Consider the following 288,358-nt stretch of genomic DNA (forward strand, 5'->3'; position numbering starts at 1 on the left):
GAGTTTTGAAAGTAAATTCATACCTGGGTTCTGTTCTTAGCTCTGCCACTGACTTCCTATGTAAGCTTGGACAAGTCACTTAGTCTCTGTCTGTCTCTGAATCTGTAAAACAGGGATCATTTATACTTAGGAGAGCTGAGTAAGTGATTGTGGATAAACGACTTACTCAATTTAGTTCCTTTTTTTCCCTTGTGGAATGTCAGTCGGCAAATGGAGAGTTCATTCAAATGTATTTGTTAGTCACAATTACTCAACACATTTTGGGGGCTTTTTCTTTTCCTCTCTGGACTGAAATCACAAACTGTTGGCTGACAGTATTAAATCCTTGATATTCCAAATTTGAGCCGCGTTGGTTAATTGGAGTTGGTCACATAAGTCACAAGGCATTGTTGTTTGCTGATTGGATGAATGTACTCTTGTAATCAGGAGGACTTGGAGATCTCAGTGGTCCTTTGAAATTCTCAGAGAAGGGTAGCAGTATAGAGAGGGTAGATAGGGTAGGTAGGAATAATGAACTTTAGAATATGTTAAATCTTTTCCTGTCTGGTCCCATTGGCCTTATGCAAGGCATCATGCCTAGAAAAAAATTACAGTAAGATTATACCTTTATTTTATGTGCACGTATATGGCCACAGTTGTGTTCATAAGGGCTGTGAGCAGATCCTGGGCTTGCTGGTTCAATTTCCTCTGTGCCAGGTCTCTGGCAAGGGAATTGGGGAACTCTGGAGCAGGTTCATCCCAGGCTCTGGGGCAGGTTAGAGAATCTTGTGTTTCCCCTATTCAGGGACTCTAGGGGCCTCTTCAGGCCCTGGTGCAGACTAGATCAGCTCCCACAGCCACCCTAAATTGTGCTTCTGTTTCAGTGGTCCCAATGGACCATTATAGGAGTGCAGGGCCACTGAAATAACTCTGCTCTGGCCAGAATGACCCTGACACACGGGACTCTTGTAGAAGTGGGACAGATCTTTGCACAGCCAGCTTTGCACTTAGTACACAGGCCCCATGTCAGCGCTATCTCCAGGGAGAAGACCCTATGCCTTCCAGCTAATGCAAAGGGGCCATAGAACAAGTATGAATTGGGCTCCTTGCTGTGGGAAGGAGAGTTCTTTCCCATCTAAAAGGTATCACTTCCAGAGTGAACCTGCAAGCTTTTGCACTTTTTACCTGCAAGCATTCGAGTGAGTAAAACTTGATGGCTGAAATATTTGCAGAAAGTGAATGCAAAGATGGTGTGAGCATAGCCACAGCATTTTTAAATTTGAGACGATGTTTCTGGAAAGCTTCCTGCAGTGTTCATCCACCTCCAGTACTTACCCTCCTTTGAAAACTGCTTTGAGATCTTCAGATAAAAGGCGAAACATACTTTTCAGATTTGTTTATTGTTATCATGCTTGTGCTTTGGCATATTCTCCTTCTCAGCCTCATGGGGTGGATATTATTCATGCTGATCTCTCATTACTATGTCTGCTCCAGCGGTATTTCTTCTGATCAATGCTCTGACTTTACTATCCATGGGAAGCAGAGACCTAATTACTCTATATAACTACTGTAGAAGTAGGCCTAGTAGTGTTGGAGCAGTGTGGAAAGTGCTTCCAGTACCATGGGCCCTATAAAGTAAATTTTAAAAATAGGTACAGAAGCAGGAAAAAGAAAGTAAGAAAGGTGAAGTAAGGACTGGCTAGTTCTGGGAGGGAAGTTCTTATTTTGCCAGTTAATTGTAGTTTTAGTGCTTTTCTTTTCTAAGTTCTGAATAGTTCTACTTCATGGTTCTCTCTCTCTCTCCCCTCCTCTCTCAGATCCGGAAGGTGTTATCTTGCTCTGAATGTTCCCTTGAGTTCTCTCCTAGAAGAAATTTAAATTTCCTCCTAGTTCAAATGCATTGGCTCCTTTTCAGGCTAATGATGAAAGGTCAGGCTGAACTGAGCAAAAAGACTAAGTCCTTTGCTCTGAGTGGCAGTGGCTTCTTCAGCAACAGCAAAGAATTCTGGCTAACAGCTCCTGAAGCTTTGTTGGATCAAAGATAAATCAAAAATTTCCTATGGAAATGCTTGTGACATCCACACAAGCGCAAAAGGTGAAATCTTGCAGCCTTTACTGATGCAAATAGTCTTTTTGCTCATGTGTTCTGTCTTGTTGCCACCAATAACATTACTGATGTTAGTAAGACCTACTTCCATGAGTAAAGTTTGTAGCAGTGGGTTCCAGAGGAGTTAACTGTGATTTAGATAATTACACCATATACTAGAGATGTAACTGGAACCTTGATCCAAACTCCCCTGAAGTTTAGGAACTTTTAGATTGTTTCCAAATTTTGTGTCCTGGGCCCATCTCCAAAGGCATTATTAATACTTAGGATATTATTCTAAATAGTTATCACAATGTTTTTACTAAGGAGGTCGCTATGAGGAAATACTACATAGAATCACAGAATCATAGACGTGTAGGACTGGAAGGGACCTCAATAGGTCATCTAGTGCAATCAAGGAAGGACGGCATAATAATATATAATATGATATAATATATACAAAATAATAAAACATATAATGAGGAATGCTAATATAACCCATGCAAACTTTCAGACTGGTAGAAATATTTTACATGAGACAACTGAACGCACACTATACCAAATAACACCCTTATATATTCCGGCTAGCACATCCAAATATTCTTTTTTTAATTAGACATATTATTCTATTAACTGAACATGTAGACCTACAACTCTTCTGTGGAGCACATTCTGAATGTTATTTGGCAGTTTTGATTTCATCATGTCTTGTACAGAGAATCTCTGTAAATTCTGCTCAAAAATGTCATTGTAAAAAAAAAAAAAAAAAAAAGCATGGGGGGTCAGTTAAATGTTAATATTTTCCATAAGTGTCAGTCTTCTGACTTAGCATTCTCTAACAGGAACAAGCAAATATCTACTACTGGATATTTTTATTTTCAGTGCTCTGTATATTTACTGAGGGATTACAACAAACTTCTACACTTTATCTACATTTTAATAGGACAGTGGAAACATAGGAAGTATATTAAGGTGGACTGCCCCACTTATTAAACTTATGTGAATCCGTCAAAAGCAGTTATATGCAATAGGGACCTGACAGCCATACGTGATTGAAGTCATGCATCTAGCCAGTTTGTAAGATGATCCCTCTGTACTGAGCCATCAGCCATCCTTAGCATAGGGGCGCACTCATACACACATTCCTGTCAAGTCATCTTGTGAAAGGCAGCCTGCTTCCAGCTTGGCTTGAATGTGCAACCTTAATAAAACTCTCTGAGGTCTGAGAGAAAATAGCAGTTCTGCAGCAGATAGTGTAGGGAAAGAGACTGGGATATGCATATGCAGCTAACTAAGAGAGGCTACATGCTGGACTGTAACAGAGAGGAAACAATAAATCTTAGCTACTATGCAATAAATATTTCTAATTTTAACTAAGGAAGCTATCATTATAGTGAAATAAAAACCATTTTAGCCAAAGCTGATATTTAAATACTCTTCTCCAATTCTCTTTCCAAAGATTTTTTTTTCTATAAAATAAAGAGCAAATTAAAAGACAGAGGAGGTAAAAGTTTCTATAAGAACAGAAAAGGAAAGTAGTAATAACATGACAATTTTTCTTTCTTTTGCTTTCCTGGCTGCTCTTCTGGCTCACATAGGGTGCAGTAACCAGCGCCGGGGTCCAGAAACCACTGGTAGAAGATACAACCGGATTCAGCATGGGCAGTGCACCTATACTTTCATTCTTCCAGAACAAGACGGGAACTGTCGTGAAAGCACGACAGACCAATACAACACAAATGCTCTTCAGAGAGATGCTCCTCACGTGGAACAGGATTTCTCTTCCCAGAAACTGCAACATCTGGAACATGTGATGGAAAATTACACACAGTGGCTGCAAAAAGTAAGCGTTTCCTTTTCAAATTCTCATTGAACTGATTATTTATCGTGCTTCCCTGTTCACAGTTTGCATGTGTTTCTCTGAGAACTGAAATAATGTGGATTTGTCTATTTCCATGTTATACTTGGTGAGAAATGTTGCAGCTAGAACTCACCCTTTCTTCTTTGGGCTTGCTTTTGGGAGCAAAACTTTCTTCACATTGCTGGAATATGCATCTTTTTAAAAGCATGATCCCAGGGGACCATGAATATTTTGAGAGCCACAGTGTATAATAATCCTTCAGAGACTTCTAATGATGGCACACTTTTCTTTAAGTATTCTTATAACCTCTATTTATAGGTCTGGGCTTCAGATCAGATGTCATGAAGGATACCTGGTACCCATAGCAAATGTGTGCACTTTTAAAGAAATACCAACATGACTGCCTAAATGCAATTAATAATTTGAAGGCAATGTAATGAGAATATTATTATTCTCCCCAAAATAGATTCAGTTGTACTACCACAGTTAGCTAATTAGTAAAAAGCAACAATATAATATTTAAAAAAAATCACAGTATGACTTTTTAAAATGTATAGATTACATTGGGCATGAAACAGCATGTTTTATTGATATGTCTATATAAAATAGAACTGAAGGAATATCAGGAGCTTTTTTGAGTAATACAAAAATAAATTCTCTTTAGTAATTTGTGCTAAAAGTGTAAACTTTCAAATGAACTTTTTTGTATTTAAAATATAATTTGGGGCTTTGTTCCTGCAAAGACTTATGCAGGTGAATAACTTTACTCCTATGAGTAATCCCATTGACTTCAATAGGACTACTCATGTGAATAAAGTTACATATGGAAGTCTTTGCAGGATCAAGCCCACAGCTTGGTAATGAGAATTGGTAGTGAGTTATGATCCTGCACAACTGATCATTTCTATCAGAAACATATATTTTTCTCTGTACTGGTGGACACACAAATATTACTGCTGTCCCTAAGACCTGCTTAGTGTTACTTTGCCAAGACTCTGAAAACCACTTAAACAATTGGTGAAATGTTTAATCAGCTAAGACTGCACTAACAAAATTTTCTGCGTCTTTTGTATTCCATGAGTTACATGTTTCAGTTGTAATAAGAGTTCACATTTAGAACAAATACCGGATATACAATAAAAATGCATATTAATGTAATTGTTGACAGCTGTATCATTTACAATTCACATCCCTGTCAGCCACTGCAAAAAGTTGTAATGCCTTTTGTTTACAGTTCTGTAGTTAGTGTGCTTATTTTCTTATCGATTGAACTGTAGTTACTATATGCTTGGTGCTAACGATATGAGGATGATTATGTGCAGTAAACACGTGTGTAAAAGAAAATGTACATAATAAGATAAACCCATTTATGTATCTTTCACCTTTTATTTCAGTCTTTCTTTCTTTAAACTGTACATGGAGTGCTTTAGAAAGATTAGAACTGGAGGCTTGTCTCTTTCTAGAGTGTAAGATTTTTCATTCAGTTATCACTCTACCTTTCAAAGCAAACGCTATGGAAAGGAGAAATGTTTGTGTTTCCGCACTCATGATTTTACTTGAGCAACTGCCTGCTGAATCATGCTTATGAGATTGTTACTTATTCTGCATTTGTCCACTAGGGACTGAACTAAGATCACAGTTTCACTTGTGAATTGAACACGAAGAAAAATGAGTCTCTAGAGTTTTAAAGTCTGAATTAGAGCTAGTATTCACATTTTAGGGGGGGTGGATTAACAGGTAGATAGTCAGTGTAAATGTTACATTTGAGGTCTGTGCACTTTGTCAATGATCAGAACTTGGGCTGCAGGGGAAACCTTCCCCACGGTTTACATGAAACTGGCATGCAGCAGTGAGCACTTATCTGCATGTGTCAGTTTTCCACTAGAATGGAAGAACCTGTTTCTCAGTGTGAAGGCAAATGAATCTGACCTGACTACATTATTACAACTCTGAATATTGAATTTGCCTTGTTACTGCTGTCATTGCAGGGCATTTCAGCAATAACTCATCTCCCTTTCAAAACAAGGAACATATGAAAAAAACCTTAGTTCTATCTCCCCTAATGATTTTCTCCTGAATTTGTAATGTAAGATGTAGTTAATATACTATGTGTCCAATGTTTTCTAATGCACCTGCCATGAACATGGTAAATGAGCAATATTAGTAGTTATATGGCTATGACCCAAATCATGCAATTATAATTATTAGAAAATATATGTAGAACTGAGCATTTATATCTTGACTTATGTAAAAGAAATATGTCCATTACTCTACAAAGTAATATATAACATTCATTAAACTGTGTATAGGCAATGTTTGCCAGAACACTATATTTGTAATAGAATATATACAAAACACTAATTTGGTCATTTTGGAAGACAAATTGCTAGCAATGTTAGTATAAAAAGAATTCAGTATACATTGTTTAATTAGTAAGTGGATGCTTTTAGTTTATCTAATCAAGGATAAATGTATTTTGATCTTTTTTTTTTAATTAGCAGATTTCTGAAAACAAAATAAAACTTAGAAAAACTTTCTTGCAATGAACTGCCAGTTCAAATCTAGCTGAAAATGCCCTTGCCTGGAGAGCTAACTACAGGCAATTAAGTTTCAGCATTGTCCAATGGAATTTACATATGTATTGTTAGTGTTACTGTGATTTCATTGGCAATCCAAGGATGCAGCAAAATGCTCTCCATAGAAATTACCAAGAAAATAGCTTGGTAAATGTTTTCAGAGGTTTTCCTAGAACTGTTTATTTTAATACTGGATAACTTCCCCCACTGTTTAAGCTTGGGTTTCATTTCTGCAATCTGTTTATTTTAATAGTTGAAAACAGACAGTGCATCTCTTTTTTTTTCTTACAGTAACTGGCTGGCACGCTTGGTATTGAACTGTTCAGTACTTAATGACGGTATTTAAATATTCTCAAAGGAGTCACATGAAATTTTAGCTTGATAATCTACTCAGGAATTATTTTTCATAGTCAACTAGTGTGAATTAATGGTATTGATGGGATATGAATACATTCAGAATGGCTGCAGATTTACATGTATGGAATCCATTTAGCAGTCACTATACATAATAGTGGTAATAGCTTTGAGTGGGTGAAGCTTGGCACCGTAAACAGTCTATACATCTTCTTTGTTCTCTCACTTATTTAAACAGTTGAACTATTTTATAGTATGTTGAAATTGAATATTTGATCATTATACATTATAATATTCTAATGCTAAATTATAGCCTTGGATTTAAAGGTCAATCAAAATCTTTCTAACCTGCCAAGACCCAAATTAATGATTTTGTCTTTCTCTTGCAACTGTTGATTAACCCTACTAACACCTAAAGCAGATGCAGGGAACTTCTTCTTTCATTTCTCCCATTTATTAGTGCTGTCATCAGCTTTAGTGGAGGCAATAGAGAATGCTGAATTTGGGCCCTGGCAAGTAAATAGCAGAAGAAATAATCTGCAACTATATTATTTTAGTATGTATTTATTTAAAATCTACTCTATTTATTTAAAGACTATCCTTACTGTATGTCTGGCAAGTTATTTGTACAAGGAAATTACTATCCTCGCAGTTCATCATAACATTTTCCAACAGCTTCTGAGCAACGTGCTCAGATTTTAAATGCCTTTCCTACAGTATGAAAAGAGACTGGCTTTTAGGTGTGGCCTTATAGGACAAGTAGAGGAGACTGACTTTTGAGAAGGTGGCCTTATTTGCAATTTACATGAGGCCAGATTACCTTTAAAGGGCTTAGCTAAGGTTGCCACCTGTCCTGTTTTCCCAGGTAGCTTTTTTGTGGCAGCTGTCCTGAGAAATCTGTCCTGTTTTTTTGTACCTCAGAGGTGGCAACCATAAATGCAGCATGCTCTTGTCTGTCCCCATGCCCATATACCATAGCCATCAAGGTTCACTTTCCATCATGGAAAGATGGAGTTATGGCTACATATGCTCTCTGCCTCTCTCTGCTCTCTTTGGGGCATTAGGCACTGTCAGTAATGTGTTAGTAACCCTGCACTTCCCTTAATGCATCAGCTGGAATTCCGTTTGGCCCACCTATGGCGTACTCAAAAGTGGAGGAGGCTGTTTATACATTGACCCTGCAGTGCAGCCATTCAAGGGCCAATCAACATCTAACACTAGGAGCACAATGTCTTAAAAGCTGGTGTAACTGACTGAGAAAATGTGTACTACAGTGCAATGGCTAGCTTAAGTATAAGGACAGAAATGCGAGTCATGGCTACTGTTGTGACTTACCTATGAATCCCATTTTCCCAGGTGTCCACAAAGGGTACGTCTTCACTTACATCCGGGTCCGGATGTAAGCAATCGATTTTCTGAGTTCGATTTATCGCGTCTGGTTAAGACGCGATAAATCGATCCCGGATCGATCCCGGAAGTGCCCCGGATCGATCCCGGAAGTGCTCGCCTTCGACGCTGGTACTCCAGCTCGGCGAGCGGAGTACGCAGCATCGACGGGGGAGCCTTCCTGCCGCGTCTGGACCGCGGTAACTTCGGACTAAGGTACTTCGAATTCAGCTACGTTATTAACGTAGCTGAATTTGCGTACCTTAGTCCGAAGTGGGGGGGTTAGTGTAGACCAGCCCAAAGATTCCTGAGAGCCCTGGGGTTTGCCTTAGCTGAAGTCTTGGGCAAGTAAACAATGTAGTTCTTTCATTTTGCATTTTAAATGCTGTACAAGTGTACCTGCATATGCTTCAGGCATTTGATGCAATCAAAAGATATTCCTCTTAAACGAGATTTCTATGTTTTGGGAAGACATTTACTGATGAGATTTTTCAGCACCCTTCTGGTGTTTGTTTGTTTAATGTGGAACTTTTAAATGGTAACCCGTTTATGTGCAAAAAGTAAGGTCGCATCCTGCAAAAACGTACATTTTACTCATGTGAGTAGTGGGTTCTGCTTCAGTTACTCATGTTACCTAAATGTTTACAGGATCATCCCTTAAAAGTTCTCAATGTGCATCATCCCTGGTGAAGTGACTCAACTACTAATTTTCACAGGAACAGAGCAGGCCCTTCATGGATAGATTCTGTAACCCTCAGTCACACTGAGTATTGTGTTAATAGGCCCATAGTGTGAAATCCTGAGCTAATTGAAGTCAATGGCAAAATTCCCATTGACTTCAGTGAAGTCAGGATTTCACCTTTAGTGAGGTTCTATTCAGTGGAAGTAGGGATTTAAGAATCTGGCCCTTAAAGAGCAACAACAACTATCTGGAAACAAATCTGTTCTATTTGTGTCCAAAAATAAAACTGGCTTTTTTACCCTTAAAAAAAAATATTTTTCTTGCATTCATATGCCTGCATTTTGTTAAGAGCTTTATACATTCAAATTCCTGTAACCCCTAGAGATGCATGGAGGTACCCACAAGAAAGACATGGGACCTCAAACATGGAAACATCTGAGAACTGCTAAGTATTGGGGAGTTATATATTTAGCAATATTTTAAAAAAAAACAGAATAGTAGAGTTCAAGCCAGTCTCACATTTTTTTTTGCCACATTTTCTAGCAAATGACTTTTTAAAATAGTTCCCAGGCTTTGATAGAAAGCTGTGTCACACTGTGCAATGTAACCCAAATTTATGTATTTTCATTAATAACAGCAGTAGTTAGGAACTGTGGTAATAAGAAAGCATTAAAAGTATCGGTCATCCTTAAAAATATCCCACCAACTTTCCCTCTGGTAGATTTCGCCTGCTTTAGAGCACTGGTATATTTTAAAAATCATATAGAGATATAACATAAGACCACATGATATTTCAGATGCTCTGAGCACTCACAGTTGCCATTGACTTCAGGCCATTGAGTTTAGGAAGCTTAGGCCATTGACTTCACCTATTAGCAGTATTACTTATTATAAAGACGTGTCTAGTGTTTACTGAAAATGATCATTTGAGATTAGGAATTTTTTGGAGGGGAAAATAATTAAAATTATGTTCACTGCAAACAAATCAGAATTAAAATCTGTGGCTGATTCCGTAACACTGAATCAGATTATCAATATGTTCTACAGATAAGCCTTGATTAAATGGCCTCTGGTTTAACCAAAGATGTGTCCCTGCTGGCTCTGCAGGCAGGGGTGCTGAAACAATTTCTATATTGGGGGTGCTAAGAGCCAATGATGCAAACTGTAAACCCTGTATATGATGGAAACCACTTCAAGATAGAGGGTGGGGCAGCATCCCCAGAACCCCAGTTCCAGGAGCAATCTTCAGCCCTCTGGAGATCTAACCCCAGGAGAGCTGTTGCCTGCTGCTTCCTGTACAGCATATATGTGTTATGGGTGGGGAACAGGAACATAGTTTAGCCTTGCAAAGTTTAGGAGCTCCACAGGTCTGGAACTGCTAAGTTCTCCAACCCGCTACCCTGAAAGTTTTGAATGTACTTTGAAATCTTCAGATAATTGGGATTCACCTATATACTTTCTCAAAGGGTAAATCCTGAAGCACATTTAGATCAGCTTGTTATTAGCCATGAAATATACAATCTAGTATGGCTCAATGTATTTTTCTGTGCTTGCAATATCATGCAACCAAAGTAAGATGCAAGTAAATAAAAACTGATAGAAACTTTTTAAAATAACATCACAGTCTTTAGCAATGTCATGAACCTGATCCTCAGGAGCAACAGCTTAATCTGAAATAGGCATTTTGGATTGAAAGCCTTCCCAGTGGGATGAGGTTTTCCCTCTTGTTCAAGGGGTTAAGAGTTGATCAGGAAAAGGAAATTGAAATAGTATCACATTTCTTAGAAGGTTTTTCTTATGAAACATCTTGTATTTTAAAACAAGGTTTTTCTTCTGTAACCTCATGTACATATTTTAGGAAGTATTACGAAACATCAGGGTGGCTTATATACATGGGTGACGGGTTCATTAGAAATAAAATGCCATAGACAAATGTACGTTTACACTGCTGTACCATTTTTCATTATTGTTATTGCATAAGGATCAAACTTTGCTAAGATAATGTTAGTCTTTTCAAAACAACTCATATTTTAAAAAAGGGAACAAGGAGGGCTACTACACAAAATTTATATTGTGAAATATATAATTGAGCCATTAACCAAGTCTCTTCTGCACACTTCAGTCCCATTAAAGGTAGCAATATCCTGTATAATCTGGGTAGATATTTAATTCTAACTGTATGTATGAGAAATTGCTCTTAACATGTGTTGCAGTGTCAAATCTCATGTCAACATTTTATTTGTATTCATTATTTATATGACAGTACTGTCTAGAGACCCCAATCAGAGGCCTGTCTATATGAGAAAGTTGCACTGGTTTAACTAACGGTGTGATTTTTAAATTGATTTTAAAAAGTTAAACTGGTACAAAAGGCTGTGTAGAAACTTATTCTGGTTTAAACCATATGTTCTTCTGGTTTATTTTAAGTCAATTAGGAATCACTTTAAATCAAACCAAAATAAGCCACTCCTAAATTGAAATTAGAGTATCTACCCAGGGGGATGCACTGGTTTAACTAATCTAGTTTAGAAACTGATTTAAGTTGAACTGGTGCAATTTTCTTGTGCATACAAGACCCAAGATTGTGGTCAGTGGGGAAAGGTGCACAAGCAGCATTATTGCACATTTATTTAAATATATTTTGCTTCCTGAAAACTGTTGGGCTATAAGAAGTTTACAAATAGAGCTAGAATAATATTTTTAACTGAAACCTTTTTCATCAAAAAATGCAGATTCAGCAACACTGAAACATTTTGCTAATTTTTTTTACATTAAAAAAAACGATTTGGGGGGGGATTTAAAATGACTTTTTGTTTAAAAAATGCCTTTCCTTTCATTTTTAAACATTAAAAAACATTTTAAAATGCTTGATATCAAACTTTGTGAAATTTCCACCGAAAAGAAAAATCCATTGTTCACCCTGCTCTACAAATGAAAAGTAGTGAGGAGTACCAATATTCAAAGCTTTGGAGGTACATAATTGAAACACATTGCTTGAGGGCTTGTGACAAGGTGAAAGGGTAAAAAATGCAAGACACTCCACTGAGAAAAGGGGGCAGTGTTAGAAAACTCTGTGGAGCCGCGTGAGTGGGAGATGAGTGTTTTGGTGAGTCACTTTGAAGGCCTGTAACAATTTCTCCCTTTCATAACAATTTCATACCCATCTCCCTTTCTTTTAAGGGCCAAAAATAAACCAAACTTCCAAATCTGACCATACTTGAACTTGGAAAAAGTTCTGACGTAGATCCAAACTCTGTGACTAACCCCTGTTTAAATAACAGGCTGACGCAAAACTCTGGAAGAGCATTCCCTCCCCCGCTCCCCCCCCCCCACACACACACACCTGAGCTTTGGGGGGGAAATCTGCTTCTAAACTTTGTGGCTTAGCTCCAGCTCTACTTTTTATGCAGGCTTGACTGCTATGAATCACTTGTCATCTTGGCATTGGTTCTTTGGCTCAAAAATGTAACAGAAGAGTTGTTAGTAAGATGAGACCTTTGCATTTAGAATATGCATTAATCCTATCTGTTCTAGTTCTCTTTCGATACTGCCTATAAATTAAAAGCATGCCTTTCATATAGCCCTTTTCATATTACAAATGGGTGCAGATACTCTAAATCTTTATGGAAAAAATACTGAAACCTTGTGCTCTCCATTCCTGGGTGTGCAGTTGTCCATATAAACCTGTAGACATGCCCCAAATGAACTAGATGTTGTGTACAACTTTTGCGATTTGCATCTCCTTTATAGAATGGAGCTCAAGATAATGCAAATGTGTACGTGTTTCCTAAGGATACTCGGCATAAAATACCTTTAAATATTTTTCAGTATTTGTTTTTTAATTGTTGGAATCAGATTTTGTCATTTGTCAGATTTTTTGACTGTCTTGTTTACAAATAAAGACCCAGGCATACCTTCTGCAGGCCAAACTCATGGAGGGGAATGAAAATTCTTGAGTTTCAACTCACAGAATTGCCATCTGATCAGACATTCCATCAAAAAGTCTTGGTTAAAAATTTCTTACTGTGGACTGAAGAGGGGACATGGCCTCAGGAGGACATTGTAGAACAAGGATAAGCCCTATGAGCCAGATCTGTAAGGGTATTAGTGCCTAAATCAATGGGAGTCAGGTGCCTAAATATCTTTAAAAATCTGTCCCTGTGTGCTCCCCAGGTCATAACAGCAAATCTGTGGCACTGTGGAAGTGCAGTGGAAGGTGTATGAGGAGAAAAACTGACCAGGATATTTTGGTCCTTCCTGATAGCACATTTTCTTTAAGATTTCAACACTGGCAGCCAGATGGGAGCCAGTTTAGCTGAGTGCTAAACAATTTTGAAAATTTGGCCCAGCAACAACTCTTCTATGTGCTGTGTGTTGTTATGGGACCCCACTGCCAAATCCCCAACAAGACCAGTGCTTAATTTGTAATGAAAGAGGTGCCAGGGTTCAAGCAACTAGGTGCTGTGGCTCAAGCAATTGTTTTATTTTCATAACTGATGCAGCAATCCCAGAGGTGCCGGGGCTATGAACTGCCAAGTCTAGAGGCGCCGGGGATCAGCCCTGGTAAGCCCTGGCACAAATTAAGCCCTGATCAAGGGTTTCCTGTGTGAAAGGGTTTTTTCTTGTAAGATATTATCAGCATTATGGTAGGAGATGTATTTTCACAGGGCCTGAGGGGGATAACATTGTAGGATGGCCATTCTCCTAACAGAGCCTCTTCCTGCCCACATCATAGTCCTGAACCTGCAGAGGGAACTTCCATGATGTTGTATCAACCATGCAAGGTACTAACAAGCTTCAACAGGACTTTATTTTTACAGTGGAAACCTCTTTACCAAGCTGCAGCTGCACTGTCACTCAGCCTCCTCAACTCCTCCCCCCTCCTTCCTGTTTCCTGTCCTTTCAGACTCCCAACAGCCAGTGCTCCCAGTTCTAATAATCACAAGCAGCATCTAAACACCACATATGAGCATCAGGAGGACAGTGCTGATGCCAATTCAAAGCCTCTCCCCACCCATTTGGGGCATAACGGCCAATTTCAATCAATCCTTACATGATTTAGGGCCCAGAGTCTGCAAAGTGGAACTGGATTGAGGGCCCATGGTCTTCAAAGTGGAACTAGTGCTTGCCCATAATAGGTAAATGTATTTGATTATTTTGAGATGTACTTTAAGTCTTGACCTTTAGGATATTCCAAATCCATGGAACAAATTTTAACAACCTAAAATGTCATAGGAATAACTTTGTGCAATCTACAAAGCAGCTTTTTAATTTGCCCTTCAGGTAGGTGGCGAAGGGATGAGGGGTACCTGTTTCCCCTTTGGTTCATGTTATTTATGAATGCTCTAAAATTGTCAGCCAACATGTAGAAAAGTTATCTTCTTTCCTGAGATACCATGTCAGCATTAAATACTGCCTTACCCAAAGTAGTATTAGAGAGCAGTTGTCTGTGGATATCAGTTCACTCTTCCCAATGTAGAAATGGAACCTCTTGAACAAGGGCATTGATTACATTCCAATATAGTGAAAGGCTTTCATTTAATAGGAGACTATCCTTTTTCTAAGTGGAGATATAAAGTGGAGAAAAATCAAAGTAATTGCTGTTAAATTGTGATTCTATAGTATTAAAAAGTTTATCTGTCCTTGAATGGATTTTTCCTGTGATTGGAGGAAACTTCAGGTTAAGTTAAATCACTTATATCCTCTATTTAAATATTGATATTTAGTTTCCTATGTGGATAGCTCTGGGTAGCTATAGCAACAAACTTTTAGCTTATAAGTTATCTGTCATGCAAAGGTCTTTTGCAGAGGAAAAAAGGGTGCCTTACAAATCAGTTAGTTGTTTTAAATTCTCTCATCAGCTCAGTACTTGGATAACAGTGAAAGGAGATGAGTTAAATTAATAGATATATCACGCCAAAGTTTTCCAGCAATGTATCATTTGCTTTTGGCCAAAAGTTTTAAACTTAGCAGCCCAAACTTAGGCTCTTTATAAGCAAGAATTTCAAAAGTGAATAGTGGTTCTGAGTACGTCAATTTCTGGGTGCCCAATTTGAGACATTTTAAAGGGGTCTGATTTTTGAGAGGGTGGGTGCTATTCTTTGTGAAAATGAGACCCTCTACAGTGTCTCAGTTCAAGCATGCAAAATCACTAACGGCTGTTAAAAAACATGGCTTTATTTCAACACCTAAATAAAAGTGGCCTGATTTTCTAAAGAGTTAGGCAGCTATCAAAGCCCACAGAAGTCAATGGGAGCTGCAGTTGCCTTTGAAAAAAATCAAGCTACTTTTACCTTTGTGTTGGTGCCTATGAGTGGACTTAGAAAATGTTGTCTTTTTGTAAAGAATTTTTCTACCATTATTTGTTAAGGGCTGAGTCCATTTATGAGGGGGATAGTCAAATACTGCACGTTGCTGTGCCAATTCAATGGGAAATTCCTGTGGCCTTCTGGGCCACACAAGCCTCAGCTGGCCAACCTATTCAAGGGCAACCCCCAGCACACAATGCCTTCAGCAGGAAGTTGAGGAGCTACTTGGCAGGGAAGAGAGCTCAAACAAATGACTTCATCCTCTCTATTTTAAAGCCATTCCTCTCTGTTCCTTTTGCAGGAATTGTAACTCCCACAGGATTTTCTGCAGCCCTAGGATCATCATTCTCTGTGTGGCTTCCCAGTGTGGAGGGGAATGGGAAAGAGCCCTCTGCTGTTCTCACATCACTGGTCTGCTGCTAAAGAGGCTTCCCAGTGGCCAATCTTCTTCATCACTCTGGCTGTCAGCTCTACAGCTATCAGCCAGGGAGATCTTAATTCAGGTTGTAGCCCTTCAGATTTATTCTCTGAATGACACATACAGACAGCCTGCCGGGGGCAGGGGGGACATTTCCCATATTGGGAATTTTGGCAGACTTGCTGAACATATGTAATAAGTTCCCTGATGTCATTCCAATGACTCCAGTAGAGGACAGTAATAAAGGACTGTGTAACACCATTTCAACCATCACATGGCTGCTACTAATTACCTAGAGAGATGTGTGAAATGTTCACAGTGTCACTTGATACATTTTCATGGCTTGAGGATTTTCTTGCATTTCATTACAAATGCAAAAATTATCCTGTAATTTGTCCAGTTTGTAACTTGTACCAATCTGTCCGGTCTTGCAAACAATAACAAAAGTTAGACACAGATGACACAACAATATTCCCTTGGTCTAATTAAGTCACTCAAGTTGCCACCTAGAGATATTCATGCCATGCTCTCTGGGAAAATAAATCAAAAGAGTCAGCCTTCCCAATTTGGTACTTCCTAATTCCACCAGCTATGAAAGATAGTATATTCCAAAACTTGGACACAATGAAGGATGTACTTGACATCAACGCCACTGTCTCAAATGATCTGGGGTTTGCCTGGAACACGAGGACAAGCAATATCTAACCATCCATACCACTGGAGCACATGATGAATGACCTGCCTTCTTTAGGATCCTTCCAGGTCTTATTATTTTTTACCATATTGAGGTAGCACCTAAAGACCTCAACCAACTATTGCCCCAGTGTGCTAGACACTGTACAAACATATAATAAATCATAGTCTCTGCCCCAAAGAGCTTACACTCTAAAGGACAAAATGTAATAGGCAGATGAAGCACACAGGGTGGCCAGAGCTGGTTTGTGGAGATTCATAGATGCCAAGGCCAGAAGGGACTCATCTAGTCTGACCTCCTGTATAACACAGGCCACAGAACTCCCCCAAAATAATTCCTAGAGCTGTATATCTTTTAGAACAACATCCAGTCTTGATTTAAAAATTGACAGTGATGGAGAATCCAACATGACCATTGGTAAGTTGTTCCAATGGACAACAAGTAGATATAATAGGATGTACAGAATTCTGAGCTAGTCAGAGGTAGCTCCCCATCTGCCTAGCCTTTATCAGGATATACATTATTTCAGTATGGCACAGGTGAGCTTGATGAATGACTTGAATGAGAATAAAGTGGTGGCTTTATGGATTTTGACTGGGAGCTTTTCCCACTCGTAAAGGGCAGCATGGAAGAAATTGCGCAAAGGTTTGTCAGAGATGTGGAGAATCAGGTAGCGTAGGCTGGCATCAGTGGCAGAGAGAAATGCTCTAGTAGCTACAAATCTGAGCAGGACTATAGTCCATTTAAAAAGAAAATCAGGAAATTTGGGGATTTTTTTTTCTCAAAGATATAACCATTTTAAATAAAAATAGACCAGTTTTTCAGCAGAAAGAGCATGTTTCCAGGTGAAAATATTTGGGGGGCAAAGTAATATTTGCAGTGAAAATATACAGATATGTATTTGTATGTTTTCAATGAGAACAGTGGCCATTTTCCCAATTTTCTGAAAAAGCCAGAGATTCAGAGGTGCAAAATCCCTCAGAATGAAATGAAATTCACATTTAATAATATAAAAAAAGTTCACTGTTTTTGTACAGCTCAAGTGTTCCCCTTGTCAGGATAAAGAACACCATTTGTGATAGCACATAGTTTGCGGACTGTTAATATGTTTATTTCTGCTAACCAAGCATGTCACTGCCCCATGTGATATTGCTTCCCTATCCACTTCCTGTTAAATTAATGGTATTTAGAAGAGTAAAAATTCAATTCTTTTTTTTTACAAGCAGATAATTCTAAAAAAGCAGATAATTTACAAGAAGATAATTTATCAATGACCTTCCAGAGTTTGCGGAGACTAAGAAGGCCAGCAGCTGTATATAGAGGTTCAATGCTCAAGGGTGCCTGGTGCCTCCTATTGAGTGGAGGATGCTTAGCACTTTGCAGGAGGCAGCTTGCAGGCTTGGTCTATGTATAACAGATTGCTCACAGTACTTGTATGTGATAACAATTGTGCCTCACTATAACAAGACTACAAATTGTTCAGTATCATCAGCTATGAGAAACATTTCAGTGTTGCAGAGTTTTTATTAGGGTTGAACTGAGAGGAAATGGCTCTCATTCTCTAATGAACCGCGCAGCTAGTTTACACTCCTGGAGGGTTCCACAAGTATCTGGTGTTTAGATCCCGTGACATCAATGTGTTTAGAGGGTCGTTCCCAACCCAAGTTCTGCAGTACATGGTGACATACTCCCAACAGAATAAAGCCCAAGTATTTCAATGAGTCAAAATCCATGGAATTTCAGTTTCTTACATAATCCACATCGGAGATAACTTGACCCTAAATATCTATACTCTTAATGCGTTCCAACCATGTTGGTACATACTGTTCTTACCGCTTTGCCTCTAAGAACAGTTTTCAAGGCGGTTTGTTTTCTACACATCCAGTGGATACTTTTTAAAACACATCCACATGTGCCAAGATAAAAAGAGCTGCAAAATTTAACACTGAGAGAAATGAAGGAATTGTTGTGAAATCCAAACCTTTACAGCTAGCTTTATTGCATTCATTTTAGTATTAACCAGACACCCCAAAAAAGCAGCAGCTCTTACCTTTATACACTTTTTGGAGAATTTAAGCATTTTTGCCCTTTCACTGCAACCCTCCCTCCCCTAAATTAAAAAAACAACTGTATTGTGATATCTAGAATGAGAAAGCATGTTCCTAGATTCAGTATTGCAAATAAACACTTTGCACTCCCACGCATCTTGGAAACATTTAGTAGCTTAGCCTTCTGACCCTCTGGGGTATTTCACAAAAACAGAATTGAGAAAGACTGAAACGTCTTTGTCACTGTGGTACAAATATAACAACATGACATGCATGTTTTAGAAATTATGTGAAGTATGGTACATTTTTTTGTAGTTTTCAAAGGGCACTTTACCATTGTCATTCACTATATTGCTGCCAAAAATCATGCTGAAGCTATGAAATTTATGAACAAAAATCTCTTGTCCTGAGTCACTAAAGTTTTCTTTGTTCTTTATCTCTGACCAGTAAGTTAACATACAGAGATATTACAAATATGTTTTAGAACAAATATCCTATTTTAATTCTTGCTAAGCTCCAAACTGGATTTCCTCAGTCTTAGATATGGCAGTGTGGTTTTGAATGTTGCCATGTTTTCACTCCCACTATAAAGTAATTCTGAAAGGGTACAAGAAAGTTGCAGTGAGACTATTTTTAGAATATTATATGCATTGCAGTACAAGCTTTCTATTTTACAGACCACTTTCCACCATAAATCAGAATCATTTTTATGCATGCATAACAGAAAGGTTGTTGCTTTTGGATTTTTTCTAAAACTTTTAATAGATTTGGTACTTTATAAGGTGTTCCTCCTAGAAAAGTTTCTGAGAACCGTAATAAAAAAGTACAACTAGGGAAAAAAAAAAAAGAATTTCCTTAGCAATATGGCCCCAAACCAAATCTTAGAGCCAATCTAAAAATCATTAACTCGTCATCCTTAAATAACCCCCTGACAAACTCACAAACTGAAAAGGAAATAAAAATGTCTTAAGTCTCATGAAGAAGGATGACACTGGCAAACCCTGGTGTATTTAAGGCCTGATCCTGCTCAGAATGAATCTGCGGAAAAACTCCTGTTGACTTCAGCAGGGTCTGGACCATAGAGAAGGAAGCATTCCAAAATTGCAGACCTGTAACGAAGATGATCCCGCCTGCACTGCTTTCTGGAACATATCCTGGGATGGCAAGTAGCTCCAATCCTACTTTTTTTCAAGTGCTGTCCCTTTAAACCCAGACCCTTTAATATCCCTGTGTCCTACAGTAAAGGAATGTCTTGTTATTGGAACTCAGTGCTGTTCAAATTAATCTACAGGACAGGAAATCCACTGGTAGGAAGGAGGAATTTTAAAGGGCCAAGACTGAATGTGGCAAGATGCTAGTCCGACAGTTATGGATTCTGAAGTCCATCCACAGAACAGTGCTGCCTGGACACCACCAGCGTACGTGTTCCCACAGTCTTCTCTACAGCTGCACCCGTGTGTTTTAATATTACCCTACTGGGGCCACCTGTCTACTGAAAACTAGATTGTATCTGAAATTTACACCATTGTAAATTAGAAGTAACTTCACTGACTTCAGTGGAGTGACCACGGTGTCGAACTGGTGAAGCTGAAAGGAGAATCAAGCCCTATCTGTTAAATGCAGAAGTACACAGATAATAATGCAGCTTTTTCTCGCCTTAGGAAACAAAGGCTTGTGCATACAGTGATATCTTGTATGTTCTGTGAACATCAGTCTATTTGGAGGTTCAATTCAGATAACCATCCAAAATGTGCATACTTATCCTAACCCTCCTTGGTCTTGAAAATGGGCTGCATTTTTGTATGAAAACAATCTTTCTTTAGAGATTTTCAGTATTTCCTCATTTTAGTCACATCAGAAATACCATAAAAGCAACTTTGCTTGTGATCTTTTTCAGTATTTCTGTTTCCTAACCCAGAAAACCCAGGAGAAGCTGAGGTGCATACTGTAATCCTGTTCCAGATATGACCCATACTGCTAGCCGTCCACCAGATTGCAGTTAAGGCTCCCTTTCTGATGGATTCCCAAACACTTCAGACCTCTGGAACCTGAATGGAGCCCAGCCAATAGCGAAGGCAAAAGGGCTGCACATTCAAAATGGTGTCTGTAGCTTGGCAAAAGTACATACCAGGGAGTTCATAATCTCATTCAGAATTAATCACTGGTCTACACTTTTTGAGAAGTCGTCTGCTTCAGAGATAAAATGTGCAATTTATTATGTATTTTGATGTGCTGAATTCAAATATGACAATTAAAACAACTGATTGGCTACTGTTTCTAAGATATTTAAGTTTTTACATTTTATGTCTATATATATTGTGTAGATAGTAGAGTTTTAATCATAAATTGTAAACCTAGGTCTTTTCATGTGTTTATGGTTGCTTTACATGATAATATTTCACCTGTCCTGTTTATGTAACACTTTAAAAATCAGCAAAAGGGTTATATAAATAAAATTTATTATGAAACAAAAGGCAAAAAACTATTCTGTACATAGTTTAGTCCTATTCAGTGTCTACTCGGCGCTTCGTGGCTTGTCTCTTGTATTCATTAAATGGAGCATCTCTTGTCACTGTCCAGCAATAGTCTGCAAGCATTGATGGGCTCCATTTGCCCTGATAGCGTTTCTCCATTGTTGCAATGTCCTGGTGAAATCGCTCGCCATGCTCGTCGCTCACTGCTCCGCAGTTCGGTGGAAAAAAATCTAGATGAGAGTGCAAAAAATGTATCTTTAGTGACATGTTGCAACCAAGGCTTTTGTATGCCTTGAGGAGGTTTTCCACCAACAACCTGTAGTTGTCTGCCTTGTTGTTTCTGAGAAAATTTATTGCCACTAACTGGAAGGCTTTCCATGTCGTCTTTTCCTTGCCACGCAGTGCATGGTCAAATGCATCATCTCGAAGAAGTTCATGAATCTGAGGACCAACAAAGACACCTTCCTTTATTTTAGCTTCACTTAACCTTGGAAATTTTCCACGGAGGTACTTGAAAGCTGCTTGTGTTTTGTCAATGGCCTTGACAAAGTTCTTCATCAGACCCAGCTTGATGTGTAAGGGTGGTAACAAAATCTTCCTTGATTCAACAAGTGGTGGATGCTGAACACTTTTCCTCCCAGGCTCCGATGACTGTCGGAGTGGCCAATCTTTCTTGATGTAGTGGGAATCTCTTGCACGACTATCCCATTCGCAGAGAAAACAGCAGTACTTTGTGTATCCAGTCTGCAGACCAAGCAAGAGAGCAACAACCTTCAAATCGCCACAAAGCTGCCACTGATGTTGGTCATAGTTTATTCACCTCAAAAGTTGTTTCATGTTGTCATAGGTTTCCTTCATATGGACTGCATGACCAACTGGAATTGATGGCAAAACATTGCCATTATGCAGTAAAACAGCTTTAAGACTCGTCTTCGATGAATCAATGAACAGTCTCCACTCATCTGGATCGTGAACGATGTTGAGGGCTGCCATCACACTATCGATGTTGTTGCAGGCTACAAGATCACCTTCCATGAAGAAGAATGGGATAAGATCCTTTTGACGGTCACGGAACATGGAAACCCTAACATCACCTGCCAGGAGATTCCACTGCTGTAGTCTGGAGCCCAACAGCTGCCTTACTCTTGGGTAGTACCAAATCCCTGACAAGGTCATTCAGTTCACCTTGTGTTATGAGGTGTGGTTCAGAGGAGGAGGATGGGAGAAAATGTGGGTCCTGTGACATTGATGGTTCAGGACCAGAAGTTTCATCCTCTTCCTCTTCCTCGTCTGACTCAAGTGAGAATGATTCTGGTGCATCAGGAACCGACAGTCCTTCTCCGTGGGGTACTGGGCGTATAGCTGATGGAATGTTTGGATAATGCACAGTCCACTTTTTCTTCTTTGACACACCTTTCCCAACTGGAGGCACCATGCAGAAGTAACAATTGCTGGTATGATCTGTTGGCTCTCTCCAAATCATTGGCACTGCAAAAGGCATAGATTTCCTTTTCCTGTTCAACCACTGGCGAAGATTTGTTGCACAAGTGTTGCAGCATATGTGTGGGGCCCACCTCTTGTCCTGATCTCCAATTTTGCAGACAAAATAAAGGTGATAGGCTTTCTTAACCATAGTGGTTATACTGTGCTTTTGTGATGCAAAAGTCACTTCACCACAAACATAGCAGAAGTTATCTGCACTGTTCACACAAGTACAAGGCATCTCTGCTCACTTTGGCTAAACAGAAATGTGTCCCTTTGCAAAATCAAACACTGACAAATAAGAGAGCACGACACTGTATGATTTCTAGAGCTGATATAGGGCAATTTGTTCAGCAGAGTGATGTAAGCTTCGTTATGATTGCATCATCCATGACTTCTAGGAATAACATGATGCAATTCATATCATGTATGACGCAATACCAGCTTCAGATTGCATCATTCATTGTTTTGCCTAAAAAGCAAGTACTGTCCAAACCCAGTCATAGATTTATTCATAGATCCAGTCAAAGATGTATTTTAGTCATTTCTGGTTTAAATTGAGATCCCTTCCCTTTATAACTCACTTATCCTCCGCCATTCCCAAGTCAAGGGTCGTATATACTGACCCAATAGCATATCTTGAAAACTAGAGCCAATCAACAATTTTAAGCATCATTTTCGTTCTCAGTGACCCAGAATTAGTAAAGTTTGACTACATTTATTTCAGAAGCATTTTGGCTGTAGAGCAGTGTAATTGATACAGACAGATCGCCCAAATCATCACATATGCACATAAACAAAATAAACCAGAACCTTTTCAACCTGAAAAATCTTTTGGATACCATTTATTTTGAGATTTTAGAGAAGATTTATGTTGGTTCTGATTGTACCTGGGCTTGTTTGACCTCTGATGCTAAAGCTGGTCAGAAAAACGTTTGTTTTTTCCTTCTAGAATATTCTAAAACATTTGTTATCATTGACATTTTCCCCAGAAAATGCTGACTGAATATTTTCAGCACAAATTTTCAGCAGCATGGGAAACGTAGTCTTGCCAGGGAGCCTGACACATAGAGAATGGAGACATAAGATATTCAAATTGCAGTTCCCAATAAGAAATTTTAGGGTTTTCAACTAAAACTTTACAGTTGTCAGGTGTTTGTTTTTTTGAGAAAGAGTCAAAAGTAGACATCCTTCATGGAAATTTTCATTTTGTTGAAAACCCAATTTTCCATAAACAAAAAAAATGTTTCAACAGAAAAAATTTGACTAGCCCTATTTCATGCCCATGTGGATGAATTGACAACAACAGACTTGGACTTCAGTGAACTCTGACTCTCTAGTACCAATGTGTAGTACTAGGCCAATAACTGAGATTTTAAAGAGGGATGCACTGCATTGCTCTGTACTTGGGCTCACTTTCCTGCCTTTTAGCTGGGAGTGTTTGCCTCTGTGTAGCTCTTTTTAGAAAGAAATATGCATATGGAATGTTGTTGATATAGAAAAGATTATGCAAACTATCCCTATTGAACTAAAGGCATCCAGTTCAGAGAGAACTATTTGTAACTTTTCATCCACTGCCCTGGTTTTTGTTTTAATTAAGAAAAATATGCTTTAGCTGACTTATTTAGCTCATGTTAAAGGGAGAAATGCGCCAGACTGCGTAAGAAAAACCTCTCCTAACTGTGTGGAGAAATAAACAAGTAGATGAATGATGAGTGTGCGGTAATATGTCACAGCTCTGTTCAGTGCTGTTCTGAAAATGCATACTTGGACTTGTTAGAGAAAGTCTGAAAATGAAGGGCCATATTCTGAATGAAATTACATCGGTATAAATCTGGAAAACTCATTAATTTGAGTAGAGATTCTCTGTGTTTACACCAGTATAATTCAGATTGGAACAGATGCAGTGTGGAAACTCCAGGATGAGAAGCAATGAATATCATCTTTCTGGCATCATCTTCTTATGAACATGTCCCTTTTAATGCTTCATTCCAATCACAAAGCCATGCACGTTTTGCCTCTCTGTTTCCCCACTGCAAAAATGTTGACAAAAGAACCTAATGTGGGTGAGGCTTTCAAGCCAGATACAATCACAAAGATGAAAAGAATCACTTGTGCAGAATGATTCTCCCAACTAACTGTCCCTTTTAGCACTCAGATCCTTATTCTTGTTTTTCATCTTGTGTACCCTTGCTCTCAGGAAAGGGACTGCAGACACTTCACAATAGCTTCTGAGATTCTCTAATGGACATAATGGCTTTTTGCAAAGTGACTGCTTGGCAAAAGCGGCATCTGCCAAACAAAGTCTATCCATTAATACCTTCCTTTAGCAAAATGTTTGCCCAATCAAGATAATAATCCCTTAAAATAATCTGGTCCCTTGAAGCAAGTAACTAAGTATTTTCCTATTTACTTGATTTTCACACCATGCAAGGTCAGAGTTAAACCATTTACACACGACAATTCAGAACAATTAAATAATGTACATTAAATACAACATGTGGGAGGCATGAACACATCTTCTGCTAATCCTGGTGATTTGAAATCACAACAACAATTTTAAGGATTTTACCCTAGTACAAAGTATATATAGTTATAGCCACATTTTGAAGTTAAATATGATAGGGAAAAGATTAGATTGATTGTGTCTCAGATTAAAAATAACAATTTACTCATATTTTGTAATTTAATTAAAATACAAGAGGTGAAATATTCCTTCCAATGAAGTCAATGGCAAAACTCCCAATGACTTCCGTGGGGTTAGAATTTCATCTTAGGGTTTGCCAATTTAATTCCAGGCTTTTAAAAAGAAATAATGCTCATGCCCCACTCTCAGTGCATGTGCATTATGCAATTCTTGTTAGTTTTAATGGAAGTTCTGAACTCACAATGAAATTGTATCCTTATTGTCCTATATTCAGTTTATGATTTTTATAATAGCCACAATATTTTACACTTATATAGAGCATTTTGCCATCTAGGATCTCCACACACTTTACAAACATGAATGAATTAAGTTTCACATTCCCCCTGTCAAGTAAGTATTTTATTACTCCCCATTTTCCAGCCAGAAAAACTGCGGCATACAGAGGTTAGCTGACTTGTCCAAGTCCACACACAATCCATATTGCAGCCAGGAATAAAATTTAGATCATTGGAGTCCACTTTTGGGATCTTAACTGTAAAGTGCATTTTCTGTCCCTTTTAGCATTTAAAATCTTTGCCTACGCTGAAAATATCTTATTGTATAACAACTCATTGCTTACTATCACTGTGTAGTACATTCAGAATCCATCAGGATTAATCCTTAAGCTTTTAAAATGGAAGGCAAAACTTGGAACTTGTTGACAATACTTTGTTAATATGCTGTATAATTTATTATAAGCAATGAAATTATTCTCAACTGTGGTTAAATGTGGTGACAGATAAAATATAAAGTATTTGCAACCTCACACAAATCACACTTACAACTTCTCCAAATGATTCATAAAATTAAGAGACTCACTGTAATTTAACCAAAAAGATGTATAGTGTAGCTCTATTTTTTTAATCAACTCTGGGAAAATTACACAGTTCAGCTGCATTTTTAAAACAACTTATAATTTTTCTTTTGAATTTGTACTGGTTTTGGTTTGGGACTATTTAAAGAAGATTCCATCAGGTCAAAAAGCGTGAAATCTGTGCGGTGAAAAAAAACTATAGAGCATGATTTTCAGAGATGATTCTGTGACTTCAACTGAAATGCTGGGTGTTTTGCACTTCTGAAAATCAGGAACATAGGCTTCAATTTTCATATGTTGCTAGTGATTTTTGCATGTCCTACCTTAAATGGCTTAAAGGAGGCTGGCCGTCAGAAGGTAGGTGCGAGCAGTTTCTGAAAATAAGGCCCTTAAAAGACTCTCAGGTTGGGTACCCAAAAATAAAGGCACTCAAAATCATAAGTCCCTTTTGAAACCTTAGACCATCATGCAAATCTTGCAACTGTGTGGTTTTACTTACACCTGTTAGTTTTATTGCTTGGGTCTCAATTTTTAAAAAATGTATACATGTGTCTGAAAAACTGTTTTAAAAATTAATGCTGGACATACTTGTCAGGATCTATACCCACTCTACTGCACAGTGAAGAGTGGGGCAGTAAACATAGCCTAATCATGGAGACTGGGCCAGGACATTTTCACAGAGCACAATGGTGGCTACCCCAAAGCCTCCACAAGACTGAAATCACACACTGTCTTTTGCCTGCTTCCCATCTTTGGTGAGGGGATTAAAGCAAGCACTGGGCAGGGACTGTAAACTTTGCACAGTTTGTGGATCTACGGACAAATCTCTCTGGTCATAGAGTCCAGCATCAGGAGATACTCCCTGGTCCTCCACTTCTCAAATTGGAGAAAGTCCAGAGAAGAGCAACAAAAATTATTAAGGGTCTAGAAAACATAACCTGTGAGGAAAGATTGAAAAAAATGGGTTTTATTTAGTCAGGAGAAGAGAAGACTGATCTGGGGCAAAATCAGTACTTGGTCCTGCTAGTGAAGGCAGGGGGCTGGACTCAATGACCTTTCAGGGTCCCTTCCAGTTCTATGAGATAGATAGACAGGGTCAAGGAGGGCACATGCTGCAGAGAAGCTGCCCTCCATTACATGCTCTCTGCCTCAGTTACTCCTATTTCTGCTGTTCTCCACCCATGAGCTGGAGAGGAGAGGTGAGCTCATGGGGATTTTCCACAAAAAATGAAACATAACCAAAATGGATTATTTGGACCAAATGCATCCTGGTGCAATTCTTATAAAGTCTACAGAGTTACACTGGGGTGAATCTGGTACATAATGTTTTAAAAAGACAAAAATCTTTTATGGGACTTAACTCCAGGCACGTTGTGGCCCAAATTCCTCAACATTATTCTACTAAACACTATTGCCTGATTAATAAAAAAAAAATTAACTTTTTTCCAGGAAAGAAAAAGAAAAACTATAATAATGTGGAAATTTAATCTATTTTTGTTTCATTTGTAAGGGTATCTGAGGAGGGCAGAAATTCCCCCAAAGTCCCCATTAAATGCGTCATATTTAGTGACTTTTTAGATAGTTAAGGGGAAACTATGTATTTCTGTAAACAGTTACTGTGTACATCTTTCTAAATTAAACATGTTTATTATATTGTGCTCAGTTTCAGCAGATTCTTCAAATGTGTCCATGTGTATTCTATTATAGCAAATACATAAGTGTTTTCACGCGGACAATGTCTCTAACAAACTACAGCTGAATTTACAATATTTTGACAGTGACTTCTGGTTTGGGGGGAAAAAGAAGTTTACTTCACTAGACCAACACATTGTCGCATGCCATGAAAGCAAATGAACCATGTAAAAGCAAATTACCTCAACTTCAGAACACGATGCTAAAACTGTTTTGAGCTTCAGCAGACCATTGGAAAAGACATGGCCCAACTGATATGTAGAAAATATGTCAAACTGATCCTAATAAAGAGAAAGATAAGCAAGTTCCAAATAGCAATGTTTTTCTCAAAGAAATGTTAAAAACTTTTCAGCCATCAGTAAAAAAATAAGTCTTTTTCTTCAATGTCTCAAGGTTTTCTGTAGAGAGAGTCCTGAATCTGTCCCTATTATTCAATAACTGTGTTCATTTTGCTTGCTCAATGGAATGCTAACCCCAGTGTCATTGTGAATAATTTCACAGCGAGAGCTGAAGTATGCTTTTGTCTTGGTTTAAATTGTCACTAAAATCAGTGTTTTGTTTTGTTTTGTTTCTTTCCACAGTTTACTATTTGCAGTGACTCTGCTCCATGTTACCCATGAATCAGTGTGTCCAATTTAACATTCTGTGATTTGGCAGGATTCTCATGCCTTGAGATCAGTCTCAGAGTTATTACTGGGATGAGGATTCCATTGTACACAGGAAAGTCCCTCACACTTAGGAAAGACCTTCTGAATTTTTAATGGTTTTATTAGCACAGTTAGCAATATCACAAACATTACAAACCAGCAAAGTAGACTGATATAATACAAATGTCCCCCACCCTCCTTTAGGTGGACCTAAAACTGGTGAGACGGGTGATCGATTTGTCCTATCTTTTCATGCCAGGAAAATCCCTTTGTCTTAGGCTAGCCCTTTTATAGGCTTATATGGCTGCCCCACTATCCATGTCTAAACTTCCTCACCCTAACAATATTGGCGTGTTCTCCTGTCATAATTTATTATGTCATTTACCTGAAGCTTATTGGCATATATGTCAATTGGTTATAATAGCATTTTTTCAGTTGAACATCTGCTGATGTTCTTATCTTAAAAGATACAAAACTAGCATCAACTGATATTTTGGGGTTATCTTTCAGCAGTTTAACCATACTTGTTTGTTACAACATTCTGTCTTGTGACATCTTGTGATGTGGGCCACTCTTGGTTAGTTGCTTATGCTCCTTTTAGGCCTTATGCTTCAATTAGTTTGGTTAAGTTATTGTCCTACAAGCTTTAAGACCTGTAGGCTTTTTGTCTGACTGCTTTAACTCACATCTGCATCCAGGGGTGAAAGTAAAGCCGAAGATGTAGTGGTACGGGGGCCGGCTCCAGCCCCCAGAAGGGGTGGGGCCTCGGGCAGAATGGGCAGGGCTGGGGGGGTCAGTATCCCCCAGCCAGCCCTTTCATGCTGCCTGGTCCGCGTCGCCGTGAGCTCCAGGGGCAGCGGCGGCCAGAGACCCGGGCCCTTTTAAATCGCTGGCCCTGGGGCAGCTGCTTCTTTTGCCCCCACCCCCATTGGCAGTCCTGCCGGGTCCATACTGGCAGGGTCGCCGATGGGAGGGTGCAAAAGGGGCAGCGACATTAAAGTCAGCTGGGTACGGGCTGGTACTGGTGGCCACTTTTTACCAGTACACCGTACCACCTTACTTTCACCCCTGCCTGCATCCTACCTAGCAAATACTTATACTTATGGCTGCATTCAGCAGCACCCAGGGGACTGAAAATGGCAATAAAGGAGCATCTGGCGAATTCCATTGAATAGAGGCACCACCAGCTGGTGTAGAAACAGCACAATACTGCGGGTGATGGAGAGATCATAGAATCATAGAATATTAGGGTTGGAAGAGACCTCAGGAGGTCATCTAGTCCAATCCCCTGCTCAAAGCAGGACCAACACCAACTAAATCATCCCAGCCAGGGCTTTGTCAAGCCAGGCCTTAAAAACCTCTCAGGATGGAGATTCCACCACCTCCCTAGGTAACCCATTCCAGTGCTTCACCACCCTCCTAGTGAAATAGTGTTTCCTAATATCCAACCTATAACTCCCCCACTGAAACTTGAGACCATTTTTCCTTGTTCTGTCATCTGCCACCACTGAGAACATCCTAGCTCCATCCTCTTTGGCTGCTATCAAATCCCCCCCCCCCCACTCTTCTCTTCTGCAGACTAAATAAGCCTAGTTCCCTCAGCTTCTCCTCATAAGTCATGTGCCCCAGCCCCCTAATCATTTTCGTTGCCCTCCGCTGGACTCTCTCCAATTTGTCCACATCCCTTCTGTAGTGGGGGACCCAAAACTGGATGCAATACTCCAGATGTGGCCTCACCAGTGCCAAATAGAGGGGAATAATCACTTCCCTCGATCTGCTGGCAATGCTCCTACTAATATAGCCCAATATGCCTTCTTGGCAACAAGGGCACACTGCTGACTTATATCCAGTTTCTCATCCACTGTAATCCCCAGGTCCTTTTCTGCAGAACTGCCGCATAGCCAGACGTCCCCAGCCTGTAGCGGTGCATTGGATTCTTCCTTCCTAAGTGCAGGACTCTGCACTTGTCCTTATTGAACCTCATCAGATTTCTTTTGGCCCAATCCTCCAATTTGTCTAGGTCACTCTGGACCCTATCCCTACCCTCCAGCCTATCTACCTCTCCCCCCAGTTTAGTGTCATCTGCAAACTTGCTGAGGGTGCATCATCCAGATCATTAATAAAGATGTTGAACAAAACCGGCCCCAGGACCAATCCCTGGGGCATTTCGCTTGATACCAGCTGCCAACTAGACATCGAGCCATTGATCACTACCCGTTGAGCCTGACAATCTAGCCGGCTTTCTATCCAGGCATGTTTGATTTGGCAATCCTCACTAGTGTAACAGCCCCTAGAGCACTATTACAAACTAGCCTACATTGAAGCAGCTTGGGGGCTGCTCTAACTTTCTCTGGGGCTAAACTGATCCCCAGCTGCCCACAGGACCTGGGCATGTGTGTCCATGTAAGGGTGGTATAACATTAATTTTCTCTCCCCATCCTACCAAGATGTGCTAAGCAGAGCTCTGGTATACCCAAGGAGCTCCCAGTTTTAAGGAGATATTTTAAATGTAGGGAACATTTTTCATTTTGCACCAGTGCATCAGAAATATCCAAATTATAGTATGTTAGATGTGCATGCTTTCTATAGGGTCATGGCAAGAAATTATATACCAAACCTGGGAATGTATGCACCTGATGTAAGGAGACTATTTATTCAGACTCAAGATAAATGTCTAGAATTCTAGATTAAGGACAAATTTTCAATAGGTAACTATTAACACGTGCATTTACCTACAAGAAGAAAACCTGGGTCATGACTGCATGAGAACTGTCAGGTTTGAGTCTGAGCATGTCTACTCTTTACCACCAGAGAGTCCATCAATATTGATGCCTGGAGTAATGTTAACCAATCATGTCACAGAGGTGAAGGCGTATCTCTTAATTACAGCTGATTTCAATGAAAACTGATATTTAACTCTAAGTTAATCAGAAAGTATATGCAAATCTCTGCTTTCTGACTAGTTTATTAGAAGTGAATTTTTTTTTTTACTTGTTACACTTAAAATTGAGAGCTGTAATACTGTTTTTTCAGTTACCTTTTTAAAAAACCTGAGGAAATTACATATGAAAATACTATGTTCAAAGAATATGGTTAAGGTTGCAAAATCAAGCACTCAAATGTTAGGAAATTCCAGAATTAAAGTTGCCTGGGCAATCATAATTCCATCCCCTCATGTGTATGCATTATGATGCAGTTGTTAATTACATGATCCCATACTATTTCACCATTTTTTCCACAGGACCCTTCTCTTATTCATTGCATAGAATGGACCTCCTTGGGGATGAGACCCCAGAGACTTTGGAGTCAGATTTACATAGGAGTTGGGTATTCACAGCTTCATCTGAAGTCAATGGAAGTGGGGCTTTGAACATATGATGGGCTACAAAGTGCTAAGTACTTTGAAAAAATGAGGTCTGAGGTGTCTCAAATGGATCACCCAAAATTAGTGGATGCTTTTGACCACAATCTCTTTGTGACTCAGTTCCGCATCTGTAAAATAGGGATAATACCACCCCATCACCTCATAGGTGTGTGGTGGAGATAAATTAATTAATGTTTGTGAAGCACTCAGATACTACAGTGATGAGTGCAACAGAAAAGCCCATGAGGAAATTAGTAATTTGGTATTCAGAAAAAAGATTGGAATAATGTACAGTAAGTAAAGCCTAAGGCTACACATTGAACAATGAACATAAAACAAAATACAGAGTAGCTGCTCATTAATTTAGCAGTGTCCATTCTGAGCACTGAATGAGGCTGGGGTCCTGTGGAAAAAATAGTGTGTGATCATGTAGTTAAAGACCATATCAAGAGCTGTGCAGAGAAAGGTCATTCCATGTTATGGGGGATTATGAAATTGGGCTTTGTTCCGATTTGGAATGAAAACAAAAAAATTCAAAATTCTCCATGAACAGGAACACAGCCACAGATCAAGTAACCCCTAGGGTCTCAGGCTCAGAGGTGGTCAGTCTGGTGGGTTGCCCTGGAGCCCTAGATCCTGGGGATATGTCTGCACTTCAGTTGGGAATGAGCCTCCCAGCCCAGATAGACAGACTTGCACTATCTGGGCTCAACCTAGCATGCTAGCATACTGTATCTGAGCTATCTAAATCTCTTGAGTCTGTGAAACTTGGGCTGTGAATATCATGAAAAAAGCCTTTCCCAGCAGCCGAGGGCCTGGTGGGCTTAAGAACGTGAGCCGCAGCCTGAACCACATCATTCACATTGCTATTTTCAGCATGCAACTTGAGCCCAGTTAGTGTGAGTCTGTCTATCTGGGCTGGGAAGCTCACTCACAACTGCAGTGTAGAGATACCCCGGGAATCCATGCTGCTGAATTGCGTGAGCATGGGAGCTGCTGCTCCCAGAACATTTAGGCTCCCAGCTCCTCAGCAGCCTGCCTAGCATGCTGTGGAAGAACTGGGAGTCTCAGCTGAACTGGGAGCCTCAGAGCTTGGCAGCTGAAGCTCCCAGGTCTTCCAGAGTCTGATTTGCCAGAACTGGGTGCCTGGAAGCCAGGGCTCTCCAGTAGCCTGCCAGGTGGGCTGACAAGCATCTGGGTGGGCAAAATGTCAGGAAACAAAGGAGGTTCTGACAGAACCCAGCCTGGGTACCATCACAACTTTGCCAAAATGGAACCATCTCCAGGAAACATTTCAATTTGAATGAATCAGCATTCTCTGATGGAAAAATGTTCCGCTGAAGAAATTCCAACTGGCACTAGCTGTATCAGAATGCTCACACACAAGGGCTGAATTAAGGTTGTACAGGCAACCTTAATTCTGGCATATCCTAACATTTGACTGCTTGACTTTGAAACCTTAATAATGTTCTGTTAACATAGTCTATTTGTGTGTAATAAATATTTATGTAAGTATTCCACATAAAGGTGCCAATCCTGCTCCCACTGAAGTCAACAGAAATTTAGCAATGGATTTCAATGGCAACAGGGTTGGACTTTAATTCAGAAATAAACAGACCATTATTTTGAAGTGACAAGCACTTCTTTTCATAGTGATTGTTGGTTTTGCTGCTGTTTAAATATGGAGTCTGCTTTGTCTAAATGTACAGATATAAATAATAGGTAATGGAGCTCGAAAATGGAAGTAGTGGGGTTGTTAACATACCAATAACTTGGATACATACTATTTTTTTTTAAATAGAGAAGGGAGAGTATGTTTTCTTTTCATGAAATTGAATTGCTATAATTACACATGGGCCACAGTCACTCTTCGGGATAGGATCAGAGTTCAACTTCAGTTTGGATGAGTATCCAAACATTTGGATGCATACTGTATCTGAGCTATCTAAACCTCTTGAGTCTGTGAAAACTGGGCTGTGAATCTCATGAGAAAAGCCTTTTCCCAGCAGCCAGAAACCCTCATGAGAGCAGACTTCCTTGCTGTATTTCAACGCTCTTACCAGTCCTTGCCAGAAACAAGGGGATATGATCTGATTGGGGCAAACAAACCCAACTTCAGTAAAGATAATTTGTGCCTTTCTGATCTCGGAATTCTTTGAGGGGCATCAAAAGAATAGCGGTATCTGCCAGCACAGGGCCATGTGCTCCAAGACCATGCCTCTGGCGTCCTACAGCTATCTCCAGCTTTCAGGAGTTACCTTCAGTCTGGAGGGGGTCTCCATAGGAAAGTTAATACTACCCATGCATACCCAGGCAGATACAATGTGTGCTCACCTGCTCCACCTCTCTCTGTGCATCCAGTTTACAGCAGCAGGAGCTAGTCAAGGATAGATCTGTGTGAGTAGTGTCCCCTCCAGGAACATCTTCTTGTGACCAAATGTCACTCGTGCTCTCAAACACATGCATTTCAATCAAGCTCAGCTAAGAATTGTATTTAGCAAACAGATCACCATCAATTAAAATAGTACTATTTGGGATCTGACTGTTCACTGGCAAACAATCTTTATAAGCAGTTTTAATACAAATAAAAAGGTTCAGCAACTGGGGAACCAGCAAAAGTCCTTGGGAGGCACTGAAAACCTGTTCAGAGACCTCATTGGACTTTTCTGGGGGGGAAAGTGTGATGTAGCTTGAGTGCCTAGAGCAAATGTTCAGGCTGTCCAAGCAAGCAATGTAGGCCCATATATGGAGCCCTGAGGAACAGAGGGATATTTGTAGCTTGGAAGAGGCCCCCAGAATCACCTGTGGCAGAATGTTATTACTAAGATGGATATTAAAACTAAGTGCAGGAAATGTACATTTTGTGCAAAAGCAAGGAAAATGGAATTAACTAAACAAAGTGTCTTGGATAAGCCACAAGTACAGTTCCAATTGCATCATTTTGTTTTTGTTTCTAAGGCCCCATGTCAGTAAAGTCTTTAAGTACAAGTGTAACATTTAGCATGTGCTTAAGTCCCATTCAAGTCAATGTCATGTGCTTGAGAGATTTGATGAACTGGGGTTCAAATGAATATCAGTTGTAAATTTTAGAATTGCCAGAGTAGTTGTAGGGTCTGATTTAAATACAGATTGATATGTGGAGTGAAATCACTGAAGTCAGTGGTAACGCTCCGATTGACTTTGGTGGAGCCAGGATTTCATCAGGTGTTGGTGTAAAAACCTAAGAATATATTAATGAAGTATTAATGTCCTCTTCCTGTTAAACAAATTCCCATTATCCTGACTTTAATGGAGCATTGTATGCCTCTAATTAAGGATGAAAATAATTCAATGCAAAATTAAGTTTGGAATCAATTGTAATCTCTTCCAGTTTACTCAGTGTAAATCATCAAAAATACTGTGGTCTAGGGGATGGGTTTTTAAGACCACAAAAAAAAAAAAAACCCAAAGAAAACAAAAAAAACCTGGAAGAATGATACAGGATACCAGATATTACTACCATTATTTGTATTAATGAGCCAGCATGTGCACTTCCTAATTTCCTACACTGATTACTTAACAAATCTCTCATTGGCTTATGAGAGTTTTACCTGAGAAAGGACTGTAACATTTGATTATTTACTATTATGATACTACCTATAAAAGCGTAGAACCAGTGACAGTGCCTTAGGCACTTAGGACATAATTTTCCTTTCCATGCAGATCCATATGGCACAACTTTAGCATTGAGCTCAACCTGCATAAGCAAGGATGTCAGTGGTAATATTGTCCAGTATGCAGATGGACATTCTGAAAGACCTGCTGCTGCAATATGGAAAAATGTAGAAATCTGTCTATTGAGAAACAAGTCTGGAAAGGCAGCATATAGCATTCCAAATACTTAGCACACATCTATGCCCCTTAAACCACACAATGGCAAAATAGCAGGTAGAATACACAAACAGAAAATGAGCACAAAACTCTTAGATGTGTGTGTATAAAGACAAAAGATCACAATGGTGTGTTAAATTCTTAGGTCTTGATCCATTACTGCATTACTCTTTTTTTTTTACTGATATAGCTCCTCCTGTGATTAAAAAATGGTGTTAAGCAGTGGTGAAGGATCAGCCACCAGATGAGAAATAGTGGAGTTTAGGTGTGCTCCATCCCCACCTCCCAATATGCCTCCTCCTGTTTCTGAATACAAGGCCTACACTATGGGGCCACGTAAGCCTCCTCCAATTCCCCTTCTGGATGCATTCTGATGGCCAACTATGGCCAGATTCCAGATTCTGGAGCTGGTTTGGGAGGAGAATCTGGCCCCACATCATTTCAATGTATTAAAGCAATCTGCAGCCATTCCCCAGCATTGCTGGAAATAATACCATGATATTTTCTAAACACTCAAGGGAAATTGTTTATATTTAAAGGATTAGATTCCCCTGAATTGGTTTCAAACCAAATGCTGCAGTGTTTTTCTAACCCCTACAGATTACTCTGGCAGGAGGCTCTATCCCCAAGGAGCACATTTCCAGATCCTGATGAGTGGAGCAAGATGGTGAACTCTAAGGCAGTGCTCTTTGAGTAGTTAAATAAATAGAAATTGTGGGGTACTTGTAGCATTAAAACAGCCCTGAAGTCAATGGGGCTTAGTGCATATGAAGGGATTTATCTATGTGGAGATCCTTGCAGGATTAGGGTCTAAATTAGAAGTGTACCTTCTTATCCACACAGGTGAGCATGGAGTTAGAAAAGGGTCTAGGAATTACAGACAGGAATATATAAAAAAGAAAAGAGAAGTGACAAAGACATAGGAGTGACCTAGCATTGGGATAATGATGGCATTTTGGCAATATTTACAAGTCTGTGCAAAAACCTCTTTTGATTTGTTGCACCTTGTCAAGATGTATCAGACTATTTCTTTTGTGTAGCATTTCCTCCTGTTTAACATACTGTTGCCAAGTACATAATTGACCAAACATTATACAAACAAAGTAGCAATCCCAAATATTCTTTGAAGTGTGCTTTGTGCTGGATGCCTACATTAATGGATATGTCATTTTTGTTTGATTGCTATTATTTTGGGTTTTAGAAAAAAGATTACTGTTTCGGAGGACCTTAAGAATTCCTTGCATTATTTACAATATTTGCACTCTGGTTTCTGTCAGTTCAAATAAACAGCAGGAAAACATCCTCCCCCCAGTTCATTTTCAGTATTGTGTTAGGGAACATTAACATGAGAATTTTAATTAATGGCAATTCCTTTAAAAGTTTCTAGATTATAACCAAAATCGTTGAATACTAATATTAGGTCAATTAAATTTGAGTTTGTCTATGCTGTATTTTTTTTTAAAAAATGGATTGAACAAGTGCTTTGGTTTAGATGCCATGCTCTCATTGACTGGGACTGAAATCATTTAATGTGTATGGCACATAAACAGCTGAGTCAGATAAGGAAATCACTAGCCATGAAGAGATGTGATTACTAGAAAAAATTGAGGGGGAAGCTGCATTTGGGATGTCACTTAAATAACAATAATAAATGTCCACTTTAAATAAGACACAGTGTTAACATGCTCCCATACTTCCCATCTGTGGTTATGAAACCACTAAAGGAGGGGACCAAGTTAGTCCGAGATGAATCTTTCTTGACATAGCATTTAGAAAGTCAACCCTTCTCTTATTTGGCTGTTTTTCATACGATAATTAGCATATCTTTAAATAGCAAACTTTTTCTTTTTTTAACTTTTTATTGGTCTTGCAGGATTTGAATATAGGAAACACATTTTAAATGATATAATGGGAGAGTATAACATTTTGACTTAACTTCCAAGTTCAAACTAATTGTAAAGGGCTACTAATCTTGACCTGCTACAGTTTAAGATTCATAATATTTTCCATTCCAACCATTTGCTTTGAATTGCTCTTCAATGTCTGGCCTACAGAGGGTGTTATGCAGGGATACATGATACTTATGCATGTTCATTTAAAAAAAATATTATATTTTATTATTTTAGACAAAATAGTGATCAGTAATGGATATGTGATTTTGTATGTGATCATGTAACCACAGTGTATATTCACACAGAGTGGCCCGGCCCTCCAGGGGGCTTATCCTGGCGGACTGCAGGCCAAAGGTTGCTGATCCCTGCTCTAAGACATAAGAAAAAAAAGTATTTCTTGGTGTGCGTGATAACAGTCCAATATGTTGAAAGATTTAGGAGAGAGAGTGATTTCTAGATCCATTTGTTCTGCTTCTGTCAGTCAGGAAGCAGGGCCTGCAGCAAAGCCAGTCTCCAGGCAACCTAATGAGTGCAGCTGGCCTGTAGAAGGCTGCCTGATCGGCTGCATCACTTGATTGGTGGGAAGAGTCAGCAGACCAGCAATAAAGCACAGCAGCAGCAGTTGTTTGGTGGCTGCTCAAAACATTTGCCCATGGCTGTGATTGCTCCTGAGCCTGCTTGTTCCCAGCCTTGCTCCAGTCCCGTTCCAGCCCTGCTTCTGCCTCCCCTCACTCTAGGTAACCTGGCTCTGGCACTTGGCTCTGATTCCTGACCTCTGGCTCTGACACTTGGCTCTGCTGTCTGACTTCAGCTCTGACTCTGACTGACTGGGGGCTTCTATTCCTGTCTATCAACTTGTGCTCCAACCACTAGGAATGACTGCCCACATCCCAGCCTCTGGCACTATCTGGAAAAATGCAGGATGTTCTTGTGACTAAGCTATGGGACTGAGGGCCAAGACACCTTGGATCTTTGCCTGGATCTGCAGTAGACTCCTACTCCCTTAGAGAGGTTATTATGATACTAAATTAATTGATCCCTATCAAGTGCTTTGAGACCTTAGTCTGGAAGGTGCCAAAGAAATGCAAAGTATTCTTTTTCTTCACATGGTTGTATTCATGAGTATTGAGTATGTTAGGTCAGATCCCACTTCTTGATGAGCGCATAGTCATCACGTTAGACAAAGTAAAATGCATAAATTAGACCTGTTAAAAGGAACTTTTCCCCAAGAGCTTATATGCTCAACTCACAAGCTTCTATAACAAAGTCAACTACAGTATCCACTGGGCTACTTACATTCTTCAGTTAAGGGAAGCCACAAGCTTTCACATAAATTAACCTCCAGAGAACACCCACATACTGCACAGTAGCCTCATAAAACTGAAAACAATTTATTAACAATGCCAAAAATGAAGTTAATTAACTGTTTTAGTGCTACCAAATGTACTTTATGCACATCTTTATGGACCTATGATTGTAATGAAATGTAGATATGATGTTATATGTACATAAAGGATTTAAATAGTAAAGAGGTGAAATAGTTCGTCTTAGAGTTAAATAGTTCAAGCAGCATGCACACTAGATTATTACAGTTTCTGAGTCAATCTGATACCCTTAGTTATGCTGAATAGAATCTTACTTGCTAGGTAGATCCACTGAAATCAGTGGGACCACTCGTGGAGTAAGGTGCTACTCAGCATGAGCAAAGGTATCAGAATCTGTCCCTCTATAAGTAGGTGGGCAATTTTATTAAATTCCGACTTAGTTTACTATATACTGCCTTAGAAAAGGGTTAAACTATTTTCATCTAGTGTATCAGTTTAATTTTTGGCGGAAGATAATCCTGCAGCCCAGGTTCCTGTGAATAGTCCCATTGATTTCAACAAGACTTCATGCTACTAGGTGTAAGACATTTTTTTAAAACATACTGCCAATAGTCATTCACACTTCAATAAATTAGCTTTGGTTGTATTTGCACCCGCATTTTAATTTCCTTTATGTGATCATTTATGCCAGGGGTGGCCAACCTGAGCCTGAGAAGGAGCCAGAATTTACCAATGTATACTGCAAAAGAGCCACAGTAATACATCAGCTGCCCCACATCAGCTCTCCCCCCCACAACCCACAGCACCTCTTGCCCGCCGGCAGTCCTGCCAATCAATGCCTCCCCTTCCCTCCCCGCGCCTCCCAGCTGCCACGATCAGCTATTTTGCGGTGAGCAGGAGGCTCTGGGACGGAGGGGAGAGGAGCGAGGGCATGGCAGGCTTGGGGGAAGGAGCAGGGGTCTTGGGGGAAGAGGTGGAGTGGGGGTAGGGCCTGGGGCAGAGCAGGGGGTTGAGCAGTGAGCACCGCCCCGACACATTGGAAAGCTGGCATCTGTAGCTGCACCCTCGAGTCCATGTCTATACAAGGAGCTGCATATTAACCTCTGAAGAGCCACATGTTGCTCCAGAGCCACATGTTGACCACCCCTGATTTATGCAATGGGGATTTTCTGTTATGAATGCTCATGAAATATGAATATGGTTGAATATTCATGAAAAGGAAATTTTAAACTGAGTTTCCATGAACATTCATCCTATAAACCTGATTATGTGAACTGTTCTCATCCAATCAGGAAACAGAAATAATATCATGTGACTTATTAGCCAAATCACAAATAAGCAATGCCTCTCAGATTATAATTTTCAAACAGCAACCCACAGTGTAAACAAATTCCCATAGTGTAAACTAATTTCCTGAAACAAATGTATTGAATGTTTTTAAATAATGGTTATATCTGAGAATTCAAATCTGTTCATAGACATTGTACAAACAGAAAAGGAGGCAAAAATTAGTACTATGCACATATATAGGATTCCACATATATTAGTAGTGTGTGTGTGTGTATAGGATTGAGACCTAAATAATGAGTTTTAAGTCATCCAATATCACATGGTGGTAACATCTACCCTACCCCACCCCACCAAACCAATAAGAGATTTTGATTAAAAATATAGTCCTGACAGAATTTTGATTCACTTAGGCTATGCAGCCAGTAGTGAATTTACTGCAAATTTAGACTTGTTAAACAACAGAGGGCACCATGTTTTTCCATGAATGCAATAAAAGCATATATTAATTGCAAAGAAATATTAATAAAAAAAGCATATGTGAAAGCTGCAGCAAATGAACAAAAACCAATATCAGTACATGTATCATGCTGTATAAATAATAGAAACACTGCCAAGATCCACACACATTTGAAAAAACAGACTTAATTTACTGTATGTTGTGTTTAAAATAAAAAATGCTGAGTAGGAAAAACACTAATATTTACTACTTTTTGGCTACAAGCATCTATATAATCTGTCCAAAAAGGCTTTTTGCCCATTTAATTACAGTGAATAGGTTTATACAAAACCACACACAGACAAAAGTTCCAAACACTTATTAGAGTCAAAGCAATACATAGATTCCATTTCAAATTCACTCCTTATAAGAAGTACAGATGACAGTAGAGTTTAAAAAAACCCACAACAACACATACACAACCTTGGCAACTGCAGTCACTAGTGTGACTCAGCTAGTTAAGAATTTCATCTCATTCTTTGCCTTTGGACACAATCCTGCAGGTCTCACCCAGGCAAAACTCCCACTGAAATCAGCAGGAGTTTTGCTTAACAAAGGGTTGCAGGATCAAGCATGCTGTCAAGCAGACATGCAAAAATTCCTGGAGTCTAATTTTCAAAGCAGAAGGCCTGTGTCCTGTAAATATCCCAATATTTTAACTTATCCATTTATTGGTTTGTAAAATTATATTTAAAAACCACATTTATGACTAAATCATTTAGAAATGAACATCTGGAAACTTTGGACAATGGCAATTTGAGAGTAAGGTGGTTGAAGAAACATCTATGTCTGTTCTTTCCATCATCTGATTGGTGCTGGAGGAGATATTGAATTTGCTTCCCAAAGCAGGAATGCAAGCCAGAGCAATGGTTTTCATATGTGTACAAATGGTGCATGAAGAGCATCGTCATTCATCATTATTTGGTTAAGTGAGACCCATAGGTTGTATGCGCAGCATGGATTTTTCCTGTTACAAGAGAGGATAAGCACATCAGGTCTATTAGGTCAGAGGTTGGATCGGAAAGGCAAGAGACCATGCAGGAGTTCCCACCACTGTGCCGCATTTCTAAATCAATAGAAGATTTCAGTCTACACTACTATCAAGTCTTCTCTTTTCACAAACACTTAATTCAGCAACACAAATAGGGTTGTGTGTGTTTTTTATCTGTTAAGGGGGGGGGGGGGAATGTAAAGACACCTACAGGTCTTCTTCTGTGTCTGCCAGTGCCTATCTGCCTTTCTTTACCATTTGTGATGATTGATTGCTTCTGTGTTTCATCAATTTAAAAATGTTTCAGAGTACAAAGTCTTCAGTGATACTCTTCAGCATGTTTAATAGAGTCTGGTTAAATAAACATCCTCCACGAAAGCAGCAAAAGTAGAGCTTAAAATAAATACTGCTACTGTGCCAAGTTCATAATTACTTGCACATTTAGCACTTTACCCATGTCCTAAGCATGTCCTAAGCATCAAAACTAGATTTGTGTACTCACTGTAACTGTCTTAAAATCATAGTCAGTCTCAAATACTGTAGGATGTTTACATTTTTGGAATATTTGTTCTTCTAGTTTATATAAGACCCAGAATTTGTTTCAAAGAGTATCTCTTGGGATGATTGGTGATACAATACCAGAGTGCCATGAGATTAATTTTTGTTAGCCCAGAAAATATATTTCCAAGGTAAGAATGTGAAATGATCACATGTATCTATCACTCTTAGGGCTATAAGGCTCAGTTGAAAATATAGCACCAAGAAGTCAAGGCATAATTTTACCTATTGGTCTCTTTCGAGATTGTCCCTTTCTGGAGGCTTTCCACCTGTTAGGAGTCAGACAGCCCACAGTGATATTGACAATTGGGTCATGATATTTAAAAATATCTCACTGAGAAGTTTCATGATTAATTTTCTTTCGTATATGAGGATACACAAAGAAGAAAGTTGCTTATGCAGAATATTTCATGCCCTTGAAGTAATATAGCTAAATATTAGCCTAAGTGTCTCATTTGCATTACAGCATTCTGGCAATGCAGAGGAGTCTTTGTGTGTGTATATATATATATATGCTCTCTCTCTCTCTATATATATATATATTTAATATATCTAATCTTCTGATCTACTGGGACTTAAATAGTAATTAAGAAACAATCTCAAGAATTCAGTCACTTGGGGAGGGGGAAATAATTATTAGCAGCTTTTAAATCTGGCAGGTTAAAGAAAAAAGTTGTTGTTCGGACCCTTTAATAAAAAGGCCTGTAGTTAGTATGTGAACTGGGTGGGAATTTAACAGACCTAGTAGTTGTGGGTAATACTTTGATATATGTAGATGTTAGTGTATAGCATTTGATACTGTGTCACACGAACTTTCACTTGAAAAAATAGACCAAATGGCTTTGGACAAGGAGACCATTAAATACATCTCTACCCCGATATAACGCTGTCCTTGGGAGCCAAAAAATCTTACTGCGTTATAGGTGAAACCGAGTTATATCAAACTTGCTTTGATCCACTGGAGTGCGCAGCCCTGCCCCCCCCCCGCCCCGGAGCACTGCTTTAGCGCGTTATATCCGAATTCGTGTTATATCGGGTTGCGTTATATTGGGGTAAAGGTGTAGATTGAAAACACACTGATGGATCTTACGGCAACAATAATTATGAAAAAAGAACAGGAGTACTTGTGGCACCTTAGAGACTAACAAATGTATTTGAGCATAAGCTTTCGTGGGCTACAGCCCATTTCATCGGATGCATAGAATGGAACATATAGTGAGGAGATATACATATACATACAGAGAACATGAAAAGGTGGGAGTTGTCCTACCAACTCTAAGAGGCTAATTAATTAAGAGAAAAAACGTTTGTAGTGATAATCAAGATAGCCAGTTAATGGGCTATCTTGATTATCACTACAAATGTTTTTCTGATTGATTCTCGGTCCAATAGGATTTTTGTTAATCACTGCAGTCGGTCAGAAACCAATCTGACATTTCACCTGAAAGCAGGCACATTCTGCAGCAGAGCCCATGAAAACCATGCTATGACCTTGTTTATACCTTGTCTCATGAGGAAGAGTGACATCTATTGAATCCCTTACACCATTTTCTTAGAACCCTTGGTTTTTTCCTTTAAAGTCTCCTATCCAAGGGTCCCATTCAACCCTGCTTGGGAATAAACCGTGTACGGAAATTGGAAACCCTGCAAGTTTCAACTCGTGGCGTTTGCTTTGAATTCTTTCAGTCAGGAGGGTCTGATCAAGGCTGAAGCTTGGTGGTCTTGTGATTAAAAGCACTGAACTGAGAGTCAGGAGATTTATATTCCATCTCCTACTTTACCACTGACTTCCTGTGTGACCTTGGGCAAGGAACTTAATCTCTCAGTGCCTTGGTTTCCCCATAGGAAAAATAATACTGCCGTACCTCACTGGGGTAACATGAGGACAATTTCACTCCTATTTATGAGGAACTCAAATACTACAGGGCAGTTGGCCATGTAAGTAGGTAGAAAAGTGGGATTTTTTTGAACTCACAAAAATGACACACAGAACACACAGACTGCACCCAGTGCTTACGGTGGTCTGAAAAAGAACTTTCAATACCCCTACATCTGCTTGTCCATCAAGCCCAAAGTCATCCAGTCCCCCCCGGTCCCCACATTCATTCTGCTTCCACATTTGTTCAGCCGCCCAAACCTCCTATCAAATCTTCCCCCTTCAATTCTGCTCCTACATCAGTCCTGCAGCTGCCCCCCACAGCCTTACTTCTGGTCCTCCTGCAGCTCCTAGGGTTCCCCACCCCATCTTCAGGCCTTGAAGATGGGGCTGCAGTGGGGTCCCCTTCTCATCCTTTCCAGGCTGGGTGTTGCAGGGAAGGAAAGGGGAGGATCAGAGGAGCTGTCCCACTGCTTGCAAGATGGGAGGAGCAAGCGAAGCTACTGGTTTTTTTCTGCTCCTTCCTGGGGGGGGCCCTCCTGTGAGAATGGTGTCATCTCCTGAGGGCAGCGGAGAGTGCTGTCTGCTTCCTGCAGCAGCCCTCTTTGGCTGCTTTTCCCCAAAAGCTGGGCAAGCAGGGAAAGAAGGCAGTCAGAAAAATGTGCAACCCTCAGTGACCCGACTTGTTACTTAGAAATTGTATTTCCTGGGTCTGCGACCTGTTGTGACCCTGCACACTTAAAAGCACTGTCTGTAGCATGTTAGCACATTCTCATCGTAACTCAAAATAGGCCTTTCCTGTTAAACAGAATGAGAAGATAGGGAGCAGCACTGTGACCATTCATAAAGGAAGTGGGTTGATTACAATATTTGTATTAAGCAAGAAATGGGCATTTTGGATTAATCTTACTGGCTCTACACTGTCGTGTGCTACATTGGCCAGCTAAACACATGCTGCTTGTATTTAGTAAGCCACTTGTTACTGGGGCACTTGGATAATAAAATTAAAATACATGAAAAGTGTATTTGTGGCTGCCTGTTGATAGTTAAAATAATATTGGCATTTATTTAATGACTTTCACCCAAGGAAATCAAGTATTTTAAACATTATCGGGGGGGAAGGAGGGGAAAGCAGATCTTTAGGGCAATTTTGCATCTTTCTACTTTAAAGAAGGCTGCTCTAACTTGCATTTGAGAACCAGTCTGATGCAGAATCCGACTGCTGCTGCTTGGCTGGACACTGTGACAAGTTCTGGCCTGAGGTCTGCTTCAAGCTGCATTTTTTGAATGCCCCAAACTCTCACTGTAATGTAATAATTTGACTTCGAAGGGAAATTTGGGCCCAGTCAAAATCTCTCCATCCTCGGTTTTGAGTTAGTGCTTTTGGCCTAACACAAGGAATTCAGGATTGAGTCCCAGACTTTGTTCCATCGAGGTCTGCTGTATTTCAGATTTAGGGCTGAGTCCTGAAACTACCTGTATACTTTTCTCATTAACAATACCACTAATTCCATGGGACTATTTACATGGAACAAAATTAATCAAGTGTTTGCAGGCTCAGGCCCTTAGTAAGTATCTAGCTGCTTGTTACAGCTGATTACATATAAGTATGAATCACACACAGGTTTCCACTTTTAGTCACTTCTTTTAAAGTTCTAATTTGTATTTTAGGTAGCTAACACTATGCTTCATATGTTTGTATGCAAGGCAGGAAACAGCAAATGAAATATGTAATTCACAATCTGTAAACGCTGTAACAAAGCCTTGCTCAATTCAGGTAACTGGTATTGCCTTGTGCCTCACACTGGTTTTAGCCAGCTATCTAGTGGCACCATTCATGATAGCAGATAGATGACTCCATTCCCCATGATTGTGTGCCCAAGCAATTGCCTAACTCATCTCTCCCTCTTTTGAGTTCAAAGATCAATATTTTTTCTCCAATGTTCCCCAAGAACTATTATTCCCAATGTGACAATTGTGTTTATTTCCATGTCCAATTCTGGTGCTCTTTAGCTAAAAGCATATTTGGGTGTGACTTCCAGTAAGTTTGTAGGTGCCCATTTGTTTCCAAATAGATGTAGACCTACACACATGTGCACACACATTCCCCGTTTGTGCACACACTTGACTGGATAAATATCTATCTAACCCTGACTTCAGACAAATCAGTGATTTACATGTGCACATCAGGTAGTGCTTATGCAAAGCAGGAGTGTATCTGCATGAATACAAATGCAACTACTGCAAATACAGACTACCGTAAGAATTCCCACTGACCATGTCTAAAGCATGTTTGGGGAAGTCATTGCTCATTGTATGCTGGGTCTGCATTCCAAATAATAGGACAGTTATATTAGGCAGAGATAATATAGGACACTAGCCATGAGACTGGTTTAAATATACAATAACTTCTGGCAAATACAAAAACAAAGTGTCAGGAAAAAAAGCCTTCTATTTCATGTGCTTTTACCCATTTGGTTAATTGTATTACAAATACTTCTAACCAAGTGTTACCATTATATATTGTTAGCAGAAGGAAGCATTATGTTAGTTAAGGACAACTGAAAGCATTGCAATTGATTCTTTTAATTAAAAAAGCACTTACATGTTGTATGTTGCAATTTCACAGCTCTGCAATGAAACAATGCATCTGCTTTTTTAAAAAAAGCACAAAGAATAAAGAGTATGAGACTAGTAGTCACAGAGTGAAAGAAATTGGTGAAGTGCAGTGAAAGGAGGCTTTTGCAATCACAGTTGCATTGCTTAACAGGTCAGTTAACAAATTTCTACAAAAAGCAACTGAAAACTGCCTCTCTAATTATCCTGTTCCATGCAGCTTAAAGCTTCAAGAGAATGAGTGTCACTAATCAATGAGCACAGTGAATGAGAAGCTCCTAAAAAAGGCTTTTCTGTTTATGTAACATAAGCGCAGCAGGAAGGGGCTGTAGTGAAATGCTTTTTAATACAGAGTTAATTATTTCTCTTCTATTTGTAATTATCTTTTGGAAAGGAATTGGGAGCCTGAGCAAAGTAAGAATGTCTACCCCAGAATCTGAAAACCTGCTCCCTGTGCTGGATCCCTAGTCAGTGTGTGATTTCCTTTGTCTTTGTGAATGCTAAGTCATGGAGTTGTCATTGCTTTTGAACCCCACAGCACCTGCTTGTAGGGCAATATTATTTTTATTAAGTGGATTTTTGTGAATATTTGGAAATGTAGAGTATTCTAACAATACACTGATTCACTGGGTTAAATTCAGAGGTGATGATAAATGGTGGTGTAAGGTACACATCAGTAACTCCGTGTAACTTGAACATGAAGGGACTAACAAGAGGGTGCAGCAGCAGCAGCAACCAGGAGGACATTTAAAGGTGTGAGAAATTTACAAGCCAAGGTGCGGGGGGGGGGAGGGGGGGAGGGGGAAGGAAGCCAGTAGAAGAGGAGCCGGTAAAGCAGGAGAAGCAGCTAACAGCAGGTTGAACGAAGGTGAAAGATAGAATGAATCATCTTTATATCCTCTTCCTTTATCTTAAATTAACTTGTCAAGGGCTTTTGCTGCAAAACAGCTCTCCTCACCTCTACTGCCTTGGACTGCCAATTACACCAGGTGTAACGGAGTTAAATTCATGAGTAAGAAACTGGACACTGCAAACAAAACCAGAAACAAAAACTAGAGTTGGTCAACAGCAGTCAATTTCACATTTACATTTTTGTTTGTACAGACTTCTAGGACAAGAGTTGATGTATTATTTAGTGAACCTGGGCCTAGATTCTTGGCTTAGATGGTTAATGGGCCAGCTGGGGATTTCCCCAGCCTAAGGAATCCATAGACACTAACTTCTCTTCCCTACTCTCCCATCATGGGAAAGGCATTACTGGAGAGAAGGGAGAGTGCTCTGGCAATATGGCCCCACGAAGGCTGTTACCAAGCAAACCAAGTTAGAGCAGTCATGAGGCGTCAGTGCTTCTTAACATGCATTATGTGAAAGAAGGAAGTGTATAACTTGGTCACTTTAGCTAATGTCCTCCTGGTTTTTAATAATTCTCTCCATTCCTCTCCATACACTTTCTCTGTTATGTCTCCATATAGCACTGCACACAAGTAGCCATTTGCAGTGCACAACAAGTAGTTTTACTGGTTCTACAAAACCCAGAAACTAGACTACATATGCTTGAATGCCATCCACTGGCACCTGATCTATTAACTAACTACTTATGTATATGCAGACATTTTTAATTTGCAGAACATTCTTGTAACACTCTCTAGATATTTATAGTGTGCCCATTTCTATATTTGTATTGTGCCCATTTCTATTGGCTCTCTATTTCCCTATATACCCTCTTCTGTAACTGCCAAGTTTATACAGATACTTGAGTGGGGCAGGAGGGAATATTAATAGTAAATGACATAGGTAACATAAGCCATTTTTTATTTAATATTTATTGAACATACCCAGTATGCTCATAATTTTACAAGCCCACAGGTGGACACTGTAGGGAAAATAACAATCTATAGCAGAAACAGCAGGTACAATTCAGACAGATTAACTAAACTAAACTAACTAAAGGTTCAGTCTAGACGCACTGCAGATCTCTCTTCCCCATGACCTCCTCTTATTTTCTCATGTGGACTACTTGTATCTCAACATGTTGTGGAATAGAGAGATTACAACTCTGGATAATGGATATCTTAGAAGTAACAAAGGATGGGAAGAGTGGGACAGCTTTGGGAGGGGAAGATGAGAAATTCAGTCTCACATGATAGAAGAATACTGAGTCATCCATGTGGATATGCCAGAGCGGCATTTAGCTATAACTGCTAAATTTAGAAAAGGTCTAAATCTGCAGACAAATTTCCACAAAATGTGTGGGGTGCTCAAGCCTGGAGTTTTGATTTGAGTCCATCTTTCCTGGATACATAGGACTCCATAGATGGGATGAAGATGGTCCACAGATCCTCAGTGTCAGAGATTCAACCATTATTCCAGAGACTAATTCAGACTCTCACTAGACAGAGTTACATGATTTTAATGTGGCCCACAGGCCAGCTCTACAAAATTACCACTATGTACTAGCCTTGTTCCACAGCAGATTCCCCAATGATAAAAATAGGAGGTCTGTACAAAGTTTAAAGGTAGGTAATGGTCCTTATAAATTACCTGACCTTAAGGGCCAGAGTAAAGTGGAGCATGTTTTTCAGAAAGTGCTGAGCACCTACCTTTCAGAAATCAGGTCTCTTTAACATGTCTGTAGTTGGTCATTCCAAAAATCAAGGCATAAAATCACTAGTCACTTTTGGAAATCTTGGCCAAAAGTCTCTGTTACAGTCAACAACCACTGTAAAAAGTGGCTCCTTGGTTTACATGCTATAATATACACACCAATGCATCTATAGCTCAATATATCATTCTCTTTTGGGTGTCATGTTATTACTTTTCAAGCTCATTTCTACTTTGCTTTTTCATATCACATTTAATGCTTTCTTGGCATTTCTGATTTTCAACTATCTCCTTCTCGCTGTATTTCAGTGCTTCCAATTATGCTCCTCCCTGCTCAATTTATGTTCTTACATTACATTACATAATTAATGATGAAAAATTTTTGGAAGGGTTTAGGGCTTTAGGGCTTCAGCCAGTCTTAAACTATTAAGAATCAGGATGAGATCCAATGTGCAGGGTAGATTATCCCACATCTGCCTACTGCAAAGTTCTTATACCTTCCTCTGAAGCATGTGGTACTGGCTAGGCTCAGGGACAGGAGACTAGACTAAATGAACCTTGGGGCTGACCCAATATGTCGGTACCTAAGTACCATATGTAAGCCATGCCTAGGTCCCAGGGTCAATCCCTGCTGTTGCTGACCCACTCAGGCGTGTTGGTGTTACAAGTGGTGGCCTGTAGGAGGAGTTGAACTGGGATGCCTCTGAAGCTTGGGATGTGCTTCCCCAGCCAGGTGGAGTACATAAGTCATGCCTGGTCCTGTGGCACTCTGCTTCCTTCTAGTGCTGGCTAGGCAAGTAGAAATTGAAGAGCCTGCTACAGGTACAGCTAATAAAGCTGGGTGGTTTAGCTCAGGTAGTAGAAGCTCCTGAATTAAGAGCAAGAAATCCCAGGTTCAGTTCCTGTTGTCAACAACCCACCCAGGAGGCTGGCATTACACATACTATACATTAACTAAACTAAGCTGCCATTCATAATTATTGGTTTCAGAGTAGCAGCCATGTTAGTCTGTATCCACTAAAAGAACAGGAGTACTTGTGGCACCTTAGAGACTAACAAATTTATTTGAGCATAAGCTCAGGGCTGGTGCAACCTATTAGGCGACCTAGGTGGTCGCCTAGGGCGCTAGCATTTGGGGGGCGGCATTTTCTTCGGCGGTGACCGCGGCGGCTGGATCTTCGGCCACCCCGGTCGTCGTCGGCATTTCGGCGGAGGGAGCTGGGGCAGGGGGTCGTGGAGAGGGCTGCCTGCAGCAAGTAAGGGGGTGGGGAGCGGCACGCAGGGGAACTCCCCGCCCCAGCTCACCTCTGCTCCGCCTCCTCCCCTGAGCATGCCGCCCTGCTCTGCTTCTCTCCCTCCCAGGCTTGCGGCGCCAAACAGCTGATTGGAATGTGGAAGCAGAATGAATGTGGGGACCGGGGGGACTGGATGACTTTGGGCTCTGCTGCAGAATGTGCCTGCTTTCAGGTGAAATGTCAGATTGGTTTCTGACCGACTGCAGTGATTAACAAAAATCCTATTGGACCGAGAATCAATCAGAATGGTAGCATTCTACATCTACTTTACTTAAGTGTATCTGGGTACACTGGGAAAAGAAGCAAAGAAGCAAGCCCTGGAAGTCTTGCAGCCCTGATGAAAGCCGAAGCTTTTTGAGATTCACCATCTGGCCTGCAATGTGGAGCTGAGTGACACAGGAGATACACAATATGCTCTGTTTAGGCTCACTATGAACAATCAAATATTTATTATTTACTTATAAAACACCTGAATCCAAAACTTCCCGGAGAACTTCTGCTTTCAAATTCAGCTCACACCCTGTAGCCATAATTAGATAGAAGTTTAAGATGTTTTAAATTACTAGTTATTTTGATTAATTAGTTCTGGATAGCAGGGTACAACAAGACACCGCCTGTCCAGATACACTAAATTAACAGAGAACAAATGAGACACTATAGCAGTTTCTCCAGTTTCTTTTTCTGGGACAAGGTTAGTACAACTTGAACCCCTTTTGCTGACCAGCTATTGAATTCTTATTCTGATTTATAATCTGTGAAATGTAATGTTGTATTTTTATAATACTACAGCAGCTAATTAGTTCTTGGTCGGCTGCAGTGGTTTAATACAGCAGAAAGTGGTGGTTTGATTTTGTTTTGTTTTGTTTTTCTTACTAAAATGATCAATCCTTGTATACAGTGCCCAGGAGATTTGTGATGACACTGAGAGTGTATATAGTTTGTGTGCTTGATGTAATAATTTATATTTAAACACACAAGTACTTTGAAAACTCTGTGTGCATGGGGGATGGATAGCTCAGTGGTTTGAGCATTGGCCTCCTAAACCCAGGGTTGTGAGTTCAATCCTTGAGAGGACCATTTAGAGATCTGAGGCAAAAATCTGTCTGGGGATTAGTCTTGCTTTGTCCATGGGGTTGGACTAGATGAGGTCCCTTCTAGCTCTGATATTCTATGATTCTAGAGCAATTATATGTCATTAATGATTTTAAAAGGTTGGTCAGTAGAATGCAGAATCAACATGTTGGTTTATTTATTAGCCCTGCAGCTGAAAGCTACACACTGTATTGTATATGAATTTCATAGGTATTCAAAAGCAGTTCAGATCTCTTCATCACATTCCTGAACTTCCTAAAACTAATTAATAGGCAAATCATTGTATCCACAGTACAACCTCACTACATATGGAACAAACTCATGGTCAAAAAGTGAACTCAAATACATACAGAAGCAGTATTCCCAACTCCCATGATTTTATTGCGAGCCTCACATTTTTTGATTATTTTTCTCAAAGCCTCAGCTCCTAGTGTCATATGACAATGAAAGCTGATTCTTTCATATACAAATTTAAAAGTAAGTTATCTGGCCCTCATGATTGAGGAGAAAAGCTTGAAAAAGTGACCCCTGGGTACCCTAAACCCTAAAATACAGAAGGGCAACATGAAAAATAACAATCAATTTTCAGTTTTTATCTCATGATTTTTGGAGAATAGACTCTCAATTTCTGAACCATTGGGGCGAGGAATACTGCAGAGGGTATCATTTAAATTCTGTATTTCCTGCACACTAAATCTCAGATACCATAGTATTTTCTTATTCTGAGTATGGGGAAATATTTTGGTATTTCAGACACTACAATGTAGTAAATTTTGCTAAATATTAACTTTTAATGGCAACCACTGTGTACATTGCAGACACATCTTTATATTGTTCCAAAATTCTGTGCATATAATTCTTACCAGGAGCATGGATAGTCTGTTCAGAGAATAGGAAAATACAGACCTTACCTGACCCCTCACGGCTGCCCCAGAATTCTCTCTCTTGGCTCTCCTAGTGCAGAGGCCTGCAAAGTGATCTCTCCATGGACTTTGAGAAGAACCGTGATGAGAAAGGTGGTATCTCCTCTATAATTCCTCATCAGTGCCAGGGGCGGCTCTAGCTTTTTTGCCGCCCCAAGCACGGCAGGCAGGCTGCCTTCAGCGGCATGCCTGCAGGAGGTCCCCAGTCCCGCAGATTCGGCGGCATGCCTGCGGGAGGTCTGCCGGTCCCGCGGTTTCGGCGTACCCGCCACCGAATTGCCGCCGAAGCCGCGGGACCAGCAGACCTCCCGCAGGCATGCCGCCAAAGGCTGCCTGACTGCCGCCCTCGCAGGGACTGGCAGGGCGCCCCCCGCGGCTTGCCGCCCCAGGCACGCACTTGGAGTGCTGATGCCTGGAGCCGCCGCTGATCAGTGCACAGGTTACCTTATGTTCAGCACCTGCCAGAACTTGTCTCTCTTAAGTGGTGTCTCAATATGAGAACAAACATTACAGTTAGACCAATGTAGTACATTGAAATAATTCCAGACTTTCAGTCTATAAACTGAGTTTTACCATCAGTGGAGTCCACCGTCTCCCCATTCCGCTCGTTGATGACCAGTAAACCTTTTTTTTTTTTAAAGTTCAGCTACTCATCCAATTGGAGATTGTCTAATTAATTGGAGTGTATTAAATCTTGATGATATTCTGAATACTAAGGTGTCAAGGCCAAACTTGAGTGCCTCACTGAGAGTCAAAATAGAAGGTTAACACTGCACCAAAACACTGAAAATAACACTTTGAAGGATATTTTCTCAATAAAAAGAAGCAGAGACTAATTCAAATCCCAGTGACATGAATGGGAGTCTATCCACTCCATATCAAGAGCTGCACCAGGCACTAACTAAGAGGAGAGCAAGGACAGCAGGGATTAACAATGTCAGGTTCATAAAATCGTCAAACATGCGCTTTATACCTTTAGTGGAGAGCTGTGAATACTGAGATACAGTATAAAATCCAAAATCTAATTAATTCAAATAACAAATTAAAGTCTAACATAACTGATTTTTTTTAGCTTCCCTTTGGCATTTAAAAAACCTTCAGTGGTGAGGGACCCAAACCAAAACTCTAGATCTCAACACCGACACACTTCTTGGGGTTGGGAATCTGGGTTTGGAATCTGAACCCAAGTCAAAATCCAAATTCTATAGTACAGTAAAAGGTACTTTTGATTCCCAAAGTTTTGGGACAGAAGCACTCAGAATCCAGATCTGGATTTGAATGTTGTAGCTTGGCACTGTTTCTGACAGTTGCCAGTACCAGATGCTTCAGAAGAAGGTCTTCGTTTATATTTAACTCTGTTGATAGGAGCCATCTGGTTCCTGAATATCTGAACTAAAGAATAACTCAGCTGTGTACTTAATAAATAACTGTAATTAGCTGAGCTGAGCAACTTCAGATTTATCTAAGCATTTTTGAATTTCTATTTTTTTTCTTTTGGTCATCTAGCTATATAACTTGTCTTAGTGTATTCGTTAAAGACATGAAGCTATAGTTGTACTCAATAGAGCTGAAATTTGGAAAAGAGTAAAACAAGCAAAACTAAAACAATTTTTATATACTGTATAATACTGTATCTCAACTGATGTTCTGCCCACTTACTCACATCTAGTGATCAGAGTTTGAAGAAGTGTACCAAGGACAAAACAAGAAATTCTGAGTATCAAGTATTTCCCTTAAATTAAGACAATCCCCATCCCTTTATTTAGGAAATACCTCTTTCAAATCCTGAACAGGCATCCCGACTTCTAATTTTCTCTTTATAGATTGAAATATGCTCTTTACCTTTTGTCATAGTTCATATGGTCTAGCTGTTGGGGTAAATTGATTAGTTTATAAGTATCTGCATGGGGAACAAATAGTTAATAATGGACTCTTCAATCTAGCAAGGTAAGAGAAAACATGATCTAATGACTGGAAGTTGAAATAGACAAATTCAAACTGGAAGTAAGGAATACATTTTTAACAGTGAGGGTAATTAACCATTGGAACAATTTACCAAGAGTCATGGGGGATTTTCCATCATGGACAACTTTTAAATCGAGAATGGATGTTTTTCTAAAAGATCTGCTCTAGGAATTATTTTGGGGAAATTCTATGCCCTGTGTGGTACAGGAAGTCAGACTAGATGATCACAATGGTCCTTCTGAATTTAAAACAACAAGGAGTCCTTGTGGCACCTTAGAGACTAACAAATTTATTTGGCATAAGCTTTTGTGGGCCAAAACCCACTTCATCAGATGCATGCAGTGGAAAATACAGTAGCAGGTATATATACACAGTACATGAAAAGATGGGAGTTGCCTTACCAAGTGCGGGGTCAGTGCTAACGAGACAAATCAATTAACAGTAGAATACCAAGGGAGGAAAAATCACTTTTGTAGTGGTAATGAGGGTGGCCCATTTCAAACAGTTGACAAGAAGATGTGAGTAACAGTAGAGGGAAATTAGTATGGGGAAATTAGTTTTTGTAATGACCCATCCACTCCCAGTCTTTATTCAGGCCTAATTTGATGGTGTCCAGTTGGCAAATTAATTCCAGTTCTGCAGTTTCTCATTGGAGTCTGTTTTTGAAGTTTTTTTGTTGAAGAATTGCCACTTTTAAGTCTGCTAATGAGTGACCAGGGAGATTGAAGTGTTCTTCTACTGGTTTTTGAATGTTATAATTCCTGGTGTCAGATTTGTATCCATTTATTCTTTTGCGTAGAGACTGTCCGGTTTGGCCAATGTACATGGCGGAGGGGCATTGTTGGCACATGATGGCATATATCACATTGGTAGATGTGCAGGTGAATGAGCCCCTGATGGTGTGGCTGATGTGGTTAGGTCCTATGATGGTGTCCCTTGATTAGATATGTGGACAGCGTTGGCACCAGGGTTTGTTGCAGGGTTTAGTTCCTGGGTTAGTGTTTTTGTTGTGTGGTGTGTAGTTGCTGGTGAGTATTTGCTTCAGGTTGGGGGGCTGTCTGTAAGCGAGGACTGGCCTGTCTCCCAAGGTCTGTGAGAGTGAGGGATCATCCTTCAGGATAGGTTGTAGTTCCTTGATGATGCACTGGAGAGGTTTTAGTTGGGGGCTGTAGGTGATGGCTAGTGTCATTGTGTTACTTTCTTTGTTGGGCCTGTCTTGTAGTAGGTGACTTCTGGGTACCCTTCTGTCTCTGTCAATCTGTCTCTTCACTTCCCCGGGTGGGTATTGTAGTTTTAAAAACACTTGATAGAGATCCTGTAGGTATTTGTCTCTGTCTGAGGGATTGGAGCAAATGCGGTTGTATCTTAGAGCTTGGCTGTAGACAATGGATCGTGTGATGTGGTCTGGATGAAAGCTGGAGGCATGTAGGTAAGTATAGCGGTCAGTAGGTTTCCAGTATAGGGTGGTGTTTATGTGACCATCACTTATTAGCACTGTAGTGTCTAGGAAGTGGATCTCTTGTGTGGACTGGTCCAGGCTGAGGTTGATGGTGGGGTGGAAATTGTTGAAATCCTGGTGGAATTCCTCAAGGGCCTCCTTCCCATGGGTCCAGATGATGAAGATGTCATCAATGTAGCATAAGTAGAGTAGGGGCGTTAGGGGACGAGAGCTGAGGAAGCGTTGTGCTAAGTCAGCCATAAAAATGTTGGCATTCTGTGGGGCCATGCGGATACCCATAGCAGTCCCGCTAACTTGAAGGTATAAATTGTCCCCAAATCTGAAATAGTTGTGGGGAGTCACCAGGTTTGCCATGACATTATTGGGGATACTATTCCTGACAGCTTGTAGTCCATCTTTGTGTAGAATGTTGGTGTAGAGAGCTTCTGAAGTTAGATTCTGAAGTTAGAATCTCTGAATGTTCTCTGCTCTTTCTATTTTGTTTGGCAAGCTGCTTTATTCAAATCTGCCCTGGTTTGGGAATTCTCTGCAATGAGTTGTGCAATTCTCACCTAAACCCTGCAAATCTTAACTTTTGTTATTTGAATAAATACTCTATATGACTCCAGCCAAAGCACAGTAGACTTGTTGAGTCCCATGAAGGAATCAGTGGCCAGAAGAGGGAAATGGAGGATGTAAGCATTTGTTGGGGTTATAGACAGGTACATGACCAAACTAAAATGGCCCAATGAAAATACAGAAGTGGGGGAATAATAGCAATCTCCATCTGCTCGCAGCACTTCCACTGATCAAGGGCAGTTTTAATCCTTATTCAGTATGCCAACAATATGCAAGATTTCCTAATCTATTTAGAGACTTCTACCCTATATCCATCATGTGGTTGAAACCTTTGGTAAGTTATTCGGTACTTGATTCTCCAAACACTTAGGGCTTGTCTACACAAACCATTAGTTTGCAGCAATATGGGGTATGAGTCTATCCCGCACTAGGCTGCTGTGGACTAACTGTCCATATGGATCCTGCTGATGTGCATCAACAGTTTGTTAATGCGCTTTGACTAGCCCCATTTCCAAAAGGACTAAATCAAAGCGCATAAACCAACTGGTAATGCATAACAGCAAGGTCCACACAGTTTGTCCACGGCAGCCTAGTGCAGGGTAGAGTCACACCCTAACTTGCCATGAACTAAATGTTCATGTAGACAAGCCCTTATTTAAATGTTTAACTTTAAAGTCAATGGGACTAGTCACATGCTTAAAGTGATATGTGTTTGCTGGATCAGGACACAAGTTAACTGAAGCAGATCCAATATCCTCCCTATTACTCAGCTCCCTCAAATCTGCTACTTAGAAGTTAAAATAGTTAACTTTCCTGTAAAGTGAAATTGACTTTGCAAAATAAGATGGCAGATTCTTAGTACAAGACTGACTATACCAGTGATTGTTCAGCATCTGAAAGTGCCTAATGTAAACTAGATGTTTCCAGAAGCCTGGGCAAACTTCAGAAGGGTTGGATGTTGTGTTCAGAGAAGCATTCCAAAGTTTGGATGTTTCTTAACCCTTTTAGCCTGAAATTTTCAAATTTGGGTGACTAAAGTTAGACACCTACATCCACATGTAGGCACTTAAATATGGTGATCTGATTTTCAAAGGGGCTCCCACTGATTTCAAATAGTGTTGTTGGGTCTCTGAAAATCAGGCCAATTATTTATTGGCCAAACTTAAGCAAGTTGAGAAAGTGGCTGCATTGTTCTTAAATATTGGACTGGAAATCTCATGAGAACAGGTGAGATATCTGGCACTTCCATCTCAGAGCCCAGCAGGAAGTGGAGGGGAACAAGAAAATACAAATAATAGCAGGTATGCTTGCACAAATCTCCAAAATGGCTTGGTTTGAACTGGGGGTGAAGGTTCAAGTCAATTATTTCTTTGATGAGAAGTGATTTGCTCATCTATGGATGTTGTCCTCATGATTTGGACACCCCTACGGTTCCTTTTAGTAAGAGATTCTTACGATTCCTGATCTCCTGTACTTTTATGCTCTCTGTATATCATAGACACCAGGAGCTGTATATGGCCTTTATCGATCTGACCAAAGCCTTCGACTCTGTGGAGGCTCTGTGGAAAATCATGTCAAAGTTTGTCTGCCCAAGCAAATTTATCACCATTGTAAGACTCCTCCACGACCAGATGACTGCCTCCATCCTGTGCAGTGGCTCTACATCTGAGCCCTTTGTCATCCGAACTGGCGTAAAACAAGCCTGTGTACTGGCACCCACTCTTTTTTCCATTTTCTTAGCAGCTATGAAAACATTAACCCAAGACCGTCTACCTCAGGGCATTATCATCCAGTATTGGATTGATGGCAACCTCTTCAACCTTTCTTGTCTCCATGCCAGAACTAAAGTAATATCGGCAACAATAACCAAATTCCAGTATGCAGATTATTGTGCTGTAGTTGCACACTCAAAGAAGGATCTGCAAACAGCCCTTAATTGTTTCTCTGAAGCTTACAAAAGCCTAGGGCTAACTCTGAACATCAGCAAAACAAAAGTTCTCCACCAGCCAGTCCCCGGTCAATCATCAGACCCAGCAAGGGAGAGCTACATTGACAAAGAAGAACAGGAAAATGTAGAATACTTTGCCTATCTTGGCAGCCATCTCTGACAGAGGGCAGACATAGACGTCGAGATTCAGTACAGAATTCGCTGTGCCAGCCTTGCCTTTGGCAAACTGTCTCACCGGGTGTTCAACAATCACATCAGATCACATACTAAACTTTGTTTATAAAGTGGTCGTAATCTCAACTTTTCTCTATGGCTGCAAGACTTGGGTGACCTATAGAAAACACCTCAAAAACCTGGAACGCCAGTACCAGCACTTTCTTTAGAAAATCCTCAACATAAAGATCATCGCACTAATGTCAGTGTCCTCACAGAGGCCAACATCTTCAGTGTTGAGGCCCTGTTTATCCAGCACCAGCTGAGGTGGAGCAGGCACTGTGTACGCATGCCTGATGTACGCTTACCAAAACAACTGCTGTATGCCCAACTCACCAAAGGAGAAAGGAAATGATGAGGCCAAAAGAAACACTTTAAAGACACCGTCAAGATAAACATCAAGAGATGTGGCATCAACACCACTCACTGGGAGCGAGCAGCCCAGGATAGGGCTAACTGGCGAAGACTTGTCAGAGAAGGAATGTTCACCTTTGAGGAAAATCGCCTTGCCCTGGTCGCAGAAAAACGCCAGAAAACAAAGGAAAGACAACTGTCATGCAGCAATCACAGCCCAACCCTGTCTTCCAACACCACCTGCAACATTTGCCAACGGGCCTGTGGCTCAAGGATTGGACTCCTCAGTTACCAAAGGCCCCATGAAAAGTAAAACCTGTGAAAGATCATCCTCAACCTCGAGGGGTCACTGACGACAATATCATTTTGACTGACCTCATCAGCATATGATTGCCATTTTCCAGTTTAATTTTACACTTCATTGTAATTTAAACCAGCAGGGAGATCTTAATAGGTAGCACCTCCAAGAGACATGATCCTTCTCCAAATTCCATGCTGTGCAAGATCAGGTGCTCAGATCATGCCAACCTCTGCTGAGCCTCAGCTGACCTGGCAATGTGTATCCCCAACAGTGATAGGGATTGCAGAGATAAGCAGCTATTGTGCGGGGCACAGAGGCAGAGAAAACTCCTTGCACCCTTCCCTACTCTTAAACACCCACACAAAAGCCACTCATGATCTGCCATGTATTTAGGCAACTATTATGGAATCATAAACAGGGAAAAACTCTTCAACTACCCTGAGTTGCCCAGCAATATCTGGGAATTGCTAAGTGTTCCATAGACAGACGCAATAACAGCTCAGTTCTGAAGTCTTTACTCAGGCAAAAGTTTCCATTGGCTTCAATGGGAGTTTTGACTGACTAAGCACTGCATGATGGAGCCCTGAGGAGATAGAGAGGCAGGTGAGCATGAATAAATACCACGCTGAGCTCTTTTAGTGGCTGGTGCGGACGGTGTATCTGTACAGTAGGATCAAATAGAGAAATGTATGGAGTGAAATCAAGACTGTCTTAAACTTGCGTAAAAACAATAAAGCAGTGGCACACAAGGAATTTCTCTGTGTGACAAGTCTCTTTGCAAAACAAGTTCAGAAAGGAGCTCTGCGTGGAGCTCATTAAAATTCTGCAGTCATGGTCCACAAAGAGAGCAGGACAAATGATGAACAAAGGCCAGCACAAATAAAAAGATTCAGGGGAAAATAAGATAGCTCTGTTACAAAATGAGGGGCCCAATTCTAGAGACCATACCCTCCAAGTATTCCGTTGGCTTCAATCAAATGGCAGAGCCTCAGTATTTGCCTATGAAAAATAATTGTCAGGCTTGCAATATTATCAGGAAGATTTGCCAGCCCAAGCAAAATCTATTTGCTACTCTGTCACCATGATAGATAGTTAAAATATTTTTTTTCTCATTCAGCCATAAAAAAAGAATTGTTCCAGTTGGAGCATAATTTTGCAAGATAGCATTATTTGCTATTGCTCTGTAAAGCAGGGGTGGCCTTTTTTTTTGTTCTTTTTTTTTTTTTGGATCGCCTAAGTCCTGATCCTGTAACACTTAGTTTCTCATGGAGTCATCATTGGGGTTTTTTTAAGGCCCAAAGAGAGCATTGTGATCGTCATTCTGACCATTTGCCCAATGCAGGCCAGGAATTCCTGCATCAAGCCCATATTTTATGAGTGAGCTAGAATATATTCTTAGAAAGACATCGGGGTGCCACTTGACTTCAGTGTAGCCACCATCTCACTCCTCATCCTGATTTAAACACTTCATGTGATGGAGAATCCACATCCCTTGACATTGGCTTCATTGGGAGAAGGATTAGATCCAGGCATTGGCATAAATCATAATGGTGACATTTTACACTTACTTTGTACAGGCATAAATAACTATACAAGGTGCAAGGCAGTAAAGAATCAGCCTCAGTGATTTTGCTTGGGTTTAACTGAGGATACAATCTGTCCCTTAATTATATTATAATAAACCAAGCAGAATAATAGTTGGTATAAGTAAAACATTTTTGTGACAACTAATACACAGCAGGATCCTGGAAGTCCCAGTCCTGTTTTCCTCAGTCAGGCAAAACCCCCACTGATTTCATCTGGATTTTGTCTGAATAAAGGACCGCAGGATCTGATCCTATGGACTGCAGATGAAATAAATCCAACAGGATATCTCAGTAAGAAAACAAATCAAAGAGAATTTTTCTGTTTGTACTGAGGGAGATATTGACAGAAGCTAACCTTACCAGCAAGGCTGTTTCAATGCGAGCCTGTTCTCCGTCAGACTTTTTGGAGTATGTTGCTGGAGGGCTTTGGCAAAGACTCTGGACTTGCCACTGCTGCTACATTTTAACAAGGTTTGTAGGCTCTTTGAAAGTTGTGAAGCAAAGTGAGGCTCTGCTTTTTTTTTTCCATTTTGCCAATTACATTTTGGTTTGGCTGGTGATAAGGGTCAGTTTCAAAGCCTAGTGGACATTTTTATTAGGTTTTCTACAGAAGCATTACTTTCTTTTCCTGGCAGAGTTCCATGCGTCCTGTGACTAATGCAGCCTCCATTGTTATTTGACAAGGAGAAAAGGGGGGGGGGGAAAGACAATCATTTTCATTCCCAAATGAGAGAAGCTGTCAGCTACCAGAAGGATAAAGACTTCAGTGTTTACCTTTCCACACAGTCCAGTGATTGCATAGCAACAACAGGACATTTTTAATGGGTTGAATGGAAGAATATGCAAAATGGCATCAATGGACTGAAAAAGTAAATAATTAACATATTCATACCAGTCATTCCACCTTTTATTCTGTGGCACGTTGCTATGGAGACTGGGAAAGATCAAATCCGAGTGGACAGAATTTAGCATTTACAATAAAAATGATCATCTTTAGGGAAACCCTCAGGGCAGGTCATTATCTCAAATGAATGTCCTAAAATGAATGCCAAAGTGATTCAAAGTGTCCATACTGATTTTCCCATTTGATTTACCTTTTTATGGACTAGCCATGTAATCTTTACCTAGGCAAAACTCCCACTGAAATCAATGGGGCATTCTGACTGACGGGTGCTGGAACAATTTGTATAGTGGGGGTGCTGACAGCCATTGAACCAGACTGTATACCCTGTGTATAATAGAGTCCAGTTCAAGCCACAGGGTGTGGCAGCACCCCTAGTTCCAGCACCTATGCTGACTGATCATTTACCAAGTGCCCAGCCCTAGTAACTGGTTTGGACACTGGACAGATAAATGCAGGTAGGAAATCTCAGGTCCTAGGCCACAGAACAGCTCTACAGCTGATAGATTAAGGCTAATCCATTCCCTGCACATGGAGGAAAGGATGGGGAAACAGGATTTGAATAATAGTAGATCCCCACTTCCAGTCTCTTTCCCTCCCACTTCCCATGCATGCCTCTGCTCAGGGATTTTACATGGAACAGAGTTCCGAACCCTCCAGGGGCTGTGCACCCTTGTGCATTCCATATCCCCACCCCAGACCTTTTCCTCTTGGCCAACGGACTGCATCAGTTCAGCAACAAGGGGGCATCTGCCACTGATGGAGAAGCTGGATTTGCTCCTTAGTGTGACTATGTAGGGAATGCTCGACAATCATTATTGAAAACAATGGGAATTTTGCCCTAAGTAAAGCAGTAGAGGATCAGACACTTTATTTTGGGAGAGTAGATAAGACAGGTATACATGTAAATAAAAAAATCATTCAGATGAATTTATGATCTCTTTTCTTTACATTTCTGTGGGAGAATTGTATTCTGAGGGGCTAGGCTGTGGCAGGTTCTACACATGTGAGCAACAGGAAGGGCATGAAGAATGTAAGAATGGCTGTACTGGGTCAGACCTATGGTCCATCTAGCCCAGTATCCTATCTTCCAACAGTGGCCAATGCCAGGTGCTTCAGAGGGAATGAACAGAACAGGTAATAATCAAGTGATTCATCCCGTGTCGCCCATTATCAACTTCTGGCAAAGAGAGCCTGGGGACATTTCAGAGCATGGTTTTGCATCCCTGCCCATCCTGGCTACTAGCCATTGATGGACCTATCCTCTATGAACTTATCTAGTTCTTTTTTTGAACCCAGTTATACTTTTGGCCTTCACAACATCCCCTGGCAACAAGTTCCACAGGTTGACGGTGCGTTGTGTGAAGAAGCATTTCCTTTTCTTTGTTTTAAACCTGCTGCCTATTAATTTCATTGGATGATTCTTGTGTTATGTGAGTTTCCCTTTTCCCTGCACAAGATTCCTTGCACAAGAGCACAACTGCAGTCCTTATGCTCCCTGAGTACCCATGCATTCTAGTTACCCTGCAATGGGAGTACATTAGTCAGGAACTTGGCTCCACCCCCTTTTTCTCCCCTGGGGTAGTTACCCAGGAACAGAAGCACATGCTATATGCTCCTAAGATGTGTAGCAGTGTGTGCACTTCTCTTGCATGCTTGGGAGCTCCCAGAGGTACAGTGTCTCCTGCATCTCTTGCTGAGTCTGTGTAGTTCTGCCCCACACAATGCAAGTGCCTTAAAGGGACCATGCAGTCCTGCGGCAGGGCTTTTCAGAGCCAGTTTTAGATTTTATAAAATGATTTTTAGGGCTGATAAGCTGTACTGTCATTAAGACACTGTTAGTGTTGCCAGTTCTTATTCAGACAAAACTGCCAATTGGCAGCAGCAAGGAATTTTGCCTGAGTAAGATGTGCAAGACTGGGCCCACAGCGTTTATATTCTGGTGCTCAAGCAACTTGCTGACACTATGCCAGTGTTAGGGTAATTAGTTGGTGCTCTATCCTCCTCGCACCCATATGGAACCTGAAAGGGGAATAAGGCCGGTGTATGTTCAAATATTCCAGGATATTGTACTAACATGTGATTTGATGGTTTGTTTTTGCATTTATTACAATTCAGAAGAACTTTTATTATTTAACAAAAAGAAACTCATTTATACTTTTTAAAAAAAAGGAAAATACAGTTGTAAATAGTCTCAGATTATCATAGTTTTTATATAGCCCTTCTGCTGGGTGGAGGCAGCAGCAGCAAGGGCCAGGTTCAATGCCCAGGGTTCCTCTTAACAATACAAAACAGAACCAGTTTGAGCCCCCAGCCTGTACTCTGGGACAACTTACCACCACCCTGGTGCTCCTCTCAGAACAAGCACAGAGTCTGTGTATAACAATAGAGAACTTTTATGAAAAGGAACCAAGCATTTATTTGGGAAAACACCACAGCCACCTTCAAAATCATATGAGCATAAGCAAACCTGACTTCACAACACATTGGGCAGTGTCCTTTGCCTCAGTTTCCCACCTGCAATGGGAAAGTCTGACAAACAATGTCCCTCTAACACATCACTCCCCTCTCCCTCCGCTGCAGCCCACTCACAGTTGGCTGGCCTTGGGTAGCAAACACCCAGAGTTCAGAGGTGCGTTCACAGGGTTCATGTTTGACCCCTAGAGAGGGGAATTGAGCAATGGCTCTGCTGCTGCAGCCTCTGCAACTGGCTCACCACTGCCACCACCACTCTTTCTCTGCTGCCGCTATCCCCTGTCTCTCTGCTGCCACCTCTGCTGTGACATCACATTCTGAGCTTCCACCACCTACAGCTCTCAGTGATTCCCGTGGGTAGTGGGGAACCTCACTGCCAGTGCAGTTTCTGTATTGCCTTTCACTGTTCCCACACAAGGTCTAAGGCTGAGCCCCAAGACTTGCTCAGCAGTGACAACAGCTGTAGGAATCACCTACTGAAAAGGGAAAAAACAACGAGGAGTCCTTGTGGCACCTTAGAGGCTAACAAATTTATTTGGGCATAAGCTTTCGTGGGCTAGAACCCACTTCATCAGATGCATGAAGTGAAACATACAGGACCAGGTATAAATACATGAAAGGATGGGGGTTGCTTTACCAAATGTGAGGTCATTCTAAGGAGATAAATCAATTATCAGCAGGATACCAAGGGAGGAAAAATAACTTTTGAAGTGGTAAGAGAGTGGTCCACGGGGGGAGGGATAGCTCAGTGGTTTGAGCATTAGCCTGCTAATTCCAGGGTTGTGAGCTCAATTGTTGAGGGGGCCTTTTAGAGATCTGGGGGGAAAAATAGTTGGGGATTGGTCCTGCTTTGAGCAGGGGGTAGGACTAGATGACCTCCTGAGGTCCCTTCCAACCCTGATATTCTATGATTACAGACAGTTGACAAGAAGGTATGAGTAACAGTAGGGAGAAATTAGTATTGGGAAAATTAAGTTTAGGTTTTGTAATGACCCAACCACTCCCAGTCTTTATTCAGGCCTAATCTGATGGTATCCAGTTTGCAAATGAATTCCAGTTCTGCAGCTTCACGTTGGAGTCTGTTTTTGAAGTTTTTTTGTTGAAGAATTGCCACTTTGAGGTCTGTTATTGAGTGACCAGAGAGATTGAAGTGTTCTCCTACTGGTTTTTGAATGTTATGATTCCTGATGTCAGATTTTGAAAAGAGAGATCCTTAATTGGGTCTACTCAGCTCTGCCATTAAACACTGGCGAGGAAGCAGTCAAATAGTGTCTAGGACTCTTTAGGAGAGTCCCACCACCAGTTCCGAACATCTGCTCCCACCCCCTCTCCTCTTCACTGGGGTCTGATATCCCTACTCCCTGCTTATCCCCTCCATCAGGGCATGCTAAGCACAGTTTTGCTGCCCTTTACTCCTACTATAAGGATAAAAACATTTCATTACCCCTGCATTCAAATACTAGAGTGATTTGTAACCCCAGACCAGCCAAAATGGATCATTTGGGCAAAGCAGCTCCATCTGCTGCACACCTAGGCAGAGTAGGTGCATGGATAGAAACAGTGTATTCCTGAAGGCTTTTCCCCAAGGTCATCACTAGATGTCAGGGGAGAGCTCATTCAGACTCTGCTGACATCTAAATGTTCTAAAGTTTGTACAACTTTTAAAAAATGCCCAAATTACAAATCTTAGCTATGGAGCTTATTGTCTCCAAACTAATTTCTATAGTTTGTCACTTGAAATATGTGCAAATTACTATTGGCAGATTGTTGAAAAATGGATACAATTAAAATGAAAGATTTTTCATAATTAGTGTTCATTTTGTTACATAAAACGTATTCCAGAATTGCCATTCAAGCTTGTTCCACAGACTTTTACATTCAGTTTAAGAACCCACTTGGGTGATTACTTCATGGTGTTTCAGCACTCCAGCAGTTCAAATATACTGGTGTGGAGAAGAAATGAAACTCGTCCAAGCATAATGAACTCATGTCAGTGTTAGAAATGGCTTGCTATACGTTTTGTCTGCCTCAGTTAACTTAGTTTGTATCTCTGGCTGCAAGTTATAAATGTTTTTTGCTGAGATGTAGAGCATACTTATAAATGGAAGCCTCCCTAACTTTCAGCTCTTTTGGGTGTTGTGTGTGAAAGTGCCATGCCCATTTGATTTTGACAACATATAGTTTTAACTGTCAGAATAGTTTGAATGTTATTGAAAATCTGCTCCATACTGGGATTTGAAGTCCAAATGTTTGGTCCCTTGCTAATTATATTTACAGAACAATACAGTGGATCCAAATTCCTTGAAAATATATATAGCTACAATCACACTGATGTTATTTACTACAGAGTTGACCACTGTTCTTAGGGGAGGAATATGTCTCCACAGCTAAAGTTATTGAATCAGATTTCTGTTAACTATTCTGTGTCCCTTGCCTGTCTTCCATGTAGTAGTCATGTTCTGTCTGATAAACTTAGGAAGATGTAACATTTCACCTGTATCAGAATACAGCTGCTAGCCAATTCTTATGTCCCATTTCGGCAGTATGGGTAAGTTGAAGGATGATCCAGCGGTGAGGGCAATAGCCAAGGATTTGCGAGATCTTGGTTAAATGGCTATTAGCCAGGATGGGTAAGAATGGTGTCCCTAGCCTCTGTTCGTCAGAGGATGGAGATGGATGGCAGGAGAGAGATCACTTGATCATTGCCTGTTAGGTTCACTCCCTCTGGGGCACCTGGCATTGGCCACTGTCGGTAGACAGATACTGGGCTAGATGGACCTTTGGTCTGACCCAGTACGGCCTTTCTTATGTTCTTATGTTCTTAAGTCCCTCCTCTGCCATAGACTTCATGTGTGGCCTTGGTGACATCAGGTATGTCTATGCTGCAATAATAGACCTGTGGCTGGCCCACGTCAGCTGGTTTGGACTTTGGAGCGATGAAATTGCAATGGAGATGCTGGGGCCTAGGCTCTGAGACCGCACAAGGGTGAGGTCCAGCCCGAATAGCTACCCTGCAATTTTATAGCCCCACAAGCCTGAGTCAGCTGATCTGGGCTCTGAGGCTCAGTGCCATGTGGTTTTTAACACAGTGTAGACATACCCTCAGTTACCCTTCTGTAAAATGGGGATAGTAGCACGTCACTACCTCATGAAGATCAATACATTAAAAAATGTTGTGAAGATAAATACATTAAAGAATGTGAGATGCTCAGATCCTACAGTAATGGGTGCTACATAAGCACCTAAGATAGGTAAGTATCTAGCTGATAGCGTAGGAGCATATCTTAATGAGATATTGTAATGCTTAAGCTGGTCCCTGTAACAAGCCTGAAGTAGGGGGCAATGGAATCATGCAGAAGGCCAGTTGCTTTTGCAGGGAATGGATTGAAGAAGCAGGCACAGCTCACAGCACGCACTGATATAGGTCTGGTTGCATGTACTGGGTATGACTTTAACAGACTGTCAATATGGCCCCTGCTGTGCTCCATGCAATAGCCCTGGAGCCCTCTCTATTGCACTGCCCATTCTTCCTCCTCAGCAGTAGAAATGTGGAGTTTGCTGTGTTTGAGGGACATCGGGGGTTGCAGGATTGGTCTGTATGTATGCAGAGCCACACTTTGGATCTAAAATTCCTCCCCTCCAGATATTCATTCTTTGACTTCCTTTCATTTTCTGATATGAAAAGTGCTGAGTTATCCTATCCGCATACTTGCATGGCCCTCGTCACCATAGCATCTGAGGACCTCGCAATCACTCATGGATTTTTATCCTTGCTCACCCCTCTGAGGTAGGGAAGTACTATCCCAATTTGAAAGCTGGGGGATGGAGGTACAGGGTAGGGTTAGTTGCCAAAGGTTACACAGAAAGACTGTGTCTGAGCTGGGAACTAAGCCCAAGTCTCTTGAGTCCCAGTTCAGTGTTCTATCCACTAGATCATCCTTCCAACACTCATGCGTAAGTGCTTTCCTGAATCTGGCCCTCTGTGGGCAAGGGTGGCAGAATCTGGCCTGTTATGGTTTGCAGTGAGGAGTAAATTCAGTCCTGCAGATTTTGGAGATTGAATTCAGCCTTCCCTCCCACTCTGAATCACCTCTGGCCCGAAAGTGATGAGAACAACAGTTGTGACATTATTACCAAAAAGTGAAGCAGAGTGTGGTTATCAGACTTCAGCTACAGATTAAGACAAGGAACACCTGATCTGCATTGTAAGTGGATTTTTAATGGATAAAGCCAAGTATTTTTAAGGAGGGTTTCAAAAAATTTTTGAACTCATTCATCATGCAACATACAAATCTCTATTAGGGAAAATTGGAGTATGGTCACTAAAAGATTAAAAGTATATTCTGAAGTTAAATGCAGTATTTAATTAGGCTAAGATGTCATTCCATGAAATACTACTCTCGTCTAGAGAATATAAAACCTATTCCCTACTCTTGTGATATTTGGAGAGTACAGTGAAACTGCACATTTATTTATAGTGCAATAAAAGTGGCAAAGATGCAGCCACTTTTGCAAGTTTTATGTGTCCTTTGTGAAATATAGTATTCTTGACCAAAAGAAGTACTGAAAAATTATTTACCTTATTTTAGATTTTGATATTAATTGTTCTTTAGTAATATTAATAATAAATTACATATACTTCAAAACATCTATTTAGATAGTATGTCAATGGATGCTATACAAAACTCTACAATAGTCTGAATGATTTGGCAAATGTTGAAAGTTTGGGGGCAAAACTTCTTTTCACCAAAAAATGCAGATTTGGGTTGATTGAAACATTTAATGAATCTGGGTCAGTTTTGACAATTTGTTTCAGATGAAACAAAAAAAGAAGAAAGAAACATTTTTGGAAATTTTGGAAATTTTTGTTTTGACAATTATCAAAACGTAATATTTTGATTTTTCCGGCTAGATTCACAAGACGATTTAGGCATCATTATAAAAACCAGAGGAGGTGGTACTGCTGCCACTACCCTTACGCCCAATAGCCCAGTGATAAGGCCATTCACCTAGGATGTAGGAGACCTCTTAGGAATCTTGGTGTCTCCTCTACAAGGTGTGTGCCCTAACTGCAAGACTCTAGAGTCATTCTTGCTCTCTTTCTCTGGCCCAGTGACTCAAGTATTTTATACAAAGCGGAACAGGAGAGATTGAGAAACACTCACCCCCGAATACCCTATACACTGATGGTGAGGGTGCTAACCTGACAGGAAGAGAGCTAGGTGTAAGTCCTTGCTTCAGAATGAGGATTCATCTGAGGGTCTCCCACATCCCAGTGAGTGCCCTAAGTAGGGAATAGAGTACTCATTAGAGTTTGGAAATAAATGGGATTATGTCAGTCACTGATTCTTATTTTCTATGCAGACTAAATGATCCAGACAGTGTAGATAAAATTAATATCCAGGGGTTAAAAAAGAAAATGCTTAAAAATTGTTACCAGTCTCCAGGGCTTTCAGGATATTCCTATACAGCTCGCAGAACGAGTCTTGGAGCCCAGCTGGACAGATGGAAGCTCACAGGGCTGTGTAGGCATTGTGGCTTGAGCTGAAACCTATGGACAGAAGTGGGCTTTTAGCACCAGAGCATGAGCCCTGCAGACCTGAGCCTGTTGACCCCATCTCCCTGGGTATGTTTACTGTGGGTATGTCTACACTACAATTAACCACCCATGGCTGGCCCGTGCCAGCTGACTCGGGCTCAAGGGGCTCGGGCTAAGGGGCTGTTTAACTGAGGTGTAGAGGTTTGGATTCAGGGTGCAGTCCGAGATCTGGGACTCTCCCGCCTTGCAAGATCCTAGAGCCCAGGTTCCAGCCCAAGCCTGAATGTCTATGCCGTAGTTAAACAGCCTCTTACCCTGAGCCTCACGTGCCCCAGTCAACTGGCATGGGCCAGCTGTGGGTTTTTAACTGAAATGTAGACATACCCTCTGACTTGCTGCCACGTGCTGCTGCTGGCTGTTTAGACGTATCCTAAGTGTCTTTAAAAGCTCAAGTGTTTTAAGTCTAAACATACCTTTTGATATATTTTAGGAGGAAATCTTCAGCATCTGAAGCTGCAGTGTACATTGATGTTGGCACTTAAAGCTATTTGCAAGGGCCAATTAAAACATTTTAAAGTTTTTTTTTTAAACTGATCTGGTTTGTTTTGAGAGCTTTGGTCCCCCAAGTTCTTATTCGGGAACAAATTAATTTTTAAAAGATTGCTGAACTTGGTAGTCATTTCATTGCCACTAGCTGCATCAGAGAAATGCCCACTTCTGAATAACAGCATTTAATAAGAGCTTTTAAATAATACTTAGCACTCGCACTCAGCCTTACATTTTCAGATGGCTGATCCAAACATTAACCAGTTAATCTTCATTGTTTCAGATGGGAAATGGAGGCTTATAAAGCTAAGTGAGTAGCTTAAGACCACATAGGGAGACAGTGGCAAAGTCTGGTTTAGAACTCAGGAGATTCTGATCTGTGCCGCGACCACTAGACCATATTGCTGCTCCCCCCTAGCTATAGATATACATTTGCATTTCTATAATGCCTTTCCATCTCAAAAAATCACAATTTTAACAAACTATATGCAAGGATCCTTACTCCCCCTCTCCCTCCATTCATGCAGATACCTCTGGTGACACACGCAGCAACAATTAACAACACAGGATAACATTACACAACATGTTAACACAGGAGATGACTAACAGCATACCTATGTGTAAACACAGAGGGATTTAGGAAAGCAGAATGTAATTACCCTGATGAAATTTAGCAAGGACAGCAGAGTTAACACATTCATATGCTTGTGAAAAGTGCCATCAGATCTTTAACGAAGGCAAGTAATCAGAATGTCAGTTTTACATCTTCTCCAATTATGGGAGTCGTCGATTTGGTCCTTACGTCCAGGCTATGTCCTCACGTCCTAGAGCCTCATGTCCAGGCTATGTCCAAGTCTTGCAGATTCTTTCTTCATCACATACTGAAGCTAGAGTCTTTGCTGTCCATCCACCTAGCAAAAGCTCTCCTCCAGGCTCTCATCATTTTGAGTTCTGATTACTGCAACATCCTTCTCTCTGGCCTTGAGAAATGCAATCTTGCTCTGTCCATATCCATATCATAAAGATCATTTTCCTAGCCTGTTGCCTTGACCCCGTGACAACTTTCTCTTTGCATCCCTCCTCTGGCTCCCTCGTCTCTGTCTTCTGAAACATACGTTACTTGTCTTCACCGTCAAGGCCCTTCACAATCTATCCCCATCCCACCTGTCATCTCACATCTAGTATCAAAAGGTCAGTTCCCACCTCTGTTCAGCCCAGGATGCCAGCCTTCATCGTCCACATTCCATTTACAATCAAGCATCTTTGTGCTTTCTCTCATGCTCAGTAGAAGAAATATGGAGAAGAATGGCTTGAACGGAAGTACTGCTTTACAAACAATCCTTGTGGGTGTTACGCTACTGCTGTCCACTTACCAAGTCACACATTTGTGAGTGGAAATTAAGTAAAATCAAAGTCTCACATGTATATTTATTGTACTAAAACAAGGAATTTTTTGGTTCATTATGTGACTACTTCAAAAAGGACAGACAGTAGTGTGGGGAAACATGCTACTTACTACACTGGAGGCTCTCTTCTGATCTGCCGTTAAGGTCTATGTTGCCTGTTCATGTATTTCAATAGAGAAAAGTTCACTATGGGACTATCCCATCGAATTGCCATGATATCAGTATATATTTAGCCACTTGAATTTTTGATTGCACTGGATGCACATCTGGCACTTGTTATGAGCTACAGATGTCCAAAAACGAAGAGAGAATGCTGAAAAGGCTCCAAGACACATTATAGCTGTATAGACCTCCTCTCCTTATTGAACATTGTCAGCTAAACCCTCTGGGACAGATTTGGAGTGACCTCTGCATGGTTACAGAGTTGTGATCGAGATCAACACCCCCTTTTAAGCAGCACTGCAAGCACCTCCCACAATAGCAATGCCTGTCCTCGGGGAAGGGGGGGAGGGACATAGGGATTTTTCACTCATTCCTGCCCCCCTCTGGGGATGTCAAGAAGTTTTAATTTATGAATGACCTAATGTATTTGAACAGTAACAAGAGAACAACCTCATACACTATAGCAAAAATAGTCAAATCTGTAACTGCACATAGTGGTGATATTATATATGGTTCTATTTTATGGGTATTTATGGATTGGAATTTATTCTGAGCAGAAGACAGTGTCAGTTGAAGTGCTAGAAGCAGCAACAGTAAAGTAACCGTGGGAACCATGCTTGTGTGTAATATCTGAATAAATTCTTGGACCTGAGCAGTTCATAGGGAGGCATCGGAAATCTTACAAAAGCAAATTGCATAACATTTGCAAATAGGGTGACCAGACGTCCCAGTATTGGGGATTTTGTCTTATATAGACATCTATTGCCCTTCATCCCTGTCCCAATTTTACACCCTTGCTATCTAGTCACCCTATTTGCAAAGGTTTTTAGAATGTTTCACCCCCAATAGCTGTAATCTTTTGCGGCTGTTTACGTAGTTCCAGGTTGTGAGTCCCTTAATCACATTGGTGAGCAGTTATCCATCTGATTTTTTTTTTCAAATGAAGCCAGTGGCAGTACTCATGTTAGAGTTAGGAGTCACAATCTGGCCATTGCAGATACAACACAATTGCAATTGCGTTGATCTTGGCAGCATAAACTCTTCTAGAATAAAATCCCTCCAACATATTAGGCTACAAGCAGATTTCTTTAATATCAGGCCTGAATATCTTCAATTCTAGCTTTTTATTATTTATTATTATATTTTTATTTTTATTTATTTATTCCTTTATTTCTTAAGAAAATATTTTTATTGTTGCCAATGCTAAACTTCCACAGTGAGTATTTTTCTTTAGCTTCTCCTTTGCCCTGCTTACTTTTTCCCAAAGCAATGATGTCACAGAGAATCTTACTAAATGTCTGTCTGTTTTTTAAAGCTTCCCAGCTTCCCAGGCTGTCACTGTTGAGTCTGAGTGGTGGCAGCAGCCATCTTGTTGAAGAAGGGCTCTGTCATCAGCTCAGTAAACAAGTTTCTATTCTGAGGCAACAGTTTAATCAGAAGAAATGCTTTGGCATCAAATATTTTGTTATATTATTAAACATTAAAGTTGTCCACAGCATGGGAGTTTGTCTAAGGTCTCTGTACATTGCCCACCCTCTACTCAGTGAAAAGAATGAAATCACATGTTTAAGTCAGAAGGCTGCTACTGGCTGTAATTGAAGGGGTAGAATCCTTAGATACTGCAAATCAACATAGCTCCGTTGACTTCAGCTGAACTATGCAGATTTATACCACTAAAATTTTAATCATCAAATATTTTCCAGTTTTTTCATGACACTTCATAACTTTCAAAGGTGGGAGAATACTTGTGTGAGTAAACGTACAAATATTTTTACATTTTACAAAAATGTACAATATATTACAAAATTTGAGTAAAAATTATTAGTATGAAAACACCAGTTGGAGAATTTTAGGGTGAGCACCTAAGGGTATGTCTAGGCTGCACACTAAGCCCAGGTCTGTGGGACCCTGGCTTGTGGACTCGGTGTTTCCAAGCTCTTGCCTGAGCGTCCACACTGCATTATAAACCTGGGTTTACAATTGCTGGATCTGGGTCTCTCAGAGGTGCCAACATATCCAGACTGCACTATGCAGAACTTCTGACTTGCGTCTGTGGTTTGACCTGTATCCATGCTGTAAAATGACAGGGCTTGGAAGCAAGTCTCAGTGGGAGTCAGGCTTTGACCGCTCCATCCCCAGCAGTGTCCTGAGCCACTCAGAATCTGGGTGCTGAGTGCTTGCTCACCTGAGTCGAGCTGAGTTGTGTGTGGATGGAGGGGGGGCTTTGGCTCAAACCTGAGCCAGAGCCCGGACTTAGTGTGCAGTGTAGACATATGCAAAGTTACCTATTTGTTAAGTTTCTTCACCACCAATGGCTCACTTCTTAGGCCCCACTTCTTCTACCATTACATACAATCTCTCTCTTGTTCTTGCACCATTATAGTAACTTAATTGTTAGGGACATAAATTGTTAAGTCACTCGTAAAACTCCCATTGATTTTAATGGGAGCAGAATTAGGCCTTTAGTCTCCCTTTGCTCTTGTAATAGAATCTTTGGGCTCTGTTTTTTTAGAAGTGAAGAGCCATAGGTTGGCCTCAGTCCATACAAGAATAGTGCTCCCATTGACATCAGTGGGAATTCTGCATGTGGTTGAAGGATGCTAACTATGTAACTCTTATTGTCATCAATGGGATTTGCTCTGTAAATCCCTGTGTCTTGTTTGGAGAATAGATTCTTTTGTTGGGTATTTAATTCAAGCAGCAAACACCTAATACAAATGTCCCCTAGGAGGCATGAGAAGTAATTCACAAGAGAGAGTAAAGAATTTGGTATTCAGAGATACAGTAAAGGCAACATATTCCATGATTATGCACTTAAACAGAAGCTTTTCATTCTCAGTACATTTTTTCATGAAATATAATTTCTGTCTTGTTCTCACACCATTATAATAAATTAGTTTTCATGATAACAAATTGTGCTTTCACTAAGAAGTTACAATGAGATCCCTACATAAAGAGGGATAATGATGTGTTGGGAGATAGTGGGAAACATTTTTGTTTAAACACACAAATTTGGATAGATAACTGGAGAGACAACCAAGGACAGAATGTAAGGGGGAAACTAGAGAGAGAGGAAACGCTTGCCTTAAATAAAGGAATCTAAAACATGAATTGGTCATTTCATCAGAGACATTATATATAGCAAGGGGCCAATGATCTCTTGAGCCAAATGCTAGTAAATTCATGCTTTAAATTCAATCAGCATATCTTCTAAATGTAACTGTCCTGGCAGCCAAGAACAGGGGAAAACAGCATACACCCCCACCCAGTTTGGCATAGCCTTCTTTCAAAATTCAAACCCAAAACCTCCTATATATCCTAATTTCAACTACTCTGCTCAAACCCGAACCCTGTACACATCATTCCAAGGCCTAATCAAGGCCTCCGGTTTGTCCAATTCCTACTCAAAGTCTGCAGCCAATGGAAATCACTGAACCAATCATGAGAACTCAGGCCTCCTTGTGAATTCATCCTCTTTTTGGCACTGGAGGTGGGTTGCTGATTAATTCTTAGGAAACGATTTTATCTGCAATTCTGTGAGGTCTGAAGAATCAGCAACAACCCAATAACTTTGTCTTCATGGAGGACAATCTGCTCATGGCTGCTAGGGTCTTAGGATAAATTTTTCAAAAGCTCCCAAAACACTTTGGAGCCTAAGGACCTATGCTGTATTTCTTCTTTTATCTTTGAAACCCTGTTGGGACTTTACACCTTTGCGGGTGGGAGCAGCTTGCAGAAATCCAACATATCTAGAATCTCCTCTTTGTAATGAAAATATATTTAATATAATAAGGGACTATAGCATAGAGCTGTATAATGGACCACAGATCAAGGTTCAGTGCATAGGAATCTTATGTCAAAGATATTGATGTCGAACGAGAGAGTAACCTATTACGTACTGATCTGCTGATTACAGTTCAGCACTCCACTCATGGTTTTGCCCTAAACTTTGTCATCCAATTTGGGGATTTAAAATTATGCCATGATTAAACTTTCAGCACCGTGTCACCTTTTTCATAAGCTACCAAATATTGTGCAGTGTTTTTTTAAAAATGCCTTTTCGTTATGAAAGAACAGTCAATATTTTTACAGTACTGCTTTGATAGCTGAAAGAAGCCATTAATTTCTAGTGGTCCTGAGAGTATTTTTATTTGGAAGGGAAGGGGATGGAAAGAAAAGTTCAGGCCTGTTTTACATTTAGTGCAGAGTAAAGGAATGTTGAGGAAAATGCATGTTCCACATTTGCTTTAATGACAGATGATCATCTGATATATATGAATTATACAGAAATACAAGGGAAAAAATAAGCAGAAGAAAAACTGTGTATTATCCAGAAAAGCTGTTAGAAAGACAGTTGCTGAAAATGTCTGTGTTTTGTGCTCCAATGGGAAATTCCTATGGGCGTTAGGCTTTCTGCCATCAACAAGCTGCAAAATGTATTACTGATACAGCCTGAAACATTTTACACTATTAACATTATTAGAGATGGTTTCGAATTAGAAACTCTCTTTTTTCAGGTCAAATAGATTATTATTGTGCCAGGAAAAAGGTTTTGATCGTTTTCATTCCAATTAGTAAATTCCTAATCCATACTATGGGCAAATGCTGAGCTGATGTATCCTTGATGCACTTTGGACCCTTTATTTGGTACAGGGGGCAAACTTTTAAAGTTACTTCCAGTTCTGGAGAAAATCCCCATTTCCATGTATTTGCTAATGGGTAGTAGAGATGTATAATGAGTTTATGGATTATTCTGTATGTAGAAATAGTCACATAGTTATTTTCCTCCACATTCAGTATCTGAATCACAGGAAACAAAAGCCCTCCTACACATTGACCACTGAATGTCTTAAAAAAAAATTAAATGGATTTTTTGAATCATAGTGAAATCTTTTACATATGAAATCTAGACACTGATGTCAGTTTGGTTTCCACAGGGTAGTCTTATGTTGATAACAGAACTTTATAAAAGATCCCACACCAGGAATAACACTATTTGGGGGGGAAAAGTTGGAAGCTCTTTTTCATAAAATGTTAACTGATAAAGGGCAGTTCATCTGAAATCTGTTTGTACTGGCCATATCTAGCCTACCCTTTCAATGCCTCTTTTGTACAGAGAAACTATTTTTTAGTAAAAATAGATGCTGGATCTCTTCAATTGATAAGTGCATGACTCAGCAGAGAATGCTGTATATCTTGGAAGGCGGATATTTCTGATGCTGATTCTCCTGTTCGGAATATGGGTGAGAGTATCTGCATAGATAGGCTGCTATTTCAAAGGAACTTGTAGGAGTTCACTTCATCCACATCCGATGAAGTGGGCTGTAGCCCACGAAAGCTTATGCTCAAATAAATTTGTTAGTTTCTAAGGTGCCACAAGTACTCCTGTTCTTTTTGCTGATACAGACTAACACGGCTGCTACTCTGAAACTTGTAGGAGTTGGGTGCCCAACTCCATTTGAATCTCTCTGACTAACTTCCTTAGGCTCCTTTGAAAATTCCAGCCACAATAATAAATATGTTTGTGACTGTTTGTTGCCCTATTCATCCCAGATATTTCCATGAGGCAATATTGTCAGAGATGACTGGAGTGCGTATGTTGAATGTGAGAACTTGAGATCACAAAATTGCAAACTGAAGTTTGAATTTTGCTAAGTTGACCTGCCAAAAACATGTTTGGGGTCCTCTTCTGAAAATCTAGCCACTTCTTCTGGTGCCTAACTAGGAGTTTAGGTCTTTTGGAAATCTGCACTTAAAAGTTTATCCTTTTTCTTGCTAATTATCCTTTTGCATTCTATGTAAAAGATGTAACCATTTTTTAGCAAGTTGCTTCTTGTTTGTGATAAGATGTACTGATTAGAATATCTTTTCTGTGAAAGTGGAATATTTCATTAATTCTAATGATAGATAATGCAGACTTTCCTTTAAGTTAAGCAGTAGAAGCCTGTGCTTTGGCAAAAAGGTCATGTATTCTATAATCAATGCAATTTACTTGCTACTGTAATATATGTATGTATCTGGAAACATATTTTTACAACATATCTCACTATCCAGCAATAGTTTTCCAGCTTTAGCTCAGCTCCTTTATCACTACAGGATTTCAACAATTGTCTCAGAAGCAAGTAATCCAATCAGTACTTCTACTGCCTGTGCCCATCAGTGTGTACTAGTGTGAGGATCATACTACTACTGAGTAGGTCCAATAAAAAGATGGGGAAGGAAATAGTTGAACAAATTAATTAAACATTAAAAAACAGTAATTTAAATAAATATCCTTGTAAAGGAGGTGAATTAAGAGGAATTATTATGACCAGATCATTTTTCACATCATTTTTCTGTTTAGAAAAGCAGACAGCATGGGTAAAACTCTACCCTCTGTTGCATAGCATCAGCAGAACAGAGTAGAATTTGGTCCCAAATGTATTTTCGCATTAAGTTATATGATGATTAAACTAGTTCTGACACATTTTGAAATCATGACAGATGCTGAAAGTTACCGATCGTTTTCAGTGGATTTCCAGGATGTAAGATAGGAAAGATGTATTATGCCAAATAACACAACATTTAATTATTTTTAGCTGTGATTCAAAAGAAGCAGACAGATTTGTGGTCACCAAAGAAGTATTTGCATCTGTTGTTTATGTTCTGACATTTTACATCAAAGCAAAGCTCTAAACTTTGACTTTCAGCTTTCCAAATTAATAGTGAAACTGTGGAAAAATTATCCAGACTGAAGATAAATGGAGGAAAGAGCCACAGAATATCAAATATATCAGGTGCAAGTATGAAGTTAAGGGATTGTATATGATAAGGAGACAGGGCTCAATCCTGCAAGGTGCTGAATGCTCTGGCCCTGATCCAGCAAATCACTTAATCCCATGCTCACCTTTAAGCACGTAAATAGTCCCATTGATTTCAATGGGACTACTCATATGCTTTATGTTAAGCATGTGCTTAAGTGTTTTGCTAGATCAGGCCTAGAATGTTCAGCACCTAGCAGGATCATATCTAAGTACCTAATTCTGCTCTCATTTAAATCCACAAAATCCTGGTGTAACTCCACTTAATAGAGTTACTCTAGAATTATAGTGGTGAGAGTGAGATCAGAAACAGACCCAAGACCTGAGTCCAGATGGATTTTATCATAGGAGGGCACTTTTTAATTAGTAAATGAAGCCCGCTCCCCGAAACACAAAGAGAAGCCACACCAAAATATGGTGGCTCCCGCAAACCCCACGGCTCCATGACTCCAATGGAACCATGCTATGAGGGATTCACTAATTAGCTTCCCAGGTTTCCAAGGTAATACATGAGAAAATTAATAACCTTTGGAGTTGTATTAATATTTTCATAGGCCAGAGAGAGGACAATGTGCAATGCCCTCCCTTCTGCCACCCTGGATTCCTTGTACTCAATGCCCTTCCCTTCATGGGTCCTGGCTGGCCAAGGAGACCCAGGCCTTGCTAGTATTAGGCCCCCCTTTCTACACAGATGAGGGGAGATTCATGCTGGAGGGGTCCTTTGTGTGGTGATCTTAGGTATGGTGCCCTTGACATTCCTCTGTTTTGTTTAGCAATGGTAGAACCTCCATCCTCCCCCCGAGATCCAAACATCCCTGACCTTTGCGGAAGTTTGGATCTGGATTAAGATTTATGGCTTGTGGTCATCTCCACATTTTTTTACGGGCTGAAGTTACGATTTTACTGGCCTTTGCCTCTACTTGCTCTTTAAATAATAGTTCACTACCTGGAGAAGGTAGGATTGTTCACACTTAATAATGCAACCGCCTCCCCCTCACCCCCCCCATCAATTGACACACACGTAAGAAGCCGTCTCTCCCCACTTCTCATCAAGGCTGACTAGCAGATGCTGGGTTTTCCCCAGTAAATGTAAATTAGTGAAGTTCTACTTGGTCTTTTTTAATAACTCTTTTTTTATGGCTATTTAGAGTCAGAAAAGTTGTATAAAACTGCCTTGTAAAAAATGAAGATGACCAGTAAAGAAAAAATCACTTGCTCCATTTTGATTGGTGGGATTTTGCCATTGTCTTCAGTGGGACCAGGATTAGATCCTTTATGCAGAGAAATAAAAAAAAATAAAGCTGACATGGATTAGACACATAATGCCCAAGCATATAAAGTAAACAAAATGAAAATGCTGAAATTTTCCCCTCTCCTCTTTCACATATATGGAGTCTTAGATATTTTAACCTACTAAGGACAGTAGGTTAAAAAAAAAAAGTTCCAAACCAAAATATGATTTCTAAGCTGATGGCAAAATATGGACTTAAATTCCTTCAAAATGTTCAGTTCTGTTCACTGGTGATCATATTTGGTTTTCTGAATGAAAATATTGGGTTATTTATTTATGTTGGAACAACTGCACAAATTTAATCTTCTTTAAGTTATTTTCATGAACAGATTTAATTTCCCTTAGTTACAATAGGATCTTGATGTGTTTACTGACTTGTTGGGAACAAATGCAATTTTAAACAAATTTTAAGGTACCAATTTGCATAGCTTATTTGATCCCAATTTGGGCATATTGAAGTAGTGTGGCAGGCAAGTCTTCAGCAGCAATTGTGGTCTTCTGTAATAATATTTTAAAAATAGAAATAACTTGTTTCTATTAGAAACAATGACCTCCCCTTTGAATTTTACATATGGATGATTTTCTATCCAGTTCTAGAATCATTAGAAAGTTGTTATAATTTATAATATAATATTTAGGACTCATTTTCTTTTCCCTGTTTTTCTTAAAATAACTTTGTAATTATTTAAAATTAACTAAGGTGTCCAAGCAAGAGAAGGTAAAATTTGTGTCATTCTCTGGTCACATTTTATATAAAACTAATTTTTTTGAATTCTTTTTCAATTAACTGTACTTTCTTAAATCAAGCTTTTTAAGTATTCCTTTTGTTGATGTACTAAAAAGCAACTATTCATAGTATCCTAGAAATTAGACATGGACTAGACCGATTAGTTCACTAGTTCATCCCCTGCCAATGCAGGATTATTCCCTTTAGTCTATTCCCAAATTGCCAACTCCACTGGAGCCAATTATATACTGTACATTTATTTTCTAACATTCATCTTACTCCTTTCCCAATAAAAGCTGTACAGCATATGCAAGAATTCAATAGACTTTAAATAAAAGGGAAATAACATGAAATGCCAAACTTATTAACATTTCAGAGACAGTTTATATTAAAAATCCTTTTTACTACTCTTGCTCTCCAAACCATGTGTTAAAAGATAGAGATTAGCAAGAGTCTTTGCAGTAAAGGATTTGAACATTCTTCTTTGTGCTGGTTCGGCTGATCTACAGTATGTTCTGAGCTAAGTCTCTGGCTTTGTTAAAAGCATAAATCAAATGCATCCTAGAATTTAGCCATACTTCACATTTGCCACTGGTGGCTTCATTTTTTAACTGCACTAATGATTTGTCAGAAGCTTTTTACGTGTTATTAAGATGGGAAATACTATTTAAAGGGGCTGGTTTCATATCTAAACCAAAAACAAAGTACTGAGACATTAAATTAATATTTGAGAATATTTACAAACCATGCCAAAACAATATATGGCTAAGTAACAAATATCTAGTCTTCTATCACCACTTATGTGGCATGTTACTCAGACTGTGTGATTGAGTGTGTATGTGTCATTCCACTCAGTGGCTATCATTAGAAAGTCAGCTTTTGCCCTATATTTTGAAAAAGGAAATCAGAGCTCTCAAGTGTACTAGAATTTGTGGGATGTTCCACAAGAGAAACAGAGCCAGACTCTTCATTGAGCTAACTTTTAGGCATGAGAAAAGTTCTTAGTGACAGGGCTAGGAGCCAAGAGTTCAAATCTCACCTATTCTTCAAACTGCTGCTTATATTTCCATGCACTTCTTAGCCCTTCTTATTATGCAAGGTCAATGCCCCCAGTTTAGGAGGTGGTCAGATATCAGTATGAGCTTCCCCATTCCATTTTACAAATACAGTGACAGAGCTATTGCACAAAATCATTTCTGGCAGGGCTTGAAATAGAAGTTGAACTGTCTAATATAACAGAATCAAGTCTCTTCCACTCAGTCATATTGCCATTCACGTGGAATGTGCCAAATCTATGTGCTTGGTTAGCTCATGTGTAATCACAGCTCTAACCACCAAACTACAGTCCCCTCCCACAGCCAGGAATAGAACCCAGAAATCCTGATCCCCAACAATGCATTACTGTCTCGCAAAAATACCACTATGATTATGAATTAATTGTATTTACTTTGGTAAGCTGCTAACTTGATTGGGCATTAACAGGTCTCTGAAATGGGTGTCAGGAATCCTATAAGGGCTAGGGGAAGAGTGGCTGGATTCTTCTCACTCTCCTCTCCCAAGGAGGGACAATTGAAATCTGGAGGGAATTTGGACAGGATCTGTGAGGCCTTTTCCTTCTACAGCTCTTGAATTTCTGCTTTCACAAATGCCAGCTGAGCAGTTCCTCAAAAATGTATGTGTGCCATGGTGCAGAGGCCCAGCTCTGTCCCTGGTCATGTAGGCTCACACAAGTGCTCATAACAGCAACAAAACACAAAGCGAGAAATGCCCTGTCCTCTGATCCCAGGGCTGCAGGCCTAGATAAGGAGCTTCAAGTTTGGGAACATTTTTTTTGAGGTTTGTTATCTGTCTTTCTGTGGCAATGCGATAAAGGCCTCCCTAGAAATGGGGATCTGATTGGCTGACTTTATGTTTTCTTCTTGCTGAATTGCTTCTTCAGCTAACAGTATGTTATCAGCATAATGGTTAGAAAGAAAAAATGTCTTGCCTGGCTGCTCTGTAGATGTGGTGGCTGCTGTTGGAGTGGACCCTGTTTTGGCTGAGAGAAAAAAAGCAGGATAATTGCTGATGCCAGCTGTGTTAAAGGGCTGCCAAGAGAGCTGCAGAGTGTCTAGAGACTGGCCTTAACCACGACCCAGGATCCAAACACCACTGAACTTTGGGGAAGTTCAGATACAGTCTGGAACTTTGCAGCTCAGGCTCATCTCTATATAATCATCTCTATAGTCTTCCCTTTTAAAGAAACCCCCTGAAGGGTGGACCCTCCAGTCTGTGAATAAATTAAAGAATCCTGCTTGGTAGCATGATTTGCTGCAGATTTGGATCAGGGTAACAAAATAAACATTCCCGCCACCTTCATCTTCATGATGGTGAAAGTCATGAACCATTTTGCACCGCATGCAGAAATTTGCCTTTCCCCCTCCTCACAGCTGGGAATTCATGGAAGGACGATAACTTACTTCAGCTGGAACAGAAGCACTTACTGTCTAGCTTCCTTTTCATGTTTAGAAGCTCGTGGTTTATTCCAAATGTAATAATGGTTAAAAATCCCTCTGCACGCATTTGCACTAATGTTAACAGCATCCAGTTTAGGAGAAAATAATCCTGAATAACACGGTAATCGATTTACAGTAGGATGACAAAACTCATTACCAAATACATTATACTGTAACGGGGAAGATTGGAATTGCAGAAGGTTGACTGTATATTAAAACAATGGCATTCTGATAAGCTTTGAGAAATTATTTGGGCCAGGTTTAGAACAGAAAACTAAAATGCAAATAGCATAAAGCATGAAGAATGAAGTCCTGACCTTACTGAAGTCAATGGCAAAACTCCCAGTGACTTCCATGGGGCTAAGATTTCACCCCTTGACTATCTTTCATGTCTTGCTCTGATACAGGGGCCACTTGCTTTCTTTCCACAGATACATCCATAACTAATGTAAGCAGCCTCCCCAAATTTAGAACACACAGAGCTGAAATCGCATCTTCCCCTTAATGCAAAGGACTGTGAGCCAGCACAGAAAGGGAACTACAGAACCATATGTCTCTGGCCTATCTCCATTTAGGGCCATGCTCTCCAATTCTCTCCTCTAATAGTATGGCTCCCTTGGCTCTGGTACCTGCACTCCATGTTCTCCTCCAAGAGGTACTGCAGGCATAAAAGCAAGTTAATGCTAGTTCCCTCAGCAGTGACACCAACGTAGATTTTTGCTGGAAAAAGTATTCCCTGTAGAGTGGAGCATGCTGTGTCCAGCAGCTACTCCCTGTCCCTGGAATACCACCTCTAGTCTCTCAGAACCCTGTGGATCTCATACTCAGGGTCTTCCACTAAGTCTGGAAGCAAGAGGGATCGTGATGAAGGAGATATGGTTTCCTTTTCCACAGATTATGGGCCTTTTCTGAGCTACTTTGCTGCTTAGGGCCATCAACGATACGTGGTTTGCAAAAACAGAAGAAAAACTAATATAGAGCTTGCCTGGGGTACCTTAGAGAGGACAGAAAGGATTGAGACAATGCTCCTTCAAGAGATTTCATGTATCAGCAGTGAAGGGGTTAGCACACCTTAACGTTCTAACTAATGGGCATGCATATTACTGCCACCTAATGGGCATTATGCATAAGTATTAGTGAGTATTCAAACTACTGCTTTCATTAGGATTCATGATCACATTCTCTCTCTCTGTTTTTTTTATGTAGCCAATAAAGAAGACACAAATGGTTTTAAACCCAAAACTAGTGAGCACTAGAAATGGAGATTCTTCTTTAGCTGACATGGCTGTAGCCATGAGAATTTTGGTCCTAATTCCTAGCCCTGATGTTGAATGTGTGTGGTTTAGCTGATGACCATGACATTTCCATTTATGTACTGCATTCACAGATTCAATGAAATCAAAACTAGCAGCTGTTACTCATAAAGAAGCTCAGTGCAACATGGCTATTGTTATGGAAATGAAGCAGAACCACAGTCCTGCATCCAAATACCTAGAACTGTAGGAATATCTGGATGTGATTCTGAACTTTGCTACTCAGGCCATCTATGATTCTGAAGTGTAACAGTGAGCTCCAAGGGCTTTGAATGTTTTCTTTTTATGTAACAGTCCTATTATCTTGATACAGTGTTTTATGTATTTCCGATTACGTTGTAAATGGTTCTGAGTGATTACAAAATGGATCATCTGGATGAGGTTTTACTTGGCAGTATAAAATAGTTTTATTATTACACACTATCTAGTTTTGGTGTATAGTAAAATTGAAACAGACTGTAGGAGAAGGGTCCAGGAAAGTGAAGCCAATTATAAAAGCTAGATGTTTATACAAGATCCAAGTGAAGGGTTGAATTGAAATATCAGCGACCTGTATCATCTTTAACTTTTTGCTCTGTCAAGTTGTTGTCACATTAATAATGTCACAGGGACTCTTTTATTCTATATTTGTAAACTGTGGGACCCTGAACTTACTGGAATACAAATAATAAAGGCATCTTCATTATCGTTGAGAGATAATTAGAAATGCTGTGAAGATTCAAAAAACAAACGTGTAGCATCTAAATCATTGGTTGAATGAGTTTTGATGACTCGCCTCCCTGCTTACCTAGGAACAGTAGGAAGATGGTTGATGACAGCAAAGCTGTGAGCCTATTTCTTTGTTCAGTGGGAAGATGCTCACATTTAGAATGATATTTGGAGTAGATTTCACTAAAGAGCTCACAGCTGACTGCCCACAGCCTCCTCTTACGTGGCAAAGCATAGCCAGTGACTATCATAGATCTCAAGTAGATTTATACAGCTGTTACCCAACAAATCTCCTTATTTCTTATGGTGAGTAATGGTCTGATTGCTATTTTAAAAGCCAATCTGCTGTACATTTAATTAGAATGTATTGATGTTTTATGGAGTCATGTCTCAATTCAAGTTTACTTAGGGATGATTATCTTCTACCTTCTCTTGCTGTGCACAGATCTGGTAAATGAGAGACTGGAATCAATCTTTTTATTTTTTTTCTGATAAAACCAGATATTTTCCAACAGTTACATGCCACAAGTGTGTGTGTGTGTGTGTGTGTGTGTGTGAGAGAGAGAGAGAGAGAGAGAGAGAGTGCAATCTATATCTTTGTGAAACTCTGTATTGATGTTCACAATAGTAACAGGAACCACACATCAATATCAATGAGAAGAGGAAAAGACCATTAGCAGTGGGAGACCAGATATGGTATTGGAGTCTAAAAGCTCCGTCTCTCTAGCATAGGATTCCATGTGATGCAAGGTGAATTCCACGGAATAACATGAGTTCCAGGTAAAATTGTAAGGTTCTTGGACCAATTGTTAAAGTGGGTTGAAATATGAGGAAACTCTCATCCCCAACAGTCAAGGGAAAGGGGAAGTTGTGGAGAGAGTGCTGTTGTCCTGAGCCAGGGAGAGGAGGAGGTGACCTCTCCTTCCTTCCCCTGCACTTCAGCCACTGCTCACAGGATTCCCCTGGTACAATCCTGAGGTACATAAGAGGTTTGTGTGCCTCTCCAATTATATTTTGAGTTTGCAGAACTTATGTGAATTCATAGACCTTTCTGACATGTATTAACTAAAAGGCAGGAAGGAATGAAAACTGCCAAACCAGATTTCTTCTAGTTAAAAGGAAGTCTGTGCTAAGACTTGGGCATAGATGAACACCTCCACTCTCTCACAAGCTTAAAGGAGAGCGCACAGATCCCAGACACATTAGCACCTTTCAGCATAATACAACTTTCTTTGCCTTTTTGAACCATCATATAGAATTTAATTGAGATGAGAGCTTTTTAAACCTATTGAAGGCTTGTCATTTTCTATTAAACTCTGCCAGTTCTATGGAATCCTACTGGTTTCATCCTTATTAAATTCTGTAGCCTTTTCCCTACAAGAATTGCGTGCTTGATATTCTGATTGTTTGGCTCAGCAAACTTCAGGTCGATACCTCCTGATTGTACAGGGATTTTCCAATCCATCAGCCTGTACCCATTGATGTAAGTGTGCACTTCCTTACTTTATACACAGATTTCCACCTCTTTTCTGCAAGACCAACCCAGCAACTCCAGCAGGTAGGATAAGCTGAATTCACAATATTGATTTCAGCACTTTGAGATTTATATGCATGTTTCTCATTCTAATAGTTATAAAATTATATTTGGCTGTATAATTACAATGAAATTCTCTTAACTCATCAATTGTCACAGACTTAGGAAATCAACTCCACAAGGGTATATAAAAAAAAACCCTTGTTTCTATGGTAGAGTGTGTTTTAGCACTGTGCAAAGAGTTACACACACAGTTTTCATTGAAAGTAAATGAAGCCAGGTCTGACACTTAGAGGCTAATGTAAGGATGTAGAATTTTTGAGAATGAGAAGAAAAAGTACTGTGATTTCCAAGTAAATGAAGCCAGGTCTGACACTTAGAGGCTAATGTAAGGATGTAGAATTTTTGAGAATGAGAAGAAAAAGTACTGTGATTTCCACTAGTATTTAACTTTTTTTTATCATTCTGTGGAAAGCTGAAATTACTAGTTTACTGCCATAGTCATTTCTGGAAGTGTTTAGTTTATTTGTGCCTTAAATTTATAAAGTGATTCCAGCAGAGGTGTATTGAATTTGATACCATTTTCAAATATTTCTCGTAGAACTGATGTAAACATTAACATGTATCTAGGACGTTCATCATTAAATCATTTGTGCTTCAAATTGTTGTATTAAAAGTTGAGAACCATTAATATGTACAGACTTTACAGGACACCAACAAATATTACTGTCCACCACTTTTAAGAAACTATAATTGAGGTGTGTTATGTGTAAATTAATGGAATTATGTGCGCACATAAATACTGTATGTGAGAATAAATAATCCTTTGCCTAAATGTTCATTGCTGATAATCTGAAGTTGTTCAGCAAATGACCTCTCTACCTCCAGGGGTTGAATAGAGGCAAGAATTTTACAGTCTATGCAGCCTTTACCCATTGCCATATTAGGTGCTACCAGGCAAGAAGGTCAGTCTTCAGTGCTAAGTGAAATTCAAGCAAGTTTTGAGTGAGAAAGAGACTTGCTCACCATAAGATTAAACTGGTGAGCATGATGCAAGGACAAGGAGCATGAGTGAGCAGGGGTCTTTATTAAAGGCCTCTTTCTCTCATGCACTGTAAATAGAAACTTTTTTTCTGGGCATTAGGTTCTGGAGCCTGCCAACCAACCCACACTTATTGAGCAGAGGAGAGCTCAGTTGCCTACAAATACGTTGGCTGCTCTGATATTTCCTAGCTTGTTTAGGGCTTTGCCACAGGGAAGCAGAAACATGGTGTACTGCCCCAGGAGCAGACTATGAATCACATTGTGACTCCAAATCACACTCTGTTCCCCCATTACCGATGTGAAGGAAAAGTTATCTGTACCAACACTATCCTTGGCAAAGATAAATTCCCGTGCTATGCCAGCCCACCTGTCCTGCCTGATACATTTGGGTTGGCAGGGGACACAGCCCCAAAAAGTTTCGACGCTTTTCAAGTCATTGTGGACCAGTGGGGATGTCACACACCAATGCCAGCCCTGCATGGCTCCATAATAAGGATAAGAACTCCATCTCTGGCAACCCAGTGGCATTAGTGAACTGAATTTGTTCATGTACTGTGGTGAATGGCGTGAACTGACATTACTTTTGCTTTGAAAATTACTACCGTGTCTGTGCTGCTATGTATACTCATGCTAGCTCGATGGCAGCTAGCATAAGTGTGTGTACACGAGCAGGGGATTCAAACCCCTAGCTCATAGTGTAAACATAGCCTCTGAAAGTGTTTGCAAACCTCCCTTTGGATGTCAACAAGGCACTTAGAGGCCATGGTGATCGGCATGGCATAAGAACCTGAACAGAATAAAAAACAACAGCAGCAAAAACTGGTTGTGCTATGTTAGCAAATACAACATAAACTACCATCAACCCAAAGTTACACATGGTAGTCCAAACTATGCTAAAATTCTCCCTGGTTCATTGGAAGTTTAGCTATAAGTTAATAACGCTGTATGGCAGCCAAAACAACATATGCAGCTTGGGACTGCATACTTCACAGGCCTCACACAGTGAAGCAAGGAGGCGATTTCATTGGGACTAACCTGGTAGTAAGCACTACATTCAGTAGCAAGCATTTGCAGGATCAGGCCCTAAGATATTCAATATTCATTTATGTGGAATTCACTCCAGAATAAGTCACTTTCAAAAAACTATTCTTGACATATATTTTGAGTATCTTTGCCAAAGGGAATTGGTTCTTTGTTGTAGTGGATAAATACTGTGTGAAATAAAACAACTGTTCTTCTTATTTATTCAGGGTGAGATGTTAGGCATGTTGCCTCATCTACACTTAATGCCTCCCACTTCATCATATACTAGTGATGGGTCATACTTGCAGCCAACTGTATAATCAGAGATGAGCTGTGTTTATATAATTAAGTGGTTTGGAACGTTAGATGAAGAAAAATATAGTTGGCCCTCTAGCAGAATTTGTAAAGGTTAATATTAAACTGGAAATTTCTTTAAACCATAAATTCACTAATAGCAGGATAAATATGAACATGTTGTTCTAATTTCTTTTTTTAATAAATGGCTCCCTTACGGGACCATTCCATCACGTCTGACATAATTCTCAATTATGCTGCTCATTGATTTTATTACACTTTAATGATAAATAAATAAGAGATGCAATATTCTAATAAAGGTCATTGAAACTGGCCCTTTTAGTGTTTCATATGCTGCTTATAATAACCGCAGTTAATCATACTTTAGAATCGGCAAGTAGTCTCCCAGTTTTCTAGGTATTAGCCCAAAAGCAAGGAGGCTTTCTGGGTGTATTTCCCCTCTCCAATACAAAGCCTGAATAATTGGGCACCTACCGAAGATGTCCAAATTCCTTAGAGACTTACACAGAAAAGATAAGATTGAATCATCAAACTGGTACAGACCAATACTCTATCTAGTTCAGTGGCCTGTCCTTGGACATGCCAGATGCTTTGAGAGGAAGTGAAACTCAACCTACCCAAACCCATAAATCGTCCAATTATTATACCATAGGGTGAACCGAGCTGGGGATCTGCTCATATCCTGAAACAAGAGGATTGATATTCCCTCATAACTTTATCCTGGTTAGCGTTACTAGAGCTGCTGTTAAGACATTAAAGTCTAATGATTAAATAAAAAGCACAAAGGGTCATATTACAATACCTTTACTTGCTTTGAGTAGTACTTTTACCCATGAATATTGACTTATGGTGTAAGGTATTCTTCAGTGTGAGTAAAGTTATCATGATCTGACCCCAATGCATTTGATCACTAACATTCTGCAGCAGAAAGTTTTACCCATTATTCTTGTGTATTATGTAAAACAGTATCCTTTTATCCACTTAAAATTTGTTGTGTTTTCAGTTCATTGAGAGTTCTCTTCTTGTATTACAAACAAGAGAGTAAATAAAGGCTCCTTGTTGTCTTCTCCATGGCAATTTTTGGGGGCAAAATACTTTTGGTGTCAAATTTACCAGATTTGTTCTTAGTCTAAAGATGATTTTATTGTGGAAATTTTGGTTCTGAACTTTGAAACTCGGAACTGAACTAAATAAAAAATGACCAGACAGAACTATTCATCTGAGCATGAAAAAATGGATTGTTTTGCATGATTTTTTTTTCTTTCATAACAAAAGTTTTACTTAATTCAAACTTACTATGGATTTAAGTTAGTTCTCAATGAGGACAAGTGCCTTTAATATATTGGAAATCATCTGGCTTAGAAATAACAAAGCAATATGTGTTTGAAAATCACATATTGCAAATGCAGCTGTGTTTATTTCAGTGATTACTTATTAAAATAAACACAAAGTGATTATTTGTACATGTGATCCCATGTACATACGAAAATATTCAGACAAATGCACTCAGTGTGTTTATTTAAATCTCACATTAGAGATACAAATCAAACATGTGCGGTGAAGCACCACTCTCTTTTTGGTAAACTAATTGTAATTCTACATTAATGCAATAGCATGAGTGTGATTTTAAGCATACATAATGCCAAGGACTTAGTCCTTCCTAGGAACAAGTGCCCTTGATACATCTGAAGACACTAGGCTTAAAAATAACAAAAAGTTATGAATGTTTCCATTCCAATGTGTATTGATTTAAATTTGCAGTGGTATGGACATTCAAACACACTTCATGCATTTATTTAAATCTTAACATAAAGATGCAGCCACACTGGGCCAGATGCTCAATTGGTGTATACTATGCTCCACTAAAGGCAAGGTAGTGACATAATTTACATTGTCTGAAGTAGTGAGTCCATTTATTTGAGTAGGTAAATGATAGTTGTTCATTTTTTTCTCGTAGAATATCATTTGGAAAACTACATTATTGTAGTCTAGGGTTAAGTTTTTAAATGCACAAAAGTGAGGTAATTCGAAGTTATGTTTCTCTCAACAGTATTACACATATTTATTAAGGTATTAGCGCTAATAGCAATGCAAAATAATACATGTCTTGAGTACCTTAAGAATAATCTAATATCATGAAAGAATAACTCACACAATCCAACAAGGCTTACTTTTATTGTTACGTTAATAAAGGCTTTGAACTCTGGGTATATTACAGTCAATAGAAGTCAAAAGTAAATAGAGTTTCTATAGCCAAACCTCTCCCAAAGCAGGAGTTAGAATTACTGATTGATTGGAGTGGTTCTTTTTCTGAAATCCTGGAACTCAAAACCACAAACACTTAGGTAATGTTTCATAATCAACCATTCCTTTCTAGTACTATGCACACTATATATCCCAATAGTCCTCCCTGAGAGTCTAATTTGCATATTAGTCCATTCATGATTTAGTCCCAGCAGCGATAAATACATTGGAGTATAGTTAGTGTGCATCTCCTTTTTGCACTTTGCACTGGGGCCTGATCATCAAATGCTTTCTTCCTCACATGGATCTTTCCCTGCTTCATCTGCATCCCCTCCCGTGGACACCCCACTGAGTCCGGGAGTTGGGCACATAGGGAAGGACTGTGAACTAATTGTTCTCTGTGATCATCACTTGCTGACCCCACAGATTTCCCTGCAGATACCTCAGGAGGAGTCAGTGGTGTTTGAAGGAGCATTAACTCTCTTTATATGCCCTCCATGGAACACCTGCAGTGGGATGGAATCAATAGCAGGATGGGTTCTGCTCTGTGCATCAAACTGGTCCCTGCCATGTGGATCTGCCACACTGGATAGCCTCATCGCCATTGAACTCCAAACCTCTTACTCTTGAGGGGAGACTTTGCAAAGAAATGCATTAGAAACCTCAGGGCATTTTCCTGTCTTTGGCACATGGTAACTGTCATCCATGCCTTTCTGATATACATATGGCCACAGTTCCATTTCTCAGTTTTAAATTCCTTCCCCAACCCTTACAGTTCTAAAAAAGCTTTGAATACTTCAGCCCATTAAATTCTATAGGTCTCTAAATTTTACCTTTCATGTTCTCCCATCTTACTTTTGAGGTGACAGCTAAGCAGGGTAGTGATTGTAAGCTTATCATTAATGCATGTTCTTCATTATACTTTCTGAAATTTCTGTGTGGTGCCTGGTTAGTGGCAGTAATTTGTTACATTAATCTGCATTCTCATACACAGGCACTGTGTGACTATAACATCATCTGGATACCACAGCAATCCTTACAATATAATTAGTATGAGTAAACTACAGTAAATAGTCCCTTGATCAAAGCAAGAGAAAAATCTCTCATTTTATTTATAAGTCATCTGCCAGAAGTTATGATCATTTACTTATGTCCAAAGTTACTGTTTCCATTTTAATATTCCTAATAGTATTTGGATGGTTTCTATGAAGACTATTCAATAAACATTATTCAGTAAAAGTTAGATAGTCCTAATGCAAAATCCTCTGGAATGTTTATTAAACAATTATGCTGAACTTCCTGACAGTTTTATTTCTGAGAAAGTTACAACCTTATTATGCATCCAACTGAGTAATCCCACATTGCTGAAAATTCTATAACAATTTAGTGAGCAGTACTGAAAGCAGATGCAGCTGAATTAATAGAAAGAGTAACCATTCTGGATATAAAGAGATATTCTGGGAAAGAAGGGTATAGCAAAAAAAAACCCTGCATTTATTTTTTAAGACACAGGGCAACTTAAATAAAAAGTATAAAGCGGTAGTGTGCAAACAAGGAAATAGTAGAGAAATAAAGAACGCATAAAGTATCTTGACCTGCTAAAATGATGTTTCATGCATGTGTTATTTATGTATTTGAAGCTTAATGGAGAATCTCTATGGAGAATGATGTTAAATTAAATGTGTGATTAAGTAGTTCTTGAAGAGTATTAAACCCCAAATGTTTGAAGTTTGTTTGCTTTTCTGAATGGGATTTTGTGTGTCATTTGCTTGCTATAAATCCATTCAGATAGTCTTTCGTGTAAGTATCCCTTTAATCAGCTGCTAACTAATAGCTGCTATTCCTCTTATTCAATAATACATGCATGGTCTAATCCAAAGTTCCCTGAGAAAACAAAAAATCCAAGGGGCATTGGATCAGGCACATAGTGCTTGACTGTGAATAAATCTAATTAATTCTGATTTTCTGTAATAAAAATAATGGGTGAAAACCTGGCCCTTTTGAAGTCAATGGGAATTATGCCAGTGATTTCAGTGGGACCAGGATTCTAGTTAATCAGCAAGCTAAAAGAAATGGGAGAAAGTGGGAAGGGAATTAATTTAATGAAACCTTCAGGGCAGGCTGATTTATTTTATGACCAAATTACTGTAATCCTAAATTCCTCCTTTCCTAATCTCAGCAAATAGTTCCTAACAATCCAAGGGCTGAGATATGTTCATAAAACTACTGTTGAATCATCTTGAATTACAAACATTTTTTAAAAGATGAAGTCTTTTTGTGGCTAATTCCTGAACAGGAAAAACAGCTGTATACATTCAATATGTCGTTACTGCAATAATTTACCTGGCTGTAGTCAATTTTCACTCCCATAAGGGCCAAGTTCCCCATTTCAAGTTTAGTTCTTCATATAGTTTGTGCAAACAGTCTATTTATTCAGAAATATAAACAGTGCTGCCAGCTCTCATGATTTTGCCTTATATTGCCATAGTTGATGTTTTTCTCAAAGTCCTGTCTCCTGGAGTTAGATGAATATATGATACTCTTTGCTTCCAATTTAAAAAAAAAAAATGTTCACCCTCAGAATGTGGAGAAGAGCTTGAAAACATGACCCTAAAGAGCCATAAAAATTCAGAAACAAGAAGACAGATTAAAAAGAAGACTGCATTTATTTATTTTTTTAACCGCGATTTTAAGCCAAACTTCTGATTTGTGTGTGTTTGTGTGGCCTGACTCTGGATTTTTTGAATGCATAGGGTGAGCAATAGTGTATAAACTATACACAGTTTAATGAATGTAGTGAGCAACCAATGAACACTCTGTTCAGCATGTTCTTGTTTATAGTGACTGTCAAATAAAGATTCTGTGATGTACTGAAGAATTCTTCATTTAAACAACCCTCTCCCCACCCCCTTCTGCTAGTGGTTTCTTCACAGGGTTTCAAAGGTTTTTCCCCACTCCAGCTCTTCCATCTTCTCTATTCATTGGACTGTGACCCTCACAACAATTTTAGATGCCTAATTCCAGCTCTGCTCTTCCAGCTGCTGTAGGAGCCTGGTCTCCCAACTTGGCTTCTTGGAGGAGGTCAACACAGAAGGAAATTTCTGTTATGGTAGTATCCCATTATAACTTCTACTGTAACTTCCCTGCTTTAGAACTCATCATCTGAGAATCCTCCCTTTTGGTCAGGAAGTGGAGGCAAGGAAGGAATTTGGACATCCAATTTAGGGACCCAATGTTTCAGATGCGTCTCATTCCAGTGGCATTTTCATGTGGAATATTTATAACCATTCTGTCAGGGGACAGGTTGGAGAGAAGTAAATGTATTGGTTAAAGAAAGCAAACAGGAGCAAGAGACTGGCTAAAAACACAATGGCCCTAGCTCATGTGCTGCATAAAAAGTACCTTCATAATATATCTGAACATAAAGCCCTGTGTAAAATCATCATGGCCCACTAAAACCCCTTTGGACTAGCTCAAAATCTTTAGCCTCTACAGTGTCCTAGTTGTGACGAGAACAAACTCATTCTGGTAATGGGATACCTGGAACCTTCCATTGCAAAAACACACACACACGAATTGTGCCTCCGTTGTTAATCACTTTTGTTTTATTACTTATCAAATTATTCAGTGGTAAAACTATAAATATTTTGACCATTACACTCAAACGTTCCATAAATGCCCAAATCAAAGGGGCAACTTGGCAGCTCAGGGAAACATTTTTGTGGTCTGGGATTCTGAGACATCTACTTTATAACTCTGTCAGGCCGAGTGCTCAGCACTTTTCCAAGCTGAAAAATCAGATCTTAATCATTCTTACTCATAAAATATTTAACCTTGAGGTAGCAATCTTTTTCTGTAAACATGCTAAGATCAGTAGGAGATGTATGTGGACAATCAAATTTGTTGCAAATCTTTTCTAAGCTCAGCTGATGTAGCTCATCAGAATGTGTTTTACAGTTATCCATCTCCACAGGAATGTTTATAGATAAGATGAAAGCAGCCCTGCTTATTAATCACACATTGTATGTTTGACTCCTGCTCCCTTCCTCAGTCTCTAAATCAACTACATCTGGTTCTTACTGCTTAGCTGCGCAGCTTACCTTTCACAGTGAAACATGCTCACTGCTACGGAAGCAGGTCCAATTTGATTAAAAACAAATTACTAAGTAAAATAGTCGTGACTAAGATCTGGGCATTGGCTAACCATAAATATGATCAGTTATAGAAAAAAGCACTGATGGGTGTAAAAGAAACCTCAGGGGATTCAATTGTCATGGCTCCATTGATTTCAATAGAGATGCATCTATCTATAGCAGCTGGATCCAGGCCAGTGCATTTTCATGTTAATACTGTGTAGAAGACATTAAACAAGATGTTAGTACAATGCTTGTGTAAGTCAGAAACAAAGTCCGCATTTTCCAGTGTGGCACTGTCTTTGTTGTGTGTTATGGCAGGGCCAGGGTCTAAGCAACTAGAAAGAACAATCCAGGCGACTAAAAATAACAAACCAAACCAATCAGTCTTTGGGGTTTCCAGTTTATTTAGAGGGTCCTTGTTCAAACAGATTAAACAGCCAGCAACAACTCTGGCCACATCCCCTTCATTCAGTTCAACAGGCTGTAAACTGTACACAAACAATATCAAAGCAACTACAACAGACAATAACAATGAAGTGGCTCATGTCTTCAAAGATCCCTGTTCTGGTTTCTGGTCAAGAATCCCCATCTTTCTCTCTCATTAGCATGGCCCCTCTCCTTTTTAAGCTTCTGAGCCTCACTAGAGTCAACTGCTTTCCCGACTGAGACTTTGAGATCCTCAGCTGAGAATTAACCCAATGAAACCACATTGCTGACTGGCCTGGGGCATGGAAATAAACAGCAACCCCTCCAGGAGATTTTGAGCAACATATACACTGTTATACATGTACAGGGCTCGATTTCTCTCCTGTAGGGAGCTCTGTTCAGGGCATCGACCATTTTGGAGCCAATTACAGCCCCTGCCTCTCCACCACAGCTGCTCCAGCATCAGCATAACTTAGAGCAACTTATGGGATGCTTTCTCTTATTCCAGTGAATCATGGCACCTAAGGAATGGTAGGCCAGCTGAGAATTGGGAGACTAGAACTGCATACTGCCCTGACCTCCACATGCCTCTCCTTCCCCTCTGCTGGGATCAGGGGGAAGAACTGAGAGCTCCCTCATGATAGGAAAATTCTCAACTAGGCACTGGACCAGACTTCAGTGCTTTTATACTGCTTGAGAGACATAAAGTGGCTCAAAGAGGGGATGACAACCATGCCCCTTCTCCCATGCATAGGTAAGAAACTTGCAGTGCTTTAAAGTCCTGATGTATTGTCATTTAGATCTGGTTAGGTGTTGTTGCATCTCTATACAATTACAATGGATTCTAAAAAATAAATTAATCTATTACAGGTTGCACAAGAGATGCACATCCGCAATAGCTGTTAATACTCTGCGGCTATTGTTTGTAACAAACAATTGTTTTGAAACAGCTCATAAAATCATTAGACTGGTCACCTATAAGTGTAACATTCATATGTATTTTATGAATCTCTTACTAATATATTAACCTCTTATTAACTTCAGCAATTGTCAGTCTTGAATCAAATGTGGTGTTAATTGTCAGCATGTGTTCATTTCACATGCGAACAACTCTAAAATAAATTCATTTTTATTTGGGAGGACTTGAGTGACAGTGAAAGTGTATTGAAGTAATCCACAAGGCCCCCTGCTTCTCTGATCACGCCTTGACTCCAATGTCTCCTATCGCCATCCTCTGCTCTTTGAAGTTCCCCCTTAAAACACCCTCCTGCCCTGAACCCTCTAAGCCCTAGTCTTTCTGTCAAAGATGTGTTATCAAAACAGATGCACATTCACATTTTTAAAATCCTGGAGCTAACCAAACACATGCTGGATGCCACTGCTCAATTACTTTTGATAGTGCCCTACTCTCCTGATCCTGTTTCCATACATTATCTAGACTGTGAGCTTTTCAGGACAGGGACCATGCTGTATAGAGTTTCACATACTTTTGGCACTATGTAAACAATAATATTGTTACATGTTATATAGCAAGAAGAACTTCTGGTAGCATTGGTAGTCATTGGGGCAATATGTAGGCTATTAGAAAAAGATAGGAGCTTATTCACACCATCTGATTTTTGCATATGAATTAACATGTTCTTTGTCGCTTTGCAAGTTCAGTGTGTGATTGTTTGCAAGGCAAATTGCAACAAACTCCTGTTTCTGTAAAGGCAGGATTGAACCCTAAAGAACCACCCCAGTGAGGTGATAGATGGGCTCAACACAGCAGTAACTGGGTGTGGTTTAGGGTCTGTGATATGGAGGAGGCCAGACTAGATGATCTAGTCGTCCTTTCAGGCCATGAACACTATGACAAATGGCCCTATTATGTTATAGGTTTTAGCTCAGAAGAAGTGCCATCCACAGAATGATGGGAAGGGATGGCTTCGGTGAGAGATCTGAAACTTCTTCTTCAGTAGGATTCCTAGCCAATCATTGCTCTGTCATTACAAGTGTGCACAACTGGTACTTTTCCTTAAAATGCCCTTGTTGTTACCTTTTCTCTTTCACAGCTCGAGAACTACATTGTGGAAAACATGAAGTCAGAGATGGCCCAGATACAGCAGAGTGCAGTTCAGAACCACACAGCCACCATGCTCGAGATAGGAACCAGTCTCCTAAGTCAGACAGCAGAGCAGACGAGAAAACTCACAGACGTTGAAACCCAGGTCTGTCCCAAGAGCCATATTCTACAAGAATTTACTGCAGAGAACCTTCCCCACCACCTCCTTTTACCACATCATCACAAAGTAGATTTCAACACAGTGCTCCAAGAAACATATACACTTTCTGTTTATTGGTAGCAACAGCAATGATGACTGATTCTCATTATGTATTTTTCTTTATATTTAATGGGGATTGGTTGGTATATTTAGCTTTTTATGTGTTTGTCAGGCTGGACTGACCAAAAAACTAACCAGCATTTGACTTCAAATAAACAGCCCAGCTACCAACAGTGAATGATACAAGTGTCAAGCTAAATAAATAGTTTTAGGTTAAAATATCTCCTTTGATCTACGTTATTACTTGCCACTTTATTTTGAGAAATGTTATTTATTTTCTCTGAAATGTTTCCAGACATTTGAAAAGTATTGTATATGTGGAGTTTTGTACAGGTCCAAGAGAGAGGGACAAACATTCATTCATTTGTCAAGTGCTATGCAGTTTACCATTTGTTATTCTATGAAGTTTTACAATGTGGCATGAATATAAGACCATTTCAAAGGACATAGCTTACAGAGGCTTCCGCCCCCCCCCCTCCCCCCGCCCACATGGTACTGAGTATTAATAACTTCAATGCAAACTAGCAGACAAATGTGCTGTTCTTATAACCAGCAATTTATCCAGAATACCATATAAGCTGAAGTCTAATGCTTATCATAGGGCAGTATATACTAATTCTTTTCTTTTGACTTTTCTATCAGTTTACAGTTCACATTACATTATTTTTTCTTTCTCCAGGGACTTCCCCTTGCTATTTGTAGTCTGTGGTATCTTTAACAGTTGCAACGCATTCAAACTGTTTATTTAAAACAAATGTATTCATGTGTTGTATTTATTTGGTTTGTTGTAGCAAACTGTTTGAGATAGATCATACTGTTTGCACTCAAGTCCTGACCCAAGTTTACAATATCATTCCCAAATTATTACATAATCACATTACACTATAAAGAAGAACAATAGCAATTACCAAAGGGAGGACACTTAATTTACTCTAGCTAGAGATGATATGCACATGGTGATGACAAAATAGTCTTACTCGGCTGCTTATTTTTTTCATACATTGGTTAATAAAAGTCACCTTCTCAAGTGACCTGAGCTTTTATGTAATGGAATATAGATTCATGAAAATGTTGGAGCAAATCTGTTCTTTGCACCATTGCACATAGCATTCTAGTATCTAACTGCAACAATACAAGTCTAGATTTTGACTTTGGACTACATGCCCTGCAGGGGAACAATGGGGTGTAGACACACTTCTTTATGCCCTCTGCATGAGCTACCCAGACTTGAGTTACTAGATTCTGTTACTTTCCATTTGAAAATGTCATTGCCATTTCAATTATGCACATTAGGGCCTGAATCTGTAAATTGTTCCAGGAGGGCAGATCTTGGACCCTGCACAGAGCCCCAGTGAAGTCAAAGACAACTGCATGGAACAACTTGCAGGATCAGGGCCTCTATCGTTTACACAATCTGCGTAAAAATGCAATGGCGTTGATGTAAGCCGGGGTGGGCAAACTTTTTGGCCTCAGGGCCACATCTGGGCATGGAAATTGTATGGTGGGCCATGAATGCTCACAAAATTGGGGTTGGGATGCAGGAGGGGGTGAGGGCTCTGATTGGGGCTGAGGGCTCTGGGGTGGGGCTGGGGCTGAGGGGTTTGGGGTGCAGAAGGGTGCTCCAGTCTGGGACCGATGGTTTTGGAGGGCAAGAGGGGGATCAGGGATGGGACAAGGGGGTTGGGATGCAGGGGAGGGAGGAGGGAGGTGAAGGCTCCGGCTGGGGGTATGGGCTTGGGGGGGGCAGGGATGAGGGATTTGGGGTGTAGGAGTATGCTCCGGTCTGGGACCGAGGGTTTTGGAGGGCAGGAGGGGGATCAGGGATGGGCAAGGTGTTGGGATGCGGGGGGGGGGAAGTGTGGGCTCTGAGGGGGTGGGGCCAGGGATGAGGGATTTGGGGTATAAGAGGGTGCTAGGATCAAGGGGTTTGGAGGGCAGGAGGGGGAATCAGGGTTGGGGTAGGGGGTTGTGGTGTGGGAGAGGGGCAGGAGTGCAGGCTATGGGCGGTGCTTACCTCAAGCAGCTCCCAAAAGCAGCGGCATATTCCCCCTCCGGCTCCTAGGCGGAGGCATGGCCAGGCAACTCTGCACGCTGCCCCTTCGGCAGGCACCACCCCTGCAGCTCCCACTGGGTGCGGTTCCCAGCCAATGGGAGCTGCAGGGGCAGCACTTGGAGCGGGGGCAGAGTGTGGAGCCCCCTGGCTGCCCATATGCATAGGAGCTAGAGGGGGGGCATGCCGCTGCTTCCAGGAGCTGAGTGGAGCAGGGCAAGCCCCCGTCCCCACTCCCCAGACCGCACTTCCCAGTGGGAGCACGAGGACTAAATTAAGCCGTCTGATGGGCCAGATGTGGCCCGCGGGTTGTAGTTTGCCCACCCCTGATGTAAGCAGATACTGAGCGCATGCAACACTGCAAAAGAGAAATCTTGAAAGAATGCTGTCATAGATGCTCTAGTTACAAAACATCATATGCAACAGTTTGGCATGTGTTCAAATCCTGTCCAAGTACTCTTATAATCTATTCATGTGTTGTATACATTTAGTCTGAGGTTTTGTATACAGTTTCCCTCCTTTTAATGGCATATTATTATTCTGCAACAAATATGGGGCCACAACTTCCGCCTGTGTTTACCAGCGTAGCTCCACTGACTTCAATTTACACCAGGTCAGGCTCTGGCCCCATGTTTAAAACATATTTTAAAACCTGAACTGACCATTTCAATTAGTCATCATGCAAGCTGACATAAAGTAGAATAAATATGTAACTCATTGTTCAAGTCTTCAGAATGGTAATACTAGAACATTGCAAGTTTTAATGCTTTTATTTATCCTTAAGGTACTAAATCAAACATCCCGTCTTGAAATTCAGCTGCTGGAAAATTCATTATCTACTTACAAGCTGGAAAAACAACTTCTGCAGCAGACACATGAAATACTGAAAATTCATGAGAAAAACAGGTGAGAGAAAATTGTTAACCCCTTAAATGCTTTCTCCGTTTACCACAAATACTCTCCATTTCTACTACTTTAAACAGCAGGGGCAAATGGTTGTTCTGAGCCTTGAATAAACAAAAACATGTAGATGGAAAGTCTAAGTAAAATCTAGACTGACAGATATGGGAAGCATAGGAAATATCAGCAAAACCAATACTATATGCTACTAAGGTATGGTAGTCCCTTAAGTTTTCAGACAATTAAATATACATATCTGGGTGAAAAGGCATAAGGAAAAGAGAAGTCTTCTGAAGTATATTTAGAATATTGAAGTGGAAGAGCTACCATGTTATGGGCTAAATTTTTCTCTTCAATCCTTAGTGTTGCACTCTAATTTAGTTAGTACTTGTTCTGTATGCAGAACTCCTACTTACAGCAATGGGACACTACATATGGAATGACTGAAGGATGTACATTGGAGATCTGACTGTAGTCCAGCAGCTGAGGAGAATTTTGCCCTCTCTTTAGTACTATAAAGCAATAAGGAGACAGTAGCCAGTCCTTCAAATTTGGGGGTGAAAGAATAATATAACTTTGGACTATTAATGTTGATTTTCAATAAGTCTTGGAACACCAGAGAAGTTCCAGAGGACTGGAAGAAATCTAATGTTATGCCAATACTTTAAAAGGGTAAGTAGGATGACCAGGGTAACTTATAGGCCCATCACCCTGACATCGATCTTGGGCAAAATAATGGAACAGCTGATATGGGACTCAATAAAGTATTAAAGGAGGTCATATAATTAATGCTAATCAATATGGGTTTATGAGAAATAGATTTTATCAAACTAATTTGATATAATTTTTGGATAAGGTTACAAGATTGATTGAAAGCACTGATGTAGTATACTTAGACTCCTGTAAGGCATTTTTCTTGGTAATACATTATATTTTAATTAAAAAACAAGAACAATGCAAAATAAATATGTCACATATTAAATGGATTAAAAATTGGCTAACTGATAGATCTCAAAATGTAACTGTATAGGGAATAATAATTGAACGGATGTTTCTAGTTGGGTCGCGCATCGATCAGTTCCTGGCACAACACTATTTAACATTTTTAACAATGACCGGGCAGAAAACATAAACTTGTTACTGATCTAGGTTGTGGATGACACAAAGATTGGGGGAAGTGGTAAATAATGAGGAGGAAAGGTCACTGAAACAGAGTGATCTGGTATGCTAGGTAAGCTGGGCATAATTAAACAATATGTGTTCTGATGCTGCCAAATGTCAGGTTGTACATTTAGGAGCAAAGAATACAGGCATATTTACTGGATGGGAGATTCTCTCCAGGAAAAAGTGACTCTGAAAAAGACTTGGCAGTCCTCGAATATAATCAGCTGAACACGAGGTCCCAGTGAGATGCTGTGGTCAAAAGAACTGAGCAATCCTTGTATAAATAAACAGAGGAATATCCACTAGCAGTGTGGAGGTTGTTATATCTCTCTATTTGACACTGGTGCAGCGACTGTTGAAATACTGTGTCCATTTTTGGTGTCCACAATTCAAGAAGGATGCTGAAAACTGGAGTAGAGCCACAAGAGTGATTAAAGGATTGGAAAAATTCCTTATATTGAGACACTCCAAAAGCTCAATTTCTTTAGTTTATCTTAAGGGGTGACTTGATCACAGTCTGCAAGTACCTACAAGGGGAACAGAAATGAGGGCTCTTTAATCTAACAGACAAAAGTATAACAAGATCCAATGGCTGAAAGCTGAAGCTAGACAAATTCAGATTAGAAATACAGTGCAAATTTTTAACAGTGAGGAGAATTAACCATTGGGACAATTTACCAAGGGTTGTGGTGGATTCTGTGTTACTGAAAATCTTTAAATCAAGATTGGATGTTTTTCTAGTAGATATGCTGAAGTTCAGCCACAGCTATTGGACTTGAAGCAGGCTTAATTCAGGGAAATCCTATGATCTGGGTTATACATGAGTTCTGATTAGATTATCACAATGGTCCCTTCCAGCCTTAAAATCTATGAATCTATGAAATTAGATGGATCACATAATGAGCAATGGCAACAAACTATTGGAAGCTAGAAGAAGAGGAAACTGATGATGGTGGAGAAAGGAAAAGATGCCCCTGAGAGTGCATTACTATAAAGAAATGATTGCTAATTTTGATGCCTTTGCAGAAATACTCAAATAATTCATTGTCAATAGTATTTGTTGTCAATGTTGGCAATTTATCTAATCTAATAATTATTTGTACATAATTTTTAATTTAGAAGAAGTTGAATTGAATTGAGGATTGATTAAATGAGTTTCGTAGATTTATAAAATTGAAAATATGTATGTTTTAATTTCACTTTTAATTGACTGAACAAAAATTGTATTGCCATTATCTGCTTAGTTCCAAGTATTTATTTAGAATGTGCAAGGGACAGAGTCATTTAGGTGATGTCTTGTGTATTTAATGTTCTTTCTTTATTTATGTATCTTAACAATGTGTCAGGGTGCAAGGCATGTGTGGCAGTAAATAAACTTGACTTGACTTGACCTTTGGGTGGCTACACTGACATTCATGATGAAATGGTCTGTGACATGATGAAATAGTCTGAGTTTGTATATAGAAATAAAGAATGTGTTGAAAAGCAACATTTAAATTGTATTGTCTCCCTTTAGAAACATTGCTGTATGGGGCAAACAAAAATAGGAAGGAATGTGGTCTAGTGATTAAAGCAGAGACCTGGAGTGAGGACTTCTGGGTTCTGTCACCGACTCTTTTATTAGCTGAAAGGAAGGATGGTGTTGTGGTTCATAGATTCTAAAGCCAGAATGGCCACTGTGCTCATCCAGTCTGGTCTTCTGTATAACAGAGGCCATAGAACTGCCCTGAATTAATTCCTGTTTGAACTACAGCAGATCTTTTAGAAAAACATCCAAGCTTGATTTAAAAATTGCTAGGGACAGCGAGTCCACCATGGCACTGGCTAAATTGTTCCAATAGTTAATTACTTTCACTGTTAAAAATGTGCACCCTATTTCCAATCTGAATTTGTCTAGCTTCAACTTCCAGTCTGCTAAAGTGAGGAGCCCAATATTAAATTTCTGTTCCTTAGGTAGGTACTTACAGACTCTGATCAAGTCACCTTTTAACCTTCTCTTTGTTATCCTAAACAGATTGAGTTCCTTGAGTCTATCACTATACAGCACGTTTTCCAGTCCTCCAATCATTCTCATGGCTCTATGTAGTTAAGGTGCTGGATTGGGACTCAGGAGATCTGGGTTAAATTTCTAGTTCTGTCACCTGTGTGACACTGGACAAGTCATTTAGGTCCTGATCCTGCAATCACTTATGCACAAGATTCTATTTAAGTACATGACTAATCCCACTTAATTTTTCTGTGCCTCCATCAATAAATTGGATATAATACAACTTTTTCAAGTAATGTCCCAGTGGGTGCTCCACTTCAGGTGCATATATGCCCCATACACCTTTGATCAGGAATTTTCAGTTGCCGTGCCCATTTGCTCTGCACATGTACCCTTGATACCCTCATGCCCCTTAGCAATGGAACACAGATCAGCACAAACAAACTTCCTTCAGTTTTTTCTTGACCACCTTGGCCTGATACAGAGTATATTATGGTGCCTGTTTCTAGATTTCTCCATGCATAACTTACTTCTACTATTTGTTTTGGTTTTAGCCTACTATAGTTCTAGTTTTAGTTTTAATATTCTTCATTTTATTTTTTCAAGGGGGGTTTATTTCATTAGACAACCCTGCCCAGCCCTCCCACCCCCCCACCTCATCATTTGTGTGACGGGTCCTCCTCTCAGGAGTTGTTTCCCCAGAATATGCCTGGGAACTTTGGATTCAAATGCTGCCTCCCTTCCTGGGAACCTAGCCTGGTCAGTGACACTCATTCTTGTTGTATCCATTGTTTGGGAGATATGCACATCCCATCTAAGTGCAAAATCTGTTCAGCGTTCAAGAGTAGATCTAGAAAAAGTCTATTGGTACCAGAACCTTCTAGATCATTAAACCATACCATTCTCTGGTACTTCCTATCTCACCAGTACTGTCAAAAAGGGACAATCAACACCACCTCTGTCTCCTTCCCCCTGGGACAATTCTGAGGACATCTCTTCAACTCTCAGATTTCAGTACAGGGATCACCTTGTTATCAGCCTAGAGCCATCTCTTCAGAAATTTTTTCTGAGAGAGACGTCTAGACCCAGACAAACTCATGTTCCTGATTATCTGTCCTGGTATGAGCAACACTGGTTGCCCCCTCTCCTTCCTTATGGACCACTCAGTGGCCATACTGGGACCCATGGGGTGCTTATCGCCAATAGTTTTGTAGAGCTCCCAACTACATATGGGGAGCAAGACAGGAAACAGTCTCCTGCTACACCTATTCATCGACAATCTCAAACCAAAAGGAGTCTTTCAAGGGACAAGAGGTGAGAGCTGATAAAGAAGTAACACCACAGATTCATATCTCCTTATTCTTACTAGATGAGACTGTGATGCCCCCTCCCTTAGTTCTTATGCAGATGATTTTTATACAATTTCAGAAGCTTATGAAAAGGATAACCAAATCACTTCAGATCCTTTTAGAGAAGGTTCAGGAAGAATGGCCATATGTATGAACAAAGCTGTGCTTGAACCTGCCAAAGCTATCTGGCAAACCTCAGCCACCATACTCCCAGCATGTAAAAGAGTGAACCAAAAGCTCTTATGTTCCAGCTAACAACTCTGGTGGAGGGTGTGTAAATAAAAATTCAAACTTTTTGGTTGCTGATGCCATCAACAAGTGTGGCAGGCAACATCATTCTAAAGCAACACCATGATAAGGACAAAATGTCTAGATCTCTTTGGTTGCAAGCGCTACTCACCCATGAGTTCAGGATTGCTGTCACAGGACCCCAGGCTCGGTACTGTCGAACAGCTCTGAATCAACACTTGGCTTGATTCATCTCACTTCTTGCCCAGCATTACAACTTCCAATTATTCCCTACTTGTTAATTCAGGACTCAGGTAGGGTTCTCTACCCTGACTTGAACATTCTGCAGCTCAGGGTTTTTTTCCTAATTGTTCTCTGGGATAGAAGTTTCCTGTTCCACAGAAGTTCCACGGGTTTTGTTAAACAGCAGAAAGGATTCCACCATGAAGGCTTATCTGCAAAAATAGAAGAGATTTTGTCATACAACAACAAGTCTTTCCTGTCTATTCTTCCCTCTGAGCTCATCTAGATTACCTGTTGAATTTGAAGAAGCCTGGACTTCCTTTAAATTCCATTAAGGTTCATTTAGTGGTTATCATAGTCTTTCATTCTCCTGTGGAGGAGTTTTCAGCATTTGCCCACTCCAAGACTTCGAGGTTCATCAAAGGATTGATAAACCTTTTCCCACACATAGAAAGCCCACTCCGGTGTGGGATTTAAATTTGGTCCATAATTGTTTGATGAAACCAACCTTTGAGCCACTAACCAAGTGCTCCTATCTACACTTGTCTATGAAGATGGCCTTTTTAGTGGCTGTCACCTCTGCCCAATGAATTGGAGAACCAGGGTCATTAATGGCAGATCCCCCCTTCATGGGTTTCGACAAGTAGAAAGATTTCCTTTAGCTACATCCCAAGTTTGTACCTAAAATATCCTCAGAATTCCATATCAGTCAGGTCATCTAGCTTCCAGTTTTCTTCCCTAACCCACATCAGAACAAGGAGGAAGCCACCCTCCCATACCTGAGATGTTAGAAGGGCATTAGCCATCTATTTGGACAGAACCAAACCAATTAGAAAGTCTCTGAGACTGTTGCTTTTGTGGGCAGAACTAAAGGATCCACGATTTCCATCCAAAGATTATCAAAATGGGATTTGGGATGCATCCTCTCTTGTTATGAGACTGTTAACATTCAGCACCCTCCTACAGTAATATCCCATTCTACAAGATGTCAGTCTACATTCATGGCATTGTTAAAAGACATACCAATTGCAGAAATTTGCAGAGGTACCATTTGGGCTTCAATTCACATTTTCCCAAACACTATGTTTTAGTGCACGCTTCTAGCAGATGCTACTTTTGGTACTGCAGTTCTGTTGTCACTCTTAGAGATCTGGCTTCAAAGCTCTTATCTCCTTCAGAGAGTACTGCTCATGAATCACTTGAAATGGAGAACCTATAGGGGCCTTGCATAAAAAAGGGGGGCATAAAAAGGAGAGTGCAACAGTCTTTCCTCCTATGTTCACCTTTTTTGCAAGCCTATGATACTTTTTGTATAAAATATGCCTTGTGAGGTATCATTTGAAAACTCATAATCCGCTGAACATTATTGTCCTGGTAAAAGATGTGTAGTAACACTGTATATCAATTTGTAAAATTCTGCTGTATAAGACATGTTACAAGTCTGGAGAAACAGCTTCAGACCAGTTCCCTAGAGACAAAAGGCTAGCCAACACCTCAGCCAGATGTCAACAAAATCAAATGGACTATCACTTGGTTAAATGGCCATTCTCTGGCAGGAAGAAGGATGTGACCAAGAAATTTACATATTGGCAAAGAAAACAGCTGCAGTTTCCCATCTCTCAGACCTCCTGTCTCCTGAATCCCAGCTGAAGATCATCTTCAAAGGGAAAAGAGAACAATAAGAAATGGGAAGAGAGGCCCCAAAACACTCCTACCTTTCCCTCTGCTCATAACAGCCACAACACATGAAAGGCAAAGAGACAGTCTTGTTTGAAAGAATTCCAACCAGCGAGACTGCAAAACCATGTGGTGAGAGAGACATTTCACTTTGAATTCACTTAGCTTGTTGTTAGATGTTAGTTGTGTTTTACCTTTTATTTTCTTTGCCACCAATTCTGACTTTTATGCCTCATTAACTGTAATCACTTAAAATCTATTTTTCCTGTAGTTAATAAACTTGTTTAATTATTTTATCTAAACCAGTGTGTTTGAATTCAAGTGTTTGGGAACCTCCATTTGAGATATCAGGATCTGTGCATATCATCTCTTATTAATGAAATGACAGACTTTCTATGAGCTTGTATTGTCCAAAAGAAAAGAGCTGTGCAGTGCAAGATTTACATTTCTGGTGACAAGTCTGTGACTTGGAATTTTCTGGTGTCACTCTGCAATATAATTCAGGAGTGTCTGACTAGAGCATTCATATAATTCAGCTGGGAGTAATTTACATGCTAGAGGTTGTGTGTGGAGCAGATCAGGAGTGGTTGCTCTCACAGCGAAGCAGTGTAAAAGGCACTCCAGGTTGGGGGACACAGCTGTTCAACAATCCAGATTATACCCTGGGTAATGTTACAGAGAGTTTACTTACCTTGTACAGTAACTGGATTTTTTCAAGATGTTTGTCCCTATATGTGATCCACTACTAGCCCTCCTTCCCCTCTGCCTCGGAGTCATGGGTCATGGGACTTGGCAGTAGATAAGGAAATGGGGAAAGTTCATCCGTGCTGCTCTATATACCCTTGGTATGGTACAAGGGTGTCAAGACCATATTAGCAAACCAAATGGGCACTGAAACCAAAAATCTCTGATCAAAGGTGCATGGAATGAATGCGTACCTGAAGTGGATAGGGTTGCCAACCCTCCAGGATTGCCCTGGAGTCTCCAGGAATTAAAGATTAATCTTTAATTAAAGATTATGTCATGTGATGAAAACTCCAGGAATACATCCAACCAAAATTGGCAAACCTAGAAGTGGAGTACCTATAGGGATAAATATCTCCAAGAACTCTAGTCACTGAAAGTAACCTCTCCTTCCTTTATCTATCTTGTCTATTTAGATTCTAAGCTCTGTTGAACAGGGTGAGTCTCTTACTATGTACATATACAGCACCTACTGCAATTTGTCCCTCAATCTTATAGTACATATTGGATGATCTTGTGAAATGCAATAACTGAAGGCTTGTCTACATGGCGAGTTAGTACACAGCAAGCCAGGGTGTGAATCTACAGCACACTGACTTCCACGCACTGACTCATTGTATAGACAAGCCCTTAATATTGTGGTTTCCCAATAACTGTAAATATAAATGATTGTTTATGTCAGTGCAACTTATTCTTCCACAAGGCATTTAAAAATAATGTTTTACATTTTGAGAATGTTCCTTGCTTTCAGTGCTTTCACTTTAAACTTTTTTGAGGGAGATGCAGGGTCACTGATGCCCATAATTGATTGTCTGCTATCTCATTTAGCGTGCTACTGTAGGAGGAAAAAGGAGAATGAGAGAAATGAATATAAACGTAGCAGACTTGCCAATCTAGGCATTACACAGGAATAGGTAAGACAAGTGAAGTTTGTTTAAGCAGACAGAGCAACTGTTAGCAGATTCAGCACAAGAACAGTCATACCATATACAAAGAAGATTATGATCATTTCTCCAGGAATACTTTTCTTGCACACTACTTCCACTCTTGTCTGACAGAAGTAATGAGAAACACGGTACCACTGGATGGAGTTTTAGACACATATTTTGGTTTCAGTAAAGAGCTTCATTCTTCTATTCCATTATACTAGCTTTACTTCCTATGCCTTACTGTAATTCCATTGACTTCAACAGATGAAATGAAGTGGAGAATCAGGCCCCGGCATTTTACTGGATTTAAAGAAATATGGGAATATAGGTAATACCAGACCAGGCCAGTGCTCCATCTACTTCACTGGCAATGTCCAGTGCTTGATACTAGACAGGAAGTTTCAAGAAAGCTTGTAGTGGACAACTATAGAATAACCTGTCCCACAGGGGAAATTTCTTCCTAACCTCTTACAGCTGGAGGAATACAGCTAGAGAATAAGGATTTAAATCCAATTTCTCTCTCTCTCTCTTTCTCTCTCTGTGTGTGTGTGTGTGTGTATGGATGTGATTATATATTTGGCCAGACTTTTCTTAGTACAATGATAATACTTGTCTTTACCTGCTGAATAGATCAAAGGCAAAGTAAATCACACTGTCTATGGTTAAAATGTCCAGACTTTTTAAAGATTACTTTTAATGTAAGCGGTTAAGATAACTTTTTATGCAAGAGGATTCCCATCTCCCTGACCTGATCCATACCCTGTTCCCAAACACATCTAAACGGAGGCATCTCAAAATATAAGTAAAAATCCCCTTTAAGCTTCTATGGTCTGGATTGGATTAGTGAAAAAAACTGTGTACCTTGCAATGCAGTTTGCCTAAATCAAGCTTTCCTTCGTTCCAGGAGAGTTTCAAGAGTGCTGTCTCCATGTTCTACTTCATCACCTTTCAAAATGACATTAGCCTTCACTGGAAGTCTGTATGTTGGCTTCTGTACTGGCCTGCTAACCTCTCTAGCATTATCAGGAAGGTTTATGAATAATGTTATACACGGTGCAGTCATGCTGAGCTATCCTGCTGGCTTATATCCTGACAAATTTAACACATCATTTGTATGGTAGAAAATAGATTACTGGCTACACTAATACCAGTAGGCTAGACAATATACAGAAGTATGCTTAAAATGTAAGGCAAATTGAAGTTGGCTTTTTTCTGTATTGTAACTAACAACTCCAAAGAGTCCCTGTCAACATGGTCAGGCCCAATATGTAACCTACCATAACAATAACTTCCTTTTCTTTACCCTATTATTCTGATACCAGAAAGACTATTTGAGCTCCAAGCTGAAGACTGCAATATGTAAAAAAATCAGCTTGCTCACAGGCTAACCTTACAGTCAACAGTGATTTATTTTTATCAGTGTTGTGCACTAGCTGTACTTCCCTAGACTATTCCATTCTAATGAGTAGACAGGGTTTAAAAATGTACGGGAAAGTCATATTCTCTGTCTACTCACAAAAAAAGAGCACAGAGTCATTCAAGTCACAACTATGGCATTTTGATTGATAGCATTATCGAGGAGTAGTACTGCATAATTACTGCAATAGACAATTATAGATCATTTGGATGGTAAAGTCCATTAGTACAAAGACTATTTTTCCCTTTTTGTCTTGCAGAGCACAAGGCCTTTACTTAACCAATAATAAATAATTGATATTGGTTTCATTTTAACCACAACATCCTTGTTAGTGCCCCTTTAAAATACAGTGATGATTGAAAACTTGGTAAACTCTTTGTTCACAGACCTTCCATAAGGGTAACCTATTAACGGTGAATGAACTTTTGAAGGTTTGTGGAGTTAGGTTGGTTCTAATAAACCTTTAAAATTATCTGAATTTCTTTGAAATTGTTTGGTCGCAACACCAGACTGAAAAACCCACAAACAGGATTTTTGTGAGCGATTTCTAGAACTTCCTTGCTGTAAACATCATGGGTGAAACTCTGGCCCCACTGGAGTGAAAGGTCATGACAGCAACCTTTCTCATGCTATTTAGGTAATTCTGTCTCTCCAGACTAGTCAGTGCAGAAGCCTCCAATCTAAATAAAGTTTTGAGCTTTGCTCATTTCAAGTTTTGAGAGATGGTTCTCACTGGTTCTTAACAAAACTGAACCGAATTCAGTGGGTTTACATCATTGGTGAATTTGTGACAGGGAGTTCACCTGTCCTCAGAGCATTGTCCTTCATATCTTTGAGGTCTTTATATCTAGGGGGGAAAGCATTGCAGAGATACAGGTCACTACATACACATTACTTAACAATTTACTAGTTTTGCAGTATATAATTCTATTTTAATCTACATAGCAAAGCATAAAGTAACCAGCCACTATGTCACCCCATCTTTGCAGCACATGTTGTTGACACTATACTCATAAAAATAAAGATGTGTTATTGCTAAAGCAATAAAACATCTGCAGGCTGCCTCTCTCCATAGACTCCAAACAGGGAAGCAGTATGCATTGTCATCTTATTCTTCCTTGCCTGACATGGGCAATGTTACTATAAATAAGACACAGTGAACTGTCATCACCATGGATTCATTTACTGTTATGTTAAGAAACCTATGATAAGAAACAAACAATGCAGCAATCCATGTTGTGGTAATCAACCCTTCTTTTCTATGAAAACATTAAGACATGGACACAGATGTAAAATGTTGTAGGGTAAGAACTACATTCTGTCCTATACTGCTTGGGTGGCCTGAAGGGAATTTAGAGAGCATCTAGTCTTCCCTTACCCTTCAGCAGCCCAGAAAAATTCCAACCTAGCAACCTCGAGAATGCTACCAGCTACTCCCCGGTCCAGCACAGCATGACCCTAACTGACATGCGTTCCAGACAGGGTGCATGATTCTCCTTTTCAAACTAGCTACATTATTACAAATTATAACATAATATACCATAAAAGTTGAAATGAGAAAGTCAAAATGAAACATTTCGGCCTTATTGAAATGAACCATTTTGATAATTTTCCATGAAGATTTTGATGGAATTTACAAGTTCTTGCCAAATGTTAAGTTTTGTTGCATCATCATTTTCTGACAGAAAACTGTTCAGTCTTAAAATTTTTGACGAGCTCTGGCTAGAAGAGACCTTTAAGATCAGCTAGTCAGACTTAGTACATAACATGAAACATATAATATCACCAAGTGATTCCTGAATAAGTTGTAGCTGAGCTAGAGCACCCATCTTGTAGGCCTACATTCAGTGTTGATTAACTTCTAGTGATGGAGAATTAACCACATCCTTTGGCAATGTATTAAAATAGTTTATTATCTTCATGGTTAAAAATGTGCACATTGTTTTCATTTTGAATATGTCTAGCTTCAACTTCCAATATATTGTATCTTTTTATATATTTGTCAATGAGATTAAAGAGCCTTGAGTCTCAGTCATCTTCTCCTTTCCAGCTGGGGGCAAGGATGATGCCAAGAAAGTGGTACTCTGCTTATGTCGCTCTGCCTGGCTCTCACAGAAAAGGATGGGACAAGCTTGCACAATACATTTCCTTGAGTGTCCTGTTAAGTCCAAAATTCATAACGTTTGGGAAAAAGAGATTTGCTATTGGTTTTACTTAGGGGTTTGTTTTGTTTTGTTTTTAAGCTTTATATTACTCTAGTGTGTACAGCAAATCCAGGTCTCAGTTTAGTCTTTACACTGTTATCATTTGTAACAGCTCACATTAAGACTTCATGATGTTTAATAGAAACAACTCCAGAAGGATTTTATTACATTTCTCAGAGCATTGCTTAAATGACCTGAAATAAAATAGGCATTTTGCCACTGATCTATTACCCAGCAGTAAAAACCAAGGTGCGGGGAAAAGAGAAAATAAATAAAATCCAGGACTAACTTGGATAGGAAGTGGCCTGTTGGCAAGTTTGAGACCAATGGTGGGTTCATGATATGAGAAACACCTCCTTTGGCATATACGTTAGAATCACTGATCAAAAGTTTAGCAGATGGGAGGTTTTCATTTCTTTATCTAATATTAATAAAAACCTTGATTTGCCGAACTCCTACAATAATTCCAAAGTGTTGGCACTGACAAGACTATAGGATGGTGGTTACATATATCCTAGCTGTCCCGTTGCATCCACAACTCCTTTTGATCTTTATAAAATGAAAATGGGGGGAGGCGCGGGAGAGGAAGGAGTACAAGGAGGGGGAAAGTGTTTGTATACATTTATTCTAAAATTAGCAATAAAATTTGATGAAAGCAAGTCAGTTATTTTTCTACAGTTGTACTCAAGATTTTCCTGGCTGAGGAGATATAAATGTTGAGTATTCAGAAGTCCTCTGAGATACTGTATGAGTCATCGTCTTCATTTTTTTGATGTGCAAGGAAAGTTACTTATGAGGGATTTTGACAAAATAGGGATCCCACATTAAGAATCCAACTTCCTGATTTACCTTTTGGGAAAAGAATCTCATTCGCGATATGGAAGTGGGTACCACTCACCTGTGCAAATTTTCCTTTCCCATCTTCACTAGCCACTTAAAATCTCCCAGGACCCTACAAGTTGAGAATCATGATTATGACATCAAACAACATTTTATTAAAATTATACAAAAGTTTATACGAACTACTGAATTGATTACTGGGTTATTTTTAACCAAAATTGTCCTGTAATGCATTACATTCTAATTATCTGGAAGTTATTTGCACTGGATTGACTATTTCAAGGTTATATAAGATGTCTATATTTTGTTAGCATGCCTAGACAAACTTCAGTTAAACTATCTCTTTTTCAGTACATTTTCAGCATCATTTTCTTCACTAAAAAGGTGTGTAAATTTGTCAGCTGTAACTCTAATTTTCCATTTAATTATTTGGTATAATAAATAATGGAATCTGAGAGACAGAGTGTCTTTCATATCAGACCGACTGCAGGCTACATTCCTTTGTTTCTCTCAATATTTAGCATATGAAGTCTCATGTGAAGCAATTAGAGGAGTTCACAGGAGTCATGAGTGAGTGGAAAACATAAGACAGTGACACGAAGGAACAAAGTAACAGTTTTAGGCACTGGTCCTAAGAAGGCGTGCACAAGTCTTTGTAGGATCAAGGCCTTAGATTGCAATTTAGGAGCCTCCTGCTCTGCAAATGTAACGCATTGCTAATAAGCCAAAACTTATGGGAGGATTCCATATGAGACCATATGATAAAAATAGATGCAAGTAGTCTGGGGATTATTCTGTGTTTCTCTTATATTCTTTCAAAGATGCTTTCCTGAATCAGTTAGACTGTTGTTTAGATTTTTTTAGTATTGGATCCATATCCCTTGGCTGGTTCCCCATTGTTCCCAAGTTTTTACCTTCTTGTGCTCACAGCTCTACACAATTCTGCTCCAGCCTACCTCCCTGATCCCATTTCTTATCACATTGCCCCATCCACTCCACCAACAACTTCCATGCCCTGTTCATCTTTTCTCCCTCTCCTGACTCTCCAACTTCTTTGCTCATGCAAAAAATATAGTTGGAACTGCATGCCTAATTTGGATACTTAACTGTCTGCCCAAAATGGATAATTACATGCACAAATTGCCAGCTAGGTACATAACTGACCACTTGTGCATGCAGTTCCCTAAGGTGGGTGTGCAAATTAGGAATGCAATCACGTGTAACATACTGTTTAGAAAGTGAGATCCTAGATGTCAATTATGTTTAGGTACTAGATGGACTATACCAACCCCTTGGCTAACCTTTTAAAGTGAAGTTATGGCTGTGAGTTTATTGCCTTTTGTAAGCATGAGTAATTCATGTGCTGAACTCTGCATACAACCAAATGATAAAATAGACACCAGCTTCTGTATCAATGTATATTAAAACTAATTAATGTCTGCTGTTGTTTTTTTTTAAGTTTACTTGAGCATAAAATATTAGAAATGGAAGAAAGGCATAAAGAAGAGTTGGATACTTTGAAGGAGGAAAAAGAGAACCTTCAAGGCTTAGTCTCACGCCAAAGCTACATAATCCAGGAGCTAGAGAAGCAGTTAAACAAGGCAACGAACAACAACAGTGTCCTGCAGAAACAACAGCTGGAATTGATGGACACAGTTCACAGTCTGGTCAATCTTTGTTCCAAAGAAGGAGGTAAGACAGTAACATCTTTAAAAGTCTCAGAAATTTCTTACTAGAGTGACACATTGGGTGCGGGGCCATGGGGAGGGTCAAATTTACTTTTATAGGTCCAAAAAGAAAAGATAATCTGACATTCTGAACTAATCAAGGACAAAGTACCTTAGGAGAACATTTGAACATGAATAGTTTTTGAGATATTGCTGAGATTGAACCTGATGCTAACAAGTATGTTTGATTTTTTGGTTGAATAACATAGATCTCTTGTGCCAAATCTTCAGTTGATGTAAATTGGCTCCACTGACTTAGTGATACCAAATTATAGCCACGGAGGATCTGATTCCTTATGACTTGTTGTTTTTCAGATATTTTCTGAATATTATGTTTCTCTTTGTTTTTCTATTTTTTTTTATTACTTGTTTGTTTCCAGTTGCACCCACAGTGTGGTAGGTACTGAACAAACATGGAAGATGGAATGGGTGCTGCCTTGAAGACATTACAATCTAAATCCAGGCAGACAAAAATGTCAGAGGCAATGGGTAGACTATATAGCCAGTCATCAGGGTTATAATTGGTTACATCTTAATAAAGCATTTTAAAATGTATTATTATTAGATGTCTAGATCTTGAGGGGCAATCTCTAGTTGCGTCTCATGCTTGCAATTATTAGTCAACACATTCCTGTAGTATCAAGAAAAAATTCTTCTTCAGGAGTGATTTTAATTCTCGGAGGGTAGTGGCCTTGCAGACCAGCTCAGGAGGGGCATTCCATACATCAAGAGTAGCATGGAAGAAAGCATAGAGTTGTTGTATGAGAAGTGGACAAACAGTTTGTCAAAGGGTGACATCATGAGGTGAGGAGGTGGCGGGAGAGTGTGAAAAGGGCTCAGAAGAAGATAGGCTAAGCAGAGTCTTGCAGCACAAGGATAAGAGTTGCTGAGGAGGCGGAGATGGATTCAAAGAGAAATTTCAGAGAGAATTCAAGAGGAAGGTGACATGATCAGAACAATGAGTAAGGGAGATTATCTTTGTAGAAGTGTTCTATATGGACTGTTGAGGAGATATTGTGGATGTCAGGGAGGTCAAAGCGGAGGTTGAAATAAAGGATATGTGATTTGGCTAGGAAGAGGTCATCAAAAACCTTGTCAAGAAAATCCAGGAGCAAGTTGGAGGAGACGTATACAAGGCAAAGGCAGCAAATTGCACATTCAGAGAGTTTAGAGGTGAAGGGAAGAAAGAAGATGGGCCAATAGCTGGACAGGCAAGTGAGGTTGAGGGATGACATTCTAGAGAGAAAGTCCAGAGCATATGTGAATTGTGATTATATAACTGATTATTGTACCAGTGCAAGTAGATGCATAGATATGTGCAGGTAAAAAAAAACCTGGCACCTGCATCATTATAGTCTGATAGAACTAAGTGTCAAAAAGATCTAATAGATGATCCAATCTCGTTTGTTCCCTAGAGAACATTCCCATGCCCCTTGTGCAGCTTGTATCTGAATAGTTCCAGTGACTAGGATTCCACCTTCTTCCCTTGGAAGATTTTTTTTCACATTCTGAGCTTATTGATGGCATGCTTTTTTCTCATGTCCATTCTAAATCTTCCCTTTCTCTGTTGCTTTGACTTATTCCATGCTAAACAGTTCTTCAGCACCTTAAATTAAATAAAATCTTTTTTAAACAGTATGCTCTCAGACCAATAGTTCAGCATTGTGAAGCAATTCAAATCCTCTAATATATTTTATGGTCTTCTGGCAAGGAAATCTGGCAGGGTTTTGCTCAGGCTGTTTTAACAGCGCTCAGGAGCATTTTGAAATTAATATCAATGTGAGAGAGATATTATTTTCATACAGAGATGAACTGCAAGCTGTTGTAAAGACTGAAAACAGATTTTCTAGCTATCTTGAATTAGATTCAAACAAAATATTTCCCCCCTTAATATGGAGATTTCAGACATCAGTTGGTTCTTATAAAGACTTTGAACCAGGATTTTCAAAAAAATCTGAATTTAGGCTACTGGGTCCAAATTTAGGTACCCGAATAAGTGAATTTTCAAAAGTGCTCAGTACCAAACAACTCCCACTGAATTCATGAAAGCTACTACATGCTCACTGCTGTTGAAACTCAAACTATTTACATGCCTAAATGTAGACTTAGTAGCCTAAGTTTAGACACCTCCATCCCATTCCCCATATCTCTTTGTATTTAGTAACTGACTCAGATTCATGCTTGGATACTATGTTGATTGGCATATTGTAAATACCTAGATCAGTTTACATAGAGATAGAGCACTTTCACAGAAATACCTCACTTTGCTATATATTTAAATCTATCTGACTTACAAGTTTTAGGAAATAAATTGTTTCTCAGAACTAAAAAAAGCCACAGAAAAGTTTTTGTTAAAATAATGTTAACATAAAACACCAGACCATTATAAAGAAATCTTGGACACTAACACATATGCTGATTTTTAAAAAAATTATTACCAGCATCAATTTGTGAAAATAATTATTATACATACTGAAGACTGTTTCAAGTACAAGGTATACATGCTGGGAAGAACAATTGGAACTACTGTAATTTAGCCATAGCCACTCAGGGAAAATATGTAAAGTACCCTTTAGTTAGTTAAACACAAATATCTGCTATCTGTGTACTGGCATTCAAAACGTAAAATGAGGGTAGGATTTTATTGAGTGACAGATAATAACAATTAAAATATTATTTATAAATTAATGGTATGCCCACATCTTCTATACTGTGCTCAGTTCTGGTTATCTGATCTCATAAAGGATATTGAAGAAATGGAAATGGTCCAGAGTAGGGCAATGAAAATTATTAGAGACATGGAAAGACTTCCATTTGAGGAGAGAATATAAATATAGGACTATTTTGTCAAAAGTGAGAGGAATAAGTTGACATGATATAGGTATATAAAATAATGAATGGTAGAAAGAAGAGCAATTGGACACTCCCTTCTTACCTCTCATTATAAAACACAAACATGGGAGTATCTAATAAAATTAAAAGGCAATACTTTTTTCACTGATAAAAGAAAATACATAATTAACTTTTGGAACTCATTGCCGCTTAATATTATTGAAACAAAGAGCTCAGTAGGATTTAAAAATGATTAGACAGTTATGTGAATAACAAGAATATCTACACTAAAATTAGGTAGGGTGAGAATTGACAAGGGATATAAACCCTCAGACTTCAGAACAAGATTTAACTAACTATCCATCCTTGGGACTGGGTTGAAAATTACCCAATAGACATGTTATTCCATAAACGATTACAGGCAGATCACACTTTCCTCTGAAAAGAGCCAGCCTTTGTAGCCCCAAAAAGTCTCAGTCACAGAATCCCTTTAATTTGACAGACCTAATAATGCAAAAGACAATCTTAGCTTTCATTTAAAAAGAATAGTTTCTAGTCTTTTTCCTTCCAACAATAGCATTGTAAATGTGAATCAATGTGAACCTATTCCAACTGGAGGGCCAGTGCTGTCCACTCTGCACACCAGGGTGGGTAGTTTAATAGATTCAGAGGCAGCATGCCTAGTTGATTAAACAAGGCCCTGAGGGCCAGATTTTTGAAGACATATTGGTGCCCAAAGATGCAAATAGGTGCCTAATGAGATTTTCAAAAGTGCCTAACCTCTTCAGAAGCTTTTGAAAATCCCACTAGGTACCTTTCTGCTTCTCTAGATGCCAAAATACCTTTGAAAGTATGGCCCTAAGAGAATAAGCTCTGATACTGCCTGCCTGTTAGGCCTTTGTCAAGGTCAGATGACATGAGCAAGGTTAGATGACATGGTGATAACAATTCTTACGGTTGGTCTACAGCAGTATTTCCACTATTGCTAGGCCAAGGGGCAGGGGAGAATTTCTGAAAGTTCTCAGTGTATAAAGGCAAATGAGAGAAGGGGAGTAAAGGTCACACTACTAATCACTTTAAAAAGTAGAGGTGAACCTAAGTTGCAAAATTTGGATCTAGATCTGAATTTCAAACTCCCCAACTATCCGGGGTGTTTACATCTCTGGTTTTGCTACAGACTACGTTTGAGACAGGGGCCACCTGTAAAATTTCCAACCAATTCTGAGTTTGGATTCCAAAACCCAATCAATGTTGCTAGTGTGATCAATTCTATGGCTTTAGTTTATGCTGATCTGTAAAAATATATTCTCCACTAGATCAGAAAACGTATGGATAGGACAAATATACATGATATCACAGGGTCACATATTTATTGCTAACAGAGTTGTCATATAGTTTGTTTAAACACTTTTTTTTTTCATGTAGCAGTGGGAATCTTGGCACCAACTCATTTCTAAAATAACAAGTCTTTCAAAAACTAGCCTTCCTGTTAAAAGACTGATGTGCATTATGGGATTTTAAGGGAACTTGTTAAGGGTTAAATAATTTCCAAATCCAGCCATAGATAAGGGCCAGAGGCTTTCCTCCCATCCACAATGCAGAGAGGAGCAAAGAAACAGGAAAGTAGGGACAAAGGCCCCAAAATCTACTGGTGACAAAGATGCATCCCCAAGACTGCAGAAGCCCCTTCCACATGCAGAGATGGGGAGGAGTTGGAACAGTGGTTGTATATGATGTGGTTTGAGGATCTGGTGGATTTCTGATGAAATGCATACATGAATTAATGCCAGCGAGATCAGCTTCGAAGGAGGTATTTCCCATATGGAGAGGGGAAGCCAGTGACTGCAAGGCTGCTGAGTGGGAGGAAGAGGTCTAGTAAAGCATGGATGGGCTAATTTTCCTCATAGATGTTCCAACAAATGCTCCCTCCCTGTCTCAGTGCGGGGGACATTTGACTGGATTGGCAGGGGACAGACAACTCGTTTGGTCCTCAGAGGATGGGGAAGAAAGAGGAAAGCCTTTGGAGTCTTTTCCCGCCTACCCCACCCTGAATGTCATCAGTTCCCCAGAGAGGGGATTGTGGTGGTAGCACTATTTTACACTGATCAAGTTTTAAGAGTACTCTTCCTCTACTGTGGGCTTTTCTGCGGGAGAGGAATATCAGCTCCTAAAGTTGTAAGGAGGTTGAAAGGTGAGTGAAAATGGGGACCCCCCCCCCCACCAACACCCACTAGTGTTGCAAATATTTTGGAATGGCTCTAAAACAGAGAGGAAATGGGGAGTGCATTGTTATAAAAAATGAGAGTGTTCAGACACCCATTCCTGCTCCTGTCTTCCAATGGGGACAAGTCTGGCTAGCACTGGACCATGTTTATGCATATGCGGTCCTAAATAGACAGCTTGATTCATTCAGCAACCCCATTCCTAGATGCATGGTCTCTCACAACACAGAGATGTGTAGGGTTCTAGGAGGAATTTCCCCCATGGATAACAATGTGCAACAGATAATTTCCTTATCTCAAATAGATACAATGCCAAACCAAGGAAGTAATTGAGAGATCATGTGGCTCCAACAGGAAATTATGTATAAGGGTTAAATACTGCAGTTCTCACCCAGGCAAAAGTCCCCTTTAACTTCAAACAGAGTTTTGACTGACTAGTAGATTGTAGAATTTGTCCCAATAGAAAGCAACAGAAAATCCTTGCCTAGCAAAAAATAGCCTATTATTGTATTGTGCCTATAATATTAAATTTATTTTGCATATTATAAACAAATTTAAATAATATGATAGGTGGCCTACCCCTTTCCCCTCCCCCACTTAAAAGGGAGTCTACAAAACCACAAAGGACTGGTAGGGTTCTTTATCAATGTGGTTATTCATTTTTCCTGTTGTTGTTCTTTCTTTTGTGTGTCAGACTACATAAAAACATAGTTTGTTAAAATGTTTGGTCTAATGCTGTATGTTTCAGAGGACTAATGCAATAGGAAAGAAAGTTTGTTCACTGTCTAATGTCTAATGTCTCCTAACAAGAGAAATGAGGCATTAGCTTCCTCTTGAATGCTGACAAGATGTTCGGCTTAAGTCTCAAAACAATACACACATATGCTAGGAATTTACCTCCCTAGAAGTGCCTATTGAGTTCATGAAGTAAATCATTCAGTGAGTGGGTGAGATATTTAGGTTTCTGAAAATCACAAGTCTCCTGGGTTATGAGTAGTTTTCATATCTTACCAAATTATGCAAGAAAATGAAGAAGAATCTTTGTTTTAACAGGATACATGTTAAAAAAGACAAATTATTTATTTATTCAAAACCCTAAACTGCAAATAGTTATTCTTTTTTCTCTGCCTTCAGTAGCTCTGATGTAACTTTAGTGTAAGCTTAAGACGGTGAGAAATAAACTGAAACTTCAAGGAAGTGACCTAAGGGTTACCACAGACACAGGGCCAAAGTTTTGGCTGGCATAACTCCATTGACATCAGTAGAGTTACACCAACAGACATGTTGGCCCAGTTTTCTATATGACTTCAAAAAGAACATAGATAACATGAGCCAGTGGTATAGAAAGATCACAATCAGAAGAGTTAGTTGGACTCAGGTGACTCAAGAGGTTATTTTCAATCCTAATATCAAAGCTATGTTTATAAAGGCAAATTTGTTATAGTAAATTGATGCCAGTGTCTCTGGAATAGAATTAACTGAGAGTTCTTGTGGTTAATATGGTCAGAATGGAAAAGGAAATGGATTGAATGACAGACAAGAACATTTGTATTCTTCTGAAACCCTTTTTTTAAATGCCGATAGATTTAATTACTTTCTTCTCTGGCTAGCACCATTTCCCTAGTTATTTGTTCCTCTCATTAAACTGTGGACTCCACTGCCCAGCCCAACCTTAACACCACTGAGCCAAAAGTTTTTTGTTTGTTTTGTTTTGCGGCACAGCTGGAACTTTGCCAGCTAGACAGGGACCTGTAGCACAGAATGCATCCAGTGACACATTCTTTTTTGGAAGAAACAAAATACATTTCTTTCCTGCTTCACTGACATCTATAAGATTACTTTGATTGTAGCTGTGAGGTAGATAAGCAGTGCTGGAAACAAATTGACTTAAATGTTATTACTCATAATAAATAACACTTTGCAATTATTAATAAAACTTGGCACTCTTCATCCATAAATATCAAAACACTTTATAAAAGTGGTAAGTTTAATTACTTTCCCCCATCTCATTCTTTTTTAAGTACACATGGGGAAATTAAGAACAGAGAAATTAAGTAACTTGCCAAAGTCACACAATGGCTCAGTGCCTGGGCTAGGAACAGTACCCGTGTCTTCTGACTTTATTTCCTGTGTCCAAGCTATTCTGCATGCCACATTATCTCTTTTATCTTTAAACCTGACAGTGATCCCCATAGTTAGAAGCAAATTACTTTTGGATGCCTAGTGTGTGTGTAAAGAGCATAAAAGCTGCCCTCTGCTCTACTTTCATAGAGTCATAGAAGTGTAGGACTGGAAGGGACATCAAGAGGACATTGTCTAACCTGTTCTTAAAAACCTCCAATGACGGAGATTCCACTCTTTTAGAGGTTCATAATCTATAGATAACTGGTTATACTTTAAAAAAAAATCAATGAATGTTAAAGGGGTCAAAGAAGCAACATCTGAAGCATTAATGTTTTTTAAAAATGCATTCCCCAAAAAGAAAATGTGTGTTTGGAATCTGATGTTTACCAAAAAAAAGTAGCTTTATGTTAAAAAAAGAGAAATAAAAATATCCCCTTCTGAATAAGTTTTAATGAGTTTTTCACATAGAATTCCCAAAGCTCATAGTATTCCTAGTCTGAAAGCTGTGCACAAATGTAGGTCTAGATTTCACAATGAGAGCCATTCGGATTCAGGTAGACTCCTCTGCCTGTGTGCAGCCCCACTGACTTAGATGAGTTCCATGGGGATGTAGGGGTCAGCCCACATGAAGTGCATGATATGATCACACAGTCTGAGTCAGGACTCCATAGGTGCAATTTAGCTATGTACAACACTATGGGCACCATCAGCACTTCTGTGTGTGTGTGTGTGTTTCTTGGTTATCTGGTATCGGATAATATAGGACTGCTGTTTCTTTTTTTATTTATTGTTGTAGTATTTGTAAGAGCTGCCGAGAGGTCTCTGATAAGTATCTCTTGTTTTGTACATTAAAAAAAAACAATATAAATGATAATAAATAATAATAGCTACAAAGGCCTGGTCTACACTACGACTTTAATTCGGATTTAGCTGCCTTAATTCGAATTAACGCTTGACCCGTCCACACAACGAAGCCATTTAATTCGAATTAAAGGGCCCTTTAATTCGATTTCTGTACTCCACCCCGACGAGCGGAGTAGCGCCAAAATCGAATTTGTCAATTCGAATTAGCGTTAGTGTGGCCGCAATTCGATGTTATTGGCCTCCAGGAGCTATCCCACAGTGCACCATTGTGACCGCTCTGGCCAGCAATCTGAACTCGCATGCACTGGCCAGGTGGACAGGAAAAGCCCCGGGAACATTTGAATTTCATTTCCTGTTTGCACAGCGTGGAGAGCACAGGTGACCACAGAGAGCTCATCAGCACAGGTAACCATGCAGGCTGATAATCGAAAAAGAGCACCAGCATGGACCGTACAGGAGGTACTGGATTTGATCTCTATATGGGGAGAGGATTCAGTGCTAGCTGAACTGCGTTCGAAAAGACGAAATGCCAAAACTTATGAAAAAATTTCCAAGGGCATGATGGAGAGAGGCCACAATAGGGACACAGATCAGTGCCGCGTGAAAGTCAAGGAGCTCAGACAAGCCTATCAAAAAGCAAAGGAGGCAAACGGTCGCTCCGGGTCAGAGCCGCGGACATGCCGCTTCTACGCTGAGCTAAATGCATTTCTAGGGGGGGCCGCCACCACTACCCCACCTCTGACTGTGGATTCCGAGCTGGGGATAATCTCATCAGGTACACCTGATGATTCCGCGGAAGGGGAAGAGGAGGAGGAGGAGGACGAGCTGGCAGAGAGCACCCAGCTCTCCGTTCTCCCCAACAGCCAGGAACTGTTTCTCACCCTGACTGAAGTACCCTCCCAAGCCTCCCAAGCCAGCACCCAAGACCATGACCCCATGGAAGGGACCTCAGGTGAGTTTACCTTTTAAAATAGAAAACATGGTTTAAAAGCAAGCATTTTTAATGATTAATTTGCCCTGAGCACTTGGGATGCATTCGCAGCCAGTACAGCTACTGGAAAAGTCTGTTAACATGTCTGGGGATGGAGCGGAAATCCTCCAGGGACATCTCCATGAAGCTCTCCTGGAGGTACTCCAAAAGCCTTGCCACAAGGTTTCTGGGCAGTGCAGCCTTATTCCGTCCTCCATGGTAGGACACTTGACCACGCCATGCTAGTAGCAAGTAATCTGGTATCATTGCCTGACAGAGCCTGGCAGCGTATGGTCCCGGTGTTTGCTGGCATTCAAGCAACATCCGTTCTTTATCTTGCTGTGTAATCCTCAGGAGAGTGATATCGCTTAGGGTAACCTGGTTGAAATAAGGGAATTTAATTAAGGGGACTGAGGTGGCCGTTCCTACTGGGCTGTTTGCCTGTGGCTGAAAAGAAATCCTTCCCTGCATTTAGCCAAGTGCAAGGGGGGGGGGAGGATTGGCCCAGAGCTTTTCGCGTTTTGCTAGCAGGGATCTTCCCTGATACCAGCCAGGCGGTGGGGGGAGGGAGAAAGCACTCATCCCAGAGAATTCATGGCGGGGGGGGGGGGGTGTTAGTTTGGTTCCTGCAGGGATCTTCCCTGATACCAGCTACGCGGTGGGGGGAGGGAGAAAGCACTCATCCCAGAGAATTCATGGCGGGTGTGGGGGCGGTGTGTTAGTTTGGTTCCTGCAGGGATCTTCCCTGATACCAGCCACGCGGTGGGGGGAGGGAGAAAGCACTCATCCCAGAGAATTCATGGCGGGTGGGGGGGGGGTGTTAGTTTGGTTCCTGCAGGGATCTTCCCTGATACCAGCCACGCGGTGGGGGGAGGGAGAAAGCACTCATCCCAGAGAATTCATGGCGGGTGGGGGGGGGGTGTGTTAGTTTGGTTCCTGCAGGGATCTTCCCTGATACCAGCCACGCGGTGGGGGGAGGGAGAAAGCACTCATCCCAGAGAATTCATGGCGGGGGGGGGTGGTGGTGTTAGTTTGGTTCCTGCAGGGATCTTCCCTGATACCAGCCACGCGGTGGGGGGAGGGAGAAAGCACTCATCCCAGAGAATTCATGGCGGGTGGGGGGGGGGTGTTAGTTTGGTTCCTGCAGGGATCTTCCCTGATACCAGCCACGCGGTGGGGGGAGGGAGAAAGCACTCATCCCAGAGAATTGGATGGGGGGGGGGGGGTGTTAACCTTCAGCAGCAGAAAACAAGCTAACAGGAAAACTGCAGCACAACGGGCTTTGCTTGGTATGTGGGAAAGCAGGGCGCAGAAGCCTAAAGACAGTGGCTTACCATGGCAGCATGCAAGGTGAATTCTGTTGCCCCGACCTGCGTCTGTGATCTCTAGCAGCAAAGCCACAGGCACTCAATATTAAGAGGCAAAATGCGACCTTGCACAGAAATCACATGTGCTATGTAATGTGAATAGTATACACCGTGAAAGAGTATAAGCATTGTTCTGAAAAATGTATCTTTTAAAAAAATTCTCTCCTTTTTTCACTCCCTCCAGCAGGTGCAAATGTTTCAAGCCTCCCTCCTCCTTCCCGAAGGCTATCCCAGATAAGGCGTCGTAAAAAAAAGACGAGAGAAGAGATGTTTTCCGAAATCATGCAATCCACCAGGAATGAAAGAGCTCATCTGAATGAGTGGAAGGAGACGGTTTGCAAGTATAGGAAAGAAGCCAGTGACCGTGAGGACAGGAGGGACCAACGTGAGGACATGAGGGACCAACGTGAGGACATGAGGGACCAACGTGAGGACAGAAGGGACCAACGTGAGGAGAGGAGAGACGCTCGAGATGAGAGGTGGCGGCAGGAAGATCAGAGGAGTCGGGAAGCAACGCTGGGGCTGCTGCGTGAGCAAACAGACATGCTCCGGCGTCTGGTGGAGCTTCAGGAACGGCTGCTGGAGAACCGAGTGCCGCTACAGCCCCTGTATAACCCCCCTACCTCCTCACCATGTTCCATAGCCTCCACACCCAGACGTGTAAGAACACGGGGGGGGAGGCTCCGTACACCCTCCCATTCCACCCCAGTGGACAGCCCAAGCAAAAGGCTGCCATTTTTTTAACCTTTTTTTACTGGGCTTTTCCTTCCCGCAGATCCTCCTCCCAAACCCCACTCAGGTTCTGTGCCGCTACAGCCCCTGTATAACCCCCCTACCTCCTCACCATGTTCCATAGCCTCCACACCCAGATGTGTAAGAACACGGGGGGGGAGGCTCCGTACACCCTCCCATTCCACCCCAGTGGACAGCCCAAGCAAAAGGCTGCCATTTTCTTAACCTTTTTTTACTGGGCTTTTCCTTCCCGCTGATCCTCCTCCCAAACCCCACTCAGGTTCTCTCCCTCTTTTTATAATCAATTAATAAAGAATAAATGATTTTTAAACAATGGTGACTTTATTTCCTTTGAAAGCAAGCTGGGGGAAGGGGGAGGGTGGGTTCCTTACAGAGAATGAGTCAATAAAGGGGGCGGGTTTTCAGGAAGGATAAACAAACATAAATTTCACACTGTAGCCTGGCCAGTCATGAAACTGGTTTTCAAAGCTTCCCTAATGCGCAGCGCTTCATCGTGTGCTCTTCTAATCGCCCTGGTGTCTGGCTGCGAGTAATCAGCAGCCAGGCGATTTGCCTCAGCCTCCCACCCTGCCATAAAGGTCTCCCCCTTGCTCTCACAGAGATTGTGAAGCACACAGCAAGCAGTAATAACAATGGGGATATTGGTTTGGCTGAGGTCTGAGCGAGTCAATAAGGATCGCCAGCGACCTTTTAAACGGCCAAATGCACATTCTACCACCATTCTGCACTTGCTCAGCCTGTAGTTGAACAACTCCTGACTCCTGTCCAGGCTGCCTGTGTATGGCTTCATGAGCCATGGCATTAAGGGGTAGGCTGGGTCCCCAAGAATAACAATTGGCATTTCAACATCCCCCACGGTTATTTTCTGGTCCGGAAAGTAAGTCCCTTGCTGCAGCCGTTTAAACAGATTGGTGTTCCTGAAGACGCGAGCGTCATGAACCCTTCCCGGCCAGCCCACATGGATGTTGGTGAAACGTCCCTTGTGATCCACAAGTGCTTGCAGCACCATTGAGAAGTACCCCTTGCGGTTTATGTACTGGGTACCCTGGTGCTCCGGTGCCAAGATAGGAATATGGGTTCCATCTATTGCCCCACCACAGTTAGGGAATCCCATTGCAGCAAAGCCATCCACTATGACCTGCACATTTCCCAGAGTCACTACCTTTCGTAGCAGCACCTCCGTGATTGCTTTGGCTACTTGCATCACAGCAGCCCCCACAGTAGATTTGCCCACTCCAAATTGATTCCCGACTGACCGGTAGCTGTCTGGCGTTGCAAGCTTCCACAGGGCTATCGCCACTCGCTTCTCAACTGTGAGGGCTGCTCTCATCTTGGTATTCTGGCGCTTCAGGGCAGGGGAAAGCAAGTCACAAAGTTCCATGAAAGTGCCCTTACGCATGCGAAAGTTTCTCAGCCACTGGGAATCGTCCCACACCTGCAACACTATGCGGTCCCACCAGTCTGTGCTTGTTTCCCGGGCCCAGAATCGGCGTTCAAAGCCTATAACCTGGCCCATTAACATCATAATCTCCAAAGCACCGGGGCCCGCGGTCTCAGAGAATTCTGTGTCCGTGTCCATGTCCTCATCACGCTGGTCGCTGCGCTGCAATCGCCGCCTCCTCCTCCTCCTCGCCTCTTTTTTCTGGTCCTGTGTAAGCATAAACTCCACGAGAAAGCGCGAGGTGTTTACAATGTTCAAGACTGCGTTCTGGAGCACAACGGGATCCATGCTTGATGCAGAATGGAGTCTGCAGAGTTCACTCAGGAAAAAAGGCGCGAAATGGTTGTCTGCCGTTGCTTTCAGGGAGGGAGGGGGAGGCTGTACCCAGAACTACCTGCGACAATGTTTTTTGCCCCATCATGCACTGGGGTCTCAACCCAGAATTCCAAGGGGGGTGGAGACTGCGGGAACTATGGGATAGCTATGTAAAAGCTACCCACAATGCAACGCTCTGGAAATCGATGCTACTATGGTAGCTTGGACGCAAACCACCGAATTAATGGTGCCTAGTGTGGCCGAATACATTCGAATTTATAAAATCGGTTTCCTAAATTCGAATTATATAAATTCGAATTAATCCTGTAGTGTAGACATACCCAAATAAAAACTTCACAGCCTCTCAGGCACGGGCAAATTTTCTTCCCAAATTATGAACTATAGTCAATTATAACAAAGCAGAGTAGTTAGGTATTGTGATCTCTTCAGACTGCAGGTTAGTAAAGGAACAGTAATGAAATAAAGCAGCTAAAATGTACAGTATCTAGTATTTCTGTCAGTGACTCACTTGACAAGCCAGGATTCATCTGTTGTACCTGTGCTAACTTGCATATGGTGACAGCTAGCGGTCAATATTTATTAGTGTTGGAGCAGAAATGGCTTAATGGTTTTATCTTTTCCTCATTTCAGTTAACTGCTAATTCTGAAATCAATTGCCCATCCAGTCTCAGAGAACATAACAACTAATATCTAATCTCTCTCAGATCTGTCTTGTGAAAACAGTATTATTCACTCATGCTGAAGACATTACATGGAATATTAACATACATGAAACAACTAACAACATTGACAATGTCACTTTTTGCCTTGTTAATGAAACATTCCTTTGTGTAAATATAATGGTTCAGTCAGAAAAATGAAATGAACATTAGGGTGTCTGTGTGGAAAAAGTTTAAATGACTTAAAGAAATAGGGACACAAGATATTAAACAAAGCCTGTACCTTTATCTCTCTTGTAGCAGTTTGTAAAAGTATCCTTCAATTTTCAGTTCTCAGTGAATGGCTGGTTACTCACAAATTTGCTGTCTCAGGCAGAAACTTACAGAATTATATTGCAGCTGGATAATTAAGTGTCTTTTTATCTTTGTAAATGGGCCATAAGGCATTCTATTTAAACTCTTTAATGAGGACCACTTCATGATATTCCTAAGTGATCTCTTTCAAATGCACTGTGAATTTAAGTATTATTGTTTTTAGCAGTCGCCAAGGCTAAATGTATTGGAAAACAAACTTGATAACTGTTGACAATTTATTAGGTAGCAAATAATTATGGTCCAAAGAGGGTGAAAGCTGAGTGTGTTAAAATAGTTTTACAAGACCAAGTCGATTTCTGCGAAGAAAGAAGGGGCATATTTTTATATATGGTGTAGTTGATAGGTGGTTGGACAGCTGACTGTTCTTTCTATGGCTTTGTTTGTTTTTCTCACTTCAGACTGGTGTGGGGGGGCAATGAATGTGATTTTCTCTTCAGCTGCTAAAACTCTTTTATAAATGTTCATTTCAGGAAAGTAATCAGTGAAACCTTTCTTTCTTTCTTTCTTTCTTTACCTTAAATGAATATGGGTCTCAAATTCTGAGATGTGAGGAACATGCTCAACTCCTACTGAAACCAGTATTGGATTGAATCCAATCCAAGCTGGAGGAAATCAGCATAGCTCCTTTGACTTTAATGGCACTAGGCCAATTTCCACCAGCTGAGAATCAGGCCAATGTGTTCAGCACCTATCAGAATCAGGCCATGGTTTTTTTATAGCATATAATACCTTAACTCCTCATGTGCTCTGAATGATTAAATTTCGGGCCAAATCTTGCAGTCCTATTCTTTCAAAACTCTTAGTGATTCGGCAGTGGCTTGTATCTGACTGTGTACTATAGACTTTGGCCCTAAATTCACACTGTGTTCTACTTTTCCCCAAATTTTAAATATCTGTCTCACTTCAAGGCCAATTCCTGCAGTTTTAACTCAAGACCTACTCTGGCAAAACTTCCATTGACTTTGTCAGGATGTCTGGAATGGCTCATGACCCCGAAGTGCCAACCTCAGGGCACAGTGTTAAGAAACATGGCGCAAACCCCAAATTGGTTGTGTATTCTACAATTAGATTTGACCAACCAAGTATCAAGTGTGAACTCCTCAAGCACTATAAAAGCCTTAACATGGAGTCACAGATAGTCCCCTTGAGTACCCTGATCTACCTTGCCACCTAGGCAAGCTTGCCTTCGTGATAAATCGTCTCTTATACCAAAAATCACAATAATATTCAGGTTACTTCGAGTCCCAAAGGACCAATCACTTACCCCAGGTCAAGTGCACCCTAGATCTTTCACCAAAGAAAGGGTTTGTAGCCAATCCTACAATAAAGGTGTATTCACTAGGAAAAAGAAATGAGTGTTATTTACAAGGTGAAATCAGGTAAAGATACACACACAAATGAGATAGAGCTTTAGGTATCAAAAAGTAGTAGAAACTGCTGTAATTTGCAAACTCAATATGTCCTCTAGGGCTAACCCACGCTAAACAGCAGGAGGATAGACAGGAACCGTTTGGTTACATTGTCAATGTCTAGCAATATATATGTAAACACACAAAACCCGCGATCATTATCTACTAATATGTCTCTAAAGGTTGAACCTGGGTCAATTAGCCTGCTAGTTGTGTGACCCTTTCTGGCCCTGCATCACAGACCTATTCACAGGGCTTGGGCCATGGGCCGTAGTACTTTATCTAGTCCAATTTTAAACTCCTCAAGTGATGGGGCTCCCATCAGCTTCCTTTGGAAAATAGTTGCATAGTCTAATTTCATCATCATTTCCTGATATACCTCTTAAATTAACCTTTTGCTAGCCTAATTTCATTACAGTGAATTGTATTCTACTATGATATTAGTGGGAGATCTGTTTGTGGGTATACGGCAGTAGAATACCACACAGGTAAAATCATTATCACATGAAGCCTTTCCACCATAAAAATGACACAACACCAACACCGCCTCCTACTCCTGAATCACTAACAAACACAAGAGACTCCAGGAAGCCTGCTAGGGTCTTTGCTATTGCTATTGATTACAAGTGGAAGATGCTCATATTATGGTGATGAGTGTCAGAATAAATCCCTAAAATATATAGATATATTACAAAAACCTAAATAATATTTGATCAGTAATAAACCAGAACCATAAACAATGATTTTTTTAACTGTTACTTTTGACATCCCAGAACAGAAATTAAAGTCCCAGTATAAATTGTATAAATTAAGAGTAACCCACTAGTGGTGTGTGTGCAATACAGGACCTCCTTTGTTCAGATCCACAGAAGATATGAGTTAATTCAGTCCCCAGCTAAAGCGCTGTGGCTCCAGATATAGCAGCTCATAAACTCCATGGACTAGCACAGAGCATGCTCACCAATGGGTTACCTAATTCCTTTACTCAACAAAAAGCTTGTCCTACAGCAATTTGAACCCCAGACAAGGCCTGACTTATGTGATGGCTGCCATATTGGCTGGCACACAGTGAATTGAACGGGGACCCTCCGGAGCTGAAAGCATGAGCTGCTATAGCTAAAGAGCCAATGTTCCGTAGCTGTAGGCTGTAACAACTCATCTCTTTTGTGGATTAGCACAGGGGAGCACTTGTAATACACATTGACCAGTGGGTTACGTAAGTAGGAGAAATCTCAACATGTCATAGTAATAGTCAATTTAATAGTCTTAACATAGTTTTTGAAAGCAAAGTCAGCTATGGAAATTATGAGCAAATCTGAAAGGTTCCCATTCAGAAATACAAAACCCTTCAAGTATATTTTCTAGATTTTAACCTTATCTTTTGATTTTCACTGTGCTTAGTGCACTATTATTAGGGCTGCATTTTAGTCACGGGTATTTTTAGTACAAGTCATGGACAGGTCACGGGCAATAAATAAAAATTCACAGCCAGTGACCTCTCCATGACTTTTACTGTATACCCCTGACTAAAACTTGGGGGGGGGCGATGCTGGGGGCTCCACAGTTGCTCAGGGAGGGCAACGCAGGTGCTTGGAGGGGTCTTATGGCCCGGGGAGCGCCGCAGGTGCCAGAAGGGGTGTTGGTAGGGATGGACCAGATTCTCTACCTGGCTCCTGGGAAGCGGTGAACTCCAGCTCCTAGCTTCACATGCTTACTCCACTCTGCCCCAAGCCCTGGTTCTGCTGTTCCCATTGGCTGGGAACCACAGCCAATGAGAGCTGCGGAGGCAGTGCCTGCGAGCTGAGGCAGCAAGTGGAGCTAGGAGCTGAGGGAGGGGAGTTCCTGACGCCCTTCCAGGGCATCCCCCCAGTAAGCACCACCCCACACCCTAATCCCCAGCCCTGAGTCCCCTCACACCTAAACTCCTGCTGCTGGAGGGTAGGGGGACCCGAGACTGCCCCAACAGCAGCCAGTCATGGAAAGTCACAGAATCCGTGACTTCTGTGACCTCCGTGACAAACACGGAGCCTTAGCTATTATTGCTCTTATCCATCTATCACATTTCTGAAGTGCCCATCATTTTAGTATGTAGGCAACTGATTAACTATTTCCTCACTTAAAGTAGTATTTTATAGTTTTACAACTTTAAAGTGGTAGCACTGGCTATGTCCTCTGTGGTGTTTAGCTATTTTTACTCTTACTGCTTATTAACTAGTGTAGCACTTAGGAACTCTAGTCAGGAGACAGGCTCCTACTCTGCTAGGGTCCTGCAGAATTACAGAACAAAAAGCAGGACCCTGCTCAAAAGAGCTGCAATATAAATGTCAAACAAGAGAGAACAGATGGAGCTTTAACTGATACTTTTTGCTGTATGGGATTGTGAGTTGCTTTTTTCTGTGTTTCCATATTCCAAAAATGTTTTTATCTTGAGGGTTCAGCTCAGTTGGAATGACCTCACGGTTTTGTGTCTCTGCTTGTGTTCAGTGTGTGATAGCTGTAGCATGGTTTGTATTGTAGTTCAATGTACTATACATTTTGCCATACACTTCCCAGGTTTTCCACTTTTGCTGATCAGGTGGCACATATCTTGCAGTAAGAAATATATTGTCAAAAACAGATAGTAATAGGGTGGGTTTTTTTGAGGATAGAGTGTGTTTTGGTGGCATGCTACTGGCCACTGAGGATAAGTTCTTCATCACCATGCAGGGTCCCAAATGAAGGTTGTTATATACAAGAGTAGGCCATTGGTATAACAGACTGCATCTGTCTATGGTTCAGAAGCTCATCAGTGGTCACAACCTTGGAGCCATGGAGATAGAGGAGAGCCCCAATACCATTGCAAGGCAGGGTTGAGATCTGGGGATGCATGGGGTGGAGGGGAGTCCCTGGGATGGAGCAGGGCTGGGATGAGGTGGGGAGATGGAGGGAATCCCTGGGGAGAGGGCAGGGCTGGACAGGGTCAGGGTATGGAGGGGAGCCCCGGTGCCAGGGCAGGGCTGGGGCAAGGTGAGGGGATGGGGAAGGAGAGCAGAACATAGGGAGTAGATGGAGGGCCCAGGAGGCCCTGTGATGCTTGGGGAAGATGAAGTAGAAGAACCCCTGTTCTACAGTGGGCAGGGCTGAGCTGGGGAGGAGAGCAGGGGGTGGAACAGGGGAGGCACTGCAAGCTACTTCCCCTGGTGTGCAAATCCCATGGCTGGCCCCATCCAAACCTCCCGGCTCCCTCTGCCCACCTCCAGGCTGAGCAGTGCTCTGGATATCCTCTGGCAGCACTATACCCCTGCCCAAAATACAGGCAACTGGCACCTCCCCTGGCCCACGCCCACACCTTGACAGGCAGGTGCGGCCCATAGACTGAGAACTCTGCTCTAGACCTTGCCTCTGCTTCTAGACCCTCTGGCTTCTGTTACAGGTAGAGGTGGATCTACAGACAACCCTCTCTTCAAATTTTTGGAAATACCGTAACTAGGTAGGGAGATTTCTAACCTGAGACGACTTCGGCCCCCATTGTTTTTTATGGACACCTGCGTACATATAGCAGCCAGAATTTGGCCAATGAATATTTCCTGAACATATAGTGAATAAGGATTTCTCCTTTTGGCCTTTCACTCTCATGAAGATCATTAGGAATCTTCTTTTGCTATGGAATAATTGTTGGACATTAAAAGTAGATTAAGTACAAGCATGTAGGATATTATTAAGAGTATGAAAATATAAAGATTCATTGCAGAAATCTCTACATTTCTGTTCATTTAAATCACCATTGTACAAAAAACATACAGCTTCCTTTCATCTGGCATTTATTGGCATTGTCATATGAAGACATAATTAGCACCTGTGGGATTAACTCATTTAGTCTTTGCAGAATTTATGAATCCATTGGTTCACATGTTCGGTACCATGGGAAGTATGAATGTGACTCCATGAATTTAGGCAAAATAATCAACTGCCTTTGCCTGTAAGCACTACTGAACATCAGGGTGTAATTAAGGAATGTCCATTTTAGGTTGCTGCAGTAACAGGCACACATATTTCATTTTCTCAAAGCCTAATTAGAAATGTCAAGAAACACTGAAATATATTAATTTTAAGGTAATTATTTTTCCCATAGTGATGAGATCAGTTAATTTGGATCAAATTAGAAAAGGGCAAATATGTGTATAACATTTTTTTGTTCATAGCACCAAATATATCAAAATTAATGTATTTTGCTTGACGCAAACTTTTGTCAGCAACCTCAGCTACATAATATATTGGTATGATCATGTATTTAAAAATATCTGAACTACCTTTAGGCATTGTTCAAATCAGATAAGATCTTTAAGTAGTCAAAGAAAGGGTAATAGCTACACGTGATGTCTGTGGCCCATCCGTGATTGTTATTAGCAAATTTCTCCAACAGCCGGAGGTGGGACACTAGATGGGGGGGGCTCTGAGTTACTATAGAGCAGGGATCAGCAACCTTTGGCACACGGCATGCCAGGGTAAGCCCCCGGCGGGCCGGGACGGTTTCTTTACCTGCCACGTCTGCAGGTTCGGCCGATCGTGGCTCCCACTGGCCGCGGTTCACCGCTCCAGGCCAATGGGGGCTGCGGGAAGCGGTGCTGGCCGAGGGATGTGCTGGCCGCCGCTTCCCACTGCCACCATTGGCCTGGAGCAGTGAACCGCGGCCAGTGGGAGCCACGATCGGCCAAACCTGCGGACGCAGCAGGTAAACAAACCGGCCCGGCCCGCCAGGGGGCTTACCTTGGCGAGCCGCATGCCAAAGGTTGCCGATCCCTGCTTTATACCTTCAAGGCAGTACCTTAGGCTAGGGATGGTGTAGAGTCTTACTGCCACATTGGGAGCTCCAGGAGCTATTGTGATCCCCAGAGGGAATACAACCGCTGTGCAGCATCCGCTTCTCTCTGTGCATGGGTAGTTCTGCTGACTGGTGAAGATATGGGGGAGGTAGAGGGCATAGCCAAGGCACTGCCACTTCCCTGTTAGCCTTCCAGAGGCTACCACTGACAGTGGTACCAGCCCTTTGAATCTCTTCCACTCCCTGAACACAGGGAATAATGTTGTGCACAGCCATTGCATCTCAAAAACCAGCTACTGTGCCTGCGTGCCTAGGCACTAAGCAATTCTTTTCAGAGATGAAACTCTGAGTGGCTCCCATCGGAGATTAAAACCCCAAAGAAAGCCTAAAGAATCACAAAGATTTAGAGCTCTCTTGTCTAAGGAGAGCTATTGCCTTTTGTTTCTTTGTTTTTTATCCACCTCAGACAGACAAACTATATGTGCATTTTACTAAATATACAATCTGAATATTCCTGTGAAGTTCTTTGGTGATTGAAATGTCAAGTGCTTTATTGAATGGACTGATTTTATTTCATTTGCTGTAAAAACAATTATTTTGTAATTGGCTATTGAGATACCTATTTAAAAATTTCAGGTCCCTTAGTTATGACATCCAAGGATATTAATGCCGTTTGTGTTTAAGTTTTACTGCTCACTCTGAACCCAAACCCTGTAGATACGTACAGTATATGAATAAATCAGGATTGCTTATGTTATACTATGATGGTTTATATGATAGCATGTTGGCCACGTAACTATATATGTTCTCCTGCTGTCCTGTTCAAAAAAGATATTTATATATCAGTTCAGCTAAAATAGCTTAAAGAGCCACTGCTGCCTCCTGAAAAAAATTGCATAACATTCAGTTCAGAAATACCTGAACTAGTTTCTGATCTCAGTAACACTGGTGTAAATCTACAGTAATTCCAGTGACTTCAAAATATTTTGCAGATTGTATGTGTGGGAGGAGAGGCAGGTAAGATGATCTCCGTGTGTGTATTATATAGATGTACATTGAAATGTAGTCACTTTTAGGATGGAAGCAGTAGTGATTTTGACTCAGCAAGGAAGGCTAACTTCTCTAATTTGAAAAACTCAGGGTCAGCAAGATGGACCTGATCTAAAGTCCACTGAAGTCAATGGGAGTCTTTACTTTGACTTCAGTGGCCTTTGGCTCAGATCCCAAGTAATTACTCAAGTTGAAATTTGGCCATTGACGCTAATACTCCTCTACTTACAAAAAATACAACTCAGTCTTTAATGAACACAAATTGCCAGTGCCCAGTTTTATGTCTCATCTGAAAAATGGCACCTGCAAGAGTGCATTGTTACTTAATACCATGCTGTGGCCCTAATTCAGCACTGACTCAAAGGGAAGTGTGTCACCTACTGAGTCACTAACACCACTTTTCTTTTCCTAATAGGGCCACGTCTCCAAGACCTTTCTTTTCCAGCTAGAGTTCACAGATGTATGTGAGCCAGGAGTTACTTTTATGGACGCTATGGGAAAAGAGAGGAAAGAGATGATGCATAAATTAACTCAAAAGAAAAATAAATCCACCTTTTTGTTGTAAAATTCAAATTTTAAAAGAAAAAAACACAGCAACTTAAATCTGTTGTATTCAAGACAAAATGCAAATGCTGTGCTATAAGGGTAGTTTTGTGAAATGCAGTATACATCCTCTATGTGGGGAGGAAGGATGGTCTTATGGTTAAAGCAACTGATTGGGCATTAGAAATCTTGGGTTCTATTTCTGCCTCTCCCAAGGACTTCCTGTGTGTGATGTTGGGCAAGTCACTGAACCGCTCTAGCCTTCTGTTTCTTCATCTGGGAAATGGGATTAATAATAGCTACCACCTATCTGATAGGAATTTGTGATGCTAGAATTATTGCCCGTAAGGTTCATTAAAATGCTCAAATGGAAGGTGGCATATATAGGTGCAAAGTGTTAGTATCATTATATATTTAACATACAGCCTTGAACCTTGTGTGGTGTGCAACAGCAGTGCAAGGTTGTTACTCTAGTGGAAGTGGAGGTACATCACTGTGTCCTAGGTACACAGTGCCGTCTTCTTCATTGAGAGGGAGTATGTCGCTACCCCCTTTTACACCCACTCTTTACTCTCCCGTGCCCAAAGTGAAAAAGAGGTGGATTGCAGACAGACAATGGGCATGTCTATAGAGAACTTCAATGCAATTTGCATATGTATTTATATAGTCCTCATCACTGTGGAGCTTAATACTGCAAGGTGCTGAGAACTCTGGCCTGGATCGTGCAAAGCACTTAAGCACATGCTTAACTTTACGCATGAGTAGTCTCATAGATTTCAATGGGACTACTCCAGTGCTTAAAGCTTGTGTTCCTGGATTGGGTCAAGAAGCCCCTGTTTTTTGTAGAGTTACAGGTTCCCCTCTTAGGTCTTACTCCTTCTGTTAGGGAGGAGTTACTTCCTGGCCAATTTAGCAGTGCGCTCATTTCTGCAGGATTGGGGTTGCTGGCACACCGTGTTCTCCTCATCTCTTAATCTCACACTCATGCACAATACTTCGTACCCTGTGATGTGCAGAATCAAGTGCTATGCTGTAGCTGGAATATTAATTTTTTTGCTTTGTTGTTGGAATGTCACAAAATGAAATAAACCCAGAAATTAAAACTCACCATTAAAACTATTTATTAAGGTAACATCAATTTTTTACAGGTTGCCTTTAATAGCAGTTTGTAGGTGGGAAATTTTTGGTTTTTACACTATACTTTTCAGTGATTTATGCTATTTAAGAAGCAATACGGTCTGAGGAATGGGCAGAGATTGGAGAATCAAGAGGTCATAGGTTCTATTCCTGGCTTTGCCAATGATGACTGGCTCCATGGCCTTGAGAAAGTCTCTTTGCCTCAGATCCTGAAAGGTATTTTGACACTTAACTCCCATTGCAATCAATGGGTGTTCTGCCTAAAAACATTTGAGGATCTGGGCCTTTGCCTCTTCACCTCAGTACTCCTATCATTACGTAAATTAAGCTGTCATGGGATAAAAGGGAAGGTCCTTTCATGGATTGAGAACTGGTTAAAGGACAGGGAACAAAGGGTAGGAATTAATGGTAAATTCTCAGAATGGAGAGGGGTAACTAGTGGTGTTCCCCAAGGGTCAGTCCTAGGACCTATCCTATTCAATTTATTCATAAATGATCTGGAGAAAGGGGTAAACAGTGAGGTGGCAAAGTTTGCAGATGATACTAAACTACTCAAGATAGTTAAGACCAAAGCAGATTGTGAAGAACTTCAAAAAGATCTCACAAAACTAAGTGATTGGGCAACAAAATGGCAAATGAAATTTAATGTGGATAAATGTAAAGTAATGCACATTGGAAAAAATAACCCCAACTATACATACAACTTGATGGGGGCTAATTTAGCTACAACGAGTCAGGAAAAAGATCTTGGCGTCATCGTGGATAGTTCTCTAAAGATGTCCACGCAGTGTGCAGAGGCGGTCAAAAAAGCAAACAGGATGTTAGGAATCATTAAAAAGGGGATAGAGAATAAGACTGAGAATATATTATTGCCCTTATATAAATCCATGGTTCGCCCACATCTCGAATACTGTGTACAGATGTGGTCTCCTCACCTCAAAAAAGATATTCTAGCACTAGAAAAGGTTCAGAAAAGAGCAACTAAAATGATTAAGGGTTTAGAGAGGGTCCCATATGAGGAAAGATTAAAGAGGCTAGGACTCTTCAGTTTGGAAAAGAGAAGACTAAGGGGGGACATGATAGAGGTATATAAAATCATGAGTGATGTTGAGAAAGTGGATAAGGAAAAGTTATTTACTTATTCCCATAATACAAGAACTAGGGGTCACCAAAAGAAATTAATAGGCAGCAGGTTTAAAACAAATAAAAGGAAGTTCTTCTTCACGCAGCGCACAGTCAACTTGTGGAACTCCTTACCTGAGGAGGTTGTGAAGGCTAGGACTATAACAATGTTTAAAAGGGGACTGGATAAATTCATGGTGGCTAAGTCCATAAATGGCTATTAGCCAGGATGGGTAAGAATGGTGTCCCTAGCCTCTGTTCATCAGAGGATGGAGATGGATGGCAGGAGAGAGATCACTTGATCATTGCCTGTTAGGTTCACTCCCTCTGGGGCACCTGGCATTGGCCACTGTCGGTAGACAGATACTGGGCTAGATGGACCTTTGGTCTGACCCAGTACGGCCTTTCTTATGTTCTTATGTTCTTATGTTATCATTAAAATAGGGATAATAATAATTTGTTACATGTTAATTATTAAGTATTTGCGGTTTGTAAAATGTGTTGGACATGTAAGGACTAATATTTAGGTGTAATGTCTAATACTGAGGTGTTATGTATGTATAACGGGCGTAATACTTAGGTGTTAGCCTAGAATGACGTGGAAAAGTGGAAAAGCTAACAAGAAATAAAGCCGTTTTGTATAGTAATTCCTAAGGTTTGTTATTGTAACCTGCATTATCGTATTTTCTGTTTTGCAGTTTTACTAAAGAATGCAAAAAGAGAGGAGGACAAGCCATTCAGAGACTGTGCAGATGTGTACCAAGCTGGTTTTAACAAAAGTGGGGTCTACACTATTTATATTAATAATGTATCAGAGCCTAAAAAGGTAAAAAAATATATGAATTTGTGTTTGTTTTTGCTTGTTGATGTAGATGTTGCTCTTGGCGTGAGGGAGCATTCTGCATGGTTATGGAATCTTTACACTGGCAAAGAGCTGTATTAATATAATCACTTGGTTCACCTTCACCCTTAGAAAAATACTGGAAGGTGAAGTAAATGGAGTATCTTGCCTGGAGTGAGTCCCAACACATACTTTTTCTCCACTAGCTGAGGATCCTCCCTAAATCTGAGCATACACCCCCAAAACATGATTTGTCTTCTACCCCTCAGCAAATGCGTGGACTCTACAGTTGAGTCAGACACCTGGCAGGCAGTTCTGTCAGAAATACATGTCTCTGAAGATCAAGGAGAGATTCAGGGATACCCAAGAGAACACATTTTATTAATTAATGATCCACTGTCAAAAAATGATCATCTGTTTGTAATGAATCACTGATAAATAGTTCCCATTACATTCCAGAAATATTGTTCAGGATGAGACATGGGGGAAAGGATAAACCAACATTAGAAGAAGACTGTTAAGGCAAATATTGATATAGTGATATATGAAAGGTGAATACACAAGATAATTGAGATGTCTATAATGAAAAATGGAAAATCTTCTTAGGGCAGGTCTACACTTACTTCCTGGTCCGGCCGTAAGCAATCAATCTTCTGGGATCGATCCCGGAAGTGCTCGCCGTCGACGCCGGTACCCCAGCTCGGCGAGAGGAGTACGCGGCATCGACGGGGGAGCCTACCTGCCGCGTCTGGACCCGCGGTAAATTCGAACTAAGGTACTTCGAATTCAGCTACGTTATTAACGTAGCTGAATTTGCGTACCTTAGTTCGAAGTGGGGGGTTAGTGTGGACCAGGCCTTAGATGTTATCAAGCTGGATTGGAGAGACCTGAATAGAGGTGTGGAAACTGTTAAACTGGAATTGTAAAGGACTTGAAAATAACCTAAATGCAAGTCCACACTGGCAAATTGACAGTGAGTTGCACTTGCATTAGTTTTGTTCAAGTTCACAAGCTGTCCATGGAAGCTTCGTTGCAAACTTTTAAATTCTATCTGAATATCCACAAGCTTTACTAGGTTACTGATCTTGGTGTGTTTAGTTTGAGATTAGCACTGGGATAGGTAAGATAGGGAAAGTCACATTGTGGAAGTCATGTTTTATTTCTCTGGTATCCCTGATTGGAAGAGCTATCCAATGCAGTCAGGATAGTCAGCCCAGAAACTATTCCATTTGGTTTTTCAGAGAGGCTGCATTTTAGTTTTCTTTCTGTTTCAGCAAGAAAAGTATATATATATATTCTGCTGGCTCTTTTGTCTGTCTATCTCTGGTAGCAAGGGCCTGATACAATGTCCACTAAAGACAATGGGGAAACTCCTAGTGTCTTAAGGGATGTGGGATCAGGCACTAAGTGGGCTAGTACATTTTATAATTTTCTAGTCGCTTTCTTTGCTTAGTTTCATCCCAACATTACTGTCAATTTCTCTGCCTCTTTGCTGATTACATCCTTCAGATATTTACAGATGATTATCAGTCCTGCTCAGACCCCCATTCCCACCCCTTTGTTAGTCATCATTTTGCAAGTTGTATTTATTTAATTATTTTATTTTTTCCTCTTAAATGTGTAGACATATTTAAGGTGTTGAAATAATTGGAAGTGCAACAGTATTCTAAGCCTTTATTCTGAGTTGTGCATAATATTATACATTTAAACTGTTTACTTTTAAATTACTGAGGATACTTAGTTATTCTTTATACCATACTAATTTAGTTCCTGATCCAATGGCCATTGAAGTCATCGATTTTAGTGGGCACTGTATTGGAGCCATGAAGTGTTTTAGTTGATAGATGGCTCTCATGGATCAGTAAGTGGTTCTTATATAGGAAACAAAGGGTAGGATTAAATGGGCAGTTTTCAGAATGGAGAGAGGTAAATAGTGATGTCCCACAGGGGTATGTACTGGGACCAGTCCTATTCAATATATTCATAAATGATCTGAGAAAAGGGGTAAACAAAAAGGTGGCAAAATTTGCAGATGATACCAAACTACCGGTACTCAAGATAGTTAAGTCCAAAGCAGATTGGGAAGAGTTACAAAAGGATCTCACAAAACTGGGTGACTGGACTACAAAATGGCAAATGAAATTCAGTGTTGATAAATGCAAAGTAATGCACATTGGAAAACATAATCCCAACTATACATATAAAATGATGGGTTCTAAATTAGCTGTTACCACTCAAGAAAGAGATCTTGGGGTCATTGCAGAAAACATCTCTGAAAACAGCCACTCCATGTGCAGCAGCAGTCCAAAAAAGCTAACAGAATTTTAGGAATCATTAAGAAAGGGATAGATAATAAGACAGAAAGTATCATATTGCCTCTATATAAATCTATGGTACACTCACATCTTGAATACTGTGTGCAGCTGTGGTCACCCCATCTCAAAAAAGATATATGGGAATTGGAAAAAGTACAGAAATGGGCAACAAAATGATTAAGGGTATGGAACAGATTAATAAGATTAATAAGACTGGGAGTTTTCAGGCTGGAAAAGAGACAACTAAGGGGGGATATGACAGAGATCCATAAAATCAAAACTGGTGTGGAGAAAGTAAATAAGGAAGTGTTATTTGCTCCTTGACATAACTCAAGAACTAGGAGTCACCAAATGAAATTAATAGGCAATAGGGTGAAAACAAACAAAAGGAAGTACTTCTTCACACAACACACAGTCAACCTGTGGAACTCTTTGCCAGAGGATGTTGTGAAGGCCAAGACTATAACAAGGTTCAAAAAAGAACTAGATAAAAATCATGGAGGATAGGTCCACCAGGGCAGGGATGGTATCCCTAGCCTGTTTGCCAGAAGCTGGGAATGGGCGACAGGGGATGGATCACTTGATGATTACCTGTTCTGTTCATTCCCTCTGAAGCACCTGGCATTGGCCACTGTCAGAAGACAAAATACTGGGCTAGATGGACCATTGGTCTGACCCCGTATGGCTGTTCTTATGTTCTTATTCTTCATAAACACGTTTAAGGACAGCAGTACATTATCACCTTTTTAAAAAAATATCTGTGTTTGTCTCCAAAAGACTGTTTTAAAGCTAAAAATTTGTTTAATCCATAAATCTAAAATGAGTGTAATTAAACCGATGTGTGTTATGAAATAGTAGTTTTTTCATCCAGGCATCTAAGCAAAGGCAAATACTTAGTGCATTTGGAGTCCTCTTCATCTGAATCTACAGAAAAATAATTATTCTCATCTTAAGAAGTCCGCCACCTATAGATGCATAAAAATAGTTATTCAAATATCACCTCTTTTTTGTTCAGGATTAAACCTCAAAACATGTTGAAAGGTGTTTAATGGCTGAATGTCTTGACCTTATCTGGGACAGGAGCCAGTTCAAGGCTTTTGATGGGTAGAACTATGCAAAGCTAATATTGATAATCAACTTGATACTCCTGTTAGTGTGGCAGGTGTTCACATCCACCACCATAGAAAGTGCCAGACCACGCAATGATGGCTAATGCATAATTAGGTGCTGTAAATCCCTCTGTCACTATACAACCCCTCTTTTTAATATGCTACACCACTCAAAGAACATGAAAACTTGTTTTATAAGGCTTTCTATTACAGGAAAATCATATATTATGTGTCTTTTTCCATATTAAAATATTAACACTCAAAACATAAGGGCTTAATGCATTAGAAAAATGAACACTGGATTTCTGGGATCTAGACTTGAATTTTGAATAAGGTACATCCATCAGTTAGAAATGCTCACTGAAAATCAGACTAAGTCTAAGAAAACTAAATCCTGTAGATAAATGGTTCGACTTGCAGTATCTTTGCTGAAGGAGGACTAGAGCCAAAATGTTTGTCTAACAAATCATGTTTCTTTAGTTGTTATTCTGAATCTGGTTCACGTGTCTGCAGTGGTCAACATTCTCCTTTCCTCCTACATGTGCAAGGGGACCTAGCAAAGTCAAACAATGAAGCAATCACAGAGCATCAATATGAACAATACAGCTTAGAGTGAAAAGCATGGAACTGATTTGTCTGAGGATGAACTATTTTTCTTTGGTTGACTGATGTATAAGAATTTTTATTTAAAGGATCCGGATAATGACCATCAATTGATAGAGCAAAGAAAAACATTAAATTACTGGCCAACATTGTCCATGCTGATGGATGTGATCACAAAATACTAGGCTGACTGATCAGAATTCTTCAACTCTCTGTATAAATGCACACCTTATTTCATAGGCAAATGTAGCTTTGTTAAAGAGCACAGAAATGAAAACCTGGAACAATCACAGTGCCAATAGGGAAAACGTATCTGATAATGAAAATAATGGGGAAATTGCTTCAAGTAATAGTGTTAAAATGATGGAACAGAAAAGTAGAAATAATAATAATGACAGTTTTAACCTTTCCTTGCAGTATTCCAAGAAAAATGAAAGGATGCACAACAGGATGCATTCTTTGTGAAAGTTGTGTTATTTACAAGTACTACTGTATATACATAAAACACAAAATATCCGTCATGATTATTATGTGCATTGTCTTGTTATATTTAAGGATATACTTTGTAAGAGATAATATTCTAAAGTTAATTTGTCAGCAAAACTTTAAAGGCCACATTGCTGTCTCTATATGTAAATATGGAACTTAATGAGAGCTTTATTGTGAAATCATGGTAGGATGCTGTCCTACAATTTCAGTACTGGTCATACATTCTCCAGGGACAGTCCCACATGGTCCCATTCTTAGTCTCTCCACTTTATCTGTACCTTTTGTATATTGCTTGTCTTCTTAGATTGCAAACTCTTTGGAGCAATGATTATATCACTATCTGTGTTAGGACACTGCCCGGTATATTGTGGCTACAACCAGAATTTAAATAAGATATAAAAGCACCTATAAATAATGTATCATCTATTCTATATGTTGGCTTCACTCTATCTCATTTTCCTGCAAGTATTTATGATAATTTCTTCCTATCCTTTGTAACACTGTGCTACACTAGGTAATACTTGATAAACTGAAAAAGTACTAATGTTGGAAGACTATTAAGGAAAGTTGTCTTTTTTTTTTTTTGAGTGGACATAAATTTGAAACTAGTATAATTATTTTCATTATTACCTAGGTATTTTGTAATATGGAGATCACAGGAGGAGGATGGACAGTAATACAACACCGAGAAGATGGGAGTCTGGATTTTCAAAAAAGCTGGAAAGAATACAAAATGGTAAGGGTGAAGAATTTACAGTAAAGTTAGAAAAGTAATCGCTTGAACCATTAGATTTTAAGCTCTATGTGCCCTAACACTCAATTAACATTACAGTATAACCCTGGCAGCATTAAGTAATCAGGCGTATTGACTGGGTAAATGTAACCTCAGGACAGGATGCAGAGAGAAAATTTCTAGACACATTAAATGACTTCTTCTTGGAGCAGCTTGTCCTGGAGCCCACAAGGGGAGAGGCAATTCTTCATTTAGTCCTAAGTGGAGCACAGGATCTGATCCAAGAGGTGAGCTGAACCGCTTGGTAATAGCAACCGCATTGTAATTAAATTTAACATCCTTGTAGGCGAGAAATGCCAAAGAAACCTACCAAAGTAGTATTTAACTTCAAAAAGGGGAACTATACTAAAATGAGGAAGGTCATTAAACGGAAATTAAAAGGAACAGTCACAAGGCTGAAATGCCTGAAAACTGCATGGAGACTATTTAGAAACACCATAATAGAAGCTCAAACTAAATGTATACCCGAAATTAAAAAACAACAACAGTAAGAGGATCAAAAAAAATGCTACAGTGGCTAAACAGCAGAGTAAAAAAGGCAGTTAAAGGCAAAAAGGCACCCTTTAAAAATTGGAAGTCAAATCTTAGTGAAGAAAATAGAAAGGAGCATAAAGAATCAAGTGTAAAAGTATAATAAGGCAGGCCAAGAAAGAAAAGAGCAACACAAGATACAAAAACTAAAAGCAAAAAATTAAGTACCTGAGAAGCAGGATGTACTTAAAAAAACAGTCAGTGGGGCCACTGGATGATCAAGGTACTGACAGAGCACTTAAGGGAGACAAGACCATTGTGAACATACGAACGGCCATACTGGGTCAGACCAAAGGTCCATCTAGCCCAGTATCCTGTCTTTTGACAGTGGCCAATCCCAAGAGCCCCAGAGGGAATGAACAGAACAGATAATCATTAAGTGATCCATCCCATCACCCATTCCCAGCTTCTCGCAAACAGAGGCTAGGGACACCATCCCTGCCCATCCTGGCTAATAGCCATTGATGGACCTATCCTCCATGAAGTTATCTAGTTCTTTTTTGAACCCTGTTATTGTCTTGGCCTTCACAACATCCTCTGGCAAGGAGTTCCACAGGTTGACTGTGCATTCTGTGAAAAAAATACTTCCTTTTTGTTTTAAACCTGCTGCCTATTAACTTCATTTTGCCACCTTTCCCCAGATCATTTATGAATATGTTGAATAGGACTGGCCCCAGTACAGACCCCAGTGGGACACCACTATTTACCTCTCTCCATTCTGAAAACTGCCCATTTATTCCTACCCTACGTTTCCTACCTTTTAATCAGTTACCAATTCATGAGAGGACGTTCCCTCTTATCCCATGACAGATTACTTTGCTTAAGAGCCTTTGGTGAGGGACCTTGTGAAGAATCTAAATGCATTATTTGCATTAATCTTCACTGCAGAGAATGAGGGGGAGATCCCCAAACCCAAGCCATTCTTTTTAGGTGACAAATTGGAGGAACTGTCACAGATTGAGGTGCCAATACAGGAGGTTTTGGAACAAATTGATAAATTTGTTAAACAGTAATATGACAGTAGGACCAGATGGTATTCACCCAAGAGTTCTGAAGGAACTCATATATGAAACTGCAGAACTACTAACTGTGGTGTGTAACTTATTGCTTAAATCAGCCTCCATGCCAGATGACTGGAGGATAGCTAATGTAATGCCGATTTTTGAAAAGGGCTCCAGAGGCAATCCTGGCAATTACAGGTTGGTAAACCTAACTTCAGTAATAGCAAATTGGGTGAAACTATAGTAAAGAACAGAATTATCAGTCACATAGATGAACACAATTTGTTGGGGAAGAGTCAACACAGCTTTTGTAAAGGAAAAGCATGCCTCACCAATATATTAGAATTCTTTGAGGATGTCCACAAGCATATGGACAATATAGTGTATTGGACTTGGAGAAAGCCTTTGAGAATGTCCCCACCAAAAGCTTATAAGAAAATTAAGCAGCCGTGGACTAAGAGAGAAGGTCCTTTCATGGATCAGTAACTGGTTAAAAGATAGGACACAAACAGTAGGGATAATGGGTCAGTTGTTTGCCAGAAGCGGGGAATGGGTGAAAGGGGATGGATCACTTGGTGATTACCTGTTCTGTTCATTCCCTCTGGGACACCTGGCATTGGCCACTGTCAGAAGACAGGATACTGGGCTAGATGGAGCTTTGATCTGACCCAGTATGGCTGTTCTTATGTTCAGTTTTCAGAGGTAAATAGCAGTGTCCCCCAGGATCTGTACTAGAACCTGTGCTGTTTAACATTTTCATAAATGATCTGGAAAAGGGGCGAACAGTGAGGTGACAAAATTGTAGACAATACAAAATTATTCAAGCTAGCTAAGCCCAAAACTGACAGCAAAGGGTTACAAAGGGATCTCACTAAATTGAGTGACTGGGCAACAAAATGGCAGCTGAAATTCAATGTTGATAAGTGCAAAGTAATGCACATTGGAAAAAATAATCCCAGCTATACATACAAAGTGACGAGGTGAAAATTAGCTGTTACCACTCAAGAAAAAATTTGTAGAGTCATTGTGAATAGTTCTCTGAAAACATTCACTCAGTGTGTAGCAGCAGTCAGAAAAGTGAATAGAATGTTAGGAAAGGCATAGATAATAAAACAGAAAATATCATGATACCACTATATAAATCCATGGTGGTTCTTTGAGTGATTGCACATGTCCATTCCACTTCAGGTGTATGTGTATTCCAGTGCATGGTTGTCAGAGAGTTTTTCCCTTAGCAGTACCACTCAGGGAAGCACAAGCACTCTCTGGTGCCTTAAGCACAGCATGCAGGCATAATGGGCAAAGCCACCCCCTACCCCTCTGAGTTCCTTCCTACTGCTGCTGGAGCTCCCTTTCCTTGCTTCTGCAAGTCTTTAGTCAAACCTGTAAGTAGTGCCCATTGTATAGTTAGTGTAGTTTTAGTAGTTAGTTAGCTAGTTGAATAGTGTAAAAATATTTGCTGTTGTTTGTGTGGGTCTGGCACCCAGTCATGGTACCGGTACTGGAGATATGCCACGCTCTCTGGATTTCAAACTCTGCCACTTCTGTTGTAAGGCGATGCCTGATTGTGACCCTCACCGCCACTGCCCTAAGTGCTTGGAAGAGGCTCACATAAGCATGCAGATCTGGTCACCCCATCTCAGAAAAGATATATTGGAATTTGAAAAGGTTCAGAAAAGGGCAACAAAAATGATTAGGGGTATGAAACAGCTTCCATATGAGGAGAGATTAAAAAGACTGGGACTGTTCAGCTTAGAAAAGAGACAACTGAGAGGGATATGATAGAGGTCATACAATTTCAAATGGTGTGGAAAAACTGAATAGGGAAGTGTTTTTTACTCCTTCACATAACATAAGAACTAGGGGTCTCCCAATGAAATTAATAGGCTGCAGGTTTAAAACAAACAAAAGGAAGTACTTCTTCACAAAATGCACTGTCAAACTGTGGAACTCATTGTCATGGGATGTTGCGAAGGCCAAAAAATTGGGTTAAAAAAAGAATTAGATAAGTTCACGGAGGACAGGTCTATCAATGGTTATTAGCCACAATGGTCAGGGACACAACTCCATGCTGTGGGTGCCCCTAAACCTTCAACTGCTAGAAGTTGAGACTGGACAACAGAGGATGGATCATTCAAAATTGCCTGGTTGTGTTCATTCCTTCTGAAGCATCTGGAATTGGCCACTGTCAGAAGGCAAGACACTGGGCTAGATGGACCGTTGGTCTGACCCAGTATGGCTATTTTAATAGGAACTTGGCTGGCCTGCCATCTACAAAAATCTTCTTTCCACCCCCTTCCAGGTTCAAAGATCACACCCTCAGCCCTCTCCCAAAGCCCTATCAAACAAATGTGTTTTGTAGCATGCCTGGAAGGTCACCCACTTCTGCCTATTTCAGACCCGGGGGGCAGAGCAAATTCCAGAGTCCTCGAGCCCTCATGGAGAAGACACACCAGCAGCCCCCTCTTTTTTTATAATGAGGGTGATCTAGCTTGTGGCATTGACCACAAATGTGCCAGTTTGGCCAGGAGAGAGGCGGTCCCTCAGGTAGGCTAGTCAGAGGCTAGTCATAGCCAACACCTTAAGTTCCATCTGGAAACCAATGGACAGCCAGTGTAGATCTCGGAGCGCTGATGTCTTAGGCTATATGGGAGTCCAGGAAGCTTTGTCTAAACTAGGAGTAACTGTTATTATGGAATCACAGGCTGATGCTGTTGATGTCAATGGGAGTTGCACTCAGCACTTTGCAGGATCAGACCCTTAGTTCTGATAGGAGTCTGAAGTTAGCGAGCCTAATATACTTTGTGTGTGGGACACACCTTGATCAGTTACTATATTTTCTCTCTTTCCCCAAAAAATGAGCTAGAGGCAGGGCCGGCTCCAGGCACCAGGCAACCAAGCTGGTGCTTGGGGAGGCACCTGGAGGGGGGGCGGCGCGGCGCTCGGGCCGCCGGGGAGAGCGGGGCCACAGCCGGGCTCGCCGCCCTCCCCGCGGCGCTCTGGCCGCCCTCCCCCCCCCGCGCCCTCCCCCGGCTGCCGGGGCTCGCCGCCCTGCGCTCTGGCCGCCGGGGGAAGAGCCGAGCCCCAGCCGGGGCTCGCTGCCCTCTCGCCGCCCTGCCCCCGGCGCTCTGGCCGCCGGGGGGGGGGGGGGGAGAGCCGAGCCCCCGCCGGGGCTCGCCGCCCTCCTCCCAGGGCTCCGGCCGCCCTCCCCTCCGGCGCCCTCCCCCCGGCCGCCGGGGGGAGAGCCGAGCCCCCGCCGGGGCTCGCCGCCCTGCCCCCGGCGCTCTGGCCGCGGGGGGGGGAGCCGAGCCCCCGCCGGGGCTCTGCCCTCCTCCCAGGGCTCCCGCCGCCCTCCCCTCCGGCGCCCTCCCCCCGGCTGCCGGGGGGAGAGCAGAGCCCCCGCCGGGGCTCGCCGCCCTCCCCCCCGCGCCCTGCCCCCGGCTGCCGGGGGGAGAGCAGAGCCCCCGCCGGGGCTCGCCGCCCTCCCCCCCGCGCCCTGCCCCCGGCCGCCGGGGGGAGAGCAGAGCCCCCGCCGGGGCTCGCCGCCCTCCCCCCCGCGCCCTGCCCCCTGCCGCCGGGGGGAGAGCGGAGCCCCCGCCGGGGCTCGCCGCCCGCCGCCCTGCCCCCGCCGGGGCTCGCCGCCCTGCCCCCGGCGCTCTGGCCGCGGGGGGGGAGCCGAGCCCCCGCCGGGGCTCGCTGCCCTCCTCCCAAGGCTCCGGCCGCCCTCCCCTCCGGCGCCCTCCCCCCGGCCGCGGGGGGGAGAGCCGAGCCCCCGCCGGGGCTCGCCGCCCCCCCCCCGGCTCCGCCCCCCCCGCGGGGGGGGGGCGGCCGGAGGCTTTTTTGCCTGGGGCGGCAAAAAAGCCAGAGCCGGCCCTGGCTAGAGGAAGTAGCAGGTACATCCAAAAGAAGCAAATTGTTGACAAAATTTTATGCACGTGTGCCCAAATACAATCCCCAGATCTGGGTGTATCGACTGGTGCCACAGTCACAAGGAGGGCACATCTCCCCCTGGCTTGGGTCCTTCCCAGAGCCCCAGCCCTGTAGGCTTTGAGAGTCTGCAGAGCAGTAGGGGTCTGTCTAGGACATGTGGGAACCACCAGACACAGGGAGGCAGCTATGAAGGGAATTTGAGAAGAGGGGAAAGAAGATGGAAGGATTTGGAGAAGGGGGAAGTGACTGGGGAAGTGCCACTTGAGGAGAAACTGAGGCTAAATGATATTGCAGAGTTAACCTGGCATCTCAGCACCCAGGTTAGCACCTAGGTCTCAGCACCCAGGTTAGCCACGCCAGGGGCGAGCATTCCCACGGCAAAGCCTCTTTGCTGTGTCCTCACCGTTTCCACTCTTGCCTGCATGTGTCTGGAGGCTTAGCCCATTGGACTATGTGCTGAGACCGCTGGGATTATTTTCCTAATAAGTCATGGGAGAACTTGAGTGTCCTTTGTGGAAGATTTGTGGGATGGGCATTGAAAGGCTAGCAGCACTTGAGTGATTTAGCCTGCATCCTGCCTGCAAAGTGAGGGGTTTTGGGGTGAGATTGGAGTCTGGGGGATGGGAGAGGAGAGACTGGGAAAAGGGGGGGTTCTTACAGAGATGAATGGGATGTGGGGCAAAACAGTCTTGGTTCTGAACTTGAAGAAAATGAGGCAGGGTTTTTGAAAACTATGTTAAAATCAATAAGATGATGGTAGTGAGCTAAGCATAAATGAGGAAAAAAACACTATGCTGCAACTTTATAAGTAGTATATATTAATATATGTGCTCAAATTTCTCATGCTGGAGGCATTATAAATCATTTATGTGTTAGAAAATGTATTTATGTTCAGCAAATGGGGTATAAGACGTAGAAGTGACCCATTTCTTTCAAGTATTTACTAAATAACATGGGTTTTAGGAAATGAGTTTTAGTTCCTGGAATGTGGATCAGATATTCTCTGAATATAGCCTTTTATGGAAATCAACCCCTCCTTGATAAAGAATTGTGTGACATATCACTTTACTAAATAAACATTTGTCTTTTTAACTGAAGTGATTACTCAGATACTTGTCGCATTCAGTGGGTGTAATAGAAAGAGAAAGCATGTTCTCATTTCTCGTCCTGAGGAGAGAATCCAGTAGGATTTGTAGTGCCCAGTGATAATAGGTATGGTATGAAAGTAGGTGGGTGAGAGCTATGGGATATGTATTTATATGATGCTTTGTATGGTGACTTATCTTAGTTATCACCAGAGTATGAACCTGGGACCTCTGGAATTAAAGCATGACTTTTTATAGCTTGAACTAAAGGACGGATTCGAAGCCTATTTGACTTCACTAGGCTTTGGATCAGGCCCAAATCCCCCTAGCTGGCACATATCACAGATTCATATCTTTTGAATCAAGTACCAAGGAAGATTTCTGCTACACTGGAAGCAAAATACATTTGTTTCCTTAATTTATAGTATATTTTTGCTACTGAATGGAAAGTTACATATATTTTTTTGTTTGAACTCAGTCATGCTTTAATTATGCTTTAAAATCCTATCTAGCACTGTCCTCCCTGCACAAATTTTACTGGATAACATCTGTTTCAGGAATTGTGTTGATATGTGGCTATATATTCATGTGTCTACTCTGCCTACAATATTTCAATATGACACTATTAACGTATGTTAACAACACCCATGTGGTGGTCTTTTCAAATCAGAAAGAACAGGAAAAGTTCATTTACACAAAAAACTGTTAGTGTTGGATAAAGCAAACTATTAAGTATTCCTTACATGTTATGCTTCTAATAAATTTTGTTTAATGACATAATGATTCATACATCACCTTAATGTAGCTCCCGCTCCTTACTGGAGCACTGCCGATATTGATTGGATTACTTTTTGGTTAAAGAAACAGGCTAAACAACAGATCATAATGTTATTTTACAACTAAACTATTTTCTGACAACAAAGTAACAAGCTGGCTAAAGCAGCAAGTCCAGTTTGCCTTTTTTTCCATTCTCCACACACACTTACAGAGAGCCCATACAGAGCTCTCCCGTCTACAGAAATCCAGTAGTATCTAGGAAAGGGTATGAACAGAGTAGCCTTCTGTAGGAACCTCAGCACCTTACAGTGGAAGTGAGCTCTGTGTCCATTCCAGTTAAGCAGTATGGAAGGTAGCATTTAATGCAGGCCTGGGGAAGGGTCAGTAGATGTCACATAGGGATCTCGGAGGGTCAGCAGCTAATATTCCATCGCATAGGCAGAAGTAGCAGTTGTTGAAGATCTGTACTTCAAATCTGGATTCTGTCCTTATGACCCCAGCATAAATTGTGTTTGCCCAGGCTTTGTATGGGAAGTGGGGAATTTAAGTTTTGATTAATCCACTTAAAATAAAAAGTTGTTGCTACCTAGCAACCCCCCGTGCTTAAATCACGGTATTCAGTTCTGCATTTGGAGCTGAAACTGACTTTCCAGTCTCATTTTAGTCATTCTAGAAGGTAAATTACAATTTTTAACTCTGAACACCCAAAAAAAATATCACCATATTACTTTAACAAACTGTTTTATCAAAATATCTGATCTTTGGTACTGCGAAGGACATTAAAGATACAACTACAGACCAGAACATAATTTTCAATAAGAAGAATGTTGTGCATAACCCAATTTGGAAATGGAGAAGTCTACTGACCTTATCCTAAAATAATTTTCACAAACATTCAAAGTCCGTTCCGTATTCTCAGCTAAGGCACACGGAGCTGATTATTCTTTATGGCTTCTGGGAAGACATCCCCGCTGTAAAACACTGAATTATTAGATGTTTTCTTCAGTGAGTTGTCTGACAGGAGATGAACCCACAGGATATACTGACTGTGTCTGGTTTCAATTTTTGTTTTGTCTATAAAAAGTCAAAGCTTCCTACGAGCATTATCAGGCAAAATAAATAAAGCAAGAGAGATAATTGTTTAATGAACTTGGAGTAACATGATTCAAGTAGAATACCCCTACAGATTTTGCCAAAGCTAATAAAACTCTTTTGCACCATACTTATTATTTTTGAATAAACGTCAGCTTTGTGAATTCTGAAAGTCACTTTTAAAAGTAGTCTTGAATTCAGTTTCTTTGTACTGCTGACTGCTTTTGTTATTTTGACTCTATTAATCACAGTGCAATCAGAGGTGAAACAAGACAGACCTTGGGTGGTATTTGTTAACTGGTGTAAATATTATAATATTGCCTCTGATTCCTAGTAAAAATGTTTTATGGATCAGTGCTGCAGTGAATTATTAATTATTAATGATTATTATTGCTTTTTACAAAGCAGTTGTGCAGTATATCAGAATCTATAGTATTTGCTCTGATATAGGACAGTAGTCACAAACTTTTTTTTACTCAAATATATACAATGGTGTGCAAATAATTACAGGAAGTATTGGATCATGTCATTTCTACGCTATAGAGACAAACAAACTCATTTTGCTAACACATGTATAAGAGCTATCTAATGAAAACCAAAAACGTCTGAAAAAGTATCGCCTGCTTCCCCTCAATAGGGTGAATATTCATTAACCTGGCACTCACTCATGAGCCCTTTCCTTTCACTGAACTGGGAGTAACTTTTCCTAAAATACAATCTTTTCTCACATGTAAAGCTTCCATATGTGACATTTCAGCACCAGAAATACTGATTCACTGATGCTGAAATAATAAACAGTGTGGGACAGGTGGAAGTGGGCATTGCCAAATAAGGTCATTTCTAACCTGTATCTGTGACTTAGAGATCTCTATGTTAATTTGTATGGATAAGAAATGTTTACACTTTGATCAATTAGATGGGTTATCAGCACATAAAATGGTAAAGAGCAATTCAAATACTATTGTTACTATATATTTCACAGCAACTTGCAGTATTGCCAACTCGCATGATTTTTGTGTGTTTCCACATTCCCTGGAGTTATTTTATTAGGTGAGACTCAGTTTTCATCTAAAAAAAATAAGTAATAATTTCTCATGATTGCAGAGAATAACTTGAAAATGTGACCTGAGTGCACTCTGAAAACTCAAAACTTAGTAGGCACATAAAAAGAATCTGACATTTACTATTTAGTTAAAGTCTTGTGATTTTTAGGCCAATCCCACGGTTTTGGGGGCCTGAATCGTGGTTTTTAAATGCTTGGACTTGGCAACATCACATTTTTGCTCCACACACCAAAGCCCAAGGTTTTCAAATGTGCCATGCAAGAATTCTAAACCTACATCTTGATCAATATGCACGTCATGCTTCCAAAGAGAATCTTTGCCTTCTGTTTGCTTCCCTAGCTGCATAATGCTTTGCTGTACAAAAGAAATGCAAAACAGCAGACAGTTTAATTCTCAAGAAAACCCCATCCATCACACCCAGTATTTATTATGATGGTTTAAGGATTTATGGACTTTATAGATTATTTAAATTACCAAGAGAAAGGTCTTGTATGAAGTGAACATATCTTATTCAGCATGGCTTCAAGAAGACCTTCTCTAATAGATCAAAAATATTAGGCAGATCAGGCTCAGTAACACAACTGATAATTTAAATGATCCTGAGATTTCTAATCTAACTTTCAGTACTAAATTATTATATGTCTTTCGAATAGGATTCAGATTCTGAAAACTAATTCCATCACCTCTTTCTTCTCTTTTTTCTTCTTTTGCCCTTCCATTAACTTCTATTGCAACTTAATTTCCTCTGGTCAGGAGAGCAAACCACTGAGCAATAGATTTTCATTCCAATCTGATGTCCAACATGAGAGGAGAGAAGGAAATGTAAATCCTTTCATACTGGGAATGTGAAGAATTACAGTAGAACCTCTGAGTTCGAACAACTCGGGAATGGAGGTTGTTCTTAACTCTGAAGTGTTTGTAACTCTGAACAAAACGCTATGGCTGTTCTTCCAAAAGTACATTGACTTAATACAGCTTTGTAACTTTACTATGCAGAACAGAAAGAAAATGCTTCATTTAGCCATCTTAATTTAAATGAGACAAGCATAGAAACAGTTTCCTTACCTTGTCAAATCTTTTTTTTAAACTTCCCTTTATTATTTTAGTAGTTTAGGTTTTACACAGCACTGTACTATATTTTTGTGTCTGTTTGTCTCTGCTGCTGCCTGATTGGGTATTTCCAGTTCCAAATGAGGTGTGTGGTTGACCGGTCAGCTTGTAACTCTGATGTTCATAACTCTGAGGTTCTACAGTATTATTATTACAAAACAACTTTATGGTGCCTTGTGTTTATACAGACCCAGAATATAAAAAAGGGACATGTTCCAGGTCCTGAAAAGGCTACAACCTAAATAAGATAAGACAAGACACACAAACATAAGTTACAAAATAGAGCAACGGTTCAGAACAAATCATGTCTTATGGTTATTAATTATGAGCAAAAGGGAGAAGGGATTTCCTGAAGTGGTCTGTTCCAAAGAGAGCTCAGAGGAGGATAAAGTGTGTGCTCAGTGAACAATAGCAAGGATAACAAAGAAACAAAAATACAAATGTTTTGGATAAACCCTAATGTTGCAAGGCATAAATCAATCACTAACTAGTGGGGTTAGAAAGAAACATTGCTTGTGGGAAGGCTGCTCCATAACTGTGCACTGCAGAGTTTACTGCATCTCCCTCTGGAGCAGGTGGTGCTGGACACTGTTGAGACAAGACACTAATGAAGATGAACCACTAGTCTGATTCTGTATGGCAACTCCTGAATTCCTAGAACTGGGATAATGTCCCAGGTGTAGGGGCTAGAAGGGAAAAAGCCAAGAGAATGAGAAGGAGGGTAGGAAAGAGAAGTAAGGAGAGAGGACTAAGAGCAGCATAAAGGAGAATATGACAGAGGTGGTGGGGCTGCAATTATGCAAATAAGGGGAAGAAGCTTGTATTTTATTTGGTAAAATATACGTGCCAATAGTGTGGTCGAAGCACTAGTTAAGGAACATCTCTGCAGCATAGCACTATGGACAGGCTTGAGTATTGGGAGGAGAGAGGCCAGAAAGTTGGGCAGTAGTAATTAGAAGGTTACAGTAATCAAGGCAAGCAATGACTGGCACTTAGTAGTTTTAGCAGGAGGAATGTGGGAAAGAGACAGATTTTGGAATTATTAACGGGGAGGATTTTGTGAGAGATGATATATGGGGTGGTTGAGGAGAGAGAGATAACAGTCTCCTTTAAGATCACTATGTCATTCTACTTATTCCATCTGTAAGACTGAGTGTAGACTACTGGACTTTTTTTCTTAAAGACTAAGCACTTCATCCCCATCATTCACTTGATCTCCACTGAGGCAAGAGTTCAGAATCCCAAGGTTCAACCTGAGCAAATTTCTTCCTGATACTCCTGATTTCTTCCTGATACTCAATTAGCCTATAATACCAGTTGGCTCAGTCTTTCTGCTCAAATAGCAAATGGGTACTGGTAGATTTTAAAAGAAAGTGAGTGTTGCTGAAAGCGTTTTATAACATGCTGTAATTAGTGATAGGTGATCCAGTTGGGGAATAATCAGAAATCCTTCCCTGCATTCCCAGAACATTGACATGTCTTTTAGACCCCATCTCAATCCTTTTAAGCTTCTGAACTATTCAGATAGGTTTATTTTTCTTTAGGAGTTTGGTTTTGGAACATCTTTGCACTCCATTGGAGTCCATGGGGGTTTTGCCACTGACTTCAGTGGAGCCAGGATTTCAACCCTAGACAGCAGCTAGAACTGGAACCAGACTGTAGCAGTATAGAGAAAGAGGCTGTTCCTGCAGTATTTCTTTCTAGGATCGAAAGCAGGAGTGACTAAAATATCACTCAGCGCACAACGATTTGCTGCCAGTATTGCAGAAAAAAAATCTCAGAATTGTTCCCCATTAGTCAATTATAAATCCCCAGTATCAGGGAAATCTATTCATGTTTCCTCATTGTGCAATAAATACACTTTCTGGAAAAGTATACTGAGGCTGTTGATAGCGGAGCATATTGTTCAATTCATCCTTTGAAACTGGGGGGAAGGAAGATCTGTTGAAGACTTAGGGGCTAAGGGGAGAATAACTTCCTTTGAAAAATGGTCTATGAAAATACCTGAGATTTGATTCTGTCTGGTCCATTCCAGAAACAAAACAGTGTGTTTATGAGCCCAGGGTAGGAATCTCTGGCACGGACAATTTAGCAGTAGGGAGTGAACTTTATCAGAGGCAAGAAAATCATCTAGCCCTCCATTCTATTTGGTGGAGGAATTTTAGCAAGGATCATTCATAAGCCCTTTCTGGCATATCATTGTGAGAGAGCCATTAGAGTTCCATTTCTGTTTTCCCAACTCAAGAGGTTCGGATAAGCATGAGACAAGCATTTGATTATCTGAACTGAGCCTGAACATAAACCTTCTCAGGTTTGTTCGTCACTGGCTGGATGAGAACTGCGTCACTGTACCTCGCTTTTATTGTAGGGTAAAATGGTGAAACTAAGAGATCTCAAATGTACACAATTAATTACAAACTGTTGCCTAACTTAAATAGCATTGGAAGTCATGGAGTGGTGTCAAATATCAAAGAACAGAGTAACATGTGGCACAGAAATACCACATATAATACTTAAACCACAATTAATTGGGAAAATTAGCTATACTCTTCAGTTTAGTCTATATTTTGTACAGTTATTCAGTTTAGTTAGATAGAAATAAGATAATCTGAATATGTGGAAGGTGAATAGCACTAGCAACCACCTCTTATTTATTAGTTATTTCTTCATATTTATGAAATAAATGTATAGCCCCACATGCTGTGGTCTGAGCATCAACCTTTAGGTTGAAACACAAAGTAATACAAAAGGACTGTTGATGAACCCACATCCCCCCCTCCCCAGTAGTCTGAGAAATGATGGCCTGTGATGTAGGTTCAGAAGTTAACAAATCTGGACTCTGGTAGGCCAAGGGTGATATGGGTGAGTAACCAAAACCAAGGACCAGCTCAGAGAACATCCTGCCCAGCACTTGTCCTTCATTTATATGAGAAGGCTCCAGCTTGAACTCCTCTGCTGTTCTCAGTTGAAGCAATATGTTATGGCAAAAGAGACAATCTAGATCCCAAACCATTGAAGGCTTTTAGATTGAAAGCAACTGCATGAATTCCAACCCCAAGTCAATTGGAAGACAGTGCCAAATTTAGGTGCATGTAGTACCACGGCACCACTTAATAAACGGGCTGCAAAATATCTGCTGTCTTCAGTGTCTGAATGATCCCTAGGTGTAGGCCAATGTGGAGCATATTATAGTTGTCTAATATTTCAGTAGCAGACAAAGGAAATAACATACTACTTTGTCCTTTAAAGTGATTTTGTACCTGAAGACATCAACTAATTTTAAACCACACAATGTCCTTGCAAGGTATGTATTAATCGATCCATTATACAGATGGGAAAATTGAGGCATAGGAAGGTTAATTAACTTGCCCTTAGCGTATATAAGAAAAATGTAATGATAATTTTATTACAGTACAAATATTACACCAACATTAAGAAAAATAATTAAATTCAGTTATTTTACCAACTTTTTTCTAGGGTTTTGGTAGCCCATCTGGTGAACATTGGCTGGGGAATGAGTTTATCTTTGCAATAACCAGTCAGAGGCAGTATTCTCTAAGAATTGAGTTAATGGACTGGGAAGGAAATCGGGCATATTCACAATATGACAGATTTCATATAGGAAATGAAAAGCAGAATTACAGGTAAGCACTTATTGATGTTCTATTGTTGCTATTGGGTGCTAGATCTTGTCACTGTTTGCAAGTGAAATAAGTGTAATATTAAGTTGCATCCAACTTTTAAATTAAGCATACAAATATAAACTAGAAATGCAATTTTCCAGAGATGGAAGTTGAGAGAGAAATTATCATGTGTGACAACAAACTGTATGGCACAAGAGTCAGGACACTCTGAAATTTGTTAGCATTTGGTGAGCAGTGGCCCTTATCTAGCATCCTACCCCACACTGAAAATCTTGCTAAGGAGAACAATCAGCAACCTCCCCTTGAGGACTCTGGGGAGAGGGTCTATTGTTGGTAGGTGTTAGGCCCTTGCCTCTACCCCAGAAATCTGCAAAGGTAAAGTTAGGGGTTTCTGGACTCTGGAGGTCCCTGGAAGGGGAGGGCATTGAGATTTTGTTACTTGAACTTCTAAATAAATTGGCAACCATTCATTGCCAACCCCTGTGAACAGGCCTTTCAGGTTCCAGTTTGTGTGGCCCTTAGTTTGTAAGTTTGTCATTCTCCACCTCGTATTAACAGTGTGAACTTTTCCACAGGCTGTCTAAACAGGGCTATAGCTCCCAGGTCCCTGTTCATTCTTGTGATTTATTTCTAAGACTTCAAGATTCAATTTCTCTTCAATATCCCTAAGAGGGAGGAACCAAACTAGGATGACACCCTGATTTCACAATCCAACAGACCCATTTAAAACTCACCACATTTTTTAGCATATCCAAAATCAGCTGTGCCCGCACAACTTAATCTAGACCGTGCTGGTCCCAATGATTTCATCCCTCACATCTTTTCTAAGCCTAAAATGTCTGCAGACCAAGCCAAGTTCTTTATTTTTCTGGGAATGTTGGTACTTAAGGGTTATGGTATCTTAACTCTTAACAACCAATGGAAGAGTTAGTATAGTGTTTCTTAGTAAATTCAGTGAGATACTGGTTACCTTGCGAGCTCCTGTGCTCAGCAACAGGTGATTTGTCATGCTCTATAGCACAGTTCCCTTTCTCTTTAATATAAGCTCCTCTCCTAAACCCCAGTATTTGAAGAACCCTACTCCTACCATGGTCTCCATATGGGTTAGTTACACTGCCCCAAAGTTCAGACTATGGGCATGTGAATCGCAGTGCACACCAATGTGGTCTGCTGTCCCCCATGTGCACATGAACTAAAAGGTTCCTAGTTTCCATTAATGAAGTCCTCTTCACATACAACTACATTAATGCAAACTAGGAACCTTTTAATTTGTTCCCACAGTGTCCACATGGGGGAAGTACAGAGCAGCGCTTTGGTGTGCACAGCTAGTCACGCCCTGTAGTCTGAACTGCAGGGTAGTATAGATAGAGCCATAGACAGTTTACACTATCCTCACGTGTATTTTTTTTAATTATATGAATCCAGGAACCACTATCTATCTTAACATTTTGAGGATTTTACTGCTTGATTAGGCAAAAAAAGATACAGATCCTTCAAAGAACTGATAACGTTCCACCTCAGAAAATAACATTGAAGACTATGGAGTTGTACAGAGGAGACTATAAATTTGCTAAAATCTCTCAAACTTTCAACCCAAGGTGCAGCTGAAAGTGAAATTTCTTTACACTGATATAACTGATCGAATACATTTAAAAAGAGCAGCAATGGGAGCAACAGTTTAAAAAAGAGTTGGACAAGTAATTGAAAAGGGAAAGTACTTGTGGTATAACAATTGCCTCAAGAGGAAGGGTGATCCCAGACATTCCTTTTTATCCGGAAAATGTCTGTGCTATTCAGCTCCAAGTACATTGCACCTTTCAATGAATTCTCCCACTTCTGAAATGAAACACCCTCCCCGTTCCTAAAATTATTATTGTTTATGGTAACACCCATGATGTGCTAAGAACTTTCCAGACATTCAAAAAGAGACAGTCTCCCACTCGGAGGAACTCTCCCTCTCGGGATATAGACAGACTAGTAAAGAGAATCAATAAATAGGGATTGGTAATTTTTATAAAAGTTGTCTGGATTCATTGTAGGAAGCACAGCAGAAGTGAGTCTCTAAGAGAGGTTTATATAGGGGCTGGGCAAAGGTCTTGCAAATGAAATCAGGCAGGTTACACCAAACATAAGGGGCCATGTGGAAGAAGACAATGGAGGTGAGCTCCCAGTGTGATGCTGTGATCCTGGGATATGTAAACAGCGGAAACTCAAGTAGGAGTAGAGAGATTATTCTACTTCTATCTTTGGCACTGGTGTGACTGCAGCTGGAATACTTTGTTCAGGTGAGGTGTCCACAATTCAAGAAGGATTGAAGAGAGTTCAGAGAAGAACCACAAGGATGATTAAAGGATTAGAAAACATGCCTTATAGTGATAGCCTCAAAGAGCTCAATCTATTTAGCTTAACAAAGGGAAGGTTAATTATCTACATGGGAGCAAATATTTAATAATGGGCTCTTCAGTCTAGCAGAGAAAGGTATAACATGATCCAATGGCTGGAAGTTGAAGCTAGACAAATTCAGACTGGAAAGAAGGCGTACATTTTTAACAGGGGGGAGTAATAAACCATTGGAACAATTTGCAAGGTGGATTCTTCATCACTGACAATTTTTCAATCATGACTGGATATTGTTCTAAAAGATCTGCTCTAGGAATTATGTGGGGAAATTCTATAGCCTGTGTTATACAGGAGATCAGACTAGATCAGGGATCGGCAACCTTTGGCCCGTGGCTCACCAGGGTAAGCACCCTGGTGGGCCGGGCCTGTTTGTTTACCTGCCGCGTCCGCAGGTTCAGCCAATCGTGGCTCCCACTGGCCGCAGTTTGCAGCTCCAGGCCAATGGGGGCTGCGGGAAATGGCACGGGCCAAAGGATGTGCTGGCCACTGCTTCCCGCTGCCCCCATTGGCCTGGAACGGTGAACCGTGGCCAGTTGGAGCCGCAATCAGCCGAACCTGCGGACACGGCAGGTAAACAAACCGGCCCGGCCGCCGCGTGCCAAAGGTTGCCGATCCCTGGACTAGATGATCACAATGGTCCCTTCTGGCCTTGGATTCTATGAATTGTGTGACATGCTCACAAACAGGGGGAAAAGGTGGGGATGAATCCTTGCCAAGTGAGGATAAGCAGGAAAGGGCAGAGTTACATAGGCTGAGATCCTCAAAGATTTGAAATTTGAAATCAAAGTGAGTCAGATGCCTAAATACCTTTGAGGATCTGAGCTATAGAGCTTTGGAAGTACAGTCAAGATGCGTAGATTTGATGAGATAGCAGCTGGGGAGCCAGCAGAGGAATTCGAAGAGAGGAGTAACATGATCCAATCAACAGGCAAGAAAGATGACTGTGTCGCTCCATTTTGTATGAACTGAAGAGATGCATTGTGGGTTTCTGGGAGCTTAGAGGCAGATTGAAAATGTTAATTTACATCTGTGTTGGGTGAGATTTTGCAGAGAGCTATTGACAGACCAAGAGCTCTTATCTTGTGTGATGACAGAACCACACTGAGAATGTTATAAAGGGCCAGACTCTGCCTGTGACCAGGTAAAACAGCCTGGAAAGGGATGAAAGCCTATTGCATGGTTGAGTGACGTATATAAAAAGGAGGAAGATGGGTCCAGGATGTTGCAGAGAAAGCGTGTCCTCATTACCCCAGGGTGGTTGAGGCAGCAAAAAGTCTCTGGGGATTGGGACCTGCACGTTTCAGTTGAGTTGTTTTATTTATTTAGAATTGTTTAAATCCTTTGTTTTAAACAGTAAAGTGTGCCCTGAGGAAAGGGTCTTTAAAGGACTGGGCATGGTATTTGTTTCCCTTCCCAGCTGATGAAGCGGCCCACCAGCATAAAAGGCTAGATCCACTTAGGCATTTAACTTCCACTTTAGGCACCTAAGTACAACATTTGGTGCCACTGAGATTCTGAAAACCCCCACTCGGCAGCCACCTAAGCCTGGAGGTGCCTAAATGACCAGCAGAAACTCAGGCAGTTAGGGAAAATCACCTAGGCACCTGAGTTCCTGACAGTGGGTATGCACAAAACTGCCTAAGTCCAGCAAACTACTTCCCACCTTAGCTCTGGTTTAACAAACTGTTTATTTTAATCTGGAAATACACACATACACAGTATGTGTATATATACACCCATTCTGTATATTTCGAGAGATGAAGGGTTTTTTTATATATGAAGTTTGATATGCAGTTGATGGACTGCAGAGTAGAATAGGAAAACCATCCAAAATGATTCTAGGTCTCCAGGGTTAAAGTAACATGGGAAAATTTTAGGAAAGTACCCCTGCTTTCATTAGAGAAAAAAAAAGGAGATCTTTTTGGCAACCTGAACCAGGTTGCACCAACATGACATTTGTTAAATTTGATCCATGAAAAATCCTCTTGCTACACATGAAAAACAAAAGGGCCATGTTTCAAAAGTGCAGCAATGATATCAAAAAGAGAGAGTGGGCTGCACCTTTTCACTCAAAGTAAAGAACTAGGCAGCCAGGGCTGAATTTTGCAGTTCTTGCTCAAGCTAATCTAATTGAAATCAGTGGGAGTTTGACTTGGGTAAGGGCTGCAGGATTGGGTCCTAGCTTACCCCAAATCCCAATTTAGGAGTAGTTTGTGCGTGGCCATCATGCAGGTGCATGAGGAGATTGGAAAGTGCACAAGTTCTACTAGTCTCTATTTGTGGCCTGTTTAAGGGCGAATACATTGAAGTCCCTGTGCTCAGGGGAACACAGCGATAGTTCTATCCCCACTCCCATGGAGCATACAGTGCCCCAAAAGAGGAAAGAAAGCATGGAGAGGAAATAGGGCCATATCCTTCCACACGGGTTCATGAAGCTTCAAACCAGCTCATCCATTTTTCCTCATTTGTATCTGAATACTTAACAAAAGTCAACTAGTAGGAAGCTGACAGCTATTGAAATAATGAAGTACCAGTGATATGCAAATCTCAGTGGCTATTCATATTTGACAAATTTGCTTGAGTGCCCACTCCATACAAATATATTTCTACAACCATTTCATGAAACAAAACAATGTTGGTCTCTTTGAGATGTTATTATAGGAACTCAAATTGCAAAACTTCCTAAAACATAGAAACTCTTATTTTCTTTGCCAGCATCACTGTCTCTGATAGTTATAAAAGCAGCCCCAGAATCCAAGCCAAGACAAAGCTTCATTATTGAATCGTAAATAGCTGGCCACCCATTGCAGAATGGTTTTGTCCCTTAATCTGAGAAACCTGCCTTTACTGAGTTAAAATAGGCCTATATAAAGTTGAAAAGCACAGTTCTCAGCCTCTCTCACACAATTCCTTTCCTTCACAGTTGTTAGACATTTGTCATGTTTGCTCTCAATACATCAAGCAAGGAGCAGTCTACTTTTCCATAACTTCAGTAACTATTAATCTGCAGTCATTCTGCCTAGCAAATTAGCTGTTTTGTTTGTGAGCCATTAGGAATTCCTGATGATGACCACGTTACTCTCTCTGCTTATTCAACACTGTAAATGTAAGCAAACATAGGCCAGCTACATTCTAACTTGCTTACTTTCAAATAACACCCATGCAGTCTGAAATAATAACCAGAAATAAATTAGCTTCCAAGTTGGTCTGGGCATTAGATCAAGGAAACCTAAAATAGAAAAAGGATAATGAAAGTATGGGGGAAAACTCAAGAGGTGAAACATCTATTGTTAATGTGGCAGTAATAACTTTTACAGGCAGGAGGAGGGCAAAAAATAATAAGGTTCCAGGCCCAGCAATTGAATGTAGTAAGTTGTATAAGAATACAAATACCACAAAGTGATGAATTGTGTCCGAGAAAACATGGAAAATAATTTTTCATGTGCTATTTCTAAAATCTAGCTTCAACATTAGGCAAAGTTTGAGTCAGTCTGAATTGCTCCCATTTGGTGTTTTCAGAAGGGCTCTGTTTTTTCTCTCAGCTATTTGTATTCTCTCTACTATTTTTTATTAGTCTAAAGAATATATGATTGAAAAAAGGATAATGCTCAGCATATGTATGTTAAAAATATATGTTTCCCTTTCAAAATGATACAGCTCCAAGAGAGTTTCTGGGCAGGCAAAATAAAATATATGTATATATCCCAGATGATGACTATAAAGAAGAAAAGAAAGAGATTAGAATATAGGTATCTAGCTGTAAACATATTATGTTAAATAATAACTTACACGTGGTAATCAATTATTCAAAAAGAAACTTGGCGGTGGAACGAAATACAAGAGGTGATAAAAGATAAGAGAAAAAAGCTTGAACTCTGGCAAAGGTGCAGGAGCAAACAAGACCTCGAGGAATACAATGAGTATAAAGAAATTGTCCAGGAATATAGTTGCAAAAACAAAAGCAAAGATCTTTGAGGAACTTTATACAAGACTTGGAACAAAGGAAGGGGAAAAAGAGTGTATAGACTGGTGAAAGCATGCGACAGGAGTACTAAAGATATAGAGCAGGGGTGGGCAAACTATGGCCAACGGGCCGGATCCAGGCCACGAGCCGTTTTAAGCCACTCCGCGAGCTCCCACTGGGGAGCGGGGTCTGGAGCTTACTCCGCTCCGGCGCTCCAGCCAGGCGCTGGGTTGGGGGCCGCACCACATGGCTTGGTCCCGCTCCGGCCAGGCGCTGGGTCGGGGGCTGCACCACATGGCTTGGCCCTGCTCCAGCCAGGCGATGGGTCGGGGGCCGCACCACATGGCTCCCAGAAGCAGCCTCATAGCCCCGCTCCTGTGATCCAGCCAGGGCGCAGGGTTGGGAGCTGCACCACATGGCTAGGCCCCACTACAGCACTATGGCCAGGGCACAGGGTGGGGGGGCCAGCCCATGCAGCTCCCGGAAGCCACGACATGGCCCTGCTCTGGCGCTCCAGCCAGGGCGCAGGGTCGGGGGCCGCATCACGCGGCTCCCAGAAGCAGGGCCGGCTCTACCATTTTTGCCGCCCCAAGCAAAAAAAGCCGCTCGGACTGTGCCGCCCCAAGAATGGACGGAATGCCACCCCTTAGCATGTGCCACCCCAGGCACGTGCTTCCTCCGCTGGTGCCTGGAGCCGGCCCTGCCTGGAAGCAGCCGCGTGGCCCCACTCGGGTGATCCAGCCAGGGGGCAGGGTCGGGGGCCACACCACGCGGCTCGGCCCCACGCCGGTGCTCTGGCCAGGGTGCAGGCCCCACTCTGGCACTTCAGCTGGGGTGCAGGGTCGGACACCACACCACGCGGCTCCCGGAAGCTGTGGCATGGCCCCGCTCTGGCTCCTACATGCTCCAATGGCCCCTCCATGCTCCAGTGGCCCCTCCGGCACTCCAGTGGGAGCTGCAGGGGCAGTGCCTGTGGATGGGGCAGCGTGCAGAGCTGCCTGGCCACGCCTCTGTGTAGAAGCCAGAGAAGGGACATGCCACTGCTTCCAGGAGCTACTTGAGGTAAGTGCCTCTCGGAGCCTGCACCCCTGAGCCTCTCCCCATGCCCCAACATCCTTCCCCAGTCCTGATCCCCCTCCCGCTTTCCAACCCCTTGATCCCAGCCCTGCACCCCAAACTTCTCATACCCAGAGCCCGCACCTCCAGCCAGAGCCTTCACCCCCTCTCACACACCAACCCCAATTTTGTGAGAATTCATGGCCCGCCACACAATTTCTATTCCCAGATGTGGCCCTCAGGCCAAAAAGTTTGCCCACCCCTGATATAGAGGAAGTGAGTTTAATCAAAGATGAAACTGGTATGGTGTTGACTGATGGAAGACACATAAAGGATCAATGGAAAAGGTATTCTGAACAGCTTTTCAATGAAGAAAACCAAAGAGAGCAATGTGACTTCAAAATTATGAACTTTGTTGTAGTGGAAGCCTATCATACCAGATGAAACAGACAAATGCTGTAAAATAAATAAGAAATAATAAGGCCCTAGGCCCATATGGAATTCCTATTGAGGCATAGAAAAAGCTGGGAATAGAAGGTATCTTTCTGCTGATACCCCTGTTCAATTCAATCATGAGATGGGAAAAGATACCAAATGAGTGGAGGAAAAGTATCTTGGTGCCTATATGTAACGGAAAAGGTGTCGCTGGCAGTTGCACATGGTATAAAGTTGATGAGTCATACAATGAATCTGTGGAAGAGAATCACTGATAAGAGACTGAGAAGTGAAGTAGATATTAGCATCAATCAATATGGCTCCATGCCAGGAAGATCGACAATAGATACTGTTCTGGCACTGAGGCAGCTAGTGAAAAAATGTAGAGAGTAAAAGAAAAATATTCAGATGGTGTTTGTTTATTTGAAAAAGGCCTTTGGTTGACTTCCAAGAGAATTTACCTGGCAGTGCATGAGGAGAAAATGGTACCAGAACTTGTTGTGCCACTTCTCAATCCATGTATGTAGATGTAATGTCAATATCAGATCTTCTAGTGGTGAACCAGAAGAACTATTAGTAAAGGTGGGAGTGCATCAGGGATCAGCACAGAGACTTTTCTTGTTTCTCCTTGTCCTGTGTACCCTCCCAGGAAACATACAGAAGGGGGCACCTTGGTGCATGCTATTTGCAGAAGATATCATTCTATGCAGTAAGGAGAAAGATAGTCTAGAAGCGGAGCTTGATAAATGAAGAGATGTGTTGGAGAGATATGGGCTCAAAATAAGCAGAGGAAAAACAGAGTAGATGGTATCTAATTTCAATAATGTGAACACTCAAGAATTAATCTTGAAACTAGATGGGTAGACAATACCAAAAATGCAAAGTTTCAAATATCTGGGTTCCAGAATCTCGGGAAAAAGAGGATAATAAATGCCTCAGTCAAATGGAGAGAAATAAGTGGTGTAGTATGTGACGGATGATATCACTAAAATTAAAAGGGAATGTCTATAAAACAGTGACCTGTTTAGTTTTAATGTATGGCTTTGAGTGTTGGGCAACAAAGAAATATAAGCAAATGATCTGCTCCACCAAAATGCAAATGTTGATATGGATAAGTGGTATAAGCAAGAAAAACCATGTGAGGAATGTGCATGTTAGAGACATGCTCAAAGTAACACCTATAAACCAAAAAATGAGGGAGTGCGGGTTCAGGTAGTTTGGTCATGTAAAGTGCAGTCAAGACAACTACGTGGGTGCGAAACTCCAGCAGATCAAGACTAGAGAAAAGGACAGAGAGGCCAACCCAAGAAGAAGTGGTGGGTTGGAGATTTTTGTGGGGAAATAGGCAAAAGGGGTATGTAGGATGACATCATTGGCAGAGGGGCAGGGACATTTCAATAAGTTATTGCATGAGATAAATAGGGAGGGATGGAGTTATATAGGCCCTTAGAGGCAAGGAGAAGAAGTTTAAATTTGATGCAATGGAGAAGGGGAGCCATTACAATGATTCAAAGAGAGGATTGGCATGGTCTTCTGTTTATAAAATTCTATGTGATTCAAGACCTAACTACCTGAGCAACTGTCTTTCTCCCCATGTTATGCTGTGGCAGTTCAGATCAACAGTTGTGTTTGAGCTAACAATGCTTAGACTGGCTAGGAGCTGGCGGCTGGGAATTCTCAGTACAGTGAACTGAGTTTTGTAATCTGCTTGGGCCAAAAGAAATTGAATATGTTTACCTTCAGGGTACAGTTTAAAATCTATCTGTTTTCCTAGGCCACTAAGGTAGATAAATAGGCTGGATGTTTGGTGTAATGTTCAACTTGGTTTTTTAGGGTGAAATCTATTGATTTTTAAATTAATATTGTTTTAACTAATTTTTGAATTATTCTGTAACAAAAAATCCCATTTTTCTCTTTGCAAAATGGAGATAATACTTACTTTTGTAACGAGCTTTGACTTTTCCAGATGAAAATACTATTGATTGATATGTGGGAAGTACTATTCTTCTTCTTCAAAGGTATATGATTTAACAAACATTTTCCTTAAACTGTTGTCACATGGTTGTCACTGTGGTCAAAAAGGGCGTTGCTGCGCTCATCACCATTGTGAAACTGTATTTTAAGGAGTGCATACGTTACTTTGCTATCATTGAGATTTGGAGGTAACACACTTGCTGCAGTCAACGTCGTTGCTTTTTAGCCACTCCATGGTTTTGATGTAACAGGGAAATGACACCCAACTTGGCAGTGTTGCTGGGTCTCCATCCAGCCTTTCCACGATTACTGCTTTTATTACAGTAGCCTCTAATGGCCCCAACCACAGTCAGGGCCTTATTTTGCTGAGTCCTTTACATTCATGTAACAAGAGGCAGTGCCTGCCATGAAGAGCTTAGAATCTGAAAAACAAACAAGACAGACAAAGCATGGAAGGAAGGAAGTATTATTATTCCTATTTGCAGATGGGGAACTGACCCGCAGAGGGATTAAGTAAGGGCACACAGGATGTCTGTGGCAGAGCTAGGAACTGAACGCAAATCTCCTGACTCCCAGTTCTGTGCCCAACCCAGAGCATGATTCCTGCCAAGTGGAAGATCTATATCGTGACCCAAGAAAAACATAATATTTGCGGTTTTACTTTATGTGGTACATTTTCCAATCCATTCTAGGGAAATACCAGTGCAAAATCCTGTCAACAATGTGATTTGCATCATTTCCATACTTTGAAAATTCATCCTCTGGAAGCACATTTTGACCAAACAATGTTACAAGATAGATATTATAAAACAAATATTTAACTTCTATTAAAAGAATGCAGATATGCTTGTCTTGCTTAACTTTATTCATTTAAGACTGTCAAATCAAATTCTATAAAATCTAAATGCTAAAAGTGGAGTAATTCAACCTGATGCCCATTAACCAGAGGTCTTTTGGGAACCATGCCAATATGCTATATCGTTTCAATGACTAGCCCTCACTGGAAATGCATGAGCTATCTCCAAGTGTAAGTAGAATTTGAAATATAACATTTTGTTTGACTCACTTAAAGTTGATGCAAATATACTTGTATGGCTTATGAATAATCAAACCTAACTTAATGCACTCAAATCCCAATTTACACAATATGTCAACAACTAGACATGATGATTCAGTAAACTTCTCTCTTCCACCTCTTACTTTCTAAAGCTTATGTGTAGTTCACCATATAATGTCCATGACTGTGGCAGTAGGAGTATGTCCCATGATTAGACGATAGCTTTCCTTTTCTCAGTCTAGAAATTATAGAACATGAATATTTATTAACTGGGAACAGTGAAGGTCTGCCTGAATAACAGAAGAGAAGGGAAGAGCAAAGAAGGATAAGGCAGAAAGACGGAAGGAGGAGAAGGAATGGGGAGGAGATTGTTTCAGATTGAGAAGGCTGCTTCTCCCTGGTGTGTGCCCATTTTACAGATGTTGCAGGAAACAAGGTGTGGATCACTTGTGCTTTCTTTGAGAGGCAGGTGAGCTCAGTAACCCAGGGGAATGTGCACATCTCAGCACTATGGGCTCACCAGGAGGCCCATCACAGAGTAAAACACCTGCCCCTGTCATCCTGCATACGAAATCTGAGATATTATAATTGGCAGTGCGGTAAAAATGAGTATAACAGAGTTTACTTGTTTGAGTAGGGAAAGTTGTTATTGTCAGAGCAGAAATGGACCTTATCCTGGCATGAAATATGTGGGCATTCAGTGCCATAGAATCCTGTTTCTGCACAGTAACAGACTTTCAACACAAGTTGTGCTACATGGACTCATAATTGGTCTGAGATAAACACCTTTGTACTAGTTTAATTAGCTGATATACATTAGCTTTACCCAACAAAGAGACATAGAAAATCACTTTTTCTGCCTTATAACCAAATTTTCCTTTAAAAAAAAAAAGAAGTCCAGCATTGTAGTTTGGGATTATATCAAAGAATTTGTTGGTTTACATGAACTCATTTAACACTCTGGAAAAAGTACTTTAGCTCATAACAGATTAATAATTTCCTCTTATGGTATCAAGCATTTGCACTGTTTACTTCAATAAAGTTAGTTAATCTTAAATTCTCCCATCAAAATTAAATTTTGCTAGTAGGCTTCATGCCCTGTCAGTAAAGGAAACATTTTCCGCCCAATAAAGCAGCACTCCACACAGCCCAGAAATTCCACCCCAAAGGGGGTAGCAGGGGTGTCCCGGCTTTCCACATCTCCCTTCCATCTTTAAGTTCTAAACCTGCATGCCCCAATAAATATAAATTATATTCCCTAGATGTAAGATGAGCCCTAAAACGCAACATTAGGTCAAACAAAACCTGTTTTGAAAAATAAGTTCTCTTTTTGTCCATTCTTCAGGCCATAACAATTCCACATAGCATCATAGAATCATAGAATATCAGGGTTGGAAGGGACCTCAGGAGGTCATCTAGTCCAACCCCCTGCTCAAAGCAGGACGAATTCCCAACTAAATCATCCCAGCCAGGGCTTTGTCAAGCCGGGCCTTAAAAACCTCCAAGGAAGGAGATTCCACCACCTCCCTAGGTAACGCATTCCAGTGCTTCACCACCCTCCTAGTGAAATAGTGTTTCCTAATATCCAACCTAGACCTCCCCCACTGCAACTTGAGATCATTGCTCCTTGTTCTGTCATCTGCCACCACTGAGAACAGCCGAGCTCCATCCTCTTTGGAACCCCCCTTCAGGTAGTTGAAAGCAGCTATCAAATCCCCCCTCATTCTTCTCTTCTGCAGACTAAACAATCCCAGTTCCCTCAGCCTCTCCTCATAAGACATGTGCCCCAGACCCCTGATCATTTTTGTTGCCCTCCGCTGGACTCTTTCCAATTTTTCCACATCCTTCTTGTAGTGTGGGGCCCAAAACTGGACACCGTACTCCAGATGAGGCCTCACCAATGTCGAATAAAGGGGAACGATCACGTTCCTCGATCTGCTGGCAATGCCCCTACTTATACAGCCCAAAATGCCATTAGCCTTCTTGGCAACAAGAGCACACTGTTGACTCATATCCAGCTTCTTGTCCACTGTGACACCTAGGTCCTTTTCTGCAGAACTGCTACCTAGCCATTCGGTCCCTAGTCTGTAGCAGTGCATAGGATCCTTCCGTCCTAAGTGCAGGACACTGCACTTGTCCTTGTTGAACCTCATCAGGTTTTTTTTGGCCCAATCCTCTAATTTGTCTAGGTCCCTCTGTATCTGATCCCTACCCTCCAGTGTATCTACCACGCCTCCCAGTTTAGTGTCATCTGCAAACTTGCTGAGAGTGCAGTCCACACCATCCTCCAGATCATTAATAAAGATATTAAACAAAACTGGCCCCAGGACCGACCCTTGGGGCACTCCGCTTGAAACCGGCTGCCAACTAGACATGGAGCCATTGATTACTACCCGTGGAGCCCGACGATCTAGCCAGCTTTCTATCCACCTTACAGTCCATTCATCCAGCCCATACTTCTTTAACTTGGCGGCAAGAATACTGTGGGAGACAGTATCAAAAGCTTTGCTAAAGGCAAGGAATAACACATCCACTGCTTTCCCCTCATCCACAGAGCCAGTTATCTCCTCATAGAAGGCAATTAGGTTAGTCAGGCACGACGTCCCCTTGGTGAATCCATGCTGACTGTTCCTGATCACTTTCCTCTCCTCTAAGTGTTTCATAATTGATTCCTTGAGGACCTGCTCCATGATTTTTCCAGGGACTGAGGTGAGGCTGACTGGCCTGTAGTTCCCTGCATCCTCCTCCTTCCCTTTTTTAAAGATGGGCACTACATTAGCCTTTTTCCAGTCATCCGGGACCTCCCCCGATCGCCATGAGTTTTCAAAGATGATGGCCAATGGCTCCGCAATCACATCCGCCAACTCCTTGAGCACCCTCGGATGCAGCGCATCCAGCCCCATGGATTTGTGCTCATCCAGTTTTTCTAAATAGTCCCGAACCACTTCTTTCTCCCCGGAGGGCTGGTCACCTCCTCCCCATACTGTGCTGCCCAGTCCAGCAGTCTGGGAGCTGACCTTGTTTGTGAAGACAGAGGCAAAAAAAGCATTGAGTACATTAGCTTTTTCCACATCCTCTGTCACTAGGTTGCCTCCCTCATTCAGTAAGGGGCCCACACTTTCCTTGACTTTCTTCTTGTTGCTAACATACCTGAAGAAACCCTTCTTGTTACTCTTAACATCTCTTGATAGCTGCAACTCCAAGTGCGATTTGGCCTTCCTGATTTCAATCTTGCATGCCTGAGTGATATTTTTATACTCCTCCCTGGTCATTTGTCCAATCTTCCACTTCTTGTAAGCTTCTTTTTTGCGCTTAAGGTCAGCAAGGATTTCACTGTTAAGCCAAGCTGGTCGCCTGCCATATTTACTATTCTTTCTACACATCGGGATGGTTTGTTCCTGCAACCACAATAAGGATTCTTTAAAATACAGCCAGCTCTCCTGGACCCCTTTGCCCTTCATGTTATTCTCCCAGGGGATCCTGCCCATCTGTTCCCTGAGGGAGTCAAAGTCTGCTTTTCTGAAGTCCAGGGTCCGTATTCTGCTGCTCTCCTTTCTTCCTTGTGTCAGGATCCTGAACTCGACCATCTCATGGTCACTGCCTTCCAGGTTCCCATCCACTTTTGCTTCCCCTACTAATTCTTCCCTGTTTGTGAGCAGCAGGTCAAGAAAAGCTCTGCCCCTAGTTGGTTCCTCCAACACTTGCACCAGGAAATTGTCCCCTACATTTTCCAAAAACTTCCTGGAGTGTCTGTGCACCGCTGTATTGCTCTCCCAGCAGATATCAGGGTGATTAAAGTCTCCCATGAGAACCAGGGCCTGCGATCTAGCAACTTCTGTTAGTTGCTGGAAGAAAGCCTCGTCCACCTCATCCCCCTGGTCTGGTGGTCTATAGCAGACTCCGACCACGACATCACCCTTGTTGCTCACACTTCTCAACTTTATCCAGAGACTCTCAGGTTTTTCTGCAGTTTCATACCGGAGCTCTGAGCAGTCATACTCCTCTCTTACATACAACGCAACTCCCCCACCTTTTCTGCCCTTCCTGTCCTTCCTGAACAGTTTATATCCATCCATGACAGTACTCCAGTCATGTGAGTTATCCCACCAAGTCTCTGTTATTCCAATCGCATCATAATTCCCTGACTGTGCCAGGACTTCCAGTTCTCCCTGCTTGTTTCCCAGGCTTCTTGCATTTGTGTATAGGCACTTAAGATAACTCATCGATCCTCCCTCTTTCTCAGTATGAGACAGGAGTCTTCCCCTCTTGCGCTCTCCTGCTCGTGCTTCCTCCCAGGATCCCATTTCCCCACTTACCTCAGGGCTTTGGTCTCCTTCCCCCGGTGAACCTAGTTTAAAGCCCTCCTCATTAAAGTGACAATCTCTAGGTACATCTGAGTCATGAGCAGAAATGTCTCTGGCAGAGCCCTCTCTTCAGGTATCAGGGTAGACTCTACCAGATCTATGACAGGACCAAATCCACTGTACTCTTTGGCTGCTTTGCTTTGCTCCAGTGATGCAAAACATACACAACTGGGTGTGCAGCTCCTTTGCAATACCAGAATGGTTCAAAGCAACTGGGCTGGAGTGAACTGTCCCAGAGCATTTCATGACAAGATTTTTCAAGCAGCACACCACTACAAGCTGAATATAAAGACATCTGCCTTGGTAATTAGGTCCTTCAAGGTGCCTTTGACCCTTAATTTCTCTGTCCTTCCCATTTTTTTTTCTGCTACTGACTGATTTTCAGTAGCCTCCTCCTCTGGGCTGATGGATTCTTAGGTGTTAGAATTAACTGGTTCTGTTCTTACCTAAACATTTGCATTCCTGTAACTGCAGAATAAATTAGCCTTAGGGCCTCTTCTTCTTTTTGGTATGCAGTTGGCACAGAGCTTGGAATAATTCAAGGTTCAATTTATGATTGGTTTTGTTCTTTTTTTGTAATTTTTGGAAACTTCCTCTTGGGGCTGTTGGATAGTGTGACAGACCCAGACCAGTGGGGTACAGGAGTCTGGTAGAGGGCAAATATACTGGTCACTGGATGAGTAGTTTTCTGTTCCCTGAGTGACCAGAGCAGGGGCTCCACTAGAGTAATCAGGAACCTGCTAGAACCAGTTAAGGCAGGCAGGCTAATTAGGACACCTGGAGCCAATTAAGAAGAAGCTGCTAGAATCAATTAAGGCAGGCTAATCAGGGCACCTGGGCTTTAAAAAGGAACTCACTTCAGTTTGTGGTGCGAGTGTGAGGAGCTGGGAGCAAGAGGCGCAAGGAGCTGAGAGTGAGAGGGTGAGGGTGAGGGTGAGGGTGTGCTGCTGGAGGACTGAGGAGCACAAGCGTTATCAGACACCAGGAGGAAGGTCCTATGGTGAGACTAAGGAAGGTGTTTGGAGGAGGCCATGGGGAAGTAGCCCAGGGAGTTGTAGCTGTCATACAGCTGTTACAGGAGGCATTATAGACAGCTGCAGTCCACAGGGCCCTGGACTGGAACCCGGAGTAGAGGGCGGGCCTGGGTTCCCCCCAAACCTCCCAATTGACCTGGACTGTGGGTTCTTCCAGAGGGGAAGGTCTCTGGGCTGTTCCCCAACCCACATGGTGAATCTCTGAGGCAAGAAAATCCGCCAATAAGCGCAGGACCCACCAAGATAGGAGGAACTTTGTCACAATAGTTAATCCACAAATGTGCATGGAAGCCTGTATTCCAAAATTTTCCAGCACAGCTTTATCTATGGGACTCAGTGGCATGCCTTTACCAATGGTTAGGGGTCTATTACAGGAGTGGGTGGGTGAGGTTCTGTGTCCTGCAATGTGCAGGAGGTCTGACTAGATGATCATGATGGTCCCTTCTGGCTTTAAAGTCTTTGAGTCTATGCATCTTCCAAGCTCCTGGATTCTATTTGTTCTGAAAAGGGAAATTTATGGGTAAAAATGAAATTGTCTCATTTGTCCATAGGGATTACCTACAATAAAGTAAATAAATTTACCATTTCAAGTTACTAATCATTTAAGGGAAGAAATAAAACTGGTACCCATCAATTTACTGGACTTTTAACATTTCCATGTAATCAGTAACTTTACAAATCAAATTACTTAGCTATTTAAAGTATATTAAACAAAAAAACAAAGCAAAATAGTGCATTTTAAACTGTCCCAAAAGGCTTCTCGGTCATCAGTTGAGGATTCCCATTGTAGCATTTTTAACGTTTGTTTAGCAAAAGCAAATTGATTTGGTGTCAGTAGGTTTGTATAGTTTATTCAGAAGTATAATAATAAAATTCCAGCAACCACATACTATGTTGGAGATAATACACTTAATGGTCTTTGGCTTATAACGCGCATTCCTTTTAAGTATAATGTTCATTTATCTATTTGAGAAATTAAATAATTTTGTTTATAATAACATAATACTATGTCCCAAAAAGAGAGTTTGTATGAGAATAAAATAATGAGTTTAACTTTTGTGGAATAATCATATAATGCTTTAAATGCTGGAAACTCTTTACAAACATTAATAATGCCCACAACACTCCTGTGAGATATTTTAGGTAATATAAGGAAATTGAGTCAAAAAGATTAAGTAATTTGTCCAAGGATACTTTACGAGTCAGTGGCAGAGATGAGATTTGAACCCAGAGTTCCAGACTATCAGTCCAGTTCTCTAACCACCAATCACATAACTTCCCATAATGGCAATGATCATTTAGCATGACAAGATAGTGAACATAGTGAAGGAATAAGTCTGAAAGGGGCTTCCATTAACTATGGGGGATTGATTCAAAACTGAAATGTAGAACTAGAAATGGACCTAGCTCAAACTCCAAGAGACAAATATCGATGAACTTTGATAGGTGGCAGCTGCCTTAATGCGAATTTCGCAGCTATATAATGGACCAAAGAAAAACCCTGGAGAGAATCACACATTGGTGGGTGTGGGGGGGAGGGGGAACCAAACTCGGGCCCGGTTCTGTCATGAGTTAAATCAAAACCAAGAATACCAACACCTTCAAATTTTGAAGGGGGAAAGGTTGAAATTCAGATACAAAGATTATGGCTTGGCTCCAGTCTCTTAGTAAAACAACATCCTTTGCTTTTTCCCTTGTTGAGCAAATTTTCACTGAAAACAAACTGAACCACTTAGCATTGAGGAGTCTTTAGAAGGTTTAATTAACATCAATGATGAAACCTCCATGTAAAAATTCAGCCCTTTTTGGCAGGTTTTCTGAAATCTTCCCATTTTTCATCCTTTTCTAACCGCCCTCCCTCCTTTACTTTGATGTCCCATCTTGCAGCAGCCTAAGTTCCAGCAAAGAAGGCACATGCTAGAGTGATGTCAGGTTCTCCCCTCTTTAATCTAGTACTTCAGTAGTTAAAGGCTCCATCATCAAACCCCTGAGCCAACCAGCCATGAACCATTTCCTTTATACTATCATCAGCTCTATTGGCCTCTGCATATATGGCCTGACTATGCAAGCACCTGCAGCTCCCATTGAAGCCAATTCAGCATTTTTCCAGATCAAGCCTGCATTGTGATGTGACATTTTCTGTGAGCTCATTTCTTTCATGGGTCACTAAGCTAGCAGGTTCAGTATTTGGGAACAGATTTATCCCAGCTCTGTTTAGACTGTAATCATTTGGAAAGAACTCATGAAAATGAGCTGTTGGTTACCAAAGGGGAACACAGTTGAGTTTGGCAGTTTCCCCTCTGACATAACGATACTACAAATATTATTCAGTGTTTGTTTGTTCCACAGCAGCAGTGTGGTTGATTGCAGGATCTGGTCCAAGAGGTAACTATAACAGGACTGCTTGGAAATAGTGATCATAATATAATAACATTGAACATTCCTGTGGTGGGAATAACACCGCAACAGCCCAACACCGTGGCATTTAATTTCAGAAAGGGGAACTATGCAAAAATGAGGAGGTTAGTTAAACAGAAATTAAAAGATACAGTGACTAGAGTGAAATCCCTGCAAGCTGCATGGACACTTTTCAAAGACACCATACTAGAGGCCCAACTTAAATGTATACCCCAAATTAAAAAAACACAGTAAAAGAACTAAAAAAGAGACACCGTGGCTTAACAACCATGTAAAAGAAGCAGCGAGAGATAAAAAGGCATCTTTTAAAAAGTGGAAGTCAAATCTTAGTGAGGTAAATAGAAAGGAGCATAAACACTGCCAAATTAAGTGTAAAAATGTAATAAGAAAAGCCAAAAAGGAGTTTGAAGAACAGCTAGCCAAAAACTCAAAAGATAATAACAAAATGTATTTTAAGTACATCAGAAGCAGGAAGCCTGCTAAACAACCAGTGGGGCCCCTGGACGATCGAGATACAAAAGGAGCACTTAAAGAGGATAAAGTCATTGCGGAGAAACTAAATGAATTCTTTGCTTTAGTCTTCATGGCTGACGATGTTAGGGAGATTCCCAAACCTGAGCCATCCTTTGTAGATGACAAATCTGAGGAATTGTCACAGATTGAAGTTTCACTAGAGGAGGCTTTGGAATTAATTGATAAACTTAACAATAACAAGTCACCGGGATCAGATGGCATTCACCCAAGAGTTCTGAAAGAACACAAATGTGAAATTGCAGAACTATTAACTATGGTTTGTAACCTGTCCTTTAAATCACCTTCTGTACCCAATGACTGGAAAATAGCTAATGTAACGCCAATATTTAAAAAGGGCTTGTAGCGATGCTGGTTGTCTTGGGAATTAGCTCTTCCAGCCCTCTGCAGGCCGGTGTCTCGCCTGCCGCTGGCTCCCGTGTCCCTCCCGGACCCCAGTGCCCCTCTACATCAGTGTTCTGCTCCCAGCAGTAACCCACAATCTGGGTCTCCCCACCCAGGGAACCCCCAACCCCCTATCTCCACCTTGCTTCAGTGGCTATTGCCAGTCTCCATCTTGCCCCCGCTCACTGAGGCAGACGGCAGTCTGTAAACCACTCATCAGCAAGGGAGGTTGGACCAGCTGCTTCTGCCTATCTCTGGGCTGCCCCTCTGCAGCCCCATTACCTTTCATAGGCCCCTTTGCAAGGCCTGCAGCCTGGGGGTTTTTCAGGCTGGAGCTGCCCAGCTCCCTTTGCCTTTCCCCAGCACTGCTCCACTTCAGGTACCCTTCTCGGCTCGCAGGCAGCCAGGTCCTTCTCTCTCAGAAGCTAGAGAGAGACTCTTTTTTGAGCTCCTGGCTCACATCCCTTTTATAGGGCCAGCTGTGGCCTGATTGGGGCGTGGCCCCAGTTGTGGCTCCTTCCCCAATCAGCCTAGCGTTTTCCTGCTGCAGCCCTCTCCAGGGCTGCTTTTAACCCCTGTTCTTCAGGAGTGGGGCAGCCATCCCACTACAGAGCTCTAGAGGTGATCCCGGCAATTACAGACCTCTGGGGCACCTGGCATTGGCCACTGTCGGTAGACAGGATACTGGGCTGGATGCACCTTTGGTCTGACCCAGTATGGCCATTCTTATGTTCTTATGATGATTTACAATACAGAGAGAAGGCAAACAACCTGCCTAAGGGAGCTCCAAATCAGCATAAACAATATAAACAGATAATGTACTGGAGAAACAGCATGTGGAAGATGCAACATCTTTTAATTTGTTTTATTAGCGTAAAATAATCCTAATAACTGGACTAGGGTTCCTGATTTGAGAACTAATCATGGAAAAGGATCAGAGGGGTAGTCGTGTTAGTCTGTATCCACAAAAACAACGAGGAGTCCGCTGGCATCTTAAAGACTAATAGATTTATTTGGGCATAAGCTTTTGTGGGTAAAAGAACCACTTCTTCAGAGCATAGAAGAAGTGGTTTTTTTTACCCATGAAAGCTTATGCCCAAATAAATGTTAGTCTTTAAGGTGCCACCAGACTCCTCATTGTTTTTATGGAATTGAAGGAGGCATTGAATATTTAAAGGCTACCCACAAATGAAAGGAATATGTGCCTTGTACAATAAATCATCCATTTTCCTTTAATGGAAACAATTGTTTAGTCTGATAGCATAAGCTGATGTGCTTGTGATTTTTACATCACAGTCAAGGCTCATAATACTGCAGCCACGTGCTTGTACAAAATGAGACAATTTTTTTACTAGTTATCATTATTTAACATTGATATTGTGGTAGCACTAAAATAAAACCTCTTTGTGTCTATCACAATGCTATTTAAAATGGTGAAATAAGTCGGAATTCTGAGTCCCAGCTTCTACAAGGTCATGACCTGAGTTTTTAGGGAAAAAATAGCATGAAAAGCTCAAGCTGAATCCTGTTGGCCTGGCCAGAGTGGCACCAGCAAAGAGCTTGGACCATAAATGGGTGACAGTCAGTGAACCTTTCACTCCTATGTGACTGTTTATCAGCCACAAATGACGCCGAGGGAGTTGAAATATGTTTAACAGTCTGTTTGTATTTTTCTACAGAGGTCTTAGTGTCACATAACTCATTTTGGCATTTTTTTAAACTAAATTTTTCATTTAGAAACCCAAGAAAACACTGAAGCCAGTATTTATTTTTTCAAATGACTATAAACATGTCACAGAAATGCCCTGCATATTTCTGTCAATTTTACAATAATTGTTACCTTATTCTAGATAGTTGGCATTTGAATTAAAGTGTGCCCTCTGTAGAACAACAGAAGGAGATGCCAGAGGAGGTACTCAGCATCTCACAGGACTGAGCCGCTAATGATTGTCTATGGGCTCAAACCATGCTTCTTCCCTTCTACTTTCTCTTGGGCACATGTTTTCAGCACACAGAGAATTCAAAACTTCCTCTTAATCCCTCAAATTCATTAGCAGGAGGGCAAATGCTAAGGTGTTTAATTAAGGCTTTTCACTCTATCCTTTCCTGTCCTCACTGTGTCATAGGGCATTATCCTGTAACCTTAGTCACACAAGTAGTCACTTTGATGCCAACTGAATGGCTCACCTGAGTAAGGCCTGCTCATATAAGTAAGACAAACATAATCAGCATTTGATGCTTGAAAACGAGTACTCTTAGGCCTGGTCTACACTACGAGTTTAGGTCGACTTTAGCCGCGTTAAATCGAATTAAGCCTGGACACGTTCACACGACGAAGCCCTTTCTTTCGACTTAAAGGGCCCTTTAAACCGGTTTCTGTACTCCACCTCCGACGAGGGGATTAGCGATAAAATCGGCCTTAGGGGGTCGGAATTGGGGTAGTGTGGATGGAATTCGACGTTATTGGCCTCCGGGAGCTATCCCACAGTGCTTCATTGTGACCGCTCTGGACAGCACTCTCAACTCAGATGCACTGGCCAGGTAGACAGGAAAAGCCCCGCGAACGTTTGAATTTCATTTCCTGTTTGCTCAGCGTGGAGAGCACAGGTGACCACGCAGAGCTCATCAGCACAGGTAACCCTGATGGAGTCCCAGGATCGCAAAAGAGCTCCAGCATGGACAGAACGGGAGGTACGGGATCTGCTCGCCATATGGGGAGATGAATCAGTGCTGGCCGAACTCCGAAGCAGTAAACGAAATGGCAAAATATTAGAAAAGGTCTCCAATGCCATGAAGGAAAGAGGCCATAACAGGGACGCACAGCAGTGCCGCGTGAAAATTAAGGAGCTAAGGCAAGCCTACCACAAAGCCAGAGAAGCAAACGGAAGGTCCGGGGCTGAGCCGCAAACATGCCGCTTCTACGCGGAGCTGCATGCCATTCTAGCGGGTGCAGCCACCACTACCCCAACCGTGTGCTATGACTCCCTCACTGGAGAAACACACAGGGAAGAGGGTTTGGAAGAGGAGGATGGAGGAGATAGCTCACAGCCGCAAGGAAGCGGAGAAACCTGTTTCCCCAACAGCCAGGATATGTTTGTCACCCTGGACCTGGAACCAGTAACCCCTGAACTCACTGAAGACCCTGAGGGCACACAGGGGACCTCTGGTGAGTGTACCTTTGTAACTATTACACATGGTTTAAAAGCAAGCGTGTTTAATGATTAATGATTAATTTACCCTGGCAATCGCGGCCAGTACAGCTAGTGGAAAAGTCTGTTAACGTGTATGGGGATGGAGCGGAAATCCTCCAGTGACATCTCCAGAAAGCTCTCCTTCATGTACTCCCAAAGCCTTTGCAAAAGGTTTCTGGGGAGGGCTGCCTTATCCCGTCCGCCATGGTAGGACACTTTACCACGCCAGGCCAGTAGCACATAGTCTGGAATCTTTGCATAACAAAGCATGGCAGCGTATGGTCCCGGTGTTTGCTGGCATGCAGACAACATCCATTCCTGATCGCTCTTTGTTATCCTCAGGAGAGTGATATCATTCACGTTCACCTGGTTGAAATGGGGCAATTTTATTAAGGGGACATTCAGAGGTGCCCGTTCCTGCTCTGCTGAACAGAAATATTCCCCGCTGTTAGCCACGCGGTGGGGGGAGGGGTGAAGTGATCATCCCAGAGAATTGGGTGTGGGGGAGGGGAATTAGTTGTGTTTGTGCTGCATGTTAACCCTGAAACCGCAGCCCCTCCTTTTACATTGCAAACCCATTTTAAATGGCCAACCCAACGGGTGCTTGGTATGGGAAATGAGAGCACTACTGTTTGAAACCATTCCCACATGTTAAGAAGGTTAAAAAAGCCAAAAGACTGTGTCTTACCATGGCTGCCTGCAAGCCGAATTCTGTTGCCTGGCACTGCGTGAGTGATCTCTCACACCAAACCGGCAGGCCCTCAATATAAGAGGAAAAATGCAACCTTGTAACGAAAGCACATGTGCTGTGTGATGTGAACAGCAAAATGTAACGTGAAAGAGTGTACCTATTGTTCTCTAAAATGTGTCTTTTTTAACCACCTCTCCCTTCTCCTCCACCAGCTGCAAATGTTTCTCCTTCACAGAGGCTAGTGAAGATTAGAAGGAGAAAGCGAAGGACACGTGATGACATGTTTACAGAACTACAGATGTCCTCCCATGCTGACAGAGCACAGCAGAATGCGTGGAGGCAGTCAATGACTGATTATAGAAAAGCCCAATATGAACGAGAGGAGAGGTGGCGTGCTGAATCGCGGGATGAACAGAGCAAGTTGCGGGCTGAAGATGATAGGTGGCGTCAGCTTGCAGACAGAAGGCAAGAGTCGATGCTCCGGCTGCTGGAGCATCAAACTGATATGCTCCAGCGTATGGTTGAGCTGCAGGAAAGGCAGCAGGAGCAGAGACCGCCGCTACAGCCCCTGTGTAACCAACAGCCCTCCTCCCCAAGTTCCATAGCCTCCTCACCCAGACGCCCAAGAACACGGTGGGGGGCCTCCGGCCACCCAGTCACTCCACCCCAGATGATTGCCCTAGCATCAGAAGGCTTGCCTTCAGTAAGAGTTAAAGTTTTAAACTGCAGTGTGTCCTTTTCCTTCCCTCCTCCCCCACCCATCCCGGGCTACCTTTGCAATTATCCCCCTAGTTGTGTGATGAATTAATAAAGAATGCATGAATGTGAAGTAACAATGACTTTATTGCCTCTGCAAGTGGTGCTCGAAGGGGGGAGGGTAGGGGAGGGTGGGGTGGTTGGTTTACAGGGAAGTAGAGTTAACCAGGTGGGGGGGGAGGGGCGGAGGGTTCTTCAAGGAGAAACAAACAGAAGTTTCACACCGTAGCCTGGCCAGTCACAAAACTCGTTTTCAAAGCTTCTCTGATGCGCACCGCGCCATGCTGTGCTCCTCTAACCGCCCTGGTGTCTGGCTGCGCGTAATCAGCGGCCAGGCGATTTGCCTCAACCTCCCACCCCACCATAAATGTCTCCCCCTTACTCTCACAGATATTGTGGAGCGCACAGCAAGCAGCAATAACAATGGGGATATTCTTTTCGCTAAGGTCTGAGCGAGTCAGTAAGCTGCGCCAGCGCGCTTTTAAACGCCCAAATGCACATTCCACCACCATTCGGCACTTGCTCAGCCTGTAGTTGAACAGGTCCTGACTACTGTCCAGGCTGCCTGTGTACGGCTTCATGAGCCATGGCATTAAGGGGTAGGCTGGGTCCCCAAGGATCACGATAGGCATTTCAACATCCCCAACGGTTATTTTCTGGTCCGGGAAGAAAGTCCCTTCCTTCAGCTTTCGAAACAGAGCAGAGTGCCTGAAGACGCAAGCATCATGTACCCTTCCTGGCCAGCCCACGTTGATGTTGGTGAAACGTCCCTTGTGATCCACCAGGGCTTGCAGCAGCATTGAAAAGTACCCCTTGAGGTTTATGTACTCGGTGGCTTGGTGCTCCGGTGCCAAGATAGGGATATGGGTTCCGTCTATGGCCCCACCACAGTTTGGGAATCCCATTGCAGCAAAGCCATCCACTATGGCCTGCACGTTTCCCAGAGTCACTACCCTTGATATCACCAGGTCTCTCATTGCTCTGGCAACTTGGATCACAGCAGCCCCCACAGTAGATTTGCCCACTCCAAATTGATTCCTGACTGACCGGTAGCTGTCTGGCGTTGCAAGCTTCCACAGGGCTATCGCCACTCGCTTCTCAACTGTGAGGGCTGCTCTCATCCTGGTATTCTGGCGCTTCAGGGCAGGGGAAAGCAAGTCACAAAGTTCCATGAAAGTGCCCTTACGCATGCGAAAGTTTCGCAGCCACTGGGAATCGTCCCACACCTGCAGCACGATGCGGTCCCACCAGTCTGTGCTTGTTTCCTGGGCCCAGAATCGGCGTTCCACGGCATCAACCTGCCCCAGGAACACCATGATTTCCAAATTGCTGGGGCCTGTGCCTTGTGAGAGGTCTATGTCCATGTCCATTTCCTCATCACTCTCGTGGCCGCGCTGCAATCGCCTCCTCGGCTGGTCCTGGTTTTGCTTTGGCATGTCCTGGCTCTGCATATACTCCAGGACAATGCGCGTGGTGTTCATAGTGCTCATAATTGCCGCGGTGATCTGAGCGGGCTCCATGATCCCAGTGCTAGCTATGGCGTCTGGTCTGAAAAAAGGCGCGAAACTAGTATCTGACGGACCAGGGGAAGGAGGGAGGGAGGGAGGGGCGAGTGACGACATGGCGTACAGGTACAGGGAATTAAAATCAACAAAGGTGGCTGTGCATCAGGGAGAAACACAAACAACTGTCACACAGAATGGCCCCCCCCAAAGATTGAACTCAAAAGCCTGGGTTTAGCAGGCCGTTGATTTCACGGAGGGAGGGGGGAAGCAAATGAATACAGAACAAATCTATTTTTTACATCTTAAGACGACGGTGCAGCATGATTGATAGCCCTCGGCATCTTCTGGGTGCTTGGCAGCAAATACTGGGCGCTTGGCAGTTATGATGACGATGGCCTTCAGGCTTATTGCACAATCTGCTGCTCAGGGAAGACTCTGCTAATGTGCAATGAGCCAACAGGGCGCTTGGCAGAAAATGGCATACTACGACTGATAGCCATCATCGTCATTGTGAAGGCAGCAGAATATGACTGGGGGGATGGGGGACATACGGAGTTCCAGCCACTGCTGTACGACGAGGACGGTTACCAGTCGTAATAAACCATCTACTGCCAAAAGGCAAAAGGCAAGGGCTGGTGCAATGCAGCCCTACAGCTGCCAGCCCCACAGCTGCCGGCACCCAGATCGCCGATGAAGGCTACCAGTCATACTGCACCATCTACCGCCAAAAGGCAGTTAGCTGCTGCTGCTGTGTAGCAATGCAGTCCCACGTCTGCCGGCACCCAGATGACATATGGTGACGGTGAGCTGAGCTGAGCGGGCTCCATGCTTGCCGTGGTATGTTGTCTGCACAGGTAACCCAGGTAAAAAGGCGCGAATCTATTGTCTGCCGTTGCTCTGATGGAGGGGGAGGGGCCTGACGACATGTACCCAGAACCCCCCGCAACACTGTTTTGCATCATTCGGGCATTGGGATCTGAACCCAGAATTCCAATGGGCGGCGGAGACTGCGGGAACTGTGGGATAGCTACCCATAGTGCAATGCTCCGGAAGTCGACGCTAGCCTCAGTACTGTGGACGCGGTCCGCCGACTAGAGCACTTAGAGCATTTTATGTGGGGACACACACAATCGGCTGTATACAACCGATTTCTATAAAACTGGCTTCTATTAATTCGACCTAATTTCGTAGTGTAGACATACCCTTAGGCACTTGCTTAACTTTAAGCATGTACCTTACATATTTTGCTGAATCAGGGCCATAGACATCTTTGTCTGTCATACTAGAGATAGAGGGGAGGTAAATCTCTCTCTCTCTTTCTCTCTCTCTCTCCAGGCTAACTTCACATCAAAATAATAACAACAAGAGCAGCAGCTCTGGTCAGAATGAGATTATGACACAGTTATATTGATCTGAACACAACCTTACATTTCAGCAGCTTCCTTATTTCCCACCAGCTCAGTGAAGTGGTTCTTTAACATCCCTTTATTAAAAGCTTATTTTTGTCATTAGTCTGAGCATACAGTAATCAAAGACTAGCCCACTAGCCAAGCTACTATAAATTCACAAACTCTGAAGTGGCTTTCTCATCCAGAGTGTGAGTCTAAGATTTGGTTTTTGAAAGAAAATCCCAAATGAAAATATAATTTTGGAAACAATAGTCTGAAAAAATGTTTTCCTTTGAGATGTACCCAGTGGGAAGCACACATCTCCTGACACAGATCTCACCATAAATCTTGAAAATCTCATGGAGAACCCAAAATATTTATTTTAATGTGTTATTCATTAAGCTATTTCTTTAAATCTTAGTCTGTTGGCAGCCACAAACTCATTCCAATCCAGCCACATTATAGCAGTGCTGTAGCATGATTTGAGAAGGCCATTAGGTCATTAACACTGGATAAATTTCAAAAAAAAGAATCTGCAAATGCCCAAAGGAACATAATTGTAAAACACAATTACACTATTAGAGCAGAAGAATTCTGAAGTATAAACAATCCAAAAGAGATTAATGAAAAATTAATTTTAGGTCGTTTTCAAGTCACTTGATAATAGTTCATTTCTTTACATTCATGTTTTTTATAGGCAAGAAACACAAATGTTTTAGTGCTGCCTTAGACATAGCTTCAATTAGCAATTGAGTCAATGGAAATTTGGGGAAATGGGTTACTTAATCTGGATGATGTGGCCTGTGTGATATTTAAATTATTTCCTAACAATGATTACAGATGACACTCACCACTACACGTAGGAAAAAAACATGTAATCCACATTTAAGGGTTGATCCTGCGATCTAGTGTGCCTCCTCAACTCCCACTGAAGTCAGTGGGCCTAATTCTTCACTGCCTTGCCGCCCATGTAGTCATTTACACCTGTGTAAAATGGGTAAACATCTCTCCCAGATCAGAAAGATTTCACTTTACACCTATGTTGAACAGGTATAAATGACTACACAAGATGAAAACCAATGAAGAATCAAGCTCAATGTAATTGAGGTTGCGCAACACCTTACAGGAGATTATCAGTATCTTGCAGGATTGGGAATTGCCACATGTTTTATCCAGAGCCTTAGGAATCTTAAAAAGCGATATAATCTACAGTATTATTCCATGTCACCTCCTGGTCTTTTGCACTGGTATCTCTGTCCAGCCTCTCACACCTGCTTCTCACAACTGGCTCTCATGATAAACTAAATAACTCTAAACCCCCCTATACTCCTCAACTCCATTTTCAGCAGGCAGGCTTGTCTGAGGATTAGACATCCTGCATTCTGATTTGTGAGCTAAGATGTTATCACGATCATGTAACTTCACAGAGTGGTCCAATATTAAGGGGGCCAGAATCAATTAAAACTTTGTTTCAGTTTCCATTGCGTAAAAATCCCCACAAGATAGGTCAAAGCCCAAGGATAATGATTTATTTGCAGCCAGTGTGCAGGTTTTTGCTGCGCTGGTTCAAGGTTTTATTGAATCGTTCAAGCAATAGGATTTAGTGTTCCACTAAACAAGTGAGAAAAAACACTGATACTATCTATTGAATATTTTTATCTGAGTTAAGAGAAGAGATTTTCGCTGTTGGACCAATTCAATTATTGCACACGTTGGGCACTCGTTGTTAAGTCAATGGCAGTCTTTCCACTGCTTTTAATAAAATTTCAATCAGGCCCATTGTGCAGCATACAGTGTTAGGTTCCAATTCAGATTCTAATTCAAACACACAAAGCTTCATAATAGTCATAATGTATTTAGGTTTTTACATGCACACACACACACATACTTACTTGAAAACATGATACATTAATTAAACTATATTTATATTAGTGTTGCAATGTGCATGACTTAACTTTACTGTAGTTACATTGCTTAGAAATAAAGCAGGTAAATATTTTTCAAATTTCAAGCTTTTCATGAAAATTTTCATTTTTCAATTTCCACTAAAATTAAAGGGAAAAAAAACAGAAAAAAAAATTGACTAAAATTCTCTCTCACAAACACACAGACACACCACCCTGTATTTTTCAACCAACTATAGAACAGGTCAGCACTTTTCAATTTAAAAAAATTAGGCAAAAAAAGGTAGGGTGATTTTTCTTTTACACTTTCAGGGGGAGGGATAGCTCAGTGGTTTGAGCATTGGCCTCCTAAACCCAAAGTTGTGAGTTCAATCCTTGAGGGGGCCACTTAGGGATCTGGGGCAAAATCTGTACTTGGTCCTACTAGTAAAGGCAGGGGGCTGGACTCAATGACCTTTCAAGGTCCCATCCAGTTCTAGGAGATAAAATATCTCAATTTATTTATTTCCCTGTTTTTGCAACCAGCTGTATTAGAGGTGGGGCTTGTAGTACCAGCTATCCCAGGGGTCGGCAACCTCTGGCACGCAGCTCGTGAGGGTAAGCACCCTGGCAGGCCGGGCCAGTTTGTTTACCTGCCTCGTCCGCAGGTTCGGCCGATCGTGGCTCCCACTGGCCGCAGTTCATCGCTCCAGGCCAATGGGGGTGGCGGGAAGCCATGGCCAGCACATTCCTCAGCCCGCGCTGCTTCCCGCCGCCCCCATTGGCCTGGAGCTCGGCCAGTGGGAGCCGCGATCGGCCGAACCTGCAGACGCGTCAGGTAAACAAACTGGCCCAGCCCACCAGGGTGCTTACCCTGGTGAGCCGTGTGCCAGAGGTTGCTGACCCCTGGTCTATTATTAAGTTGCCTGACCAGGGCCGGCTCCAGCTTTTTTGCTGCCCCAAGCAGCGGCAAAGGGGAAAAAAAAAAAAAAACGATTGAGCGGCCACCGAAGTGCCATCAAAGAGGAAGTGAAGGACAGAAAGACCCGCCGCCGAATTGCTGCCGCAGACCCGGACATGCTGCCCCAACAACGGACGGACTGCCACCCCTTTCTATTGGCCACCCCAGGGACCTGCTTCCTTCGCTGGTGCCTGGAGCCGGCCCTATGCCTGACACTTCCCTTTATAAGACCCTGTTTTCAGTTGCTTATAATTTTGCCAAACTTTAGTCATTCAGGCTAAAATTTTCCATGCTGGGCATCTGCCGCAGGTTGAATTATTTGGGGAAATTATAGTTTAGCTGTTTTCAAAAAGGTGGCTAGGAAAAAATACATTGTTTTGCCCATATTCAAAAACCGAGACAACTTTTTTTTAACCGTTGTAGTTCCCCCATGCTCTGCAGCAAGGATTTGAAATTTGGCCCGGGGGAGGGAGGAATGGCCTTTGTGTCAGGGATGTGCCTTTTTTCATCCCATGGCAAATCCACCCAAATTTGACCAAATAATAAACCGTTGTAGAGATTTCTTTGATTTTAGCAGCTAAAAATCTCCCAAGATTCCATCTCTGCTGAGCATGCTTGAGCTTATCACAGCTCCTAGTGCTGACCACAATGTGCATAGGCCATCCCCACAGAGCAACTCACCAATCTCCAGCCCAGGGCTACAGGAGCTCAGAAGGACTTTCCCTGTAATGGCTGCTCTCAGCTCTTCCAGGCCTGAGTGGGGCCACACACTGGAACTGAGAGCAGAAAGCCTCTCTTTGTGCTCTCTCTGACTCCCTGCTGGCACCTAGGACTAGGAACACTCTGATCTGTACGCAGAGGGGACAAAAGCTAAACCCAGTAGGCGGAGGGAAAGAAGTAGATTGGGTCAAGGACTCTGATGAGACTGAGACTGGGAGACTGGCTGGTGGGCAGGCTGGGACTGGGTATAAGAAGGGAGATTGCAACTAGGAGCCAGTAAGGGAATTGGAAGGGGGAATGAGTGGGAGTCATTTAGGGGGAATACACACATTGGATGAGGAGCTGAAGGGAGGAGAAGAGTGGGACTGGATGACTAAGGAGACCGTGACTAGAAGCCAGTCAGGGGACGGGGGCAGGTGAAAAGAGAAGCAGATGTGAAAAGGAGCTGGGATGTGAGGGGACAATGGGACTAGATGGACAAGCAGACTGGAACAAGGAGCCAAGGAGTGGGAGACTGGGGAAAGAATGTGGGAAGATTGTGAGGAGGGAAACTGATGCTGGTTCAAGACCCAAGGGAGGGAGACTAGAACTAGGAACCAGTGGTAGGAGCCAGACAAGGAGCTGGGAAGGGTAAACTGGGACTGGTTAGGCAAGGAGCAGGGCCGCCCAGAGGGGGGGCAAGTGGGGCAATTTGCCCCAGGCCCCGCGGGGGCCCCCATGAGAATATAGTATTGCACCTTTTTTTATGGAAGGGGCCCCCAAAATTGCTTTGCCCCAGGCCCCCTGAATCCTCTGGGCAGCCCTGGCAATGAGACTGTGGCTGAGGAAGAGGAGGAGACTAGAAGGGGAAAAACTGGGACTCAAACAATGATCCTAAAGGGAGAAACTAGGACTGGCTGGTCAAGAAGACTGGGATGAGATGCCTGAGGAGTGGAGTCTAGGACTGGGTACAAAAGGAGATGGGACTGGGGCAGGATCCAGGTGTGGGAAAGAGACAGGACTGGGACAGAGACGGGTTGGAGGTAGCAGAGCACAAGGCATCAAGCTCAGAGGGAAGGGGCCAAAGATTCTGTGCACACTACAGCACATTCCTCTGCTGTCAGCAAATATCTGTGAAATCCATTGACAAAGTGTGTGTGTGTTGTCACTTCTAGTGCTGGTCCATATAGAGGATGACAATCTACTATTGCTATCAGTTACTCCATTAGTTCAAGTGATAGAAGTCTGTGCAGTGGTTCTAAAGGTTCCAGCTCTGGGGATGAACATCTGGGTGTCAATATGATACCATGTGATTGAGTGGGGTTTTTTTTTTCCTAGTTTGCTTTTTTAAAACCCTCAGAAATTATACACTAAAAGCCAGCATTAAAAGAACGTTATCAAGGTTTCAAAGTCAAGCACTCAAAAATTAGGAAATGCCAGAATTAAGGTTGCCTCTACAAACTTAATTTGCCCTCATCATGTGTACCAAAACCTTGAGGTTTTGGACAAGTTGATAAATTAACCAATAAGTTGCCAGGACCAGATGTTATTCACCCAAGAGTTCTGAAGGAACTCAAATATGAAATTCCAGAACTACTAACTGTGCTATGTAACCTATCATTCAAATCAGCCTCTACACCACATAAATGGCAAATAGCTAATGTGATGCTGAGTTTTTGAAAAGGCTCCAGAGGCAATCCTTGCAATTACAGGCCAGTAAGCCTAACTTCAGTACCAGGCAAACTGTTTGAAACCCTAGTAAAGAACAGAATTATCAGACCCATAGATGAACATGATATGTTGGGGGCTTTTGTAAAGGGAAATCATGCCTTGCCAATATATTAGAATTCTTTGGGGGGAGAAGGGGCGTTGGTCAATAAATATGTGATAAGGGTGAGCCAGTTGACGTAGTGTACTTGGACATTCAGAAAGCCTTTGACAAGGCCCCCACCAAAGGTTCTCAAGCAAAATAAGGAGTCATGAGCTAAGAGGAAAGGGTCTCTGATGAATCAGTACCTGATTAAAAGATAGGAAACAAAGGGTGGGACTAGATGGCCAGTTTTCACAATGGAAAGTGGTAAATAGCAGGGTCCCCCCAAGAACTGTTCTGGGACCTGTACTGTTCAACACATTCATAAATGATCTGGAAAAGGTGGTGAATAGTGCACTGTTGAGATTTGCAGATGATTCAAAATTATTCAGAAATTCCAAACTGACTTCAAAGAATTACAAAGGGATCTCACTAAACTGGGTGACTGGGCAACAAAACGGCAGCTGAAATTCAATGTTGATAAGTGCAAAGTAATGCACATTGGAAATCCCAGCTATACTTACAAAGTGATGGGACCTAAATTAGCTGTTACCAATCAAGAAAGAGATCTTGGAGTCATCATGGATAGTTCTCTGAAAACATCCACTCAACATGTAACAGCAGACAAAAGCACTAATACAATACACCTCTACCTCGATATAACGCTGTCCTCGGGAGCCAAAAAATCTTACCTCGTTATAGGTGAAACCGTGTTATATCGAACTTGCTTTGATCCGCCGGAGTGCGCAGCTCCCCTCCTCCCCAGAGCACTGCTTTACCACGTTATATCTGAATTCATCTTATATCGGGTAGCGTTATATCGGGGTAGAGGTGTATTAGGAACCATTAGGAAACTGATAGATTAAAAAGACAGAAAATATGATAATGCCACTATACAAATCCATGTTTATGCCAACACCTTGAACACTGCATGCAGTTCTGGTTGCCCCACCTCTAAAATGATATACCAAAATTGGAAAAAGAAAGGAGAAGGTCAACAAAAAATGATCAGGGACAGCTTCCATATGAGGAGAGATTAAAATGACTGGGACTATTCAGCTTAGAAAAGAGATTGAGTGTGGGTATGACAGAGGTCTATAAAATCATAAATGGTGTGGAGAAACTGAATAAGAAAGGTTATTTACCCCTTCACATAACACATGCATGAACCGGGAGGGTCACCCAATGAAGTTAATGGGCAGCAGGTTTAATACACACAAAAGGAACGGCCTCTTCACACAACACAGTGTCAACCTGTGGAACTCATTGCCAAGGGATATTCTGAAGTCCAAAAGTATAGCTGTATTTAAAAAATTAGATAAGGTCATGGAAGATAGCAGGGCCGGCTTTAGGAAGTGTGGGGCCCGATTCAAATACCCAGCGGCGGTCCGGGTCTTCGGTGGCACTTCGGCGGCGGGTCCTTCACTCGCTCTGGGTCTTCCGCAGCACTGAAGGACCCGCCACCAAAGTGCCGCCGAAGACCTGGACTGCCACTGGGTGAGTAAAAATTAAAAAGGCGCCTAAGTTAGGCGCTCTTCTTTAGGGCACGGGGCCCTCTTAGGCGCGGGTCCCAATTTGGGGGAATCGGGGGAATCAACCTAAAGCCAGCCCTGGAGGATAGGTCCATCAATGGCTACTAGCCAAGAAGGTCAGGCACCCAACCCCATGCTCTGCATGTCCCTAAATCTCTGACTGGGGGAAGTGATGACTGGATCACAAGGGATGGATCACTCCATAAAGTGCCCTGTTCTGTTCACTCCCTCTCAAGCATTTGGCACTGGCCACAATTGGAAGACAGGATACTAGACTAGATAAGCCATTGGTCTGACTCAGTATGGCCGTTCTTATGTTTTATACATTATGATGTCATCTTTAATTACATGACCACATACTAGTTTTTCCACAGACATTTAAATTGTAGGGTTTACCATGTACCATGGTCACAATTAAAAAGGCAGCATTTCCCATCAGATACCATAGTATTACCACAGTCATGCCCTATTCTAAGTATATAGAAAACTATGTTATTATTGGCACTGAGTAAATTGCTCAGCTTGTTAATAGTGACCACAGTACTTTAGTAACAGGGTGTGAATGTGTAGGTGATGAAAGTATTTGTAGTGACTTTTTTCTCTCTGAACCAAGGCTTAAGTCTTCAAGAGTTTATTTTCCAGTATGAGATTTATTAATTATAATCAGTATTAATAGACAACATAAAATAGGATGTACTGAGATGTTGTATATTAAACTATATTTTTTCTTGCAGCTCTATTTGTACATGGGTAGTAATGTACTGATGCACAGGAGAACCTCACTACTTTCCGCTATATATGACTGAATGCCATAAATGCATGAGTTAACAAATATAATAAAAATAGAAGATGACACATCCCAAAATGCACTGTATTTCATTTATTTGATCAGCACGTGTGAATTTAGGTCTAATTATTTATGCTAATGCTTTATACAATAGAACTAAATGTTCTGTAATATGTTTTGTAGAAGTAAAAATTATTATGATACATCACTACAAGAGTCTGCTATTAAATCTCTTCTGAGAAGTGGAAAGAGTCCATCACTTTGTTATCCCACACGCCATAGTTTTCACACACACCAAAGTGTAAATGATTGAAGTCCTACTGTATCTGATGATACAAGTAAATTTCCTTCTAATCATAAACATTTCAGCAAATTTCATGTAGCACTTTACAATGAAATAACATATACTGATTACATACAGAAACAAAGATGTAATACCAATACACGACTATTAAGAAACACATATTATTGACACAATTATGTCAATAAAATTAGAAGCCTGTGCTAGTGAGATAAGTACTTTTATTGTAACTACAGTGACATTATTTTTCATGCACATTGTTACTGCAGGGTAACTAGAGAGCTAGTTGATACACAGGCTTTTGTGGTAAGTATCTCGGCAGTTATCACCATTGTAAAAGTTTGCATTTGCTAACATTTACCACATGGTAATATTTGAAATTTCCAGTGGTTTCACTGTACTTAAAGTAGGTAACTGGGATAATGTTTGGCAAAGATTGACAATAGGAGACAATTGGCTGCTACTGAATGAAAACCTATAACTGAAATGAACCTCACATTAACTCCACCATAGTTACAATGTATCTGTATGTGTTAGCAAACTAGCTTTGTGAATCTTTTTCAAACAGTTGTTTCTCTCGCTGCCTAATACCGATTTACTGAAGTCAGATGAAGCAGGATTAGGCCACATACAAGTAAAATAAGAGCCCAATCCCATGCCCATTGAAACCAATGAAAGTTTTTCCACTGATTTCAATGGGTGTAGGGTGGGACCCTTAATGAGTGGACTTCAGCTATTAATAAGAATAATAAGCAAACCTCAGAAAGTTCAGCAGTTCAGTAAAGATAAGCATCAGAATGTCTGGCTACTTATCCAAACCTTGGAAACTTTTCAAGCATAGGTTTTCTTTTGAGGTTCCCTGTGTTTTTGTGTTGAAAATCCCATGAGAACATATTTTGGCGTTTTTCCTTCCGGCTCCAGCCAAAACCAAGAAGTGTAGAGGGGCAGGAGGGAAATATTGTTACATTAAATTAACCAAACTTCTTCAAACTTGGCTTTGTTTGAGTTCTGGGCAAATATTCAGGTCAGGGTTTTTTTTAACTCGTTCGTCCATCTCTAGTACTATCAAAACAATTGGCATCATCTTCGTTTATGTACGTATTTATGTCTCTGTTTAGGGTATTGCTCATCTACAGTTTCCTGAAGGCTGGAATTTGGATGGACCCCTTCCTTTGGAAATTAGTTCAGCCCACAGTACACAGTAATGCATTTCTGAATAGCTGTAGTTCCTGCAGAACAGGAAGTCCTTGGATACAGTCATCACTGATTAGTAGAGCCGGTCAGAAAAATATAGAATTTTCTTTCTGTGGAAAATTTCAGATTTTCAACTAAAACCAAAAAGACTTTCACCTGAAAACCAAAATCTTTTGGGCTTTGAACAAAAAATTGAAATTTTCCACAAAAAAGTAGATAGTTTTTGTTGACAATTTTGTTTAGCCAATTTGCTGTAAAAAAAAACAAAACAGTTTCACCAGAATTTTGTTTTTGTCCAGCCCTATGCATTAGCTCAAGTCTTCCAGCCTTTGTGGTGACTGAGAGCCTAGACTGTGAGCAGATAGTTCTGGTCTCCAAACAAATGTGATTGTTACAGTTCTTTAGACGGGGCTGTTCTAATTAACCATGGAACCTCAGCACTGAAGAATGCTTCTCTTCTAGCACTGTGATACTGAGATCAACCCTTAACCTAGCAACGCTGTGTATTACAGAGAACAGCTCTGGAACATGTGTACTGTAGTCTGTATTACAATTAGTAGAAGCTGTATATGCTTGCTTCTTCCCTGGCCAGAATAAACATCATTTTTGTATAAGCAGTAACATAGCTACTTCTGTATCCATAACAGGCCATTCAAATCCTTTTCCTGGATGTCCAATATACAACATGCCCTAAAAAAACAAACAAAACAAAAATACCTTCTCAAGTCATTAATATAATTTCACTGCAGCACATTGCAGGCATGCATTGCCTTCCATCTGCAAGCATTATATTATCATTTTACCTTTACAGATGGCATATCCATTTTGTGACTCAGTATACTAAAGGATATAGATTGCTGCTTATATTTACTGATGGCTGGCAAATTTTGCTTGTATTAACAGGCACAAGGGTATGTGTAGGGAGCTGTACTAATGTCAAAGAATTATGTCAAACTGAACCAAGCAGCAGAGAGAAGCATGGCAGTCATTTTGCATTTTCTTTAAATGACTGTGAGAAAGAAAAAATAGTTCCATATACTGCAGCAAGAATGTTCAGTGCCCAAATAAAAATCTGTTCAAACTGTCAGTACCTAAGATTTTATTGTTCAGATATTTTAATGTTTATAAACCTAAGATTGCTTACTGTTTGCAGAGCTAGAGTACAACAGGAATAAAATTAAGTTAAATAAAAGTTCTTATGAACTATCATGAAAATTGTTGCTTGAGGTTGGAGCAATATTGGGAATGGGCAGAATTCAGTGTTACTTGGTGTTACTAAGTAATATTACTGGTTTTCTCAAACTGGCAACCAGCAGTGACTCTCTTCTGTCCTTCAGCTGGATGGTATCTTCAGTTTAATGACCGTAGCAAGAACAGCAGGAGAGGTAGTGAGATATTTTCATAATTCAAAGATGGTAAACAGATTAGAAAACCTCAAGGTTTTGAGAGAACAGTGTTGATAGAAATGGCTTTTGACAACTTTCACGTGATCTTCCAGTTTCTTTTCTGCTTCACTCTAATAGCTTTCACCTTTCTCTGATGTGCATGGCTATCGTAGTTGCCCTTCCAGAATTAATGCCCCTTCCTCAGTAAATCCTTTCCTGCCAGCTTCCACATCTGGTTTTGAAAGAAAATTGTGGGGTTTTGTTTTAGGTTTACTTACACTAGGACAACAAGGAGTCCGGTGGCACCTTAAACCATGAAAGCTTATGCCCAAATAAATCTGTTAGTCTTTAAGGTGCCACCGGACTCCTTGTTGTTTTTGTGGATACAGACTAACATGGCTACCCCCTGATACTTTACACTAGGACAATTTCTGCATCCCTCACAAAGCCTGAGCAGAAGTGTTTTGCCCAGAGCAATTTGGGTAAGTTTGTGGCCAGAGTCCACCTCCTAACACAGAAAAGGGATGAAGGTGGGTCACTTGTGCAGACAGTATTACAGCCTATGGACAGGCGTGCCAACTTCAGTGCTCACCACCTCAAGGCGAAAGGTGGTGAGAGCCACAGGATGCTGTCAGCCCAGTAAAGAGAATCACCACAGCATGGTCCGTGCTTGTCTCCTGTCCTGGAGGCACATTAAACTCACCAAACATGCCATGGCTGCAGCTAACTTGTGTATTTTTGGGAGAAGAATACCAGGCGATCTAATCACTTCAAAAGTCAAAGTTTGTGGTGTAAATTCGAAATGGCTTTTCAGACTACTCTGCAGATGTTTGAGTAACACTTTTCAGATCTGTGCTTTACACACAATATTCTTTGTTTTGGTTTCAAGTACTTGAAGATAATCAAGTTGTGTCACACAGTAGGAATGATGAAAAGCAAAACATGCTTAGGAGATTGCCTCTTGCTAGCAGTTCTGTTTATATAGACCCCAAGCTGCCAATGCACAAAATCATGTGGAAAAAATGCTGCAATTTCTAAGTAATTCCAGATAAAAGGTAACAGTTGCAGAATTTTTCAATGCCCTGACCCTGTTTACAGCACATAATATAGGAACGTTATTGTATATGAGTTATAAGAATGAAGACTGATATTAAATGCTTGTGATGGATTCTCTAAATGAATGCTGGTTGCCAGCTGTCTTCTTCATGATGGTCTTAGAATTTAATATGAAAGCCACATAGAAACAGTTAATCTAGAGGTTTATTATATTACATGCACATGTTTTCTGTTCCTGCTGGTTCACTGCCATACCTAATAGTTTATTTGTGGTTATTTTAATAATACTGCACACCCACATTAAGCTAAAGGTGTTCTTCTCTTAGCTAAGCATGGAGTAAGACTTCACCCACGCTAACCCTACCCACATCTTGGGTCTGGCTCCAGTGTGCTATGCAGCTTTTATTCTCTAGAAACTCCCTATGTGAGCAAGTGGACAGGGGGCGGGAGTAGTCCTGGGTCTGCCATCCACACTGTGGCTGGGCAGCTGTGAGGGCACCCTTTTAATTCCTCCCCTGCCCAATAGCAAGAGAGAAGGAACTTTAACACTGAGTTCATTCTGCCCTGGAACAGAGCAGTTGGGTCATGCCTGTTAGTTTAGAATGGAGCTTAAAGGTTCAATCTAGCCCTTAGCACTTTCGTCCAAGGACTCTGAAACCCTTTATTAAGTTGGGTATACATTTCATCAGCCCTGTTTTACAGCTGAGGATATTGAAATACAGTGTGGTTAGGTGTCTTGTCCCAAAGTCACACTGTGTCATTTGTGGGGTTTACAGTTCTTTAGCAGATGGAAAGGACTGTAGAAGTGATAAGAACTAGAAAACCTGGGTGGGGTTTTCCAAAGCACTTCCGTTATTTTTCAGCAGAAGTCAATGGGACTTGTACACCTGAATCACTTGGGGGCTTTTGAAAATCTCACCTTGTAATGTTATCAGTGTTATTTGATATTGTATTACTTCAGTGATGTACTGTCAATAAATGCTAATCCCCCCTAGTATTTAAATAGCTATTTTTTAAATGTAGTCTGTAGGAAATATATTATTCATGGAGCTGGCTGATCAGTGTCTTTATGGTTTTGGAAATTAATACTAACTTTAAAATGGTTCCAAATGTAACACAGAGATAGGGGAACTAACCATTTAGGGGAATATTCTGATAGCCCAGTTCACACTGAATAGTATTTTACTCCTTTGGCTCATGTGTTCATAGAATCATAGAATGTCAGGGCTGGAAAGGACCTCAGGTGGTCATCTAGTCCAACCCCCTGCTCAAAGCAGGACCAATCCCCAACTAAATCATTGTGTTGTGACCCATGGACCACTTGAGGACATAAGAGCTACATTCCTTAGGGCTGGTATATGTATTTTCGTTCACCAAAGAATGTCATGTAAGGTCTCTAACGAAAGTTTGTGTCATACTGGTCCTCTTAATCATTGTAAGATATATGTACAGGTGATATTTAAGGAGTTCTGTATCTGTACAAAAATTATGTTCTTAAAGCATGTAAGGTTCCACCAGCGAGAAGATACCAACATTTATATCTCTGGTTACATGCAAATTAAGTATTGTAAGCTTTACAATGGAGGCCCATTTACATACTGAGTCAAATGCCAATAGTGGAATGTGAAAACAATATGAAAGCACACAGGAAAAAAGAAGCCACTGAGGTTGTATGTGTTTAGGGAGATATCCTTTTTGCAAACTAAAACAGTGTTGAGGGGACTATTTCTAAGGGGTGCAGATGAACTCCCATTTACTCCTTGGGAGACCAGATTTCATGGTCCGTGATACATTTTTCATGGCCGTGAATTTGGTAGGGCCCTAGCTATCATATAGGAGATAGGGGAATGCCTTGTTAATTAAGAAAGTGCGCTATAATTTCATTTTTACCATTTGTTTCCAATGGTCTCACTCTTTTTCACTGGGCTCTCTGTTCTTTGATAATAAACTTATTCTTGTTTGCACTATAACTACATCTAAGTGCTGTATGCTGAGTAAAATGATGATCCTGAGCTAAATCTTACAAGCTGGTGTGTGTACTATTCCTTTGGGGATAGTGGATCTAATAGGTCTGAGAGTGTCCCATGGAACAGGTCTGAGCACCCCAGAGGGACACTTGGAGGACTTTCTGGGTTGGTGTGTGCCTTTCATTGTACAGAGAGAGCAAGATCTGCCAAGACCTAGAAGGCAGAGCTTGTGTTGCCAGGGAGCTGATCCACAACAGGCACACACAAGACTTCCTCACACTAAGGGAAGTGGTGTTGAGGTGTTGCACAACCCTGCAAAGTAGTACTGAATCTACTGAATCTGTAGTACTGAATATGAGACCCCGACCTGCCACATCTGCTCACTTCAGTTTTATAGTTAAGCTTTACCCTCCTCTAGCTACTAAACAAACAGAGCCATGGAAAAGTCAGCTCACAATGCTGAGGTCTAAATCTTGCTGAGTAGGATGTTTATAAAATATCAGCATAGGAGCATAAGCTTGTAAATAACCCTAATACCCTGCTCCTCCAAGGAAAAGCAAACCACAGACAGCTCCTATTGCTCAGTGATTTGTCGTTCTGTTGTAGTATATGTATGATTTTATTGGGACTAAGTGGGTTTATGGTGTGGTTTGTTAATAAAATGATCTGGCCAGCACTGTCTTTACTGATTGAGGAAAACAGCATTCACTGTTTTTTTTAACTGACATAAGCCGTCTGTGAGCTTGGTGCTGCTGCTGCACTGATTCTGGGTGGCAGTTGAAAGCAAGCTCATAGATATCATGCACTGGATTATTTTTTCTATCAACACAACCGCAGGGAAATTTATTTTGTTCTGCAAACAATTAAGCACAACTAGCAAAATAAGTCATCAGCGTCCAGCCTAGTGAATGTAGACAGCACCAATTCCAGGCTTTTGGTTGTTGATATGAAACAAATTAATGAACATGAGCAAAGCCAGCACTTAGACTAAATTGCCCCAAAGCTCAGATATCCCTTGGTGAAGTAATATGCTAAAGAAAAATCAGCTAATTGATACTGTGATTGAACAACAGCACAAGGCATTGACGTTTCTGTTTCTCTGGCATTAGGTATACTTTAAATTTTGTAGGACGTTTTAGTCTTTCCTCAGATTTTTTCAGTTTTGGTACCAGGGTATGAGAGAGACAAGGTAGGTGAGGTAATATCTTTTATTGGACCAACTTCTGTTGATGGAAGATACAAGCTTTCAAGCTACACAGTGCTCTCCTTCAGGCCTGGGGATGGAAGCAGAGAGTCTGAGCTAAATACAAGTTGAGACAAATTGTTGAGTAAAAGGGGTAACGCTTGTTGGAGGTGATCATTTGAAATGAAGTGGGGGTGAAATTGTTATGCTTGATGTAATCAATTAAGGATAGCAGGCAGTGTGGTGTGTTACAAATTATTGTAATGAGCCATAAAGCCAATGTCCAGGTTAAGCCCATAGTTTTTGCTGTCTAGCAGAATAATGACTTTAAGTTCCCAGGCTCACTTTTTGAAGGTGTTTAGCAGGTTTCATTTTAGGACATGTATTGAAAGATCAGATCTTGTGAGAGCACTCTGTGAAAGTGTTCACCCATGGATGATACAGCATTTTTGTCTTTTATCATTTTTCAGTGGCAGAGCAAGGAATTGAGCCCAGGTGTCTGGCTAGTTCATTAACCATTGGATCATCTGTCCCTTCTAAAAATTTTGGAACTATTTCAAACCATGAAGGGGTCAAATTTTCAGTGCAGTGCCTGGGGATTAGCAGCACCACATCCATTAACATTAATATAAAGCTAAGTGTGTAGCATAATTGTGTCATGCTAAAATATACACCCAACTCTAGGTATACTGAGTAGTACCTTATTCTGCAAACAATCACAATTCTTACAGTTCACTGAGTCACAATGAATTGTACCTCACTCTGCAATTAGTCTCATTGAAATTACTGGGAAAATTTGCAGCTTAAGGTATTAGTCAGCATGAGTAAGAGAAGGGGATAAAATTGGGCCCTGTATGAACAATGCCACCATGTGAATCCATACCTTCTTTTCCCCTTGCTCTCTCCCTTCACTCATCTTTCTGTCCCTTTCCCCCTCTCCTCTCTGTCTCTCTCTCCTCCTTTTCCCAGTTTAGATCATTTGTAATGAGTTTTGGTCAGCGACAGAACTTATGCCCTAGTGAAGATATGTTGAAACACTCTGGATTTCTTCATCTTACCTCTGAAACAACAAATGGATTGAGCCAAAACCCAAGACATTTGTGAGGTTTCTGTAACCTTCAGTGTGTACATCACCGCAGAAGCCAATCCCAGCATGAAGATCTCGATCTTTTATTGTTACCTTTGGTGATATGACTGTTTGCTTTGACTATTTCAGGCTGTATCTAAAAGGACACACAGGAACAGCAGGAAAGCAGAGTAGCCTGATCTTACATGGCGCTGATTTCAGTACTAAAGATGCCGATAATGACAACTGCATGTGCAAATGTGCCCTCATGCTAACCGGAGGTAAGTATAGTCCCATGAAGGCATTCTATAACTTTTAATCTGCTGTGTATTTCTAAACGGACCATGATGAAGCAACTTTGGGGAGAGGGAAAGATGATGTGCAGTGCTGTGTGAAACTCCTTGGGAGGTTGTTATTATTGGCATTGTGGTTGTGCCCTCAGGTCCCTGTCAGGTGCTGTAGAAACACAGAGCTACACTCTGGCACCCAAAAGTTTACAATCTAATTTGAAACAAGCTGCAACAAGTGGTGGCAAACAATAGAGGGGAAAGGGGGAAGGAAAATGAGAGAAAGGGTGAAGGAGGTGAGAGTTTGTGGAAGGAAGAGGAGGAGAAGGAAGAGGTTAAGGGTGTGGGGAAGGAGGGAGATCAGAAATGGGAGGGAGAGAGGCCTTTTTAGAGATGAGAAGATGAGAGACAGAACAATTCAGGCAAGAGAGGGGATGGAGGGAAACAGAAGAAAAGGAAATGCTGGAGGAAAAGCCTATCAAGATATTAAGGCCTGGTTTACCCCCAAGTTTTGTACTGGTATAACTGTTTCAGTTTAGCAGTGTGATTTTTTAACTTAAATAGTGATACTGATACAACCCCTAGTAGGGACACAATCATAGTGGTATAGAGGTGACAAAGTGCTGTAGCTCATTCCCCTTCCCGTACAGGAATATTTATACTGGTATACAGAATTTGGGGCAATGCAGACTGAAGCAGGAGGAATGCTCTCCTTTCCCAAGCAGCTGCCTCTGGGGAGCTAGTTATTTTGGCTTGCATGGCAGGTCAGTGTTCCCTGCTAAGCGTAGGCGATGTCTACCCTGGCACGTTTGTCTGTAAATCTTTTGTTGGTCAGGGGTGTGAAAAACACACCCGACAGTCGTACGTTTCACTGACAAAAGTGCCAGTGTGGACAGTGCTATGTTGGCAGGAGATGCTCTCCCACCGACATACGTGCCACCGCTCGTTGGGGGTGGTTTAATTATGCCGACAAGAGAGTTCTCTCCCCTCGGCATAGAGCGCCTAGATGGGAGGCCCTACGGTGGTGGAACTGCAGCAGTACAGCTGTGCCGCTGTAAGGTCTGTAGTGTAGACATAGCCTTAGTCTGCTGTAGAGCTCTCATTCCACAGGGCTCTGAAAGACACAGGTATATTCCGCTGCATCGGGTCTGTAAATTAACTGAAAAATCTCTCTATCGTCTAAGGGTCTGTCTACACTACAAAATTAAGTTGACCTAAGTTATGCTGACATACAGCCACCGCAGTAATTAAATTACAGATACTTTTGAATGTCCACATTACGCTCCTTGTGTCAGCGGTGTGCGTCCTCACCAAGAGCGACTTAACTGTCAGTGTGGCGCATCGTGGGATGGCTTCTGAAAGGCAGCAGTAATAGTTATATTGGTTGGAGCTAGATTTTAGTGTGGACCCTTACAGAATTAGGTCGATGTATGCTGCCTTACATGGACCTACCTCTGTTGTGAAGTCCAGGGCTAAATATACTGGAGAGGCAAATGAAAGGAGGGAGTGGAAAAGAGGTGAACTGCCAAGCTCAGAGTAAAGTTCAAAAAGGAAAAAAGCAAAGAAATGCAATTAGTCTTCAGGGATAATTTAATCAGTTTTACAAGTAAGATTGTTTGAGTAATTTATTGTTTTATAAAAGAGTCAAGACCTCAAAATCACTAATTGTTTTTCCCTTAGTCTCTAAATATTTCACCCTATTAAATTTCTCCTTACACATTCTACTGCATTTTCCCAGTGATGTTGATTTTCTCACTCCCTGAGAAATATCAATTAAATCTTTCAAAACAGGAACGTTCAATAGATTGTTTCCAATTTTATGTCACAACAAAAGGGCAGAGTAAGAAAAGTGACTGTGATGACAGTTTGGTAAAAAAGCTCTCTGTCAAAAACTGGGGATTGAATATTGTCAAGCCCTCTGTTGTTTTTGGCAGCCCCACAGACAGCACTTTAATTATGAATTATATGAAATCTACAATCAGGTTTCTGACTATCTTGAGAGCTTTGGGGATCCTGTAACCTCTGTGAGATGTACCCAATATATTTGTGTCAGGAATAAAGACTGAAATAAACTGCAGACAAAGTTTGTGAGATGGTTATAGTCAGGGCTGAAAATAAAGATTTAAAGAACGCCCATGTGGCTCTCTCAGTGATCTCATTAGCTTCCACTTCCCATCTGGTCCACATCAAAAGTGTTATTCCAAAAAAGATTAAATACTGTGCAGCAGCCTCATCAGAAGAATTAATTCAGATGTCACATGCTCTTAGGGGCTATGCTATGTTTATTGACCCTACTTCAGGTTGATCTTGGGGGGGTAGTGTTCAGAGGCACAAACTGGAGTTAGGTATCCAACTCCCATTAATTTAAATAGACAGGTGGGGCCAGTTCCATAGAGAGATTTATTTAAGAGCCTAAGTCCAAAATTTAGATCCTCATACCCTCACTCAGATGCCCCCTAACCCTGTAGGCACCTAAATCCCTTAGACTCCTAAGTGTCCACTGATAAAGTCTCATAGGCACTTAAATATCTGCCTGTCATACCAGCAAGTACATATATTCAGAAGCTACCATAGAGCACATATGCTGGGTCAGGTCCCCGCACACAACACAGCTGGAAGAGGTGCTATTGCCCCCTTATGCTTTATAGCCCAGTGGTTAGAGTGCTCACTCAGGATGTGGGAACCTTCAGTTCAAATCCCCATTCTACCTGGAGCAAGGACTTGAACCCAGGTTCTCCCACCTCTCAAGTGAATGCTCTAGCCACTGAGCTGTGTGGCATTCTCAGGGTGGCACTCGCAATGTCTTTTATATGTGTGAGAAAGGACTGAGCTGGCTTTGTCGCCTAACTCCAGTAGCGGGTTTATGGCTCTGAATGGAGACAGGCACCTAAACTTAGGCCACACCCCTCTCCTCAGCACTTCCTACTGGCTAACTTAGGCAGCTCTCCACTCAGCATGTTGGCTTTTGTGAATCCCATTCGTAGGCTCCTCACTCTTCCCGTGCATTTTACAGAAAGCCTGTGGACCTAACCCAGGGCTGTCAATGCTAGTAGGTGGCAGGGTGCCTAAAGTTAGGGGTCCCCAATGCTCAGTCTAAATCCCCTTCGTGGTTTTCTACCCCATGGATGCCTAATTACCCTTTGTCCCTTTGAAAATCTCCCTGAGTTTTTTTGGAAGGTATAAAAAATGCAAGTGTTTCACACTTATTGAAGGTTACACGTCTAAAACAATATTATTTGTTTCTAAAACATTTATAAAGCACTTATTGCCATAGTATGTAGGTTGATGTTTCTACTACAGGTCATTCTTTCTTATCCTCAAAGCCTTGTAACACACTTTCTTTACTATATAGCATGTTACTACAACAAGGTAACCTAATATTATAGAGGCTTTTGTTGCAAAGCGTACCATTGTTGTGATAATTGTAATCACTTCTCCCATGTTCACATTAAACCAACAGTTGGGGAAGAGAGCTTTCCAAAGTCTGATACAATTTCTCAGGACAATCAGCTGAAGAAAGGATAAAGACCAAAAATACTTTTTAGCATTATTCTAGAAGAAGGCATAGGTGATTTATGTACACAGCACTTTGCATGGCAAGATTCCTTAACAAATAACAACACATTGGCCTGGTGCTAATAGGAAACAGACACCTTCAAGGCTAGGTAGTAGAAGATAGGTAACTTTCAAGGAAAATACAGATGTCACAATTCCAAAGAGTGCATAAAGTTTGAGCCAACTCAGGAAGAGCATTAGAGGTTGCTGGAGGTAATAGGCCAGATCCTCAGCTGGTGCAATTCAGTGTAGCTTCCTTGGTCTGGCCTGCTGACTTTCAGAGGATACATAACATTCTCAACCACCATCACACACGCATAAAAAATAGACTCTACAACTCAGTGATTCCCCAACCTTTTCATTCCATGGACTGCTTTGTAAGAGGGAGATCTCTCACTGACAGTCCTGCATCCAATGTCCTAGTTCTCCACTGCCTCTTTCTGAAAATGGTCAGTTTTGTGAATTTCCAGGAAGAGATCTGCAAATGAGATCTCACCAAAGCTTGCAATAAAGCTCCTGGTTTTATTGTGACAACACTACATGAGATATGTAGTCAAATAAGGCTGCAGGTCTTTTCTATCCCCTTGTTTGGAATGACAACATTCAAAATGGCAATGTCTACCAGTTTAGAGAAGAATGACCATAAAGCCCTTGCAACCCTGCCTTTGGGTACCCTTGTATCCAAATATCTGTGTTTAAAAGGTTTAAAATTTCTGGGTGAATTTGTTTAATTCATCTCTCTTTCTCACATAGATCTATATGAAGTGGACCCTCATGAAGCATTGTATATAGCAATTATCAATGTATTTATCATTCAGAAACAAAATGATTGGCATATGATGACATTTTTCTTTAAAAAGGGGGAATATGAAAAATATTATTAACAAAAGCCAGTTGTGTGTTACAGTGCTTAACAATGATATATAGAAGGATGGACAATAGCACATAAAGTGTTTGAATAACAACCAAATGGTGACTGACTTAAAAATCTTCTAATACATTTAATAGAAAAGTCAGAGCATGACTGTCCTTGAACATGCTCTTTGTTAATTTTACATTGTGGCCCATTAACATTATGCAAAAGGACCTTGCAATCTAGATAATGGGAAAAGCTCACGGGAAGCATGTGCCCTTTGATTTTATTTTCTACCAAGAAATTTCTTCTCTACAGTCACAGAGATGTTCACACTTTCTCCGCTTTTATCCATATCCTACATTATAGTCTTGCTGATACAGTGCTTTACTGAAATCATAAAAACTATCCTGCTCCTCTAAGGTCCAATATAGCAGAAAGGTCCGAATCTGGTATAATAGTAAGTTTATTGTCTGTCTTTCAAATGGTAAGCAAAATATGGTTCAATATTTTAGGTTAGGTAAGGGGTCGGCAACCTTTCAGAAGTGGTGTGCCGAGTCTTCATTTATTCACTCTAATTTAAGGTTTCGCGCGCCAGTAATACATTTTAACGTTTTTAGAAGGTCTCTTTCTATAAGTCTATAACACTGGTCTACAATTTTTGAGAAGTCGTCTGCTTCAGAGATAAAATGTGCTATTTATTATGTATTTTGATGTGCTGAATTCAAATATGACAATTAAAACAACTGATTGGCTACTGTTTCTAAGATATTTAAGTTTTTACATTTTATGTCTATGTATATTGTGTAGATAGTAGAGTTTTAATCATAAATTGTAAACCTTTTCATGTGTTTATGGTTGCTTTACATGATAATATTTCACCTGTCCTGTTTATGTAACACTTTAAAAATCAGCCAAAGGGTTATATAAATAAAATTTATTATGAAACAAAAGGCAAAAACTATTATGTACATAGTTTAGTCCTACTCAGTGTCTACTCGGCACTTTTTGGCTTGTGTCTTGTATTCATTAAATGGAGCATCTCTTGTCACTGTCCAGCAATAGTCTGCAAGCATTGATGGGCTCCATTTGCCCTGATAGCATTACTCCATTGTTGCAATGTCCTGGTGAAATCACTCGCCGTGCTCGTCGCTCACTGCTCCGCAGTTCGGTGGAAAAAAATCTAGATGAGAGTGCAAAAAATGTATCTTTAGTGACATGTTGCAACCAAGGCTTTTGTATGCCTTGAGGAGGTTTTCCACCAACAACCTGTAGTTGTCTGCCTTGTTGTTTCTGAGAAAATTTATTGCCACTAACTGGAAGGCTTTCCATGCCATCTTTTCCTTGCCACGCAGTGCATGGTCAAATGCATCATCTCGAAGAAGTTCACGAATCTGAGGACCAACAAAGACACCTTCCTTTATCTTAGCTTCACTTAACCTTGGAAATTTTCCACGGAGGTACTTGAAAGCTGCTTGTGTTTTGTCAATGGCCTTGACAAAGTTCTTCATCAGACCCAGCTTGATGTGTAAGGGTGGTAACAAAATCTTCCTTGATTCAACAAGTGGTGGATGCTGAACACTTTTCCTCCCAGGCTCCAATGACTGTCGGAGTGGCCAATCTTTCTTGATGGAGTGGGAATCTCTTGCACGACTATCCCATTGGCAGAGAAAACAGCAGTACTTTGTGTATCCAGTCTGCAGACCAAGCAAGAGAGCAACAACCTTCAAATCGCCACAAAGCTGCCACTGATGTTGGTCATAGTTTATGCACCTCAAAAGTTGTTTCATGTTGTCATAGGTTTCCTTCATATGGACTGCATGACCAACTGGAATTGATGGCAAAACATTGCCATTATGCAGTAAAACAGCTTTAAGACTCGTCTTCGATGAATCAATGAACAGTCTCCACTCCTCTGGATCGTGAACAATGTTGAGGGCTGCCATCACACCATCGATGTTGTTGCAGGCTACAAGATCACCTTCCATGAAGAAGAATGGGACAAGATCCTTTTGACGGTCACGGAACATGGAAACCCTAACATCACCTGCCAGGAGATTCCACTGCTGTAGTCTCGAGCCCAACAGCTCTGCCTTACTCTTGGGTAGTACCAAATCCCTGACAAGGTCATTCAGTTCACCTTGGGTTATGAGGTGTGGTTCAGAGGAGGAGGATGGGAGAAAATGTGGGTCCTGTGACATTGATGGTTCAGGACCAGAAGTTTCATCCTCTTCCTCTTCCTCGTCTGACTCAAGTGAGAATGATTGTGGTGCATCAGGAACCGGCAGTCCTTCTCCGTGGGGTACTGGGCGTATAGCTGATGGAATGTTTGGATAATGCACAGTCCACTTTTTCTTCTTTGACACACCTTTCCCAACTGGAGGCACCATGCAGAAGTAACAATTGCTGGTATGAACTGTTGGCTCTCTCCAAATCATTGGCACTGCAAAAGGCATAGATTTCCTTTTCCTGTTCAACCACTGGCGAAGATTTGTTGCACAAGTGTTGCAGCATATGTGTGGGGCCCACCTCTTGTCCTGATCTCCAATTTTGCAGCCAAAATAAAGGTGATAGGCTTTCTTAACCATAGTGGTTATACTGCGCTTTTGTGATGCAAAAGTCACTTCACCACAAACATAGCAGAAGTTATCTGCACTGTTCACACAAGTACGAGGCATCTCTGCTCACTTTGGCTAAACAGAAATGTGTCCCTTTGCAAAATCAAACACTGACAAATAAGAGAGCACGACACTGTATGATTTCTAGAGCTGATATAGGGCAATTTGTTCAGCAGAGTGATGTAAGCTTCGTTATGATTGCATCATCCATGACTTCTAGGAATAACATGATGCAATTCATATCATGTATGACGCAATACCAGCTTCAGATTGCATCATTCATTGTTTTGCCTAAAAAGCAAGTACTGTCCAAACCCAGTCATAGATTTATTCATAGATCCAGTCAAAGATGTATTTTAGTCATTTCTGGTTTAAATTGAGATCCCTTCCCTTTATAACTCACTTATCCTCAGCCATTCCCAAGTCAAGGGTCGTATATACTGACCCAATAGCATATCTTGAAAACTAGAGCCAATCAACAATTTTAAGCATCATTTTCGTTCCCAGTGACCCAGAATTAGTAAAGTTTGACTACATTTATTTCAGAAGCATTTTGGCTGTAGAGCAGTGTAATATATAACTGAACTATTGTTGTATATAAAGTAAATAAGGTTTTTAAAATGTTTAAGAAGCTTCATTTAAAATTAAATTAAAATGCAGAGCCCCCTGGACTGGTGGCCAGGACACGGGCAGTGGGAGTGCCACTGAAAATCAGCTCATGTGCCGCCTTTGGCATGCGTGCCATAGGTTGCCTACCCCTGGGTTAGGGTTTCACTCTCCTGTAGGTGCTGTGCTGCTGAGCTCAAATTCTATGGGCACAAACACAACATACAAGGGACCAGAAAGAGACATTGGATTTTCAAAGGAACTGTTCATCCAATAAGGCAACCCACATTCTCTCCCCAAATAAGCCACATTTTGAGCCTGGCAGATCAGACTTGAATGCTGCATGTTGTGTTTGATGGACGTGAGCTTGCATTCACAGGGTTCAGGAAGCAGAAGAGGGATAAAAAGTGTCTAGTCACCAAGTGCCCACACTTCAGAAAGCCATTCCCAGATTCTGTGAAGAATAAAGCAGCCAAGAGAAGCCCCCACTCTGGAACTTAATGGCCATGATAAACACCCAATATACTACAGAATTACAGTATATCTGGTGAATTGATGGGCAGTAGCTAATGGACAAGAGGTTTGGGCCATAGTTTCAAACAAGCCACAACACTCTTATACATTTACCCATTTGTACATGGAAAGCCTGCATTTGTGCATACAAACCAGGTAATTAGGAAGGCCATTTCCACAGCAGCTACATGCAAATGCCGCCACCATCACCCCTTTGGGTTTTTTTTGTTTTGTTTTGTTTGCTTTCATGACTGCAGATTTTAAACATACAAAATGTGTGAGTGTGATTTCAGAGAAATGTGACCAATAAGAGAGTCATCCCAGTGTTCACACGGGCAGCTGTTACATTTTTAGGCTGTTTTTACAAGAATGTTTAGCGATGATCTCTCACACACCCTCAGAACACAGGTAAGGCAGTAGAACAGTAGAAATCTCCAATACAAGGGTGAATGTATCTGAAGTATTCAAAATAGATTTAATTTCTTTTAATGAAAATTAGTTGGTTTCAAATTTCACAGCTTTTCACTAGAAGTAACAGCATCATTTAAAACACACAGAACACCACAAAACATGTTGCAGAAGAGCAGCTGCCCACAGTGGGGATCAATGTTTATTTCTTTAGATGGTTTTAAAACAATGTAGTACACTCTACCCCGATATAACGCGACCCGATATAACACAAATTCGGATATAACGCGGTAAAGCAGCGCTCCAGGGGGGCGGGGCTGTGCGCTCCAGTGGATCAAAGCAAGTTCAATATAATGTGGTTACACCTATAATGCGGTAAGATTTTTTGGCTCCCGAGGACAGCGTTATATTGGGGTAGAGGTGTAATATATTATCTAAATCATATTTTGTTTAGACAGTATACTATATAACATAAGGTTGCTTGACATTACCCATACAAATGAAATTATTAGAGATGGTTTAACCTAAAAAAATTAGGAAGCTCTTTTCAGTTGACATAAGCAACTACAAGTCTTGATACTTACAGAAACATGTACAAACTATCTATAATTTTGAACACAACCTTTCTTAACCTTCTCAGAGCATCTTCCCTTCTAGTGCACTAGAGGCTTGCTTTTCCTACCTTTTTGCCTACTTCTCCTCTTCTTGACTCACGCCAATGGCTGACCTGAAGAACCCAGGCATCACTGTAGACAGTACAGTGAAAATCTCTGCTCAGTGTGCAGCAGCCATAAAAAAAATCAAACAAAATGTTAGAATCCATGAGATACTGAAAAACATGGACATATCATAATGCCAGACTATAAACCAATACTATGCCCTCACCAGGAATATGGAAACCCCTATCTCAAAAAGAATATAGCAGGAGAGGGACAGTTCACAGATGGATGATGAAAATGAATAGGAGCATGGAAAAGGCGAGAGCCGGAAATTATTGGGACTGTTGACCTATGGCAGGAGATTACTAAGATGAATAATATAAAGAAGGTAGATCGGGCACTACTGTTCACCCATCTCATAACACAAGAACAAAGGGACAGTCAATGAAATTGAAAGGTAGCCAATTTAAAAGTGATAAAAGGAAATTATATTCCTACACAAGTAGTCTGTGAAACTCATTGCCACATGATATTATATATATTCCTGGAATTGAAAGGTAGCCAATTTAAAAGTGATAAAAGGAAATTATATTCCTACACAAGTAGTCTGTGAAACTCATTGCCACATGATATTATATATATTCCTGGAATTCAAAGAAAGATTCGATATTTAAATGGATAACGAGAATATCCAGCGTTGTTGTAGTATATTAAAAATAAACAAGATCTTTCAAGCTTCAGGCATAAGCCAACCTCTAACTATTGGGGGTTAGGAGGAGGATTGACCTGGGTCTGTCTATCCCATACCTGCAGGGTTTCTTCCTCTGAAATGTCTGGTATTGGTATAGACAGGCTATTAGATGAGCTGGACCATTGGTCTGACCCAGCATGGCAATTCCTATGTCTTCTTTTGCAGCTATCTGGGAAGCCTGCACTTCACTCTTCCTTCCCTTCTTCCCTCACAACTCTTCAAAAAAGCCACTCTCACCATTCCACCCTCTACCCCAACACACAACCATGCTGAAAATCTGGTTGGTGGCCCAGCATCACCTCTGCTGAATTCAAAGTAGAGAACTCTGATGTTAGAGGCTTTTGGGACACTTGCGGGGGCTTGTAAAGGGATATGGGAAGAGGCTTCTCAAAAATTGTGAACAGGGATGGGGAGAAATTAAAAAAAGAAAAAGAGGGAAAATAAAAACATGTTAGTGTACTAATGAGAAACCTCTCTAAAAAAGCCCACATATAATCATACTTGGAAGCATGTGGTATGATAAAGAGTACTACTAAAAATATTAAAGGGGGAATTAGTCTTAAGAAAAGAAAACTTTGATGGACTGTTTCACAACTCCCTTCTATAACACCTCCCAGTACTTTTTTTATTAGTACCATTTCAGAATTTTATTTTCTTTGGGCAGCATTTGTAGGACACCACTGAATGCAAAACCCCAGATCAAGTCCTACCTTCCTGCTGTTCTTGTGCCTATAAAATGAAATGGTACTAATGCAGCTTGCCATGTCTGTATTGTGATACCATAAACAGAATCCAGCTGCATTTGTGTTCCAACTTTGAAACATGAGTGTTAGGTTTTCTCTGTTCAGCTTTGTCTTAAGTTTCTACAAGATCATGCTGTAGTTACAGTACATCAGTTGTACAGCTTTCTCCTTCTTTGATTATTAGCCCCGTAGGTATAACTTTGTAATCAAAGAGAGGTCAAATGTATCAAAATAAAAGTTTGCCAGAATTTATCTGGCATAAATCCTCCCCCCAAGATTTGATTATGAAGTGTTACTTGTGAAAAAAAAACACCCCACTGAGTAGTATCCAAAATCTAAGAAATTACTTTACAAGACTAAAAACTTAAATAACATAGGTCTGAATGCAAAGGGTAGAGTAAACACTGGATGTGTATACTACTCACTGTCACTATTGTATCCAGTGGTTTAAAGCCCCCAAAACAATGGATCATTATAATCAGATACAACTGTAACAGCAGAATCTGCTGACACTGGAGGAAGTATGCACTGCAAAAAAAGATCTTGGTTTTTGAATTCCAGCTCAAGAGTGGGACTCGCATTGGACTGGGAACAATAAACACTAAACATTAAAAAGCTCTATCTTTATTTGCAAGACATGGAATTGTTCCATGGAGTCAAAGAAACCTCACGTCACTGAACTAAATATGTGCACTGCTTGATCATTATCTGGTCTTGGTAGAATTCTGATGGTGCTGCTTGCAACAGGTTCACAGATGTTTCTGAGGAGTCAGTGACTTCTACATAGAAAGGGGACAAGGTGATTACCCAATTGAAAAAGGAAAAGATCCAGGTTTTATTTTTATCAGGCTAGCAGTGGAACTTTATGAGCTAATTTGACTTGGAACAAATGCTGCCTTTCCCCCCCAGGTGGATGAAAGGCACTTACACCCCAGGGATGCTGCTGACCTTTGTTCTAACTATGCAACACCCACTCCACAAACAAGGAATTCAGCCGCCAAGGCTTTGACAGCCATGGAGAGGGGGCCTCAGCACTCTGCAGCCTGAAGGGGAGGATTCATTATTTCTCCTCCCTCCATTTTAGCTGAGCATCTTTACAGAATGCCTAGGTAAATGGCCAGTAGGTAAAATCCTGACCCAGGCTAAGTCAATGCCAAAACTTTCACTGTCTTCAGTGGAGCCAGGATTTCAGTGTTGCCAATTCTTGTGATATTTGGTGTTTTTCTTAAGGCCTAGCCCATCTACTTATGAGAATATCTGGGTTTTTTTTTTAAGTTGTAGTAAGTTTTTTGTGCTATGGTTGTGGTAAAAAGTTTGGAAAATGAGAATCCTTAAGGTTAAGAAAACAAAAGAAAAAGAAAAAGTGTCCCAAATTTATATTTTTTAAACTCTCATGATTTTTAAGCCAATCTCATTATTTTGGGATGTCTGACACATGATTTTTGAACAACCTCAGGTTGGCAATACTGTAATTCACAAAAAAACACAACTTCAGAACCATCTCCTTGTGCATATAAACTAGTATGAGTGACCATGGATTTCCAACCAGTGTTAGCCTTCTAATCCCTTGCTTGTCCAGTCAATTGTTTGTAACCACCACCTGTTGCATCTTCTTTTAAATTAGACTGTAAGTTCTTTTGGGAGAGAGACTGTCTCTTACTCTGTTTCTACAGCACCCAGAACAATGGGCTTTTGCGTATTACCATACTATAAATAAATAATAACAACATAGTCCAATTGATAGGATGTATGCAGGCTCTAGTATTTGATTTCTTACGGTAACAGTATATTGCCTAAATTGGGTTGATTATACTGAATTGGGTTTTTCCAGACCCAGTAATCTGCTTGTTTTGACAAACTGATGAACAAGAAGTTATATTTTTGCGATATTTAAATGGAAAAAAGATCCACTAATCCTTGCTCCTGTTTCTTTTGAGCATTTAATTGTAAATCTTCCATTCCACATTTTGAAAGTAAAATTTTACTTTCTATTTATTCAAGCATTCATACTATCTACCTGATAAGAATTACACTTATCCAATCAGAGAACAGAAACTAATCATATGACTCATTTGACCAATTAAAACTAAGCAACACAGCTTGACATGCATACCATAGATTTAACAAATTAATGACAGGTTTTGCTGAATACTTTCAAATTAATAAATTTGAGGAAAAAATCACAAGAGGTGAAATTATACATTATGAAGTATTCATTTGACTACTGTACTTACATCAGTTGTGAGAGGAGGATTAACATATAATCCAATTTATTTTATCCATAGTTATTTTGTTCCATCACATCAGCCATATTATGCCATCTGTCAGTGCACAACTCAATGTGCAGTCTCTTGAACACAAAATAACTCAACACAGCGATAAAACAAAACCTTTGCCCTACTAACAACATTTACAGGAGCCACAAATTGCCAATCAGTTAAAGCTGTAAAACAAAATGGAAATGCTTTGTTAACTGGCAGTTTAATTCCTTGTTTTTAATTGTTTCAGGCTGGTGGTTTGATGCCTGCGGCCCTTCCAATCTGAATGGAATGTTCTATACTGCTGGACAAAACCATGGAAAACTAAATGGGATAAAGTGGCACTACTTCAAAGGCCCCAGCTATTCCTTACGTTCAACAACTATGATGATTCGGCCCTTAGACTTTTAAATGCACTCAGCAGCGGACACAAGAACAAAACACAATATCACTCTTATCTGAAGAACTTCTTGTGTAACCTTCAGAATTAAAAGGCTGGGGGCTTCATGAAAGCAACAAGTAGGAGCTACACAAAGTTGCTCCACTATCACTTCATAGCCTGCAAAAACTCTACACAAGTCAGCCCATATGCTGATGACATTGGGACGGCTTGGCCTATGAGAAAGTGGCTGTAACAATTTTCCAGTGGAGGAGAACAAGTGAACTTTGTGTTCCTGTTACCGTGACTGAATCCAGTGTCTGTCAGCAGATGTCTTTTCCTTTAAGTAAAAGATGCAAAAATATACTGGATAATACTGAAGAACAGAAGCAAATCTACCATAATCTATTGAGAAGAATAGTTTTCAGCAGTGAAATGGCATCACATCTATGCAAAAGTATTACAGATAAGCTTTTATTAATGTACATCTTAAACTATCCAAAATGACCACTCCAATCATTGTCTTCAGTTAGATGGATGGAGTTCTCTTAAACCCAGAATCAAATAGTGTACGCTAGAGTTATTTTTCATTCAGCCCTTTTCAAATGTAAAACAAGTTCCTGATAAACATATTGAGTCAGAGTGCATGAAGAATGATAAGGATAATATGCAGAAAATCGTCAATTGCTCAGCACTGTTAGGGCAAAGTAAGTGTAAGTAATCCAGATAATTGGCATAATCCTTGAGCTAGGATTTATAGCGTGATAACAAAAGTAACCATGTTTTTCCCCCTGCAACTTTTGCCTGCATTAAGAACAGTCTGAATGTCACATTGAAAAATTGGAAGGAAGTTTAAAGAATGTGAACTATATCATGAAGAAATATGTTATTTTGCATATACGATTTCCTTACAAAGTACACAGGAAAGCAGATTGTTAGGGTGTATAAAAATGGCATAAACATGTAGTTTACCTGGATGGATTCATTTTAAAATATCTTTGCATGTGCACACTTTAGCATTAATTATTTTAAATTGTTACTAGATCTTCATTTCTTCACTATATTATTTCACCTATTTTGTGAATAACTGAAGCAAGCCAGCTTTGCACTCTGCTTCAGCTATTACTATAAAAAGTATTCATCACAACATTATAGAAAATAAAGGAATAATTATAATTATGAATTGTAAATAGCATGTTTATATCTCTACAGTAAGAATAATGGCCATTTAATTTGTACATGCTGCGTTGACCCTATTCAATGCCCATGAATGCAAAAATACAACAGGATATAATATTAAACTAACTCTAGAAAGGTGCTACACATGTTACTTCCCATAAAAATGTGTCATATTAAGTAATTTCTGTTATACTAAAAATGTGGCTTTGGTGCAGGGTGAGCTGCATATTTCAAATATTGGAATATTAAGGCGCCTATAAGAAAAAAGAAAGTTTGTAGCAAAGAGGTTGGGTGGCATCCCACCTTAAAGCTATTATACTTTCCATTTAAAAACCTCTGTTGACATAATCCGATGGGGAAATCAATTTTGGAAATTTGTCTCTACATTCAATTCCTGCTTTGAGAAAAATAAAGAGGCTGATCCTACTCCAATTGAAATCAAATGTAAAATGTCCATTGATTGAAATGGGAATAAGATCAGACCCATTAAACATATGTGACTGGGGTTGTTTGTTTTTGTTTTATTTAAAAAAAAAGCTATTGTTGAAATCAGACAAAAACAACAATATAGTGGTTGTGGAGTTTCGTTTAGTTTTTTATAGATTTTTTTAAGGCAACATGAAAGAACAAGGAGCACCACAGGATTCTTTTGTAATTTTGATAGCTCAAAGTTTTCCAAGTAGGAAGGGCTTTGTTTTTATGCATCTGTATGATTTTTTTTAATAATCCTGCCCAAGGGGTTAATTTGTTGTGTTCTGTGGTTTAAATTACCCAACAATTTTTTGCTGAGCAGTTCTTCATAGTGCTGCTTTGTCTCTGTTTCCAGCAATCTTCGCAATGTGTGCAGTCGTCATTTGGGTGCAAAAATTGTGGTCTGCCTTCCTCTGTGTTCTCACAACTTTTTTTTTCCAGGTCTCTGAGTTAGGAATCCCATTTTGTAGATACTGTTGCAAAAGACAAAACATGTAAAAAAAAAAACAAAAGCATGATATATACTGTTTATTTATCTGGGTTTGAAAAAAAATGGGGACATGGGTTCCTATCCTTTATAATAAAACATTTTAAAAATATTTGCTGACTCTGTCCTTTGCTTTGTTTTGAGCATGCATTTTTGTGGTAGAATGATATGTCTTTTAACATAGTGACATCTCTCCCTCTCAATAATGTTCAAATGTTCAGACTGTTCTTATGCAGGAACCCTCACTAGTTTTTATGCACAAATGAATATCTTCTTACCTTTAAAATATGTATCTGGGTTTTATTTTACTCATTTTTCTTGGTTAAAATAATCAGGTTATATTTCACATTCTTAGTCTCACAAATACAACTTGCTTTCAAATTTTTTTAAAAAATTTAATCTTTCACATTCCATTGGCCAAGATACAAATTAAAGTGCACTGGTTGTTTCTCTTGCTCTTATGACTGTTTGTTCTTTAATCACCCATTGGTTCATGGTGTCCGGCAGTGGCAAATCTCAACTGATTTTTGTTCTCTACCCTCGAAATTCCTCTTGTTCCATTTGTATGCCTCTCAACAATTGAGGGACCAGTTTCAACTTCTCTTTGTAGTCCATTTATCCTCATTTTCCCAGGAACTTCATTTTAATTAGACTTGTTCATTGTACACATTCAGATCAACCAAGCTTTCTAAATCAATACAAAACCCATTGTGTAATAAATCCAGAAGACCACATTTTAGCCTTCAAACTAAAAATGCTGCAGTATGCAACTGAAGAGGCACAATGAATGGAAAAGGCTTTTATTTGGCTTTGATTTATATCAAAAGAGCAACTACCTTGAAAATGAGTAAGACTGCTTTTTAATAATAGCAACATCACTTCTGGTCTCGATTTCATCTTTTTTACTATCGGGGGTAGCCTTGTTAGTCTGTATCCACAAAAACAACAAGGAGTCCGGTGGCACCTTAAAGCCTAACAGATTTATTTGGGCATAAGCTTTTGTGGGTAAAAAACCCCACTTCTTCAGATGCATGGAGTGAAAATTACAGATGCAGGCATTATATACTGACACATAAAGAGAAGGGAATTACCTCACAAGTGGAGAACCAGTGTTGACAGGGCCAATTCGATCAGGGTGGATGTAGTCCACTCCCAATAATTGATGAGGAGGTGTCAATTCCAGGAGAGGCAAAGCTGCTTTTGTAGTGAGCCAGCCACTCCCAGTCCCTGCTCAAGCCCAAATTAATGGTGTTAAATTTGCAAATGAATTTTAGTTCTGCAGTTTCTCTTTGAAGTCTGTTTCTGAAGTTTTTTTGTTCAAGTATGGCTACTTTTAAATCTGTTATAGAATGTCCAGGAAGATTGAAATGTTCTCCTACTGGCTTTTGTATGTTACCATTCCTGATGTCCGATTTGTGTCCATTTATTCTTTTACATAGAGACTGTCCGGTTTGGCCAATGTACATGGCAGAGGGGCATTGCTGACACATGATGGCATATATCACATTAGTAGATGTGCAGGTGAATGAGTCCCTGATGGTGTGGCTGATGTGGTTGGGTCCTCTGATGGTGTCGCTAGAGTAGATATGGGGACAGAGTAGGCAACGAGGTTTGTTACAGGGATTGGTTCCTGGGTTAGTGTTTCTGTGGTGTGGTGTGTAGTTGTTGGTGAGTATTTGCTTCAGGTTGGGGGGTTGTCTGTAAGCAAGGACTGGCCTGCCTCCCAAGGTCTGTGAGAGTGAGGGATCATTTTCCAGGATAGGTTGTAGATCGTTGATGACGAGCTAAAGAGGTTTTAGCTGGGGGCTGTATGTGATGGCCAGTGACGTTCTGTTATTTTCCTTGTTGGGCCTGTCCTGTAGTAGGTGACTTCTGGGTACTCGTCTGGCTCTGTCAATCTGTTTCCTCATTTCTCCAGATGGATACAGTAGTTTTAAGAATGCTTCATAAAGATCTTGTAAGTGTTTTTACTTTTTACTGTGACAAATACACAGAGGGCAGATAAATTAGGAGAGGTGTATTTCACACCAGTCAAATCTGAAATGATTTCTAATTCTGTCTAGCACATCACCGGATTGTTGTGTTACATCAACTCTTCTGCTATTATCCAGCATTCAAGAATTCAGAAATATACATCCTTAATTGATGAAAATATGGAGAACTCAGTCATTTGCTAAAAAAGAGATTCAACATAAAAAACCAGATAGTGGAGAACATCTACTTTTTAAAAAACAAGCATATAATAGATCAAGGTATTGGGGAGATATTGGGAGGGAGTGGCTGGCTCAGGAAATTGATAATGAGATATGGAGCCTTTTACGATGAGGACACCAGTATGATTCCAGCCCAGATGACTATTGATCAAGTCTGTATTAATCAATAGCCTATATGAAAAGAGTTGGCAGTTTCCATCTAGTTTCTAACAGAATGTTTCTAACACACCCTCTTAATCCACCTCTTTGTTGGTGGAGCATAGGATTGAATGGTCACAGAGACTGGTCTAACCATTAGCCACAGACAGGGGACCTCCTAGGACAAGACTGCAGCAAACTGGGAGGGAGACATGACAAATCCTGCTCAGTATATGAAACCAAATGAAGAACAACTCAAATATCATGGAGGAGTTTTTAGTTGTTTTATTTTTGGAGGAAGTAACATTTTTAACTCAAAAACCCAATGGACAATTTCAATAAGGACTGCATTTTTTTTTTGAGCAAATATGTGTCTATCTTCAAGCTAAGATGGCTTCAGCATCAACCACTTGAGAAAATGCATGGTGTTTGGATATGAAAAATGCTATTTAATAATATACCGTGAAATTACAGAAGTTGGGAATGAAACAGCAAAATTCTTCATGAAAAATGTTGTGTACCTAAAAGTTTCAGGTTTGCGTGCTACGGAACATTCTCCCACTGACTGAAGTGCATCTGGTTTGTGGAGAATAGAGCTTGTGACGCTGCACCCCATATTCTTCACAGAGATATTGTTATGATTATGACATAATTATAATGTATTTTATGCAAGATAAGTCATGTGAGGTGTCATTGGAAAGGTTATGATTTACTAAATATGATTGTCCTATTTGTATGAATGTATCATTTTTGTATCTGAAGTTAGGAATATTAACTATATATTTGTATTACAAATGTGTTTATACCTGGGGAACGCTCCTTAGGCAAAAGGCTCTCGGTCTAGATGGCTGGCTGGAAAGGGCCCATTCATATTAATGAGCCATTAGGAGAAAACAATAGGCCTTAGGAGAAGCTTATCTCCCACCTGGGAGACTCTGCAGACAGCCTCCAACTCATGGTTGCTGTGACACTACAGGGACATGTGACCAGGTCACCTGGTGCTGGACTCCATCTTGGGATACCAGTGTTTTTCCAGACTGGTATCAGAGGGCATGGGCAAAGAAAGAAAAGGATGGTGAGACTGAAAAAGAATGTGGAGGAAAGACTGAGGTGAGAGCACAGGAACACAAAGAGAAGAAGGGGAAAGACAATGAAGAGAGAGATGAAGGAAGCAGAGCAAATAATTTGTAGGAAGATGAAAATCAACATGTCTTTGAAGAGATTAAATGAAATGGTCTTGGATTAAAAAATAATCTGAAAATTTCACACTAGAAAAATCAGAGAAAATAGTATTAAAGGAAGAGGGATAAAAGATATTTCAAGACAATGAAAATTAAGAAAAGGAACAAAGAACAAAAAGAAGGGAGACAATTTTATTGTTATTTTATACAAGTGTTGTGCCAAAATGTTAGAATATGATACAATAAACATAGTGTTACACATGATGGGCCAGAACCTGTAGCGGCATGCAAGCAGCTTGATTACATATGGACTGCAGATCTGGTCCAATATTATTAAATTAAATTCACATACCCATAAGCATGTCTGGAGAGCCTGTAGTTTTGGAGGATCTGCCTCTATTTAGCCTGAATAATTTCCCTTTTGCATGGTTAGATTAAAATTGTTTTATATCTGTAATCATTATCGGGTAGTTAGACAATATATGAATGCAACACGATAGCATTTTTAATTTATTCTTCTTATTTAATACTTCTAGTGCAAAGTAGATGCCGACTGTGTTTTACATCTTGCAAAATATAAAACAAAGCCCAGAGAAGTGGCCCCTTCCTTGTGGAACCGTTGGTGACATTGTCTGGGAGAAACAGTCTATTCTCTTAATATGAGACAAGAATCTGTCAGTCAGATAAATCAGCTTTAGATAATATTTATTCTTCCACTAAAAGACATGGATCTCCACCCCTGCACAGCCCCCTCATGCTTATACTTAGAATCACTATCTGCTCTCAAGGAAACTACAAATCTCAGATCTGTTCCCATTCAGATGCATCACTGAACTGCAGGTTTATTTTCTTTTGGGTAATGGAGCAGAACTCCCTGGCGTATATTTTGCTTTTACATTTTTGAAGCAAAATTCTTTACTTTATTTTCATTTATAGTTTTCTGCTTTAGAGTTCACCTTCCACCCACCAGTGATTATTATTTGATTCCTCTTCTGAGAGCCTCACCCAACACAATTAGTACTGTGAAGTCTTTGGGAAAAATTCTCCCTTCTAGGGCTATGTCTACACTTCGCACCTTTTAGTGACACAGATGTGCCGCTACCGCTGTGCCTGTAAAAAGCATGCAGTGTAGCCACTCTTTGTTGGCAGGAGAGAGCTCTCCTGCCAACAAAAAAATTCCACCCCCCAACAAGAGGTGGTAGCTTTACTGACTTTTTTGAGAGCTCTCCCGCTGACAAAGCGCTGTTCACAGCGGTGTTTTTCAATGGTAAAACTTTTGTCGTTGAGGTGTGTGTGTTTTTTCACACCCCGGAATGACAAAAGTTTTACCGACAAAAATCCAGTGTAGACAAAGCAAAAGTCATATAGTGGTTCTTGACTCCAATACGTTGCTCTCCCTTCATGCCTGCAGCTCTCACGGTGGGAAAAGCACCAAAGCACCACACATTCCTTATTGTCCCTTCTGTACCCTTCATTTTGACTTCTGGGGGGGTTATTCTGCCATAAAAATTCACTCCTGAGACAAACACGGTCCCAGGGCCTGTTTTACATCAAAGCTGCACTTTGAGCAGCTCCAGTGTGAGTGGCTCAATGTGGTTTTAAAGTCATCTTTGTGCTCCTCGATCCTGGGGTCAACTGGGGCCCAGCCACCCTCCACGAAATGCAAATCAGCTTCATGGGTACTTACTTGGTACTAGCTGCCCATGTTCTCCAGAAGCTATCACAACAGCTAGGGACCATAGGAGCATAGGTGCATCCTGGCTATGCCCCCTTGCTCCTGGGAAAGCTCCATGCACAAGGGTCTGGGAATAATATGGTTTAGAAGCCACCTGAGTGGCCCTTTGCCAGCAGAGGATTCTGCTGCACAGGAGGAAATGGTCCACTTGCCAGCTAAGCTGGCTTTAGGGCTTTGTGCCCCTGGAGCAGCTCAAAGCAGCCTTAAGGGTGCTTAGACTCTGGCCCTTAGTCTGCCAGGTCTCTTGGCAGGGCCGGCTCCAGGGTTTTTGCCGCCCCAAGCGGCGGGGGGGGAAAAAAAAGCCGCCATCGTGATCGGCGGCAGCTCCACTGCGCCACTTTCTTCTTCAGCAGCAATTCGGCAGCAGGTCCTTCCCTCCGAGAGGGACCGAAGGACCCGCCACCGAATTGCCGCCGAAGAGCCCCATGTGCCACCCGTTCCCCTTGGCCGCCCCAAGCACTTGCTTGCTGGGCTGGTGCCGGCCCTGTCTCTTGGGAATCAGAGATCTAAGGTGACACAACTGTATTTTATTTATTTTTTAATAGTTACAACTCTGTTAGCTGAAGAACACCATACAGAAGGATTGTGTTTGTTGCTTTATCAAAATATAGGTACATATGTAAAATAGAAAGCAACTGCCAGTTTCCTGAATGCTAAGGGGAAGCAATGACCATTTATACCAACAGAGCATCTGGCCTCAAGCCTTTTGCAGAATCTGCCTATTAAGTGGCAATGTGATCTCTTGCCACTGGAGCTTTGGGGAAAACAACGAATTCCCTACAATATGTAAAAAAATTAGTTGACATCATGTTGAGATTGAGTATCAGAGGGGTAGCCGTGTTAGTCTGAATCTGTAAAAAGCAACAGAGGGTCCTGTGGCACCTTTAAGACTAACAGAAGTATTGGGAGCATAAGCTTTCGTGGGTAAGAACCTCACTTCTTGCATCTGAAGAAGTGAGGTTCTTACCCACGAAAGCTTATGCTCCCATTACTTCTGTTAGGCTTAAAGGTGCCACAGGACCCTCTGTTGCTTTTATATTGAGATTGGTTTGCTAGCAAAGAACATTGTATTGCCACAATGAAGACACAGAAATGTACTTATGTATGTCAGATGGTTGCAGTTTTATTACAAGAGAATCAATAAGTAGCAGGCAACTATGGCACCATTACCCCCCACTGTTTGAAACAGGAAAACTCAGATTACACTGGCATCTCTCCTGACACCTCTGTCTCATCACAGGCTACCTGTGAGCTGTCCCAAAGACCCAAACCACAGAACCTGATTCCATTTAATGTAACCCAGCATAGAGGGGACCAGACCCTGCACAAAGCCAGTACCAAGATCCAGAGAACACAAAGATGAATTTTAAACCACTGTTGTACTTACACCACTGTTCAGCTCAGCCGGCCTACAAGATATCGCTCTACAAGTTGAGATGCTTGGAAACAGACATTTCTTCCATTTCAAATAAACTGAAATACACAGTGAATAAACCATGTTAAATAATGGTGTGGAAGTGGGAGTGGGTGGGTGTGTATATATATATATATATTCATCTTATGATCAAGCAAGAAGTTTAAGTTAACCAGGATCCACAATCCACTCTGAAATATATTACATTCCTTATCCTTGATGTTTTTGACATTTGCTGCCATCTGTAGTTCAATATTAAGGTTTTACAAGGTTTAGATTGAACACCAAAGAGGCTGAGCTGGAATGAAGGAATGCTGATCTAAAAAAACCTAAAGAGACTGATAAGGCCAGGATTTTCAAACATGAATGCCCAAAGTTGTCTATAGTTAGGTACCTAAATAAGTGCTTTCAGTTTTAAATATACTAAGCTCCCATCGACTTCATCTTACTTCAAATGTATTAAAAATACAATGGTATTGTAAGAGTATGGACTTTCCGAAAGAGGCATACAGATGTGTATTCCAGAAAGTACAGGTGCTGGTGTAAAGACAGGCACTCAAATCAATATTTTGCAGATACTGGCAATGTCCTCATTCTGTATTTTGTGTTTTCAGAGTTTGAGGCAAACATGCGCTGTCACGTGCATGCATGAAAGCAGGAAGCCAACACCTTTAAAAGGTAAGGTTGTATCTAATAAACGTTGAACAGACCCGGAGTAAGCAAATGCAACACACATGAGGAAGCTTAAGAAGGGTGCAGAAGGAGAAGAGAAAGGCAAGATGGTGGAGGCATGCTATATTTTGTGAGTGCTATTAAATCAGATTTAAAAACTAACTACATTAAAGGAATGTTCAGGTTACAAAGTCAAGCATTCAAAAAATGCAAGAATGCAGGTTGCCCTTGCCCCCTTAGTTCAGTTCCCCGGTGCATAATGCATTATGATACAGTCTTTAATTACACGATCCCAAATTGTTTCTTCCACAGGGTCCCTGAATCATTCAGTGCCCAAAGGTCAGACTGAAATACTAATTTTGAATTGTGGAGAACATTTAACACCCTAAGAATACATCCCTATCTGTCAAAGTGAAAAAGGATCCATCTGTTCTGAGATCTATATTTACTCTTGAAAACATTAATAAATCAATTAGAAATATAAAAGTACAATTTCTTTTCCAATTGCAAACACATTTTTTCCTCTTTGTGGCACCTGAGCAACGTTTGTTATAAGATAAGGCCCTGGTTCAAATTAATAACTGCAGAACAGCCAAAGCTGCTAATCCTGTTGCTATACGCAAGCTATCGAGTTTCTTTGACCTCTCACTTTCCACTGTACCAACCACAGTTGCATAGCAGTTAGGATTCAGAGGCCACAAGACCATAGATAACCTTTAGACTCTACTGGGACTCTACATACAATTAATTTCTTAAAGGAACTAGTGGTGAATCAATATTTAGAGAGCTGAAGAAATCCAGTCATTCGTGGTATTTTTTTTTCCATTTTCAGTTTTAAAAGCCATGAACTTAGAAGCTCTGAACAAATAAAAACGAACAGCAATGAAGACAAAAGCAGAAACACATCACTTATTCTCATGTCCTATAACCCAGCAGGTGAGCACTATGGGCACAATTTACCCATCACTGCCTCTGGGGTATCTAGGCTGCACATACAGCTTCATTCAATTTCATCCATACAGTAGTGAGCACCTGGTCCTGAATAATAGTATACTTCAGCTAAGGTCCCAGTTTAAATTGCTTGTTTGTAAAGAAAATGACAATCATGTACCATGTATCCCAGCAGGAATGTTGCTTTTAGAACAGTCAGTACTTTTAGAGGAAGGATCATCTTCTTATTAAAGCAGTGAACCAGGGATCAGGAGGTTTGGATTCAATACCCAGCTGTACCAGAGACTTCCTGTGCGACCTGGGACAAGTCACCTAAGCGCTCTGTGCCTGAGTTCTCTGTCTGTCAAAATAGGGATAATAATACATACTTCCTCCCATTCTTTGACTACTCTGTCTATTTGGACAAAGTTCTTTGGGGCATGGAGTGTCTCTTCCTGTGTGTTGGTTCAGTACCTAGCACAATGGGGGTCCTGATCTTGGCTGGAGCCAATAAGCACTACCAAAATACAAGCTAATAATAACCAAAGCATCGAATTCCATGTTTCAAACCTGAACCTGGGGAAGGCATTAACTTCATTTCTTTTTAGTGCCTCTGAAAGCAAAAGTGAAGAGGTTTATCACACCGACATGCCCCACCTTTAATTACAGAGCCAATTTTAGTGTCTGTTGATTCCCTCATCACGCACAGACTACAGAAAAAAATAATGTTCATGACTGCAGCCTTCTGCTTCCCTTGCAGGCATTGTCAGATCAGATGGGAAGGAATATTAGCTGGAACATAACAAATATGTCAAAACACTGAATGGATTATCAAATAAATCTAATTTGTAAAAGTGATCTTTAGTACTCAGTCAGTGAATTATGAGATTAGTGTCACAGACGAGTTAAACTTAGTATCCCACCAGGAAATATTATGTTACGCCATTTATTCCAAAGTGTTTATCTCCAGCAAGTTATCAGAAACAATGATTACGCAACAGATGTTGCTAATGCTAATTCAAACAACAATCTGCCAAAATGTATGCACTTTACAGTACTATGAAATGAACCCCAATGACAAGACTTAAACATTTCACCCTCCTCCCTTAAAAAAGGCTATATTCTGGAGGGAAGCATTTCAAACACCACTGTCTTTGCTTGTTTATATTTGTCTACACTAAATTCAAGCTTTGCTGGTTTGGTGGTGGTGGTGGTGAATGTTTTAAATAATTTATTAGGGCCTGATCCTAAAAGTAGCAACCTACCAACTTTGAAAGCCATTAATATTGCACCCAACACACAACCCTATAGCAGGGTAAATTTCACCCAATAATTTTGCAAACTTTCTGAATCTCGCTTCACATGGGACCTGAAAATTCCTTCACATGGGAAATAAACAAACAGTTGGCCTGGAGGAATAGCTCAGTGGTTTGAGCATTGGCCTGTTAAACCCAGGGTTGTGAGTTCAATCCTTGAAGGGGCTGCTTAGGAATCTGGGTCAAAATCAGTACTGGTCCTGCTAGTGAAGGCAGGGGGCTGGACTCAATGACCTTTCAGGAACCCTTCCAGTTCTATGAGATAGAAAGGTATGTCTACACTACATACCTTACACTGGCGCTGCTGTAAGGTACACAATGTAGCCACTCTTTGTCAGCAGGAGAGAGCTCTCTTGCTGACAAAATAAACCCATCCCCAATGAGGGGCAGGAGAGTGTCTCCCACCAACAAAGCGCTGGCCACAGCGGTGCTTTTCATCGGTAAAACTTTTATTGGTCCCAGGGGGTGGAGGTTCACACCCCTGACCGACAAAAGTTTTACTGATGAAAGTGCAGTGTCAACATAGCCTAAATTTTGCGAAGTTGAGGGTCAGAACATTATCAGATCCATTACAGCCTTTGGTGCCAAAGGTGAGTAGGTGCAACTTATTGCAGCAGGGACCAACCAGCCCCAAGATCAGGAAGCTACAAAGACAGCGTAAACCACCGTAAACCATCTGTGATTGCAGAGCCATTGGCCATTATCTTTGAAAACTCATGGCGATCGGGGGAGGTCCCCGGATGACTGGAAAAAGACTAATGTAGTGCCCATCTTTAAAAAAGGGAAGGAGGAGGATCCGGGGAACTACAGGCCAGTCAGCCTCACCTCAATCCCTGGAAAAATCATGGAGCAGGTCCTCAAGGAATCAATTCTGAAGCACTTAGAGGAGAGGAAAGTGATCAGGAACAGTCAGCATGGATTCACCAAGGGCACTGGGTCTGTGGATGAGGGGAAAGCAGTGGATGTGTTATTCCTTGACTTTAGCAAAGCTTTTGATATGGTCTCCCACAGTATTCTTGCCAGTAAGTTAAAGAAGTATGGGCTGGATGAATGGACTATAAGGTGGATAGAAAGCTGGCTAGATTGTCGGGCTCAACGGGTAGTGATCAATGACTCCATGTCTAGTTGGCAGCCGGTTTCAAGCAGAGTGCCCCAAGGGTCGGTCCTGGGGCCGGTTTTGTTCAATAACTTCATTAATGATCTGGAGGATGGCGTGGACTGCACTCTCAGCAAGTTTGCAGATGACACTAAACTGGGAGGAGTGGTAGATATGCTGGAGGGTAGGGATAGGATACAGAGGGACCTAGACAAATTAGAGGATTGGGCCAAAAGAAACCTGATGAGGTTCAACAAGGACAAGTGCAGAGTCCTGCACTTAGGATGGAAGAATCCCATTCACTCTTACAGACTAGGGACCGAGTGGCTAGGCAGCAGTTCTGCAGAAAAGGACCTAGGGGTTACAGTGGACGAAAAGCTGGATATGAGTCAACAGTGTGCCCTTGTTGACAAGAAGGCTAATGGCATTTTGGGCTGTATAAGTAGGGGCATTGCCAGCAGATCGAGGGACGTGATTGTTCCCCTCTATTCGACATTGGTGAGGCCTCACCTGGAGTACTGTGTCCAGTTTTGGGCCCCACACTACAAGAAGGATGTGGAAAAATTGGAAAGAGTCCAGCGGAGGGCAACAAAAATTATAAGGGGGCTGGAGCATATGATTTATGAGGAGAGGCTGAGGGAACTGGGATTGTTTAGTCTGCAGAAGAGAAGAATGAGGGGGGATTTGATAGCTGCTTTCAGTTACCTGAAAGGAGGTTCCAAAGAGGATGGATCTAAACTGTTCTCAGTGGTACCAGATGACAGAACAAGGACTAATGGTCTCAAGTTGCAGTGGGGGAGGTTTAGGTTGGATATTAGGAAAAACTTTTTCACTAGGAGGGTGGTGAAGCACTGGAATGTGTTACCTAAGGAGGTGGGGGAATCTCCCTCCTTAGAGGTTTTTAAGGCCAGGCTTGACAAAGCCCTGGCTGGGATGATTTAGTTGGGATTAGGTCCTGCTTTGAGCAGGGGGTTGGACTAGATGACCTCCTGAGGTCCCTTCCAACCCTGATATTCTATGATTCTATGATTCCCCTCTTATCCTGAGCAGCGCACAGCTCAGTTGGACCAGAGGCTCCAAACTGAAATTGACAAACAACTCATCATGCAGCAGTGCAATTTCATAGTTTACTGAACCATTAAATGATCCAAATTATTTAATCTTAGTTCCCAAGGAAGCCACAATCTTTTTGCCAAAAGAAACTTGCTGCTGACTTGTACTCCTTAAATTAAATAATTTTCCTATATATGCCCAGGTGCGACACAGCAAACTGATGCAGTGACTCATTACTCCCCATTGCAAACAGAGCAGCATCTAATATAATCAACAGGGCAAAATTCCAAGATAGGACATGGAAGGGTCATGCAGCACCATGAGATTCATCTTGTGGAGTTTCTTACTAACTCTCCCTTCGATAAGAAGGGATGGGAAATAAGGGGCAGGATTTGGCATCTACCAGCTAATAAGCGACTTATTTAACTGGTAATGATGGCCAATGATGGTGTGAAGAGAGTCCCATGCAGCAGCATGATGGTGACTGTGATATGGGTCATCAGGGTGGGTGAAAGGGAGGTTAAAGTGAGGCGAGCCTCAGAGCATTGAAGCTGCCATGTAATAGTAAAGATTTTTTTTAAAAACCCAGTGAGACTGTTTGGCTGATGGCCTGACCATTTTAGTGCAGGGAGAAAATCCTAAGGTTGATTGAGCAACAAGGCCTTTGTGGGCAAGTTCCCTGACCCAGTGACTGATACTAACTGGGCAGTTGCTTCTCTTACTGGTGGTTGAGTTGTCTGGTTTGTGTGCGCACACACACACACACACACACACACACACACACACACACACACACACACACACACACACACACACACACACACACACACACACACACAGAGTTAGGAGATGAAGCAGGAAATCTCCAAACACAGCAGGGGTCAGTTTACAATATGGAAAGGTTACGGTTGAAAACCAAAGTAGTCTAATTCTCTTTTCAGAATTCAGTACCTAATGCAGGATTATTTTCAATGACAGACACCATGGTGTCAAAGGACTGTGTCAGATTTCAGGCCTTTTCATAGTTTAAATTCCAGCGTTTAATCAAAGGTTAACTGAATCATTGCTGGTGGCAACCAACTACTTCGATATGCCATTATTGTGGGTGGCCTACAATCATGATACCATATTAGAGACATGATCTCCTATATACAAAACATATTTTCATGGGCTCCTTGTCCAGATACGTCTCTAGGTGTGTAAAATATATGTAAAAATAGACACATGGCACCTCTGAAAAGGGTGAACAAATCAGTTCTATCTGAAGCTCTTGTTTAACTCCTTCACCCTTTTAGATGAGTAACCACTGTCTAATGTACAGTTTTGTTTTGATTTTTCAAATACTTATTGCTTTTAAATACAATAACATTAGAACAATCTACTTTTATCTAATCTACATTTTCTTACTCTCCCTATTAGCTGCAGGACAGCTCATTTTTAAGGTTACAAAGGAACACCACAGCCTCTTGAATTTCAGTCATTCCTTGGTTGCAGGCTAGTCAAATACAACGAAAGTAATCAAAGAGGAGGACTAAATGGACAATAATTACTTTTGCTTTTCTTGAAAACATATGACTTCTCGATTCTAGTAAATGCTACATTTGTGGTAACCAATCTCTGTAAAAGGGTGATAAAAATGACTGCAATGTCCCAAAGGTATTTCCCAACTAGAAATAACATTCTAACCAGTATTTTAGGGGGCAGGGGTTTCATCCTTTATTTCAGCATTAGCTAAAATTAGCTGTCTCAAGTTTTATTTGTTTTCATTGAAGTTTCATCTTTTTTGGTTAGCTTTATCCAGAAAGATGCTGTTTTGGGGCAAGTCCATGCTATCACACCTTATATGGTTTCAACTTCCTGTTCTTTAGCTTGCCTTTTATATAAAATAATTTTCATCAGACATTACTTTTGTTTATAAAGGTCCCTATTCAGGAAAATACTTATTAGAGCTGATTGAAAAATTTTCACTGAAAAAAAATTAAGTAAAAAAATGTCTTTTTGACTCGACTGAAATTTTCCACAAGGAAGTGTTTTGGTTTTCAACAACCAAAAATCAAAATGTCACAGTTTATGACACGTTTATGACACATTTTCCATTTTGGGGATTTTGCTCTTTTTTAAATAAACAACCCCTTCACCGCATCAAAAAACAAATCCACCAAAAATTTCAATTCAAACAAAAATATTTTCTTTTCCTTCAAAATGTTTGTAAAATATAAAATATGTTTCCATCTATCTCTAGTGCTTAAATCCCGTTCACATACGTAAGTGTGTGAATTGGAACCAATGGATTCTGAACTCAATATCTTTGCAAGATTAGCAGGGCCGGCTCCAGGGTTTTGGCCGCCCCAAGCAGCCAAAAAAAAAAAAAAAAAAAGCCACGATCGCGATCTGCGGCGGCACTTCGGCGGGAGGTCCTTCGCTCCAAGCGGGAGTGAGGGACCGCCGCCGAATTGCCGCCGAACCTGGACCTGGTGGACCTGCCGCCCCTCTCCGGAGTGGCCCTGAAGATTAGGGTACTAGCTAACAGCACAGTTTTGGTTGTCATTATGTAAACATGGAGTGTTGAATTAAGCACAGCAAGGCTTTCCTAGTGTTTTCTGAACACAACAAGAACATGGTGAAAATCACAAGGAAAAAAGCATCGGATTATATGGGGTGCAAAATTATGGGGGGTGATTACTTGTCCATATCAGATTGACAGTAATATTGCATTGTGTGTATTTTTATTACATACAAAGTAAAAGATTATGAGAATGAGTATTTTCCCTATATTCATTCAATAACAGGCTATGGTTTGTAATAACAGGATATGGCTGGTTACTGGGAGATATATGAGAAATGGGGAGGGATCATCCTTCAAATCTATTCTAGCCAAATGCCTGGAGTAGGAAAGACTGAGGGGCTATGTTAGAGTGGGGCAAAGAACTGATTTTTAGGTTTAGAAAATGGGGAAAAAAACTAGTTTGAGTCAAACTATTTTCAGTGAATTGAAAGAGTCTGTTTTGAGCCTGTTCCATAGCAGGGATTCAAATGTGAGTGTCACACATCCCAGTTGAGTGCCCTAACCACTGGGCTAAACGAGGGCCCCACCATCTCTTCCTCTGGCCATTTTCTGAATGGCAGAAACTATTTTTGTGAAATTCATGAAGAGTTTCAAGTCAACCAAACTGGCATTTTTCAGTGAATAAATTATTTCGCAAAATTTTTTGTCCAACTCTAAGCTAGGTAACATCAGACTTTCTTGTGATACCTCCCTCTAGCTATTGTCCCGGCCCTCTTTTCAAAGACCCACCTTCATGCACTGCCAGCCAGGAAGCCCACGTGCATGGAATTTGATCTGTGCAGGGAGAGTACAATCTCGCTATGGCCTCCTGAAGCAATGCCCCTTTGTGCCATGAAACCAAAGGATTCATCCCATAAACAAAGTTTCAATGTTTAGTATTGTCAAGACAACACACACTAGATTCCTCACTAAACTTGTTACAATATAGAGTGCAAATATAGGCTCCCAATCCTGAAGGTGTTTATAAGGCAATATGGTGTGTGTAAGCCCCAGAAGGACCAAGTCAATCTATCCTAAGGGAGTGAGGCCGGTGTTTTAGGGAGAGAAGAGGAGAAAGGGCCTATGTAAGACCTGTAGCTCATATGATCCAATATAGATATGAATCCCTGGGGGTATCCAAGGAATTAGTTTCAGTTCTGAAGAAGACTTGATATATACACGGTGCCATTTTCTGTTCTAAATAACAATTAAACCATTAAAGCTGAATAACTAAAGCCAAGTTTGTCTGGATTTCACACCACCACCACCCCGCTCCCGCTCCCGCTCCCCAGACCATAACATAGGCTAATTCATATAACAAAGTAAATCATCCAAAACTTCACTCATCAAAAAGACCTGATTTAAAATCTAATCCAAAAATTACATCTGCAATTTTAAGCAAAGCCGTGTTAGCTGAGAGATTAGATCTAATGTTTGACTGTCAGGAATTCAAGGCCTCCCCTTGTTCCAAGAACCATCTAAGCTGTGAATTTACTCTTCTTATTTGTCCAATATTTTAGTCTGCACTGGAAGTAATGAAATGTGTCAATAATGTGTTACTTTAGATTCCCTTCCTCAAAAATCTGGTTTCAATTCCATTTGGACTAACATCTACATCTAATAAGCTTAACTGTTTCAGTACATCCAGAGCCAAAAATGGGTCTGGTGCGAAATCAAAAATCTGGGGAACAATAAATCAATCAAAAAATGAGAATCATTAGAAGTCACATTTTCTACTCCAATGGTGTGGATTCTGCATGGACAATGAGCTGTACCCAGGTTCCACAGTCACAGAGGCTACTCACTATCCTGAGTAAGAAAATTCCCACTAGGCAGATGCATTGTCTTCCATCTTCTCTGGGTTAGTGCTATTTTGGTGCTCCCCACCTGCCATTTTGGGCAGGTGGAGCCTAGGGAAAAGATATCAAGGGAAGAGCAGAGCATTCTTGGTGCCTCTCTGACATCTCATAGAGGGGGCTGGTTTCCCCCATCAACTGAAAGTCATTCTGACAAGATAGGTGACAGAAAGGTAGGTCCCCCAGATAAAGATACTTTGATGGCAGTCAGATGAGAGGAGAAAGGTGTGAAGAGGGGGTTGAGAGCACTTGCAGGCATAGTTTGATTTCTATATGTGGGGGGGCAGCTCCAGTGAGGCCAATGGGTCTGTGAGGGGGGTGGAGGGGCGGGCAAATTCTGCGCCTGCCCAAGGCGTGCAGTTGGGGGGAGCAACATCCCCACAGCCGCCCCTCCTCCCCAACGGCCATGTTGGCATGTGCTTTAGCTCTGCCAGCAGGCCCAATCCTGCAAGATGCTGAGAATCCAAAACGCAAACAAAGTCTCTGACTCTCAGAGACTGACAAGATTAGTCAGATAATAACTTGGAAATCTCTCAAAATCAAAAGAATTTCAGAGGTGCACAAAGTTCTGTGCACCAGATGAGCTCTGCTTTAAGGCAGAGGCTGACACTTTACACATTCACCAATATCGGTTTAAGGAGTGTTTATGCGATCTGAATATCTATGCTGAATAACAACCATGCAAACCTTATATTTTTGGTCTGCCACTCCTGCAAACCACTCTGCACCTCTGCAGTAATAATATCCTCAAAGAATTCCAACCGGCTAAAGCATGATCTTCACTTCCTGAGAACATGTGGCTGGTCTCAATCAAGCTGTGGGCTTTTCCAAGTTTATCTCCATTTGATCTCCTGAAATACTTGCAACACTTTCCTCCCAAATTAGGTTAAATGGATTGATGTATAATTGCAGTCCCAGGGCCATTTTTTCAGAATGGGGTTATGCTAACCATGTTCCAGTCCTTGGGGATCTTGTCTGAACCAAACAAATTTGTGAAAATATCTGCTAAAGCTTCTCCAATTTCTACCCAACATCTTTTATCAGTCTTGGATGTATGTTGTTTGGCTTGTTGCCTTGTCAACTATAACATCCCCTAACTCTTTAATAATCATTGCCAAAGTTGATAGCACAGTCTTTAATTTTTTGTTTGATACCCATAGTAACACCATCTCCACTCTTGGCTTGTTCCCCCACCTTTTGCAGTTGGAATGGCAGATACAAAATAATAATTTTACACCTCAGCTGTTTCCTCAGGTTTCATTTTCAAACTCTATCTGCCTTCTTCATCATCTGGACCCATGGGAAGGAGGCCCTTGAGGAATTCCACCAGGATTTCAACAATTTCCACCCCACCATCAACCTTAGCCTGGACCAATATACAAAAGAGATCCACTTCCTGGACACTATAGTGCAAATAAGGTATGGTCACATAAACACCACCCTATACCAGAAACCGACTGACCGCTATATTTACCTACATGCCTCCAGATTTCATCTAGACCACATCACATGATCCATCGTCTACAGCCAAGCCCTAAGATACAACCGCATTTGCTCCAATCCCTCAGATAGAGACAAACACCTACAGGATCTCTATCAAGCATTCTTAAAACTACAATACCCACTTGGGGAAGTGAAGAAACGGATTGACAGAGCCAGAAGGGTACCCAGAAGTCACCTACTACAGGACAGGCCCAACAAAGAAAGTAACAGAACGCCACTAGCCATCACCTACAGCCCCCAACTAAAACCTCTCCAGGGCATCATCAAGGTTCTACAACTTACCCTGAAGGACGATCCCTCACTCTCACAGACTTTGGGAGACAGGCCAGTCCTCACTTACAGACAGCTCCCCAACCTGAAGCAAATACTCACCAGCAACTACACACCACACAACAGAAACACTGACCCAGGAACCAATCCCTGCAACAAACCCCGTTGCCAACTCTGTCTGCATATGCATTCAAGGGACACCATCATAGGACCTAACCACATCAGCCACACCATCAGGGGCTCGTTCACCTGAACATCTACCAATGTGAAACTGCAGAATTGGAATTAATTTGCAAACTTGACACCATCAAACTAGGCCTGAATAAAGACTGGGAGTGGCTGGGTCACTACAAAAAATAATTTTCCCTCTGTTGATACTCAACCTTCTTGTCAACTGTTGGGAATGAACCACATCCACCATGATTAAATTAGCCTCGTTAGCACTACAAAAAGTAATTTTCCCTCTGTTGATATTCACCCCTTCTTGTCAACTGTTGGGAATGGGCCACATCCACCATGATTAAATTGGCCTCGTTAGCACTACAAAAAGTAATTTTCCCTCTGTTGATATTCACCCCTTCTTGTCAACTGTTGGGAATGGGCCACATCCACCCTAATTGAATTGGCTTTGTTAGCACTGACCCCCCACTTGGTAAGGCAACTGCCATCTTTTCATGTGCTGTATATTTATACCTGCCTACTTTTTTTCACTCCAGGCATCTGATGAAATGGGTTATAGCTCACAAAAGCTTATGCCCAAATAAATTTGTTAGTCTCTAAGGTGCCACAAGGACTCCTCGTTGTTTTTGCCAATATAGACTAACACGGCTACCCCTCTGAAACCAGTCTATGCTGACACTGTACCTATTTTAGACAGTACAAACATGGTAAATGCAGACTTTTAATAGAAAATATATTCTGGCAAGAGGTGCATTCCTTCAACATATAACTATTGTAGTTATAAGTGACATAATATACATTAGGATACGAGTTTTGGTTTGGTGAAAAATATATTTTTCCTGAGTGCTATTCCTATTGACGGCCAGTTTATTGTTGTAATTAACTGCATTCTGTTCACATATTTTTGCCACTAAATTATTTATTTGAGACTTTCATCATCCTTATTTATAGAATGGTCAAAAGGCCATACATGAATTCTTATTATTCAATGTTTATATTACAGTAACACCTACAGACCAACCACGCCACAGTCCTATCATGCTAAGCACTGTACAAATATATAGACATGACATTATCTGCCCCCAAAAAACTTATAATCTAAAAAACAAGAGATAACAGGTAAATTAGACAAACAAGTGGGCTGGGGTAGGAGGCAGGTAAGATATAGTAGCAAAAATAAGAACGTGTAATTTATTGAAGTGACTTTAAACAACATAATATGTGAGGAGAGTACATTCTAGCAGTGACTCAAGTGACAGCAGCCTGGGTTTTGTCACTAGCCTCCTCCCCATTTTAATATCCATATGATGCTAATTTCTAATCATACAAGGCCTAAACCAAAAGTCTAACTAAGCACAGCCTATTTTCAGATTAAAACAGGTCTTCAGTCCCCTAGCAAACTACTGCACCAAGAAATCCCCAAATCTCATGCCATGTTCCCACCACCCCATTGGCATAGAAGAGTAGGCTCAGAATATTTCTCCCTCATTCCCCGAGATCTTAACCACAGCAGGGATGGGAGACCAAACTACCACACATCATTAATTTGTAATCTCAGTCAAGAGGACAATTTAAGATCTGTAACCAGGATCACACACAACCTCAGATGCTGCTATCTATGGAGCCTGAAAGCGTGATTCACTTATACTGACAGGAAATTAAGGACAAACGTATGAAAAAATAAAAGTTTTCTTACATAATTCCACATTGTTACAAAAGCATATTGTACATTTGTATCTTGCTGTGTGGTACTTGATAGATGACAGATTTTTCCTTGGATAATTATTGCTTTAGCACTTTTTATATGACATAATGCTTCTTGTGGATCCTTACCTGGGTCACAGGCCACTAGACACCAAATAAGGGACTATACTTAAAATACAGAGCTGGCAGTCATTCTTTGTTTAGTTGTTATATCCCTCACTCGAGAAGCCAGCCTGAGATGCAATCCACATCCTAGTTTGTATACACATCTGAGAGCTGTAACAGACTCACATTCTCTGTGGATCAGAGCAGAGAACACTGACAGTTACCTACATCCTTTGGAAAGAGGAAGCTCATCCCACGTGTCTGAGGCCAACAGCCATTTGAATCCCAGATTATCCCCCACTTCTGTGACGGCTGTCATCTTGGCTGACCCATGTGGGACTGAACCAGAGACCTCCAGAGTTAAAAGCATGAGTTGCTACAGATGCCAGATGCCGTAGTGGGGGCTGTGGCACACTTACATCCTCTGTGAATTGGGCACAGAGGGTGACACCCAACACACACTGACCAGTGGGTTACATGGGCACACAAGGCCAGATTCCTAAGAGGTATTTAGGTGCCAAAAGATGCAGGCGAAGGCTTTGTGGGATTTTATAGACGCCTTGGCTCCTAACTTACCAATGGGAGTTAGGTGCTTAGGCACTTTTAAAAATCCTACTAGTTGCCTATCTGCATCTTTAGGCACCTAAATGCCTTTAAAAATCTGGCTCACAATTTCTTGAGGCATATGTTCATCCAGCACAGTCTCTATTTGTACTGACAATAGTCCTTCCTTTATATTAGACAATATAAAGATTATTCTTTTTCTAGCACCAATTAATTCAGATAAATCCTATGGCCTGTGCTATACCAGAGGTCAGACTAGAAGATCAAAGTGGTCCTTCTGGGCTTATTAGCTATTAGTGTTTCACTTTTCTACCTGGATCTCGGTTTAAGATTGGGGGGTGGAGGGAGGTGTTGTGGAATTAGAGTAAGACAGCAGCCTTACTTGGTGAATGATGTGTAAAATCGAATCTGCACAACTTGTACGTTCCAGAATGCCTGCTGTTCCTTAAGAATCTCACACTTGTTATATAAACCAGTTACACAGATTTAAAAATCCATTTCTAATGAGGATTAACATGATGAAGTTCCATCCTTTTGAAAAGCATCCCTTATCTAAATACAGATTTCCGGATCTGTCTTGTCATAGACCCAGTTCCTCTGTAATATTTTCCTGTGATCTTTCTTTTACACTTTGTACCTTTCATTTTAATCCAAAATATCTCTGCTGTGCTAGCCAAATAGTCTATGTCATTTCCTATGCTGAATACAAAACTTCTCCCTCCTGCTTTGCCTCCTGTTGTCAGGTTGTGCCTATGGGCCATGATTTTAAGGAGTGGATACTGAAAGTCAGACTCCTAAGTCCATATTTGGGAGCCTAAATAGCTGGTTTGATTTTTCAAAGGTTCTGAACAGCTGGATATAGGGAACATATGAAAACCAAAGAACAAGATGGAAACCAAAGAAAACGTTCCTCCAACCCCACATTAACTGAAAAGCAAGTCTGTGCATATCTAGTTACAAGTGCAGAATTAAAAAAATCTTGTTAATTGGAATTTGAAACCCAAGCTCCTAAAGCAGAAAGAAATATTTCTGCACCAAATGTTTTAATTTTAACAGTTGGGGTTTTTTAAATGGTTTCAGATGTTCTTGAGTTCTTTCAAGCAGATTTTTGTCTAGATTATCTCGTTAGAAGAGGCAATTCATGCTTATTTTACTCAAATGAGTAGTCCCATTAGGTTGGATTCTGCTCTCACACTGGTGTAAATCCAGAGTAACATCATTGACTTAAGTGAAGTTACCCTGTATTTACACTACATAATGAGGTCAGAGTTTGGCTAAGAGATTCAGTTGAACTATTTGCTAATAACTTTGAAACTTTGAGCAAACCCTTAAAGTGGCCAAGGCATTCTTCTTTAAACAGTCATGGCTGAATACATAGTGACACTTTTCACTCAAAAGGTCTTTTAGGATCTGATCAAAAGCCCACTGAAGTCAATGGGGGCAAACTCTAGGCCATATTCTACCTTCAGAAATCAACATGCAAATCTGATTGACATCAACGGGCCAAAGTCTGCTTTCATTTCCTCCAATATTAGTGTTGTGTAATTCCACTAACAGTCAGAATTCAAGGCCAGAAGAGACCACCAGATCATCTAGTCTGACCTCTATATCACAGGCCACCGGCTCCACCCAGCACCCTCATGCTAAACCCAACAACCAAAATGAAACCAAAGTATTACAGCCCACAGGAAATTAGACTATTACATGCCACACACAGAATATAGGAGAAACTGAAGTGCACCAGTTCCCAAGGCCCCCACAATAGCAGAGAACTGATTAAGGGAAATATACCCAGATAATCCTGGCAAGTGATCCATGCTCCATGTTGCAGAGGAAGGCAAAAAAAAACCTGGAGTCACTGCCAATCAAACTTGGGGGACAATACCTTCACAAGCCCACATATGGCAATGTCTCAGACCCTGAGCATGTGAACAAAACCCAGCCAGCTAAGTACATGAAAAAACGAATGCTCAGTGTCATCTCCGAGCCATGATGCCCAGTGTCCCACCTCCAGCCATGACCATCTCTGATGCTTCAGAGGAAGGAGACCAAAAAAACCCCAAAAAACAGAGTACATTTGGGAGGGGAATCCCTTCTTGACCCCTTCTGCTGACTGGCTGATGCCCTGAACCATGAGCTCTAGGAACCTAAGGCATAAACCAGAATGGAACCCAAGGGCTGTCAACCCTACCATCACAAGCACCCCCATCATACAATCCCACTCTTATCTAGAATTTGGCCCCAAACTAAGACTGTGTCTAAAGATATTGCACAGTTTTTCTCTATAATGTATTGCTGAATAATGAATTTCTCTAGGAACAAGCCCAAATTGCTATATGATTACTTACAAATAGGAGTGGAACTTTTTTTCAATAAAGTGTTGTCCTTTCACATCATACACTCCACTGAAAGGTCACTTTGTGGCCAGAACTGAAACGAGGAGTTTCAGATTTAGTGTCCACGTTACACAATTGCTTGATAAAGTTCATTAAAAGTTGGCATATTTGGCAACTTCAACTCACTAGAGAACTGGTACTTAGATGGCACTTGGCTTCATTGCATCAGCTACCCTGGAGACCAATTTCTCATTCTTGATAGTGAAATATGTGGAAAATGGCATAAATAATCTGTCATTTTTATCCAACAGACGAGCTGTAGTTTGTAGTTCCACCAGCATTAGCCTTTCAAGGGAAAAAGATAAAGAGGTGGGATATTACATTAAAATACATATGATCATTTGCTGGGGAAAAGTTGAATTTAAAATTCAGCTACTGGGCACCAGTGGAAAACATCTCCCTTCTTGATTTATCTGTCTATTTCAGGATTTTATACTGCCACCTATCTGAGTGTCTATTACTGCTGAAAACATCTACAAGAAGATCAGTGCTCAGAAGTATGGAGGTAGTCATGGGTGTTATCTTGTACTTCCTCATCTCATCAGCAGAGATCTACTGTAATTACAGAGAGAAAGTTGTTAAGCGCACATAGGGCCATTTAAAATAGCTATAGAATAGCCTTCCACCACACCTATTTGCATCTGTTATGTTATCATGTTCACAGTTATGTTAAACGCTAATAGACACAACTGGTTATTGTTTATTATTGTAGCTGCACCTACCTGTATCCTTAGGCTAGTGTAGAAACTATAGCAATTGATATGCAGAACACACACGGACAAAGGAATGGCATTCTTTCACTTCATTACTATTCACAATACAACAGCAAGCTACAGTCTGCATCACCTATGATACAGTAGCTCCAAAATAAGGCAGGAGCTGGACAAGAATTATATTTGGGTTTTATATTAAAATGTATAGAGCACACCTAGCAAATGGTCTGCTTTATTTAAGGCAACCTGTAAAGCAAATAAGTTAGACATCATTAGAGACAAGAGGAATATAATTCATATTATATTCTAAACACATAGGACTGTAGCCACTTAGGACTTACAGTGGTTTTAACTCTACTGGCAGCCCTTGCTAGTAGAAAGACCACTGAAGAAAGAAGGATGAAAAAATAAGTTAAAAGTTATTTAGACAAGCTAGTTGTCTTCAAGTCATAATGGCCTGATGAAATACATCCTAGAATACTCAAGGAGCTGACTGAGGAGGTATCTGAGCCATTAGTGATTATCGTTGAAAGGTCATGGAAGATGGGAGAGAATCCAGAGGACTGGAAAAGAGAAAATATAGTGCCAGTCTATAAAAAGGGAAATGAGGACAACTTGGGGAATTATAGATCAGTCGACTTAACTTCAGATAATGGAGCAAATAAGCAATCAATTTGCAAACACCTAGAAGATAATAAGATGATAAGTAACAGTCAGCACGGATTTGTCAAGACTAAATCATGTCAAAACAACCTAACAGCTTTCTTTTACAGGGCAACAAGCCTTGTGTATAGGGGGAAGTGGTAGATGTGGTATATCTTGACTTTAGTAAGGCTTTTGATATTGTCTCGCATGACCTTCTCATAAACAAACTAAGGAAATACAACCTGGATGGATCTACTATAAGGTGGGTGCATAATTGGTTGGAAAACCATTCCCAGAGAGTAGTTATCAATGGTTCACAGTCAAGCTGGAAGGCCATATCAAGTGAGGTCCTGCAGGGATCAGTTCTGGGTCCGGTTCTGTTCAATATCTTCATCAATGATTTAGATAATGGCATAGAGAGTATATTTATAAAGTTTGCAGACAATACTAAGCTGGGAGGGGTTGCAAGTGCTTTGGAGGATAGGATTAAAATTCAAAATGATCTGGACAAACTGGAGAAATGGTCTGAAATAAATAGGATGAAACTCAATAAGGACAAATGCAAAGTAGTCCACTTAGGAAGGATCAATCAGTTACACACATACAAAATGGGAAATGACTGCCTAGGAAGCAGTACTGCAGAAAGGGATCTGGGGGTCATAGTGGACCACAAGCTAAATATGAGTCAACAGTGCAACACTGTTGCCAAAAAAGCAAACATCATTCTGGGATGTATTAGCAGGAGTGTTGTAAGCAAGACATGAGTAGTAATTCTTCCGCTGTACTCCACACTGATTAGGTCTTAACTGGAGTATTGTGTCTAGTTCTGGGCACCACATTTGAGGAAAGATGTGGACAAATTGGAGAAAGTCCAGAGAAGAGCAACAAAAATGATTAAAGGTGTAGAAAACATGACCTATCATGGAAGACTGAAAAAACTGGGTTTGTTTAGTCTGGAGAAGAGAAGACTGAAAGGGGATATGATAACTGTTTTCAAATATATATAAGGTTGTTACAAGAAGGAGGGAGAAAAATTGTTCTCCTTAACCTCTGAGGATAGGACAAGAAGCAATGGGTTTACATTGCAGCAAGGGCAATTTAGGTTGGACATTAGGGGGAAAGCTTCCTAACTGTTAGGGTGGTTAAGCACAGGAATAAATCGCCTAGGGAGGTTGTGGAATCTCCATCATTGGAGATTTTTAAGCGGAGATTAGCCAAACATCTGTCAGGAATGGTCTAGATAACACTTAGTCCTGCCATAAGTGAAGGGGACTGGACTAGATGATCTTTCGAGGTCCCTTCCAGTCCTATGATTCTAAGGGCATAAAGCAACCTGCTTATGCCAAGAGGGCCACAAGGGACTATTGCAGTTGGATGGGTGGATGGCACTGGCAAGAAATTGGGCTAGTCAGACTAGCTGGGGATTTTGCTGATTCAGCATTTTCCACCAGCAGAGCTGCTACAGAACTCATCCAGCACATAGTCAAGCTATCCCAGGTGGAAACCGTGGAGAGCAATCTTACTACCAACCACGCTCCCAAAAAATAAACTCCTCCTGAAGTCCAAGGAGTTCAAGTTAGCAGAGAAATTGAAAGAGAGAGATAATTCATACCTCCTTGCATCAGCTTTACTGAATTTGTCGCTTATATAGGTATTGTTTATGCCTGTTTTTCAATTTTTGCAATGTGTTTTCATTATAGTTCTTTACAAATAGAGCAGCTGAAGGATCTTTAGCTACATGACAAACTATGAACTTTATGTTTTGCCTCTATTATCCTGAAATGTCTTTCCTGACATTCATGGAGAGACATTTTCATTATCCAATGTGTCCTACATCATTTTGGTAACTGCATGTTAACATTTTCCAGGACTCCAGACAAATTTTGTCTGGGTCAAAATAATAAAGTTACTATTTCCTGCAATATATTTTTTTAAATGAAAGTTAATAGATCAGCAAGCATTGCAGAACAGTATAGCATCGTAACTTTATTATTTTATGCAGTGTTGTAGCCATGTTGGTCCCAAGATATTAGAGAGACAAGGTGGCTGAGGTAATATCTTTTATTGGACCGGAAGAAGAGCAGTGTGTAAGCTCGAAAGGTTGGCTCTCTCGCCAACAGAAGTTGGTCCAATCTAAGATGTTATCTCCCCCACTTTGTCTAACTTTATTACTATCAGCCATAACATAATAAAAAATCATTGGGACTCAAGCAACACCCTTGAATAGACCTTTAAATCCAAGACAATATTGCTTGCATTTGCATCCATATTAGGGGACTGTAAGCAAAGTATGCTCTGGAGATATATGGCAATAGTCATGTGAGTGAGTGAAAAAAAATAAGGTGCTAGAAGCAATCAAACAAACCCACTATGGATAGTTCTCTGAAAAAATCCGCTCAACGTGCAGCGGCAGTCAAAAAAATGTTAGGAACCATTAGGAAAGGGATAGATAATAAGACAGAAAATATCATAATGCCACTGTATAAATCTATGATACATCCACACCTAGAATACTGTGTGCAGTTCTGGTCACCCCATCTCAAAAAAAGATATATTAGAATTGGAAAAGGTATGAAGACAGATTAAAAAGACTGGGACTTTTCAGCTTGAAAAAGAGACAAGATGGACTATGATAGAGGTCTATAAAATCGTAATTGATGTGAAGGAAGTGTTATCTACCCCTTGACATAACACAGGACCCACGGGTTACCCAATGAAATTAATAGGCAAACAAACAAAAGAAAGTATTTCTTCACACAATGCACAGTCAACCTGTGGAACCCATTACCAGGGGATGTTGTGGAGACCAAAACTACAATGGGGTTAAAAAAAACCTAGATAAGTTCATGGAGGATAGGTCCATCAATGGCTATTAGCCAAGATGGTCAGGGATGCAACCGCATCCTCTGAGTGTCACTAGCCTCTGATTTCCAGAAGCTGGGAGTGGAAGACAGGGGATGGATCACTCGGTAATTGTCCTGTTCTGTTCGTTCCCTCTGAAGCACCTGTCATTGGCCACTGTCAGGAGACAGGATACTGGGCTAGATGGACCATTGTTGTGACCCAGTATGGCCATTCTTTTCTTCTCTAACTAATTAGCTTCTTTATTCTGCACTCAGCGAGTGAACTTTCCAAACTGTTAGTCAAAGCAATATCAGACTAAAGATCAATGCACCAGATCCTCTGATGATGTAAATTGGGGCTATGCTGATGAGCTAGGCCAATATACATCATCTGAGGCTCTATCCCACTAGGTATTTTCTTTTCTGGTAAAATTAGAAAACAAAAAAGTATATCTAAAGTAATCCTGTCCTGTGTTTCCTTGTAGCTACAGAGTGAAGACAAAGCTGACCAACTAGATGGACTCAAGAAGTGCCTGATTCCTCTTAATCTCTCTCATTGCTAAAGCCACAGTTGTGGAGCAGTCTAGGAAGAGGAGAAATGCTTTAAATTAACTTATTTTCTCATCACAGATCCACTGAATGCACCAGGATATTTGCTTGAACTGGCCGAGCAACCAGTATTCTGGTTGCAAGAGGTATTTTAGCCCAAGGCCACATTAACTCAGGCAGGGTGGGTGGCTGTGAAAGTGGGCTCAGCAATCACAGTATAATAATTTTTATGCTGAAAAACAACTTCAGCTTTTTTCCTCATTGGGGAATCTTCTCCTTTTCACTGGAAGGCTCATGGCCCTTGATGTTCTATTGTTTTTTTTTTTTCTTGTTCCTTTTTGTTTTGCTTACATCTTTAAACAGCTCTCTGGCTGGCCTAAATGGCTGTTGGCTGACATCAACTAGGAGAGTTGGAGTGTCTTGAGAATACCCTCTTCTGTAGAGCTGTGATGTTAAAATTACAGTAGATGAGCCAAATAATTTTTGCACACTGAAATACAGATGGACAAAGTGGTTTGAATAAAACTGGATAAAGAACCAACTTGTACCTTCACCAAAAACTCATACCAACCACAACGAGAAACAAGAACAGTTTGTGAGGGTTGAAAAAGTTCACATATAATTTTTAATTATTATGTTTCACTTTTGCCAGCCTCTCCATTTTCTGGTTCCATTGGAGCCAGAAGGTGCAACTGACAAAATACTGCAATAAAAAGACAGCTGTCATGGTTTTTCCAACCCAAGCAGAAGCAGGAAGTACCTGAAATCTCACAAGATTTCCACCCCAAATTTGCAGTTCTTGATAAGATTCAGAAAAGTATCTGAACTTAAAAAATGGAATTCAGAAATCAGATGTATGCCAGCAAAGGCGGGACTTAGCATATCTCAGAAATCAAAGAACCTGAAAGTTACAAGCCATGACTCAGAACCTCATCAGGAATAAACTGATGTGACACCAAGCATAAATCTGTGAAGCGCTATTGACTTCAGTAGAGCAACACCGACGTACACATGGAGCTACAACAACTTACACTAGCTGCGGATCTGAACCCATACCATCAGACAATATTTAGGGCATGAACAAGGCTCCACCATCAATGTCTATCTTAGGCTGTTCTTTGATTTTCCTCTATGTTGTTTCTTCCTGTAAATTTTCTCCCTCTGAGTACTGTTACATGGTTTGCCCTTTTTGCAGGTTCCTCCAGCTGCCCAGTGGCACACCTGCCATGGTAGACTCAGGCTTCATTCTTAACATGTCCCAGATATTTCCATCTTCTTTTTCTGGACAACTTTGGAGATTAGAAGTTGTCAAACTCTGATGAATCTTGGCATTTGTTATAAATTCATTCCATTTAATACTGAATATTTCTCTAAGACATTTAGACATTGGTGTGTAGGATCTGCCCCAACACGAAGATCTGGTCCAAAAGGAAAAATAAATTTGTGGTCTCCTTGCCTAAAACTGAAAATTTTGCCAATGGACAACAATTACAGTAACTCCAAACACTGGGTCTCTCTCAAGCCTCAAGGGAGTGTTTCAATAGCTGTGGTATTCATAATTACGAACAGATCAATGGAGGTAATGCACATCTATCATCTGACATTTTTTAAGGAGTGAGATAGTAGGTAACATTTAACAGAAAACAGTCATTGGGCCAGAGAGAAAGAGCACACAAGCATGAGAATGACTCTGTAGCTTGGTAGTTTGAGCAGTCATGTGTGAGGCCCAGGATCCAATCCCCTGTGCCAATGAGTTTTTTTGTTTGTTTGTATTGTTTTTTGTTTACAGTGGAACAGCTTTGACATAGCCCCAGAGTTAGAACATGCTGCGAATAGGTGGCCGTTCCTTGTTCAAATCCCTTCTCACCCTCCAGCAGAGGGAGAACTTGAACTGGGGGTCTCCCACATGCCATGCGAGTACCCTAACCACTGGGCTAAAACTTATGAGGGAGATCCTCCTGCTACTCCTCCCCCTTGCCCTCCTGGCTGTTTTGCGTAAGCTCTCCTATAGTGGCCTGATCCAGTAGGCGAGCACTGAGCATGCTTACCAGATCAGGCCCCGCAGATGACTTAGATAGAGGAATGTCCATCTTCTTCTGGTTCATGCATTGCTCTGGAGTTTAGGCATCCAGACACCTTTTTGGTCTTGGTTCCTCCGGTGTTCGGAGAAGCAGGACTTTGTACATTTCCTTATAAACAAACAAGATTGCAACAAAGAAAATACCAATGTCCATCAAATTCTACTTCCAACTGGAACACCCACAGGACCCCAAAATTTGGTTAGCTGCTCAGGTTGAAAAGGGGCAACAGTGTTTTTCCCCTTTAATATAGGATCCCATCTAACTAAGCTACATTTTTAAAGGGTCAATCAGATTTTAAAAAACTGTTTCTGCAACTGTTATGCTATGGCAACTCTTTAAGCCTCCTGTACTATTTCACCTTGAGAGAGATCACAGTTCTAAAAAACTAACCCCCTTGGTTTTCAGTAGAGTGCTGCATTAGGTATTCCATATTGGAGCATAGTGCCTGTGACTCCATTTACCCTAGATCTAGCAAATAACAATTATTAGAGGTACATGAAAACTGTCACCCAAAGTAAAATGGACACATTTTTGGCTTGTCCATTAGTTCTGCTTTGGGTGTGACATTTCAAGTATTTTGCAATTGCAAAAAGCAGATTGAATGCTGAAAGCTCCTTTTTTTCTACTTACTAATTTCTTTCTCCTGTTTGGCACTATGAAAGTACCAGAGGTCTACCTGACTAGGAAGGAAAATAAACTTCTGGGGTGAAGGTTGGCACAGTGGATTAAAAGACTTTTAACTAGGAATTCAGGGGAGAAAGTTGGGAGATGCTCATGTAATCTCCATGCTGAGTCTTTCATAGAGCAGGAGGAAAAGCAAGTAAAAGAGGATACAGCAATGGACAAAGTGATAGAAAAGGCCTAAAGATCTAAATAGAACCAAGGACGTGCATTTAACCATGCATTTAATCATGTCAGCTATTTGTTAACCAATTTAATTGGCTCACTTGGCTCACAAGTATATGCAGCTGTTTCCCCATATATCCCCAAGGTATTTAGTGCAAAGGGTCAACAAATGTACCTTGTTTTCCCTTCAAAATGACAAATGTATCCGCCACAGATGTCTCTTGTATCTCCCTCCCCAAAATAATATATGTATCCTGTGTAACCTATTATCTATAGGTCAGCATAATGACGCAAAAGGATGAAGGCTAAGTTGTTTGTTACTGGTTATAAAAAGGGCCTGTTCGGCCATGTAAGGTGTGTCTCTCTTCTGGCATTAGCCGATGAGAGCACCCGCTCAGCTGATCGATCAATAAAGAACTTGGTACCCGTCTTCTTGTCTCTCCGTGCCTCCTTGGTGTAATTAGGTAAGCTCCTGGGGGAGAACGGGCCCTATTTGGCTAACAAATTGGCGACCCAGATGGGACTTCTCTCCCTGTAGGGGGCACTGACCGGCGGCCGAGGACGACTCCGGAGAGTGGCCACCTTGAGCTGTTGGTTTGCTCGAGCTCTGGGTCGCCGCAATCGGCCAGGACGGCTGCGCCCCCTCAATAGAGAACTCCTAATGACACGGAGACAAGACGGTACCAGAAGAAGGGGAAGGTCCAACTGCCGGACGCGGCCACTCTGGGCGGTAAGTGCGTTTACCTCTTCGGTTTGAGGGATAACGCCCCCGCAGTGTAGGTTGGACCCTTTAGGTAATCCCTGTGTGGGAAGGTATTGTAGGTGGACAAATGTTTTGTGGTCATGATAACTAAACCAGGCAATGGCTAATGAATAATTTCACTAACTTCACTAATCCGTGGGCCGTACTGGACAATTACTGGGACGTAGAAAAGCCCCAGGGCTTGCTTTTATTCCTGGTAGGGATACTGTTCTTTTTCATTCTAATGATATGCTGGAAGCCAAAATTGTAATAACCAGGTCTAGGACTTAAACCGACTCTAGCTGCACCGAGACTCCTGAAAGGGGAAACCCCGTGACGAGGATATCTTGATCGCAAGGGGGGGTCGGTCGAACCCGTGACCAGGTTTAATTAAACACGAGCATAATGGGGTCCGGACAAAGCACATATGCTGGGACACCCTTGGAATGTATGTTAAATAATTGGAAGGCGTTTAAACGCCAACCTGGTTATGGAATGGTATTATGTAAAGATGATCTGATAAAATTCTGTACTGTGGAACGGACGACATTTGGGGTGGAATGGCCCATTGGGGGAACACTTAAATTAAAAACTGTGCAAGCTGTGCATGACATTGTAACTGGGGATGGACATTGGGACCAGTTTCCCTATATAGATATTTGGCAGGATCTTGTAGCCAATCCCCCCGCCTGGCTGCGAAAATGTAGAGCACAAGCCATTGGGGCCTTGATGGCCCGTGCCCCTGTTAGGCACCTTGGTCGTCCCCCTGTTAAGAAACCCTGTCCACCAGCTGTGATTCCTTCTGCCCCTGATCCTATGCCCCCTCCTCCATTGTATCCTGGCCCTCCGGTCCTGCCAGAACAGTCCCCTTCCCCTGAAAGTGATATCCCAACGAAAAGATCAGGAGAGAATATTAGAGAGGATCTCAGCGATCAGGACTCCTCTGCTCCAGAGCCCTCTACGAGCTCCACAGGCTCCGCGGTGTCTGACCGCACTAGGAGCTCCCCCCCCCCCGGCGCAGTCTCAGAGTGAGAGGGACCAGCTGCCGGGGGTTAACTCTAAGGTCTGGGCTGAGGAGGGAGGCTTTGCTCGGGCTCGAAACGCTCTACCAGTGCATATTTCCCTTAAGGAAGGAAGCCGCCCAGTCCAAATTCGACAATACCCCCTCAAGTTAACCACTCGGATCAGGTTGAAGCCTCTGATTCAAAAGTTTTTGCAGTACGGCTGGCTAAGGGAAGGCACTTCCCCATACAATACTCCGATAATGGGAGTGCCTAAGCCTAATGGGCAGTATCGATTGGTCCAGGACCTAAGACAGGTTAATAAGTCAATAGAGGCCCCTTATCCAGTTGTCCCAAACCCTCATACTATCTTGGGCCAAGTCCCCAAGAACCACAGCTGGTTCTCTGTGATAGATTTAAAAGATGCTTTCTTCTCTATACCCTTGATCAGGAGTCTCAGAAACTGTTTGCCTTTGAATGGGAGGACCCAGATACCCATTACAAGGCTCAGTATCTCTGGACTGTTGTCCCTCAGGGACTTACCTGTGCACCCGAGATTTTTGGTAGCCAGCTAAAAAGAGATCTTGCCCCTTTCCTGGCTAGACACCCCTCGTGCAACATAGTTCAATATTGTGATGATCTGCTCTTAAGTACTGAGACGGAGACAGCTTGTAGAGAGCAGACTATAGAACTCCTTAATTTTCTTGGGGCTCAGGGGTACAAGGTTTCCAGGGAAAAAGCCCAATTGGTTAGACAGCAGGTCACTTTTCTCGGATATCATCTTTGTCAGGGACGTCGTAGCTTGGGTAAAGACAGGATCCAAGTTATACTCGAGAGCCCTCAGCCCCGAAGTCCCAGAGAGTTGAGAGCTTTCCTGGGACTAACCGGTTTTTGCCGGCTTTGGATCCCTGACTACGGAGGGAAGGCCAGACCACTATACGAGTCCCTTACTAAAGAGGGTCTGCTCCATTGGTCATGGACCAAGGAAAAAGAAAAAGCATTTCAAGAGCTTAAAAAAGCCTTAGTTCAGCCTCCCGCTTTAGCTCTCCCGGATTCCCGGAAGCCGTTCACCCTATACGTTCACGAGAGGGGAGGGGTGGCATCTGGAGTCCTGTGCCAAAGGTCGGGACCGACCTGGCGACCTGTAGGTTACTACTCAAAGGTATTGGACCCAGTTGCCAAAGGCCGGCCGGCTTGTTTACGAGCCGTGGCTGCGACCGCTCTCCTTGTGCAGGAGGCTGAAAAATTAACCTTGGGTGGGGATACTGAGGTTGTGGTGCCCCATGGGGTACCCCAGATACTGGGAACAGGAGCCGGGGAAAAGCATCTAAATCCCAGTCGGCATACTAGATATGAGGTAGGGCTTTTGTTGGCCCCTAACCTGACTTTCAAAACAGTTAGTTCCCTCAACCCGGCTACCTTACTGCCTGATCCCCAAGTTCCCTGTAGGACCCGCCCCACTCATGATTGTATTGAAGTCTTGCAACAAGAGACTAAACCTCGCCCTGATCTCTCAGATTTGCCCTTGCCCAATCCCGATATCGAAGGATACGTTGATGGATCTAGTTATGTAGTAGATGGGAAGCGATTTACAGGAGCAGCCGTCGTAGTTAAGAGTGGAGAGGTGTACAAGTTTAAGCTTAGCCCCAATTTATCTGCCCAGGCGGCGGAGCTGGTGGCTCTTATTGAGGCTCTCCGGTTAGGAACTGGGAAAACTATTAATTTGTATACTGACAGTCGTTATGCGTATATGGTGGTGCATGCCCACGGAACCCTGTGGAAAGAAAGGGGCTTCATTACGGCTTCAGGCCAAAGAATAGCCCATGGACCCTTATTAAGTCATTGCTTGAGGCCCTGATGCTCCCCCTCCGGGTCGCCGTAATACACGTGCATGCACATGGGAGGGCCCCTGAAACTGAACAGCGTAAATACAATCGATTGGCTGATCAGGCCGCGAAGGAAGCCGCACAAGAAGGAGCCACGTGGCTTCTCTGGGTCCAAGGTACAGGAGTTAAAACCCCTACTCCCCACTATACAGCAGAGGAAGTGTCCCACGCGCGAGCTACAGGGGCCCAACAAGTTCCCTCTGGGTGGTGGAAGTTGCCAGGGGGGGAGATTTTCGTACCTAGACCAGTACTCCAGGAGATTCTCCGATCCTTACATAAGGAGGGACATTTGGGATCAGGAGCTATGGTCGATTTGGCTACCCGGTCCCTTAGGGGATTGGGTATACATATGGAGGCCCAAAGAATTGTTAATAACTGTTCTGTTTGCCAGTGAACAAACCAAAAGGGGTGCGGCCCCCCCGCCCCAATGGGAGGCCGGCCCTGGGCTGCCTATCCTTTTCAAAGGTGGCAGGTGGACTTTGCTGAAGTCCCCCCTTGTAGGGGCTATAAGTATTTGCTTGTTTTTATTGACCAACTTACTGGGTGGGTAGAGTGTTACCCTACACGGCATTGTCAGGCACGGGCAGTCACCAAAGCCCTGTTACATGAAATACTTCCCCGTTTCCATCTCCCCGAAGTAATTGAGTCGGATCGGGGAAGCCATTTTATCTCCCAGGTGGTTCAGCAGGTGTCGCGGGCCCTCGGTATACAATGGAAATTGCATACACCTTGGAGACCGCAGAGCTCGGGCCAAGTAGAGAGAATGAATAGAACTCTCAAAGATACTCTCACTAAACTGTGTATGGAGTCCGGTTTAAAGTGGCCTGATGCTCTGCCACTCGCCCTTACCCGCATTCGGAGGGCCCCGCGTAAGGGCCTGAAACTTTCACCCTTTGAACTGGTCTTTGGGTTCCCTCCCCGAGTACTCATCCCGGGGTACCGAGAGGATGTAAACTGGGAAGTAGGGAATGACTCCTTGTGGAAGCAGGTTTCTGCGCTACAATCTGTTTTGTTACAGCTACATCGATACGCGGCGCCTTTCCAGACCCTTCCCTTGGATCAACCCGTGCTTTCATTCCAGATTGGTGATCAAGTCCTTATCAAAAAGTGGAAGCGTGATCCCCTCACGCCACGGTGGGACGGCCCGCATACTGTATCGCTCATCAGCCAGGCCGCCGTTAAGGTCCTCAGGAGTGACAAGTGGACACATCATACACGGGTAAAGCGGTTTCTGAATCCAAACCCGGAGAGCAACACAACCGAAGAGGACAACAGCCCTCTGTCCGCTCCGGCTCTGGAAGCCCGGGGTGGCACAGGTGAAGACTCCACTTGGGAGTACCAAGGACTAGAGGGACTGTTTAAGAAAAAGGGACAATGAAGCTATCCTTTGTGTTTCTGTTATGTATATTCAGTTATTCATATGGTTGGGAAAACAGGTTTTTGCAATTAGGGGAAATAATAGCAGATTCCTTTAACCTTACCAATTGTTGGGTGTGTGGCGGTCCAGGAGAGTTAAATGAGTGGCCCTGGGTAGCCCAGCCAGTACAGCCCAAATGGTGGCTAAGTAACTTAAGCATAGTGCATAAAGGAACGGGAAGGTGGACTGAGGATAGTGGCCCTTGGCGGCTCTATTCTACTGGGATGGGTATCTTTTGCCTTAATCGAACAAAACGCGGGGGAAAGTATGTAGGGGAAAGTACGTGCAACTGGACTTTATCTCTAGGATTTGATTGCTATGATCATCCTAGCTGCCATACGTATGACTGTTTTAAGTATCAAGGACGATGGAACCATACCCATGTAAAGCTGACTAACAATAGCTGGGTAAGATGTTCCTACTGGAATCATACGGGCGATGGTTGTAAGGCAGTAGGATTGGATGGGTACTTTGATGCCCTCTTTTTAAGTTGCCAGCGAGATAATACCACCAGTAAGGACCACATGGTACGATGGTATCAGTGGGCATGGCAACACCCTAATGGAACCCGAGTGACCCATTTTAAACAATTTTGGTCTAGTACCAATAGCCCAAAATTTGGTTGCAATTGTGTTTGGAAGGCAGGGGCTGGGGCATGGAAATGTGATTACTGTAATCCGGACGGCACATCTATTTTTCTCGGGGGGCCCATAGAATCAGGTAACTCTTTGTATTATGAGGAGCCGGGCCCCGAAGACTACCCCGAGACCTGGGATGGCCCCTTTGCTAATGGGACCTGGGCCTTGAAAGGCCATTATTGGATCTGTGGATCCTATGCTTATCGCAGACTGCCTCCAAACTGGTCAGGAATATGTTACGTAGGATATATTAGGCCTCTATTCTTTCTACTACCTCAAAACCAAGGAAATAAGTTGGGAATTAAAGTTTATGATGATTTAATTAGAGAAAAACGGTTTGTGGACTCCACTTTGACTGCTGGGAGTTCCCAAACTTGGGGAGCTCAGGAATGGCCCCCTGAAAGGATCATCAAACATTATGGACCGGCCACCTGGAACCCTAGTGAGCTAGTAACAGGGGCCAGGGAACCAATTTATAATCTAAACCGAATCATTAGGCTGCAGGCTATCTTGGAAATATTAACCAACCAAACAGCCGCAGCACTGGACCTTTTGGCCGATCAATCGACTCAAATGAGACATGCAATTCTTCAACACCACATAGCTCTTGACTACTTGCTAGCAGAGGAAAGAGGACTCTGTGCGAAACTGAATGAGTCTAACTGCTGCTTACAAATAGACGATAATGGCCAGGCAGTAAAACAGTTAACAAAGGAAATGAGAAAGATAGCCCATGTCCCAGTACAGACCTGGGGTGGGTGGGACACAGATTGGTTTACCTCCTGGCTGCCACAATTGGGATGGCTACGAAAAGGTTTTCTCCTTTTTATATTCTTTGTTACCACCCTATTAACTCTCGCTTGCTTTACCCCTTGCTTGGTTGCGGCAGTCCGAAGACTGGCTAATCAGGTTACATATCAACAAATGATGATATTATACCAGCCAGTAGGAACTGAGGAACAAGGGCCATAAGGCTCTTAAAATGCTTTTAAGGGGGGAGATCTGATAGAAAAGGCCTAAAGATCTAAATAGAACCAAGGACGTGCATTTAACCATGCATTTAATCATGTCAGCTATTTGTTAACCAATTTAATTGGCTCACTTGGCTCACAAGTATATGCAACTGTTTCCCCATATATCCCCAAGGTATTTAGTGCAAAGGGTCAACAAATGTACCTTGTTTTCCCTTCAAAATGACAAATGTATCCGCCACAGATGTCTCTTGTATCCCCCTCCCCAAAATAATATATGTATCCTGTGTAACCTATTATCTATAGGTCAGCATAATGACGCAAAAGGATGAAGGCTAAGTTGTTTGTTACTGGTTATAAAAAGGGCCTGTTCGGCCATGTAAGGTGTGTCTCTCTTCTGGCATTAGCCGATGAGAGCACCCGCTCAGCTGATCGATCAATAAAGAACTTGGTACCTGTCTTCTTGTCTCTCCGTGCCTCCTTGGTGTAATTAGGTAAGCTCCGGGGGGAGAACGGGCCCTATTTGGCTAACAAAAGGAACAACAGAGTGTAGGAGACTGGACAACAAGAGGAAAGATAGCGCCAAGAATGCTGACAGTAAGAGTGAAGTGGGCGGTACTGGCAATAAAATAACTGTACCTAATCAGGCAAGCAATCTGGATGAAGCCAAACAGAAACAATTAAGATGTCTATACACCCATACAAGAAGCCTGGGTAACAAAAGAGAGGAACTAGAACTATTGATACAGGAAGTGAAACCAGGTATTATAGGGGTAACGGAAACATGGTGGAATAGCAGCAATGACTGGAATACAGGTATTGAAGTGTATTACATGCTGTTCAGCAAACACAGCAATAAAGCAACAGAGAGTCCTGTGGCACCTTTAAGACTAACAGATGTATTGGAGCATAAGCTTTCGTGGGTGAATACCCACTTCGTCAGACGCAGACAGCAATAAAGGTAAAGGTCGTGGAGTAGCATTGTATATTAATGATGAGGTAGAGTGTAAAGAAATTAGAAATGATGGAATGTATAAAATGGAATCTGTTTGGTTCAAAAGCACTTTGGGGAAGAAAAGTAACATAGGCTCCACTGGGATTGTGCTTGGGATCTACTGCAGACCCACCAGGATCCAATTAGGACATGGATAAAGACCTCTTTAATATTTACAATGAAATAAATATTGCTGGGAATTGTATTGTTATGGGAGACTAATTTCCCATGTGTAGACTGGAGGACAAATGCTACTAATAATGGTGGGACCCAAATATTCCTGGATGCAATAGCTAACAGATTTCTTCAACAAATAGTCACTGAACCAAAAAGAGAAGATGTCATTTTAGATTTAGTATTGGTAAGTAGCAAGGACCTCATAGAAAAACTGGTTGTAGAAGACAATCTTAGTTCAAGTGATCATGAATTAATTCGGTTTAAACTAAATGGAAAAATAAACAAAAATTAGGTTTGCAACTAGGGTCCTTGATTTGAAAAGGGCAGACTTTAAAACTTAAGAGAATTGGTTCCGGAAGTGGACTTGCCTGAAGAACTCAACAATTTGATTGTGGAGGAGCCTTGGAATTACTTTAAGTCAAAGTTGCAGAAACTATCTGAAGCCTGCATCCCAAGCAAGAGGAAAAATTCATAGGAAAGGGTTGCAGACCAAACTGGATGAATCAGCATCTCGAACAGGATATTAATAGAAAGCAGAAAGTCTATAAGGAATGGAAGAAGGGATGGCTCAGCAAGGAAAGCTACCTCTTGGAGGTCAGTAAGAATACGGGAAAAGTGAGAACTGCCAAAAGTTAAGCAGAGTTGAACTTTGCAAAGGAAATTAAAACCAATAGTAAAAGGGTCTTTAGACATATAAATGAAAAGAAAAGAAAACAAGGAAAGAGAAAGTGGGACTGCTAAACACTGAAGATGGCATGGAGATTAAAACTAATCTAGGTCTGTCCCAACACCTAAACAAAATACTTTTTGTCTCAGTTTTTAATAAGAGTAATGAGGCTTGGAGGGAGCGGCAAGGTGGCTAATGGGAATGAGGCTATGGAAGTAGAAATTACCACATCCAAGGTGGAAGCCAAACTCAAAAAGCTTATTGGGACCAAATCAGGGCTGCAGATAATCTCCATCCAAGAATATTAAAGGAATTGGCACATGAAATTGCAAGTCAAATCTTTGTGAATTTATAAACTCAGGGGTCAGACCCTGTGACAGGAGAATTGCAAATATACTACTTATATTTAAGAGAGGAAACAAAAGTGATCTGGGAAACTTCAAGCCCATTTGTTGCGCTCAGTTGTGTGCAAGGACTTAGAGAGAGTAATTAAAGACATAGAGGTAAACAGTCACTGGGATAAAACACAACCTGGTTTTACAAAAGGTAGATTGTGCCAAACCAACCTGATCTCTTTTTTGAGAAGACAACCAATTTTCCAGACAAAGGAAATCTACCTGAATTTCAGTAAAGCATTTGATACAATTCCACATGGGAAATTATTAGTTGGAGAAGATGGGAATTAATATGTGAATCAAAAAGTGGGTAAACAACCGATTAAAGAGGAGACTACAATGGGTCATACTGAAACTTGAAGACTTTACATTGTGATTTGATGACTTCAGTAACTCAGCCAGAGGGCTATTGCAGGAATGGGTAGGTGAGATTCTATAACCTGTGATATGCAGGAAGTCAGACTAGATTATCACAATGGTCACTTCTGGGCTTAAAGTCTCTGAAAGGGAAACTTTCTCTGGGGAAGTGTGCTGTGCTTTGTAATGGCTACTGGTAAAATAATAACTAATCACTGTACATTTAACATCACATAGCCTAATGCAGAAGACTGAGGGCAATAAAAAGCACCACAAAAACTAGTGTATTGATAGTTGTGTGCACATAAGGCTCAAACACACTGTATGAAAAGGAGAATAATGGTGGGTCTCTATTCCAGAGAACAATGAAGACACAAGATATATGTTTCCCCTCTGGCTGTCTCAAAGTAAATCTTGATATCAAGCAAAATACACAACTATTTCTAAACTGCATTGTAGCCTAACCACTAACCACAGCGTAATGAAGACCTCCCATAAGCAAAGAGATTACTGAATGTCTTATTTTCATGGAGTAGATCAATTCTATATAGTCTCAAAATTCAGAGAGAAACATTCTATTACATTTATTGTGAATATATTGCCAAGGATAGACAAGGTTCAATTGTGCTGAATGGTGCCTGAGGTCATGGAACATCATTCTTCTAAGCCTTCCAGCTGACAACTTCATTCTCTCACTCTCTCATCTGCTCCCTTGTGTTTATTTTATAATTATGACAGCAGAATTACTGAATCCGTCCATGCAGTCTCAAGCTGGTTGTTTTCAGCAGAGTGCACGTGGAAATTATTAACTGGATCCACAATCTGGGGCTTTGAACTAGCAATTTAAACTTTCAGCTCATGTTTATAACTCGTTTCTCACCTGTAATCCCCATTTTACATTACTTAGTATGTATATATCACCATGGTTGTGCAGAGTCTGGGTTTTTAAAGTTTAAAGGAAAACATACTGGCCAGATGACTAAACCTACTTTTTTGAGATAAATATGAAAGACAAGGGTAGAGTGGCCCCACTAGTGTAGTCCAAAAACCAGGCCTTGGTCAGAAACCCAACCACCTGGGAACCTCTTCCCATCTGTGAATAGTTTGTGGGTGTGAGTGAGAGAGGGAGGGAAAGGATTTCTTCCACAATGCTCTCCCTGCCTTCTGCTGGAGGGACTCTCATTTTCATTTCAGCCTCTGGCTAATAGAAGTCTGATAAATTTTAAACCCACCCCATCAGGCTGCTGGAAGGGAGAAGCAATTTTCTGTCTTAATGGCTGCTACAGGAGCAGGGAGTCCTCCATTGCTCTACTAGAGGTTCCTGGAAGTAGCAAGTAGAGGAGGTCTTCCCTCAGCTAGGAGGAGTGGAAGGAGAGAAAATTTCTCTACTGCACCCTTCCCTATTCTCTCCTATTCTTCTCCCCAGAAAACAATTCCAATGCTTGCTTCTGCTATTTTTCAGTTTCCTAAGTAGAGCTCTGAATAGCTGCATTGAAACTGACCTGTTTCTTGCTCATTTCATTTTTCTGATGCTTGGGGGCAACTCTGAGCAGCAACAAAGGCACTGGGGCTTGTCTATCTGCAGATTTAGGAAAAACCACACTGCACCAGTTTTCATTCACTTTAACATTTGAAGGATTATCTTCACCATTCCCTGGGGTTAGAAACTTAATATTTTAATTAAAATTTTAATTGTTTAGAAATTGATGCTGCAAGCGAGACCTCAAAGAAATGGACGTGGATGTGGATAACTGGGAAGATCATAGGACCACAGCCTTTGGAAACAAGAGTTTAACAAATGTCTCCCAAGTTACGAGAGGAAGTAGTCCAGCTTAGCAGAGGAGAAAATAGCTCGCAGAAGACAGAGCCCAGAAGTTTGAAACACCACCTTTAAACGTGACTGATGCGGCAGAGATTGTCTCTCTCGAGTGGGTCTCTTCAGCCACAGCCATAGCTGCCATAAAACCAACTGAGTCAATTATTTTCTTTTCAGGTGCACATATCCATGGTCTCTTGAGGGCGCAGTGCTCATGAAGGTGAGCTTCACAGGAGACACAAGACAAAAGGAGATCATGAGAAATAGGGCTCCCCAGGTTCTGATGCTCTCAGGCTCATCAGCTATCCACCTGATGGGAAGCTTGGGAGATGGGGAAGCTTGGACTAGACGTTTTTGAAAAATTCCATTTTGGTTCCAATTTCTTTTAATGTCCCTCCCATGGAAAAAATTCCATGTTCATTCCAATTCGGAACAATTTTTGTACTTCAGAAATTCAATGTTTTCCATAGGACAGAAATTCTAGTTCCTGTACAGCTCAAGTAAAGAGCATAACCATGACCCAAATGCTTAACAGGTCGCCTATTATTTGTAAAATTACCCCCATCAAAAATGGTTAAGTCCAGATTAGATTGTCTCCTTTGTTTGATGGTGAAGCTCCAGAAAGTGGTGCTGGGTTAGCCTCCCTCCATTTTCACTCATCACTTCAACCAAACCTAACTCTTATTTGAGATTTAAGAAAATTTTATTTCCCCTCCTCCATCTCCTTCTACAGAAAGGGGAGGAGGCAGCCCCAACTTTCATCACCCCTCACCACAAATGTGATGGAGAGTCTTCTTAGAAGAAAGAGAAATCTGATAGCCTCAACAATTGAAGATGAGGTGCTTGGACTGTGTTATGTGACAAACATCTCTCGTTTCTCTTATTCCCCATCATTACAGTGACAAATGGTCTCTGGAGAAAGCTTGGTGGCCCACCGGCCCCAATGTATGACTCCTTCTCCTCTCCAGATGTACACCAATGTAACTGAAACAGGAAGCTGGCTCAGGGTTCATAAGACACCAGCCTTAATATAATGCACTCTAGACAACGTGCCCATCTCCTTCATTTTGAATGAGGTTGCTTTCCCATTCAATATGGCCTGATTGTTTAGTGTTGATGAGATCAGAACTTGAGATGGGAGAGCTGCAGTTTGGGGTTTGTAAGGGAGAGCAAAGAAGACTACCTTCACAAGTGGTGGTATAGGATCAGTTTCTGCTCTAACTCCATTGACTTTAAAGGAATTATTCCAATGTAACTGAAACAGAAATTTGCTGCCAGTTTATAAAACACTGGCCTTAACATTGTATAGTTCAGCAGTTTAATTTGAACCAAAAATGTATGAAATTTACAAATTACTGTAGGCCAATTTTTGCTCTGAAGCCCATCCACGTGTAGATTTTTGGTCACTACAGATGAAATTCATCCATATTAGAACCAGTGGAAGCCACACACCTCCTGGGTGTGGTGTTCTGTCCCATCTAGTGGCACCGAGACCACTTAGAGAGAGAGATATTAATGAGTCTGCTCTACAGCTTTAGCTAAGAGCCATATGGCTTCTAGCTCATGCAGCAGAGTCTCATGCATTTAGCTCCAGAGGTCCCAGGTATGATCCCACCCACCAACAACTGCAGTCTGTCAGTGTTACACCAGCACAAAGCCAATACACCAGCTCAGCCCCATTTAAACCCTAAAAGAAGGCTCATAGAACAGACTGAAGTGGAGCATTGGCTTTGTATTATCCCATTGCACAGGGGTAAATGCTCACTCTACAATTAGCTATTATACTACATTAGCTCATGTCCCTGACATTCATCAAATAGTTCTTTCACACTTTGCTACACTTCAATTGCTATCCAGTACCCCCACAGGTATAATATTTCAGTTTTAACAAGTTTGGACCCCATCTGCCCACCCAAGCTAAGGATATGCTAACTGAACAAGAATGTTTCCCTCAATTTTTTTGTTTATGAATTAGAATATAAAATTGCCATTAGTCTGTTATATATGCGATTAAGTAACATATATAAAGATTTTATTTCCAGGGGAGGCTTGATTCAAAGAATGAACAACTGTTAATTCCCAGTTTACAAATACAATCATACAACCAGGGAATAACTGATATTGGTGAGAAGCAGACAATGCCTGATTCTATTGGTCATCTGGGCTGACTTGTCAGTATGTGAATCATTAGAAGACTTTCATTATATAATTCTTGGAATTCATGATAATTTTTTTTTCCATTTTCTCTCTCGACTCCTTACTGAATATCTTCATACACTCTCTTTTCAAAATAGCGTCCCAAATTTTCAAATATAGGAGCCTAAAGTCAGGCTCCTAAACCAAATGGTCTTATTTTCATAAGGGCTGATCACTCACTGCACCCACAGAAATAAATTCAGCCACACAAGGTGGAAAAATTTTGGCCAGCAGGTTTTTATATTTTTTGTTTCATTCCATCAGGATTTTGAGGTAAGTGGTATGCAGGAGTTTAATGAGCAAATGGATTGGACGTTTGTGAGGTGAAGGTGAATTTTATATGCTCAGCCCTTTTTTACATAAGGATAAAACCAGCTCTTGGGCCCTTCTGGGGAAACTTTTATTGTCCTGGCATTTTTAAAAGATACAGATTAAGAGTTTCCTATTTCTCTTTCCTTCTTTTTGGCCAGCAATTCTTTTTCTACTAACTTGTGGGACTTCAATCTGAGGGGACTTATACTACAATTGATCTCAGTGATAAAACTGTCTTTTAAAATCAGCTACAAAAATAGGATGCCAATACAAGCTTCACAGAATTATTATTTTGGGTTAAAATAGAGCACAGAGGCCTCAGTCAAGATCTGGGGCCCCCTGTACCATACACTGTACATAAACATGATAAAACAGTCTTTGCCCTGAAGACCTTACAGAACAGACAAGAACAGACAAGAAAAGAAGCTAATATTAGTATTAGCCTCATTTATAGAAGGGGAACTCAGGACTTGTGATAATAAGTTACCTACCCAAATATACATAGAAAGCTTGTGGCAGACCATGGAACTGAACCCAGATCACTTGAGTATGAGTCTAATGTCCAAGACCTTCTCCCCAACACCCTCAATTTTTTAGTTACCATGAAGTGGACCCTCTACAAATTGAAGGCAAGTCTGTGAAGAGCACCAAAATGCTTAAGGGACTGGGCTGGACATATGAAGAAATATTATTAATTGGATAAACCTTGATCCCTCTGAAACCAATGGAATTTTGTCAGAGACTTCATGACGATCAGAATTTCATTCAACACATGTAACTTGAACAAACGATGACCAAGTTATTGCTGTGTACAAGTATTTGAGGGTGTACACTCCAAGGAGGGGGAAGGAAATATTGAGGGTTGCACAAGGAAGTACCTATATAAACATAGGACAAACTTCCTCATTGTGGAAAAGTGGTGGAAGCACATTACATGAGACATTGAAAACTAGACTAGATAAAGCTCTATAAATGAACTGATGAGAACAATCCAGCATTTGCAAGGGAACGGATTACCAAGCAGGTCTTTCCATTTCTGACTTCTGTGATCTTATGAAATAATAAAGTTAGAAGCTGCCAACAGGGTTGTCTCATTCGTTCCATATTCAAATTCTTTCCCAACCTCAAATCAACCGCTGGATAATTAGTCTATGCCCCAGGTATAAAAATTTGTAAATAAAAATGAACATCAATCGTTAAGGGTTTTCCCTCATGCATAAATGTGTTGATTACAGTTGTTACGTGCTTCATGAAACAGAATTATCCACTTTGCAAGATTTATGTAACATTCTCACATATACTATAATCACCCACCATTTTCTTTAATATTTTTATTATTTTTACAGTTTTGTACATCTACACATCTGGAAACGAATGCCGTGTGGACAAAATAATGCTCCTGATTTCATCTTTAAAGACATTATAGTATTAAACCAGCAATGAAATGTTCATTGAATTTTAACTGTAAATGAAAAATATGCTAACTTAGTTACAGAAAAAAAATCTATTTTTTTTTCCGGTAAAACACTAACCCCATAGTGCAACAAATTACAGCTGCAGTATCAGTGCATAAGATTTCTTATAGCTATAGAAAGTTCTGACATCTAAAAATTCAGATTTGTTCAATGGCGTCTTGTTCAAAAATGTCTATTATTAGAGATGCGATAGAGTAATGCACAAAAGGATAGGAGTTCTAGGATCAATTAAATGATAGCATCTAAGTGATACTTGAAAGAACAAGCACCTTGGAGTGCCTAAAGCTATTGATAAAAGAAGATTTTGACTCCACTTAGCACACTGATTTAATCACACTGAGATTATAGCCAGCAACAGTTGAATGATTCTTAATTTTTTACCTAACATTAGTAAAGATTAAACAAGGCCTTAGGGAATAACTGCAAACAACCTTACAATTTCCTCTGAAACATCTGTCAGAATTTCCTCTGAGAGGAATGAACTCATGAAGAACAACATCTGCCTGATCCTACTTGCCAGACAGCACAGTTGAGCCAGTGTACTGTGGAAAGTAATCTGTGCTGTCTGGCAAGTAGGGTCAGGGCACATTCACGGCCTTGCCCACTTCCTGACCACCTAAGCTGGACTGGGAGTAGCTACTCCTGCAGAGACTGATCTCTCTGCCACACTGTTATTTTTGAAATGGGGCGGCACTCTACATCCCATTGCTTCTCTTCATAAGTATGTAAAACGAGAGACAAACTTGTGCTCAGTGAGAAGTCATCAGCACAGTGTTCCTTAACAGTGTTCTCATGAGATAATCTTGTAATTAAGCTTCTGTATGTTCAACTGGAAGTAAATCTAATTTTACAAACATCTTTGTTTTAACACTTCTACTTTAAATGAAAATAAATCCACTTTTGGAAGATGCGCCCCCTTAGGTTAATAAAACATACCATCTTTTAAAATTAAACTAAATAAGTTTTGATTTTTTTAAATGCAACACTTTATTTTTTGGATCCAAGTATATTACAGATGGTTCAGGAAGCTTTAATTTGCCACTTTATTGAGAAACCCCCCCCTCCAGGAAAGGGAGATTCAAAGATACGTGACTGCTGAAAACTAAATGCTTTAGTGATTTAACTTCGACACAGGGTTGTACTCAGGAGTCGGGAGTCAGGTTCACTCTTTTCAGGTTGTAATGTGGGTGGGCTATTAACAATAAAGTCCCCATGTTGCAGGCTTTTGTTGACAATAATTGTGTCACTCCCTGATAATACCAGTCTATGAAATAATTACTAAAGTTTTGCAACCAGAAATCAAAATGTAGGTTGTAATGGTGAGATATTGTGACTTATCGCTTCTAATTTTTAAAACTCTTGCACTAAAGGCAAGCATAATTTTTCTTTGTTCAGCATTTAAAGGAAGAGTGTGTTCAAATGAAAGTATCAAAATATACATACTTAGTGCTTTTGCAGCTAAAGTGTTCTTTGTTGCTTTACAAACTAAAACACAGAATAAATTGGACTGGAACATCAACATCAAGCCATCAACAAATAACACATTTCATAGAACCAGGGATGGAAATACAGGAGAGAACAATGAGAACTCTCTGAAAGGGCATACTCAAATTCTATTTTGTTCGTCTTTCGAACATTTCACTTTCCACCTCTCTTTCGAAACTCAGTTTCTTCTTAGTTCACCCCCACCCATTCTGTTAAAGCCTGACCTTACCTTCCTGTGTCAGTTTTCTGACTTCCTCTTGCATTCTCTGATTTCATTCTCACTGCGGGTTTCAATGTGCCTGCTAATGAACCTCATGACTATCTTTTTACTGACACTCTTAGTCTGTCATCCAGTTGGTCATCTCTCCAAAAAACACTTGCATGATATTGTTGGCAACACTTCATCTCTCCTCTCCTATCTAGTTTCGGATCTTGTCTTCACTTCTTCTGGGTTATGTTTGAGTACCCTCTCCACCCTCACACCGCTAACAAAATTACCATCATTTATCACTGTGAAGCACTTAGGTCCGACTAGACTTCAGCCTCTTTTGCTTATTCTTCCCTCTAAGGTCCTGCTGTTGATATTTATCTTCAGTCTGAACCTGAATTCTTTCCATATCTTAAATTTTCTGGTATACTAACCCATTATAAATCATGAAACTTAGCATTTCAAAAAAACAGTGGCTTGTCTCCCAGATCCACTTACCTTCACCATGCACAACCATCCCTCTGCTACCAAGATAGCCCAGTGCATGGACAAGAATGCTTCTGGATTTCTTATTGACACCAATCTCTCACATAGCAGAATCTGTGAGTAATGCTTTCTACTATCTCCGGTTGGCTAGAAGACTGCATTCTACCCTGGTGGACAGTGGCCTAGACTCAGTTATATATGCCTTCGTCACCTCCTATTTGTACCAAAGCAATGCCTGGGGATGTAGCCATCAGCCTGTAGGGAATTCCACCTAGTACAATAGCAGTGCATCTACTCAGCAACATGGGATATTCCAGGCACTTCAAACCTGTCCTCCAAGCTCTGCACTGGTTTCCTAAAGAGTATCTAATGAACTTCAAGGTCTTGGTCTTTATCTTCAAGGTGCTCAAATGGCCTATACTCAACATTTCTAAAATACCGCCTAAAGCTCTGGGATGAAGACTGTGGTGACAACTCGTGTCATCAGGCAAAATCCTTTCTGCATTAAGGATAAATTCTGTCTGCACAGGAATCAGAGCTTTCTTGGGGACTGGTTTGAAACTGTGGAACAAACTCCCACAGGAAGTAAAGACCATCCCAAACTCTTCACCTTCCATTCCAGCAATAAGGTGCACTTCTGCAATATTCCCTTGTCTAACATAAATACAGAGCAGTGTGTCCCTTACAACAAACAAACAAAATACCCAAACCCTCCACTGGACACACAATTCTCCCCCTGGGCAGAGGATGAGAGAGAATAAACCACAGAGACAGATGTTAGTCATGTTGCTTAATGCACAGCTGGAAGCAGCTCAGATATTTCTGTGCCAAAAGAGTATAAAGCCCTATATAGAATAGCTTTGTGTCTGTTACAAGAGCTGGAAACTTCATCTGATATGCTGTTGAAGTGCTCTCGCTCTGGCTTAAGAGTTTTAATTTTTACTCCACCCTCATTACCCAAGATTCCTCAGGCCTCATTCCCTGTATGTACCACTAATTCTTCATTCCTTGGGGTCTCATTCCCTTCCTTTAAACAAAAACTCTAGCTCCTCAGTCAGCCTGACTGACTGAAAAACACACCCCACATATTCTCAGTGCATTACAATTCTGAACAAAATTGTGACCCTATTTCACATAATCTAAACAGTGAAGAAGTAAAATAGAAATGTAAGAATTTTGAAATAGGAAATTGATGGTTTGGTGACTTGTCAAAGCCCACACAAAATAAATGTAATGTTTGATGAAGTACATTCTTTTTTATGTAAAGGTGGAAAAATTAAGGGTTATAGATTTAAAAGCCTCCTGGGAAACAGATGTTTAAAGGCACAGAGCTTCTTGTTCTCTGACAAGGTTGCTTTGGTTTTGTTCTGTCAGGTTTTACAGATCTGGTTGACCTGTGGCAGCCAGTACCTTAAAAGGAGGATATCTGCCTTGGGATTTCCTTTGCAGGTTGCTGTTGCATTGTGTATTGATTAGAGATGAGTGTTACAAATGGAAGGCTATCACAGAACAGGTTTAGTGTCCAATTCTGTGAAGTGCTGAGAGCCTCCAGAAGGTGATGAGCATCCTCAAGTTCCACTAAAGTCAATGGAAACTGAGGGCACTTGTCACCCTACAGAGGCACTTTGTGCTTCACAAGAATACCAAGTGCTCATTGCCGGTCGCTTTCAGTTAAAATGAAAGTTTTCCTGGTAAATTAAAAACTTCATTATGTGCTTTTTTACCCTTTCAAAAAATAAGCCAAGAGTACAGGCCTTCCCCACACTAGCATCTTCTCTTTTTCTGCTCTCCTTTTCTTGAGCCCTTCTTTCCTTCTGCAAGGATGTAAATTATTCTCTCCGGATCCTAACCATCCACATTACGCTGTCTCAGACAGAAGACTGAGAGGGGACATGATAGCAGTTTTCAGGTATCTAAAAGGGTGTCATAAGGAGGAGGGAGAAAACTTGTTCACCTTAGCCTCTGAGGATAGAACAAGAAGCAGTGGGCTTAAACTGCAGCAAGGGAGGTCTAGGTTGGACATTAGGAAAAAGTTCCTAACTGTCAGGGTGGTTAAACACTGGAATAAATTGCCTAGGGAGGTTGTGGAATCTCCATCTCTGGAGATATTTAAGAGTAGGTTAGATAAATGTCTATCAGGGATGGTCTAGACAGTATTTGGTCCTGCCATGCGGGCAGGGGACTGGACTCGATGACCTCTCGAGGTCCCTTCCAGTCCTAGAATCTATGAATCTATGAACTGAAGATCTTTGTTCCAGGTACTTCACACAAAGTTCTGTATGTACCAGTGATGATCCTCAAGCATCCCTCAGCCCTGTTGGTTCCAACACATGTAACATCCATTCTCAAGGATCAGTACAAACAGTGAAGAGGATTCTAAGTCATGTCACAACCACTAATACGCCAACTACTAGCTCAGCTACAGACAGGTTCTTTCTGCATGTTCTATGTAAAACAATATGTATCCACAGACATGTATATATGTTCAAGAGAGAGGGGAATATGCTGACCACATTAAAGGGGAAAATGAAGGTAGAGAAAAGGAGAAAAGATGGAGAACACACCGCTAACTGCTCATCTACATCCCTTTGTTAAGGCTTCCATCTCAACCTGACTCAGAGGGCTAAAGTGGGGAGGCACTTGCCAGTTTGGTTTTTCTGTCCAGGTGTTTCAGCCAGAGCATGGAGGCTGCTTGAAGGAGCTTCTGGAAGTGAACATCACCCCTTGCATGGCTAGCACGATAGAAGAGGAATGAGAAGATGAGTAGATAGGGATGTTCAGGAGTGGATGGAAGAAGCGCCAGTGAATGGAGAGAAACAAATGAGCGATGTGGGAGAAGAACTGACAAAAATGAGGGGGAGAGAAGATGTGATCTGTAATCTCCCAGTCTTGTCCTTTCTCGCTCATCCTCTTTTCTATCAGGAAAGCAGGGCTGGACTGCTGTTTGAACCTGCTGGTGGTGCCAACAAAACTCATAAGAAACCAGATAGGAGTTTGTTTAATCTTTTTATTCCCTAAAAACTGTACTGACAGCTCAGAAGGGCTAGGATTCTCTACACGTACCTCAGGCTCCAAAGTGTGAGTTTTGTGAGTGCATGTTTGACCTCTACAATTAACTGGACAACTCTGAGCAAGAGACACAATATTACATTTATAAGCATATGTCTACACTGCAATTAAACACCCTCAGCTGTCCTGTGACAGCTGACTCAGGCTCTGGTATCAAGCCCAAACATTGATACCACAGTTAAACAGCCCCTTAGCCCTAGCCCCACAAGCCCAAGTCAGCTGACATGGGCCAGCTGCAGGTGTTTAATTATACTGTAGACATACCCTCAGATGCTCATACACAGGGACCTATATAGATTCCTTTAGCGTGGTCCTTAGAGAAGTTGCATTTATATTATTGCATGATATTATACTACTTTGCAGAGCCAAGGAGCACAGAACTCACAAAACAGATCTCTTTTTAAGAATTGTAGAGACCAGTAATGCACACACGTGACATAAAAGCATACTGTGAAACAAGGAATTTCTGTAGATGAATGAGAAGATTATAAAACCAAAATTTTAGCTGGTAAAATATTGTTCTTGTGCATTATATTTGTTAGGGCATGGCTAAAGAAGGTGTTTATGGTCCAAAGAGATATTATATGGAATAGATACTGCCCAAGGGTATGCATTAAAGTTCATATAAAAACATGAGTTATTTTTGAACAAATGGCGATGATTGTAGTTGCGTCCCCTGCTACATTTCAAACTGTGTTTTAGTAATTTGGTGAATTCCATTGGAATGAGTGACTGGAAAGAGTGATGGAAGTTAGAAAAACAAAGAAACAATTCAAAATGGGATTTGCCTTCTTTTCTTGTATTGAGGCTTCAGAATTAACGAATTCTACATCTCAGCAGGATCAGATCTGAAGTTAAACACAATGGTGTTAGTTTTCGAGGTGTTGAGCACTCATTGTTCCCACTGACTCCAGTCGGGGATATGCGTGCTCAGCACATCTGAAAAATCAAGGATTGAGGAATGAAAACCAGTTTTACTTGTACATGTGAAAATGTGCATGCCGGCATATGTGCATGTGCACTTGTGCATGATAGATCGACTCTAACACCTGAATGTTCAAGTGATAGAATCTACTGCATCACCTGTGCTTTTAGGTATTGATGCAATAAAGATTATGTCTACACAAGTGGATGCTGCCTGGTGAAAAACGGGCCCTAACTTGTCAAGTAGCATAGTGATAAATCAAGCTCACTAGCTCTTGTTATTGCTAAAGAAAGAAAGAAAGAAAGAAAGAAAGAAAGAAAGAAAGAAAGAAAGAAAGAAAGAAAGAAAGAAAGAAAGAAAGAATAGCTGTGAATGTTTCACCACAAAATCCCACATTTGGGTTTGTAACAAACCCAAATCTCAGGCTAGTTTGTCCAGACTGTGCACTTTTGGAGAATCTGAGCCAAGTTTCAAGCAGCCACAGGCTGAGTTTCAGTCACTTTGAGCCAACTTTGAATCCAACCTGGATTGTTTATGGTTTGATGCCAACCCAAGCAATAGCTGATTATTTCAGGTGACTTTCACTTGAACTTTTCAGGTTGAAAATCAAAGTGAAACTCAGTGGGTTGGAGCCAGCATGAACTAAAACTAAGAATAGCTCCTCTAACTTTCTGCAGTGCAAAACCAACAAGTTTCTCACAGCGTCATCAATACGTGATTTGTAGAATACAGTGCGGGATGGTAAACCTGCAGAACCTAAGAATGGATTAAATTTGGTGACCTGAAACCCTAAACTTGGGCTCCTCCCTGAGATATAGAGATGGGGTGTTAGAGTGCACAGCACTTCTGAGCCTAAATAAACCAGATATCTATTTTGGTGTAGCACTTGTAAAATGTTAAGAAGTGAAAAAATAAGAGACAAAAGACAAATATGAAAAATCTGCCTAATATCAGAGATGGAGAAGATATCTAAACAAAGACACCAAAATCACACTGTGAAGTAAGAAATCACAATGAAAACCGAGAGAAGGATCAAGAAGCAGCACTTTAAAACCATAAATCACAACACACTAAAAAGAAAACACAAATGTCTAAACAGAGAATTAATAGTGATCAGGGAAGTCTTTTAAAAAAATATGAAAGGGAAAAATCAGAAACAAATATATAACACAAACAAAGGAAAGAAGAACATACTTAAATAAATTGATAAGGATTTGTTAAGAAAAAACAGATAAAAAAAAGAAAAATTACAAATAAGAACAAAAATGTAATGTAGCTTGCTATTACTCAGTGTAGTACCTTATTCCATAAGTGGCCCCACTCATTTCAACGGGAACTCTTGAAGGGTCAGATGCTACTCAACGTGAGTAAAGGTGGCAAAATCTGGCCTAGGGAATATACAAAGAGACAGAATCTGATACCCTTGCACTTGTTGAGTAGCATTTCAGCCCACAAGTAGTCTCACTGAAATCAGCTGAACTACTTGTGGAGAAGGGCTCTGCACCTGTGGCTGACTGAAGTCAGCTCTACTGAAGTCAATGTGGCTCCACACATGCACAGGCATCCACCACATTCAAAAAGTTTCATGATCAGGTCCAACAGTACTACTCCACACGAATAAGGATGGCAGAATCTGGCTCAATATTGGGTTTGTTCATGAAGAACAGTTTACAGGATTACCATCATAGGAAGCATAAAACACAATATGACCCTGTTTGAATGCCTGTCCTCTGCAGAACTCTCATTGGCCCTGTGGGAAATGAGGGTACCCAGAATACCACAGGTTTGGGCCCTTAATCTTTAATAAACCATCTAAAAACAGACACTATATTTAATATCTTATTAAATCTGACATGCAGAAAGAAAAGAAAGCTTTACAAAGTACACAAAATATGGAAGGTAAATACAGTAAGTGATGTACATAAAGCAAACTATGGAAACATATTAACCAAAATATACAATACAATTTAAAAATACTACCAAACACAATTATTTGATACCACACTATTTTTAGACAGTAAGTAATACAGGTCAGGAACTCTTTCTCCTAGGCACAAAGAGATTATGATGTTGTGGGTCATATAAGCACCCAGATATATTGATTCCTCTGTGTTTGTACAGTATTCAACACAATTGGGTCCTATTCCTGTTTGGGTTTTTTGTGCATTTCTGTAATACAAATTATTATTATTGTTGTTGTTGTAAAGGGATGTTAAATAGAAGGAATTTTAGAAGTACTGATTACAACAAGAACAATTAAAACAAGAGTTGTATTATTTCATTTACTTTGGTTCTGTAGAATTTGTCATTAATTGGCATTCTCAAGGATATTTGATTTTTTTCAAACAGCAAACTGATAATATAAAGAGTTATTACATCGCACTTTGGTGAGGAAGACATTTTTAATGGACAGAAGATGACTGGAAAAAGGCTAATGTAGTGCCCATCTTTAAAAAAGGGAAGAAGGAGGATCCGGGGAACTACAGGCCAGTCAACCTCACCTCAGTCCCTGGAAAATCATGAAGCAGGTTCTATAGACCACCAGACCAGGGGGATGAGGTGGACGAGGCTTTCTTCCGGCAACTAACAGAAGTTGCTAGATCGCAGGCCCTGGTTCTCATGGGAGACTTTAATCACCCTCTGTCTTCACAAACAAGGTCAGCTCCCAGACTGTTGGACTGGGCAGCACAGTATGGGGAGGAGGTGACCAGCCCTCCGGGGAGAAAGAAGTGGTTTGGGACTATTTAGAAAAACTGGATGAGCACAAATCCATGGGGCCGGACGCGCTGCATCCGAGGGTGCTAAAGGAGTTGGCGGATGTGATTGCGGAGCCATTAGCCATCATCTTTGAAAACTCATGGCGATCGGGGGAGGTCCCGGATGACTGGAAAAAGGCTAATGTAGTGCCCATCTTTAAAAAAGGGAAGGAGGAGGATGTGGGGAACTACAGGCCAGTCAGCCTCACCTCAGTCCCTGGAAAAATCATGGAGCAGGTCCTCAAGGAATCAATTATGAAACACTTAGAGGAGAGGAAAGTGATCAGGAACAGTCAGCATGGATTCACCAAGGGGAAGTCGTGCCTGACTAACCTAATTGCCTTCTATGAGGAGATAACTGGCTCTGTGGATGAGGGGAAAGCAGTGGATGTGTTATTCCTTGACTTTGGCAAAGCTTTTGATACGGTCTCCCACAGTATTCTTGCCGCCAAGTTAAAGAAGTATGGGCTGGATGAATGGACTGTAAGGTGGATAGAAAGCTGGCTAGATCATCGGGCTCAACGGGTAGTGATCAATGGCTCCATGTCTAGTTGGCAGCCGGTTTCAAGCGGAGTGCCCCAAGGGTCGGTCCTGGGGCCAGTTTTGTTTAATATCTTTATTAATGATCTGGAGGATGGTGTGGACTGCACTCTCAGCAAGTTTGCAGATGACACTAAACTGGGAGGCGTGGTAGATACACTGGAGGGTAGGGATCAGATACAGAGGGACCTAGACAAATTAGAGGATTGAGCCGAAAGAAACCTGATGAGGTTCAACAAGGACAAGTGCAGAGTCCTGCACTTAGGATGGAAGAATCCTATGCACTGCTACAGACTAGGGACCGAATGGCTAGGTAGCAGTTCTGCAGAAAAGGACCTAGGGGTCACAGTGGACGAGAAGCTGGATATGAGTCAACAGTGTGCTCTTGTTGCCAAGAAGGCTAATGGCATTTTGGGCTGTATAAGTAGGGGCATTGCCAGCAGATCGAGGGACGTGATCGTTCCCCTTTATGCGACATTGGTGAGGCCTCATCTGGAGTACTGTGTCCAGTTTTGGGCCCCACACTACAAGAAGGATGTGGAAATATTGGAAAGAGTCCAGCGGAGGGCAATAAAAATGATTAGGGGTCTGGAGCACATGACTTATGAGAAGAGGCTGAGGGAACTCGGATTGTTTAGTCTCCAGAAGAGAAGAATGAGGGGGGATTTGATAGCTGCTTTCAACTACCTGAGGGGGGGTTCCAAAGAGGATGGAGCTTGGCTGTTCTCAGTGGTGGCAGATGACAGAACAAGGAGCAATGGTCTCAAGTTGCAGTGGGGGAGGTCTAGGTTGGATATTAGGAAACACTATTTCACTAGGAGGGTGGTGAAGCACTGGAATGCTTTACCTAGGGAGGTGGTGGAATCTCCTTCCTTGGAGGTTTTTAAGGCCCGGCTTGACAAAGCCCTAGCTGGGATGATTTAGTTGGGAATTGGTCCTGCTTTGAGCAGGGGGTTGGACTAGATGACCTCCTGAGGTCCCTTCCAACCCTGATATTCTATGATTCTATGATTCTAAGATACTGTCCTTTAACCAGTGGATCTCCACCTTTCCAGACAACTGTACCCCTTTCAGGAGTCTGATTTGTCTTGTGTACCCCCAAGTTTCACCTCTCAAACTATTTGCTTACAAAATCAGATATAAAAATACAAAAGTGTCACAGCACACCATTACTGAAAAATTGCTTACTTTCTCATTTTTACCATATAATTATAAAATAAATCAATTGGAATATAAATATTGTACTTACATGTCAGTGTATAGTATATAGAACAGTATAAACAAGTCATTGTCTCTATCACATTTTAGTTTGCACTGACTTCACTAGTGCTTTTTTATTTAGCCTGTTGTAAAACTAGGCAAATATCTAGATGAGTTGATGTACCCCCTGGAAGACCTCTGCGTACCCCCTGGGGTATGTGTACCCCTGGTTGAGAACCACTGCTTTAACCTATGGGGTAGACCTCAAGTGTTTCTAAACAAGGAGATTGTGATTCTATTCCCTTTGTGATCTAATTACTATGGTGTTGTCATGGTGCATACATAGGTGTCATTAAAGATCATTAAAAAGATTGGCAAGGTCACAAAAATTAAACTAAATTAAACTAATAAATAACAATCCTCCAGATACTTGAGCCCAGACACAACGTACAGTACTCTGTGCTGAATAGAGTCCTTTGGTAATTTTTTTTCCCTCTAATGAGCTCTTGTTAGGCTCAATGCTAATGCAATTCTGAAAATGACTGTAATTCTCAAAGAAAATGTGAGTTTCTCTGAATAATAGACTTTTGTCAAAATAGATCATGTTGGATCCTTCTTGATTAAATTATGTTGATTAGATGACATTTCTTTTAAATCAGCCCACAACAGAAATTTTCTCTCCTTCCCTCCTCAATTGAGAAAATTGCTCCTAAAATTACCTTGGCCTGAGATCCAGGATAGGCAAAAAATCAGTCCTGCATCAGTGACAGCTTGTACAATTATATCTATCAATCATGATTGTGAAATCTCTTATCTTGGGCCCTGTAGGGTTAGAAATAGGAACTTTATTTCATTGGATGGTAGAAATTACAGCTCTTGCTACTAATTCTGGAAGGCCATGATAGAACAGACTTTGAATTCATGACATTTTTAACTACAGAAGTGGCATTTAAGGCAATTTTTAGTGTTTTTTAACCATCTCCTGAGTGCTATTCAGTTTGAAGCCTGGTACTTAAGACAACTGACAAATATGAGCATTAGTTTGGGGGGTTTTAAACTCTTAAAGGATTCCCAAATTGGGTTTTCTGTAACGTGTGGCATATAGAGAATATAGTTATCTCAAGTGAATACCAACAAAACCTTTACATAACCTGCATAATTAACTCCTGGCTTCACCACTCATGAGTAATTCAGTCACCCCACATTTATGCAGATATGTATACAGATAGCAGATATTAGTTATGTATTTATATGGCCACCACCACTACAGTATCTCAGTGCCACATACACATACACTCATGTCTTTTTAAAATGTAAACAGCATCTTTTTTTAAATTCCTATAGAAACCCTATTGGTTTCATGCTCCTGAAAGACAGAGCATATCAGACACTGAAAATTACGTCTAGACTAGCATTCTTTATTAAAACTTTGTGTAGAATTTAAGTAAAGATGAAGACAATTAGATTCTATAGAAATTTTAAATGAAGACAATTACTTTCTATAGAAATTACTCTAAAAACCCATAGAATTTAATAGAGAAATCTCTTTTCTACCTTTTTTTTAATTATTCTACAGAATTCAACGATAGAGATATAATTCTCTATTAAATACTATAAGAATGTCTACATAATACAGCTTTAATGTATTTGTGAATAATTCAGTAGAAAAAGAAAAGGAAAGAGCTCTATTGTGATATCTAACTTTCTCACCCCAAGAAAAGTTATAATAAAAATGGTATAATACAGGTACAGATGATTTAATATATGTCCTGTGAGAGGTCACTTAATCTCAATGACCAAATGACACAATTAGTTTACAGTTTTGTCAGTCAAGATTTCACAGAGTGGCCCTTTGAGTGGATATTCTCATTTCTTCCAGTTCTGCTCAACTCACAAAGTTGAACACTAGTATTGTATTAATCTCGTCAATCTAGTCATCCTGCAAAACATGGCGAGTGGGAAAACATAGATAAAAATCCTCTGTATTCACAAAAGGCAGCTTTTCACCAGGTTGGATTCTCCAGTTTGCCAATTTCACAACGCAAAATAAACTTCAGAGATAGCTGGAGATTTGCATTGGAGAATTTCCCCACACAGCTGAAATCTCTGCTGGTGCAAAGCTAGCAAAGGTGGCTTTGTTGCCTCTTCCACTGGAACTCTGCCACCCAACATAGGGGAATTCAGGGTTGTTCAGGGCACACTGAGGATGAGGAAGGTAGGGCAGAGACTATGTCAGGGAGGGGTGGGTAAGGAACACGGCAGAGTGAAGCTCTATTGTGGCAGATGAGATTTTATGCCAGCTGCATATACTTACTGACTGAAGCTGTCCCTCTGCAGCTTTAATTTTACACTCTGGCCAAGTGGCTGAGAATCACTGGCTCCCTGATATGTCCCCCTCTCCACTACAGCCATGACTTGTTGAATGGTTCTGTTCAAATGAGCAATGGTGATATGGTTCGTATTGACATGTAAGTTGGCTTCTTTGGGTTCAGAGTTACTGACCCCATTTGAATAAATATGGCAGTTCACATATCTGAGCTATTGTTTCAGGCTATCTGTAGACCCAAAAAAGCAACACTGCATTGGTCATACTTTGTTCATATTTTCAAGGTTATCTTCAAATCCTATTTGTGGGTGGGGAAGCAGATGATACCTACTGTAAGATGGCTGAACCTTTCCTTTCCTTGCTTTTGTGGTTTGTCTCAAATGCGTTGTGTGTGTGGCAAGTGTAACTACATCACAACCAAGTTTTTGATGTATGAATAGTATTAAGGATGTCAATTTTTCTTTGCAAACTTTAATTTAGATTATAACAACTTAAAAGTAAATCAAAAAATGTCTTTAATTGCCTAAACACCAGTGTTAGGAACCTGGGTAACAAACAAGAATTAGCATTGCTCATTTATGAGCATAAATTTGATCTCTTAGTATTACTGAAACCTGGTGTGATGATTCCCATGACTGAATGTTAAAATCAATGGTTATAATCTATTTAGGAAGGATCGAGTGGGCAAAATTGGAACAGGAGTGGCACTTCATGTCAAAAATGGTTTCGAGGCACTATTAAGAAGGAAATGATCCCGAATGCTTATGGATCAATGTTCTAACAGATAAAGCACAAGACGGAATTAATTGGTGTCTGGTACAGACCAACAAATCACACTAGGGAACAGGATGACCACTTCCTTACACTCCTGTTTATAATGTATAGGAAAAAAGCTGGGTAATCATGGGGAACTTCAATTTGAGCAACCTATGCCGAAGGTCTCCTGCTGCCAGTTGTCACCTATAGATATGATGATTGTTTATGTTATGTAGAAATGTGTTGAAATTTAAGTGGACCCAAAAATCTATTTCCTAAAAATAGGCTTGACAATAGCCAAGCGAGGCCTGGTATAATATGAATGAAGTAAAGTGAGACAGCTCACAGGCAGTTAGAGATAGGACCAGGGCCGGCTCCAGGCACCAGCTTAACAAGCAGGTGCTTGGGGCGGCCAAGGGAGAGGGGCGGCACCTGCGGTAATTTGGGGGCGGCAGGTCCCTCACTCCCTCTAGGAGCGAAGGACCTGCCACTGAACTGCCGCCGCCAATCGCGGCTTTTTTTTTTTTTTTTTTTTTTTTGCTTGGGGCGGCAGAAATGCTGGAGCCGGCCCTGGATAGGACATGACCAACGGTCATGCTGTAAACATGTTTTAGTCCCAACTGTTTTTTACAAGTGTTTAAGATAAAATATTAACGCTTTGGAAAATGCTACCTGTATTGATAATTGATATGGCACTTATGCAGATGTTAATTACAATGATGCTTAATGTTAAAAAGCCAATGAGAAATTAGAAATTATGTGATTATGGTAAAAAGGTGGATTTAATGCTAATTAATTAAGGAACCTTAATATAATTGATTATAAAAAGAGTAGTACGCTGATTTTAGTTAGGTGAGCCCATCCACCATCAAGGTACCATTAGAGAAAGGATTAGACCTGTTCTCAATCAAGGACTGATCAACCCTGAATACATCATTTCATTTTAGTGTGTGAGCATAAATGCAATGTATGGTTATATTGTAATGCCCATGTGCTTAACTAGTTATTTTATATTAAATAAAGTCTTTAATTTTATCACTCATGTCATTCAAAGTCGTCCAGTAAATTAAATTATTTGTAACTACCCTGGAGGTTTGAACCTTAAAGAATTCAGTTTGGTTTTATTCCTTATTTTTAAACTACTAATTGGGAATATAAATCAAAGGTTACACAGTACTAAAACTTTTACTTGGAATTTCTAAATATTATGGATGACAATTTCCTAACTCAAAAAGTGTTACCTACAACATGGGAAGATTCTATATTAGACTTCGTCTTGACAGATAATGAGGAACTGACCATAGCACTAAAAATTAATGGTAGTTTAGGAACACGTGAGCATAACATGATCACATTTATCATATGCAAACAAAATTAAGTCCAGACCAGCGATATATATGGGGAATGGTAAAGAATGAAGAGGCCAGGTCACAGAAACAGAGCAATCTAAATCGCGTGGTAACCTGGGCGCAAGCAAACTATGTGTGTTTCAATATGTCTAAATGTAAATGTATACATCTAGGAACAAAGAATGTAGGCCATACTTATGGGGTAGGGGTTCTATCATGGGAAGCAGTGACTCTGAAAAAGATCTGGGGGTCATGGAGGATACTCAGCTGAACATGAGCTCCTAGTATGATGCTGTGGCCACAAGTGCTAATGCAATGCTAGGATGTATAAAAAGGGGAATCTCAAGTAGGAATAGAGAGGACTAGACCACTGCTGGAATACTGTGTCCCGTTCTGGCATTCACAATTCAAGAAGAATGCTGATAAATTGGAGAGAGTTCAGAGAAGAGCCACGAAAATGATTAAAGGATTAGAAAACAACCCTTATAGTGATAGACTCAAGAAGCTCAATCTATTTAACTTAACAAAGAGAAGGTTAAAGGTTGACTTGATTACAGTCCATAAGTACCTATCTGGGGGAAAATATTTAATAATGGGCTCTTCAATCTTGCAGAGAAAGGTATATCATGATCTGATGGTTGGAAGTTGAAGCTAGACAAATTCAGAATGGATAAGGATATGAGGCATACATTTTAACAGTGAGTAACTAGAGCAACTTACTAAGGGTTATGGTGGATTCTCCATCACTGACAATCAAGATCAAATCAAAAATCAAGACAGGATGTTTTTCTAATAGATCTGCTCTAAGAATTATTCTGGAGAAGTTCTATGGCCTGTGTTACACAGGAGGCAGACTAGATGTTCACAATGGTCCTATCTAGCCTTGGACTCTTTAAATCTATGAATTATTCCACATGTTGAAAATCTTTTGATACTTTTTTTTAAAAAGTGACTTTCTTTTTAAGGAACTTGTTAAAGAACTCAGCTATGCATGGAAACCATCAATACTAATAATAAGACAGATGAATATAAATTAGATGGTAGGATAACAGTTAAACTGCTACGAAAAATGGGAATCGCAGCCTATAAATAATTTATATTAAACTATATGATCAACTATACCATACTCTCAGGTTTCAGAGTAGCAGCCGTGTTAGTCTGTATCCGCAAAAAGAACAGGAGTGCCACAAGTACTCCTGTTCTTTATACCATACTCTCTTACATCTGCACAAATTGGTGCTGAGATATGATGATGTGCTGAAGCTGTTCAAAAGCATATACTGTAGGAAATTATAATCATAAGTTTTTGGGAATGTTTGAATATAAAAAAATTCTGGAATAATATGTTACACTTAATATTTTAAAAGGAGCAATATTATTGCCAACTATGTGTATACCAGTAGATTATTTAACTGTAAAACATATTCCCTAGGAGAAGGACATATAGATTGCCATGAGTCTGAAAGTGGCAAACATAATTAATCTCAGATACTGGAAGGGCATGGCAGGATCACTGGAGATGAAGCCAGCTATGGATCTGGCAGGAACAACTGGATATGGAAAGATAATACTTGAGTTAGATAACCGTAGGAATTCAGCAGAAGCTGGAAGAACTGAATGATCTATTGTAAAGGAGTCTCTTAAGCAGGTATGGGGATGCTAAGAAAGCTGCCTGGCAGTCTTTCATGTTCCATGGGGGTTTCTATTCTATGAGCTAATAAAGGGCCTGATTCAGCAAGTAATGAGTACTCTAAACTCTTATTATCACAGGGCGCAATGCATAGTAATATGCCATGCACCCTGATGGCAATATATAGTTATAAATAGTCATACATTCTGTGAATAGGGAGGCATGCTTGTTCCCTAGATAGCCATAGAAAAAATCCTGTGAGCAACTGGAAAATTGCTGTCTTTTGATATAAAATAAAATCTCTCTTACAAACACTGCATTCCATCCTATGCTGCTTTTCATACAGCCACCATCCCCATATATCTGAGCACCGATTTATGCCGCTATTTGCTCACATACTGTGTTAGTACAGTATGCAGGGATTGAAGTGTAGATGATAGATGATTCACAGGAGTGGTGCAGCTGCTCAAAAGAGTAAAATATAGAGCTTTGGGTCATGTAAGGAGAGCAGGGTGTTGTCATACAAATGCAGAATTACTGGGAGGTTCAAATAAAATCTGTGATCTTTATTGCTGATCTTTTTGTTTTATTAAACAGAAGTGATTAATTACTTTCTTAGGTGTTATCCCAAAATTACTGACACTTGTAACTTGCTATATGTAAATATTTTTGAAATGTTTATGTTCTATGTTAAAACCAATTATGCACATTTGAAAGGAAACAAAGCTCACCCTATCAAATAAATCCATGAGCCAGCTAGTCTTGTTTAACCAATACAACAAGATCTGGATCACCTACACTGACTGCTGTTGTTCAACATACAGAAACAGGCTGAAAACCATGACCCTTTGAAGAGTGCACATGTGCACGCACTCACACAAACCCCCATCTTCCCCTGCATTGATTGGGCTGGCAATCTGAAAACAAACTCTTTCTGTAGGCTTTTAGCATACAGGAAGTCACATTTACTTTAATACAAGAGCAACATTGCTAGATGCTATAATCACAATGTGTATGTCTACAAAGGAGGAATTCATATTACCTAGGCATACACAGATATGCTGGCTCCTCCAGCACTCTCCTCCCGGCACCTAATACCAGGACATCTGCAAGGAGAGGGAGCGTGGCCAGGGACTGTTTAAATCCTGGCAATTCCTGGCTGTTGGAATGGCCCCTTGCGGCTGTTGGCAACTGGTAGGCAAAGGAGACTAGACCAGTGCCAGGAAGGTCCCAAGATTGTGAGAGCAGAGAGGTGGCTCAGGATGTGATCAGATATATTGCAAGTCCTCCCTTGAAAGTGTTCTAACAATAGTCCTTCAAGCTTGTTTCCCACCCCCCATCCCAATTTCTTTGTGAATAATTTTTTTAGACTATTTTTCAATATAAAACCAATTTTGATGAGGCAAAAAGAATTTCCTCCCAGAAAGGAAATAAAATTATTTGACTAAATCTAATCTTAATCTTTATTGGACTGAATATGAAAACTTCTTTTGCTTCTTTATATGCTAGCTATAACAAAACTGTACTGCTAACCTTTCTCAAGCTTGTTCTTAATTTTAGAGGAAAGATGAACTGAAAATGTAAAACAATTAACTCAAATATACTGAATACTGTAGCTACTGAAATATGACACCTAATAAATGTCAGTTGGATAGAATTTTATTATCTATTAAGGAAGTTATTGCTCCTTGTTAAATCACTTGTTGAATTGTAGACATTTTCATTATATTCCATTATTACATGGGGCGGAGTAAAGAATTCATGGATATTTTTAATGTCACATGTACCATATATAATTTTTAATTGTGAACAGATCCTGTCTACTCATAAAATATTCTGTATAGAAGTTGTTTTCCTGAGTCTACGGTATAAGCATTTAAAAATTGGATACAATGTAATTCCATATATAATTCCTTTGTGTTGAAAATAATTTCATTACCAATATTCTTCAACAACGCTTAGAATTCAGACCTTACCAAATCAAACCCTGTGCATGCATATATACATATATATATATATATATGTGATTAAATGCAGACAGTTTCTGCTCCCTTTATATTTCATCTAAAATGTAATAAGACTTGCGACAACTATGGCGCTTAGCCAAATTTCTGGGTAATGTTCAGCCTCTGTCTAGGTGGAGCTACTTCATTAGACAAGCTGGCTTCTTAGCAGCTAGATCTACAAAATCAGCATTTGTAATAAAAATGAAGTAACTTCTTTTAAATGTTTTAAACATTAATTATTTCCAAAACTGTTTTCCAGTTCAATTTTATATTACTAATAAAACAAGTCCAAGATTATCTTTGTAAAGATATTTAGAAAAACACCTGGGACCAGATCCTCAACTGGTGTAAATAGGCATAGCTACATTGACTTCAGTTTTCGATAAGTTGTCAGCCTTCTATCAAGCAGATTTAAAGTTCAGATTTAAAGATTTAAAGCTATTAACCAGGATGGGCACGAATAGTGTCCCTAGCTTCTGTTTGCCAGAAGCGGGAATGAGCGACAGGGGATGGATCACTTGATGATTACCTGTTCTGTTTATTCCCTCTGGGGCACCTGGCACCGACCACTGTCGGAAGACAGGATAGTGGGCTAGATGGACCTTTGGTCTGACCAAGTAGTGCCGTTCTTATGTTCCATAACAGCAGAATGCTTCCATCTGTATGAGAACCGCAATCATGAGCAAAGAGAAAGTGGATATCAAGTGCCAGAGCTTGTAGTAATCCAAACCTGGCCCTTTAGGCAATGTTGATCAGAAAATAGACACAAACCCCAACATTTCATCCAAAAATTAATCTCACAAAACAAAGCAATACCTGTGTCCACTGTGAATATCTCTGAAAAATGTTACTGGCTTTCAATACCTAATGGACAATATTCCAGCTCTTCCCTGCATGACACTCCAGTTGAAGTCCTGGAGTGAGAAATTCACACATAGGATCTGATCCAAAGCTTACTTTAGTTAATGGAAAGACTCCCATTGACTTCACAGGGAGCCAGATCAGGCACATGGCACAGTTGCAGAATTGGGTCCAGAACAAAAAAGTAACTCTTCATAAATATTAATGGCAGTCACACATGTGAGAGGATAACATCACACCCCATATATATATGGAGATGAAAGATATGAATGTTTATTCATGTTCTTCTATTAATACACTTCTCTTTGACTATGTATTAAAGTTCAGTCACACACAAGAACAGATTAAATTCAGATCTCAATAACTCCAGCACAACTTCACTGAAATCAATCTTTAATTGAAGACAACAGGATTACGCATTAAGATCAACTAAGAGCAGAATTTAGCCTTATTAATGTAGAGTTCATGAAAACGGAGGAGAAACTCCCTCACCAAATCCATAACATGTTGCAAATTTAAATTTAACATGCTGGTCAAGTACTGACAGTCTTCATATGTTCTGACCAATAAAACACTCATCACTCACTTTCATTTCTACTGTGCAGGGAAATATAGAAATCAGGTGAGACAGCTTTCCCTTTAAATTTTCTACAGATTCATGCTGATGACAAGAACATCTGGCAACTGGAAGTGACATTCTTCTTACAACTACCTAGAGATGAACAGTGAGGTGCACTATAATTCAATTAAGTGCTAAAACAGTGAAGAGACATGGAAGAGGGCACAATCATGGCTTTTAGTTATATCCCAATTGTTACTTTGGAAATAAAACACCTGGACGAAGTCATGGCCTGATCTTCAAATTGGCATACTGTCATCTTGTAACCATTTTAAGAATAAGATTGTCTATAGCCTGGTATTTAGTGTTTATCTACTGTTGTATTTAAATAGATGGAAGTTACACCAGAGATAAATTTGGCCTCCAAGTGTAAGTGACAAAGCACAAGCTACATTCTGTTTAATCTCTAGACAGGTGTTAGAAAGAAGGCAAAATAGCAACATATTTATCAACACTTCTAGTTGGAATTCTTTACAAGTGATGTATTTCCACTCCAGCCAAAGCTATTTATTCCTGACACCTTGTCTATTACAACAGATTCTTCTTCAGGAGTGAAAAAAAATTCCAACTTATGTTTTTCCATCACCAACAAGGAGGGTCACTCAAAGGAACTGATGAAAAAATGTCTGACCTGCAAAGAATGCCCAGATTCAAAGCAAGATTTGTTGGGAGCCAACAAATTAACATATTTGTCCTCTTGGTAACTAAATTGGCCAAATTAATATTTTTCTCATCGTGCATCTTTCCTTTCTAACTTCTCCGTGTCCTAAAATTACAGTGCAAACCAAAGAAAATTGTTAATGTACTAAATATACTATCATACTCTCAACCACAAATGGAACTTCCATTGCCATAGTTACTGAATATTTCAGCTTTACATTGCAGAAAAATCACCTTCATAATAACGTTCACATTTGGAGCACATCTTATTTTTCAATTTTAAACTTCCTCTGTCAACACCTTCTAAATGCATGTATATAGTCAACTGAAGACCACACAAACCAAAACTAAAGTGATAAAAAGCACAAAAAAATGCACTGTGCCTCAATACCACACATTGCCTCAGGACACCGCTGGTACAGCCCACCCAAGCATTCGAAACCATGAATCAGGTCCCATAAAATCGTAAAAGTAGATGTAAAATCATATATTACACCTATAGGGTTCCTTTTATTTCACTTTCATTTTCTGAAGCATTATGATGCACTATAGTTATGTTTTCAAGCTTTTCACCACAACCATAAAGGCTTTAAAAATGAAGGCCAAGATTGCCATGTTTTCACATGACTCCTGCAGCTGTGGTTTTAAGAAAAATGGCAAATATTGTGAGACTTGCAACAAAATTGCGATAGCTGGCAACACTATCATCTCACACAAAAGTCTGAGGCCCAGATCAGTAGGAGTTAGGTGCCTAAATACTTAGAGAATCAGAGCCTGAGTGAATAGATAGACCTTGGCAAGGCCTATCATACATGGTTCCACAACTCAGGCATGGTCTACACTTAAAAGTTAGGTCAATACAGCTACGCCTGTCAGGGGTGTGAAAAACCCACCCTCCTGACGAAAATAGCTATGCCAACCTACCCTCCGGTGTAGACACAGCTATGTCAATGGACGAATGCTTCCATAGGTGTAGGCTGCATCTACGCAAAAGGGTTCTGCTGGCTTAGCTATGCCAGTGTAACTATGCCAGTATGATCTCTGTAGTTTAAATGTACCCTCAAGTTTGCAAGGCCATGAGAGAAGGCACATTACAGAGACAAGAACATATGTTAACATTAGCTCCACATTTAACTGTATTTCTCATTGCTAACATTACAAAGGGACTAGAAGACTTTAGCTCCATACCAACTGGGGGATTGAATTTCTTCAGTTATATGCATATTCGTGCTGCTACACTATCAAAAAAACTACACTCTATAAAATTCACATTAAGCGCTACTGAACAGAAGTCTGAACGCATCTTCTTGAGTTCTGATTTCTTCAGAAGTATCAAACTTTTAAAGAGGCCTGGGATAGGGTTTGACTCACCACTGGCGCCTCCTTCTGGCTGTCCTGCGGATTACTCTGTATGCCAGTGCACCCTCCTCTGGTGGTGTCTTGCCACCATCACTTCTGCTCTAGAGACCCATGTCATTCCCAGGACCACAGCGTCCTCTTCGTGACACAGCCCTCCAGCACTCTGTGCTGCCATTCCGGGGTACAGTATCACAGTCCCTCAATCCAGCCACTTCCTCAGTGCCAAGTGGGGGGGGGTGGGGCTGGGCCCACTGACTCTGGGCCCCAGCCCAGGGACTCTGAAGATGGCCGCCACTTACTGTGTCCCCTCGGACTCCTCTGTAGAGCTCCCTGGGCCACTTCCCTGTGGCCCCAGTACCCTCTTTGCCCTAGCCTCAGGGCCTCAGGCTGCAGCACTGCTATGTCCAGGGTGCTTGCTGCCCTCCACCTGCAAGGCAGCCAGTCCTCCTGCCTCCTCAAGCTCTAGAGAGTGACTGAAGCTGCTCTGTACTGCAGCTCTTCTTACATGGGCCTGCCCGGCCTTGATTGGCTGCTCCTATGAGGGCTTCTATGATTGGCTGCCTCCTGCGCAGCCTTCCTAGGGCTCTATTAACCCTTGAGATCCCAGTGTGGGGCAGGCGCCCCATCACAGGGTCCATTCAAACAAAAGTAAAAACCATGACACTTACTACAGCTCCTGCAAGGCTACCTGAGCGCTGGTCTATACTGGGAACTTACATTGCTGTAGCTGTGAAAAATCCACACCCCTGAGCAGCATCGTTAAGCCAGCCTAATCGCCTGTGTAGACAGTACTATAGGTTGACAGAAGAATTCTTCCATTGACCTAGCTACTGCCTCTCAGGCAGGTGAATTACCTATGCCAAAGGGACAACCTTAGTAGGTAGGTAGGTCTACACTTCAACTGCTAAAGCGGTGCAGCTATAGTGCTGCAGCTGTGCCCACTGTAGTGGTTTAGGTGTAGACATACCCACAGTCAGCATCTCCAGGAACAGCAGCTCCTCTATTTCCTTAATAAAATGGCTACTTCTAAAACTGGCAGTTCCAAAAAGTGAAGATTGGCAGCCTAGAGGGAAGTTTGACTTAAAGTAAGAGTCTACTCCAAAAATCAACCCTGAAAAGGCATGTGAGAATCAATGCTTATTGACTCTTATTTCTCTATCTAATGTGCTGAGTTTATAGAAGTAAAAAAGAAGTGTTTTCTAAGTGCCAGTCTTCAAACCAAAACCTAGGCCTTGAGAGTTCAGCCAGGTACTTTTATTCTTGTGCACTATCACCATTAAAGGATCTGCAATCCATCTTACGCCCTGACGGACAACTGTGCACGCCCACTAAGGGCATCTGTAGTCAGTGACATCTGTCAAACTTCCATCATCTTCACATGATTGCAACTGAGTAATTAATTCTGTTCACGATGAGCAAAATGGAATAAACTTCAGCTCATTTTTAAAAAAAAATATGCTGGCTCCGCAAGAGTGAACAGCTGTAAAAATGTATTTTTGTTACTATCATAGGCTATCATGTGTCTCAATACAGCCAGAGAGCAGATCTGCTGAGTGCCATTCGGCACAGAACCACATTCGGCACAGAACCACACATGGTCACCAACTGGACCATTCTAGGAAAGAAGCTGAGAGACGAAGGCAGGGAAAGAGGGAAACAGAAGCACAGCAATCAGTTAGGGTCTACCTTTTTATCTGAGCAAAAAAACCCTAAGGTTATGTCTGCAATGCAGCTGGGCGATTGCCTCCCAGCCTGGATGTCAGACTCACACAAGC

General features: G+C 41.1%; 1 protein-coding gene across 1 annotated transcript; it reads left to right on the plus strand.

The window, feature by feature from the left end:
* Window positions 1–3,611: 3,611 nt before the first annotated feature.
* ANGPT1 (angiopoietin 1) lies at window positions 3,612–216,651 on the plus strand. The gene is made up of 9 exons (XM_065398962.1): window positions 3,612–3,908; window positions 97,900–98,055; window positions 101,004–101,125; window positions 115,361–115,593; window positions 140,332–140,459; window positions 145,625–145,726; window positions 159,851–160,017; window positions 203,140–203,270; window positions 216,491–216,651. The coding sequence occupies exons 1-9, from the start codon at window positions 3,612–3,614 to the stop codon at window positions 216,649–216,651; spliced, it is 1,497 nt and encodes a 498-aa protein (XP_065255034.1).
* Window positions 216,652–288,358: the final 71,707 nt, after the last annotated feature.

Source organism: Emys orbicularis, chromosome 2 (assembly GCF_028017835.1).
Source record: "Emys orbicularis isolate rEmyOrb1 chromosome 2, rEmyOrb1.hap1, whole genome shotgun sequence".
NCBI classification, from domain to species: domain Eukaryota; kingdom Metazoa; phylum Chordata; order Testudines; family Emydidae; genus Emys; species Emys orbicularis.

What these genes read in the sequence shown, in the direction of transcription:
- ANGPT1 (XM_065398962.1), top strand. Translation starts at nt 3,612, where the DNA reads ATGACAATTTTTCTTTCTTTTGCTTTCCTGGCTGCTCTTCTGGCTCAC. An exon ending in AAAATTCATGAGAAAAACAG is followed by an intron (nt 101,126 to 115,360) that starts GTGAGAGAAAAT and finishes TTTTTTTTTAAG; the next exon opens with TTTACTTGAGCATAAAATAT. An exon ending in ATGTATCAGAGCCTAAAAAG is followed by an intron (nt 140,460 to 145,624) that starts GTAAAAAAATAT and finishes ATTATTACCTAG; the next exon opens with GTATTTTGTAATATGGAGAT.